At 38.6% G+C, this 288,358-nt stretch overlaps 3 protein-coding genes across 7 annotated transcripts; 1 reads left to right on the forward strand and 2 right to left on the reverse strand.

Annotated features, from left to right (window-relative positions):
* Positions 1–1,575: 1,575 nt before the first annotated feature.
* JAKMIP2 (janus kinase and microtubule interacting protein 2) lies at positions 1,576–133,283 on the reverse strand. 4 transcript variants are annotated; one of them, XM_070739388.1, is made up of 22 exons: positions 132,944–133,283; positions 59,019–59,285; positions 51,202–51,699; positions 42,730–42,939; positions 41,508–41,606; positions 39,397–39,543; positions 38,511–38,651; positions 29,477–29,533; positions 26,818–26,937; positions 23,371–23,499; positions 21,978–22,061; positions 21,462–21,524; positions 18,095–18,193; positions 16,609–16,707; positions 14,122–14,175; positions 12,272–12,337; positions 11,292–11,360; positions 10,344–10,421; positions 8,185–8,388; positions 7,707–7,772; positions 4,478–4,549; positions 1,576–2,525 (listed from the first exon to the last, which is right to left on the reverse strand). In XM_070739388.1, the coding sequence occupies exons 2-21, from the start codon at positions 59,145–59,147 to the stop codon at positions 4,499–4,501; spliced, it is 2,463 nt and encodes an 820-aa protein (XP_070595489.1). In that variant the 5' UTR covers positions 59,148–59,285; positions 132,944–133,283; the 3' UTR covers positions 1,576–2,525; positions 4,478–4,498. The 4 variants fall into 4 exon arrangements, with proteins under 4 accessions (XP_070595489.1, XP_070595488.1, XP_070595487.1 ...); XM_070739389.1 differs by lacking the exon at positions 4,478–4,549 and adding an exon at positions 4,239–4,300 and having other exon boundaries at positions 2,454–2,525; XM_070739387.1 differs by lacking the exon at positions 4,478–4,549.
* A 15,712-nt stretch (positions 133,284–148,995) lies between these two features.
* Positions 148,996–177,241, reverse strand: SFXN1 (sideroflexin 1). Its single transcript, XM_070739393.1, has 11 exons — positions 177,152–177,241; positions 170,440–170,616; positions 169,391–169,561; positions 167,288–167,386; positions 164,726–164,801; positions 162,618–162,703; positions 160,961–161,088; positions 159,472–159,521; positions 155,370–155,419; positions 152,005–152,052; positions 148,996–149,177 (listed from the first exon to the last, which is right to left on the reverse strand). Exons 2-11 carry the CDS (start codon positions 170,601–170,603, stop codon positions 149,081–149,083), a joined length of 969 nt encoding a protein of 322 aa, XP_070595494.1. The 5' UTR covers positions 170,604–170,616; positions 177,152–177,241; the 3' UTR covers positions 148,996–149,080.
* A 23,494-nt stretch (positions 177,242–200,735) lies between these two features.
* On the forward strand, positions 200,736–206,214 carry DRD1 (dopamine receptor D1). 2 transcript variants are annotated; one of them, XM_070735875.1, is made up of 3 exons: positions 200,736–200,827; positions 201,323–201,404; positions 202,342–206,214. In XM_070735875.1, the coding sequence occupies exon 3, from the start codon at positions 202,992–202,994 to the stop codon at positions 204,345–204,347; it is 1,356 nt and encodes a 451-aa protein (XP_070591976.1). In that variant the 5' UTR covers positions 200,736–200,827; positions 201,323–201,404; positions 202,342–202,991; the 3' UTR covers positions 204,348–206,214. The 2 variants fall into 2 exon arrangements, with proteins under 2 accessions (XP_070591976.1, XP_070591977.1); XM_070735876.1 differs by lacking the exons at positions 200,736–200,827; positions 201,323–201,404 and adding an exon at positions 201,451–202,247.
* Positions 206,215–288,358: the final 82,144 nt, after the last annotated feature.

A 288,358-nucleotide genomic window follows, 5' to 3' on the forward strand; every position in this document is an offset into this window, starting at 1 on the left:
TTTAGTTTTAGTAGTCTTATTCAATGAAAGTCTGAAAGGAAGGGAGAAGTTGAAAGTAAGCTTGGATCTAAGTAAGATTTTGCAATTATGTGATGTAAATTTACTAAAGTATATTAAGTATATACTTTGAGACATGCAATATGTATTAAAATCTTCAACATAGCAATTGATTGACTACAAGGATTGGATCCTGGTCTCCTTTGGAATGAGGACAGATTTTAGAAACCATCCCAATATGTACTTTTGTTGATAGAACAAAACTGATTACAGAGACTCGACTCAGAACTGTTGAACTTGAGAAAGAGAAGACCATGAGACTGCATTTAGTAGTCCAGTTGTCTGCTTTTACCGTAATTGTGTGATAAATCTTTTTCTGGATGGCTAAATACTAGTTGTGTGGCCTATCTCTTTAGCTTAAAATCTAAAATATCTGAAAGGGTCCCATAGATAAATATTTCCAATGTTTGCCTGACTCTCTAATGATTTCTCAGAGGCAAAGTCCACCAAACTACCTGAGACCCAAGAAAGTACTAGGGACAGATGGATTTAAAGAACAGATATGAGGCCAGGTATGGGTGAATATAGGGTTAAGTGGATTATCAAATCAGGCATGATGGTGAGCACTTTGATGGTGATGCTCAAAGTGCTAGGCATTCCAATCTTGGATTGGAAGATATTTTGGTAGATGACTTCAGATTGATTTTGAGTGCTAAGCAGCACATAAAGTACATCTTTAAAGATAGATGCTATTATTATTGATATGAGTTCACGAACAAACATCCAGAAGAAAAGTAAGATTCTTTCTTTTATTTTAAAATGTAATTAAATTATGTGGGCCCATGGGTGACTGTCCAACCCAGGGGTAGGCAAAGTTGGCTCTTCTATGACTTGTGGACTTCAACTCCCAGAATTGCTGAGCCAATCATGCTAGCTCAGGAATTCTGGGAGTTGAAGTCCACATGTCACAGAAGAGCCAACTTTGCCTACTCCTGGTCCAACCCTTGTTATCTATAGGGGAAATAAACAAGTCTACCGTATCTGGGCTGTAGAAACACACACACACAAAAACAAAAAACAAAAAAGCCCTCCAAAACCAAGCAGAGAAATGCAGAAGTGTTTTTGTTGCTATCTGATGGGTCATTTGGATTTTTACAGCCCAGATGTGGTAGCCTAAGAGGAGAGTACAAATGGAAAAATTGGGCAGTGAGGGTTTTTAGAAGCAGAAATGGTGGGATGCTAGTTGCTAAACTCTCCTGCTGCCTTAAGTGCAGTGACCCCATTGCCTTGAATGCATAGGACTAGTAAATGGGATTCCCTTCCCAAATACAAGCCAGTGATTCCAAATGAGCATTTACTGTACATGACCAAGATAATATTTCCACAAATAACCCCATTAAAATTGAATGTAACACCTTGCCACCTAGAAAAGAATTGCTGCATTCAGGTAGACCTTAATGCTGATTTCAGACCTATTCTTAACAAAATAAATTTGCATTTTTACTGTGCAGACTGGCTAATCGAGAGATATCCTCATTATGATTCTTGCAGCCGGTGAAGAAACCAACGAACGCGATGAGGGAAAACAAAACGCTTATTTCGTTAGTACATTAACTGCTGAATGAATTCAAGGATGAATTTTTGTGAAGCTGAAGTGTCTCTAAAGATGTTTGCTTCTTCTCAGATGCCATTGTTTCTTACCCTTCTATCCCAGTTCCTGAATTGGTATTAAGCAGCTGGTTAAATTAGTGTGGCATTCTTGGAAGAGTTTTTCGTTTGACATAACATACATTTCTAGCACACAGTTCTTCATGAACGATTTTCATCAGACTACAGCATTGGTCCTCACAAGCATTGTCAGCCACTCTCACTAGGCCTGATCATCCTTGATCCAACAGGCAGCAGTGGATTAATGTCAATTATATCTATCTGTTGTCCACCCAGTTTGAAACAAAAACAAGAGTCTTTTGTTCACATTGCAGCTGTCATTGTTCCTGAGTTTAAAAACAGAAAAAAAAGTGTCCCTGTATTAAGAAAGCCAATTTCCCCCCCAAATGGATATTATCATAATGGTCCTCTTAGAACTCTAAATACTTTGTCCCCTCAATTGTTGAAGACTTTCATGGGAAGTTGATGTTTTATGTTTAAAATAATCCCCCTGCACAGCAGGGATTGATAGTCTGTAGTCACTTTGGTTCCTTGCCTGACATACTTTTACTCAATCTGCTGAACGTAGCTTCTTGCTGATTTAAAAAAACAACAACCTAGAGATGTATGCTGCTGGGATATTCTCTTCTTTCTTGCAGAGTTTCCTTAAATGCAGCTGATATTGTATCTTTAGACAGGAACTGTCAAGTAACAAATCTTGAATAATGGCTTTAAACTGCATGGTGGGAGTGGTCTTGATTGCAGAGAGTTGCTTTGTTTTAAAGTTGTAAACAGTGGTGGGTTGGTTGTTTATTTCTTTTTTCCTTTTGTGGGTTTGGAAGCATCTGTCCTCTCAGGACCTTTGTGTATTGGTGATCAGTCTGGAAAATGACAAAAAAATTATATATATACATAGTTGAAGGAGTCTGCATTAGTGAAATTTAATTAAACATCTACTGCAAGATCCACAAATTCTAGAGTACCTTATATTGGATTAAAATATAAAGGATAGATTCTCATCTATATTTTAAAAACTGTTTATTGCATTACCAAACCTTTGCTCTTGAGAGCTCGAGGATACATGTCATGGCGTTTCTATCAAATTTATTGCTCCTATTATAAATAGTGATATGAGGTCAATACAAGGTCGATAGTAATATGAGCTATAAAGGTCACTCACTGAACTCTGTGATCGAGTATAATCCTGCATCGGGTTCTCAAGCTGCACAATTTATTATCATAACCATTATGTTACCCTGGAACCAAATATATAATACGTCAATGTTTTGACGTTTTGTAACCAACATAGATAACAGAATAAGAGTGTCAGACGAGACCTTGGAGATCTTTTAGTCCAACCTCCTGCTCAAGCAGGAGACCCTTCTTAAAAACCTCCAGTGATGGACCATCTACAACTTCTGAAGCAAGCTGTTCCGCTTATTAATTGTTATCGCTATCAGGAAATTTCTCCCTATTTCTAGGTCGGTTCTGGTTTTGATTAGTTCCCATCCATTGCTTCTTGTTCTGTCTTCAGGTGCTTTGGAGAATAGGCTGACACCCTGCCCCTGGCAGATCCCTGCAACCCATTCTTCATGTTTTCTCTTCCAGTCCCCTAATCATCTCTGCTGCTCTTCTCTGCATTCTTTCTAGAGTCTCAGCATCTTTTTTATATCAGGGTGACCAAAACTGAACTTAAAGTGTGATCTTACCAAGGCACAATGTAATCAGTTTAGATTAAATGAGAGTTGTTGCATCTTCTAAAAGTCATATAATGGTTCAAAAATTTTCTGCCTCAGTGGCCATCCAGACCCATTGGAATACACATATTGCATATAGGTTAATCAGACTCCTTTCATTTATGATTCCTAGCAATGGTATGTGGACACTGATTTGAGTGACATTAACATTGGGTTTTAATAAATGGTCTCCTTTCACATTGTGATTCCATGATAGTTAATACTATAATATATACATAATATTTGAGCTTATGTTCATATATTATATACCTGTCATTTTGGAAATTTGTTTTGCCAATATTTCTTCAGAAACAAGAATAACAGCAGGAGAACATGGGCGTCTTGACTTATTTGGAAGAGTGAAAAGTTCTCCGTTGGCTGAAATTGTTGCTGTGTGTTGTATATATACTGTATATACTTTTGATCTATTTTCTGGGGTTTATTTTGTTCAGAATATTTAACTTTTTATTATATTGGAATACATTCCTCCCATTCTTTGTACTTAAAAACTATATTATGACAATAAAGACTATATTATGACAATAAAGACTATATTATGACAATAAATATAGTTTTAGTATTAAAAACTATACTATGACAATAAATCATTACTACAAATTTGCAGTTTTGTATTTGAAAAAAACGAATCTTACAAATAACTATGAGGTTAAAATAAAAATATATGTACATACCAACACCAAATACATACACATTCAGACAGACAGACTTCACTGAGACAGAAAGCATTCCATTATGAATTACATTTAAAATAAATGATGCTTGGATTTTTAGGTATATATTTAAAAGTCTTATGTGTACACATAACACATATCTGAATTTTACTTAATAAACACATACCTGAATTTTACTTAATAGGTAGCTGAAATTTGCTTTGATAGCTTTTGCAGAACTTTTGCTTTCTGTGTAACATGTAAAAAGTAATAGACCATTGTGAAATATTTGACAGTTGCTCAATTTATTCTTCCATTATCATCTCTGATGTGAGTTCAGATATTCACATAATAACTATTCTACTTGGGAACTGAATTGTAAAAGAGTATTTTGGTGTCAAGAAAGAAAGAAAGAATCAGCCTTACCTTTCAAGAGGCACATTGACATCAAGGCCAAAGAATAAAGGCAAGAGAGAAGAACAAGAACAGAAACAGAAACTGCAAGAAAAAAATAGTTTTAAGAGGTTTTTATTATCATAGATATAGCATATATTTTGAAACAAATAAAATCCAATAGACCAGGGCTATCAAAATCCTGGCCCATGGGCTCAATATGTCAGGCTCTGGCCATGCCCATATCTGGTTTAGCAAGCGGGGGGAAGTCCCAATATATAATGTGATGCCGCTGTGATGATGTGAGTTTGCATTTAGTCTAAGAAATCATACAGCAATAAAATTTAAGGCTTCTATCTTATTAGCTAAGAGGATAATCAGAACTGCAGAAAAAACAATTGCTGCCAACCTGCCTTCCATTGAGGTCCTGTATACTGCACGAGTCAAAAAGAGGACGGGGAAAATATTTACTGACCCCTCGCATCCTGGACATAAACTATTTCAACTCCTAACCTCAAAATGTTGCTACAGAGCACTGCACACCAAGACAACTAGACACTAGAACAATTTTTCCCCCGAACGCCATCACTCTACTAAACAAATAATTCCGTCAACACTGTCAGACTTTTTATTAAATCTGCACTTCTATTCTACTGGTTTTTCTCATCATTCCTATCATCCTTTTCCTCCCACTTAGAACTGTATGACTGTAACTTGTTGCTTGTATCCTAATATTTTTATTAATATTGATTGTTTCTTATTTGACCCCTATGACAACCATTAAGTGTTGTACCACATAATTCTTGACAAATGTATCTTTTTCTTCTACCGTGTTTCCCCGATAGTAAGACCCCCCCGATTGTAAGACATATGGGGGGTTTCAGGGGGGTCGGCTTATATAAGCCATACCCCGAAAGTAAGACATATGTCTTACTTTCGGGGAAACACGGTAGATAAACGGTATTGCGGGGGGGGCCGATGACATTGCTTCCAAGCTCCCCGCGCGCCCCTCGCCTTCGCTTGCCGCGGCGCCACCGCCTCTTCCCCTGCCGAGGCTCAGCTGCAAGCGGCCAGCGAGGCCGATCGGCTCCAAGGCGAGCGGCCGGAGCTGCGCCCTCCTTCGCCCGCCTCCTTTCCGCTCGCCTCGGAGCCGAGCGGCCTCGCTGGCCGCTTACAGCTGAGCCTCGGCAGGGGAAGAGGCGGTGGCGCTGCGGCGAGCGAAGGCGAGGGGCGCGCAGGGAGCTGCCGGAAAGGAGGCTGGTGAAGGAGGGCGCAGCTCCGACCGCTCGCCTCGGAGCCGATCGGCCTCGCTGGCCGCTTCCCCTGCCGAGGCTCAGCTGCAAGCGGCCAGCGAGGCTGCTCGGCTCCGAGGCGAGCGGCCGGAGCTGCGCCCTCCTTCGCCCGCCTCCTTTCCGCTCGCCTCGGAGCCGCTCGGCCTCGCTGGCCGCTTGCAGCTGAGCCTCGGCAGGGGAAGAGGCGGTGGCGCCGTGGCGAGCGAAGGCGAGGGGCGCGCAGGGAGCTGCCGGAAAGGAGGCGGGCGAAGGAGGGCACAGCGGCGGCCGCTCACCCTTTTTGACTGCCCATCCACCCCTTGACCTGCCTTTAGCCAGCCAGCCGAGCGTCCGTGTCGCCGCGGAGTTGGCCTCCCCTGCCGAGAAACATTGCCGGGAGCGGCGAGGGGATGCTCCTCGCAACCCGCCGAATGTCGAGGTCGGCGCCCGCCTCCTTTCCGGCAGCTCCCCGCGCCCGAAGACGAGCCGGCCCCGGTGCCCGGGACAATGTAAGACATACCCCCAAAGTAAGACACAGTGGGGCTTTTGGGGGTAAAAAGATAGTAAGACACTGCCTTACTATCGGGGAAACATGGTACATACACTGAGAGCATATAGAATAGAATAGAATTTTTATTGCACCAAGACAAATTCCTTGTGTGTCCAATCACACTTGGCCAATAAAATTCTATTCTATTCTGCTCTGCTCTGCTCTGCTCTGCTGTGCTCTGCTCTACTCTATTCTAATCTCCTTAATATCAATCTAATATTAATGGCCTCAGTTTTGGTAATATCATCTGATCCACAGGTGGGTGTTTTCTCCATAGAGGAATTCCAAGTCACTTCATTGGAAGGACTCAACCCACTAGATGTCCTTAAATTTGTTTCCTAAATTTCATTGAAACTTCCCTTTTGATTTCATTACTAATTTAGGGTGAATTGTTTACACTTTGACAACCAAACATGTTTAACAAGAAAACCTAGCAAAATGATAGCGTTATGAGTAAGCTTTTGTGTTATGAACAACAGCGTTTCATGTTTAATCACTATGTACAAGTATTTAGTTTTCACCTGGTAACCATATCCATAAAATCTAATATAAATGAACTATTTTGATTTTTGTTTTAAACTAAGATAAAGTATTAGTTGGCTAAAATCCTTTGCATTTATTGACTAATTTTAACTTAGTAAAGGAGAAAACAGTCTGTTCAATAAAAAGAAATTGAAAAAAGAATATAATACCACTATAGTATAATACTATTTTAAATTGATTATTCTTATCATATTAAAATTGATATAATGGTAAATGGTGGAATAATGGGTAAAATCTGATTTGTGTAATTTTCTTATTATTACAGTACGGTTCTAAAGGGAATCTGAAGGGAATCTCTTAATCTGAGGAGACAGATTAGATAGTAATTCTTGTATCATTAGAAGAAAAACGACACCCAACAGTCCCATTAAAAACCCTTTCTGGTTACCGGGGCACATAATTTGCCCTGCTTGTGTTCTTCCAAACATCATCAAAAGCTCCCCATAGTATCTCTGAAAATGGTGGTAGAGTATTGGTGAAGGGAAAGTTTTGCCTTGTTCTAATAGAATGAATTGCATCCAGCCACCCATCCACTCACCCATCCATCCATCCATCCATCCATCCATCCATCCATCCATCCATCCATCCAAGTACCTACAAAACCCTCCTGGATTAGAATATGTAAGAAGAAAATAAAAATCACTGGAGTTTATTCTTAGTACTATAGTAATATAGCATTTTCCAACCAGATCCCTTCCAATTATTTCAGACTCCTATAATCTACAGCTAGCAAGATATGACAATGGAAATTACTGGAATTGAATAGTAAAGGTCTGATTCAAGGGCAGTTGACTAAAAACTGGCTACGCTAAAATAACTAGTTGGAGTTCCTAGAATTATAAAATAGGAAATTCTTTAAAATATTGATTTTTTTAAAAAGATATGTAAAACAACTAACCTTTTCCTCCAGATCCTTTATCTGCCTCTTCTGGATGTCTGTTTTATCTTCTAAATCTCGGATCCTCTAGAAACAAATTGAATATATACATGAATAATCAAATTAAAAAATGTCTTATAAAGTCTGCCAAAGAAAATTAATTTAAAAATTCTAAACTAAAATTCATACAAATGAATGATAAGTGTCACTCTAATTGCATGGGTTTTAGTCTTTTCCATGTTGAGGAACAAACTTGGTTTCATAATGAAGTGAAAGGATTACATTTTAACATGGGGGGCGGCGGAATGTGGCCTGATAAAAACTAATAATTTAAATTTGATTAAAATTTATATTTACATGTTGATTGCTCTCTAATATGATCATCAATCTTTAATAATTATTTAATCATTTCTCTCACATTTTCATCTCAACAATAAATGCCATGAAACCCATATATAAACTGAACCTCCCTAATATTTTTCTATACAGTGAGCCTCACCTGATGTGCCTGTTGAAGCAATTCCATTCTCTCTTGGAGGATCTGACAGTCATATTCTCTGCTTTTTCTCAGCATTTGCCTTCTCAGTTTCTCTACAGCAGTTCGAAGTTCTTCCTGCTGCTTTTCACTCAACAGTTCTCCAAACTTTATCACTGTTTCTTGTTGCAAAGCATTGTAAAGGGTAGCCTCAAGTTCCTGGATTCTCTAAGCAATAGCATAAAAAATATTGGAAAGGGATACAATTTGGTCAAAACCATCTGTTTGTCTCTATGCATACTGTACTTTAAATCAGTAGAACCAATTGGAATTAATAGATAATAAGTATACTATGTATTTCTCAGAGGATAATCAGAACTGCAGAAAAAACAATTGCTGCCAATCTGCCTCCTATTGAGAGCCTATATACTGCACTTGTCAAAAAGAGGGCTGTGAAAATATTTACTGACCCCTCACATCCTGGACATAAACTGTTTCAACTCCTACCCTCAGAGCACTGCACACCAAGACAACTAGACACAAGGACAGTTTTTTCCCAAACACCATCACTCTACTAAACAAATAATTCCCTCAACACTGTCAAACTTTTTACTAAGTCTGCACTTCTATTTCTACTAATTTTTTCTCATCCTTCCTATTACCCATTTCCTCCCACTTAGGACTGTATGACTTTAACTTTTTTATTTATTTATTTATTGTTAGAGTTGAAAGGGACCATGAAGGCCATCGAGTTCAACCCCCTGCCCAAGCAGGAACCCTATAGTACACCAGTCAAGTGGCAGTTCAATCTTCTCTTAAAAATGTCCAGAGTGTTGGAGTTCACAACGTCCGCTGGTAGGTTGTTCCATTGGTTGATCACTCTGACTGTCAGGAAGTTCCTCCTTATCTCCATGTTGAATCTCTCCTTGGTCAGCTTCCAGTGGTTGTTCCTCGTCCGGCCCTCTGGTGCCCTGAAGAATAAAGTGATCCCCTCCTCTCTGTGACATCTCCTCGTATACTTGTAGACTGCTATCATGTCCGCTCTGGCCCTCCTTTTCTCTAGGCTATCCATACCCAGTTCCCTCAGTCTCTCTTCGTAAGTCTTGGTTTCCAATCCCTTAATCATCTTGGTTGCTCTTTTTTGCACCTTCTCCAGAGGTTCAATGTCTCTTTTGAAGTGTGGTGACCAGAACTGAATACAGTACTCCAGGTGTGGTCGGACCAAGGCGTAGTAGAGTGGTATTAAGACGTCCCTGGTCTTGGAGTGTATTCCCCTGTTGATGCAGCTTAGGATTGTTGCTTGTATCCTAAGATTTGTATTAATATTGATTGTTTCCTCTTTGCTTATTTGACCCCTATGACAATCATTGTTGTACCTCATGATTCTTGGCAAATCTATATTTTCTTTTATGTACACTGAGAGCATATGCACCAAAGACAAATTCCTTGTGTGTCCAATCACACTTGGCCAATAAAGAATTCTATTCTCTAACGCAGAGTACTACATTCAGTGCCTCAAATCTGATGATTCCTAATAGCTTCATATGCCATCTGAAGATAAACTTTTTTTTTTACTCCCACTAGCTATCCTTCCTTCTTTTCAGGACATACCGTAGGTTTTCCCATGCATTCTGATGGCAAAGACACCTCTGTGTGGACAATGCTCCACTCTTTTGAAGTTAACCCGTAAAGTGCTATGCCTTTGGAGTAGAAATTCAGATATTCACTGGAGCCCTTACGTATGTAAGGAGAACGCAAAAGTAGACTGACACGTTATTTCATAGCAAGTTCTCTCTCTCTCTCTCTTCCTTTTTATGGCCCTGTAATACCTTCTATCGAGATGGGATCAGGGTAACTGGATAAAGCTGAGTGTTTACCAGCCTGATGCCCTTCCTGATACCTACATGTAGTTCACAGCATATTTTTTTTCCTGGCACCTTGATATAGAAACATCTACTGCTATTTTGGATTGAACTCTCAGTGTGATGAGACCTTCTTCAACGTGTGTATCTATCTTTCTCCCTCTGTCATCTAAAAATCACATTAATTTGGAGTTTACTTTGCAGTTTACTTTAACTAAACTTATGTGAGAACATACTGTAAGCCTGTGTATTTATCAGTGGCGTGCAACAAACTTGCATTCTGAAATGTACTTTTGTTTCCATCCTTAGCTTTCAAATTACCATATAGGCTTGATCAAGAGCTTGTTTCCTGTAGTCCAGTTCTTCTTCCAGGTAACCTTTTATTTTACAGAATTGCTCCTATATGGAATGACAGATGGGAAAAAAATCATTACATTTATTATTCTGGAAATAAGAAAATATATACAGATAGTCCTTGACCGCAATTGAGCTCAAATTTCCATTGCTAACCCAGGCAGTTATTAAGTGAGTTTTGCCCCATTTTACAACTATTTTTGCCGCAATTGTTAAGTGATTCAGTGCAGTTGTTAACTGAATCAAGTAGTGATTAAGTGAATCTGGCTCCCCCCCCCCCCCCCCATTGACTCTGCTTGTTGGAATCCAGCTGGGAAGGTTACACACGGTCATCACTTGACTCAGGGACACTGCGACTACAAATATATGCCAATTGGCAAGGGCCAGATTTTGGATCACATGACTATGGGGATGCTACAATTAAGAGCTGGTGTGGCGCAGCAGGTAGAGTGCTGTACTGCAGGCCACTGAAGCTGCCTCTAGATCTGTAGGTCAGCAGTTTAAATATTATCACCGGTTCAAGGTTGACTCAGCCTTCCATCCTTCTGATGTGGGTAAAATGAGGATCCAGATTGTGGGGGCAATATATTGGCTCTGTTAGAAAGTGCTATTGCTAACATGTTGTAAGTCGTCCTGAGTCTGAGAAGGGTGGCATAAAAATCAAATAAATAAATAAATGAATGAATGAATGAATGAATGAATGAATAAATAAATAAATAAATGCTCATAAGTGGAAAACAGACATAAGTCACTTATTTCAATGCCTTTGTAACTCCAAACTACAAACAAATAGTTGTAACTCAAAGACTACCTATAATAATACTTGGGCAAAAACAAAGCAAATTCCGGCAGGCAACTAACAAACATGGGATAAAGTGAAAACTGCCTCCACCCCCAAAAGTTTTTCTTTCCTACCATGTCACTTTCCAATTCCATCATCTTCTGGTGCAGAGCTGCTTCAGCCCCCTCAATCTGCTGTATCCACTAAGGGAGGGGAGAAAAAAGAATTAAGTCTGCATTCCAATTCCACTTTCAGGATTATAATAAAAGTGGTGTCTTTCCATTTCACCAAACTATAAAGTCAGAGCGTAGAATTTTGACTGCAGTTGCTTCCAGCCGCTTGCTATCAGCTAATCATCAAGAAACAAGAGGAATGAGAAATTAAACCTGGCTACATTCTCTGACCTGCAATTGACACATAGAGCCATGGAGGCACAGTGATTGGAATGCTGGCTACTTCTGCTGCCTGCCAACTGTCTGCAATTTGGCCATTTGAATCTCACAGGCTCAAGGTTTGTTTGTTTGAACATGTACAAGATAACAGGTGTACTCAGGTGAATTCTTAATGCCTTTTTAGCAATGCAGTGAGCTCTGGGGCTTCTATTGTTTGAGATGATACTCCTAGGTCCTTGACAGAGTGAGGATCATCTATGAGGTTGTATCCGCCCAGCTTGTATTTGGTGTTCTGATTTTTGTTGTCAATGTATAAGACAGAGCATTCATTGGTTGAGATTCGAAGCTGTCAATTGTTCAACCATTCTGACACATAGTCAAGGTTGCTTTGTAAGGCAGCAGTATTGTCAGGGGTGTTAAATAGTTTTACATCATTAGCGAAGGGGACACAGCTGCTTGTAATATGATCGCAAAGGTTATTTATGTAAAGCAGAAAGACTGTGGGTCCTAATAGGCTGCCTTGGGGGACACTATGGTTAACTGGTGCAGGGTTTGATGGAACCCTCCCTGTTTTGATTGCTTGTTGCCTGTTTGACAGGAACACAGCTATCCATTTGTGCAGGGATCCAGAAATACTGTTAAGAACTTAGTTTTAACAGTAGTTAAACTTTTCTATTCATATTAAATAATATACAAGAGATACAAAATACATTTTAAAATACCTTTTCTGCCAGAGATAAGACAGTACTGGCTTGAATTATAGCCACTTGTTCTTCATTTCTCAAATTCTGAAAATTCAAGAGGCAGAAAATCAAATTAAGAAAGCAGCAATAATTTTTCATACTAACATCTGGTCAATGTCACCAAGTTTTGCTGTGCATCTTTTCTTAATGATTTTGATAAAGTGCAAAACTCCTAGTCTTCCACATTTATTTAGACAGGAATTCCCAACGAGCAACCTATGAACAATCCCCAAATTTCATTTTTGACCCTCTAAAAAATCATTGAAATATCTGCTGCTGTTTGACATGTAGTTAAGCCATAGAATAAGTCCATTAAATTTTGAATGTATATAACACTCATAAAAAAAATAATTGTAAAAAAAAGCATAAAGAAAACGCAAGTCAAAACTCTCAGTTATTATGGTTTTAAAGTTATTCCTGCAGCCCTTGTAACCCAAAATTGCCGATGTTTATTGTAAAAATATAAATATCTATCACAGTTGAGGTACTGCTTAAATGGAAGAAACAGCTCTTTGTTTATTAAGAGCTGGGAAAATATTTTCTATCCAAATGAATGGAAAAGCGGCTATAGTGTTTGTACATATATTTTACCATGAAGTTAGGAATGTTTAAAAATAATAACCAACCATAAAAGTTTGAGCTTCAGGAAAAAAGTAAAATCCCAATTATTTGACTTCCTAAATAAAGTATCATCCATCTAAACTATTAATATATGTGATCACCTAGAAAAAATTAGAACAACATTCATTGGAATTGGTCTTTCTCAACTTAGTGTCTTCTAGATACAAGTAAATAGCATATTGGACAAATTGATTCCAGTCTATTCTAGTCTGAGACCTTCGGATATTCTTATTTTAAAAGTTTTGCAAATGCAACAGAATTTATTTTATTATTTATTTATTATTTAGATTTGTATGCCGCCCCTCTCCGCAGACTTGGGGCGGCTCACAACAGAATACAACAATTCATGACAAATCTAAATAAAAGTTTAAAATATTTTAAAAAACCCATTTACTAAGCAAACATACATACAAACATACCATGCATAAATTGTATATGCCCGGGGGAGATGTCTCAGTTCCCCCATGCCTGATGACAAAGGTGGGTTTTAAGGAGCTTACGAAAGGCAAGGAGAGTAGGGGCAGTTCTAATCTCTGGGGGGAGTTGGTTCCAGAGAGTTGGGGCCGCCACAGAGAAGGCTCTTCCCCTGGGGCCCGCCAACCGACATTGTTTAGTTGACGGGACCCGGAGAAGGCCCACTCTGTGAATACTATCTTAGTAGGCCATTAAGATAAAGAAACAAATCCAGTACATCATTTTACAATATTATTTTACAAATAATAACAGCAGCAAGAATAATATGTACTCAATACTGGAAACCTAAAAGTACACCAAGTAATGAAAGTATTATACATAAAATACTCAAATGGCAGAGATGTACAGGCTCACTTTGGAAATGAAAGGCAAGAGGAACCAGAATTTTATGAGGTGTGGAATAGGTGGTATAATTGGTTAGAGCAGAAAAATAAAGGTGTATAGAAATAAATGTAAATAATGGTGTGATATATATATGACACAGTACTGTTAAAAAGTTTATTGATTTGTATATTGAAAAATGAATAAATAAACAAAACAAAAAAATAATCTGACAGAGAAAAAAAGAGGTAATTCAAACAGGTAACACTTTTTATTTGTAAAAATAGGGAATAATGGAAAGGGAAGGAATAATGAATGAAATTCATTTATCTTGATTGACCTTTTATTCTGCAATACTACACATTTTCTAGAAGGTGCTATGCACCTGTTTGTTAGTTATCCATATCACTTACCCCATTGTCGCCCAAGATGTCCAACTGCTTTATAAGATCTGGAATGCTAACATCCTATAAAACAGATGATAAAATTCAGAACAGAAGAACAAAAGATTTTCATAAGCAGTATCTACTTTATGATATGGATTTGATGATCTACAAATGACTTAGCATTTCTTAAGTAAAGGAGCAAAAAAGCCCCCAAAGCAGTGTGGAAAGGGGTGGAAAACTTTAATTTACACAGGGTAGTAGCAGAAGAAAAAAACCGAAGAAATAATTATTTATGTGACAGGCCTAGTGTATAGAAAATCTAATGTTGAGGAGGAAGAAAAATAGCTAGACTGATTCTTAAACATTTCTTTACAATTTTAAGACTTGTACAAAAGCATCTAACTCATTCATGTCATCTAAAATTCAGTCTACCCTCTGTCGGTAATCAAATTTTCCACTCTGAATATTAATCAGAATTATAGCATGACTCTGTATTCTCTATTGGTACTTTTACTTCAAGGTATATTATATACTTCCATTTTCTATGGAACATTACAATCTTTTATAGATTTTGTAGATTTGCTTAGAAGGCCTTTTGAATTCAACAATGCACAGAGTACAATATCAGTAGGTGTAAATTCTTAAACTGCTTCAAATTCTTGCACATACACAATAAATCATGAATGGATTATTTACAGTAAAACTGTCAGCAATAAATTTAGAATGTTCAAAATTACAGGCTCTACATCCTTTGTTAACAAAACATTACCTGCTCTTCAATGTACAATAGAAGAAGGATCACAACCCATTTTCTATACTTTTAAGAATCTTCTATGCATGGAATTTAATTTTTAACTTGAGTAGCAAATTGTAGATTACATACACAAGCTTCTATAAACATTATAGAAATGTTTATAGAAAGAAGAGTCCTCCATTCCTCTGCTCGAAACAGAATATCTTATTCCAACGGACTTGAAATTTTGGGCTTAGACAATTTAGAACTATGTCGACTTTGATCTGATCTAAATGTAGTTCAGAAAATCATCTGCCACAATGTCATACCTGTCAATGACTACTTCAGCTTCAACCACAATAATACATGAGCATACAATAGATACAAACTTAATGTAAACTGCTCCAAACTTGATTGCAGAAAAGGGACCGTTGGCCACCTTTAGGCCGGTGGCATTTGTGGTGGTGGCAGGAGCACAACGGAGTCTGGCGGCATTGTATGGGCAATGGGGGGGGTGTAGGAGGCACGCGCTCATGACGTGCCCCCCTACCCTTCCCAGCATGCCCCGCACACGTCGCTAGGCATGACGTGCTTCCGGGAGGCAAGTGGCATCCCCAGTATAAAAGGGGTGGAGCGCCACTCACCTCCTCTTTCTCTGTTGCCACCGGCCTGACTTGTAGGCACTCACCCGCCCTCTCTTTACGCAGTGCAACTGTTGGTTGCGTATCGCGGCTAAGTAGGAATTTTTGGCGGCTGTAACGCTTTAGTTTTCAACCATTTTTTCGCCTACTCCACACTGGTAGTTGGTAAGGGGTCGGTTAGGGGGTGTTCAGCAATTTTATCCTATAAGATTAGGTCAATTTGGTCAGCAATTTTCTTCTGCTTATCTTTTATCCCTTTGGTCACAGGGAGGCGGTAAGGGTGGAAAATTGGAATTAACAGCAACTGTGTGATCTCCTTTTGGCTCCTTTTGGAAGGTGATGGGCCGCTTCCCGCTATGGTTATAAGGCTAGGTCGGCCCGGATATGGAGGCAAGATGCCCTTGGGGCTCACTCACTGCATGCCCAGAGACGATTGACTGGGTGGGTGAGCCTCCCCACATGCATGTGCTTGGCATGGAGCAAGAGAGGGTCAAGTTCAAGTCCAAGTTCAAGGGGACCCTCCCTTGCTCAGCAGTGGGCTTTCGCCCTAGAATTGCTCAGAAAAGTTTTGAATGGTAGTTCCACCCCCTTTCTTTTTACCTCTGCCTGAGAAAGCCGAGCTGACAACCAAACATCTACCTGCACTTAGTGGCAGAAGCTGCTAGGAACATGCTTCCTTGTCTCTTCCAAAGTGCACCTCTCTCTCTCTCTCTCTCTTGGCAGGGGGAGGAAGAGTGCACGTAAGACACAGCATTAGGAGAAGGAACCTTTTGGCTACAGGCTACATGCAAGAAATCTTCAAAACTCTGCCAGAAATGAATCTTTGTGAGGTTCATTGCACCGGCATAGCCTCTTAGGGTAAAACGTGAAAAAGATTTCTTTAAATCAGGAATACCATGTTGGGGTATACCATATTTTGTGGTTCAAAAAATATAAAGCCCTGTCTTATTTTGGGGAAAACATGATACATGTTTGACAAACAAACAAATAAAATAAATAAATTGTCTTGAATGTTTGTAGGCAAAGGACAGAACTGATCTCCTATTCCCTTTCCCTCCATTTTTTTTGAAAACCACCAACACATATGATGTCACATACTAAAAAAACATAATTATTATGAGTGCCCTCATGATAACATACCTTGACACCTTCTTTCATACAGTAGATTTGTAGAGCACTTACACCATCAGAGAATGGATGGATTTGTAGATTAAAAGGCGGAGATCTTCTTTCTCTTTCCTTAAAACAAAAGAGAAGGTAAAACATTTAATACTTTCTTTTTGTTTGATTTTTCCTTCCTGAAACGTATTTTGCTTTTGGAGCAAAACCTAGTTGATTCAGAAAGAATATTCTTTTGGTTAAAATTTCTGCCATACTTAAGGCAGAAATTGTTTAGGATAAGTTGCACTGTATAGTTACACTTTGTAACTGAAAAGAATATTGTTTTAAGATTGGCTATCTCTATTCTGTTTGTTGCAGTTCTCAGAACCTTTCAAGGTTGTGAGTTTGACCTGGTTGTTTTTGATGTTTTTTTCCTCAGAACAAAACATCTGAGGTTTTACTCTGAGCTCAGGATAAACTAGGGGACTTAGTTCCATTTTCCTTTAGCATTGGCATACCCCGGTTGGGTTGTCTTTCTTTAAATTCAGAATGGGAGATATATTTGCCTATGAATGATCAATATTTTTCAATTTCCATTGTCCCAAGGCACAACGTTTGAAATATTTTTGGTTCCAAGGTAGAGCTATTTATTTCTCACCTTTGGGGAAAAATTTCCCCATGATCTTCACATTACTGTTTTGTGAATAGACTTACATAATTTATTAAATCTGTATGTATACCATCCCCATTCCCACCAAATACTTAAGGATGCTTAAAAGCATTCCTTTTATCTCCAAATAATAATCCAAATTTAAAAACTGCGACTGTCTAAAAATCACCCAAGTTTCTCCATGCTTAGGGGTAAATTGAACTTGAGTATTCCTTGTCCAATCCAATTTTAAGCACTATACAACATGGTTAAAATGTATTTGAATACAGTATTAGTTGCTCGGGTTGGTAGTTAGGCTGTTGGTTTGTGCTCTGAATATATATTATACTTAATTATAGTCCAGCAACTACAGCCAGCCAATCAAACAGTTCTAAAACAAAGCACAACTTAGAAATAACTGAACAAACAACATTCAGACTACTTACATAAAAAAGACTTGTGTTAAAGACCTTTGTTCTGACATATGAGTACTACTAAAAATGTACTGACAATGTCTCCTTGAATGGTGACAAAACATTTGCAATCAAATTGCGTAGCTTGGAGCTCAACAGCCTAACAATACAACATGGCTTATAACATTAGGTTTCATTGAGGCAGTTTTGAGCACCAAGTGCCTATGACTTGTTCTGAATCCAAATTTCTCAGGCAAAAAGATAAAAATTTCAATTTTCTTATCCTTTCATATAACTGAATCTTTTTGTTTTTTAAAAAATAAGAAATTAACTTAATTTATAAATATAAAATGCATGGAGAGCAGGTTAATTTATATGAAAGAAAATATTTGGAATAACATATGATTGCAGTAATATTTTGTCCTTTAAGATGTCCTGCAGAGTCAAATTAGTAAGTTCTTACCTCAAGTTCTAGATTTCGAAATTCCAAGAGTTCATTCTGATCTCTGGCATCTTGCAGCTCCTGTTGCAGTCGATTGTTCTCTACTTCCAATTTTTCTATCTAGAAAAAGATCTAAATATATAATTTGTGGAAATGATTCCAAGACATACTTATTTAGACATTTATGACCACTGCTGTTTTTGCTCCCTCCTACAAGGCTCAATCACCGAGGAAGCAAGCTATTCAGTTATTTTAATATTATTGTCAGCTTTTTTGTGGGAAGCATAATACTGTATCTATAAATGTCATAATTCATATGCTAAAGGAATAATTATCTTATTATGGAAAGAATACATCAAAAACAACTTGGCAAATAACAAAAGGATTCATATTTGCTGATTCAGAACTTTGGAAATTTATTGATTACCTGTGGTTGAGATAGTAAACTTTTATAGGATAATTTTGCATATTATTTTTGATGATTCTGCACCTTTATTTTTAAATTTTACATTATTAATTACACTTATATTTATACTATAAGGGTTAGCATTCAAGAAAAATGAGTAGTCTGAAAGACCCTTGTGCAAAAATACAAAAAAATACTAACACAAGATACTTTCAATCATACGGTGCAATAAAAATCTGAATTATTATTTAGAACTGATTATTTATTCAACTCCTAAATGTTGTAATTAATAGACTGTTGCCTAGAACAGATCTTATAAAATAAATGGGAGAAGTTACATAAAAACATAAGACAAGCCATGCTGAATCAGGCCAAAGAAGCCCATTGAGTACAGCATTCTGTGTCACATAGTGGCCCACAAATTGTACATGGGGATCTTGAGCAGAAAGAGAAGGCAAACCCCTCCCTTTCCCTTGACCCCCAACAAATGGTACCTGCCTGCCTCAACCAACATAGCGCATTTGGACATCTGTTTCAATAACCACTGATGCACTTGATATCCATGAATCTGTCTAATCCTACCTTGAAGCTATCCAAGCTGACAGCTGTCACGACCTTTTCTAGAAGTTAATTCCATAAACCAATGGCCCTCTGGGTGAAGAAATGTTTCCCTTTATTTGTCCTCACTTTACCTATGAGCTTTAGGGAGTGCCCCCTCGTCCTAGTATTGTGTGATAGAGAAAATATTTTTTCTCTATCCACTTTTTCTACCCCATGCATGATTTTATACACTTTGATCAAGTCACCTCTTAAATGCTATCTTTCAAGGCCGAAGAGACCGAGGCATTGGATTTGCAGCTGGCTGAAGTGTAGACATCAGAGAGTTATTGTTAACGGCGAGTATTCTGAGCAGAGTCAGGTTACAAGCGGTGTGCCACAAGGGTCTGTTCTGGGTCCTATTCTTTTTAATATGTTTGTGACATAGGGGAAGGTTTGGTAGGGAAGGTTTGCCTATTTGCCGATGACTCTAAAGTGTGCAATAGGGTTGATATTCCTGGAGGCGTCTGTAATATGGTAAATGATTTAGCTTTACTAGATAAATGGTCAAAGCAATGGAAACTGCAGTTTAATGTTTCCAAATGTAAAATAATGCACTTGGGGAAAAGGAATCCTCAATCTGAGTATTGTATTAGCAGTTCTATGTTAGCAAATACTTCAGAAGAAAAGGATTTAGGGATAGTGATTTCTGACAGTCTCAAAATGGGTGAACAGTGCAGTCAGGCAGTAGGGAAAGCAAGTAGGATGCTTGGCTGCATAGCTAGAGGTATAACAAGCAGGAAGATGGAGATTATGATCCCGCTATATAGAATGCTGGTGAGACCACATTTGGAATACTGTGTTCAGTTCTGGAGACCTCACCTACAAAAAGATATTGACAAAATTGAACGGGTCCAAAGACGGGCTACAAGAATGGTGGAAGGTCTTAAGCATAAAACGTATCAGGGAAGGCTTAATGAACTCAATCTGTATAGTCTGGAGGACAGAAGGAAAAGGGGGGACATGATCGAAACATTTAAATATATTAAAGGGTTAAATAAGGTCCAGGAGGGAAGTGTTTTTAATAGGAAAGTGAACACAAGAACAAGGGGACAAATCTGAAGTTAGTTGGGGGAAAGATCAAAAGCAACATGAGAAAATATTATTTTACTGAAAGAGTAGTAGATCCTTGGAACAAACTTCCAGCAGACGTGGTAGATAAATCCACAGTAACTGAATTTAAACATGCCTGGGATAAACATATATCCATCCTAAGATAAAATACAGAAAATAGTATAAGGGCAGACTAGATGGACCATGAGGTCTTTTTCTGCTGTCAGACTTCTATGTTTCTATGTAACCTGGTTTCATAAGGTAGGTGCTCCATTTCCTAGTTAACCATGACTAACAGGTTTCAATAGATTAATCTAAAAATGGCTAAATTTAATCCAGTGTGTGTGTCATCATTTAGTGAAATTATAAGGGAACTAGCAGAGTCGTCTTATGGAGTCAGAATGTTGAATTGATTCTGGGACAAAATAAGGTACAGGAATTAAATAATGTACAGAAATTTCAGTTCTAAACACCACTCTGAGCTCACAGTATCATATTTGTTAGTACAAAGTACCCAGCAGAATTCTTGCCCTCTCCCAAATTATTTCAATTAAAAGAAAAGGAAGTTGGTATGTTGCAAACCAAAGCACTTGCCTTAAGCACAATAATTTCAACTTCTCTCTGGGCCTCAGTCTTAGTAATGTTATTACAAAATGAAATTGTGGGTGAATGTAGCCCAGTGCTTTGTTTGGAAGTAGGCCACCTTCCAGAAAGAAGACAAATTAAGCTAAAAAGAAATGAAGAAGGCAAACATCACTTTGTAGTCACCTTGTAGGAACCCTGGTGGCAAAGTGTTAGGTTGCAGAATTGCATGCTAACTCTACCAACAATCTGGAGTTTGATTCTGACCAGGTCAAAGTTGACTCAGCCTTCCAACCTTCTGAGGTCAGTAAAATAAGAGCCCAGATTATTGGAGCCAATATGCTGTCTCTATAAACTACTTTGAGATGGCTGTGAAGCACTATGAAATTGTAGATAAATCTATTCCTAAATGCTAAATGCTGAGCTAGTTCATAGGTTAGAAAGCAGTACTATAGGCTACTTCTGCTGCCTGCCAGCTGCCTACAATTTGGTAGTTCAAATCTCACCAGGCTCAAGGTTGACTCAGCCTTCCATCCTTCTGAGGTCAGTAAAATATTATTGGGGGAAATATGCCAACTCTGTAAACCATTTGGAAAGGATGTAAAGCACTGTGAAGCAGTATATAAGTCCAGTTGCTATTGCTATTACTATTTTTTGAGGATATCCACAAAGTGTTCTCAGAATTCCATATGTGTCCCCCAACACAAAAAGACAAGCAACCCTTTCCTAATAATTCAAGTATGAACATACCTTATCCAAAAGCTCTTGATTCCTCTTAATAAAAAGTTGCTTATCTTCTACCCAATGTGAGTCCTATTTTTTGAAATAGAATAAAATATAAAGAGATATTTATATATGGCTTTCTTAGTTGGTTTTATTAAATTAAATCAATTTAAATTACCGTGAATAAAATTACATTCACTAAATGTCTGAACTATGAATCGATTGAATCATATTGACAACTATGATTAAATTTCTGTCACAATGAAAAAAATGCTAAAACAATTAAATAATTCTGCTAAATTAATAGAAACAATTATTATTGGATATTATTGGAAGCGTCAAAGTAGCTGCAATTCCCACAAGAACATCTACAGTATACATAGCAAAATACTTTAATATACGTATTTATTTCTAATTGTTTACAGGCATCCTTTCAGATACTTGATTCATAGGTGCAAAAATGTGTCTTTCCTAGATAAAAAATTAATTCTAATAATTTTAAAAGAAATTGAGAAAAAAAAACATATTTTGTAAAGTGTCTACCTGTCCTTTCTGGGCCAGTGTTTTTTCAAGATCTTCTATTTTTGCTCTATATCTCTGGACTTCAGCTTGTAGTTGCTCCTGTGCCTATTAAAAAGGAAAAAAATGTTTTCATGTTTTTAGATCTCATCAAACTTCCTGTATTTCAGATCATCTTTAATTAGTCCACTCTGTTCCTCTGGCAAGCAGCTGTATTGCTGCTTTGTGCTAATGAAATAGTCCTTTTGTAACTCTCACAATACTTTGAGTTTTGAGGCCCTGCTCCATTATACTCTATGTTTTTTAAGTAGCATCTTTTTCTGTGGCAGTTCTTATCATGTTTTACTTTATTACTGTCAACCCTGAAGTTGGCTGAACTGCGACCATTTTCTTTTTTGTAATTTCTAGACAGGTTTCTTTTCTCACTGCTTCAGGGCTGACACAACCTTGAGTAAAGAGCCAGGAAGAGGGTGGTGCAGAGATTAGCTGGGGCGTTCTCACTTAAATAAAATTATTTCCCCTGGGAATCAAGGACATTTGTGCAGATGTCCACAAGGTGGAGATGGAGGTCATCTAGCAACTGGGCTGCATGCTGATTGGACTATGTGACTGAGACTCTGGGGGGAAGTGATGAAGTTTTACTTTTAATTGGGGGGGAAAACTGGTGCTAACTTTTCCATCAGCAATATGCCAATTTGATATGTCCTAATAAAGTGTTATTTAAGGAACGTGCCTGTCTCAGAGTTCTTATTGAATGGGATGTACTACTTGGAACCTTAATATTTATTTATTTATTTATTTATTTATTTATAATCTGTGCTATTTATTTATTGATTTGATTTGATTTGATTTGTATGCCGCCCCTATACGTAGACTCGGGGCGGCTAACAATAATAATAAAAACAGCATATAACAAATCTAATATTTAAAATAACTAAAAAACCCTTATTAAAAACCAAACAAGCACACACTCAAACATACCATGTATAAATTGTATAGGCCTAGGGGGAAAGGATATCTCAGTTCCCCCATGCCTGACGACAGAGGTGGGTTTTAAGGAGCTTACTAAAGGCGACGAGGGTGGGGGGAATTCTGATCTCTGGGGGGAGCTGGTTCAGGAGGGCCGGGGCTGCCACAGAGAAGGCTTTTCCCCTGGGTCCCGCCAATCGACATTGTTTTGTCAACGGGACCCGGAGAAGGCCAACTCTGTGGGACCTAACTGGTCGCTGGGATTCGTGTGGCAGAAGGCGGTCCCGGAGATATTCTGGTCCGATGCCATGAAGGGCTATTGTTATCCGATTACATGGACATTTTTGTGGTTTTTCTGTAGGTTGTTTGAATGAATTAGAAATAAGGTAGTGAAGCGGATAGATGCACATACATGTTTACGGAATGTACTTGGATGACAGATACCAACCTTGGCTTCTCTTTCTGCATCTATGATGCCCCCAGTTTGCTCTTGCAGTAACGCATAGGCTCTCTGCAGGGCCTGATATTCTTTTGTTAACTGTCTAAATCTCAACTCTGATTCTTCTGCTGCTAAGCTCTGAAAAAGAGAAAGTTTCAGATAAACCTTTAAGTGTAGTATTGTAAAAAAAAATAGAATGTGTAAGAATAGATCGTATCACAATAAGAGTTATTATGTTAGAAAAATATTGTAAACATTACAATTACAACATTAAGAATTAGAATACAACATTTAAGTATTGTATTCTCTAATACACAGGTTAAGAAACCATTTACAGAGAGCTTCCAGGCATGGTGAACTAGATGTCTCTGAAGAAGCAGGGAAGACACTGTAGAAGAGATCAGCAACCAGACATGAATTCTGGCTGACGCAGTTTCACCCATAAAGGAGAGATCATGAGTTCTCTGACTTGCAAACAGAATACCTGTTCCTTGTAAGTAGACTGCAGGGACTAAGATCAGTTTATGAACTGCTAGGCTGGGAGTTGTGGAAGCTCACAGTCATAATGCAGCCTCTATGAACATAAGGTTTGCACTAGCCTAATTTCCTAAACGTCAGATGTAACTAATTTACAGCTAAAGAGAGATTTTATGAGTTGGCAGGATAAAAAATAATCCTGGCTGAGTCATTCCTTCTGGAATAGTTTTACAAAAAGTTTTTAAAGACTAGTTGCAAAAAGCTTAAGAAGGAGGGCGTGAATATAAATTTATACATAAAGGATAATTATTTTGAAAGATTGTTTTTGATAAAGTGCTTTTGGATTAATTGGAATTAAATTGACAAATGAACTAGATCCTTTGTGGAATGTTTTTTGGTTACTATTAAATAGTGCTGACACTTGGTGGATTTTATAAAACAAAAGAAAAGTAATTTGAAACAGAACAGGATGTTTACTATAATTATGGAGTTCCATTTGAGCTGAAAGTAATAAAGACACAGAAACACAACATAGAAAAAAAAGGGAGCTTGCCTTTTCTCTTTAATTCTAATTCATAATAGTAATAGCAACCATAGTTCCCTCTAAGCTGAGCAGTGAGCAATCGCTCACTTAAAAATCATCATCAACTCAGAGTTTTCCAAACCTGCCCAGAAGCCGAGAGGGAAAGAGTGAGAGGGAAGGAGAGAGAGGAAGAGAGGAAGAGAGAGAAACAGATAGAAAAAAGAGAGGAAGGAAAAGAGAAAAAAAAAGAATGGGAGTAAGGAAGAGAGAAAGAAAATCAAAATCTAGTTTGAAACTAGCTCAACTATTTAAGTGGCATTTTGATATTGATAGAGTTGCCCTATTATGAGCTCACTGTTATAGACACACAGTACAGTATTTGATTTTGAAATTCTCTGAGGCAAAACAGGGTGGGTTTTTTGTTTGTTTGTTTGTTTGTTTGTTTGTTTGTTTGTTTGTTTATTTATTTATTTATTTATTTATTTATTTATTTATTTATTTATTTATTTATTTATTTATTTATTTATTTATTTATTTATTTATTTATTTATTTATTTATTTATTTATTTATTTATTGTTTCTGTGCCGCCCAGTCCCGAAGGGACTGCCGCTCAGACACTATACTTTTCCGCCCACCCCCCCAAAAAATTAGAGGGAACACTGATAGCAACCACCAGAAAAGTGGCAAAAATAGAGAGGATACTTGTTAGAGAAACCTGCGAGAGAGGGATTATACCAGGTTTGCTTCAAAAAATGTTTGAGCAACTGACTACTAGCTGAATCATTTGATGCTAAACTGACAGCTTTTTAAAAAAAGAATGGATGAAAGATTTGTAAAGATGGAAGAGGAGATGAAAGAAGAAGTTGAGAAAATGGAAAGCTCCATAAAACAAATGCCTGGACTTGTAAAATAAATCAATGCAAAGTGGAAGTTAATAATAATAATAATAATAATAATAATAATAATAATAATAATAATAATAATAATAATAATAGATTTATTAGATTTGTATGCCACCCCTCTCTGAATAGAATTGAATAGAATGAATATTATGAATAGAATAAGATTCTGTTATGAAAAGAGTGTTGAAAAGTGAACTAGATAACCTGTTTCTATTGGAATTTAGAGAGTGAAGAAATTTTGATTGAAATTTGGAGTACAGTGATCCCTCTATTATCGCGAGGGTTCCGTTCCAAGACCCCTCGCGATAATCGATTTTTCGCAATGTAGGGTTGCGGAAGTAAAAACACCATCTGCGCATGCGCGCCCTTTTTTCTATGGCCGCGCATGCGTAGATGGTGGAGTTTGCGTTCCTCGCCGCCCACGCAAAGGGGAAACCCCGATTCGGCTCCTCGCTGCTGCTGCGCTACCGAGCAGATCAGCTGCTGGGCGGCCGAAGGAACCTTCCCTGGGTCTTCCCCCTCTTGCTGGCGGGCGGGCGAGCAGCAGGCATCAGCGAGGAGCCGGGGTTTCCCCTTTGCGTGGGCGGCCGGGAAGACCCAGGTTGGGGGTTTGGGGGGGTGCTGGGAAGCCCCCCAGGCCGGCTGCGACCTTTTAAAACAGCCGCGACGCTTCCGAGCTGAGTCCTGAAGCCAAACGCCAAAGGCGAACTTCCGCATTTGGCTTTAGGACTCAGCTGGGAAGCGGCGCGGCTGTTTTAAAAGGTCGCAGCCGGCCTGGGGGGCTTCCCAGCACCCCCCCAAACCCCCAACCCAGGTTTGGGGGGGTGCTGGAAAGCCCCCCAGGCCGGCTGCGACCTTTTAAAACAGCCGCGCCGCTTCCCAGCTGAGTCCTGAAGCCAAACGCGGAAGTGGTTTTTTAAAAAATTAATATTGTTTTAAAAATCGCGATATAGCATTTCGCGAAGATCGAGATCGCGAAACTCGAGGGATCACTGTATCCCAGAATGGTTCTGGTAAAGATATTAGAAAAAAGATTATTCAAATTTTGCCTATATTTTTGGCTGGATTTGAGGAGGATATAAAGGTATATAGTATATAATAAAGTATATAGAATAAGTAGAAAATTTGAAAGAATAAGAAATGTTCCAAAGTTTGTTTTGATGCACTTTGTTAGGAAGAAGACCAAAATTTATAGTATGTGCAAATGTTTTTAAAGAAATCTGTAGCAGAATTTTGCTTATAAGGAAAAATATTGCTGACTGAGAAATGAAAGAAAAATAAGATTCCCTTTTGAGGGAACAAAATGTCCATTTGTCCATTTTAATGGGAGAAATTGGAAGGTGTGGGTTTTTTTTTTTTAAAAGAACAGAGTTTCTTGACTGAATTGTGTCCAGAAATTGAAGGAATTTCTAGAAAAGTAAAAAGGAATTGGAGGAGGTTCAGATGGAGGTTTTGAAGGATACTACATAAAAAAATAACAACAGGTGCAACAAGTAATTGAATACACATTTGCTAATTATTTAACTTTATAAAAATAGGGACGAAAACCTTACTTCATCTAGATCTTCATCTGGTGTTGCTGGTGTTCTGTCTGTCCTGAATGAAGCCATGGATGATGTCTCGGAGTCCATAGAGTCATCATCACCCCCATAAACCGTGTCCAGAACATGCCTCTGTAAAGAAAAGCCAAACATTCTAACTTGGCCGCCAGCCTAGCTCTCTAGCACAGATAACAGTCCATCATATGTATTCAGTCAGGTATTTAGCAACTTGGGCGTCCTCCTCGATCCACAGCTGACATTAGAGAAACATCTTTCAGCTGTGGCGAGGGGGACGTTTGCCCAGGTTCGCCTTGTGCACCAGTTGCGACCCTACTTGGACCGGGAGTCACTGCTCACAGTCACTCATGCCCTCATCACCTCGAGGCTTGACTACTGTAACGCTCTCTACATGGAGCTACCTTTGAAAAATGTTCGGAAACTTCAGATCGTGCAGAATGCAGCTGCGAGAGCAATCATGGGCTTTCCCAAATATGCCCATGTTACACCAACACTCCGCAGTCTGCATTGGTTGCCGATCAGTTTCCAGTCACAATTCAAAGTGTTGGTTATGACCTATAAAGCCCTTCATGGCACCGGACCAGATTACCTCAGGGACCGCCTTCTGCTGCATGAATCCCAGCGACCGGTTAGGTCCCACAGAGTGGATCTTCTCCGGGTCCCATCAACTAAGCAATGTCGCCTGGCGGGACCCAGGGGAAGAGCCTTCTCTGTGGCGGCCCCAGCTCTCTGGAACCAACTCCCCCCAGAGATTAGAACAGCCCCCACCCTCCTTGCCTTTCGTAAACAACTTAAAACCCACCTCTGCCACCAGGCATGGGGGAATTGAGATCCTCTTTCCCCCTAGGCCTTTACAATTCTATGCATGGTATGTATGTATGTATGTATGTTTGGTTTTTATATTAATTGATTTTTAATCATCAATACCAAATTACTATTGTACACTGTTTTATTGTCGCTGTTAGCCGCCCCGAGTCTCTGGAGAGGGGCGGCATACAAATCCAATAAATAAATAAATAAATAAATTTGTTGGAGATGCTACATCTGGGTGACAACAAAATGGCAGCAAAGAAATACAGGAACCCATCTTTCTTTTCTGCCATGTAATATTATCTGGATTTTTGAAATCCTATTTTGTTATGAAAACCTAGAATTTGAAGGCAGCAAACTAGCCAAATGGTTCTACTGATGACTGCATAAAAGAATATCAACCATTGACAATTTGCCCTTCTACTCCTTATTTCCAATTTCAGCATTTGCAATTGTTCTGGTTTCTGGTAGAAATTTAACAATTACAAATAACTCTTATTAAATGCATCATTTCATGAATAAAGAAACTCCATTTATTTCTCTGCTCTCCTGTAATTCAACACATTCCATACAGGCACTCGGTCCTTATCTCTCTTAGCTGCATTGCTCACATTCCTTCTCCTGCTCCACTTAACAAGATTTATTTTCCTAACAGTATGACTTTAAAAAACAACAGAACTAACGATTTTGCTTACTTTAACACAGCAAAAAACACATCCATTTTCCCTTCGGCAACGTGCAAAACTCCAGCCTTCTTCTCCACTGACCCCCTGACATGCCAAATACATCACTACAGTATTTAACCCATTCCTCTCCTTAATTTAGGGTTAACCCAGCGAGCGGCTGATTCTCCCTCGCTAGATCCTGAACTCATAGCCCCATCCTGTGGCTGGCCTCCCACCTGTTCTTTCTATTACCTGTAACCCCGCCCCCCCCACTAATTCATAAACACTATCTGAATCCGAGTCCTCAATATCTTCATCCTCCTCCCACTGATCAGGAGTATGTACAACAGCAATGTAGAAACAACTCCAAAGGTTCTGCATAAATGGCCTGTATAAAGTACAACAAAGATAGATTTTTCTCTGGGCCGGTTGAAGTCAGGTTGAACTGACTTAATAAACAGAAAGAAAGTGAGATGCAAATAAACAAGGAAGCATTCCCAGCCCCCAGACCACTTGCTTCCTCATTGAGCTTGCTTGTTTGGTTATGCAACGTCATTTATAGGTCTTACAAGCAATGCTGTGAAAATAGTTGCTGTCTTTTGGAGCCCCCTATTACAATTAAATGATTTAAAAATAGCTTTAGTGTATTCAGACTAAGTTAATTAGCAACATCAAACAAGAAAATGAATCATACACCAGGCTGACAGAATTGGTTAATCAGCAGGTTGGATTGCTACTGAAGTACTGATGATTTCAGCACTTAAAAACTTGCCAAAATGAGTCATGAAGAAGTCTGATCAATGAGAATTTAAATCACACTTATACTACTATGGTTTTGTTCTCACATAAAAGATAGGACTTATGGAGTATGGTCTACAGTCAGTTTTGCAGCTTGCAGAACCACAGATGTTAGCAAGAAATTGGCAATGAGTTGCATATATGATAGTCTTTTTGTTTAGTTTTCCTGCCTCCATCACTTAGTATGCACAGCTGGATTTACTGTTATTTGAGCAAATGCTTTCTTTATTTCATATATGTTTTCTATGAGGTCTGATATCTTTCCTTTTGAATGTATTGAGAAATGAACAAGGAATAGAGTTATTTCATGAACTGGAAATAAAGTATAACTTAATGCTGTATATTAGTGCTGTTCAATATCATATGTAAACTTCATTTACCTTAATTGGCTTTGAACTTCTTTTATGTTTCCTCCGTCGAATAAGTTTCTCTCTATCCTAGATAAGAAAACCAAGAAACAGTTACCATTCAGAATACAAAGATAACAGAATAAGAGAGTTGGAAGGAACCTTGAGAGTCTTCTAATCCAGTGTTTCCCAACCTTGGCAACTTGAAGATATTTGGACTTCAATTCTGGGACTTGAAGTCCAAATATCTTCAAGTTGCCAAGGTTGGGAAACACTGTTCTAATCCAATCTCCTGCTCAGGCAGGAAACGCTATACCAGTGATGGAAAACCTTTTTTGGTTCATGTGCCAAAAGGTCTCTCTCTCTCTGTGTGCTAGCATGCGTGCACGTGCCCACACTTCTCCCCCCCATGCATGTATGCGCCGCCCCCTGTGCATATGTATATGCTTTCTGAAGCTTGATGGTAAAAAAAATGCCCAAACAGGCAAACCAAAAGTTTGAGAAAACGCACTTCTGGTTAACCATTGTGCTGTTTTTTGCACTCCAGAGAGTTTAGGGAAGTTTCCTAAAGCTCCAGAGTGCAAAGACCAGCACAACGGTCAAAACGGAAATTCGAAAAATGCACTTCCAGTTTGCCCATTGTGCTGTTTTTTGCACTCCGGGGCTTCAGGAAGCTTCCCTGTGTCACGCTGGAAATTGCCAGCCCCCATGACATTGAGAAACATCCAGTAGTTAGAGAGTTAATTCTGTCTAGTAAGGTAGCTCCTCCTGTGTGATGTAACCTGTTTGCTCACATCCTGTCTCTTCTCCAAGAAGAAGGGAGGTCCTTATTCAGAGGACATTATTCTTTCTCATACATCCTAGCCAGAGGATGTGCTTTTCTATGTCTCTTCAGACATTTGTTGTTTTTATACTTTCATAATAAAAATAACTAGTTCATTCGAACATGCTTGTCTGTACTTCAATATTCATCACCTCTGGAAGCTCCCGGCTCACTCCTCACGGGCTGAGCGCCTTGTCTAAGGTAAGGGGGTCTTCTAATCCCGACATGGTAGCCGAGGACGGTTATTATTGAAGTAATAGACCCCGCTTACACCCCGTAAGCTTCCTAGGAATTTTTCCCTGATGCCAGCGAAAAAGAAACGTAATCCTCTCACGCAGTCATACGTTGATTCTCTCACGAGTGACCAGTTGGCCCAACTCAAGGAGACAATTCGTGTAACCGATTGTAAAAGGAATCCAACAATGTCTCTGCACGGTGAGAAGGAACTTCTTCTAGCTGACCCCTGCACTCAACAAACCGTAAGTGAATCTTACTTCATTGATGATGTAGAAACCAGGGAAAAGGATTGTAAATCTACCCAGGGTGAGCCCTCCGGCAGTCTTTCCATTAATCCTAGCGAAGATGAGGAGGAGGAGACGTTAACTCTGTTCCCCTCGCAATCATCCGGGACCCACGTTAAGGCTAAAACCAAGACAAGGCACCTAGATGATTTTAGCTCTCTCACTTCTGCTAAAATAAAAGGAACTTCCTTAAATCTGCAGAAAATTGAAGAGCTCATTGAGAAGGATGAGAAGGAGATACTTTCTTTAGAATCAGTCTGTCTCCGTTTTGAAAACCTTCCTACAATGAAAACTATAGAGCAGCAAGAAATCTATTTCAGTTACTTAAAAAAGGCTAATGAAGTCAGGACTGAATTACGATCTCTGAAAAAACTTCAGCTTAAACTTCTTGCAGAAAAAATGGAGTTTATGTCCCTGAGAGGCAGTTCACGTGCTCATTCTCCACAGGGAGAGATAGAAGGAATCCATTCCTCCCACTCACCCCAAGATACGCATGGGCACATCGTAAATCCTCCTGTGGTCACACATTTTTTCCCATCACGCTCTCACATAGAACACATTCCTTTTGAACAAGGGAGGGCTACCCAGCTCGAAGATAAAAAAATGGTCCATTTGCAGTTTGAAGCCGTTGCAAGCCGAGAAGGGGGGCTTTCCCCCACTGCTGCAAGTTACGCAACAGCGGCCACTAGTGGATGGAACGTCCGAAAGGAAAAACCATTGCCAGAAGCCAGACAGGGACTTTCCCAAGCAGATATGGCTGCTGAAATGCAAAGAAAAGATCCATTTATTCCAGGTACTTCTGTTTCATCACAGATACCTCCAGTTTTTATTCCGCAGATGCCTGCACAACTTCCCCAGATGGTACAGCCACAAGGTTTGTCAGGAGGGGTAGGGGCTCAACCCCAACCACTCCAAGCGGTCCAGCTGACTGCATCAACAAGACAGACCATCACCTCCTCTGTTCTGAAAGGTGAGTTTGTGCTGTTACCTAATGGACACAATTATAGGAAGTGGCTTCACAGAATAAATTTGCACCTACTGGCTCATGACATAGATGGGATTGCTCACAATCCACCAGTAAGGCGCTGGACTGCAGAAGAAAGGGAAGCTGACATAAAAGCCAAGCTACTCATTCTCATGAGCATGGATTCACAGTTGTCACAGAGATATGACACACATGACATTACTTCAGCTCAGATATTGCAGTCAATAGATGGCATGTTTAGGCCAATATCAGATGAAAGCAATTACATACTGATAGCCAAGTTTAATAATACTAAACTTCCAACAGGGGGCGAACTTGCACCTCACCTTTCTAAAATCCTTACAATGCATAAAGATTTAGAAGAAAGAGGATACCGCTATGATGATAATCAAGTAAATGCGGCTATTATAACTTCTCTTGGTCCTGAATGGAAAGAAGTTATTTACAAGTTCAGCATACTCCCAATGGCCCAGAAATCTACTCAGAGACTCTGTAACATGCTAACTGAAGAAGCAGAGTTGCTGAACACTGGCCTTAGACCTATGTCAGCAGCATTTAAATCTAACTTGGCCAAGGGCGGTCAGCAGAAAACAAGTACTCCAAAGTACTCACGCCAGAAACCTTTTAAGAAGGATGACACCCGCATTTCTCCTGATGTGCAAAGTGTGAAGTCTGGCGAGACTGATCATCCACCTTATCCAACCCAGCCTAAAGGCGCACACAAGAAAGGATCCAGAGGAAAGAGTTCTGGAGCTGCAAAGTCAACTCCCAAAGACTCCAAAGATGAGAAACCTACTTATGTTGGTACCATCCACCTCAGCATTGTTCCTGACAAGAGTCCACTCTACGACATTCGTGAGTTATGGACCCTAGACAGTGGAGCAGCGGCACACATCGCGTACCGGAAGGAATCCTTCAGTGAGCTACACCCGACAGATGTCAAAGAAGTGTATGGAGTTGGTGATCTACGTTCCAAGGTGGAAGGAAAAGGAAAAGTCTTCGTCAAAGAACTGGACTCCCTTATCTCAAATGTTTTCTACGTTCCAACTGCCAAGAACAACATCCTTAGTGGATATTGCCTGAAAGAAGAATTGAAGGTTGTAATGAACTTTGGACTCAAAGACTCTAACATCTTCAAGGATGGCAAACTTCTTGCTACTGCCATCCCCATCGAAGGTGTCTTTTATTTACAACCCAAACCTGCCAGCAAAGGTAGTGTAAGTATAAGCGTTCCAAAGGGCGAATGCACAGGTCCAGAGAGAAACCCTGGTGCCACCGCTAGTTCAAAGGTTCCTAAAACCAATGAAACCCCTGAGGTTCCTAATGCTGTTAAAAATGTTAAACATATGTTAACAAACAAATCTTTTCATTCCAGGTGCATTCACAGATGGCATCGTCGCTTGGGGCATGCTTCTTACCCCGTCTTAGCAAAGATGTCTGAATATGTTGATGGGTTCACAATTGATGGGGCTTGCAAGGTTTACCTAGATTGTAAAATTTGTAATTCCGCAAAATCCCGTCATTCCCCAGTTCCAAAAATTGCTGTCCGGCTCTGTACACGCATCTTTGAATTGGTCCATACCGACGTTGTCGGTCCATTTCGGCCTACTGTTGGTAAACGTAAGTACTTCTTAACTGTAGTTGACAGTTACTCACGATTTGGCTATGTTTTTCTTTTAAAACAAAAATCAGAGGCGTTTGAGGCTTTTAAAGGCTTTGCTGCAGATATACTTACCCAACACGACGTCTGGATCAAGCGGATTCAAAGTGATCGTGGAGGCGAATTTTTGTCGCAACAGTTCCAAGGATGGATGGCCAGGAATGGAATCCGCCAGCAGACCTCATCACCCGGGACGCCGGCTCACAATGGTGTGTGCGAACGCAGGAACGGGATTCTGCAGACAATGTTTCGTTGTCTCATTGAGGATGCAAACGTGGACTTTTCATACTGGGGCGAAGCATTAAGGTATGCTAATTACATTGTTAACAGAACATGGAGTAGCGTCATTCAAGACACTCCTTATTACTTGCTCCATGGCAAGAAACCTGACATTCAAAACATTTACATTTTTGGTTGTTATGCCACTGTTAACATTCCAGTTGAACAAAGAAGAAAAGGAGGTCCTGTGTCAGAAAGAATGAGATTCATCGGCTTTGATGAAGTCTCCAAGTACCACAAATTTGCTGACTCTCATCACAGAGTTTATATTTCTAATTCAGCCAAATTTGAGGAAGACACAAATTGGTCCAGTATACATAGTAATGATACTTCAGTTTATTTTCCTAAGGAAAGTGTCCAGAGTCCTGATACCGAAGGATCTGTGCCAGATATTCCTGATGTTCCAGATGATGAACAGCCTTCGACAGTTGCCGAGGAAACCCCTGGTGATGAACTTGAAGGCGGAGATGATGATGAAGGATGGACCAGCGTTCCCAGACGTTCCAAGAGAACTACCAAAGGAACTCCTCCAAAGAGATTTGCACAGCAAGTATCTGATTCTCCTTATCTTTTCATGTGTAACAATCTTACACTTCCACCTGATCATTTTCACCAGATCAAACTTTTGCCTGAATCTGAACAAGAAAAATGGCATGAGGCTATGGAACACGAACTGGACTGTTTAAAGAAACTTAATGTGTTCCAGAAGGTGGAGCCTCCTAACAAGAAGAAAGTCATTGGCACACGCTGGGTGTATAAAGTCAAACAAAAGCCTAATGAAGAAAAGCTGTACAAAGCTAGACTCGTAGCTCAAGGATTTTCTCAAGTTTATCCGGAAGACTACACAGATACATACTCACCCACAGTCAGAAATGAAAGTGTCAAGATTGCCTTAATCACTGCTATTGCTTTGGGTTTAGAAGTTTTCCAGTTTGATGTAGAGACTGCCTATTTGAACGCTGATCTGAATGAAGAGATCTACGTCAAGGGTGCTCCTGGATTCCAGAACCGAGAAGGAGAGGTTTGGTTTCTGAGCAAGTCTTTATACGGCCTCAAACAGAGCGCCCTCTGCTGGTACAAATTATTATCCCAAAAGCTAAATTCAATGGGCTTTATTAAGTCCGAATCTGATGGATGCGTGTTCACAAAAGGGCAAGGTAAGACTTATGAAATTGTTCTTGTTTATGTTGATGATATTGTTTATGTAGGTCTCAATGAAAGCACTAGTCAAACTTTTGCTAAGGGCCTTGAGAAACATTTCACCTTGAAAAGCCTAGGGCATATTAATGATTATCTAGGTGTTCAGTTTGAGAAAACTGAGAAGGGGTTCTCTCTTTCACAAGAAAGTAAGGTTGACCAGCTTTTACAAAATTGTAACATGTCTGATGCGCATACTTGTCGTTCTCCTATGCAAACTGACTTTTACAGGTTAACCCGAGATGAGTATCCTGATTTTGAGAACAAAACATTGTACCGGTCAGTGATTGGATCGCTATTGTACATCAGCAGCTGGACGAGACCTGACATTTCACTGAGTGTGAATCTACTGTCCAGATACGTTGGAAAGGCTACCACGTTTCATTGGTCTTGCATAAAGAAGCTGCTCAAATACATGAAGCTCACGAAAGGCAAGAAGCTGTACCTTGAGCCAGATCATGTTGGGTACCCTGAAGTGATTTGTTATGCTGATGCTGACTGGGCAAGTGACACAGAAACACGAAAAAGTACTTCTGGTTATATCATGTTTTTAAATGGTTGTCCTTTCTTTTGGAAAGTTAGGCAGCAGAAGTTTATTTCTTGCTCTTCAACTGAATCTGAATATGCATGTGTTTCTGATTGCTGTAATGCATTAATGTCTCTTTTTCCTCTCATTGATAGTATTTGGAAAGGTCCTATGACACCAATTGTTATTATGGAGGATAATATTTCAGTTGCATTCATTGCTGAAGCTGAATTTGTTGGAGCTCGTTCACGGCACATTCACATCCGGTATCAAAATATCCGAGAGAAGGTGAAAGATGGTTTCGTGAAATTTCAGTATGTGGCTACTACTGAGCAGATCGCTGACTTGCTGAACAAGCCATTGCCAGCTGATCAACATGAATACCTCACCAACAAATTGTGCCTTAAGTGAATTGATGTCTTGATGTCCTGATGTCCCTCTTGTCTCTGATGACTGACAAAGAAGGGGTGTCACGCTGGAAATTGCCAGCCCCCATGACATTGAGAAACATCCAGTAGTTAGAGAGTTAATTCTGTCTAGTAAGGTAGCTCCTCCTGTGTGATGTAACCTGTTTGCTCACATCCTGTCTCTTCTCCAAGAAGAAGGGAGGTCCTTATTCAGAGGACATTATTCTTTCTCATACATCCTAGCCAGAGGATGTGCTTTTCTATGTCTCTTCAGACATTTGTTGTTTTTATACTTTCATAATAAAAATAACTAGTTCATTCGAACATGCTTGTCTGTACTTCAATATTCATCACCTCTGGAAGCTCCCGGCTCACTCCTCACGGGCTGAGCGCCTTGTCTAAGGTAAGGGGGTCTTCTAATCCCGACACCCTGAACCCTCTGGAGTGCAAAAAACAGCACAACGGTTAACTAGAAGTGTATTTTCTCAACTTCCGGTTTGTCCGTTGGAGGATTTTTTTGCCTCCAGGGCATTAGGGGAGCTTCCCTAAAGTGTACGGAGAACGAAAGGCCAAAGGCCAAAAATTATCTGGCCAGCGCATGCATGCACGCTAGAGCTGAAACATATCAAAGACTTGTGTACTCTCCAATATGGCTCCGCATACCACCGGTGGCATGGGTGCCATAAGTTCGCCATCATGGCCCTATACCATTTCAGACAAATCATTGTCCAATCTCTTCTTAAAAACCTCCAGTGTTGGAGCATCCATAATTTTTGGAGGCAAGTTGTTCCACTGATTAATTGTTCTATATGTCAGAAAATTTCTCCTTAGTTCTAAGTTGCTTTTCTCCTTAATAAGTTTCCATCCATTGATTCTTGTCCTCCCTTCAGGTGCTTTGGACAATAAATTGATCTCCTCTTCTTTTGGCAGCCTCTTAGCTTTGGAACTGCTGTCATATCACCCCAGTCCTTCTTTTCGTTAAACGGACAGACGTGTATCCAGTTCCTGCAACCATTCTTCATGTTTTATCCTCCAGTTCCCTCATCTTGGTTGCTTGACCAAAACTGGATGCAATATACCAAATGTGGCCTTATTAAGGCATTATAAATGATATTGAGGTATTAATACTTTATACGATTGTGACAAATGGACTTATTTATTTATTTATTTGATTTATTTGATTTATATGCCGCCCCTCCCCAAGGATATGAGAGAGAAGCATTTCACTGATTGACTGACTGACTGATTGATTGATTCATTAATTCATTTCAAATCCCAGTTCCATGAAAAATTTTTCAATTGAACAGGACACAAATAGAAGCAAATCAGATGAGGAGGAATTGGGATTATTCCACTAACCTATCCTTTCTATTAGCTATAATATGGCAATAAGCATTATGAGGGTATTCTAAAGATCACTTTAAAAAGCTTTTGAGAGGTGATCTGAAAGAAATAAAAGAGGTAGCATATAGAGTTTCTTTGGAAATCCTACTTACAGAATAAGTTTGGAATAATTCCAGACAAGAATGGCTCAACTTCAGGTGCCTAGGATCTATTCTGTATTTTTCCAGAGACCAAAATCCATCAAATGAAAGAATAATGATTTATACAACTTCAGTTAATGATTTCTAAATATATCACAGCTCAAGTATTTTTTTTAACTGATCAAAACTCATTGTTAACTGATTAAATCTTATTGTTGTTTCATCCACAAACACTGGCTATTCTTCATTTCAGCCGATCAGAAGTGACCTTTTCATTGAATGCCATTATTAATGCTGGAAGGAAGACCTTTTGCCAACTTAGTGCAAATCTACCAAGATATTTATTTGTAGATCTTCATACAGTGTTTGCCTACTTCCAATTTCTGTTCACCCTTTTGGTTTATGAATGACATCATTAGATAAATGGGGATCAATGAGAAGCAGACAAGACAAAGACAATTTTAAAGGTAAGGATTACAATATTATCCATTTGAAAATGGATGGGAAGCCAGAAGAGAATTTTACAAAGAACTCTCCCTCCCTCCCTTATTTCAAGACAACAGAACATGAAATAATGGGTTTAAATTACAAAAGGATATTTGATACAAGTTTTTGTTTTTAAACAATATTCTACCAAAAGCAATTTGACATGATTCCAATTATTTAGAATGAAGGTGGGAGCTGCTTCATTCAATAAGTTCATGTGGAAGCTAGATAGATATCCATAATTATGCTTTAATCTGAATTCCAGCAGTGGGCATAGAGTACAATTACTATACAGTACAATTACCTTGTAACTGTAGGAAACTCTGATTATATTTCTGAATAAAGCACTGTGTTATTGCCACCATTCATATTATTTCCTGAGAATCCCTTTAAACAGATGTGGGGACCTCTATTTCTTCCATTCTTGTAAATAGATGTGATACTGACTTCTTGACTTTGCTTTCCAGTTTACCAGATATCAATTTGTTTTATTCACCTAATCTCGCAAGTACGGACATGTCAATTCTGGATTGTATTTCACATTAGTTGGACTTTGTAGAATTCAACACATCTGTAGTGCATCTAGTTTAGAAAATGCTATATTAAAGTACAGTATGGTACTCATAATGCAATTTCTTTTAAATTATATCATCCTACAAGACCTGTTTCTTGGTTCTTGGTTGATGAAAATAAACTTACTCTTGTCAGCTCATCAATTATGTTTTGTTGTTCTATAACTTGGAGCTTCAAAAATTCAGTTTCTTGTTCTTCATTTGCTTGATCAAGATCATTGAGCGATTTTAATTTCTTCAGAGGAGGATGGGATACCATTTTTTCTTTCTATACAACAAAAAAATAAAACAAGAAAGCCAGATCTCTTTTTAGATTTTTAATTTTTTTTAGTTGATTGGATAACATACTACTGTATATTATTTCTCACATTTTATTTAACACCTGTCTTAGACATTGAATTATAGATGTTAGAGCTATTTCCTCCCCTCTCCTTGGTATGTTTTTAAAATACTGTTGTGTTGAGAGAATAGAAGATATATGTCTTTTTATGGAAGAACACTCAGCTAAGCATTCAACTATGGATATTGTATATACTGTATTTATAAACAAATAGACAAAACTGAGTCCAGTGGGGCTTCTAAATACAGATGCTTAGGGTCAGTGGTAAAATCCAAATGTTTTTACTACTGGTTCTGTGGGTGTGGTTTGGTGGTTATGGTATGACTTAATGGGCTTGGCTTGGGGCGTGGCAGGGAAGGATATTGCAAAATCTCCATTCCCACCCATTCCAGGGGAAGGATATTGCAAAATCTCCATTCCCACTCTACTCTTTGCCAACCAGAGGTCGTATTTACTAGTTCTCTAAACTAAATGTCTGCTACTGGTTCTCTGAACTAGAGGTCCCCAATTTTTTGGACTTCAGGGACCATCAAGCTCTTCATAACATGTTCTGACATCAAAAAAGTCTATTATAAAAATAGGACTAGGGCATTTCCTTTAATAGTTATATTCCAAGGACCGAAAACAAACAGATGAATAAAAAACAGAATTCATTTGAATTCTTGGTACAAACCATCTCTAAATTTTCCTTAGTGATTGCTTTAAGTTTCTCCTCCATGCGCTGCAACGATTGCATGAGTTCATCATTTCTTTTAGAGAGGCACTTATTTCTTTCCAGAAGAGGTTTGCATTGTTTTTCACCTTCTCGAACACGTTTCAACTGCAAAGAAAATACTAATTAACTAGGTAGATAGATTACACATCTATAGTACACACCTCTATTAGCACAAATATAGATAGTCCTCAACTTGCGACCACAATTGAGCCTAAAATTTAGGTTGCTAAGTGAGTTTTAACCCTTTTTACAACTTTACTTGTCGTATTTCTTAAAGAAACCACTGCAGTTGTTAAATTAGTAACAAGGCTGTTAAGTGAATCTGGTTTCCCCATTGACTGCAATCATTATAAATGTGAGTCAGGTGTCAAGCATGGTATGTTTGTATGTATGTTTGGTTTTATAATAAGGTTTTTTTTAGTTGTTTAATATTGGATTGTTACATGCTGTTTTTTATCACTGTTGTTAGCCGCCCCGAGTCTGCGGAGAGGGGCGGCATACAAATCCAATAAAATAAATAAATAAATAAACAAACAAACAAACAAACAAATAATAAATAAATAAATAAACAAACAAACAAACAAACAAACAAACAAATAACGGGGTCATGGGGATGCTGAAATAGTCATAAATGTGAAAAATAGTCATAAGTCACTTTTTCCAGTGCTGTCATAACTTTGAATAGTCACTAAGTGGACTGTTGTAAGTCAAGGACTAACTGTACACTCTGATTGATAAATATATATATATTTATATAGTTTCTGTAATGGAAATGTTTAAAACATTATTTCTTCAAGAAGTTATCATGTTGATTCGTATATCACACTAACTTCAAAACAAACTACAATATGGCTTAGAACAGTGTTTCCCAACCTTGGCAACTTGAAGATATCTGGACTTCAACTCCCAGAATTCCCCAGCCAGCATTCGCTATTCTACTAGTTTTTCTCATCATTCCTATCATCCTTTTCCTCCCACTTAGGACTGTATGACTGTCACTTGTTGCTTGTATCCTAAAATTTGTATTAATATTGATTGTTTCTTCATTGCTTATTTGACCCCTATGACAATCATTAAGTGTTGTACCACATGATTCTTGACAAATGTATCTTTTTCTTTTATGTACGTTGAGAGCATATGCACCATGACAAATTCCTTGTGTGTCCAATCACACTTGGCCAATAAAAATTCTATTCTATTCTGTTCTATAAGAATCCAACCTAACTACTGCTCATAACATTGAATGAGAGGCCGTGTCATGCCTTATTTTTGATCATTCCTCTAAGAATTGAAGAATTCTTGACAAATGTATTTTTTCTTTTAGGTACACTGAGAGCATGTACACCAATGACAAATTCCTTGGGTGTCCAATCACACTTGGCCAATAATATTCTATTCTATTAAAAAAAATTAAGATAAAGAATAGTTGCTATTCCATTGCTCTGTTTGTATTTTGGTATCTAGTGCTCGAAATTGATCATGTGAAACCAAGAAGAGAGACTATCTGTTAGGGACTGGTTTTATACATTGAACTAATCATTGTTTATGAAATAAATCAGAATTGCCTGGGTTCACACAATGCACAATGCTACAAAGCATGAATTATGAAAGATAGCAGTCAGATCCATAACATGATGAACTTAATATAGTGATTAACCCACTTTCATGTTTACCTATGGCCATGGAAATTTACTGGGTAAATTTAGAATAATCATTCTCAATCTAACTCGATTGAGATAGTTAACACTAGTTGTCCTGCTCCTCGCTGGATAATTTCAATCGTCTTCCATTGAAATGATCTCACAGGAGATCATGAACTTTAGTCCCACCTTAAGAACAAAGCCAGATGGGTGACCTTGAACTAATCACTTCCTCAGACCAAACCACTTCCAAAAAACATTGTCAAGAAAATTGCAGAAACTTATTTGGAGAATCAGACATGATTGAACAGAAGAAAAAAGAAATACCAATGCACCTTTTCAGTATTATTTATCATTTATGATTTTGTCATTGGTATTCCAGGTATTTTAGATTAAATACAATGTTCAGAAACTGCTAAGGAACCATACCAATTCATTACGTTCATCCACAAGCAGAGTGTTTCTATCCTCAAGTTTCCGAATAGTAGCGTTGAGTTCTGCCATTCTCTTCTGATTTCTACGTAGATCCTACAAATGTTTGTGAAAGAAAAATAATTTGACACAAGTGTTATTTATAGTGTTGAGATCCTTGGCAGAAATTATGAATCACAAGGAAGATGAAATTTCAGGATCCAATCTGTGTCCGTCCCCGGGATTAGAGGTTTAGTCTTCTGAGCTTTCAGAGTTATGGTGAGGGCTATTCTCAGGATATTCTCTCTCATCACAGTGTGGAAAGAGAAGATACCTGAGGATGGGCTCCAGCTTGAGTCCCAGAGCTTGAAAAACTAAACTTCTGATCCCAGGGACCGACCCACATTGGATCCTGCAACATTATCTTAGGACATGTATATGCCTTCATTTATGATGATATATGTATATGCCTTCATTTGGTATTGTATAGTTCACACATAGCCAATAGTAACAAATATTGTGAAGTTCTAGGTCATCTCTAAGTTTGGTTGTTTTCTTGCAGATATTTCATTCCCATGCTTGGTAATGTCATCAGTTTACAGATGATGTGACTAGTTTAGTAGGAAAAAAACCAAGCCCACAGAGCACTAAGGAACCCATGTATCAACCCTGAGATACAAATATCCACAGTAACTGAATTTAAACATGCCTGGGATAAACATATATCCATCCTAAGATAAAATGCAGGAAATAGTATAAGGACAGACTAGATGGACCATGAGGTCTTTTTCTGCCGTCAATCTTCTAGGTTTCTCTTCTGTCAGTAGCAAATACTGACAAGTAAAAGTCAGCAGTGTCTTGAGAACCACATATTATGCATCCTTGCTAAACATGTAACATTGTACTTTATGTAAACAAGAATGTGAGTGTATGTTCCTAAATCAGTTAGTGGCTTTAGGCAGACTTTTAAAAACTCTTATATAAACTGTTGATTTCATGAATATAGAATGCTTGGAGTGTTTTAAAGACTCTGCATAAATATCAATCATTTTCCTCCTCCTCTTCTCTTGTTTTGAATTAACTACACAGTAGAATCAGAACTGAAATGCAGCCTTCCAATTACCACAAGAGGGAGTATTGTATAGTTCATGAGTAGAGACCACTCATGGAAAGCAGAGCAATGATGCAATAATAAGCGGACCCAATCAAAATCCCAGATGAAATAGAACATGCTTCTTACAGGACTGCTGCAGTGTTCCGAGCCATCTCCTGCCCTGCCAGGGATCTCTCTTTTGGGACTGCTCATGTTGCATTCAGCCTCCTTAACCAAAAACAGCTGTTCGTCCAATGCTTCTTTCTGTAGCTGAAGCTTCTGAACATATCCTGTCAGGGTCTCCAGTTCTTTCTCCAAAGAAAAAATAGTTCTGTCTTTTGCTTTTATCTCATCCATCTGAATGAAGATACAAGAGAACAGTGATATGGCATAAGTACAATAATCAATCTGTGTATTTGAATACATTTTGCAAGAAAGTCCACACCAGGGTTCATTTGTTACAGCAATTTCTTCTCTAAAGTGCAACGGCATAAAATAATTCAGTGCATATAAGAATATATCTGTTCTGCCGGGATCTCTGGTAGGAGTCTCCTGAAAATTCAAGGGTACAAATTTCAGACACACACACGTTTGAAAATTCAAAACAATGTTCTTTATCACAAAATTCAAAATAAACTAAGCACTCTTTTTGTATTGCAAAGAGCACTCTTCCCAAAACAACCGGGTAGTCTGTACAGTTTCCCTTAAGCAGTCATTAAGTACTTAGCTAGCAGCTGTGAAGAAACTTCACACCCCTTCTTCTTCCACCGAAGTGAGACAAACACACACGTTGCTCTGCTTTGGTTTCAAAGGCGTGAAAAATCAACAAACAAAGTTCAGAAAACAGCAACACACGATTCCTGAAGAACTGCAATCAGATACTCTTCCACAATGGCCAAACCCACACACTGCTATTTATAGCAGCAGCCCTAATTACTGGAGCCCCACCCAAATACAGGTGGCCTCTTTTATCTCTGGTAATATGTCCTTACTTGGTCTCTTCTATGCATAATTCTGCGCTTGCGTGGGTCCAAGACTTCTTCATCCGAATCAATGGAAGATAATGCAGATTGACTGCCTGGGCTGTGTGCCAAGCCCCCCTCTTCCAAGTCACTCCCACCTTCTTCTTCGTCTGAGGAAACTAAACTCTGAACTGATTCTGTCGGCAATAACACAGGCCTATGACATGGTGAAGTTTCCCCTGCATCCACCTCCACATTCCCTGGGACAGGAGCTGGGCCAGAGCCAACCACAACAATATCTATTTAAAATTAAATATGATTTTTAAGTTACATCTTTTTTCAGTACCACTAACTTGTTTTAATGTAATATTCCATGGCTCACATAGTGGCACAAAAGAATACAAATAAACAAGCAACTCCGCATGTTGGTACTTAAATTTTTAAATTTTAAATTGTCCTTGCATTAGAAACCAGCAGCAAGTGTAAAGCCTGGTAGCTTGGTGCAAAAATCACCCAATTCACCCAATGTATTCTATCTTAGGTTTGAGAAATAGTCTGATCAGTTCTCATTTCTGCAAATATTCTGGTTTGATCCTGAATCTTGAGTAAAATATGAAAAACAGAACTCCGTTCCATTATAGATAAAACCTAGTTTAAGTCTTATTTACAGATTGTCATTCAGCTATCAAGAAAAACTAGGGCAGACTTTATGACAATTCTACATTTGATACCCTCAGCTCTATGACTATGGTGAATCTCTCAGAAGTTTGTTTTTGGTAAAGCCAAAAACATTATTGACTGTGTGATATAAGTACACAATGTTGGCTAGCAGAAGTTTAAATTCTTCTAATTAAGAATGCAGTCATATATTTTGGAAATCAGGGTGATGTTTATCAATAATGGGAGCTTTTTGTTGAATTTCCCATAAATTATAACACAGAAAGATGAGTTTGGAAAATATAGAACTTGAAATTGCCAATCGCTCATTAAACAAATAGATTAATCTTGACCTGCTTCATTGAATAGAAACTATTCTGCTCACCAATAATACAGGTCTACAAATCTTGTTAACTGGACCTCTCAAACTTTTCAAAAGATCCAAGAATCAATTTTTAATCATTTTTATTAACTGTGATTCATTCCTGCTAATGGTGCAGGAACATTCAATTCAGACTAGCACCATCATACAATTGGGTATTAGATGCTGTATAACTGTATCACAAACAGCAGAAGCATCCCAAGATTACTATATCTCCATCACTCCCACAGAACTTTCTGCCTCAAGCTGCCATTTTCATTCCCTCCTGTATAGCCTTCTCCAAATGGGAGCAACCGCTCAAAACTCGACTGCAGATAATACAACTTCAGCAACAGAGTGATCATTGCCTGGAATGCACTACCTGACTCTATAGTTTCTTCCCCAAATCCCAAAATCTTTAACCTTAGACTGTCTATAGTGACCTCGCCCCATTCCTAAGAGGTCTGTAAGGGATATGCATAAGCACACCATTGTGCCTACTGTACCTGTCCTACTGTCCTATTGTCCAAATTTATCTATATCTACTTGCTTTTGTTTATGTTTATACCATACCTAATATCTTGTACATGTTTTGACAAACGAACAAATAAATGGATTTATTCTTTAGAGAATACATGCAGCATAGATGCTGCTATAGGAAAGTTTACCGAGTGATGCATTCTGAGTTCCTTGCGTTAACCTTTGTTCTAAGCATCACCTCAGAGTGAATTACAGAGTGGCTGCCCAGGCTAACCATCTGCCTTGAAATCTCCTAGCCTTAAAGTTGTTTGTGGCACAATGGCAGAATGGATTGGGACCATCTAGGGTTACTGTTCATTGCAGTGGCTTCAATTTGTTTAATGAAAGGGCCAGCTTTGACAATCAGAGAAACTGCAGGATGATTCAGAGATCCATTGATTTAGCCCCAATTGGCAGAACATTGTGGGGAAGAAAATTATTTTCATTTGATGAGAAGAAAAAGCAAACACCAGATTAAATAAAAAGCTGTAGAAGTTTTTACATAGAATTTTAAACTCAAAATCTTAATAGCTGCTTTACTAAAATGAAACAATATATCTTAATCAAGATCTGTTTTTATAATATAAGAATGTTTCTATCCTTGGCTAGTTTTAACTCAGATGTGGCGTGGTGGAATCTATAAAGCCCTACATGGCCTAGGAAGAGATTATCTCCGAGACCGCCTTCTGCTGCACGAATACCAGCGACCAGTGAGGTCCCACAGAGTTGGTCTCCTTAGGGTCCCGTCGACCAAACAATGTCAGCTGGTGGGACCTAGGGGACGAGCCTTCTCTGTGGGGGCCCTGGCCCTCTGGAATCAGCTCCCCCCAGAGATTCGTACTGCCCCCACCCTTCTTGCCTTCCGAAAAAGTTTAAAAACTCATCTTTGCCACCAGGCCTGGGGTTACTTAGACCTTTTCCCCTGACCGATGAATGCTTAGTTTGACTGCTGAATGAATGATATTGATAGTTTTTAATTAGAATTTTTAATTAGAATTTTAAGGTATAATTTTTAAGGTATAATTGGATTGTTATTATTGTTTCCTGGTTTCCCCCCCCTGTACATGCTGTGAGCCGCCCCGAGTCCTCGGAGAGGGGCGGCATACAAATCCAATTAAAATAAAAAAATCAAATCTATACCTTCCCAAGATGTTACTGACATGGTGAAATATGCATTGGGATGTTATGACCCAAACTCCACCCTTTTGTACTATTACATAATTTTGTTATGATGTTGCAATGCATATTTCATCATTTTCACATCTTTCTCTATGGAAACTTATACCTAAATGGGCTGAATCTAGATTTACATCACCATTGTTATTCACAGAAGTTGGGGTTGACTCTGTATTTTTTCTTGATGTTTCAATGAAGGTGTTATAGCTTGCTTTAACATTTGAAAAGATCAGTCACTACAATTCTATATGAATTATTCTGGACAAGAAACACTTCGGTTTATAGATGAAGTATAAATTGAAATAAAGAAGAACATTCTTCTTTAAACTACCGTAGCAACAAATAACAAAGCAGATAATTTATTAAAATTTAACTTCCCACCTTTTAGTACTCCATATTTTTTCAATACTTGTAGCAGCAATCATTCCCACTTGCTGGCTTTTGAATGCCTTTTGTTTGTTTTTACTGGAAACAATAGATTCACTCTATGATATCAGCTAATCAGGGATAGCATTGTGAACATACCATCACTACAACTACAGCAGAAACTGCAAATGATAAAATACTATCATGCCCATAATAATAAAATATAGTGTGAAAACACATATCAAATTCAAATCAACCAAATTAAAATCCCTGATAAAGATACCAATTTTTATCTGGCATACAGAGTTTAAATTAACAAATTTACACTTGTCACCCATAATTACATTATCACACCAGATAATGTAAAATTTTATATGTGAATATTAATGTAAAATATTATATGTGAACCAGGAAAATTCTTTTCCTGGTTCACATATAATATCTCAGCAGTACGTCTGGTTGATAGAGGTATTATTTTATATGTGTCTATCCCATTGTTTGTTTGTTTATTTGGGATTTAATTAATTATATCATGAATAGGATTTAAGGACTAAGATAGCTCCCATAGAAATGGGGCAATATATCATCTGTCTACTATGTTTCAGAATAGCTGAAAGTTTTGATACAACTTTAAGGGTATTCTATCCCAAATACTGTATTGTATATTATCCAAGCAGGAGTTTAGCTGAGCTGTAAGCATTTCTGCTTTAAAGCCATCCACCAGATTTCCTGAAATTCCAATTATCCAGCTTGTTGGGCATCAGATGTACACCACCCTGTTTTTAACTTAATCTCAGTACAGTTACTAATTAGCACTGTACTTTTGCTATAGTCCAATTTAGTCCAAATGGGGTACATTACCTTTCTTATAGCTATCCTTCTGCATACAATTTTGCACTCTTTTATTATGATGAGTACAAGCAATAATTAAAAAGGAGTGACCTCCCATCTAAACTACTGTACTACTCAGGGGTGGGTTCAACTTACATTACCACTGGTTTTGCACGCATGCTCACACTCTGCTTGTGTGCTTGTCCTCTTGTGCAATTTTGCTTCCACGCATGCTGGAATTGCCCGAAACACCAGCTGAGGAGCTGATCAGCTCTGCTTCGGGCAAAGAAATAAAAGTCAGTATTAACCCAGGGATGGACGAGAGGGCCCTTTTACAAACAGCAAAAGAGAAGATGCCATCCGAACAGGGAAAAATTCACAAAACAATTCAAAAAACAAGATGGCTGCGCATATGGACCGGCACCGACTGAGTTGGATCTGTGACATCACCAGTGGGTCACTACCTGTTTGGGAGATCCGGTCCTAACTGGGAGGAACCTATCCCTGCACTATTGCAATATGCTCTGTGTGAGGCTTGAACAGCATTTGAAAGCTTCAACTGGCATACATATAATAATAATAATAATAATAATAATAATAATAATTTATTAGATTTGTGTGCCGCCCCTCTCCGAAGACTCGGGGCGGCTCACAACAAGCGATAAAACAATATTGTACAGGCACAAATCTAATATTAAGAAAAAAACTAAAAACCCTATCAGCACATACATACCAAACATAAATTATAATAAGCCTGGGGGAAAGGTGTCTCAAATCCCCCATGCCTGGCGATATAGATGGGTCTTAAGTAGTTTACGGAAGACAAGGAGGGTGGGAGCAGTTCTAATCTCTGGGGGGAGTTGATTCCAGAGGGCCGGGGCCGCCACAGAGAAGGCTCTTCCCCTGGGGCCCGCCAGACGACATTGTTTAGTCGACGGGACCCAGAGAAGGCCAACTCTGTGGGACCTTATCGGCCGCTGGGATTCGTGCGGTAGTAGGCGGTTCCGGAGGTATTCTGGTCCAATGCCATGTAGGGCTTTAAAGGTCATGACCAACACTTTGAATTGTGACCGGAAACTGATCGGCAGCCAATGCAGGCCACGGAGTGTTGTAGAAACGTGGGCGAATCTGGGAAGCCCCACGATGGCTCTCGCGGCTGCGTTCTGCACGATCTGAAGTTTTGGAACACTTTTCAGAGGTAGCCCCATGTAGAGAGCGTTGCAGTAATCGAACCTCGAGGTGATAAGGGCATAGGTGACTGTGAGCAATGACTCCCTGTCCAAATAGGGCCGCAACTGGTGCACCAGGGTAATGGACGGACAGATGGAATTGTCCTTGGGAGGCAACACCCACAGCCACTCCGTCTTGTCTGGATTGAGTTTGAGTTTGAAGCCAGTTTACGTGGTGCAGATGATTTCACTACTCTGTTGGCTGCCAGTGTATTTCCAGGTGCAGTTCAAGATGCTGATAGTCACTTTCAAGTCATAGGGATAAGTTAGTTAAGAAACCATCTACACCTATATATCATATCTGGCCCATCTGGATGGGCATCACCTGGATCCAATCAGGTTAAAAAAATGTCAGCTGAATGGGGCCCAGAAGATGAACCTTTTCTGCTGTAGTATCTGCCCTATGGAACATTTTTTCTGTAGAGATTGGGTTGTCCCTGATACAGCTGCCCTTCTGCAAGGCCATAAAAATCTCAGGGCTAGGCCCTGAGTGAGTAAAGGGATCAATCAATCAACCAATCAACCAATCAACCAATCAATCCAAAGTTGATGACCATGCTAATGAAACATACATCATTCTCTCCATTTCAACTCAGTGTTAGAACAGACACAATGGAAAATGTTTTGCTCTTCAGCTACCTGCGTTTCAGTTTATTGAATTCAGTAGTTTAGCCTTTCTTTTTCTACCGTAGTACCTTGTGACATGCCTCAAGGCTGAATAAATTAATCTGAAAATAAATTATTTAGGTCTCTAATGAGCAATTGTTCATTGCTGTATACTAGCTGATCTTTCCACATAATTAAGTGATAACAGGCAAAGATCACTGTAGGAAAAATTTGTCAATATTTTATGAGAGCAATATGAAAACACAAAACATAACAACCAAAATGGGAGTTCAGTAAAAATGCAGGCAAACAGCTTGTGGTTAAGGCACGAAACTAGAAAGCAAAAAACTGCGAGTTCAAGCCCTGCCTTGGCCATGTAAGTCATATGGGTAATCTTGGGCCAGTCACTCTCAGCCAAGCTCACCAGTATGTGGGGAAAATAGAAGGAAGGTATTTTGGGGATGTTTACCCTCTTGAGTTATTTGTAAAAATAATAAAGTTGGGAAATAAATAAATAATAAATAAACCCTGCATGTGTTTTACTGTAAATTTGAGAGAAAACTACTGCCACCCATCTCCACATTCCCACCTCAGACACACCTACAACAGCCAAGCCTCCTACAACTAACCCTATCTCATTAGGTCCACCACCTGTGGTAATTACAGAAAATGAGGTGCAAGATCTATTTCACAAACAAAAGCCAGGAAAAGCACCAGGCACAGACAAGATAACTTCTTCTTGCTTAAAATCTTGTGCTGATCAACTTGCCCCATCTTCACCCAATCTTTAATAAATCACTAGAGATGTGCTATGTTTCTTCTTGCTTCAAACGTTCTACTATCATCTCAGCGCTGATGAAATCTTCCATCAAGGAACTGAATCCATCAGGCTGGTTGCTCTAACATTATGAAAATCTTTGAAAGGCTATTGCTGACCCACCTGAAAACCATCATGGATCCTCTGTTAGACCCCTTGCAATTTGCCTACCAAGCAAACAGATCAACAGATGATGCTGTTAATTTGACTCCGCACTACATTGTACAAGATCTTGAATCTTAAAAGACTTATGTGAGGGTCCTCTTTGTAGACTTCAACTCAGCATTCCAGGTATTTTTCTAACTAAGCTAAATCAGCTAGTGTATCTGACCACACTTGTAAATGGATCATAAGCTACCTAATAGACAGGAAGAAGCAGGTGAAGGTAGGCAAAATTACATGAGATACCTGTATAATTAGGACAGAAGCCCCCCCAGGGCTGTGTGCTCTCTTTACTTTTTTCCTTTCTATTCACCAATGACTGCATCTCAAAAAAGTCCTCTGTTAAAGTACTCAAGTTTGCAGATGATACAACAGTGATTGGTCTCATTCGAGACAACGACAAATCCTCATATAGACATCAGGTTGAACAACTAGCCTTGTAATGCAACTGGAACTTCTTGAACTAAACGCAATCAAAACGGTAGAACTTATGAGCCGCGGTGGCAAGTGCAATTTAGCATTCCGGCTCGTAGCCCACCGCTGTGGATATGGCATATTTTTTCCTCCTAGCAAATATGGTCACATTTCTTTATTTTAGAAATTATTTTATTTATTTATTCTTGACTCAACCTCTTATTTTTCCGTGCAATTTTTGTGTCTGAGTATTGACTGTTAAAAATGTCCTGTGCTGGTAACAATTAGAAAGATTAACTACTAATAGGTTTTCTTCATATTGATATTACAGGCTAATTCTGCTACACACAGAAGTTTGCATTGTAACATACTTATAATGCACAGTAGGTTTGGAGAGCAGCTCTCAAAAATTTGGCAATCAAAATCTTTGCACATAGAGTATTGAGAATACACTATGTGCAAGAAAGGTTATGCACATTGAGCCATAAACACGGTGGGATATTTAGACACGTTACTAACCAGCCTGCGAATATCCCTCTCACTGTCCCATTTGATCTTAGAGATTGCCTCCTGGTGGGACTGATGCTCACTCCGGAGATCCCCGGCTTTAATCTTATCAGCTTGGATCATGTTATTCAGGGCTTCGTCCACCTGCTTCTTGGCAGACTTCAGTTCAGTAATTTCTTGCAAAAGTTTAAGGCGCTCAGAGTCAAATTGTTTCCTGGCCTCTTCACGAGCCTCAATGCTCAGGGCTGTCCGTACTTTATCGCTGGTCCCTTCCCGCAATGCATACAGGGCTGACTTGAGTCTCTGGATTTCACTGTCTCTGATTTTCATTGTCCTTGCCATTTCTTGCTCATGCTGTTTGATAAGGTTTTCCCGGACAGCTTGTAGCTCCTTCATCTTCTCCTCATGGAGTTTAGCTTTGAGTTCAGTGATCTGCACTGTCTGTTTGCGCTGTTCTAATTCCCGGATCCGCTTTGTTTCTTGGATTTTTTCCCTTTCAAGTTTGTTCACCTATAGAATAAGAAGAGAAAAAGAAGAGGAAATGGATGTCAAGAGCATTATCACCATCACTATCATCCAAAGCCTATAATTACACAGGATCTCCAGTTTTATAAATGTTCACACAAGCTGTAATTTGTGCACAACTGCAAATATCTTTTAGCTACCAATGAGGCTAAAAACCAGTTCAAAGATTTAGCAAAGTCCTATGCTTTCAACCTTAAATTGAAGAGTGTACATAATAATTAACATATATTAATTTATACTTTATGAAAAAGTACAGATTTATCTTTTTATATCTGTTTTGGGGAAACTCATTCAAGAACTATAGACCTGGTCTTTAAATGAAATATGCTATTGGTGTTATTTTGTATTCAAATTCAATGGATTTTAGATTTACCAGACTACCCAATCCCCAGAAATAATATTTCCCTTAGTCTCTGTTGGTTGAAAACACCTAAATATAAAGATTGTATATTCAGAGCATGTAATAATATTTTTCTTTACATGACCAAAAGGAATGACTGATGTGGCAGAACTGAGGGGGTAAAAGGCATTACCAAAACAATTATTTTTTCCTCAAAGCATCATTTGAGAAACAGGTTCAAATAAAATACAGGAGGCTGGAAGACAGTTTGGTTTAATGTTAAATATATTGGACTATGAACCAGAAGTCAGCAGGTTCTGATTTTATCTAAGGTATAAAGCCTGCTGGGTATCTGCCTGCCTGCCTGCCTGCCTGCCTGCCTGCCTGCCTGCCTGCCTGCCTGCCTGCCTGCCTCCCTCCCTCCCTATTATTTATTCAATTTCTATGCCGCACACTCCCTAGGGGCCCAGTCACTTCCCCCCCCAGTCCTAGGAAGAAGGTGGCAATGGCAAACCATTTCCAAAAATGTTGCCAAGAAACCTGCAGAGATTTTAATGTAGTCTCCAGAAGTCAAGACTGATTTAAATGAACACATACACAAAAAGGATGATGCATCACATTCCTTCCCCCCAAAGGAATTAATTCTTAGAATAGGGTGTTATAGCACAATTATTTATTTAAAATAAGCACTTAAAAATGACATTGACATCAAAAGCAGGAACAGATCTTTATTCCAGTTTATAAATATGGTCCAAAGTTGAGAATTAGCTCAGGATTTTCTATCAGGCTTGAGTCAAAAATGAAATATGAACAAAAACCAAATACAGAACAAAATATTGCACCCTACTTTATATGAACTATCTACTGTATTTTCTACTGTAGTAATATTAGATATACTCCACTAAAATTTTTCAATATCTTGACTCTCTTAGGATTTCAGACAAGGGATATGTACATGGGTGCTTTCTGTGTGTGAGAGAGTATGTGTATGTTGGTTTGGATACAGCTGAATCATTTTAAAATCTGATGACTCTTTTCTTTAGTCTGCCACAAAGTGAAGTTCATATGGTGAAGTTAAGATCTAAACTGGTAATCTTTGGGGACTGTTCGAAACATTTGGGATTCTGAGAAGATTTTGTGGGCCAAATTTCTACCCCTCAAGCTGGAAAATTGCTGACATCTACCTTGCCACTAGTATACACCTAGCCATTCTGTCTTACCTTTGTTTCGTTTGACTTCTCATATGGGCTCTATATGAGTCCAAACTAAAGTGACCAGATTTTTACATTAGTAAAGAGGGACACCATTGACTGGTGGGGCAGCAGATTTCTCTCTCTTTTTCTCTCTTTCTCCCTCCTTTTCTCTCTTTTTCTTTCCCTCCCTCTTTCTTTCTCTCTCTTCCTTCCGCATACATTAAAATGAAATTTCACTGCATACTTCTTTCAAAAGGCAACTCTTTCCATTTTACCCTCCCTGATCCCTCCTTTTGTTCAGCCTTCCATTCTTCTGAGGTGGGTAAAATGAAGACCCAGATTGTTTGGGGGGGGGGCAAGAAGCTTATTATTGTTGGAGGGGCAAGATGCTTATTTCGATGCCTTGTTGGGGGGCAAGATACTTATTATTGTTGGGGGCAAGATGCTTATTACCCAGATTGTTGGCGGGGAGGCAAGATGCTTATTCTGATGCCTTGTTGGGGGGCAAGATGCTTATTCATTAAACTGCTTAGAGAGGGCTTTAAAAGCACTACGAAGCAGTCTATAACTCTAAATGCTATTGCCATTTTCTTTTTCTTTCCTTCCTAGCAAAAGAGAAAGACGGAAAAACGCCCCCCTTTTATCCTCAGTTTTGGCAGTGCCCCCCCATATCCCATGCCTATTTTTGACATTTAAATATGTCTCCCACCTCACATGTTCCAGAAGCCCTCTCTCTCCTCCCAAGCGTTTCGACAGTGGAGAGGACGTCGGTTGCTGAGAGTCAAATGCTCCTTCGGTCTCCTTTTCCTCACAAGCCCCCTTCAAAAACTCCAAATAAACCCTAAGCCTCCCCTGAATAAGGGAGAGGAGTCCCATTTCCTAGACTGGGGATGGGGAGGCAGAGGTAATGGATGGAACAACGGCACCCCCTTGCCCACAAAGCAGCCAAGTTGTTTGTCCCCCCCCCCTCCATGAAGCCCTGGAAGAGCAGTCACCGGTGCCACTGCTGGTCTCGTGGGAACTGCCTCCCACATTCGCCTCACCTCAGGGCTGATATAGGAGATGAAGGAGGGATTGGGCGGCTTAGCTCCCACGCCCACCCTGATGCCTAGCATAGCTTGTCCCCACGAAGTCCCTTTAGCGGCCTTGCTACTGCTCTGGTGGCCCTGCTCCATTGATGAGGGGAGGACGCCCGTCCTTTCGCAATGGCCGTTTCACAAGCCCCAGCCGCTCAAGAAGTTCCCCTTCTTCCTCTGCCTCCCATGTTGGCTCACTCATTGCGAAAGGCTGAGTGGTTCAGCTGCAGCCCCCGCCGCCTTGAAGCTCCAGAGCAGTTGATCTTTTAAAAAAGCGGGACATTTTTTAAAACCCGTGGACTAATTATCAAAAAGTGGGACGTCTGGTCACCTTAATCCAAACGCATTCTTGTAAATCCAAAATATGCTGAAGATGCTTTTCATATGGTATATCAAATCAGAATAATAGAATAATAGAGTTGGAAGGGACCTTGGAGGTCTTCTAGTCCAACCTGTTCAAACAGGAAAACCTGCTTGAGATAAATGGTTGTCCAATCTCATCTTTAAAACCTCCAGTGTTGGAGCACCCACAAATTCTGGGGGCAAGTTATTCCACTGATTCATTGTTCTCACTGTAAAGAAATTTCTCCTTAATTTGAGGTTGCTTCTCTCCTTGTTTAGTTTCCATCCATTGCTTCATGTTCTGTTTTCCAATTCTTTGGAAAATAGATTGCCCCCCCCCTTTTTCTGGAAGTCCCTCCAATATTGAAACACTGCTATCATGTCATCCCTGTCCTTCATTTCATTAAACTAGACAGGACCAATTTATGTCTTTAATCACAGGATAAGGCTTAAAAAATACCATGGCAAGAGGTTCAGTAGATCTTAAGGAATGTGTCCTGGGAATATCAGTTATCATGAGCTCCAAATTGTCTAATCATGAGTTAAAGATAATTTATTCCTAGATATATACCTCAATGTGCAAAAGCCACTCAAAATATCGTCCATATAAAAATTCAGGAATGTTTAAAGTGATGAAAAATGTAAAATAACACCACCTAAATGATGATCAAAGTAAAGTATAAATTATTCAGTTGGTGACTTTCTCCATGCAAGCTTTTTATTATGGCGGGGAGTAAAAATTGTATGAAGAGAAATTAGGGTTCCCCAGTGATAATATATGTATGTAGAGAGACAGTTATCTGCTTGTGAGGTTCCAGCGTGGAATTCTCATTATATTGCTGTGAGTTTTTTATGCTTTGCCTCAGCTAACCTTGTGATGAATGTCATATCTAGTCTAGCCTTTAGGTAACAGTTTTATTCCTTTCATTTACCTGAAATCTGATGGTAAGCTCCCTGCAGTGTGTATAAATCCCAACCTGAAATTATGACTACAGTTTCCACTCTCTGTCTATTAGCCCAAGAGCAACATACAGTAGATCTTGCGTCCTCCACACGGAGTTCAAAAGAATCATAATGCTTGTCCCTATAAATATTTCATGGTACATTTGAAAATAACATAATGCCTTTTTGCAAGGTAAGCGGCTTTCAGCAACCTCAGGAGGGTTGACCACAAATGCAATGCAGCAATAACAAACACAGTTCAATAATGGAAAATTTCTGGGCACCATTTTGATTTAATGTTAAGGCTGACAGATTGGCTGGGAAAAGTCTTTAATTATATAAGGTTTTTCTTTGTCGTTTGAATAGTTCAACAAACAGCAATAATAAGAGGGAAATGGAAGTTAAGAAGAAATGAGGAAAACATCTGACAGAAAAAAATGCTATGGATAATTTAAAATAAACTAACTCAGTGTAATATGGGGATGAGGAACCTGTGACCTTTTAGATGTTTCTGAATTACAATTCTCATAGATACATTCAGTATGGCCAATGAGACAAAGGTTGCCAGCTATAGTTCAGAACCACTGGTCATATGAAAGATTCCTTGCTGTTATACAATGATAAAATCTTTATGAAACAGTACAGACATCAACTAAGACAAATAAAAGTTAAAGACAATTGTTGCATTTTTTTTTAAAAAAAATACATTTTATACAAATAAAGTTTCATATGAAGGGAATAAGAGAAGAGAAAGAGAAATGAAGACATAAATGTAGAAAAGAATGTGACTGTCTATCTATCTATCATCCGTCCATCCGTCCATCCGTCTATCCATCCATTTGTCCATTCGTCCATTGTCCATCCACCCAGCCACCCGCCCAGAAATACAGATTTAAGGAAAGAGGATCTCATTTAATATTTGGTTCAAAATACACGAGATTGCTATCCATGAGGAGCTTTCTCGTTATTACCAAAATTAAAAACTAACAGTGATGAATAACACAATTTTTTCTCCTCTATTTAAAATTCCACTGACCCTGAGCAATGCCCTTTTACATGCAAATTTGGTTACCCTAGCACTGAAAATATTTCAATCTCTTATAACTTGGAACTCCAAAAATCTTTAGTGATAAAATAAAACAGAGAGGTAACATGAAAAACATTTTAAAAAAATATTTAATTCTTAGCATGAAAGTTATCAGGGCAGATGAAAATGTAACATTCATCAGATTAACCTGTTACCATCCCTGCCTTCTAGAGTCTGGGCAATTATCCCGAGCTCTTAAATACATCAGACAATTTCTGTCTGAGTGTTAAAATGTTCATATCAATTATGAAAAATGAATAGCCATTCAAGATTGCATCAGAACTTTACATGTAGATAACGTGTGGCATTATGCACTGAGGTATAATGACAATAATGATATGATTTTCTATTATTAAAATTGAACCCTGATACTTACAGAAGGATAAAATTAGCAGCGCTCTGGGTATGTTAGCCTGTAAGTACAACTAAGCACAAGAACATCTTTCTTTCATACCAATTGTCCTACAGTGCAAGAAACTGATATCCACAAAATTGTCCTCTGAGGCAAACAGTAACCTTGATAAATAACCAACCTTTAAAGGTTTTCACGATGAAAGACTTTGTGCAAGCTAAAAAAACTGCTGCTCAATTATGGAGTCTAATGGTGGCTTAGGTTTTTTATTCCCCAGAAAAAGAATGATTACTGGCAAAAGAATGAGAAAGTCTGGATCACAGCAGTCAATTACCTCTCTCTGGAAAAAAGGAGAAGAAAGATCTACTTCAAAAGAGCAAGAATAGTCTCAAAACCAGTTTTATTGTTTGAAGGACTGAAGATGACTGTCCCTCAATAGCATGGTCCATACACAAAGCAAATTGAGGTAAAAGAAAATGCACATGTGATTACAAAGACTGAATGAGGAAAACATGAGATTTCTGAAAATGCTGTCATATTTAACAACAGCAATGACAACAAGAACGCACAATTTAATGCAATCTTTAAGAAAAAACGAGGAATTCAAGCCAAGCAAAGGATTGGACTGTCACTCTTGAAAAGCTCTGGTGGGGCTAGGATAACGCAAATGACAGACAATTGAAGAGGAAAGCCTCTCATCAAATCTTGTTTTAATTGTTTTTATGCTTGCTATACAAATTGAATGAATGAATGAATGAATGAATGAATGAATGAATACATTTCAAAAAACCACTTCTCATATCATTACTGCATCCTTACTGAAAAACTCAAAGACTGAAGTTTTCTGCCCTCTTATAGCTCAACAATAACACTTCTTTATTTATTTTCTTCTACACTGGAATTCGTCAATGTACATCTACGGCATGCAAGTGCATTCCAATCTCACAGGCTAAACTACAAAGTCATAAATTCTTTCTAATGAGCAGGATTGTCGGCTTCTAGCATCTCCTTATCTCTGGGTCAGGTTCAAGCTAATTTCAAATAGTTTTATCATGCAATATTAAAACTCACTTCGCTGGAAAAACGGCAGAACATCCATCTTGTCTCCTTCACTTTGCAGAAAAGTATCCCTCACTTCCGGCCATCTCTGCATGTGAGGTATTAATTAATCTACATACTCTGAATAGCAGATTCAAAACCTCTTTCCCAAAAGCTCGTCTTTTCTTTTCTCTAACCTCCTAAATTTGGCACTTAACCAAGGGCTATTATCTACACCCCCATTGTCTGAAGAAGTACTACCATCCATGCTAACATCCAATGGATTTTCTACTAAGCTCTCATTATCACTACCCTCCTCCACTTCTCTTAAATCTTATTCCTCCTCTGAATCTGACATTTCCAAAGGCTGACAGGGAACACTCACAACACTGTCCAACCAAAACTACTAAATATAAACAAACTCTATTTTCCCATGCATTCATGATGTTACCCAGGCTGGTAATGTAATGTCCACAAGAAAACAACCAAGCTCAGAAAACAATCCCATATTTTTGTTATGCTCAAAGCCATGAGGAAGTGCTGCTTATAGTATATTACAATATTCCTGTGTTTTTCCCCAAATTTTTGTTTTTTTATGATCTTTTGTATTATCCTTTTTTCCTCCAACAGGTAACAAAAACATTCCATTCCATTTTGCATCTTTAAAAAATATTCCAATTTTAGTACAAATCTTTCTGCACTGAGCCACAGTAAAATGACAATAGGTGGAAAACAAGTGTGCTCTGGAGACAGGTGTTGACTCAGCTGTAATTCATTGATTGAGTTTCCCTTCATGTTTACTCTGGCAAATGTCAGCAATAAATAAAATGTATTTATTCCTCTTCCTCTCTTCCAGAATGAAGTGAGGAAACTTTAATTCATAATTTTCCATGCAACCACTATTTAAATACCCTGGCACCAGTGCTTTACTCACTTTAGACTTCTCTTGATGAAGCTCAATTTGAATATCTGTCAGCTTAGTCCTGAGATCTTCATTGGCTGCTTGTAAGGACATAATCAGAACTTCAGGCTTTTCAGCCTTGCTACGTCCTTTTTTGGACATGACTGTTTGCAATTGCGAATCTGTTTGTGAGAATCCTTTTTCAAATTGAAATATCCATTTTTTTTATTTCTTTCCATCCAACATGTTGTGGCATCTACAAGGTGACATTACATCTTCTCATTAGCTCCTTGGGCAGTCCTGTCAAAACAATACAGTATATTTGTTAGTAAAAATGAAATGACTGACAACAAAGAAAATATCATGATTAGTTTGCAAAATTCACAGCCTGGGATTTCATCCAAGTATTCATTTAGGCCTACCCTGCTTATCTTTATAGTATCCACGGAGTCCACGGAGAGGGGCGGCATACAAATTCAATAAATAAATAAACAAGCAAGCAAGCAAGCAAGCAAGCAAGCAAGCAAGCAAGCAAGCAAGCAAGCAAGCAAGCAAGCAAGCAAGCAAGCAAGCAAGCAAGCAAGCAAGCAAGCAAGCAAGCAAGCAAGCAAGCAAGCAAGCAAGCAAGCAAGCAAGCAAGCAAGCCAGGGGTGGGCCGCTGGAGGTTCGCAAGAGTTTGGAAGAACCTGTAGCTAAGATTCCATGCAGTTCAGAGAATCCCCAAATCCCACTCCTAGCTGGCCCCACCCACACTGCCCCCCCCTCCAGGAGTTCCCAAGCGGATACAGGTAAGTGCATCCAAATGCACAGAGGTTTGAAGAGGGCAAAAAACAGGCCTACTAGAAGTTTGTGACGTTTGAGGGCCTCCGAAGCCTGGGGTGGCTGTTTTTGCCCTGCCAGAGGCTTGAGGAAAGCTTCTGGAGACCAGGGAGGGCAAAAATGTCCAATTGTCTCTTTAAAAAGCACCTTCCGGACAACCATGACCTCGATGTCTGAGAATCTCCATAGACATTCAGCACAGGATTAACAATACATCACTTCTAATGAGCCAAGGTGGCGCAGTGGTTAGAGTGCAATACTGCAGGCTACTTCTGCTGATCACCAGCTGCCTGCAGTTTGGCAGATCGAATCTCACCAGGCTCAAGGTTGACTCAGCCTTCCATCCATCCAAGGTCAGTAAAATGGGGACCCAGATTGTTGGGGGCAATATGCTTACTCTCTGTAAACTGCTTAGAGAGGGCTATAAAGCACTATGAAGTGGTATATCCATCTAAATGCTATTGATATTGCTAATATTAATAAGGAAATACAAACAAATGAACAAAACAAAACAATTGATGGCTTTTGTGTCTATCTTTTTTCATATGTACCATAAATCAAACTGCATTTGTATCCATGGTGTCTCTAAAAGTAATCCAGTTTGGTATAATGGTTATACTGGGAGACCATAACTTCTCATTCTGCCTTAGGCACAAAGTCTGATGGGTGAGCTTGGGCCAGTCACTTTATTTCAATCTTAGAAATGAAGCAATGTCAAACCACTTTTGAAAATGGTTTCCCAAAGGAACTGTAGGATCTTGTATAGGCAGTCTTCAAGAATCAGACACAATTGAGTGGCGGGGGGGGGGGGGGGCGAAATCTATTGATGCAGCAACTTTCTATAGTTTTGAGATAATTAAATCTATTTCAGCATGGATGGCACATGTTTTCATCCTCACATTTGGAATCTTCTCCCTGTATCAATTTCAGACTTGAAGTAGAATTCAAAAAGGCCAAGGAAAGAAATATGGTTTTCAGTTACCAAAGATTGTTAAATTCAATTTGGATTGATGAAGTTTTAAAAAATATACTTAGGAGGTTTTCATCCTTTGATTTCCACTGAGAGTCATTTAGCTTTCAGTGAATTAATTGAAAGACTTAATTAATTGAAGGCTTGATGAAAGACTCAATCCAGATCTGTGGTTCATAAGAAACTAGCTACATTGACTTGTCATTTTAAAGATATGCAGTATGTGTGTTTTTCTATGCACCCTCTATGCACGCAGCTAAAACAATGGACATACTAATAGAGGGAAGCAATGAAGAAATGAGCTGGGAAAAGAAGAGTAAAAGCCAAAAGAGCTTCATGCATCCCGGCCCCATTCTTAACTATGGGGCTTATGTGTGCTTTTGTTGTAAGAAATATCTTTCTGGGTTCAATTCCAAGTGGGGAAAAAGACACTGGAAGCATGGGACTGCTTAGAAAGATGTTTTAATGGAGGACAGAAGCATCACATAGTCTGAGGTCCTAGGGCAGTGATGGCGAAACGTTTTTGGTTCGCATGCCCAAAGGGTGTGTGTGGGTGTGCTAGCATGTGTGCATGTGTCCACATCCCTTCCCTCCCCCCACACACATGAACACAACCGCAAACCACCACCACCACCACCCGCGCATGCACACAGGCCTTTCTGAAGCCTGGTAGGCAGTGGTGAGGTCATACCAGTGTGGTCTGAAGAGTTGTATTGATATGAATCCACTGATTTTTGATGATTTTTTTCCCGGCGTCTCCATGTCCATTGTCTTAATGCTGACCTTTAAACTTCATCCAAAGCACAGCTGAGGGCTTCTTCCACACAGAGACGCCGGGGAAAAAATCACCCAAAATCAGTGGGTTCATATCGGTACAGCTCTACCCGTCCCCCATACACAACTGTTAGGTGAAAAAAAATGTCCAAATGGACAAACCAGAAGTGCATTTTCCCGAACTTCGGGTTTGTTCATTGGAAGATTTATTTGCCTCCGGAGCTTCAGAGAAGCTTCCCTGAAGCATCCAGATGTGGAAATAGCCTTTCCAAAGAGCTTCCAAATAGCCAAAGCTCAAAAATCAGCTGGCCAATGTGTGTATGCGCGCTGGAGCTGAAATATACAAAAGTCTTGTGTGTCCTCCCATATGGCTCCACCTGCCACCTATGGCACACGTGCCATAAGTTTGCCATCACGGTCCTAGGGAAAGGGGGATCACATGCCTCAAGATGTTGAAGGAGGAAAGAGATGCTGAGAGTCCCTTATTTTATGCCCCCTCATTTTTCTATACATTTCCATAACTAGCACATGTTCTTTTATTTATTTGTTTGTTTGTTTGTTTGTTCGTTCATTCGTTCATTCAATTTTTATGCCGCCCTTCTCCTTAGACTCAGGGCAGCTTACAACATGTTGGCAATAGCATTTTTTATTGTCCCCACAATCCGGGTCCTCATTTTACCCACCTCGGAAGGATGGAAGGCTGAGTAAACCTTGAGCCGGTGATGAGATTTGAACCGCTGACCTTCAGATCTACAGTCAGCTTCAGTGGCCTGCAGTACAGCACTCTACCTGCTGTGCCACCCTGGCTCTTTTGAAGGATTAGAGTTACTAGCATAGTGTTTCTCAACCTTGGCCGTTTGAAGATGTGTGCACTTCAACTCCCAGAATTCCCCAGCCAGCAACGCACACATCTTCAAACAGCCAAGGTTGAGAAACACTGTACTAGCAGGTAAGATGGGGTGGGTTGTTTTTTGAAACAGTTCAATCTTAGTTTCCTTGGACACATTAATCATTTCTATTTATTACAATCATAACTCAAGGGAAAGATAAAGAGAAACTATACCTGCTGTGTCTTCCACTAGAAAGAGATTTTAAACAAGGGAAAGGCATTCAAAACTTCTATAAATACTGGGTAGCATAAGGGACTGCATTATTACTATGAAATATTATCCTCTTGGGGAAACAACATAAGTTACAACAGGTTTTTTTTCCAGGCTGCACTTGAGAAGGAGTCACACTTCAAATACTGGGAAGAGACAAAATTAAATTAGATATGATTTACGTTCACTGCATTTAGTTACTATGATCACATGAATCCCTTGTATTTAATTACTTTCCTCATTTGACACATTAAAATTATAATTCTGTGGCTACTTTTATAGAGGCTTTTGAAGGCTTTGTGTGTACTGCTTATAGCTTTGAGTTTCATTTTATTATAAACTCATATTTTATTGTGTTAGGCCAGTTTGTCCTGCATACATTGCAAAAGATTTATATTAAATGATCAGTCATGATGTCAGAATATAATTTTTTCAAAAATTTAGAAAAAAATTCATACTCTCTGAGAGGTTTGCTTGATTAAACTAATTTTATCCTTACACTGATGCAGCTGAAATACACTGAATTTAAGTTGATAAAAGAGGAGATAGAAGTATAAGTTGTTTGTCACACATATGGACAAAAATTCTGTACAGTGCCCAGCTTCTGGAGTTTGTAAAATGAAGGTGTCAACTTCAATTGAAATCATTGTGAAGATTTCTCCCTCTTCAGTAAATATGTATTATACAGAGCATGTAAAAATAAGTGCCTCCATTAATTGATATACTGACTGTATGTTGCAACTAATTTACAAGTGCAACATAAATATCCTTGCAGATGAAAAGGCTGCTGTGAGAAGAAAGGGGGAGGGGGGAAATATGGAGAGGAGGAGAAGGGAAAAGGGAACTACAGAGAGAAGGAAAGGGAGGAGAGATGTACTCCTTTTAGGCATTACTAAGAGGGCTAAATTTACCAAACTACTAGGCAGTCTTAACTTACAGCTATTTATCTCACTGAATATAAAATCCAATTAACAGGTAACCAGAGTGAGGGAAATTTCCCCTCACTATCTGCGGAATTTAGTAACTATATTTATTTAATGTTAAGCAATTGTAGCACTTTCCTGTTAGCAACCCTTCCCACCCATGAAAATATGCTGGCAGACAATGTTTAAATCACAGATACCAGAAAGCAAATCGAAAGACCTCCATATCTGTTCTGTTTTTGAACAATTGGGCTGGAAATAACAGAGCTTTTTATGTCTGAAAAACCGTTTGGAAACCTCCGCCAGAGAGACATGTCACAGTTCCATTACTGTCAACTGTCAATATATTACATTATGGTTAATTAAATGTGCAAAGACATGCCTTTGTTCAGATTAATTCTAGTGTTGATTTTGTTGCTAGAGAGCCCATGGTTCTGAAGTATGATAGGAGTATCACTATCAGTTTCTTGTACAGTGTCCTTTTTTTTTTGCTGATTTAGTGATTCACAGTGTTATGATCTATAATATTAAAGCAATATTCTCTCTCTTTATCATGCTCCTCCACAAATATATTCAGAAAAATGAAAGAGAAACAGAAGCAAATAGATGACTTTTTTGTAGACCTATGATATATTCATTGATGGAAAGGGAAATACTGTACAAACACACCAGAGTAAAAAGAAACAATGGGAAACAAATTCCTCACTAAACTCCATCACAGCAGAAGGTTCTCCCCACAATTTAAATATCCTAACACTGCTGCAGATGCCACACAGTGCCAACTGCATTCCTGCAATATGAATATTGCTTACTGTGCTGGATGGGCTGTTTTAAGGTCAATCTACTACGAGGGAACATTGGCCCATAAAAGACAGATGTTTTTGCTTCTGCAATAAGATAGCTTGGCTATTTGTGCCTGAGGGCATAAAGAATGCTGATTAAACATTATTGGCACACAGATGGAATGTCTCAGGGCTACCCAGACAGAATGAAGACATGTGAAAGTACATATATGAATGTTGATTTGCTGGAAAAAAGCTATATACTACAGAAAAAAGAAAGAAGTCTGTCTGTATGTGAGAGAAAAAGAGAGATAGAGAAAGAGAGGGAGGGATGGAGGGACGGAGAAGGGGAGAGAGAGAGAGAGAGAGAGAGAGAGAGAGAGAGAGAGAGAGAAGCAGGCAGGCAGGCCTGAATTAAGAAGGTCCATGTCAGATATTGGGGAGCCAAGACATTGAAAAAAAAACCTTTATGATCCTGTAGTGCTTATTGGGTAAAGCATCTGGGCAACTGAATGGAGTTTAGTGTTTACTAGCTGGATGCCCTTTCTGACACCTTATGTGTCAAAAAATACTATTTTCTTGTTTTGCACTCTAGGAGAGAAACATCTGCCACTACCAGACAGGGAAGTATTAATACCACTCTACCACGCCCTGGTCAGTCCACATCTGGAGTACTGCATCCAGTTCTGGTCACCACACTTCAAAAGAGACATTGAAACTCTGGAGAAGGTGAGGAAAAGAGCAACCAAAATGATTAGGGGACTTGAAACCAAGACTTATGAAGAGAGATTGCGGGAACTGGGCATGGATAGCCTAGAGAAAAGAAGAGCCAGGGAGGACATGATAGCAGTCTAGAGGTACTTGAGGTATTGCCACAGAGAGGAGGGGGCCACTCTATTCTCCAGAGCACCAGAGGGCCAGACGAGGAACAACGGCTGGAAGCTGACCAAGGAGAGATTCAACCTAGAAGTAAGGAAGAACTTCCTGACGGTCAGAGCGATCAACCATTGGAACAACCTGCCTGCGGAGGTTGTGAATTCCCCAACTCTGGACACTTTCAAGAGGAGATTGGACTGCCATTTGGCTGGGGTGCTTTAGGATTCCTGCTCAGGCAGGGGGTTGGACTTGATGACCTAAATGGTCCCTTTCAACTCTAACAATAAATAAATAAATACCTAGGATTGAATTCTTAACCTTCCGAATGGGATGCAAGCATCTTCACAACTAGACCACCACGCTGCTCTGCATAGAAAACTCCTATATTATACAACTATGTATTGCTCAGTATGATGCTGAAAGTGCTGGACTGTATTGGACTATTATAAATGGAATACATAAATAATATTTGTTAACGTACATTTTAAAAACAACTTTCAGGAAAGTACAGTTTGTATGCCATATTACATATGACTGAAATTGTGAATGACAACTAGTGGAATAACACATGAAAATCAATTATGCTGAGGCAGACTATGTGTATTGTGGAATGTGCCCAATGATTGCAGTATGTCAAATTTTTGGCAGATTTGTGATAAAATGTAAAATACGTTGCCTGCTATTTATTTATTTATTTATTTATTTATTTATTTATTTATTTATTTATTTATTATTTACTTACTTACTTACTTACTTACTTACTTACTTACTTACTTACTTACTTACTTACTTACTTATTTGATTGATTTTTATGCACTGTTTAACAGAGCCAGCCTATTGCCCCCACAATCTGGGTCCTCATTTTACCCACCTCGCATTATGGCCAGATTAATTCTTTTTTGCTTTCTTCCTCATGCATAAAAGGACCGTGTGGTTTGTGTACTAGAGTAGCTTCCTGAAAACTTTCCTGAAAGCAATGGTAAACTAAACAGGAAGGTCTTCCTCAACCGCCTGCAGTGGAACTCATATTTTCTGAAGACTGCAAGACTGATCAGATAAGTGTTATTCTAATCCATATTGCACAAGAAAGTACTATTTTTTTCCTAATAACATAAAATTTGGAGTTGAAAATAAATTGTAGACAATAGATATGGAAAAGAGAATTGCACTCACTTTTGTAAAAAAGAAAGCAGCAGTGTTTTTCCTGTAACCGTCCATTTATTGGATAGTAAATTCAGCTACCTTCTATCGTGAAGAGCTATTGACTATATAGCAAGCTAGAAATCCACACTGCAGATACGTGTACTCTATAGTGCACTCTACAAAATATGAACTTGGTTTAGAATTGCCTCATTCAAACCAGAGGGGTTCCTTCAGAGAAGGCAGGTACTTTTCTGCTCAAAGAGATAGAATAGGGATAAAATGGCAGGAGCGAGCACCCAGTGGACTGTATTAAAAAAGGCCATCTTAAAAGCCACTGGACTGTATGTAAGACAAATAACTAAAGGTAAAAGGAAGAAGAAACCTCTATGGTTTAGCAATGATGTAAGGGCTATAGTCAATGAAAAAAAGGCTGCCTATAGGAGGTATAAAGAGTCTGGAAGTATAGCTGATAGAGAGGTGTATAAAATGAGACAGAAGGAGGTGAAACAGATAATACATGCTGCTAAAGCCTCAAAAGAGGAAGAAATTGCCAAATCTGTAAAGAAGGGGGATAAAACCTTCTTCAGATATATTAGTGATAGGAAGAAGAAAAACTGCAGCATCATGAAGCTTAGTACCGGGAATAATACATGGGAATAAGGAGATCGCTGACCATTTCAATAGCTGCTACTGTTCAGTTTTCTCAAAAGACACCTTACAAAATAATACTATAGAGGGATATAGCATTGCTTCCAGCTGTACAGATTCAGCTCCAGTGATCTTAGAAGCCAATGTCTTAGAAGAACTTGAACGATTAAAGATAAATAAGGCAATGGGTCCAGATGGCATCCACCCCAGAGTTCTTAAAGAACTCAGATCTGTCATTGCTACCCCCCTGACTGATTTGTTTAACCAATCCCTGTTAACAGGAGATGTTCCTGAGGATTGGAGAATGGCCAGTGTTGTGCCTATCCACAAGAAGGGCAGTAGAAGAAAAAGGGGGATATGATCGGAACATTTAAATATGTCAAAGGGTTAAATAAGGTTCAGGAGGGAAGTGTTTTTAATAGGAAAGTGAACACAAGAACAAGGGGACACAATCTGTAGTTGGGGGAAAGATCAAAAGCAACATGAGAAAATATTATTTCACTGAAAGAGTAGTAGATCCTTGGAACAAACTTCCAGCAGACATGGTAGATAAATCCACAGTAACTGAATTTAAACATGCCCGGGATAAACATATATCCATCCTAAGATAAAATACAGAAAATAGTATAAGAGTAGACTAGATGGCTCATGAGGTCTTTTTCTGCCGTCAGTCTTCTATGTTTCTATGTTTCTTTACTGGCCAAGTATGATTGGTCACATAAGGAATTTGTCTTGGTGCATATGCTCTCAGATTTAGCTGCTTTCCACTGCTGTTACTAGGCTGCCTTATCACTTTTCAGTAAAGTAGTCTTAACGACCTGAAAACAAAAAACAAAACCATTTGGGGTTTAAACAGTAGATACACGTGACTTGAGGGGAAATCCTAGCCTCCTCAGGAATAAGGCTTAACCCCTGAGGAGTAAGTATTCACATGTGGAGTGCCCCAAAGCTTCAAAGTCCTGGATGGAAAAGATGTAGAAAGCTGAAGAAAATTATGCTATTCTGCTATTCCCCCCAGTCTTTAAAGAGATCCAGGTCTGCTGCATAGGGAGTTAAAGCCTCAAAGGATATTATACTCCAATCCTGGAGTTGGTTGATCTCTTTGGTTAAAATGGTTGCCTGGTTTCTAGTTTGAACTACTGAAGCTCCAGTGGGAGACATTCTTTGTTTTAAAGCCTTGTCCCCTGAGAGTTTGAAGCAACAGACAGGAATAAAATTATCTTCCTTTCATAAACTTAGGTATTTCTGTGCCTTTCCACATTTGCCACTGATTCCTGTTTCTTTATTTTGAGGTGTCCTGCACCTCACTATTTGTCAGTGTATATAAAAGGTAAATTCAATGGAAAAATAACTGCAGATGGGACTGTAGGAAACAAACCATTGAATAATTTCTTATGAAAGAAAGGATCTCTTTAAGGTTTTTTGAGAGTCTGAAATGTTGTTTATCCATATGAGATTCCCATATACTGGGCAATATGGGGTCACGTCCATAAACTGAATCCTTTCAGAATTTAAGGCCTCTCCAGTATTATGAACATTTCTCAAAGCCTCAGTTTAAAGCTGATCCATAGTCATCATCATTGTCACCAAACTTGTGACAAGCTTGGGATCAAAGGATAAAGAACATAAAGTAATTATTGGTCTGTTTACAGCTGTTTGGGGAGGGGGGGAGAAGGAAAAGCTTCTCTCCCTCATTTCATAGACATGAAAAATACAAAAATGATAAGCACATCCTCATCTTCGTTGCTATTCTTTGTTTTAGATGTGGGTGATGTACAAAGGGTAGACACACACACATGTGATATATAATTCTTACTATTCAAAAAGTGAACTGCTACTCATGTGGAGGAAGCCTAAAAGACCATTAACTTGGTTTAAACAAGATTCAAATTGCCCCCATTAATAATCAAATTCCCCCCCTGTGGGACATGGGCCCCATATTGGGAACCATTGGTTTAGATAAACCTGAATCACTGGGGATATGCCGCAAGAGGCCCCTCTTATGGGGAATTGTCCGCCTATAAGTTCTATGAATCATATCATTTCAGTATAGCAAGCAAGACCAAACCTCAACCTAAATTTATTTATTTATTTGTTTGTTTGTTTAGTGCAATGCACAATAATACACAATGAAGGTTATAGAGGATATACTCGAGTAAAATATAATAGAGAAAGAATAGAAGTGAAAATATAGGAATAAAATATGTACATCAATAAGAGAATAGAAGAATATTATGAGAGTAGTATAAGAAGAATGGAATAGAAGAAGAGTAGATACGATATATTAGATATAGGAGAGACAATAGGACAGGGGACGGGAGGTACGCTAGTGCATTTATGCATGCCCCAATATTGAGTGTGGGTCTATACAGAGCTTTTAAAAAAAGGTTCATGTCTCCAGAATTGCTGATATTGTTGGACAGCAGAGAACAGAAGCTGTTTTCAAACAAGAATATGTGCGTAATTTGCAATCCGAGTCTACGGAGAAGGGCGGCATACAAATGAAATAAATAAATAAATAAATAAATAAATAAATAAATAAATAAATAAATAAATAAATAAATAAATCAATCAATCAATCAATCAATCAATCAATCAATCAATCAATCAATCCAGGGATTGGTCAGTTTGCTTTTTTTACAGCTATACTCTCCCTTGATTTTCATGTTTATTTTTCTGCTGTAAAGTTTTAAAATATGAGGTTTTAAATTAAAAAAGAGTTATTCAAGGCTAAGTTATTGGTGGCAGAGGTTCAAATTACCTTTTTTTTTTTGCTGAATACATACCGAGTATGTCTCTCATTATCGCAGAATATAATTAACCTGCTCTTCAACTGAAATTTCAAATTAAAATAAATTTGGAATCCAACTATTTCTTATTCACGGATTGTTTTACTTGACCAAGAGTCATTTCCTGGAAGATTGTTTTCATCAGCTAAGTTGCTAACATGAACCTCATGTAAGATTTCAACTTTTGATGAAATAATAGGAAGCAGAGAGAAAACCATTGTAGTGTATTAGCAGTTACAGTCAAGTTAAATTAAAATATAAAGCCTGAATCAAAACAAAGATAGGACTGTGAATATGCTATTTAGGACTAGGCATGCATTTTAACATATAGTGCGGATGTTGTTCAAAAATAAGAGGAACTGTTAAGACAGCATGAGGACAATACAGCAGCATTAAATAGATGTTAAATCTAAATATTAATTAAGACATATGAACAAGGATGCTTGAAGTTGAAGTATTTTCAAAGAAACGTGAAAGATATTTAGCCCCAGCCAATTGCCATAAAATAGTTATTTTATGTTTTTGGAGCATAATTTCTGGTCCAAAGCATTAAAGGTATATACAGTAGTAGACTGCACCATACTGTACTATATTATACATTAAAAACCAAAATAATGTAAAATTAAAATTGTTTTAAAATGTAAAAATATGCGATGAGATATGATGTGATGTTATAACAGTGATGGTGAACCTTTTTTAGTTTGCGTGCCAAAAGGAGGACTGTTGATGTGCTAGCATGCATGCACGTACCCACAGCCCTTCCCTCCCTTGTGCTGCCTTCCGCATATGTGCACAGGCCCTTCTGAAGCCTGGGTGACAAAAAATGCCCAAACAGACAAACCGCAAGAGCATTCCTCTGGTTTGTCCGTTGGGGGATATTTTTTTTGCCTCCAGGGCTTTAGGGAAGCTTCCCTGAAGCATCCAGAGGACCAAATGGCCTTTCCCAAGACCGATAATCAGCTGGTCAGTGAATGCATGTGCGCTGGAGGTGAAACATGGAAAAGTCTTGCGTGCCTTCACATATGGCTCAACCATAGGCTCACCATCATGGTGCTAAAGGATAAGATAGCTTAGTTTTATTTTTTATTGTTTTATTTATCTATTTATTTATCTATCTATCTATTTTTTATTTATTTGTTTGTTTGTTTGTTTGTCAAACAAGTATAGTATCATAGTACATATTAACATAACATAAGTAGAACATAGTAATAGAAAGGATAATAAGACAGCAGGACAGAGACATTAGGCACAAAAGTGCACTTATGCACACCTCTTACAGACCTCTTAGAAAAGAGGAGAGGTCAATTGTAGATAATGTAAGGTTGAAGATTTTGGGGTTGGGAAAGGTTAGGCTAGGCTAGGATGCGATGCAATGTTATGATGTTATATATGAATCTTATATTTAGAGTCTTTCTTAAATGGCTGCTTAGTTGGAGCTTAATTGTGGCAGCCACTGTAAATTATTCGGCTCAGCTTCCGCTCAGTATTCCCCTTGGCCAAGTGGGTCACAGGATGCAATTTACAATCTCAGCTACAAATACATCTCTCCTGGCATGAAAGGCCAAGAAGCATGATATAGGGGCTGTATGTTATCATCTCTTACTGTTAGCGCTTCATCCTTCAATGCTTCTTGTTAAAAGAGCATTCCCATTATAGATCTATTTCCTAGGGCAGAGAATGCTTCTGGTACCATTTTTATCAGGGCAGTAACTACATCCTGGATAACCATTAAATCCTGGATGAAGTGAGGCAATTGAAAAATTCTGAGAATGTATTTGCTACAGGCAGGCCGGGAGAAAAGTCTTCCCTCAAATCTCTCAGTTCAAAAGCATTAGATTTCCCCCTGATTTACCCAGTTCCAAAACTGTTATATTATTAAGGCATAGCTTAGGTCAAGGATGTCAGACTCAAGGTCTGGGGGCTGGATTTGGGCCATGGGGTGCTTAGATCTTGTTCAACAGGCTGGTCTGGAAACAGCGAACGACCAACCTGTGGTACCTCTGCTAGCAAAAATGGAGCTTGAGAGGGCTGTGTGCATCCCTCCTGAGCTCCATTTTCACTGCCAGAGGGTTGCAGGAGGCCATCACAGCTGAAAATGGAGCTTGGGAGCCTGTTTTTGCTGGCAGAACGCTCAGGCCAACAAAAGTGCTGTCAACAGACGTAATGTTGAGCTGGCCATGCCCAATCCTGATCACACTCACCCTAGCCCCGCAAGGTTAAACACAACCCTGATGTGATCCTCAGTGAAATTGAACTTAAGTGGTCAGGTCTTAAGGTCACCATTTCTCTAAAAGTTTGTAAACCTGCTTTAGATCTATTTTCCCCACTAGAATCTTCACTTTATAATAATACATTTTTGTTCACCAGAATGTTTGTAATTGTCTACCTTTTGTCCTTGTGGCAAAACCTTCCTGGTAAATCTTTGTTGTAAACATGAGTTTACTAATTTTACTCTAAGATTGAAAGGCCACAGCACTCAATTATCTTTGAGAGTTTGGACCATTTGAATATGGATTTACTTTCCTAATGTGGTTATTACTCTGGTCCTTTATGGAACTACAAATTACATATAACAACTGGGGAGAAACTCAAATATGTGAATCATCCAAATTCCTTTAATTATCTTGTGGTCATGACTATTGAAAAGTCTGGACTCCGGTAGTCTTAAATCAAACTTGTTTATTCATGGCAAGAGAGAATACAAACACTGGAACGGTAGAATTGCCGGAATGAGGGCAACGGCTAACCCGTTGCCCTTTTATACTCTTTTTAACGCGGGCTTTTACCAACTGACACACATTTAACTTTCGCGGCTATTTTCTGAATAGCCGCGTCTTAACCAATCGCAGATTTTCTGCGAATATTTTTAAACAAACACAACACCCCTCCCTCTTCGGCTGAGACCATGATTACGTGTTAATCCACGTCACATAGTCCTGCAAGCGGATTGGTGGTTTCACAGATCTCTGGGACCTGCGCAGTTCATTTTGCTGGGAGCTGCTTGCCTGGACGGCTGGCTCCGTTGCTCCGCTAAGGCTAGTCTCTGACGGGCCTGGTTGCGATGATGCATTTTGATCTTCGCCGGCCGCCAGGGGCAACAAGCAGCCATCGCTGGAGTCTCGAGGTGGTTCTGGTAAGTCCTCTATTGGTTTGTCTACAGTAGGTAAAATGTCTGGGTTAGTCTTCATTCTTTTGCGTAGTTGGTCGACATGCCGATGCCAACTGCGCCCATCTGTTAATATTACAACGTATGTTTTTAAACCTGTTTTATCCAATACTGTGCCATCTTTCCATTTATCGTTTGAATCATAGTCTTTGGCATAAATTAAATCCCCGATGTTAAACTGTCTTTCACTTTGCATTTTTATTTCTTTTTGGTCATTCTGGTAATGTGGGTGAATTCTGTCTAATTTAGAACGAAGGTTTCTGCCCATTAAAAGTTCTGCCGGGCTTTTGTTTGTTGACGCTGACGGCGTAATATGCTGAATGGTTAAAAATTCATCAATTTGTTGTTGCCAATCTCCTAGTGGTGCTTTGTTTAATGCTTCCTTTGTGGTTCTAACCATTCGTTCTGCTTGCCCATTAGCTTGGGCAAAATGAGGTGGAGTGAGCACATGTTTTATGCCCTGGTCTGCAAGAAATAGTTCCATTTGACGGGCTGTTAACTGAGGCCCGTTGTCAGATACCAAAATGTCTGGAATACCATGAGTGGCAAACATTTTCCTTAATGCCTTTATAGTTGCACTAGTAGTTGTGGATGCCATGAGTTCAATTTCCAGCCACTTGGAGTATGCATCCACAACCAGTAAAAAGGATTGGCCCCTGATTGGTCCTGCAAAGTCAATATGTATTCTAGACCAGGGCCCTCTTGGTGTTGGCCACTCTGATGGTGTAACTTTTGGTGGGTTGGGTCTTGTTCTCTGGCAGGGTATACAACCACCCACCCATGACTCTATGTCCTTGTCCAACCCTGGCCACCATAAATGACTTCTGGCAATAGTTTTCATTTTGACTATTCCTGGGTGACCTATATGCAGTAACTGCAATGCTTGCTTCTGTAAGGCTTTTGGAATAACAACCCTGTCTCCCCACAATATACAATCTTTTAACACATTTAATTCAAACTGTCTATTCTTAAAAGGTTGAAATTGGTTCGGTTGTTGTTCAATTGGCCATCCCTTTAGTATCCATTGTTTAATATATTTCAAAATTGGGTCTGCTTGTGTCTGATTGGCTATCTCTGTTGCTGTTAATAACGTTTGTTTACTAGATTCAATTAATAAAACGCTTGAGGCAGGGGCTGGATCATTGACTAATTCTGTTTGGGGGCACCTGCTTAATGCATCAGCATTTCCTATGTCTTTCCCCCCCCTGTGGATTAATGTATAATTGTAAGCGGCTAGAAAAATAGTCCAGCGAGTCATGCGAGGAGAAAGAAAGGCGGGAGTTTGTTTGTTTCCCGCCAAAATGCCTAAAAGCGGTTTATGGTCGGTGATTAATGTAAAGGGCCGACCACAAAGGTAATAATGAAAACGTTTAACTCCAGCGACAAGGGCTAACGCCTCCTTGTCGAGCTGGGAGTAATTCCTTTCAGCTGCCGAAAGAGTTTTAGAATAATAGGCTATTGGGGCTTCTGTGCCGTCCGGAAAGTTATGGCTGAGGACGGCTCCTATGCCGAACGGTGAAGCGTCGCAGGTTAGGGATAAGGGCATAGCTACATTATATTGCACTAGGACACTATTGGAGGAAAGTAAATTTTTTACTGCTTGGAAAGCGGCCTGTTCTTTTGGTCCCCACGTCCAGGCAGAGTCTTTCTTTAGGAGGTTATGAAGCGGTTCTGCCACCGTTGCTTTCTGTTTAAGAAAGACGGAATAAAAGTTAAGGAGTCCTAGGAATGCTTGTAAGTCTGTCTTATCTGAAGGGGTGGGGGCATTTCTTATGGCATCAACTTTGTCATTTGTAGGGTGAATCCCAAAACGATCTATTGTAAACCCCAAGAATTCAACTTTGGGCACAGCCCAAGAACATTTGTCTGCTTTCAAATGGAGTCCTGTTTCTTTAAATTTGGTTAAAACGCGCCTGATTCTGTCCCATAACTCAGATTTGGATGTGGCAGATATTAATACGTCGTCGAAATATGGAACGACCCCAGGAATATTATTTAAAATGCGTTCCATCAAACCCTGAAAGATACCTGGGGCGGTAGAGACTCCAAACTGGAGCCGGGTGCATTTAAAGGCACCTCTATGAGTTACGATTGTCTGGGCTTCAGAGGTGTCTTGATCTACGGTGAGCTGTTGATATGCCTGTGCCAGGTCCAACTTCGCGAAGATGGACCCATTTCCTAAGGTGTGCAAGAGTTGTTGTACTACTGGGATTGGATAGGCATTATGCTGTAGTGCTTTATTAATCGTGGCTTTATAATCTGCGCAAATTCTAATAGAGCCATCCGGCTTAACGGGCGTTACAATAGGAGTTTCCCATTTAGCGTGGTCAGTGGGAACTAAAATGCCCTGAGCTATTAATTTGTCCAATTGTTCATCCACTTTAGGCAAAAGTGGAATGGGGATTCTGCGGGGCTTTAATCGGATGGGCGAAATATTTGGGTCCAAATTAAACGAAATGGGGCTGCCTGTATATTTACCCAGAGCGCTAGAGAAAACTTCGGGAAATTCTTTCAATAAATCATTTGGGTCAAAAGAGTCACATACATTGTTAACCCCTGAAATTTCAATACCTAAAGGTTGTAACCATCGAAGTCCCAGTAATGAGTGTTTAGGACCGTCAACCACTAATAGAGGTAAAAACCCTTGAAATTTTTTAAACGCAATAGGAACATTTAAGCATCCTAACACTGGAATTGAATGGCCCTGAAAATCACTCAAACCCGGTTCCCACGGTTGCAAGTCAGTTTGTTTTACACGAGGTAAATATAATTTAAGTTTTTCCCAAGGCATTATGGAATGTCTGGACCCGGTGTCTAATTCCATTTGGCAGGGGTGGCCGTTGAGGAAAAGGGAAACAAATAGCTTGTTTTCCGCAGCGGGAGAATTGCAGTTTACGGAAGAAGGGGAGTTACCTCGTTGGTTAGAAGAGGGCGAGTTGTCAGCCGGGCGGGAAACGTTGCGCGAAAACGGTGGTCGTCGATTCCTCGGTGAAAAATAGGGTCGTTGGTTTTGTTGAGTTGCTGGAGTTGGGTTGGCGGCGCGGCAGACTTCGGCGATGTGGCCGCAGCGCTGGCAACGGCGGCAGTAGGCGTCCTTGAAATGGCAGCGAAAACGAGGGTGGTTTCCGTTGCAGCCGGCACATCTGTCTGCACGGGAGGCTTCTTTGGCGTCGTGGTCGGAGGCTCTTCGGATTTGGAGACAGGTGTCGTCTGGAGTAGCGGATTCTGAGTGTTTTTCATCAGAAGGGCAGGCGTGCCAAGGTGATTCATCAGGAATGTGATGAACGGTTGAGGTTGCGCGTTTAATTTCGGCAACAGATGTTTCAGATACCTCGGAGGCTTTTGCTGCCTTAAGAATGTCTTGGAGAGAGGCATCCTCATCAACTAAGTATTTCTTCTGGAGCGTGATATTGGTTAGACCGAAAATAAGGCGGTCCATGAGCTGTTCCTCTGGATCCTTGTATTTGCACTTCGGGAGGAGTGCGCGTAGGCGAGTTATAAAATCGTTGGTGGATTCTCCGTCCGCTTGCCTCATCTGAGCGAATTGATGGCGGTATACGCGGACAGGAGTCGTCGGCTGATAATGGGCGGCAAGTTTTGCTTGTAGAGTTGACCATGCGACGGTTTCCAGGGTGTCTGGGTCAACGAGTGTAGAGGCTAGGCTGTAGACTTCTGTGCCGCAATAAGCGAGGAATATAGCTTTCTTCCTCTCGTCATCGGCGTCATGTAGATTGCTCGCTTTCAAGAAAAATGTAAATTTGGACATATACGAGGTCCAAGCTTCCGTCTCGGAGTTGAATACGGGCGGCGGTGGAGCCATGGCCGAGTTCATGGCTGCGTTAGCGGGAGTTCGACCTCTTCGTCGCCACTGAAAAGTCTGGACTCCGGTAGTCTTAAATCAAACTTGTTTATTCATGGCAAGAGAGAATACAAACACTGGAACGGTAGAATTGCCGGAATGAGGGCAACGGCTAACCCGTTGCCCTTTTATACTCTTTTTAACGCGGGCTTTTACCAACTGACACACATTTAACTTTCGCGGCTATTTTCTGAATAGCCGCGTCTTAACCAATCGCAGATTTTCTGCGAATATTTTTAAACAAACACAACAACTATATATATAATATTTGGCAAGCACTGGTAGAAAAAAGATAGGTATGTTCATTTTTCAGACACAATTATGAGGATATGAATTCGAATTTGCCTTTGTAATTAAGCTTATGACATAATGCCTGCAATTTATTTAAAGCCACTGTAACACTGCCACCCTACCCATCCTAAATTTTATTACTTCAATTTGGGGCATATCTTAAATTTATGGCCTGTACTTGTATTTAAATGAAACTAAGCTCCATACATTTGCTTATATTATGCTGGAAGCATGTTGAAAATTAAATTTTCTCAATGGATTTTCTGTTGTTCCCTTTGATTGTTTTTTTTAGGTTCATAAACTTTCTGTGTGCTATTAAAGGCCATCTCAGACCCTTAGGAAAGCTAGATTCGTTGTTTTATGCTGCACAACTGAGATATCCTTTCCTCCTAGGCATATACAATTTAAACATGGTATGTTTGTGTGTGTGCTTGTTTGGTTTTTAATAAGGGGTTTTTTTTTAGTTATTTTAAGTATTAGATTTGTTATATGCTGTTTTTAATATTTAGCCACCCCGAGTCTACGGAGAGGGGCGGCATACAAATCTAATAAATAAATAAATAAATAAAATAAATAAAACATTAGTTCCTTTACTTCCCTCTTGAAAGCATTGCTCCAAGCAATCCAAGTGCCAGAATAGATTCTGCTAAGCAAGCAAACACTTGCTTTCATTAGCCACTAAAGATATGCTGTGATTCTAGAGAGATTTTCCCCAAAAATCAGAGATGCTTCTATGTTTGTGGCTATGTGAGTATCTACAGGTTGGGAGATTTTATGTAGAGTACCCATAAATAGTTCCACATGATCTGGAGCTCTCCACTGTCAGACTAAAGCTCAGAGGGGTGTAACTGCATGTAGAACTAGCCTTTTAGTTGCAGTCCACTGGAGTGTAAGATGGAGAAGTCTCTTATGCCCAGAGCACACTTAAGAGAGAATACATAATTTCCCATGCGTTGAACCTATCACAATGATGCTTTTCAAAATTGATCTTTTGTATCATGAGTGTATAAAACAATCACTGAAAATGTTTTATCAATACAGCACACAGATTAATATTTCTCTTTGTGCATTAGTCATTTCTTTGTTTTATTAACTTATTAAGATCTATTCATTCCTACTCTCAGCTGTCTTCTCTTATCAACAACTATTTCCAACAGTTTGGCTGCCAAGCTGTGATTAGTAGCAGCCTGACCGATTTGTCAATCACTGCCATAATTAATGGAACTGGAATTGATTCTTCTGGACTAACTCAGATATGCTAAATGTTTTTTCTATTTCTCCTTGCCAAGGTCATAAATGAAAGAATCCCCCACTGATAGACATTGGGTTTTACTTTTAGCACTTAGCACTTAGACTTATATATCATTTCTCAGTGCCTTAGAGTCCTCTCTAAGTAGTTTAAAGAGTTAGCATATCGCCCCTAACAATCTGAGTCCTCATTTTACCAACCTCGGAAGGATGGAAGACTGAGTCAACTTTGAGCCAGTAAGAATCGAACTGCCAAATTGCTGGCAGTTGGCAGTTAGCAGAATTACCCTGCAGTACTGCATTCTAACCACTGCATACTCAACTTTTACAAACACTTCATGATAAGCCAAGAATGAAAATCTGGTGTCCCACACACAGGGCCATTATACAAGGACAATTTCAACAGAGCTGTATCTTGGCCTTGTTTTTAATTAATCCTTATATAAATCTAGTATCAGTTCTAGATAAATTGGCAAATTACCCTACCACCGTCATCAGTAAAAATGGCACACAAACACATTTTTTAATTTTCTGTATGCCCATTAGTATGTAATTTTGACAGAGGAGAGTTTTTCAGTTCTACGCAGAGTTCTTTACAGATTCAAGGGATAAATTATCCCTGGTCTTTGCAAACCACCCAACATTTCATTGGTGGATAGGTTAAATTATGAAACTATTTTGGAATAATATGTCATGTCCAAAGAGTCAGGATATGACCATTTAGAATGCACAGAAATCATCAATGGAGTCCTTCCAAATTCAGGTATTGCAAAGTGTAGCAAATGCTAATCTTCTGTTGGAAGCTAAAATACACAAGTTCAAACCTATTTGGTTCAACCAACAACATCTTAAATGGAATAAAATGTACAAGGGAAGAGGAAAACAAAAGCACACTACCTTTCCTGGTTATCCTTATCAAGAACTGTGTAACAACATTATTCAGATGAACATAGCAATAGCAATAGATCCGGGGTGGCGCAGCAGGTAGAGTGCTGTATTTCAGGCCACTGAAGCTGACTGTAGATCTGTAGGTCAGCGGTTCAAATCTCATCACCGGCTCAAGGTTGACTCAGCCTTCCATCCTTCCAAGGTGGGTAAAATGAGGACCCGGATTGTGGGGGCAATATGCTGGCTCTGTTAAAAAGTGCTATTGCTAACATGTTGTAAGCCGCCCTGAGTCTAAGGAGAAGGGTGGCATAAAAATAAACAAACAAACAAACAAACAAACAAACAAATAAATGGCACTTAGACTTATATACCACTTCATAGTGCTTTATAGGTCTCTCTAAGCTGTTTACAGAATCAACAATCCGAGTCCTCTTTTTACTGAAATACATACTTGGAATGATGGAAGTCTGAGACAACCTTGAATTGATCGGTATTGAGGGAATCAAACTCCGGGCAATGTGAGCAGTTTAACTGCAGTACTGCATTCTAACCACTGCGCCATCACAGCTCTTAATATAAACGCATGGCAGCAACCCAGAACACCAGAGAAAGGAAGATTGTTGTATAGGCAGAAATAAACTGCCTATACAACATGTTCCAACAAAATGGATATCTACACTACTTTAACATTCAATCCACTATAGCGGAATCAATGCAAGTGACGAAAAGTATACACCAAAAAACATCTCAAAAGATTATTTGCAATATATGGCATTACCATAGTATATAAATAAATAAAACCCTCCAAAATATCTTAAAAGACCCAGTAGTCCAAGAAGAAGAAAAAAGAGTCATCTACAAGTTACAGTGTAAGCACTGTGACAGCCACTATGTAGGATAGATAGGTAGTAGACTAGCAAAGTACATTCCTGAGCGCCAAAAAGTAATCAGAAGACAGTGAAAACCCCTCCATCTCACAACATAAGAACCATAATTTCAACTGGGAAACTGTGAGCATCCTAAATCAAATTAAATCCAAAACCAATAGTGAATTCCTGGAAACTTGGCATTCAGACAAATTAGCCACCAATAGACACATAGAAATAAACCACGTTTACATACCATTCAAAAAATAAAAAGTTAATAAGAAGGAAACAAAAAAAGATTATCCTGCACTCAGCACTTATGTACACTGTGCACAGCACTTATGTACCCACTGAGTGCATACACACCAAAGAAAAATTCATTGTGTGTCCAATCACACTTGGCCAATAAAGAATTCTATTCTGTTCCGTTCCGTTCCATTCCATTCCACTCCACTCCACTCTACTCCACTTCACTCTACTCTACTCTACTCTACTCTACAAGCAGGGATTAGCATCAGACACATTATCAAGCAGAAATTAGTATCCCATCAAAGAACTTAGTATCCATCAAAGAACTCAGTATCCCATCAAAGAAATTAGTATCCCATCAAAGAACTTCCAAGGTAAAACCTGCCGCCCCCTGCCCCCAACCAACAAAGGGCAAACTATTGAATATAAACATTTATCTATCTATCTATCTATCTATCTATCTATCTATCTATCTATCTATCTATCTATCTATCTATCTATCTATCTATTTATTTATTTGAGTTGAATGGGACCTTGCAGGTCATCAAGTCCAATCCTCTGCTTAAGCAGGAAATCCTACAGCACCCAGCCAAATGACAGTCCAATATCCTCTTGAAAATGTCCAGAGGTGGGGAGTTCACAACCTCCCCTGGCAGGCTGTTCCACTAGTTGATCACTCTGACCATCAGGAAGTTCTTCCTCATTTCTAGGTTGAATTTCTCCTTGGTCAGCTTCCAACCGTTGTTCCTCGTCTGGCGCACTGGTGCCCTGAAAAACAGCGTGACCCCTCCTCTCTATGGCAACCCCTCAAGTACCTGTAGACTGCTATCATGTCCCCCCCCGTCCCTTCTTTTCTCTAGGCTATCCATGCCCAGTTCCAGCAATCTCTCTTCATAAGTCTTGGTTTCTAGTCCTCTAATCATTTTGGTTGCTCTTTTCTGCACCTTCTCCAGAGTTCCTATGTCTCTTTTGAAGTGTGGTAACCAGAACTGAATGTACTACTCCAGATGTGATCTGACCAGGGCGTTATAGAGTGATATTAATACCTCCCTGGTCTTGTAGTGTATCCCCCTGTTGATGCAGCTTAGGACTGCATTGGCCTTTTTAGCCGCTGCTGCACATTACTGGCTCATATTTGGTTGATTATCATATTTAGTTGATTACATGCAGTAAAGCCCATGCTCTACTACTGAAGATGTAAGATAGTCAGGTTACAAAATGTCTGCAAACAAACTGAGTTCGGAGAGCACCAGGGGTGAAATCCAGCAGGTTCTTACAGGTTCTGTACAACTGGTAGCAGAAATTTTGAGTAGTTCGTAGAACCGACAGCAGAAATTTTGACAACCAGCAAATACCACCTCGGGCTGGCTGCAGAGTGGGTGGGAATGGAGATTTTGCAGTATCCTTCCCCTGCCACGGCCACCAAGCCACGCCCACAGAATCAGTAGTTAAAAAATTTAGATTTCACCACTGGAGAGCACCAAGTATTTTATTTATTCTTTGAATCACAGCCTGGACAGATATTTGAAATAAACTGAAATGCCCAAATATAGATAAGTGATGACATTAGCACAATTCAATATCCTGTACAGAATATATGAAAATCCCTTTTAATGCCCAAATATATGATAAGTGATGACATTAGCACAATTCAATATCCTGTACAGAATATATGAAAATCCCTTTTAATTGGCAGCTTTGTCCTTGAGAATTGGTTAGTTTGAAATGACTGCTCTTTTTTTATTTGTAGTGGCCCTTGAATCAGGATATTTGTGCACGTTATTTAATGCCATTATTAGTAAAGTGCCCAGGCCAACCAAATGAATGCTGTTTCTGATATCTTATGTCTGACAGAAATGATAGTTATTTTGAATGTTGCTAAAAACTGATGCTAAAATTTGGGAAATTTTAATTTAATTTAATTTATTTGACTTTTAAGCCACCCAACTCCTTGTGGACTGTGGGTGGCGTACAAGTAAGTAATATAGCACTGATGGCGAACCTATGGCATGCGAGGCACTGTGATATGTCAGCTCCAGCGGTCATGTGCGTGCTGGCATTTGATTTTCGGCCTTCTTTTGGGCCATTTTTTTTTTGCTTTCCTGAACCCAGGGGAAAGCAGAAAACAGCCAAATGGACATACCAGAAGTTCGGAGGCTTCAGTGAGGCCTATGCAAATGTGCAGGGGTGGAGTGCAAGGGTTGTGCGCATGTGCAGGGGAGAGCATTGCATTATGGGTGTAGGCACGCATGTGCATGCTATCGTACGTGTGCACACACTTTTGGCACCCAAGCCAAAAAAGAATTCGGTATCAATATATCATTAAAAAACAATCTAAACAATAGTAACCAACATACTAAAACAGTGGTAATATAAACAGTTAAAAAACCCCAAAATACAACAATCATACAACAAATATTCATATTTCTTGGGCTAGGCTAATTGGTCCTGCTCAGCAGCCCCCAGGCCTGCCAGCAGACCCACGTTTTTACAGACTTTCGGAAGGCTAGGAGGGAAGGCTAGGAGTGGGGGGGCAATACGATTCTCTGGGGGAAGTTGGTTCCCCAGAGGTGGAGCCGACACAGAGAAGGCCCTCCTACAGGGCCTGGCCAATCGGCATTGTTTGACAGACAGGACAACTGCTTGAATAATTCAAGGAGTATATCATCTGTGGTTTTTATTTGTTTTATTTATGTTATTAGATATAATTTGAGCAAATTTTAGGAAATATACACATTTTATGGTATAGTATGTATATGAAACCCAAAGCCCAAAATACTAAAATAATTTACCCCATTTGCAATTACATACTTACTGGATTAATACATTCAGTTAGATATTTTAGATTCATTTATATAGGTTAATAGGATTTAGTAGGATTATAGTCTTAGTCATTTGGCTTAGCTTTATAGATTTTTGTTATATTTTATTTATATTTGCCTGACTGTTTTATTATACTGTTATCATATACTGGTATTTGACTGAATAAAGCATATTTCTCTTCTTCTTCTTGCAATGGCTTTTGACTCAACTTTATAACTTTTGTGCATATCCCACTACGCAGTAATGGGCAGCCAAAATTTTTACTGCCACACTGTGGGTGTGGCTTATTTTGTGGGTGTGGCTTGATGGCCATGTGACCAGGTGGGAGTGGCTTGAACAATCATCATCATTCAAGTGAACTGTTGAATGAACTTACAACTTCTCTGGGGTGACAATTTGCTTTGGGTTTCCCGTGCTCTCCATTCTGGGTCGCCCCTTGCCTCAGGCTGGGTAGCTAGGCAAACGGGTGCCAATCAGCTGTTGAGAAAAGAGGGGGGAGGAAATGGTCCCCCTGCAACTCCTGCCCGTGCTGGTCTCCCTGCCGTTTTCTGAGGAGGATGAGGAGGATGGGAGGGTGGGATGGTCATCTGGAGCTGGCCACACAGCTTCATTTATGTTGTGAGTCCTTGGAGAGGTGTGGCGTACAAATCAAATCAATCAATCAATAAATTTCCAATGGTGGAACTGCATTCCACCCCGTTCTGCCTGCTGCCCACCCCTGCCACTACGTCCCATCTTGCCTTAGCAAAAATAATCTTCAAAAAGCTTGGGAAATTAAGACAGGCAATTATAATTCTGACATGTCATTGTAAGTATTAAATCTGATTGAAGTGTCATTTCCAAGTACTGTATGTATTTTTCAAGAATCATCTAATAGAGCTGCCCTAACACTTTGAAACTATTTGGCCACTTTCATGTCCTTTAGAACAGTGGTACCAACCTTTTGGGGACTAAGATCTGGTTCAGTGGAGAAAGGTTTTTCCATGGACCGGAGGGGACATGTTTCATGTGCTGCCAGCATCCCATGAATGGGGCTTTGCTTATTTGTGTGATCCAGGTTTTGACATGACATGTCCCATGTTGGGACCCTTGCTTTAGAAGGCCAAAAATATAGGCATTTGTAAGGCAAAAAAGAATTAGACACTACCTATTACCAGAGTGTAATAACGGCTCAGAAAAAGCATAAACAGAGCCTTATTGAATAAGTCCATTTATTCGTTTATTTGTTTTTATATATTATATTATATTATATTATATTATATTATATTATATTATATTATTATATTATATTATATTATATTATATTATATTATATTATATTATATTATATTATATTATATTATATTATATTATATTATATTATATTATATTATATTATATTATATTATATTATATTATATTATATTATAACATTACATTACATTACATTACATTATATTACATTACATATATGCCGCTCACTCCAAAAGGACTCTAAGCGGCAGAGTAGATGACAGCTATTCATGTAAGACATGAGTAAAATGAAAGTAAACTCATGTTTTGAAGCATGTGAAATTCAATATAGGGTGGAACAAATAACTTTCATGTTTTGTATTGAAAGCTTTATATTTCATTCATTCATTTGTTCTGTTTCCTTTCTCCCACATTTCCAAGATCAATTTTCTTCAGGTATCATGTGAACATAATCCATGATTTTTTAAAATCTTGTTGATTCACACTAATTGGAATAAATCCATTTGGTTAATAAAGAATTGTACAAATGTGTAATTCAAAGTTTGATTCTATATATAGAGCAGTAACATGATCTTGTAAATAATCAATAGCCTCCCAAAAGTGCTTGTTTGAGATTATTACTTTTTTCTATTATTTAAAAATATCTGAGTAGAATGAAAATTTGGAATGATTAATTTTCAATTGTATATTCAAAGTAGCTATTATTCCCACTTTAGTGCAACAATGATGCATCAATCTTCTTGTTACTTACTTAAGATATACATTCACATACTTTGATGAAGAACTGATTAAAGTTTTTATTTTTTACATTTGATTTTTATGCATCTTGAGCCAGTTGAGGATAGGTGTATGCTGAATGAATTATATTATTATTATACATATTAAAATGAAAATTTTGTATGTGTTAACTTATCCAAAATAATCTTAATTTATAGTTTGAGTTAAATGGAGAAAAACAGATTCAGGTTGAATCCTACTAAGGCAGAATAGAAGGTCATTTAAGAGCCAACTGAGGCCATTGACTTTCCATCTTTGGTTCTGAATGGAGTCATGTTCTCCTGGACTATTTTTTTCTGAATGAACAGAAGAAACATGTGAGGAGTTATGCCTTTTCACAATTCTATTTTGTAGGCCAATAGCTCAGACCTTTGTTCCCTTTCAACTGGACAACTGCAATTTTCTGTAGCTGGAGCTGTCTTTGAAAGCTGAATTGATGCTATAACTGGTCCATATGCACCCCTTCATTTTCCCAAGTAATGCCACTACTGCAAGAACTGAGGTAGTTACCAGCTGACTTTAGGTTCCTGTTTATAGTGCTGACTGTAATTTTTAAAACTCTACACACCTCAGGGCCTGGATATATGCCAGACCAACTTTTCCCAGCAGTTTCTATCAATTCAAAATGTTTAGTACGGAGGACATCTTTTGAGTTCCTGTTTCGAAGGAATGTTTTCATTACAAATGTATGCCTTTGCTGCTACTGCCTCTCCTTTTTGGAAAAGGGTTCCGCACCCAAGCCCAACTTAGCATTTCACCTTTTTATTCTCTGAGAAACCCCTTATGGTTTGATAATATGGTATTTTTTCTCCCTCCCACTCTCCTTCTGTGGGATGCGATTGTTGTTCTTATTATTTTTCTTTCTCAACAAGTTACTGGGCGGAAAACTTTATTTGTTGTTATTACTTTAGGGTGTTAAATTTTCTTTGTTTTTTATTTTTTTACCCAGATTATTTATAAAGTCATTAGACCATAATTGAGTTGGAGGAATAAATAGACAATTTTTAAATTGTTACAAGGAAGCATATTTTGATCTCAGTATGGAGAGACTTCTCTTCCTTGTTTTCAAGGGCTTGTCTTGAAATTTGGCTCCAAATAAACAGCATAAGAAAAAATAAAGTCTAAGAATGACCTTGAAAACATTTCTGAGAAATACAGCGCTTGCACATTCAGAGGATCAATGTGCACACATACACACCAAAGGTGGGTTCTAACTTACCTCGCTGATTCACTTCCTCTCATGCTGCATTGCTGCACCTCATGGGCGTGCACATGCGCAGTGCCCCAAAATCTGATTTTTAAATAAAAAAGTCCAAAATAAGATCGGACGCATGCGCAGTGCTGAAACTCAACTTCTGTGCATGCACAGGGAAAAAAAATTAAAAAGATGGTGGGGCCCATGGATTGGCACTGACCGACCCAGTTCCGCAACATCATCATGACGTCATAAGCAGGTCACTACCGGTTCAGGTGAACTGGCCCGAATCAAGAGGAATTCACCTCTGACACATACACACACATTTATTTCATCTCATTTCAACAAATGATTTGTTCCTGATATACATACATACGTACATACGTACACACATATATATATATGACGGTCTTATCATATTCGGGTTTCTTCCCATGTATGATTCAGAGATTTCTGGCAATGTTTCGACGAGGTCCCACTCGTCATCTTCAGGCCGGTGCTTCTGTCCTTGTTCTAGGGCGAACACAGCGAGACCTGAGCTGCCTTCCCTCAAACCACACCCACCCACCAGTATTTATAGAGGGAAGGCAGCTCAGGTCTCGCTGTGTTCGCCCTAGAACAAGGACAGAAGCACCAGCCTGAAGATGACGAGTGGCACCTTGTCGAAACGTCGCCAGAAATCTCTGAATCCTACCCGGGAAGAAACCAATATCAATATATCAGGCAAAAAGAAGCATTAAGCTCCTCCCATATTTGGGTATGCCAGGGTGATTCGACGGAAAGAACCCATCCCTGGTACAAAGATGAAAGGATGAGATCCTAGAGGCTGCAAGTTCAAATCCCAGTGAGGGTATGGCTAGCTGATGAGAGGAAACAACCTTGAAATAGATCTATACTAGTCTCCCTTCATTTTCAAACTCACCTCACTGCCATATTCAACTTTGAATATTTATTACATGTTTTAATCTCAGTCTAATTTACTAATGCAGTATACAGAAAAAAACATTCTTATTTTTCACTCTTTAAATATCCAGGAAATGCAGACTTCATTATACTTTAAAATCCTATAATAATTAATTAATAAACTGGCCTAAGTTACCAGGCTAGAAAGTGTGAGACCATCAGTTGTAATTTTCCCTTAGGCACAAAACGGCTGGGTGACCTTGGGCTAATCACGTTCTTTCAGCCTTACGAAGAAGGCAACGGCAAACCATTTATGAAAACCTTGCCAAGAAACCTGCAGGGACTTTTTCAGGCTGTTTCTGAAAATTGGACATGGATGGCACATTTCACTATTAATTTGTACTTTGCTAGAAGAGACAATATCAGGCTTAGAATCTGAAATTAAATGGAATTCTACATGGATATTTATTATACTTATTATCTTCATTCAAAATAAATTCTAAAAGGCAACCAAGTATTAATATTAATTACTGAATATTTTGAACAGGAATAAATTGTTCAAGAAATACACTTATGTGCACACATACACACATATTTCACACACACATGGATTAATATAGTAATATATTAACAAGGATAATTCACAAAGAAAGGATTCACAAGGAACGAGAAATGAATAATGAATGATGATGATGATAATAATAATAATAATAATAATAATAATATTAATAATAATAATAATGGTATGCCAAGCCAAACATAACAAAATAACCATGTCCTAAGCATGCTGTCTTGTGATAAAGGAAGCCAAAATGCAACATTTATATGATAAACAATATTTTACAAGGGAAGAGAAAGGTGCATGATTTTAAAACATCACTTCTCAACCAACTAAATTACAACTTGGAAATGATTATATTGATATGCAACGCCAGAACCCAAATGATTTATGAAAGTCATTTCTGAAGAAAAGGAATTTAAATGCACTGCTTGCAGTTTTTCTTTGAAAGATAAATATATGCACATATGGAAACCTTGCCCCACTATAAAAATCATTACGGAGTGAATGGCAAAGCATGGATGCATAAAATTTGCCTTTTGACTTTCTAATTATTCCATTTGAGCAGATGTCTCTTGAGCAAAGGGATCAAATCTAATTGAAATGTGAAGATCTGTGTCACTATCACAAGCGAATAAATGTAATAATGGAAATCTGCTACAACAAATGGAAATGTCTGTGAAATATCCGAGGGAAAGTAGCACTATCGCTGCATAAATGATAATAACTAGTTAAAGATAACTAGCTAATACCTAGTTAATATCTACCACAATTTTCATTATTTGGTTTGAAATTTTGACTTTCTTGATAAAACTGAAGACAAGAGTTAGCTTTTGAGTGCAGAAAAGGAGTTAACGATTGTCACAATTTTTGAATCTTCCCATCTGTTCTTTAATGCTTCCAGGCTATAAAATTTGCATTTTCAGTTTATAGAAACACTCAATCTGAAAAAGACGAAACAAACTGGCAAAAAGGAATTCAAATGGAAATATTTTTAAAAAAAACATCCAAGGATGATGTGGATTTATTTTATATAATGCTTGCAAAAATTACAATCAACAAATCAAAACTACATGAATTAGTAAATTGGTGATGGAGAAAAAGTCGATTTGATATGTGTACTATCGATGACAATAGGAATACACAACACATTTGGAAGAAATATTTCAAATGCATGTAGTGTAAGCAAAATACACTACCTTGGAATGTTAAAGCAACCATATCATTTGCAAGTTTCACAGCCCTTGTGAAAATTATTTCTCACGGAATAGTAACTACCAAAACAATGAACAAAGGCAAGCAGCTATTTCAAGAAACGAAACAAGTGCCTCTCCTTCCCAGTAAAAAATTGCAACAGAATGGGCAAGAGCTCATTTTAGATTGCCTATTTAGCTTTCTCATTTGAAAGCAGAGTACTCTCTAGATTCCATAGATGTATTTGTAATGAATGTTTTTCTAATGCACTTTATACAACAGCTGTTAGATTCTTGCTCCTAGGATTAACCATTTCCAGTCCGGTTGGAATTATATTATAAAGGAGAGAAATTTGACATCCAGGATTACTTTGAAGGCTATTCTTATTGCAATTCTTTGAGTTAGCTTTGACTTCAAGTGACTATATGATCTAGTCCCAACTTCTGTTCCTGTTTCACCCTCCCCAGACTCCAAAGGCTTCCCTGGAGCCGGGGGAGGGTAAAAATGCCCTGCGCCATATCCCCGGAGGTTCTCTGGAAGCCAAAAACGCCCTCCCAGAGTCTCTGTGTGAGCCAAAAATCAGTTAGCCCTCACACACATGCAAATTGAAATTGAGCTAGGGCAACGTCTCGTGTGCCAGCAGATATGGCTCCACATGCCATCTGTGGTACCCGTGCCATAGTTTCTCCATCACTGTTCTAGTCCTTGCAATATTCTTAACAATATTTCAGAAGTGGTTTATCATTTCCTACTTCCTAGGAAGAGAGTGAATGGTCCAAGATCACCCAGATGGCTTTGTGTCTATAACTCACAATCTCCCAGTTTCTAGCCTGAAGTTTGAACCATTATACCAACTAGTTCTCACATTTTACTTAGTCATGTTTTAAGATTCCTTTTTTGAGGGTTGAGGAGATTCTCAGTTATCCAGGTTATGATTGTTCCAAATTTGTTTTTCCAAAAGGCAACTGGACTTACTGGTTTTTCTCTGAAGACATTTTGCTTGTTATATAAGAAGCTTCTTCTTCAATCAGAGCTGAAGAAGCTTCTTGGTTGAGAAGCAAAACATTTTTAAAAGAAAAACCAGAAAATCCAGTTGCCTCTTGAAAAGCACCTTTGGGTTCCTTCCTTCCTTCCTTCCTTCCTTCCTTCCTTCCTTCCTTCCTTCCTTCCTTCCTTCCTTCCTTCCTCCCTCCCTTCCTCCCTCCTTTCCTCCCTCCCTCCCTCCTTCCTTCTTTTTAAAAAAGCATTCAGAGACGGTTATTTCATAAGGTTTTTTGATGGACATTTAACTGTATCTGTTCCTGGTTTCTCTTCTAGGAAAACTACATTTGATTGTCTGTAGAAAATATTTAATCATCACTGCCAAGGTCATGGCAGAAGGAAATAGAGCATCTAAATGAGGGATCTGCTGAGCACCCATTTCTTCCTAATCAGGTTCCCTAGTGGGGAAAAAAAGTTTAACTCTAACCTGAGAGGTTGTGGAGACTTCACAATTCTGCTATTAACCTGATTGGGAATATTTTATCAAACTAAATCGCACCATGTAATGGGCCTCTCTTGTGGATGTGAATACGGGGTAGATACAATAAATGTGCATGAATAGCTGTAAGTGTGGTTTGGTGTTACCCATTTATCTAGCAGATAACCTCACTGAATTACTTAATACTGCAACTTTTAGCACATCAATATATAAAAACATACTTATTTTTAGGACTGGATGCATTTGATTGCATCTGACTATAGAACTTTCTTCATATAATTAAATGATTCTTAATATAAATAAAATAATATATGAGTCTACACATACATTATTTCAGCCTTTTCTAATCTGATATTTTCAATATGTATAGTACTAAAGTTCCAATAAATTCTAGTAGACATGATGGAAGGGCACTTTAACGCATCTGAAGAGCGTTGTGCTGGGAAGGCTGTTCTAATCTATAGGATTGTATAGTATTTGCTGATATTAGTTCCAAAGAGAATGGAGTAAATTAAAAGAATCACTCCAGAACTGTGAACTAGTTTTTGTATGGAATTCTTTGGACAATTTCTCCACTCGGCGAAAAACAGCAGCAGAAACAAAAGATGAATTAAATCATACACTGATACAACTTTCTTATAATTTGGATCAAAAGAATATTCATTAATCCATGCTGCTTTTCTTTTGACATACATTTCGTGCACCATAATTACTCCATTCTTCTTCTCTAACCATTTTATTTCCTTTCCAGTTTCTTTTACATTCCTCAGAGATTTGAGCCATGGTGTTGCAGTGGTTAGAATGCAATACTGCAGTTTACTTCTGCTGACTGCCTGCTACCAGCAATTGTGCCGTTTGAATCTCACCAGCTCAAGGTTGACTCATCCTTCCATCCTTCTGAAGTTAGTAAAATGAGGACCCAGATTGTTGGGGGCAATATGCTGACTCTGTAAACTGCTTAGAGAGGGCTGTAAAACACTGAAGTGGTATATAAGTCTAAGTTCTATTGCTATTGCTATGTCCTCTCAAAATGACAGGTCAATTTTCTCCTACTTCTAATTACCTTATCTTTGTACATTCCATATGTGCTTTTTAGTGCTTTACTTTCTCCCCAGTGGAAATATATTTTCCTTCCCTGTATGTATACTGTGAAATGGAGCCTTACACCTCACCAGCATTAAGCAAGATCAACCAGTGATATTAGGATTATCACTTTACAGACCCTTTTTCTACACATTACTATCACAGAAAAATCACATTTCTTTCATAGCTTCCTTGTTAACTCTATAGTGGAGATTGGTTTGTCACTCTGGGAATAGATTCCACTCAAAGGCCTTTGATGTGTTCCAGCAGCGTCCATCTACTGTTGCCAATGATAGGTAGGGGAAAGTATTAGCTGAGAGCTGAGGCTGGACCTTTGTTTTGGTTGTTTGATTCTGAACAAACATATCCATTGTAGTTCAACTGTTGCAATGATGCTTAGGTTGCTTTAAATATATATGTTCTTGAAAATTAAGGAAATGAAACAGAGCAAGCTTGGAGTCTATGGGATTAATTTGTTTCCTTTTTTTCTTTACTAAGCCTCTCTTTCCCTTTTGAATGAATAATCTCTGCTAACTCCCTTGTTGGTATAAATTACAAACTGGGAATGGAATGAATTCATAATCTATCTTGCTCTGTGCATTTGGCAGCACATCTCATTTTTTCCCTCCTTTCTGAAATTGAAAAGGAAGGACTTTAAGCTAACAGAGTGGTTCACATGTTGGAATTTCCTGCCTGGAAGTAAGAATAGCTATTGGAGAGGACAATCTGAAAAATGCTGCAGCTCCCAAAGTTCTTTCCCAGGATCTTTGGATTGTAGCCTTAAGTCATAAAGTTCCTTTAAATATAGGGATCAATGATTGCCAGAGTATTTTTCTGTTTCTGCTTAATTAACTCAAAAGCTATGTACCTACATTCACTGCAGAGATTTTAGCCTCAAGACAAAAAGCTTAAGAAACATGATTTCCATAAATCATGGTTGGGTGGAGTAGAATATTATCAGAATTGAAGTGGGTTTAAAAAAAAAAAAAACGTATTTTAGACTTCTCAGCCAAGAAAAGGAGCAAACAGGACATTTTGGCTATTATTCTTTTATCTTTGCTTGATTCAGAATTGCTCCTAATTACATTTCAAGATGGACCCCAGGTATTTTGAAGGGCAGCAGAGACTGAAAATTGCACCACTGCACATTTTCTCTCTCTATTTTGCCCAGCCCTAGAGTCAAATGCTTTCTTTGTTAGGTTTTTAGCCAATGTTAAATTATTTAAGTATTGACATTCATTTTATGGGAAGCAATATTAATAAAACATTAACAGAATAGAGATGGATGCAAACCAGCAAATGGGCCATGACTAGAGCTGTGTCATTAAGATGGCTGATTTAAAAATAGCAGAGGTTGAGCACTGGTTTTTGGCCTTTGCCTCAAGCTTACATTTTGAGTCATGGTTTCAGAGCTATTTCCATACTGAATCAAAGAAACAGAATGACCCTGAATGGGCAAAAAAGCAAGGGAATGGAAGAGTTCTTCTTGGCTTCATCATGACTGATTATCCTAGAGCAGTGATGGCAAACCTTTTTCCCCTCAGGTGCCGAAAGAGCGTGGGCGCATGTTATCGCGCATGCCCTCAATGTCTGGGGAGGGTGAAAACAACTTCACCCATGGAGGCCCTCTGGAGTCCGGAAATGGCCTATTTCCCAACTTCTAGTGGGCCCAGTAGGCTCGTGTTTTGCCCTCCCCAGGCTCCAAAGGCTTCCCTGGAGCCAGGGAGAGTAAAAACACCCTCCCCCATCTCCCTGGAGGCTCTCTGGAAGCCAAAAATGCCTTCCCAGAGACTCTTTGTGAGCCAAAAATCAGCTGGCTGGCACACATATGATTGTTGGAGCTGAACTAGGGCAACAGGCCATGTGCCAGCTGATATGGCTCTGCCTGCCATAGGTTTGCCATCACTGTCCTATAGCAACCAAGAACAGAATTATTCTCCAAAGGGCAAAGATAGGACTAGTCTATCTGATCTCCAATGACTGAAAGAACCTGGCCACTGGAGACTAGGACAGGACCAGTTTACTGAACCTCTGGGTAGCAGCATGGCAGTTCAACATCACTGAAGCAGCCACAAATTTGCCAAATTTAAATCTTGTGGCAGTCATGAGTTAGCCTATTTAAAGTACCGGTATCTTGTTTCAAAAATTGTTACCGTATGAGGTACCAGTTCACCCAATTGAAGGTTATGGACCTCTAATAATGTACAGATATTCCATGTGAGTAATAGTGTTACAGTATAGCGGGAAAGAAAATGGTAGAAATTCTGATTGCATTGTTTACATCACCAGTTCCAGAGGAACTGGGAAAGAGGCTCCAATCTGTCATGAACAGAAGAATCATCTTAGCCATATTGTGAAGTTTAAAAAGTAAATGAGCCAAGGTGGCGCAGCAGGTAGAGTGCTGTACTACAGGCCACTGAAGCTGACTGTAGATCTGAAGGTCAGCGGTTCAAATCTCATCACCGGCTCAAGGTTGACTCAGCCTTCCATCCTTCCGAAGTGGGTAAAATGAGGATCTGGATTGTGGGGGCAATATGCTGTCTCTGTTAAAAAGTGCTATTGCTAACATGTTGTAAGCCGCCCTGAGTCTAAAGAGAAGGGCGGCATAAAAATTGAATAAATAAATAAATAAATAAATGCAAGTGCCAGAGATTTTTCCTAGCAAGGAATAATAGTTAGATAGGCTTTATTAGACTAGCATTCATCTCAGTATAATTCTGCTTCAGGAAAACACCCAAGTGTCTTCTCAAGTAAATCAATGACATCATTTTGAAACCCTTTTCAATAAGAAGATATTTTGGCTTAAATCAGTACTATTTCAGCCTGATAAAAGGCACCTTTCTATGGGGAACACCAGTAGATTTACTCTGAAATTTATAATTCCTAGTATTTCCTGGGGAAAAAACAGTAGGAATAAATTATGTATGTTTCATCCAAATGTTGTCCATATTCTCAACCTGCTCCAAGAGAGATCAACATTTAGAACTCTGGATGTTCTGGAAGAGTTTGCCTTAATAATAATAATAACAACAGAGTTGGAAGGGACCTTGGAGGTCTTCTAGTCCAACTCCCTGCTTAGGCAGGAAATCCTACATTACTTCAGACAAATGGTTAACCAACATCTTCTAGGATCAAATGTGTCCCTGCTCGGATGTCTTTCCATAAAATATTAAAGGCAGTCCATTTAATATTTGAAGAACATTTTAGTGGTACCATCAATTGTAATTAACAATAGATCAACAAACAGTATTTATTGCTTTTAATTGCTTATTTTTTAAATACATATTTTCATTTTATTAGCTCTAGGCTCTAAATGTTTATGGACATTCTCAGTCAACCAGGTCATGGTTGCCCTAAAGATGCTAAAGTCCTTTGGGATTGGGGGCATAGAAGTCGAATAAATAAATAAATCTCCCCCGCTCCCACCAAAAAAAGTCCAGTTGCCTTTTGAAAAAGCACCCTTGGGACTCTAAGCCACCTAGAGTTATGAGAATATTCAGAATACAAATAAAGGTAATGAAATAAATGCTAATTGGATTCCCTGTTTAAACATTAACCAAGTGATTGCTATTCTATACTTTCCCCACATTCCATCTAGCCCCAGTAACTCAGGTATATACAAAGAAATGAAGAGGAAAAACAGATTTCTAATCAGGATAAGACTTAATGGTTGTAGCAAAATCAAAGATTCTTTACCGATATCCATGGGCTCATTTTGAAGAAAAAAAAGTAAAATAAGAAAAGGATCCTCACATGATACCTGGTGACAGCTGTTGTGGAAGTTCAGCTGAAAGTTTATGAACAGGAAGGATAGCTCAGAAGAGCGATGGAATAGTACCAAATGTTTTTTTGAAATAAAGTGGTCCGAAAGTACATAATTAGCTTCAATGGCCACTGAGGCAGGACAGGAGGAGATAAAAAAGATGGAAGCAATGTTGAGGTATTGTGATGCAAGTCTTGCTCCCTTTCCAAATGGATTGGGATGGCATACGCATGCCCCAAAGAGGTAGAGCCTGTGGCAAAGAAGCCTAGATGTTGCTTTCATTCTTCTAATAGAACTGGCAAGCTCCTGCAGATCCACTAATTGATAATGGTAACTGGAAAAGGCAAGTATACAGAAAAGTTCTTGACACAAAAATTGCCAATTACATATACAGTGATCCCCCGAGTTTCGCGATCTCGATCATTGCGAAACGCTATATCACGATTTTTCCACCCGATGACGTCACTCCCTTCCTTTCTCATCTTTCTTTCTCTCTCTCTTTCTCTATCTTGCTTCTTCCTCTCTCACACTCTCTTCCTCCCTCTCTCATCTCTTTCTTTCCTTCTCTCTCTTTCTCTATCTCTCCCCTTCTTGCTCTCGAGCGGCGGGCGGCACCCAGGGAAGGTTCCTTCGGCCGCCCACCAGCTGATCTGCTCGGCAGCGGCAACAGCGAGGAGCCGAAGATGGGGTTTCCCCGTTGCCTGGGCAACGGGGAAACCCCATCTTCGGCTCCTCGCTGCTGCCGCGCTGCAAGCGAGCGGCAAGCGAGCGGCAAGCGAGCAGCCGGGCGGGCGGGCGAACAGGCAAGCGGCAAGCGATCTTGGAGTTTCCCCTTTGCCTGGGCAGCGCCCAACAGCTGATCTGCTCCGCAGCGCGGCAGCAGCGAGGAGCCGAAGATGGGGTTTCCCCGTTGCCTGGGCAATGGGGAAACCCCATCTTCGGCTCCTCGCTGCTGCCGCGCTGCCGAGCAGATCAGCTGTTGGGCGGCCGAAGGGGTCTTCCCCACCGCCCACACGCAAACTCCACCATCTGCGCATGTGCGGCCATGGAAAAAGGGGTGCGCATGCGCAGATGGTGTTTTTACTTCCGCGCCTCTACATCGCGAGAAATCGATTATTGCGAGGGGTCTTGGAACGGAACCCTCGCGATAATCGGGGGGATCACTGTATAATATAAATGAACAAGGTGGTCTTGAGACAAGAATGTGAGGAGAGACATTTCCCTCGAGAAGAGATTCTCCTCACCAAACAATCTATGTTTTAGAGAAGTGTAAAAAGAAAAGCAGAAAACTAGTTCTAATCAAGTGGGGAATTGAGATACAGTGTTCCCTCAATTTTCGCGGGGGATGCGTTCCGAGACCGCCCGCGAAAGTCGAATTTCCGCAAAGTAGAGATGCGGAAGTAAATACACTATTTTTGGCTATGAATAGTATCACAAGCCTTCCCTTAATACTTTAAACCCCTAAACTGCAATTTCCCATTCCCTTAGCAACCATTTAGATTATTACTCACCATGTTTATTTATTAAAGTTTATTAAAAAAATATTCATTAAAGGTGGACGAATATTTGGCGATGACGTATGATGTCATAGGGCTGGAAAAACCGTGGTATAGGGGAAAAAACGCAAAGTATTTTTTAATTAATATTTTTGAAAAACCGTGGTATAGCCGTTTCGCGAAGTTCAAACCTGCGAAAATCGAGGGACCACTGTATTTAGAAGTGAGTCTGCAGAGTAACAGACAGCTTGAAAATTTAAAACTGAGCGATCAAGATGAACAAAGGAGATATGACAGGGGCATATTTCAGTTAAAAACACAACAACCTATTAAAGTGAATCTTAATGACTATACCTCATACTCCTGGTAATGAGCTATATATTTTCCTGAATAATTTCAAAGATCTGCTAAAAGATTAAAACTTCAAGGAATGTATGAAATGAATTCCCATTTGTAAAGTAGGAGACACAAGTGCCTACTATTTGTATTGGCATATTTAAGAGCAGACATTTAAAAAGCCCACAGTGTATTTGAGGGATGATAGTTTGGGGACCCGCAAATGTCTCAGACTACTGTTTCCAAAATCTCTTTATGTAAGAGAGGTTGCTGTGTTCTCTAGCAGAACTGTTGCAAAATGCATGTGTAAATACTGGTTTTTGATCTGTGGCCATTAAAATCATTGTTACATGCAATGTAACAAGGCTTTTTAAGGTCAAAATTTTAAAAGAAAGTAACTAAATCAATATGGCTTCTACAAAGGGATATTTTTTAATCATCAACATTTTAGAATATTAGTATGGTAAAAAAGGATATATAGATAAGATATACTGGGTAGACCATGTACAGGTAGGTTTTTTTTTAAAAAAATCATAAATCCTTTGTGAAAAAGCTTTCTAAAACACAGCAGTTAAGATGTTGACTTTCTCACAGATTGTGAACTGTGGACTTCATGGAAAAATTAACAAAGGTGACATACTTTTTAGTAGAATGGTCTGAATGTTGAAGTTGCCTCTGAGGCTCTTGAGTTTTCATAAAGAAACTGAAATTTTGGGTTATGAGAAAATTGGTTACTTTATAATGTTTTTCCTACAGCAGTTACCTCTTTTTCTTTGGCATTAACTTTCGCTATAGTATATCACAATTTAAACCTGGAATGGGTCATCTTTTGTTTCTTTTGATTTAACTAACATTTGATTTATCAAAGGATAGGTATTTTGAGCTAATTAATAATTATCTTTTAAAAATACACTTCCGTACTTAGATAAAGTGGCAACCTGCCAAGAAATTTACTTTAGATGAAATATTCCAAAGCTTTAGTCTGTGTCTGTATGTTTGTATTTGAAAGCTTTCCCCCACAATTTTCTTCTTCACTCATTGTTGGATAATTGCTCTGAAGATAATTACTATTAGAATATTCTTGTTAGACTAGCTAAAATTAGAGCTTGATTCACCAATGCAAATATATTTATGTTCATATAGGAATGGCATGCCCCTCTATTCTGTGAAACACAATAGAGGGGACACCATTTTTGACCTTTTTTATTTTAAAAGAATTTCTTGAATATAGTTTGCCATTACTGGAATTCAGGGAGTTTATTTTCCCCAAGTCTGCCCCAGTTTGATACTCTCTGAAAATGTAAGAGCCTCAGTGGTGCAGTGGTTAGAGTGCAGTGCTGCAAGCTACTTTTGCTGATCACCAGCTGCCAGCAGTTTGGGAGTTCAAATCTCAGTAGGCTCAAGGTTGATTCAGCCTTCCATCCTTCCAAGGTTGGTAAAATGAGGAGTCAGATTGTTGGGGGCAGTACGCTTACTCTGTGTAAACTGTTTAGAGAAGGCTGTAAAGCACAGTGAAGCGGTATATAAGTCTAAATGCTATTGCTGTTGTTAATATTGCTAAAATATCAGCTCCTATCATTCTCAAGCCAACACAGTAAATACTTCCTATTTGTTAGTATGCATTTTCTCGTATATGTCCACTTGTTATACACAATTTTCTACTGTTTTTTTCAGCAGTGATTCATAATTTGCTAAACGGTCTATCAATTCACAAAACTAGACAATGCATACATAGATCCCTTCTTAAGAGTTTTAAAATTTCAAATCCCTATTTTTTTCCCTAATGTGTTAGTATTAATCTTTTTATAGTACACAGGTTATACAATATCAAGCAACATTTTTCATCTTATAAAATGGGGCCATTTGTCACATGTATTTATTCACTACAGTCAAAGGAAATATAAAAATAGATTAGGGAATCTGTAACTTGAGGGTGTCGATTAATGAACTGCAACTTGTTTGAAATGGATATTTTTTTAAGCATTTTGAATTTATTTCTTTTTAAAAATAAGAACTTGAAATGTTTGAGTTTTCCTATATGTACAGCTATTTTGGTATCACGAATAGAGATCTTATGGTGGAATGCCTTTGGAAATGAAATATTAACATAATAAAAATATTAAAATAAATGAAAACAGCACTTAGAAGTTAAACCAACAACTAAAAATATAATCCATGAGAAAACTGGGGGGGGGGGGGGGAGCAGTGGAACTTTATTTTTCTCTCCTCTAGAGAAGGGTTATAATGACATCTCAATGGAACACTTTTCCAAAGATACAGACTGTATCTCTAGTATTCACTACTTTAAACTCATTGTCTATAAAAGCTAACACTGGTGAAACCAATTTGTACTGCTCATTTCATTTATAGCTTTAACGGTTAAAAAAAGCCCCTACTAGTTCTTAGTCTCCTTGGAACCACTACAGCCGATTTAGCACATACACATTTTCCAACAATATCTCTATTTTATGCACATTAAATCTTTAGTGGCAATCCATATAAAGACCATTTTTTTCGTTGATTTCACCAGCTCATGAATATCTAAGCAATATGCATTGTTTCCACATACAACCTAAGCTGATAAATGGCATTCCTGACTATTATATCATTGGAGCTTCCCAAATGTATTCAGAAGCATTCCACCTACTGAACAAAAGGATAGCTGTATATCAGATACACGCATCATTTCACACATGTACTTGAATATTCAAGAGAAGTGTAGTGTCATCGACCACCAGAAATATTACTGTAGATGTATAGAATGAGGTGTATAACTATCCAGATTAATTCCATTATTTCCATTTCTTTCAATGTATTCAATTTGTATGGCTGGTAATCTCAGGTGAATGTCTAAAAAGGCTTGAGTAAGCCTTCTCTGATTATATTTTGGAAATCTTTTAAAACTTTACTAAATCAACCATTGATTCATTAAAAGTCCTACCAGACTGCAGTAATGCACATTTTCTATTAATAAATACATGCGAGTGACATTTCTACTAATAACACTTAGCACAAGAGGGAAGAGGGCATTGAGTGGAGAACCATAATATTAGAGGGTGGAAAAGACATATACAGTGGTACCTCTACTTAAGAACGCCTCTACTTAAAGATAAGAACTGGGAGTTCAAGATTTTTTTGTCTCTTCTTAAGAACCATTTTCTACTTAAGAACCTGAGCCCGGAAAAATTTCCTAGGAAATTTGAGAGTGGCACAAAGGCCCAGCCAGTTTCCTGCCATTCCCCCTGGGTTTTTCTCTCTGGCGCTGTGTATAGGAGGCAGCTTCCCGCTGGGTGTATGGGGGGCGTGTGCTCCTCCTCGCCACCTCAGAGTCCCTCTTTTTTTTTTTAAGCCTTAAAGTTTTGGATTTTTTAAATTCCCCTCACCTCACCTTCTTCCTTTGGCAGCGACTGTCCTACTCCTCTTCTTCCTCCTCCTCCTCCCACCCAAATTCCGAGCTTTTATTTCTTTCCTAATGGGTTTGCACACATTATTTGCTTTTACATTGATTCCTATGGGAAAAATTGCTTCTACTTACAAACTTTTCTGCTAAAGAACCTGGTCATGGAACGAATTAAGTTCTTAAGTAGAAGTACCACTGTACTGTGGTTTAGCTTTTATTTGTCCGTTTTCAACTTCTCCCTCCCTGTCTAGGAGAGAAACCCGGACATGTGCAGAAAGAAAAATCCTATATAACCTTCACTAAATTCTTTGTGTGTATCCTACTGCAGAGCATCTGATCTCACCTTCTTGTCCTGATTACCATTGTTTCTTTTTCTATAGTGTGTACCACGACAGCAACACCTTTATCTCCAAGGTTACCAACAAGGATATAGAATATTATTATTGGAACCAATATTTCAAACTTGAAATATTTTTTAAAAATCAATACTCTACAATCTCCAGCGGGATTAATACCCAAGTGGCAAGCTGTTGTTCTCAGGAAAAAAATGTATTTTTTAATTTGTTCAAAGAAATATTCATATATTTTAAAAATTCAATTAAATATATAGAAAACAAAGGGGGGAGGTTTCTCAGAATAAGCTATAAACAGATCTTTTGGGGGCTACCACTTTGGAGTGGTATTCAAACATTTTTTAAAAATGATTTAAAAAAAAATGACAAGGTTATGAAGTGTACAGCATGACATAATGATTAATAGGTTGAATTCTTAAGCAACACTGGAATGGAACTTTTTGCCTCCTCCACCTTGCCAAGCCTATTTCTTCCCCAGCCTTCTCCCCCCCAGCCATTTGGTGCTAACTTTTCTCTCCCTGGCCCTTTCACCAAATGGGCTCAGCATGACATAATGATTAATAGGTGATATTCTTAAGCAACACCAGAATGGGACTTTTTGGCTCCTCCACATCACCGAGCTGGTTTCTTTCCCAGCTTTCTACCCCACAGCCATTCGGTGTTTATTTATTCATTTATTATTTATTAGTTGGACTTGTATGCCGCCCCTCTCCGAAGACTCGGGGCGGCTCACAACAAGTAAAAACAGTCACAACAATCCAATTAATTAAAATATTTAACGATTTAAGAAAAAACCCATGTAATAGCAAACACACACACAAGCATACCATGTATAAATTAACATGCCCAGGGGAGATGTTTAGTTTCCCCATGCCTGACGGCAAAGGTGAGTCTTAAGGAGTTTTCGGAAGGCAGGAAGAGTAGGGGCAGTTCTAATCTCCGGGGGGAGTTGGTTCCAGAGAGCCGCCGCCGCCACAGAGAAGGCTCTTCCCCTGGGACCCGCCAACCGGCATTGTTTAGTTGACGGGACCCGGAGAAGGCCCACTCTGTGGGACCTAATCGGTCGCTGGGATTCGTGCGGCAGGAGGCGGTCTCGGAGATATTCTGGTCCGATGCCATGAAGGGCTTTAAAGGTCATAACCAACACTTTGAATTGTGACCGGAAATTGATCGGCAGCCAATGCAGACTGCGGAGTGATGGTGAAACATGGGCGTACCTAGGTAAGCCCATGACTGCTCTCGCAGCTGCATTCTGCACGATCTGAAGTTTCCGAACACTTTTCAAAGGTAGCCCCATGTAGAGAGCATTACAGTAGTCGAACCTCAAGGTGATGAGGGCATGAGTGACTGTGAGCAATGAGTCCCGGTCCAGATAGGGCCGCAACTGGTGCAACAGGCGAACCTGGGCAAACGCCCCCCTCGCCACAGCTGAAAGATGGTTTTCTAATGTGAGCTGTTGATCGAGGAGGACGCCCAAGTTGCGGACCCTCTCTGAGGGGGTCAATAATTCCCCCCCCAGGGTAATGGACGGACAGATGGAATTGTCCTTGGGAGGCAAAACCCACAGCCACTCCGTCTTATCCGGGTTGAGTTTGAGTCTGTTGACACCCATCCAGGCGCCAACAGCCTCCAGGCACCGGCACATCACTTCCACCGCTTCATTGACTGGGCATGGGGTGGAGATGTAAAGCTGGGTATCATCGGCATATTGATGATACCTCACCCCATGTCCTTGGATGATCTCACCCAGCGGTTTCATGTAGATGTTAAATAGCAAGGGGGAGAGGACCGACCCCTGAGGCACCCCACAAGGGAGAGACCTCGGAGCCGACCTCTGACCCCCCACTAACACTGACTGCGACCGGCCAGAGAGGTAGGAGGAGAACCACTGAAGAACAGTGCCTCCCAGCCCCTCCAACCGGCACAGAAGGATACCATGGTCGATGGTATCGAAAGCCGCTGAGAGATCGAGGAGCACCAGGACAGAGGATAAACCCCTGTCCCGGGCCCGCCAGAGATCATCCATCAACGCGACCAAAGCGGTTTCCGTGCTGTAACCGGGCCTGAAACCCAACTGCTGGGGACCTAGATAATCAGCTTCTTCCAAGGACCGCTGGAGCTGGAGTCCCACCACCTTCTCGACAACCTTCCCCATAAAGGGAAGGTTGGAGACTGGACGATAGTTGTTAAGTACGGCTGGGTCCAGGGAGGGCTTCTTGAGGAGGGGGCGCACAAGCGCTTCTTTATAGAGTGATGGAAAAACTCCCCTCCCCAAGGAAGCGTTGGTAATCTCCTGGGCCCAGCTCCGTGTCACCTCCCTGCTGGCCGAGACCAACCAGGAGGGACACGGATCCAGTAAGCAGGTGGCAGAACTCACAGCTCCGATGGCCTTGTCCACTTCATCAGGTTTCACCAGATCAAACTCTTCCCAGACAGGTGGACAAGTACGTGCCCCAGTCACCTCGACTGACTCGTTGTCAGTCGACTCTGTTTTACAATTGGAGTCGAGGTCGGCCCGGATCTGAGCGACTTTATCAGCGAAAAACGTGTTAAACTCCTCGGCACTGCTCTGCAAGGGCTCCCCAACTCCCCCCTGATTAAGAAGGGAGCGGGTCACCCTAAACAGAGCAGCCGGGCGGGATTCCGCTGATGCAATCAAGGCGGCATGGTACGCGCATCTTGCCGCCTTGAGCGCCACTTTGTAAGTCTTAATAAAAGCTCTTACAAGTGTTCGATCAGATTCGGACCTACTCTTCCTCCATCGCTTCTCTAGACGTCTGTTTTGGCGGTTCAACACCCGGAGCTCCTCGTTGAACCATGGGGCTCTACGGGGTCTAGCGCCGCGGAGAGGTCGCAAAGGCGCAATCCGGTCAAGAGCCCCTGCCGCAGCCCTGTTCCAGGCCTCAGCGAGGGACTCCGCCGAACTGTGGACGAGTGCCTCTGGAATAACCCCAAGCGCCGTCTGAAAGCCCTCTGGGTCCATCAGGCGTCTGGGGCGGAACATCTTCATTGGTTCTGCCTCCCTGTAGGGAAGGATTGGAGCCAGGAAGTCAAGCCGTAGCAGAAAATGGTCTGACCATGACAAAGGCAACGCTTCTAAGCCCCTTAGTCTCGGACCATTGCTCAATTGCTCGGAAAGGAATACCATGTCAGGTGCGTGCCCTCCCTCGTGAGTCGGACCCTGTACTACTTGAGTCAGGTCCATGGCTGTCATGGTGGCCATGAACTCCTGTGCCAGACCAGAGGTTTCGCCGAGTGACGGCAGGTTGAAGTCCCCCAGGACAGTAGCACAGGCAGGGCTTTTGACACGCAGCTGGGAGGCAAGTACGTGAGAAATAAGCCCACCTGAACCCCTAAGTCCAACTTCAGCAAGAGAGACTCGCAACCTGCAATTTCCGGAGCAATGAGTCTACGCAGGCAAAGGCTCTCCCTGGCTATAATAGCCACTCCTCCCCCCCTTCCCTGGGGTCGAGGTTGATGCCATATCTGAAACCCAGCTGGGCAAATTTCAGAGAGAGGGACACCTCCCTCCGGGCCCAGCCAGGTTTCAGTAATACATGCCAGGTCGGCCTCCTCATCCAGGATCAGATCCCGGATGAGGAGAGCTTTATTTACCACCGACCTGGCATTGAGCAGCAGCAACCTGAGTCCAGGGCCAGAGTTACACTCATCACCAGTACCCAAGATTGGGCTCAAGGGACCGTTATTAAGCAACGGTCTCTCGTTCCCCTGGAACGGCTAACTCATAGAAACATAGAAACATAGAAGACTGACGGCAGAAAAAGACCTCTTGGTCCATCTAGTCTGCCCTTTTACTATTTCCTGTATTTTATCTTAGGATGGATATATGTTTATCCCAGGCATGTTTAAATTCAGTTACTGTGGATTTCCCAACCACGTCTGCTGGAAGTTTGTTCCAAGGATCTACTACTCTTTCAGTAAAATAATATTTTCTCATGTTGCCTTTGATCTTTCCCCCAACTAACTTCAGATTGTGTCCCCTTGTTCTTGTGTTCACTTTCCTGTTAAAAACACTTCCCTCCTGAACCCTATTTAACCCTTTAACATATTTAAATGTTTCGATCATGTCCCCCCTTTTCCTTCTGTCTTCCAGACTATACAGATTGAGTTCATTCAGTCTTTCCTGATACGTTTTATACTTAAGACCTTCCACCATTCTTGTAGCCCGTCTTTGGACCCGTTCAATTTTGTCAATATCTTTTTGTAGGTGAGGTCTCCAGAACTGAACACAGTACTCCAAATGTGGTCTCACCAGCGCTCTATATAAGGGGATCACAATCTCCCTCTTCCTGCTTGTTATACCCCTAGCTATGCAGCCAAGCATCCTACTTGCCTTTCCTACCGCCCGACCACACTGTTCACCCATTTTGAGACTGTCAGAAATCACTACCCCTAAATCCTTCTCTTCTGAAGTTTTTGCTAACACAGAACTGCCAATGCAATACTCAGATTTAGGATTCCTTTTCCCCAAGTGCATTATTTTACATTTGGAAACATTAAACTGCAGTTTCCATTGCTTTGACCATTTATCTAGTAACGCTAAATCATTTACCATATTACAGACCCCTCCAGGAATATCAACCCTATTGCACACTTTAGAGTCATCGGCAAATAGGCAAACCTTCCCTACCAAACCTTCCCCTATGTCACTCACAAACATATTAAAAAGAATAGGACCCAGAACAGACCCTTGTGGCACACCGCTTGTAACCTGACTTTGCTCAGAATACTCGCCATTAACAATAACTCTCTGATGTCTATGCTTCAGCCAGCTTGAAATCCACTGAACTATCCAGGGATTAAGTCCAATCTTCACTAATTTATCTATCAGCTCTTTATGTGGAACCGTATCAAAGGCTTTGCTGAAGTCCAGATAGGCAATATCCACGGCACCACCTTGATCCAACACCTTTGTGACATAGTCAAAGAACTCAATGAGATTAGTCTGACACGATTTGCCTTCAGTAAAGCCATGCTGATTTGGGTCCAATAAGTTATTGTTTTTTAGATGCTGATTTATCCTCTTTTTGAGTAGAGTCTCCATCATTTTAACTACAACTGAACTCAATGAGATTAGTCTGACACGATTTGCCTTCAGTAAAGCCATGCTGATTTGGGTCCAATAAGTTATTGTTTTTTAGATGCTGATTTATCCTCTTTTTGAGTAGAGTCTCCATCATTTTAACTACAACTGATGTCAAGCTAACTGGCCTGTAGTTACCAGCTTCTTCTCTACTGCCCTTCTTGTGGATAGGCACAACACTGGCCATTCTCCAATCCTCAGGAACATCTCCTGTTAACAGTGATTTGTTAAACAAATCAGTCAGGGGGGTAGCAATGATAGATCTGAGTTCTTTAAGAACTCTGGGGTGGATGCCATCTGGACCCATTGCCTTATTTATCTTTAATCTTTCAAGTTCTTCTAAGACATCGGCTTCTAAGATCACTGGAGCTGAATCCGTACAGCTGGAAGCAATGCTATATCCCTCTATAGTATTATTATTATTTTGTAAGGTGTCTTTTGAGAAAACTGAACAGAAGTAGCTATTGAAATGGTCAGCGATCTCCTTATTCCCATCAATGTATGTATTATTCCCGGTACTAAGCTTTGTGATGCTGCAGTTTTTCTTCTTCCTATCACTAATATATCTGAAGAAGGTTTTATCCCCCTTCTTTACAGATTTTGCTATTTCTTCCTCTTTTGAGGCTTTAGCAGCATATATTATCTGTTTCGCCTCCTTCTGTCTCATTTTATACACCTCTCTATCAGCTATACTTCCAGACTCTTTATACCTCCTATAGGCAGCCTTTTTTTCATTGACTATAGCCCTTACATCATTGCTAAACCATAGCGGTTTCTTCTTCCTTTTACCTTTAGTTACTTGCTTTACATAAAGTCTTGTGGCTTTTAAGATGGCCTTTTTTAATACAGTCCACTGGGTGCTTGCTCCTGCCATTTTATCCCTCCCCTTTAATTCATTATTTAAATATTCCCCCATTGCATTAAAATTTGTTTTTCTGAAATCCAATACTTTGGTTGCAGTATAGGATTGCTCACCATCAGTTTTTACATCAAACCACAAACATAGATGGTCACTGCAACCTAAATTTTCTCCCACCTTGACCTCTGAAACCCGATTCCCATTGGTAAAAACTAAATCTAGAATATTCTCCCCTCTAGTTGGTGTCTTAACTAGCTGTGCCATAGCTGCTCCTGTAAAGGCCTCTACTATATTCTTACTTTTGCATGTAAGGGCACTGGGGATATTCCAGTCAACATCAGGCATGTTGAAATCACCCATAACCACAATATCTCCCTTTACTGCCATTAGGGTAATCTCATCCACCATCTTGTTGTCATGTTCCTCAGATTGCCCTGGAGGCCTATAGATCACCCCAATTCTAATGACAGAACCGTCTTTATTTTGCATGCAAATCCAGAGGGTCTCCAGATCTTTACATGTATTTTGAATTAGTATTGTTTTTAGACTTTCTTTAACATAAATGGCTACTCCACCTCCCCTTCTCTCTATTCTATCCTTCCTATACAGTGTATATCCTGGTATGGATATTTCCCATTCATTAGAATCCCTAAACCATGTCTCAGTTATGGCAACCAGATCCAAATTATCTCTAGATATTATGGCCATTAACTCACAGAGCTTGTTGCTCAAGCTTCGAGCATTTGTGTACATTACCCGAAGAACATTATTTTCATTATTAGTTTGCCCCTTATCATCAGCAACTACATCTATTTTATTTACAGCTCCCTTTTCATAAGCTTCCAGAAACTGATTTATCCTCATTGGTCGGGGACAGAAATCCTCCACATCTGGTACATCTCTGTCCCCTTTACCTAGTTTAAATGCCTGTCCAAAAAAGTTCTGAATTCCTCACCGAGCACCTGGGCACCTCTGTATGATGGATGCAAACCATCCCTCTTAAACAACTCCCTATTAGACCACCTATTGACATCATGACTTACATAACCAAAACCTTCAGCTTTACACCACTGCCTTAACCACACATTAAACTCTCTGATACAACTTGTTTTACCCTCCTGGCCACAAACCGGTAACACCTCTGAGAAAGTCACTGAATCAGTTATTTTACCCAGCTCCACACTTAGACATTGAAAATCTCTTTTTACTACATTAACATTTCTCTGGGACAAATCGTTTGTGCCAAGATGCACCACCACATCAACGTTATTATCTTTACTCACAGCCTTGATAATGTTTGTAATCCGCCTCCTATCCCTGTGGGCAGTGGCTCCTGGAAGACACCTCATCACCTTCACTACATCCTTCCTCTGCCCCAAATCAACACCTCTGACAATCGAGTCACCCACAAGAACATGTGTCCTCTCTTTATTTCTACTAACTGGACTTGGTATGGTGACACTATGGTCCTCATTTACAACAACTTCTCCTTTGAACATTCCCTCATTCTCCGCCTGAGGGGCCTTGCTAATATCTACAACATCCCTACTATTTAAATCCGCAAGAACATTATAGGAATTGGATACAGAGAGACCAAAATTGTTATGTTTTTGTTCAACCGCACGTAATCTTCCTGAACCAACAGTTGTCCAAACAGCCCTCCTCCTCGGGGGGCGCTGTGGAAGTGGAGGCTGCACACATGGCTGCATTACAGCACGTGGCTGGGACAATCTTTCCACTTCTGCCTGCAAGCTACAAACTAAGGACTGCAATCTAGAGATCTCTGTGGCCCCCACCGTATCTGCCTCTCCCCAGCAACACAGGGATATTCCGGCCCTCTGCCACCCCAGAGATCGGTGCCCCTTCCTCTCCTGTCTCCCGAGCGTCAGGTGGGCCAAACCTATCATTCATACTACTCACAATCATCTCATCCATACTGTACTCCCACCCACCCCAACCATCACACTCATACCAATCATTCATTCCATGCACAAGATTAACTCCATTCCAATCATCCATTAATTAGCGAACCCTCCCAATATTAAAAAAAAGATTAAATTAGTAATAAGTAAAAAGCTAATAAAATGTGGCACAATATAAATACATATAAATAGAAATTGAAAAATTCACAAAATTAATAATTAGTAATATAAAATGGTAAAAATGGTAAAATAGTAAAAATCAGATCTTAATACTAATTATTAGTTAGTTAAACATCGGTTAGTCAGTCGGTCCAGGTGAAGTGTCTTTGTATGGCTTCAATAAGTCTTAGATCTTAAAGGACTTTAAAAAGGTCTTAAAAAGGTCTTAAAAAGCTGCTGTTTTTTCCCAGCCGGTCCACTAGGGGGCGTGGATCTTCAATAAAGTGCATAGAAGTGCACAGGAGTCAGGAGGGGGGGAGGAGGGGGGAGGGACAGACAATGATAGTCATTTGCAAGTTCATATTAGCAATGTCCCAATTCCCAAGCAACCAGTTCCATCTTTCTCATTTCTCTTTCGTGATTTTATCGTCCAGCAGGTCCAAACATCCATGTAGTCCTCCCATCCCACCCAGCTGACACAAGCAGGCTCCATCCAGCACGTTCTTAAAGCTTCTGCTGGGCTCCCCCCCCCAAGACAGCAGCCACTCCCACTGGCCACCACCCCAAGTGCCTCGGTGTTTCCAGGCGTTTCAAGAGTCTTTTGGCTTTGCAGCTGACACAGGCAAGCTCCCTCCAGCACGTTCCTCAAAGCTTCTGCTGGGCACTCCCCCCAAGACAGCAGCCACTCCCACTGGCCACCACCCCAGGTGCCTCGGTGTTTCCAGGCGTTTCAAGAGTCTTTTGGCTTTGCAGCTGACACAGGCAAGCTCCCTCCAGCACGTTCCTCAAAGCTTCTGCTGGGCACTCCCCCCAAGACAGCAGCCACTCCCACTGGCCACCACCCCAGGTGCCTCGGTGTTTCCAGGCGTTTCAAGAGTCTTTTGGCTTTGCAGCTGATACAGGCAAGCTCCCTCCAGCACGTTCCTCAAAGCCTCCCTCCAGCACGTTCCTCAAAGTGTTGCCTTTTCTCTCTGGCCCTTTTGCTGAACGGGCTAAAAAGCACTTTCACCCTGGCCTTTTGGATGCAAGGGACACTTTGCTGTCAGCCAATCAGAGAATTCGTTCTGATTTGTTCTCATTTTTTGATAAAGACAAGGACTCTGATAAAGAGTCTTGGTGGACAATCAACTAAACATGAGCCAACAATGTGCAGCAACAGCTAAAAACAGCCAACACAATCCTAAGCTGCATCAACAGGGGAATACACTCCAAGACCAGGGAAGTCTTAATACCACTCTACTACGCCCTGGTCCGACCACACCTGGAGTACTGTATTCAGTTCTGGTCACCACACTTCAAAAGAAACTCTGGAGAAGGTGCAAAAAAGAGCAACTAAGATGATTAAGGGACTGGAAACCAAGACTTATGAAGAGAGACTGAGGGAACTGGGCATGGATAGCCTAGAGAAAAGGAGGGCCAGAGCGGACATGATAGCAGTCTACAAGTATACGAGGGGATGTCACAGAGAGGAGGGGATCACTTTATTCTCCAGGGTACCAGAGGGCCTGACGAGGAACAACGTCTGGAAGCTGACCAAGGAGAGATTCAACATGGAGATAAGGAGGAACTTCCTGACGGTCAGAGCGATCAACCAATGGAACAACCTACCAGCGGACGTTGTGAACTCCAACACTCTGGACATTTTTAAGAGAAAATTGAACTGCCACTTGACTGGTGTGCTATAGGGTTCCTGCTTGGGCAGTGGGTTGAACTTGATGGCCTTCATGGTCCCTTTCAACTCTAACAATAAATAAATAAAAACTGCACTCATTTGTTATTTCAATTTGTGCCTTACTTCTAATCAAATTAAAATATAAAACTCCCGCTCCTTCTCTTAAAAAGGCCGCTTCCAGACACATGGGCAGGCAGAGTGGAAGGGAATAAAAAGGAATGAATCCTCTGATTGGCTGACAGGAAAGTGTCCACTGCATCCAAAAGGCCAGGGTGAAAGTTCTTTTGAACCCATTCGCCGAAAGGACCAGGGAGAAAAGGCAGAACAGAATGGCTGAGGGGCAGAAGGCTGGGGAAGAAACAGGGTCGGAGAAGTGGAGGCAAAAAGTCCTAGACTTATGCATGTTTTAAATGTTCAGTGTCTCTCTATTTTTCATCTAGCTGTAGAGTTACATACTGTAATTATTTAATGCTCATTTTGTTATAAGTTACAAAATAGAGCTATTGTCAATCTTTGCTTCTGATATCAAGAATGTGAAGTGATGTAGTAGGTTCATAGTTAGGGACTTACTGGATCTTGTTGGGGGTGGGTGAGAATCTTCCTTAGAACCAGTGAAGGGCTACCAAAATTTTTACTACCACACTGTGGGCGTGGCTTATGCATTTTCTTTCAACATCTTTCAGTGCAAATTGGGGTGGAGTTCCATTTTCGCTACCCCATTGTGTCCCCCCGTGTCCGGGCAGTAGCCCACCCCTGCTTAGAACCTTTGAGTGGGAATATTACCGACAGTTTGATTGAAACAGGTTTTGATTGGAACAGGAATTTGAAAAGAAATTACTGATTTCAGGAATTTCTCATCATAGCAATTTCATGAATTGAGGACACAGCTGAAAAAAGGGGCTATTCCAATGCTGCGTGTAGTACCTGCCACCTAATTGTGTTTGCGTATATGTTTACATAGAGACGCTATTTTCCTTTTTCCTTCATTCAGTCTTTACTCAAGAATGAATAAATGATGAATGAATGTGGAGTGAATATAGAAACAAGTGATCACTTTCAGTGTGAAAGAAGGAAACAAGAATGATTTGCTGGGATAATACAATATAGAGAAGCATGGGGTAAATTAAATATTTTCTTTTCTTTTAATCTCATGCATTTAATTTCTTTATGTTACATGGTTAGTTTAACATTTTTTTGCTCTTTATATAACATTCCTTCCCCCAAAAGTGTACAGCATGATATGTGTGTGTGTGTGTGTGTATACACATACCATTCATTCATTCATTCATTCATTCATTCATTCATTCATTCATACATACATACATACATACATACATACATACATCAAGGCAATTAGTTCTTTTTTTAGATCACAAATGAAGAAAATTGTAATTTTTGGTAATTTTTTTCAGTGCTTTTGCAAGAGCTATTCTTGCTTTTAGAGACGGGAGAGGTTGGTTTTACCTCAACTTTATTAGAATACCCTAATAGATTAAATTGGAAAAAGCCATCTGTCCAAAGCAATTTTCTCAGAATAAAGATAATATATATGTATGTAATGTTTTGCAAGTCTTCTTGAGGATAATTCAGGTATAAATCTGGTTGCTAATGCATGTAAAATTGTACTTGCCTACTAGTTTAGTGCTGTGTAACTATCTAAAGTGGATTAATTTATATTATTTCAACTTGATATAATTTTAATAAAATTTGTATTGCTTTTTAAAAAATAAAGAAAAACAAAAGGTTCAAAACACAAAAATACACACAAATATATAACAAGTGCTTAAAAAGCAAGTGAAAAATATAAAGGATAACATGCTGTTATACTAAACAGTTACAATTCTGTACATAATTATCTAATGCAAGCATTATGCAAGTGTATCATTTCCAATAGACTTATATAACTATCACTTTATTTTTAACCTACTGTGTGATTCCATAGTTTCCAATGATTCCATAGTTTATTAGTAATTTGGTATCTTGAATAGGTATAAAATGTGAGTGTTCCTGATCTGATAAGCTTGTAAATATAAATATGTTCCTGATCTGATAAGCCTATAAATATAAATATATATTTAAATGAGAAGTAATACATCACTTTGCATGTAGTAAATTATAAATAAAATAAGATACTTTTAGTATCTTATTTTATTTATAATTTACTACATGCAAAGTGATGTATTATTTCTCATTTAAATATATGTATTTCTATTTATAGGCTTATGTATAATGTTTTTAACATTGCTGGTTGGCACTATATTCCCTGGTTCAGTTTAAAGAGGTGCTACTGCTTTTTGAAGCCCTAAAATGCTGCCATTCAGTAGTTGTCTGAATTTTTGTCACCTATGTATAGTAGCCATAAGCATACAAAGTTCTGCTTGTATTCCTTCCTGCCAAAGCAGTTAGGTTGGTAACCACAAGGGCTAAATCTTTCTTGGGGGCATCCACTTCAGCTAGGTGGTACTCCTATCAGTGACAATTCTGAAAATTTTGGACTGCAAAGTGTCTCAGCATTTTGTTATTCATACAAAGCAGTTATTCAAAGGTTTTAATCTCCAGTCCCCTGATCATCCTAGTTGCTCTTCTCTGCACTTTTTCTATAATTTCAATATCTATTTTATAGAGTGATGACCAAAACTGCATGTAATACTCCAGGTGTGGTCTAACTAAGGCTTTATAGAGTGGCGTTAGATCTAGATTGTATCCCTAGATTGGCAGCCCTGCAGCATAGCTCTTGAATTATAAAGGAGGGTAAGCAAACAAAGTTCTTTTCTGGCCAGAACCTGAGCTATTTGAGACCATGTGCCAGAGAAATGGGATGTGATTTATGATTGTGTTGGTTTTTTTCTCTGCTGCTGCACACTGCTGGCTCATATTTAGCTGGTTGTCCACTAGGACTCCAAGATCCCTCTCACAGTCACTACTGTTAAGCCTGATTTCACCCAGTTTATATGTATACTTTTGGTTTTTTTTTACCTATTTGTAGGACTTTTCTCTACATTGAATTTCATTTTGTTAGATATTTCCTTTTGTTACATTAAAAGCATTGCCCCCCCCCCTTCTTTCTGGCACCTCTTTAAAAGTCTGTTGCCTATCACACTCTTGAGCAAAGCATGTGAGCCATTTCCTTCTTTTAATGGTCCATGAAAGTACATGTATAGTATGTAGATAATAAAGTTAAAAAAAGGTGAACAACATTTTTACAGAACTATATATTGAGGCTGAGTATGACAAGAAATGGTTGATAGGGGAGGGGCCAGATGAGGCACCTGTTGACGTGAGTGACATTGAGTTGGGCCACACCCACCCAGTCACATCAACCCAATCACATGACCATCACACCATGCCCACCATCATATGATCATCAAGCCACACCCACAAAATAAGCCATGCACACAGAACCGGTAGTAAAAAATATAGAACCTACCCTTGGCACATTTGTTATGTGAATTAAAAGAAAACTATAACCTACAAATATTTCTCCAACTTTATTCAGATCAAAAGACTTAGATATAAATTCTTTCAAGCAAGCATTTGGGATGGGATTCCTTGGGGTTTTAACAGGGGAATTTCATATGTTGAATGCTAGTATAACTATTTGTAACTTTGAAACATTTCATTCTTGCCTGATGGTTTCAACTTCTTTCAATTTTATACAACTTCTTTCAACTTTATTCAAATTCTGGTCAAACTCCTTTTAGAAAATGCAGTATTTCTGGGTTAAGCAACCCTTCTAGCTGACTTTGCAGGCTAATTTGCTCTCCATATCCAAGGTCATACAATAAGAAAAACTGGGGTGAAGGAAACGGTCAGTACCAAACTCATTAGAATCAGGAGAGGAAGTCATCCCATTTCTCTGGCACATGGTCTCAAATAGCTCAGGTTCTGGCCAGAAAAGAACTTTGTTTGCTTATTCTGTTGAGTATATTACCCTCCTTTATAATTCAAGAGCTATGCTGCAGGGCTGCCAATTTTCAATAAAGTTCTAATCAGAAGGATGGGGAAGTAAAAATGGGAGTGTAAATTTCTGTGGGGTGTCCCTTGAAACAATTCTGTTCTAAATTCTGTTCCATTTGAGATGTCAGTTAACATCTGGATTTCAACCAACTACTGAGACTTCCGATAATATTGGTCATAGATGCCCAGTAGATATGATAGTCCAGATATTACTAAAATGATTATGGAATATGAGGGCTATTGTATAATAGGCCTCTGTGACATGTCCTGGTTCCTGATCTTTACACATTTAAGAACTTTACACATTAGAGGTGATGCATTTTTTTCATTGAGATGAAGTGATGATAGAATGTGCCTCTATTAGATTTTCTTCTGACCTTGCAGATTCAATTGGCTTGTTATTGTTTGAAAAGGTAACTGGACTGAGAGCAACAATGCAACTACATGGCTTCGCCTTTACATGGAGCTTATGATGTTTCACAAAGCGGTTTCGAAGTTGTGTTTTTATTCGGTATCAAAATGAAACATCTCTTCATAGATTTGCTCAACTCTAGTATAAAGTATATCTAAATAGGTTACATTACATGAAAACTCAGGATTATATTTGAACAGCTATTTTGAATAAATCTGGATTTTAGATCCCAAAACCTCTTTCTGTTGCATATCCAGCTACCTATAACAATTAGCATTGTTAGATCAAAATGTTCAATAGTATTATTCAATATTATTGAAGAAGTGAAATAGACTTTGATTGGCATTTGCCTTTATTTTATTGTTTTGTTTTACTTTTTATTTTAATAATTTATTTTTTTTATTTCATTTCATTTTATTTTGGAAATTTTATTCTGGAAATAAGTTGTCTGAGTTAGATACAACAAATGGGGAAGGAGAATAAACTCGGATTCCCCTTCCAATGATATCCTTTCAACCTCTACATGGTGAAGATAAATTATTTGAAGTATTTTGTTTATACGGTCCCAAGGTTTCAAACCTCTTCTGGGTCTTCACACCTGAGCATATTTCCTTCTTTGTCTATCTGGTTCCTGCTGCTATTCTCTATCTCAGTGGTCACCAACTGGTGGTCCATGATAAAATTTTGTTGGTCTGTAGAAAAATTATTTACATTTTTTATATTACACTAAGTACTATTTATCTTTTCAAAAATTTCGTTTTAGTGAATTATTAATCTAGTGGTCCCTGAGCTTTGAAAGGTTGGTGACTCCATGTGTTTGCCTTACACTAAAGTATCCAATCTTTCTCAAACCCTGATGTTTTCTTTTACTGTGCTATTTTTCTGATAGACACATTCTCCACAGTGTTTATTCTTGGGTTTCTATCTTGTATGTTTGTTGAATCTGGATAAAGAATTTGTGACCCTTACATTTATGCAGAAAATAAAAATTTCAATAGTTTCAGCATGTCAGAAACCAATAGAGATGTCTTCCAGACTCTTTAATTTTTCAGCCTCTAGGGCAGTGCTTCTCAAATAGTGGGATGTGTCCTCCTGGGAGGGAGGGGTGGAGCAATGCCAAAGGGCACACCCCACTATTTGAGAAGCACTGCCCTAGAGGCTAAAGAATTAAAGGGAAGTCTCTTCTAAAGAAAACATCTCGCATGTTCAATCAAACTTCTTGAATTCACAAGACATTTTCTTTTAGGACAGGCTGCCCTGGACACGCCAAGGAGCGCAATGGAGGTACTGGTTCAAGTGTCAGGTAGGATGCGTATCTCATGGTGTGGTGCAATTTGGGGACTACTGTATTTAGAGTCACAGTGGAGAGTTGGGACACATGAAATGTTTACTTCTTCCTAGGAGGGCTTAACAGAAAATAATTGAGAAGCTCCAAGGGGACCCAGGTTTTTGGGTTTGAGAATTGCTCTAAGGGGATCTGGGTTTTTGGGTTTTCTTGTTTAGACTTTTAAAATCCTGGATAGATAACATAATACACATTCCTTCTCCTATTTCCCCTCAATAATCCTATGACATGAGGTGCTGAGACAGAATGATTGGCCCAAAGTCACCCAGCTGACTTTCATGGCTAAAGCAGAACTAAAACTCAAGGTTTCCTGGATTTTAATCTGAAACTTAATTACCAGACCAAACTGTCTCTCAAAAAACAGAAAGAAAGAAAAAAGAAAGAAAGAAAGAAAGAAAGAAAGAAGAAAAGAAAAAAAATGGTAAAAGAAGAAGAAGAAATATAAACAAGGCCCTCAAACATTAAAATAGAACTCTTGGGCATGGCTATGACCACAAAGCTGATGTTAAATAACAACAAATGATATTGCTTTTGCATTTCTTTAAGCAAAAATTATGGAAAATATAAACAAAAGCCAAATATGTATAAAACATTTTTAGTGCTAATTAACAAAAGAGCTGTATACTCTGTCATACTCTACAGGGAACACACAAAAAATTATAGCTTTGATTTGGAAAGTGCACAGCATATTTAATTTAAACCCTCAGGGATGCTATAGAGTTTTAACATTTAAATCAATGTAATCAATAAAGATTTCAATATTTCATGGAGCAGTCTCCAATGCAGGCTAGGGATAGCTTAATGGAAAAGCACAAGTTTTACATACAAAAGGCCCCCAATGCAGCTTTTGCTGGTTCTATTAACATGAAGGTAATGTGAAGGACCTGATACCCAGGAGAGATATTTCCAAAAAGAATAGGCAATGCTGGGGTAGATAAACAAATAGACTCCCTGAGTATTAACGTAACTCTTAGTAATGTAAGTTCAGATATTCAAACTTACACTGTCAAAATAAAATAGAATCAATGTTTCAGATTGATCTTCGTGTGTGCAGGAGCACCATAAACCAGAAGAGCATCTCCCTGGGCACATGTGCATGCTGGGAAGCTGAGCTTCTGGTTTCTGACATGCTCATGCAATCTGGCCAGCTGGTTTTGCACATGCATACATTCAAAAAATTGGGAGGCCAGAACACTGGCGCACATGTGCATGCTGGAAACTGGACGCTCAGCACCCTAGCATGTTCATGCTGCTCTTCCAGGTTCAGGTACTATCAGACACATGTCCACGCATTCCTGTTTTGGCCCCCAGTGCCAAAAAGATTAACCAACACTGGGATAGGAGGTTATGAGCAGAGGAGCCTCACTGCTGCACCAATCTTTCCACTGTTTGAGTATCTGGGAAGGATTATCTGTCTGACAAATGCACATGCCGCCTCCTGCCGCACGAATCCCAGTGACCGATTAGGTCCCACAGAGTTGGCCTTCTCCGGGTCCCGTCAACTAAACAATGTCGGTTGGCGGGCCCCAGGGGAAGAGCCTTCTCTGTGGCGGCCCCGACTCTCTGGAACCAACTCCCCCCAGAGATTAGAACTGCCCCTACCCTCCTTGCCTTTCGTAAACTCCTTAAAACCCACCTTTGTCGTCAGGCATGGGGGAACTGAAATATCTCCCCTGGGCCTATACAATTTATGTATGGTATGCTTGTATGTATGTCTGTTTAATAATGGGTTTTTTAAAATATTTTAACTGTAAATTTATTAGATTTGTTATAAATTGTTTTTTATTGTGTTGTGAGCCGCCCCGAGTCTACGGAGAGGGGCGGCATACAAATCCAATAAACATAAACAGCATAAACATAAACATGCTTAGAGTCCTCCCACTGTTATGAAATATTCTTGTTAAGTGTTAAGGAGTATGCAGAGTAACCCTTGATTTACCAAGCATATACAGAGGAAACGTGGAAGTGGCAGATATCCAGCTGATAGCCCAGAGATACAAGTAATAATTCAGATAACCAGATACATTAAGTGTATAAATATTATTTACTTAGGCAAATAACTCAGTCAAAAACAATCCTAGTCATACACAATTCTTTCAATCAATACTCACAATACATATGCAATATTATAAACCTCTCTCAATACATTAAACAATACTATAAGCCTTACTTACAAATATATTAAACCATCATTTGAACACACAGTTCTACAGCATAGTCACACAGACAAACCAGAAATAACAGAGAGTAATCAGAGAGAGAAAGATAGAGAGAGGCTTCTGGTTCCCTCTTATGGCTAACTGCAATACTATCTCTTAAAGCTATAGTGTTATAATTCATTTAAACATACAGGGATAGTGTGCTTAAATATTGCCAAATGCAACACAAAACGGGAGTTCAGCTGAGTGCAAAAAATCGTTCTTCAGTTCCTTTTCCAGGGCAGCAGAATCTTGATGGCCAAAGACACTTGCCGTCTTCAAGTCATTTATGCATACTAGCCTTCCTCAGGTTGAAGAAGGATATTTTTTAGGGCCAGGCATAATGAGCTACCATTGGCATTATCAGATTTATTAAAACTTCATTTTCTTAACATAACTGCTCATGTTACTCTGGGAAAAAAGAAACTGTCCAACATGAGTTATTTCTGTGGAATTTCTATAAGGATCTGGGCAGGGTATATATATATGGCTCTTTCTATAAGGCCTCCCAGGAAAGGGAGAAAACAATTTACACCATCATCTTCTCTAAGACAAGAACCATGTTATCACCAACATAGTAGCCAAATTGTATGGCTGAAGTGGAAATATAGCGACAATTCATTTAATAGTGATAACCTTTCTACCCAGGAGACATTTTATTGGTTTTCTTTTTGTTGCTTTATTTTTCTTAGCATTGTTGATCTTTTATCATAACACGTTTTGATTTGATTCATTCTGTATAGGAAATTAGATCTGGTATAATCAGAGCTTCTGGGTCATAGTAGGGGCATCTCATTCGATGGATTCTCCACATTTTATTTCTAAATATGTTCTGTGACTAGGAATAAGAATGTAATATCACACCATTTCTTTTGTTGTCTCTGCAGGGACATTTCCCTGAATGATCATTCATTTCCCCATTTCAGCTTTTTTCCTCTCGGTTATCTACAACAAATTTCACACATCTGAGATTTGGGAATACTAGAAAAGCTGGATTTATAATTACTCCTGTTACCTTTAATTTAGTCACTACTTTTTCAGGTGCTTCCAATGTTCCTTTTAACTGACACTATAACTATGATGTCATCCGTAGAAATGATGATTCCTACCATTTTGGACCAGAGCGCTGCAATGGTAGGAACCCACTAATGATGCAATTTTCGGTGGTTTTCCCCCCCAGTGTCTCCTGAGAAGGAACTTCTCAGCTGTGCTTTGGACAAAGAGTAATAATAATAGTAACTCAGCATTTAGACAAGGGCGGGCAGGAGGGCTTCTTCTGACATGGAGACACTGGGGGAAAATGCCGAAAATTGCATAATCAGTGGGTTCCTACCAGTGTGGCACTCTAGACTGCATTGGTAGGCACCCACCATTGATCCAGAAGTTCTAATTTACCTTGCCACCAGTTCTATTCCTTCAGCACCACATGGATGCATGTGCATTGAATGCTGCATGGCCATGCTGTGTGAGTACACTTGCACAGTGCCAAACGCCAAGCTTTTGTGCATGCGCAGAAGCAAAAAACAATATGGCAGAGCCTACGGTGCTGCCAAGATAACCAGTTCAGGGGTGTGGCCAACTGGTGATTGCTTCCAGTATGGTGAGCAGGGTAGAAATTCCCACTACCGGTTCTATAGAACCAGTCCAAACTGGGAGCAACCCACCTCTGATGTCATCTGGGAAAATTTTGCATTTCCTGAAACTCTCAAAAATAACAACACATCCATGCAAACCAACAACTATTCTGGTGAACTGATTAGTTGGGTAGATACAAGGGCTGCTTTTTCCCCCTTATGTTTCATTTCTAGGGGTTTAAAAGTACCTTTTATTGAATCCAAGTTGGATAAATATTTAGCTCTATCAAATTTACCTTGCAAATCATTCACTTTGGGGAGCTATCAAATTGTTCCCACCTGATTAATTCAACTATGATTCATGGAAAGTCTAACTTGGAAAAAAATGAAAGCTCATGAAGTAAATTAAGGTTGTTTTAAAAACAACCACTAATTTTGCAGTGACTTCATATCACTTGTTTCTAGGGTAGTTTTTGCTGGGAAACCAGAGAAAAGTACAGTAAGAGATTCAGTATGCAAAGCTTACAAAGTACAAACATGTATTTGAGCACTCTGTGAATAAGTGAATAGGATAATAAAAATAAGCTGGGCATAACAGGAGGATACAATTAACATAAAGACATTTATCTTTGTAGGAATGAAGTCTTATTTCTAATGTTCAACAATAAAGATACCATAGCATCGGTAAAATACCATTCTGCTGAACTTTGCTACTTGAGCCTGTACAATCCAGAAAACCATAACAATAGAAAGAAACTTGGAGATTATCTAAAAAGTATGAAAGTACCATTAAGGAGGGACTTGCAGGAAATATAACATAGTTTAGAGATTGCAGCAAATACCAATAGTACTTAGTCTTACAGTATTTACTGCTTCATAATGCTTTACAGTAATCTCTAAGTGGTTTACAGAGCCATCATATTGCCCCCAGCAATCTGGGTCCTCATTTTAGCCACCTTGGAAGGATGGAAAGCTAAGTGAACCATGAGCCAGTCAGGATCAAATTGCTGGCAGTTGGCAGAATTAGCCTGTAATACCACATTCTAAGTATTGCGCCACCATGGCTTTTATGAGAAATGTGATAAAGAAACTGCAAATAACCCTGCCTTGAATATATTTAATATAAGAAGGGACTATCTTTCAAGATTCTGGTATGCCTTCAACAATGGAATCATTATTCCAAGAGCCCTTGTATATTGGGATCCACAATAATTATAAGAATTAGAATGATTCTAAAAACCAAACAAACACTTGCTAAAGTTAAATGTTCATAGTTTGGATTTTTAAAAAATCCTACTATGGAGAGTCTTTGTAGGAGAACTGGTGGCTTACTTTTACATAATTAAGCAAATCAACTAAAGTAGTTGTGTTCAGTGAAGGGCTATCAAAATTTTTACTACCACACTGTGGGCATGGCTTATGCATTTTCTTTCAACATTTTTCAGTGCAAATTGGGTGCTCTGGGGTGGAGCTCCATTTTTGCTATCCCACTGCGTTCCCCTCTGTCCGGGCTGTAGCCCACCCCTGGTTGTGTTTGCAGAAAATTTAGGAGGGCCATGGTTGTCTAGGCTTTCCTCAAGAGATTAGAAAAGCAAAAACATCTTGGTTTGATTTTTTTTTTCAATCCAGAGAAAGGATTGATTATTGCGCCTGTTTCTTGGCTCCCTATTTTTAAAGTTGGTCCATAAATACAGGCCCTACAATAAACATGAATTTGGGCAAACTCTGGGATGCAATGGAGAAGGGGGGGGGGGGCTGCCCTGCTTTGACCCATGTGATCATGGAGAGTCGTACACGATTTAGTGACTGAACAACAATAAATAAATGCAGGTAAATGAGGCAGTAAATGTATGCCGCCCTGAGTCTGCGGAGAGGGGTAGCATACAAATCCAATAAATGAATGAATGAATGATCCGTGATTCACGTGCAACAAATTTTAAAATGAAGAACACAGAACAGGGCATTCTGGAAATATCAAGAAATGTCTGCAGGATTCTGAGGAAGATTAAATCTGAGTGGGGATGGGGAGGATTTTCCCAGGAATATTAATAGAAGTGGCCTCAATCTTCATTTATATGAAAAGAAACCAAAATCTTGCAACTTTATTTTAATGCTGAAATCGAAACAAAAAGAAATAACCAACCAATAACTGGAATATTTAACTCTTGGATGAGGACTATCTTGTAACACAAACATTGGCTTACCTAGACTATACAAACTTACACTGAAAGATGTCCCCATATTTGCAGTGACAGCACATTTATGAATATTTTACAATAGAAAAGGATCAAATTTTAATAATCAAAATTAATGCATATGTAGATGCAAAACCTGTGTTGTTTACACCCTCAGATTATTATGTATGGGGGTTGCAGGTTATCCTACTTTTATAGAAAGTGGATTGACCAATCAGCTTGGCCAAAGCTGATACAACTGTCACTTTTTTTAACTATATACTTTTAAAGCACTAATCTATTTAATGGCAAGAGTTTATATACTAGATTAGCAAAGTAGGAGGCTGCATTTGGCAAGTTGTCATAACTACTGGATGAGTGTGGGAGAGAAAGCATTTTAATAGAAGCAAAGAGAGAAAGTAAACATTTTTTCTCTCTTGCCCCATTGTCTTTCTTCCAACTCCTCCTTTTATAGTAAAGGTAAAATACAAAGGTTCCCCTGCACATGTATGCTAGTCGTTTCTAGCTCTAGGGGCTGTCCCCATCTCCGTTTCTAAGTTGAAAACTGGCACTGTCCAAAGATGTCTCCATAGAAACATAGAAACATAGAAGACTGACGGCAGAAAAAGACCTCATGGTCCATCTAGTCTGCCCTTATACTATTTCCTGTATTTTATCTTACAATGGATATATGTTTATCCCAGGCATGTTTAAATTCAGTTACTGTGCCAGCCACACTCCATGGTCATGTGGCTGGCATGACTCAATGCCAAAAACGTATGGAGCTCTGTTACCTTCCCAACAAAATGGTCCCCATTTTTCTACTTGCATTTTTTACGTTGTTTCGAACTTCTAGGTTGGCAAAAGCTGGGACAAGTTACAGGATCTCACCCTGTTACGTGGTGCTAGGGATTCAAACCACTGAACTGGTGACTGACAAGCTCAGCATCTTAGCCACTGCTCCCCCTTTTCCAGTAGCAAATCTCAAACTAGAAGAAACAGAACTGGATTGTAGCATGTAGTCAAAGCTTCCCTTCTCCAGATTTTATCGTTATAATAGTTGAAAAAGAGAGACAGAAAACTGACATATCAGTTGAATGGCTGTTTTGGATGTGTCTCTGTGTGCTCTTTTACTTGAGAACTTTGAAGGTAGGAAGCAAGCTGTTGAAACTTCTTAGACAACAATATGCCCTCCAATTTAGAATAACCTAAGGTTAAAACCAACTACTTGTATTTACTTGTTTTCATATAATTACAGATTTGGAAGGGGCACTTAGGCCATGTCCAAACCCTTGTGATAGTGTCCCAAATGTGCTTTTTCAGGAGGCAACTGGACTTTCTTGCCTTTTCTTTTTGAAGATGTTTTGCTTCTCATCCAAGAAGCTTCTTCAGCTCTGACTGGAGGGTGGGGGAATGGAAGGATTTATATTCTTTTCCAGTGCCCCAGAAGTTCAAATAACACATTCCAGACAAATGGCCATTTAGTTTTTAGTTGAACACATCTATGAAGGGAAACCAACCACCCTCGGGGTAATTAGTTCTACTACTTTTTATTGTTTGAAAAAAATGCTATTAAAACTCTACATTTTACATCATGTGGCACAGTATGAGAGAACAGGACTTTGCTATATATGGCATATGTAAAGATAGTTAAAGACGACTATCATAGTCCTACCTGTAATTTATTAGTGGGTCCTAAAACTACTGGTTTATTTATTATTAGAGTTGGAAGGGACCTTACACGTCATCAAGTTCAACCCCCTGCTCAAGCAGGAAACCCTACACCACCCCAACCAGATGGCAGTCCAATTTTCCTTTGAATGTGTCAGGTGATGGGGTGTTCACAACCTCTGTGGCAGGCTGTTGCACAGGTTGATTGCTCTCACCATCAGAAAGTTCTTCATTATTTCCAGGTTGAATCTCTCCTTGGTCAGTTTCCATCCATTGCTCCTAGTTTCTCTCCGCCCTGGAAAATAGTGTAACCTCCCCCTCTCTGTGGCAACCCCTCAAATATCTGTATACTGCTATCATGTCCACTCTGGCCCTCCTTTTTTGTCCATGCCCAGTCCAGCAACCTCTCTTCGTATGTCTTGGTTTCCAGTCTCTTTATCATTTTAGTTGCTCTTTTCTGTACTTTCTCTAGAATTTCAATGTCCTTTTTGTAGTGGGGTTCAGGTGCGTGCTTGTGCGCAGGCTCAATGTACATGCGCAGAAGTCTCCCCGGGTGAGTGGACGGAGGCTCATGCCATCAGCGCTACCAGATCTTAGAACCTGACCGAACTCACGACTGTTATAATCTTTTCTCACTCTCTTTTCAGAGTCCTTAGTTTTCAGTTCCCTCGTCACCTTTGTTTTCCTTCTTATAATTTATTCCAGTGTTGCAAAGTTCAGTGCTCTGAAACAGACTCAAAACTTTCCTCATTCTGTTTCCTACAGATGTGTCACTTTCTAAAAAAATCCCAGCCAGAATGTAAAATCATTTGGAATGAAGAGTGTCATGTTAAAAAAAACCATCATAAAGAATTAAATACCAGTGCTATTACCCCTATAGGAACTGGCATGAGTGTACATTGTAAGTAAATAAAACTGGTACATTACTAATACATAAAAATGGTGAAAATGATTAAGATTGATTCAGTTACAACATATCCAATATACTGCCATATGTGCATTACTACAAAATAGGGTAGAATATTTGTGGGCATATGGGAGAGTTTGGTTTATTGATTTCTTGCTGTTTTTCTGATATTGTATTTTCCATGGCAAAAATATGAGCTCACATGACTTACAGTAAAGCAGAGCAATTTCATATACAAAATTGCAAAGAGGTAATGTTACTCAGTGCCTAATGAAATAAAATGCCCAGATGGGCCTTAAAAGATTGATTGTTATTTTGAGACTGATTTTGTTAGTCATGTTCCATATATTTTCAAGACTTGAATGTCATGAATTTAGCCAACCTTTGTAGAATTTGGTTTCTGTAAAGATGTTATATAACATGTTTTCCCTAATAGATCATAGTCTTAAGAATTTTCTTTCTTTATTGAAATTACGTGCCTGCCCATCTGAGCAGAAAGAAAATGTATTTATGCATCTTTTTTAACCAGATGTATTTTTCTCCCTATTCCACAGAGACAAAAGCAAAGTGAATATATTGTCCATATTGGGATACTTTTGGAAAAAGAATGGAATGGAATGGAATAGAATAGAATAGAATAATAACAGAGTTGGAAGGGGCCTTGGAGGTCTTCTAGTCCAACCCTCTGTTTAGGCAGGAAACCCTATAGCACTGATGGTGAACCTATGGCACGGGTGTCACAGGTGGCACATGGAGCTGTATCTGCCAGCATGTGTGCCATTGCCCTAGCTCAGCTCCAGCGTGCATGTGCGCACTGGCAGCTGATTTTCAGCTTGGATGAAGGCTCTGGAATGGCATTTTCAGCTTCCGGAGGGCCTCTGGGAGGATGGGGAAGGGTGTTTTTGCCCTTTTCAGGCTCCAGGCAAGCCTTTGGAGCCTGGGGAGGTTGAAAAAAGGGCTGACCGGGCCCACCAGAAGTTGGGAAACAGGCTGTTTCTGGCTTCCAGAGGGCCTCTAGGGGGGCAGGGGATGCAATTTTTGTCCTCGCCAGGCATTGATCTTGCCCCCCTGACCAATAAATCTGATGCATGGTGTGATTGGATTGTCTGATTGAGTAATATATAGGGGTTTTAGCTATAGTTTTTTAATGTATTAGATTTGTTTTGTACACTTTGTTTCTATATTTATTCTGTGAGCTGCCCCGAGTTTTCGGAGAAGGGCGGCATACAAATCTAATTAATAATAATAATAATAATAATAATAATAATAATAATAATAATAATAATAATAATAGTAGAATTATGGGTGTGGGCACTCGTACAGGTGCAATAGTGTGTGTGCACACGCTTTGGGCACTCAAAAGAAAAAAGACTCACCATCACTGCCCTATAGCATTTCAGACAAATGATTATCTATCTCTTCTTAAATATTTCCAGTTTTGGAGCATGTACAACTTCTGGAGTCAAGAGTTAGTCTTTGACACTGGCCAATAGTTCAATCAGGAAATTCTGAAAATATCAGATGTTTCCCAATGACCAAATCTAAGAGTATCATTGCTTTTGCCACTGTGGAATTTGTCCCTGAAAAATTATAATACCTAACTTGAACTTGCTTTCTTAATAATTTATGTAAATTAGGTATTTATTTAAATTAGTTAAGCCATCTTAACATTCCTATATGAAGTCTGGCTGGGCTCTGAACTTCACATTTTGCATTTTTTTCCTTGGGCAGGGAATTGTGTCCCTTAATCTATTATAACCCGCAGTTCTCCAGTAGCCACAATAATCTTTTCTAGCTCTGCCATTGTATTTTGGTGTACAATGACTTTAAAAAATAATGTTGCGGTTTCTTGCCCACTCCTCATCCTAGATCCATTTGGTTGTCAATTTCTGCAGTCTTTGCAAAAAACACATTCCCTCTTTCTTTTGTTAAATTTATGTCTCAAAATGTGATCATTAAAAAGATGATAGCCACAAGCTTATCTATAAGGATAACCCAGGTAACAATGGCAATGGCATTGAGAGAACAATGTGAAACTACAGAAGGAATGCTACCATTGCATTTCCTGCCATTTTTTATTTTCTGTTTTATTTGGACATCCAGGATAACAGGAAAATTTCAGTATGTATGTATGTATGTATGTATGTATGTATGTATGTATGTATGTATGCATGCATGCATGCATGCATGTATGTATGTATGTATGCATGTTTGTCTTTTATAGAGCTTGAAGCTGTAAGGAGCTTTATAAAGCGTGATTCTTGAAGATGCTCTTCAAATGTTAAAAGAGAAGTTCATGTCATTCTTTCACTTAGTCTGTGACAAAGTATTTTTTTTTCAATTACAACTGAAGCAACACACATTCACATTCAGTCAATGTCAGGTTAGAATTAGCATTTATGATGAACAGCAGCAAAGGCCTCTATGACCCAACAGAGCTCTCTAAAAGCTGACATTTGCCGTGACTTCAATCACACATTTAACTCGCCACACTTTCCCTGCCTCTATGAAATGGGACCTGTTTGCCCTAGCAGTAATATGTATTTGTCAGGAAAGATTGCCATCATGGGTACTATAATGGGCTGGTTCCTGAGTGGCCATTTGGCTGTGACTGGCATCAGGCAACCACCATATTGTTTCCTCTGCAGTGTTGTAGCCACTGAGTACCAATCCCAGTTGAATAGCTCTTTGGTTCCCAATAGTACCGGGTAGAACAGTAGCAATGAGCTATATCAGGGTTGGTTTCTAACGTACCTTGCTGCCGATTTGCTTCCTCCCGTGCCATGTGGCCATGCCTCATGGGCACATGCACACTATGCATACATGTGAATGCGCAGTGCTGAAAATTCACACACCCCCAAGCCCAAAACAAGATGGTGGTGCATGCTCAGTGCCAAAAACTCGGCTTCTGCGCATATGCAGAAGGGGAAAAAAATCAGAAAAAAAATCCTCACCTCCAAAATCCCCCACACACATACATGTAACATATTTTTGCTGAATTTGAAAATGAAGAGAGACTAGTATAGATCTATTTTGGCCTTGCTGGGGCCTCATCAGCTAGTCAAACCCACACTGGCATTTGATCTCGCAGCCTTTGCCTTGTAAAGCAGAGAATATATATATATACAGTGGTACCTCAGTTCTCGGCCACAATCCGTTCCAGAAGTGTGGTTGAGAACCGATTTGGTCGAGAACCGAATTAATTTATCCCATAGGAAATAATGGTAATGGATTTAATTGGTTCCCAGCCCATTGACTTGCTGGGAAACAATTAAATCTACATTATTTCCTCTATTTCCTATGGGATAAAGATCTGAGAGGACGGGGTGAGAGGGAAGGGGAGTCGGAATCCCGACACGCCCCTCCTGGTCGCCCCCTTAACAGCCTCCCAGTCTCTACCTTGTAACTGCTCCAAGCTGCAGGAAGGGCAGGGCTGGTTGCAATACCGGCAGCTTCGGGGGGCTACTTTCCTCAGCGGTTCAGTTGGTTGCCTCCAAGCAGCTGCACGAATTTTTTCTTTCCTGGTGGCCAGGAACGTCACGTGATGAAGGGAAGCTGCCGCCGCTGCCACCAGGAAAGAAAAAGTTCATGCAGCTGCTTGGAGGCAACCAACTGAACCGCACGATGTTCCCGTCACTGCTGCTGCTCCTCGAGCCACCCAGTCTCTACCTTGTAATTGCTCCAAGCTGCAGGAAGGCTAGGGCTGGCTGCAATACCGGAAGCTTCAGGGGGCTCCTTTCCTCAGCAGTTCATTACCTCCAGGCAGCTACCTCAACCTTTTCTTTCCCAGCGGCAGCTCTGGCGGCTTCCCTTCATCACATGACATTCCTGACGCTGCTGCTGCTCCTCAAAGGGAAGCTGCCAGAGAGGCCGGCGGTGGGAAAGAAAAAGTTGGTGCAGCTGCCTGCATGTAACCAACTGAACCGCTGAGGAAAGGAGCCCCCCGAAGCTGCCGGTATTGCAGCCAGCCCTACCCTTCCTGCAGCTTGGAGCACTTACAAGGTAGAGACTGGGCGGCTGTTAAGAGGGCGGCCAGGAGGGGCGTGTCGGGATTCCAACTCCCATTCCCTCTCACCTCGTCCCCTCAGATCTTACATTTCTGGTAGTAAACAAAATTTTCTGTTCAGTATCCGAATTTTTGTTTGGATACTGAAGCAAATTTTTGCAGAAAATTTTGTTCGGTATCCGAAATGTATGAAAACAAAGGCGTTTGAAAACCGAGGTACCACTGTATATATATACAGTATTTCAAATGTTTTTTAGCTGATATATGATGGTCTTGGTATATTCGGGTTTCTTCCCGTGTAGGATTTGGAAATTTCTAGCGACGTTTTGACAAGGTCCTACTCGTCATCTTCAGGCTGGTGCTTCTGTCCTTGTTCTAGGGCGAACACAGCGAGACCTGAGCTGCCTTTATTTATTTATTTATTTAATTTATTTAGATTTGTATGCCGCCCCTCTCCGCAGACTCGGGGTGGCATACAAATCTTTCTTCTATAAATACTGGTTGCTGGGTGTGGTTTGATGGCTCAGCAATTGCCTGCTGTGTAGAAACTTCCTGATGAGTCAGTGGGGTAACACCTGGGGTCGTTCATGTAGCTGAGGTACGTTGATGTAGCTGAGGTATGCTGATATATATATATGTGTATGTGTGTGTGGGGGGGGGCGTGTGTATGTGTGTCACATATATATATAAGCTGATGAGGCCAGAAAAAAAGCCAAAACAGATCTATCATAGTCTCCCTTAATTTTCAAATTCAGCAAAAACATGTCACACGCGAGCACACCACACACACACACACACACACACATATATATACATATATACATACATACATACATACATACATACATACATACATACATATATAACGGTCTTGGCATATTCGGCTTTCTTCCCGTGTAGGATTTGGAAATTTCTGGCGACATTTCGATGAGGTCCCACTCGTCATCTTCAGGCTGGTGCTTCAGTCCTTGTTCTAGGGCGAACACTCGTGGGACCTCGTCGAAACGTCGCCAGAAATTTCCAAATCCTACACGAGAAGAAACCCAAATATGCCAAGACCGTCATACCTGTACCCGTGAAAATCTATGAAAACAAATACACACACACACACACACACACAATGACAGCATCCACGGACTGGAACCAACAGAACCAGTTCAGTGATGTAATTGTGACATCACCAGCTGCTTGCTACCCATTGTGGGGAACTGGTCCGAACAGACCAGCCTCTTGATTTGGTGAGTAAAGTTGGTGGCCACTGGTTGCAATAACATCACTATGTGGGCACCCCTACCAAGAATGACATCTGGGCTTATCACAAATATATCATTCACAACGCAAGCAATAAGTATTAGATATTGGTGCATAGATGGAATCATATTCCACTCTATAACAGTAGGCGAACAATCACATTTCCTTCAGAATCACATTTTACAGGAAATTAATTATATAATTACATTCATTCTCTTCCCCCCCCCTCTCCATGTGTGCATGTTTCCAGTTACTTCCAATCAGAGGAAAATTGGACCCAAACCTTTGTATACGAAGGAAATTTGTCTTCCTTTTATTAAGCCTTTCCAGCATGAGCTTCATTCTTGCACTAGATAGGGAGCGCAATAAATCTATCTTTACTTGCCAACTATATAGCCAGTCCTGACTGTCTGTTGAACCTCTTTGCATAATATGCACATGAAAATTATCCCTTGGCTGTCAATATCATTTTCACATTTTCCATTTTAAAGGATATTCCTACAAACATAACATCATGCATAAATGGTCTGGAGAAAGATTTTCTGATCATATTTTGTCATATTCATTCAGTGCCTGACATGGTTCTGCATGCTCAGTGGTCCACTAAAGCATTCACTACATCATTGATAACAAAGGAATGCTATTTTAATAAATTGACTTTCTAATCCAAGCTCAGATTCATTTGACAAATATACCCTCCTGGAATAAATATACCGATTGGCCTTCTTTTAGAATAAGTTCTAGTCTAGAATCAATGTAATAAATATGATGTTGAGTAACACTGGGTAAAACCAGGTTCTAATATTGGCTAAATAAATATTTTAGAGCCAATCACATATATTCACTCTCGCAGCCCAATCACCTGGATAAAGGGTAGTAATATTACAAGACATCCATATTAATAATATTAGGGATTTTTCTTCTCACTTCCATCTCAGATTAAAGCACCTGTGTGGTATGATTAAGATGTTATACCAGCAAGGGAGAGTAAGTCAGCATCACCTTCAGATGCTAAGTCTCACTGGGTAGCTTTGGGATAGTTGTTGCCTCTCTACTTAACTTGCCTCGTGGGGTTGCTGTTGTAGGAAAAAAACAGGAGGAGGGTATACTACAGTGTGTATTGTCATGGAATTTCCATCACATATGTCACCTTGAATGAAAGAGGGGCTGTAAATCAAATCAATAAATAAATCCATGTCAATTTAGTTAAAAGATACATATAATAAATCTCTTAACAATCATGTACTAAAATTTTATAGAAAGTATATAAATGGAGAGGGGCGGCATACAAATCTAATAAATAAATAAACAATAAATAAGTATGTGCATGTGTGTGTATTTGTGTGTCTATGTGTACATGTGTGTATAGGTGTGTATAAAATGAATTAATGGATATGTACTCATACTTTTTCAACTGCCTATCTCTATACAACCTGAAATCTATATTGTCATACATTTTACCTACTTCTTAAATTAATACTACCTTAATACTTTAAATTCACATAGCATTAGTTTAATGCTGACATTTAGATTCATTTTTGTTGGCAAAACAAGAATGAGAAACCGATCCAGAATGAAAAACCGACACAGTGACAGTACTTACAACATACAATTGATTATGATCAAAACCAAAATTATTAGTTAAAATTAATGATTCTTACATACTAGACTACTTTGTGAACTTGAGGAAGATTCAGAAATTCAGATAGTGGAAAAGAGAATCTGCAAAAAATGAATTATCTGATTCTTGGGATTTAGATTTGGGATATCAAAATGGTGGGCAATTAGATATGGATTGATGTTACACTTTGTCTGAAAAAAACAACAACTCAATAGCATTAACATTCAATACCTTAGTATTTCCGTAAAGGACATCAAGTGAAAGCTTTCTTACTCTTTTCCCTAAAGACTAATCAGATGCTTATGGGAAATCTATGAGCTGGACATGAAGGCAATAGAATAGACATGACAGTCAAGAAACAGAGGCTGTGAATTAGTGCTGTACATGGTACTGGATGTGCAATATAGATCTGTCCTTTGTGGCTGAAATGAAACCAGGGCACTATCAATTCCCTCTATCAGCCCAAGTGGAATGCATTGCCAGTCCATCACGGCTTCAAATACATTCATATGTAAATGCTACAAAGAGATCCAGGTGTGTGAGGCTCACATACAAATGCAGGTACGGATCCTTATGCAGAAAGTGCATCCCACCCAAATCCTCTGGCAATGCACTTCATGGATTTAATACACTTAAACCATCCCACACACACACACTCTACCCACAAATCAATCATGGACGCAATCGACTGCTGGGACTGCTGCCAGAAATTGTACTTCACGGAGGCCCAGCCCAACAATCAGGGAATTAAAAGGAGGAAAGAAAACCCATCTCAGAAATGCCTGCATTCCCAAACTGACAGGCACTCGCTAAGCATCTCATTTTTTCCAACAGAAAGGGTAAATCACAGCATCCCCTCCATCTGGATACTTACAATTCAGCTTTGCCAGAGACAGCTTGTCAGCAGCCTCCATCCCTCTCCATCTTCCTTCTCCTTGCCTCTCACACCATATCCCCTCCCCTTTTCTTTCCTCTCCTCCTTTTCAGCTGCTTAGATGAAAGTCATTGTTCTGAGGGGAGGATGCTAACACCCATAAGAACTGCAACATCCAAGGCCCTTAGACTCGGATCATGGCAGCTGCAGGGGGAAAAAAAAAACAACAGCAAGGGTGCCAGGAGTGGCTGATGGCTGATACTCACCGGGGTGAAGCCAGGAAGAGACGCTGTAAGGTGAGGGAGGGGCGATCTGGATCCATTTCCCCCTCCACCGAGGCTGCTTCCCAGCAAACCATCAGCAGATGCTCCCCCTCCCTTTCCTTCGGCTGAGGAAGGAATCCACCCACCCAGCAGCAAGAGCCAGAGCTTCGGTGACCTCCCTCCTTGGAGGAGGAGGAGGAAGAGGAGGAGGAAGAGGGTGATGAGCTCAGGGAGGACGGAAACAGACTGGAAATTGCAGCACGGGCCGCCTCCTCCCCTTTCCCTGCTGCGGTGCTTAGCTCTCCCTGGGTGCCATGGCAACGGCCATAAAAGATGGCGAGGAAGCAAGGGATGGGGAGGGTGAAAGAGAAACTGTAGAGGGTGGTGACGACGAGGAAAAGCTGCCTTTGACAGGCAAACAAATCACTTCACAGGCTGCTGATGTTATTGATGGGGAGGAGAGAAAGGTAAATTAACTTATTCAAGGAGGTCAGGGCAGGGATCTGCATAGTATTCATTCCTACTAAGGGGAAAACCGAAGCTCTTTTATAGGATAAGTGCTAATTCAACCCTGGAAAAGTCAGAGCAAAAGCCACAGTCATTTCAGAGGTTTGTCAGCGATGGTGATCCAGGGTGAACTTTCTTGGCTTCTTAAGATAAATGGTACGAGATACCGCAAATACGGCAAAGTCCTTCTCAGTGATGGTAGCATTGGGCTCCATCCTACCTCTGCACAATAAACATGACACACATTCATGTTTTTGTTTGGATGTTTGCAGTGGTAGGTTGAATGTTCTGCCTTTACATATGCAGTTCACTCCCAGCCTGGAGACCTTTGGAGGAATGAGTTGAAAACTGTCACAGGTATTTGTCAATGTGCATCATGGCTGGAGATAATGGGATGCAGAATCCAGCCTTTCCAGATTGTGTTTATTTATTTATTTATTTATTTGATTTTTCTGCCGCCCTTCTCCTTAGACTCAGGGCGGCTTACAACATGTTAGCAATAGCACTTTTTAACAGAGCCAGCATATTGCCCCCACAATCTGGGTCCTTTTACCCACCTCGGAAGGATGGAAGGCTGAGTCAACCTTGAGCAGGTGATGAGATTTGAACCGCTGACCTACAGATCTACAGTCTTGGTCTGGGGAAACTGGATATATAATTTCCTTTTGGTTTCAATATTCCGTTCATTGCAGGTAAGGAAAATAACAGAACAAAGAACCATAAAAACCCTGAACTATCCAGAAGAAAGAGCACAGAAACCAGTTCATTAAAAAACACAACAGATTAAACAGTATGTCAAAAATGAGGGGGGGGGGGGGAGAAATCAGATCAAACTTTACAGACCAAAGGTGTCAAAATACAGAAATCTATCTATCTATACGTCTATCGAACTCTCAATAATTAAACTATTTATTTTATTGGGAGGGGTTGATGCAGCAGAAAAAAACTCCTAATTTCAGTATTAGTATAATAAAATAGTAAAACATAACTGTTTAATCTTTCTGTTTAGAGCTTTACAATTTACATTTATATGACACATATGTTCCATGATTATATAGCAGAAAGAGTGAACATTACAAGACACAACCACCTTGAATGACCATTGAAGGAAGAGGTGAAGAAGTGTTAGATCTGTTTTTCTAGCAGAGAATCACATCATTAATAGACACTCCAATCCTCCTGGTACATATTTCCCTGTGTAAGCACAGAAAAAGCTCCATAGGCATATCTGTACCAGAGGTGGATTCCTTCCAGTTTGCACATAACTGTTGGTGTCACAGAGCCAGTTTTGTCGGTGCCGGTCCATGGATGCCACCATCTTTTTTTAAATTAATTTTTTTTAAAAAAATGCTGATTTTTCTTTCTTCTGCACATGCACAGAAGCTAGGTTTCAGGCACTGTGCATGCACCGCCATTTTGTATGGCTCTTTGGCGGGGGGGATTTGTGAATTTTTAGCACTGTGCATGCGTGCCCATGGGGTGCGGCCATGCGGTGCAGGAGGAAGCAAACCGGCGGTGAGGTAAATTAGACCCACCCCTGATCTGTACCATTGTGGGTGTTCCCCTTAGAAATAGCCACCTTATCCAAATTGGATGCTTTGGTATCAACAGCCCCTTTGTTAATAAAAAGATGCCCAGGGACATATCCTTCAATAGTACTAGGACCAGTTAATCCAAAGTGAAATTGCCCTGTGAAACCAGAATGCCATCAGGAGGGCTTAGACTAATCAGAGAGGAGGCTGAATAAATCTATTTTTGACAGAGCATTCCAAAGCATGGCTATGGCTATTAATCATATAGCTGGAAATTATACTTCTCTTGGTAGGGAGGCAAAGAAGAAAATCTCCCAGGAAGACTTAGGGAGCCAGTCTCGATTATGTAATGTTACAAGGTGGATCTCTAAGATTTAAAGTGTCCAGTGCTTTAAAGATAATAATACCTGAAGTGGACTTGGAAACAAATTCATAAAACTGACATAACAGGGAGTATTTTTATCTTGGTTTATACTAGTAGACTCTGAGTTGGCACAAAATCAATAAAAAATCAATGTTTCCAAGTCACATTCAAGGACTATCCCACAAGAAGCAGGTGACTGCAAATTGCATTGCTTTTCCATCTTTCTAAATAAAATGGATTAAATATTATTATTTTTTATATGATCCCCTGCCTTTTGGTTCTCTGTCCACGGAAAGATCTTATGAATATTTGATGGCGCTCAATACTCCCTCCTACCTCCCTCACATTGGTGTTCATTGGGAGTTTATTATACCTCTGGTTATTCCTGATAATGGGATTGTTGAATGCAATTGTAATGCTCTAAAAACCCAGTAAACTCAATCTAAAATCATTTGCATATGGAAAAAGAAATTTTATGGGGATGATTACAAGAGCAGGAAAATTAATGTATGACAGAGTGGCAGAATTCATACATAACATGGATTATTCATTTTTAGTTTAGCATGTTTGAACTGTGCCATTATAACCTAGTTAAGTGGTTAACTCCTTCCTATCATTTGATTGATGAAATAAAATAAATAAGATAGCAGAAAGTTTAATAATATTAATTTACAAACTCTGAAGGCTCCCTTCTGCATTGCTGCCTTTCATTGGCAAAACAATTCTAGCAACAAGATACTAGGAGCTTCTATAGTACATTATTAGCATCAAAGAAGGGCTTCCATAGAAGTCTATGAGTGAAAGGGACTGATATAGAAACAATGGCACTTAGCCCCACTGGTATAATTAGGAACACTTGAAATGATATTGCTGGCAAACTTAATAAGGACTTGAGAAGCATTTACATTTAGGATTTGGGAAAAACTTTACTATTCAACAACAAGTCATTCTTCCTTCTATCAGTGGTGCTCAAGCCTAGTTACATACACTTTTGTGTTCTGAAGGTGCCCAAGAGGTTTAGGTGAGACTCATGGAGACATGGACTAAAAAGAATGTAATGCAAATATAAGGAATTCAGTGTCCTTTTTCACCAATCTCCTACTTTTTCCTCCATGAAGAAATCTTATGTAATTGGCTCTGTTGTCGTTACAGTTATGTCTAACTATGAGTGTATCAACTGTATGCGAAATAATTTCGATTGCTTTCCTTTATGATTATAGTAATCTGGCTATCCCCAATTATTTATTTATTTATTTATTTGTTTGTTTATTTGTATGCCGCCCCTCTCCTCGGACTTGGGGCGGCTCACAACAATAATAAAACAGTGTACAATTGACAAATCTAATATTTAAAAGAAAATATCTAAAAACCCATTATTTAAAAACATACAACACAAGCATACCATACATAAAACTATATAAGCCTGGGGGAGAGGTCTCAATTCCTCCATGCCTGGTGATATAGGTGGGTCTTAAGCAATTTACAAAAGAAAAGGAGGGTGGGGGCAGTTCTGATCTCTGGGGGGAGTTGATTCCAGAGGGCCGGGGCCACCACAGAGAAGGCTCTTCCCTTGGGGCCCGCCAGATGACATTGTTTAATCGACGGGATCCGGAGAAAGCCAACTCTGTGGGACCTTATTGGCCATTGGGATTCGTGCGGCAGAAGACTCGCTGGTATTACTTACCTACAACAGTGAACTATCAATTGATTGGTCGAAGCAGCCATTTTGTAAGAAAAGAAGTAATTAACATAGTAATGGAGAAAGGCAAGCATATAATACGATAAATCACCTTGCAATATGTCAGTTAAGGAAATGCCCTTCAGTATGGTGTGTCTTCTGTGAGCCGCCTTGAGCGGCTATAACCCCAGCCCTATTCCTCAAATCAGGTGTAATATTTTCTTAAACCTGCCCATTTAGCTCTGAATGTTATTGCATTTTGAATAAATATGATTAATTCAGTGATGCTCAATGAAGTGTCAATTCACTGACACTTCACTGAGTGAAGAATGTCAATTTATACTAAAGAATACATACCGGTACTTTCAGCAGGGTCACCCAAAGCTGTCCAGCTAAATGAAGCAGGCATCTATATTGGATCTATTTCATATAACTTCACTGTTAAAGGCATTATATTATACTTGATGGGAGAAGGCAAAGGTATTTAACCAAGATATAGTAAATTGGTGATATAGCTACCTGCTACTGAGAAAGACCCGAGGAACTTTCAAAATACCAATGGTGTTCATGTGGCTAGTTAAAAGTCTTTGGAATTTTCTGGTCTGTTTGGGTGGGCATAGGAGGTGTTGTTGTTGTTGGAACAAATATTAACCAACTCCCTCATAAGAATCCCAGAGCAACGCAAAGACATTGTGGGAAATGACAATTCTCTGCCATGATTGACTGGAGGGATAGCCACAGAGATATTAATCTCATGGTGTCTTGTTCATGAGCATTGGAAGAGGCTTAAATGGGGCATGTTTGTGCTCTTCAGCCAGCTACGTCTGGGGATATGTCGCATGGCAAAAATGGGATGATGATTTTTGCTGTCATGTAATTAGCGGCACCATTTTTAGAAGCAGAGATTGGATTGTGCAGCATGTTGATTTGGCTTGGGATATAGCAGCAAAGATTTCAGAGAAGTAAAATCAGCTTTCTTTTGTTCTTAGATGGTACTTAAATGAAGTAAGCAAGGATAACTTGTTCTTTTTAAATGCTGCTTACTATTCTAGTCTAAAATTTCATCATACGGAACAATTTTAATTTCAAACATTACTTAAAACCCCAAGACAATATTTTCTTCTCAAAATCTTACATTTCACATTTTCTACAGATAACAAAACTCTGCAGGAAACATATGATGTATTTTATGCAACCTGTGCCTTTGAAGCTCAACTGGTGAAGTTCATGACTGAAATGGGCATTAAACAGTGTCAAAGAAAAGTCAAAGGACAAAAGAATTTAAAAACCTTCTGAACCAGTGAGGAATTCTTGGTCAAATCCATCAGAGCAGATTCAAACATATTCAATTACAGGCTTTGCTATTGTTTTGCTGTTACAGATAAGGAATGTATGCCACATATAAGTGGCTTATATGCATGAATAATGAATGATTTAGCTAATCTAACATGTATAAACATAGTTCCTTGTTTTACTTGCAAATGGTGGGTGAAATTATTCATTTCCATTCGGTGAGGTATCATCAGCATGCCTATGATACCAGTTATGTATCTCTACCCAATAAATTAAACAGTGCCACTGATGACTTATCTGGACATCTGGAGGCTATGGGGGGTCTGGAACTACAAACGTAAGTAAACCCTGGCAAGATTGAGTGGCTTGGGGTTATGAACTTTACCATCTTTATTATTGGATGGGGTTCACCTCTCCAGACTTGGTATACAACAACTTAGGACTCCTGTTCGGTGGCAGTTGTGGCTAGTAGGGTCTTTGCACAGCTTTGTGTTGTGTCTTAACTGTGCCCATTTCTTGACTATAAGGTTCTACTAATTGTCATTCATCCCTGGTCACTTCTAGAATGGATTACTCTAATGTTCTCCAGGGCCGCCCTTGAAGAGATTCAAATGGTCAAGAAAGTGGCAATGCAGTTATGTATAACTCTAGGATGGCACATATTGAGTCTCTGCTTTGCAAGCTGCATTGGTTGCCAGTTTGCTTTTAGATATAATTAAGATTCTAGCTTTGATTTTTAAAGCTCTATATGGCATAGGCCAGGTTATATGAGAGACTGTCTTTTCCCAGTTCCATCTATCCATCCTAACAGGTCCAGCATGCCTTGGGTCTTATCTGCTAAAGACTTCCCTCTAGCTCACTTTTCTGCTGTAGCCCCCAACCTCTGGAATATCATTCTCCCTGAAGTGAGATTAGCTCTACCATCTCTGAGATTCTAAAAAACCTTGAAAACATGTTTCTTTCATTAATCCTAGGGATACCACCAGGAATCTCAAAACTCTTGTATAAGGTTGTCCTCCTGCTTTCCTGGATTTCTTTTCTGTTTTTATTCCTTTATAATTTTATTCATTATTTTTTCTATTTATGTCTGAAGCTTTTATACTCTGGCAGGCCCAGGACAGGGGTTTATCCTCTGTCCTAGTGCTTCTTGACCTCTCAGTGGCTTTCAATACCATCGACCATGGTATTCTTCTGCGCCGGCTGGAGGGGCTGGGAGTGGGAGGCACTGTTCTGCAGTGGTTCTCCTCCTACCTCTCCGGTCGGTCGCAGTGTTAGTGGGGAGGGGGGGGGTCAGAGGTCAACCTCTAGGTCTTTCCCTTGCAGGGTGCTTCAGGGGTCGGTCCTCTCCCCCCTACTATTTAACATCTACATAAAACCGCTGGGTGAGATCATCCAAGGACATGGGGTGAGGTATCATCAATATGCTGATGAAACCCAGTTATATATCTCTACCCGGTGTCCAGTCGGTGAAGCAGTAGAAGTGATGTGCTGGTGCCTGGAGGCTGTTAGGGTCTGGAAGGGTGTCAACAGGCTCAAACTCAACCCTGACAAGATGGAGTGGCTGTGGGTTTTGCCTCACAAGGACAATCCCATCTGTCCGTCCACTACCCTGAGTGGAGGGAATTATTGACCCCCTTGGAGAAGGTTCACAAATTTGGGGTCCTCCTCGATCCACAGCTAACATTCGAACACCATATTTCGGCTATGGCAAGGAGGGTGTTTGCACAGGTTCGCCTGGTGCACCAGTTGTGGCCCTATTTTGACAGGGAGTCATTACTCACAGTCACTCATGCCCTCATCACCTTGAGGTTTGACTACTGCAACGCTCTCTACATGGGGCTACCTCTGAAGAGTGTTTGGAAACTTCAGATTATGTAGAATGTGGGCGTGAGAGCAATTGTGGGCCTTCCTAGATTCGCCCACATCTCGTCAACACTCCACGGCCTGCATTGGCTGCCGATCAGTTTCCGGTCACAATTCAAAGTGTTGGTAATGACCTATAAAGCCCTACATGGCATCGGACCAGAATACCTTTGGGACTGCCTTCTGCCACTTGAATCCCAGTGTCCAATTAGGTCCCATCGACTAAACAATGTTATCTGGTGGGCCCCAAGGGAAGAGCCTTCTCTGTGGTGGCCCTGGCCCTCTGGAATCAACTCCCCCCAGAGATTAGAACTGCCCCCACCCTCCTTGCCTTTTGTAAGTTGCTGAAAACCCACGTATGTTGCCAGGCATGGGGTAATTGTTAATATGGTTTATGTATGGTATGATTGAGTTGTATGGTTTTTTAATGATATGGGTTTTTAGATGTCTTTTTAAGTATTGGATTTGTTTACATTGTTCACTATTGTTGTGAGCCGCTCCGAGTCTTCGGAGAGGGGCGACATACAAATCTAATAAATTATTATTATTATAAATTATTATTATACTGTGATATGGTTTTAATTATTATTCTGTTTGTAAGCTGCCCGGAGTCATTTTTTAAAGAAATGAAATGGGAGGCTATATAAATTTGCTAAATAAAATAAATCCAGTGTCTTGGTAATTCTGCCTTTATACTTTGCAACATTTGCCATTCTTCACTAATTTGTTCTCTGGAAAATCAGAGCTCAGATTGCATTGATAGTTCTGGCACTTACCTTTTTTTTTCTTTTAATATCCTTAATAGCATTTTCAACTGCATTAAGTAATGCCATTACAAAGTAGCTAGGTTGCATACATTCAGCCGCCATCTAATGACTTTCAAAGATAGATTGCTTTAAAATGGATCTGCAACAGTACCAGGTTAAAACATGTAGTCCTTGAAGACATGACTAATATCTGTTATCAATCAGGAAATTAAAAAGGGATAGAAAATGAAACTCAGTGATCTAGGAACCTGTAAAGAATTGATAGTGTGTGTGGGGGGGGGTGGGGGGGTTCAACGGTTTAAAATGTAGTTGTGATGGTGTGTGGGGGTGTATGTTTGTATATATTGTAGTCTTCAAAAAAGGAAGAAATCTGGAACCAACTGCTGACATATAACCTTATACAGTAGAACCCCGACTTACGAGACTAATTGGTTCCGGAAGGAGGCTCGTAAGTCGGAACGCTCGTATGACAAAACATTGTTTCCCATAGGAAACAATGTAAAGTCAATTAATCCATGCAACAACAAAAAACCCCACTGCCGCCGAACGCGGAAGTTAGCGTTCGGCTTCAGGAGACAGCTGCGAAGCGGCGCGGGTGTTTTAAAATGTCGCATCCGGCCTGGGGGGTTCGGGGGCTTCCCCCCGAGCCCCCCACGCCGGCTGCCACATTTTAAAACACGCGCGCCGCTTCGCAGCTGTCTCCTGAAGCTGAACGCGGAAGTTAGCGTTCGGCTTCAGGAGACAGCTGCGAAGCGGCGCGCGTGTTTTAAAAGGTTGCAGCCGGCCTGGGGGGCTTGCCAGCACCCCCCCGAGCCCCCCAGGCTGGCTGCAACCTTTTAAAACACGCGGGATACGAGCGCCAAGGATCTGTCTCCTGAAGCCGAACGCGGAAGTTAGCGTTCGGCTTCAGGAGACAGCTCCTTGGCGCTCGTATCCCGAATGTGAGCTCGGGAGGCGAACAAAAATGTCGCTCCCCTCCCAGCTCTTATCTCGAGTAGCTCGTAAGTAGAGCTGCTCGTATGTCGAGGTTCCACTGTAACAACATTCAAGGTTTCAATTTTCACTTGCATCAATCATCCCATCTTTCTTATTATGCTAGCAGATTTAAAAAAATTATTGAAGACGGTAAGTTCAGGTCTGCTCTCAAATCCTCCATAGTTGTATTGTAAAGTTACGAAGTATAAATAAATGCACAGGGCAGGATGCTAATTTCTGTGTGAAAGTTATTGAAAGAAAGTCTTGGTGCTGCATTCATTTTTGCCCTTGCATCCATATGTTGTCTGAAGGAATCAGGCCTTCAGAATTAGAAGTTAACAACTCTGAATTATTTCCTTTAAGTAACTGGGGAGATCAGAAAAATAAATACAGTACTGTATGCCATAAAAGAGTTTTGTGGGAAGCTTATGCTGTGGGAAATAACGCCATCTAGTGTTCTTCCTCAATAACACCTCCAGTGTTGAGCATCCAGTGTTTGAGCAGTGTTTAAGCATTGGAGACTCTCCAAAGGGAAACATTGGACCAACTTTGGGGAAAAACGCATGATACATCAGTTTGGCTCTCCATCTCACAGTGATTCCTTTGCAAATGTGGCATTTGTTTTCCTTACAAATTATGAACAGGATACATTAATTTCTTTCTAACCATCCCACATGTCCTGCTCATCTTAAAATTGGTTTTTCATGAATTGAGGTGCACATGGCATGGAGTAATCCCCCCCCCCATTCATAGAGGCCAAATGGTGGAATCACACTCCATGGCAATTGTTAGGAAAGAGACAGATTGGTTTTCCCCAATGTTTCCCAGTGGTACCTGTAGCACAAATGAGGTCCAGAATTCAAGGCCATCTTGAGAACTTCTACTAAATGAAAAAAATAATAACCGTAATAAAATATTTCTCTGAAAAAAGAATTTCATAGCTATATGAAGAGGGGCAGCATACAGGTCTAATAAATTATTATTATTATTATTATTATTATTATTATTATTATTATTATTATTATTATGTTTTTTGATAGAGTGGTTAGAAAGATTTTGTTAGAGTTCTAATTACTGCACTTAAAAAGAACTTTTGAATGTGTACCGAGGGCTTTGTAACATATTATAACTTCAGTTTGCTCCACCCTTGAATTTAAGCTGCTTAAAAATTAATATTGATCAATCAAGTTCCATGTTGTGGTTAGCTCTGCCTCTGCTCCTGCCCCAAGGACTGTGGATGTGGGGGAGACATCCACATGCTGCAGGCCTGTTTTGCCCCCCCCCCTGGTGGAATCTGCTGATGAAGGCTCCTCTGACCAAGAAGACATGAGTGACAGGGAGGAGGAGAGTGTGGCAGACAGCTCAGAAGGAGATCAATTATCTAGCTCCTCCTTGGATTCAGAACAAAAGTTAATGATACAGCCATGCATGCGGAGAGCAATGCATAGGCAACAACAACTGAGAGATTATTATCAAAGAAAATGGGGCCACCTGTGGTTGGGTGGGGGGCTGTGGTAATTAGTGAGGCTGCTATAAATAGCAGCCTGTGGGTTTGGCCATTGTGGAGGATTATCTGATCGTTGTGTTTCGTGACTGCTTTACTGACTTTGACTTTTTGTGTGCTGATTTTTCCCCGCTTTGAAACTAATCCAGAGCAAAGTGTGTGTCACTTTGTGAAAGAAGGACTGTGAATTGCCTCACAGCTACACGATAAGTATCACAGAACTGATAAGGGACTTGTACAAATTACCAGTTTGTTTGGAGACCAGTGCTCTTTGCTATACCAGGGCTTGGTAGGTGAACCAGGGCTTGGTTTAAGTGAATTTTCATTATAAAGAACATTGCTTTGAATTTTCAAACGTGTGTGTGTCTGAAATTTGTACCTGTGAATTTTTGGGAGGACTCTACCAGAGAGCCCGACAGAACAGTTCCATAATTTTAATCCACTGTTTTTATCCAAAAGCATGATCTTCCAGAAAGAAGAGTAATTCCGTAGGGGAGAAAAAAATGGCAACCTAAGACTGCAGCTGAGAGACATGGGAAATTCCAAACCTCAGAATGATGCTTCTACAATGGGCATGGTGAACTGTATGTTATGTGTCAGATGGTACAGTATTATATTTCAATTTCAAATACCGGTATGTATAAATTGCAGAATTTTATATGAATTTAAGTTGTAATTGTTCTTTTTCTTTCTTTTTACAGCTAAGGAGAAAACCTGCAACTGATTTTCATATATACCTTTATAAGGAATGTATCTCATTCTTAGATACTTGTATTCAAATACAAAGTTTATTGAAAGTACATTTCACACGGAGAGCATGACATTTTAAATATCAATTTTAATATCTCATCCAACTGATTTTAAGCAATACCACCAATTCTGGCAAGATGTTGTGCTAATACTCATATTGAAAAAGTATGCGAATCACAATATAATCCAAATTCTTTTTTCTAAAATTAGACATTAATAGTTACTTGTTTAATTAATTCTGTATCTTTATTGCACTTCATTGGAAATTAAAAAAACATTTCTACTAGAGCAGTATAAATTTCCTGATTCTAATATTATTTTGTTCTGCTAAACATTATAAAGAAGAAAAAAGTTTTCCTATTTAAAAAAATGAACAAAAACCTTTTGATACTTAATTTGTTTTAAATATTCCAGGAATAAAAGAATGTTTTTTTAAATCCTAGAAACAAAATACGCAAGTAAAGATTGTTGTGCTCTAGGCTATATTATTTTAAGCATGCCACATGCGAATACCCAGCTTTTCTAAGCAGACTGAAGTCACATGACATATATTCCAGTGATATCAAAGAAACACGTCTCCTGCAGAAATATCTCTCTCTCAAAAATACCCCCCAGCCTTAACAGATGACTGCATCATTTATCTCCTTCCTGCAGTTTCTTTAGTTGTGAACTATAATTATTAGCAATTAACTAAAGTTCACATTTCAAAAATAATTATTGCCATTATTATGCTAAGGAACGAAGGTCAGCAATTGCAGCCTATGCCTCTTGACGAAGAAATCAATCTCTTCTTAACAAAACGGGGTCCAATTGCTGAATAGGCATGATATAATCAGATGGTTGTAAAACTGATATCTGCACCAGCAGAAATCTCTGAGATCAAAGTAAAGGTAAGTGGTGGCACACTCTTTAGGCCACACCACTCCTGTTTAAAGGCAAGTGATCTTTGATATTTTTCATGTATGCCACTAATATTGGAGTACTGGAAAGTGCAAACTTTCTGGATGTAGCCTAAATAGGCAGTACAAAATCCAGAGCTGTATGAGGAGACATAAAAGTTTTAAAAAACAGCAACGAAGCTTATAAACAATTTTGTCTTGGAGACAGTTTCTCTCAATTCAGGAAATCCTTTCCACATTTGTCAGAAGAACCACCAGCAGAACAGAATATTTAGAGAACATAACTGATACTTAAACAGGGCTTTGGGTAAGAGTCTCATCTGAACAATATACCCAGTTAACTAATTTTCCTGTGAGTATAATTTGCATGGAAAATTATACAATGCTATGCTAGCCCGTTCTTTGTTTTATCTTGAGGAACCAGCTGCAAGTATAACTGTTTAGGGGTAAAGTAGGTGTTCAAATAAAACATTTATTTTTTTCCCTTTCCATTCGAAGTTGAGAATCATCTGACACTAGGTAAACTTCTGCTATTTGGCACATTGCAATGTTTCATAATGATCATAATAATAATAATAGCTTATATTCTGTCTAATACATTTGGCTATTAGGGATGCTATAAGTGGTCTACTAACTGTGTATACAATACTATTTTGAATATATACAAAGGCCAAAGTTTATCCTGAATTGCAACTTCACTGAGTACAGAACTAGATCTAATCATACCAGTACAAAGGTCTCCAATGTGATATTACACATGGTAGAAGGTACATTAAACAGTAAATACCATTAATCTCTATTTTATCAGGCATGCTGAAATTCCAATGGAAACATTCAGAGAAACAATTTTCAGAATTTGTGCCAAATGAATAATTATAGTGCTTCAATCAACTTTGCATCAAGACTTTGGTTCAACTTAATATTAGACTTCCCATGTAACTTTCAAAAAGTCACTATTTTATGATTTGTTTTCTCAAACCTTTATAATGAGAAACAATAGCACCCTACTGCACAGGATTGTTATACTATAGGTACAGTATATAGCAAAGCATACTGAGTAATTAGCAGAAATCAAGTAGGAAATTGATTAAAAATCCTATAAATACATGTTTTGCCCATGTTTTTTTAAAAACTGCTGTATAGCACCTCCTTTGGGAATAAAAAATAAAGTAAAACAGCACATTTTGAAAATAGTACTTAGCTGTGCTTTTATGTATTTAACAGACTATTTCAGGAATTTGAAAATCATCAAATATGAGAACATGATCTTATATATAATATATATTATTCATTTCTGACAAAACGTAATAGATAAGACCACAGAAATGTACGGATGAAAAACATAAATTCAACATCTTGAGATTAGGCAGAATTTGGCCAATGCCATCAGTTACGCACAACGACTGAGAGCCATTATAAATCGATAAGATATTCCTGTCTTTTTGCGACTGGATGCAAAGCTGATTAAAAGGTTAACCAAGAAAGCATTTTCTTAAACTGGGAGAATTAACATGGGTTTGGGGGTTGTTGGGTTTTTTTGGCTTTGTATGTGCAGGGCATGCTCATAATTGCCATCTTCATGAGGCATCCCACACAGGGAGGTAGTACTGTTCTGACATGAGTATGCCTTGCTCAACATTTGGATGGGCTTCATGACTTGACTTACAAGATCAGATGCAGCAGATATTCTCATTGCTTATTTTATGGATTAGTGCCATAGTTCCTAAACAGTGCACCATGGCATCCAAGAGCATTGCAGTGAATTCACAGGGCACCCTGGGGTATTTTGCTACCCAATTAATAACTTTATTAATTATCTGTTAATAACATGACGTTTTATTCCTTAAGAAACAGCAACATTGAATTATTTACTAATTAAAAACTGACCAAGGGGTCCTAGTATCGGTCAGTCTTCAACTTAAAACCACAATTGAGCCCAAAATTAATTTAACTGCTAAGCAAAATGTTTCTTAAGTGAGCTTTGCCCCGTTGTATGACCCTTATTGTCACAGTTTATGTCTTAAGACTCTTATGGAAGGTGAGGAGGGTGGGGGCAGTGTGAATCTCTGGGGGAGTTGATTCCAGAGCCCCCCCCCCCAGAGAAGCTCTTCCTCTAGGCCCCACCAAGTGACATTGACTAGCTGGCGGGACCTGGAGAAGGCTGAATCTGTGGGACCTAACCAGTCGCTGGGACTCAAATGGCAGAAGGTTGTCCCACAAGTAATCTGGCCCAATGCCATGTAGGGCTTTATAGGTCATTACCAACACTTTGAATTGTGTCTGGAAACCAATCAGCAGCCAATGCAGTCTGCGGAGTGCTGGAGAAACATGGGCATGCCTAGGAAGGCCTATGACCGCTCACACGGCTGCATTTTGGACGATTTGCAATTTCCAAACACTCTTCAAAGGTAGTCCCATGTAGAGATCATTGCAGTAGTCGAATCTCGAGGTGATAAGGGCATGAGCGACTGTGAGTAGAGACTTTTTGTTAAGTGAATCACTGTGGTCATTAAATGTGTAACATGGAGGTTGAATGAATCTGGCTTCCCCATTGATTTTGTTGGTCAGAAGGTCACAAAAGGGGATCACGTGACCATGGGACACATGAACCATCATAGATATGAATCCATTGCCAAGCGTCTGAATTTTGATCATGTGACCCTGGACAATGCTGCAATGGCCGTAAGTATGAACAGCACAAGTCCCCTTTTCCCCCCGATGCTGTTGCAACTCTAGTCATTAAATGAATGGTTGTAAGTCCAGAGGTACCTTTAAAAGGAGTCCTCAACTTATGATCACAATTGAGCCCAAAATGTCCATTGCTAAGTAAGACAATTGTTAAAGGAGCTTTACCCCCATTTTACAACCTGCCTTGCCACAGTTAGGCAAATCACTATTGTTGTTAAGTTAACAACATGGTTGTTAAGTGAATCTGGCTTCCACATTGACTTTGCTTGTCACAAGGTTGCAAGAAGTTAACCTGTGACCCTGGGATGCTGCACCCATAAATAGGAAGCAGTTACAAAATGTCCGGATTTTGATCATGTGACAAAATCACATCAGAAGTGTGAAAAACAGTCATGTGCCTTTCCCCCCCCAGCATGATTATAACTTCGAGCAGTCCCTAATGAATGGTTATAATTTGAGGACTACCTGTACATGATTTGGAAACTACTAGAAGCACTGTGACAAAAAGTACTGAGACACTAAGGATGCTGTGAACAAAGAAAGTTTGGGAATCCCTTATTTTAGTAAACCGAGGACATTCTAAATAGAATTTTATCTGAGCAAAGTTTGTCCAATTTCATAGAGGTTTTTTAATGTTTATTTATTAGATTTTTATACAAATCTAATAAATAAATAATTCTAAATAGAATTTTATCTGAGCAAAGTTTGTCCAATTTCATCGAGTTTTTTTTAAAGTTAGAAGTATAGGAGTCAAATAATAAATAAGCAATGGCTTCAAATTTCTGCAGCACCAAAATCTTTCCCTATCATAATTACTTCAAACATTAGATAAGTGGAATAAGAAAATCTAAGATCCATATATCAAGGGGAAAGTACACAAAGTACCTGTAACTCTTTGGGATTCTGAGGAAGTAATCTGATAGATAATTGTCATCTGAATTGTATTTACAAATATAATAGTGGAAATGAATTTGTTATTTACTTTTAGTAGGGTGGGTGGGAGGAATAAGGTAGGTCGTAACTTTAATATAACACTGTCTGATTTCCTTGAAGTTGTTACACTTTCCAAGGGAATTAAAATTTTGACTGATTAGTAATCCTTAATGTAAACCATTTTGAATATTTGCAGCTGAATTGGACAATTGTCAGAATTTTCAACCATAATTATGAAAATTTCCTTATGATACTTAAATAATCTCAGTGTTCAAAATTACACAAAAATTCAAAGAATGTCTCAGGACTGCATTGTTTCAGCAAAGTAGACTCAATTAAAATGTTCATCTAGCTATAATTGAAGGACAAATCACCCTATTCTATAAATCATAATCCTTTGTTAAAATATACCCGATCCAATTCAGGACTCATTTCTTTGATCTTAGCTTGTAATTCTGGCTCCAGACGTGTTACTGACATGGAACTAGGAAGAAAAAATAATAAAGACATATTAATAAATTATCCATGATCAAGAAGTTTTAATCCGTTTGTTTACTGTATATCATATACCCCAGGAAATATCTTCCTTTAAAATATGGCTTAGTAGTTACTTGTTTTCCAAACAGCTCCTCTTCAATATTATCAGCATGAATTACAGAAAAGATATTTCATGTGCTATTTTGTTAAGTTATCTTCATATAATTTTATATGATATGGCATCTTAATGTATCAGACAGGACAAACCATTATGATTTCCCTTGTATGTGAAAGCTGAGCTAGCAGATCATGTACATGCCAAGCCTTTAAAATGTATTCTTAGATATTTGCCTCTCCTTCTACAAGTAAAATTTATTAGAACTGACATGGGAGATATTTCTGTTCTGAGGTTGAACAGAGTCAATCTTAAGGAGGTTTTTCTGGTTTGGTATTTGACCAAGTTGATTTTTCTCACAACCTCCAATTCCTCTCTCAAGGTTGTGAAAACATACAGAATTTGGAGTGGGTGAGGAGAAGCTTGCTTCCTGATAGCTGAAAAAGTAAAGGAATGGAAAAAGGGATTTTCCTGTGAATCTCCATTTTGGTATAAACAAAGGGACATCCCAGAAGCATGGGACACAAAAGCAGCACAGTGGAGAATGGCTTTTATTTATGGAAGGAGCGCCTCCAAGTGCAGAAAGGGTGGCCTCCAGATTGCATGCAGTCAGGCAGAAAAATCGGCTGCAGCTGGTGACACCAATTTTTATCTCCTGCTTTGCCATTATGAACAGCTTGTGCTCCTCCAATTCCCACCCTAATTCCTTCCTCCTAATTCTTTCTCCTGCCCTCCCTCCTGCTGAGGCTTTCAACAATTTTCTTTCTTGCTGAAAATGTCTCCGCTGTCTTTCCTCCTCAAACCGATCTAACCTTTCATTATTCTTCCTCTCTCTCTGCTGCTGGCACTCTTATCTATCCTTGATGCTATTTCTCCTGGAAGGGATTTTGCCATGGTTTTTCTCCATTACCTGCATTTTCCATTTTTTACAGTCATTTTTTTTCATAATTCTCTGATGCGCTTTTCTTTTTAATGTGCTTTTTTTCCATTTTTTTTCTCTGCATCTGACTCTTCCCAAGCCTTTTATGTCAGAATGCTATCTATACTTTATCCCCAATTCATCCTCCTTTTCTAGATTTTTTAATTCTATTTTTTCCATTTTATTTCCTTAGCCCTACTGCCAGTTCTAGTTTGTTGTGTTATGACATATTCTGTTTCAAAAGAAAAGAAAAATTGCAGCATGTTTTCTATCAGTACAGTTGACGGAACTATGGCACTCAGTGTCACAGCACCATCTACTGGTGGGAAAAAACCTGCAACATTTAAATAACAAAAACTACTCAGCTAACCACCATAGTGTACTATTACTATTATATATGCAACAATGTGAAATCACAGCTGCAAGTTCTCTAGCTATTGTTGGCCTTCAGGTTCTTCATACAGGGATTTTTTCCCCAAAGAATCTAGGATGTCATAATGTATGAACACTGTATATTTATTTTTTCAACACATGTATATAGCTGCCCAACTTAGATTTACAACATTAAACATCCTTGACAAACTCCCACAATGAGCAACCATTACAATCAGACTTGCCACTTTTATCAGTCCCATAGCAGTCTGGGGCCCTCAGGCTTGCTGACAGAACTATGTCTTTAGGAGCTTCTAGAAAAGGTGCGGGAGCCATTATATCTCTGGAGTGTTGATATTCCACCAGCAAAAAGGTCCCACCATATCTACTTCCATGCTGTGCAAGGTAGATGCAACTGGGGAGAGGCAGTCCTTCAATTAACCCAGCCCCACAAGCCATGTAACGTTTAAAGGTGATACACCAGCACCTTGACTGCACCTGGAAGCAAATCGGCAACCAATGCAGCTCCCACAAAAGATATGCAATTTAGGCTTGTGCAAAACTATGTGAGCCATTGCATTTTGAACTTTCTGAAACTTTAACATTCTGAAATTTTTAAAATGTAATTTTTATAATTTTAAAAATGTTTTTCTAAATTATTCTGATTTTAATGCTTCATATTACTGATGATATTACACACTACTGAGAGCCTTTCTTCTAAGGAGGTGGGCAGTTAAGAAAGAAGAATGAATGAATGAATGAATGAATGAATGAATGAATGAAGAAGATGAATTAATGAATGAATAAGAGCTGTGCAAACCTCATTCCATTCTAGTACTGATGATGTTATTTATTGGGTAATGAAACATCCAAGTCCAGAGTACCAAGGACCCCCAAATTCAATCCTGAACTCCAAATATTCTCTTCCACCAGAAGTCTCTATATTGCTGATCTTCCTAGCTAAAATTAAGGTATAGTTTATGACGTATGATATATAAAATCAGGATCTGAAAATAACCTCTGGAAAAACTATGGGTAGAGTAAACCTTACTCTTAGGGTTTTCCTTACATTTCTTATGTCTCTTTTGTCATGCCCAGAAAAATGGAGGAAGATATGAAGACCAGAGCAAAAGACAGATTTGCTACTAGAGTTACAAAATGGAAAACAAACAAAGGTTTATTATAAAGTTATGATAGAAAGAGGAGGAATGGGAAAACGTGTACTTAGGATTGAAAAACATCCCTCTATGGTCTGAATTTGGTCAGGATATGGGGAATTAAGAGTACTTGTATTCCACAGAGGTGAGGAACGTGACTGTTGAATGAATTGAGAGGTTTTTGGAAAGCAATAAATCGGTTTTCTCATTTTCATAGTCTGCATGGCATAATATCTCTCACTGTAGAAAAGTAGTAAAGAAGTAACTGTACCTTTTCTGTGGAAATAATGCACAGCACAGAGGTGTTGCGAACACCAAGCTGGAAAAGACAAAAGTTAATATATTTTTTAATGTAGTCAAAGTTTGGATAATTTTAAGTGGAATCAACTTTGGATTCTCAGAATAACAGTTTGTCACATTAGCACCCAAATATCAATTCCAATGTCATAGGAACTGATAACTTAACTATAGCAGTTCATTCCCATCTTTATATTCACATACATGGGTTATTTATTTGCCAGTGCAATATTCTTACAGCATGGATTGTGAAGGGGGACAAGCACCTTTCCTGAAGCTGTAGAGAGATGGCACCAAGTAGGATGCCAGGTCAGATTGTGTGAAATTCTTCCTGAGCTCCTTGCTATTCACACACGAGGGTTAATAGGTAACATTACCTGGAGGAAAGTCTGCTTTCATAAAGCGATCAAAGAAAAAAATGTTTTTCCAAAGGTTGAATTCCTCTGAAGATGGAAGATCAATAATGTTGATCTTTCCCCAAAAGTGGGAGGGGGGAAATAGCGTAATTCTGGCTGGGGAATTTGAAATGCCACAGTCTCACCATCAACAGGAGAAGAATACTGTATTCCTAAATTGTTAGCATGGCTGTGGATCTGAAAAGGGTACATTTGCTCAGCTGTTTCAGAACAAAGTTTGATGATCGCTAAAAAGGATGGCCCAATGAAAAACAGATGTGTAAAATTACCCACTATAAAGTAGAGGCAGGGGCAGCAGTGGTATTACCAGTCTTGTCAGGCAATATAAGCAAATCACACCCCTCATTGTTTTGGAATGATAGGATGGTAATAATTGAAACCATTGGACATCCATGGCTACATTGTGTAAAGACAATGCTTTCTGTCCAGGAACCAACAGAGTCCATCTGAAAGGATGATTGTCAGAGACCAGAGATGGGTATGATAAGAACACAAAATAGGGTTGATATGGATACTTCTTGTGAACTGTAGCAAACAGTTGCTACACAACATCCATGAGATAGTAAGTTGAGCTACCAAATAATCCATTCTTAACAAATTGGCTTCCACCAATAAATCAATGGAACTTAGTCAAGTTTGATGGTGAAGAATAAATTGGGTTAGCATGCCTTTACTTATTAAATCAGCTACATGAGTTCATCAGGAAAGACTTAATGAACTCAATCTGTATAGTCTGGAGGACAGAAGGAAAAGGGGGGACATGATCGAAACATTTCAATATGTTAAAGGGTTAAATAAGGTTCAGGAGGGAAGTGTTTTTAATAGGAAAGTGAACACAAGAACAAGGGGACACAATCTGAAGTTAGTTGGGGGAAAGATCAAAAGCAACGTGAGAAAATATTATTTTACTGAAAGAGTAGTAGATCCTTGGAACAAACTTCCAGCAGACGTGGTTGGTAAATCCACAGTAACTGAATTTAAACATGCCTGGGATAAACATATATCCATCCTAAGATAAAATACAGGAAATAGTATAAGGGCAGACTAGATGGACCATGAGGTCTTTTTCTGCCATCAGTCTTCTATGTTTCTATGATTATGCTTAGCTATTGCTTAGCAAACCATGTTCTATCTGTCTAGTACACCTGGACATAGGTACTTATAGCCCAATATTATATGACTGAGGCAGAAGGTATTGATTTATTTGTATCTTGCATTATTTTTTTAAAAAAACACAAGGTGGCAAATATATCCAACACATTTTTTCTCTTCCTAGTTTCTCCACAACCACCACCCTGTGGGGTGAGTCTGAGAAAGAATGACTGACCCAAGGTCACCCAGCTGGCTTTCATGGCTAAGGCAGGCACTAAAACACACTCTCCTGCTTTCTAACCTGTGTCTTAATCACTAGACTGTAAATGTTAAGTAAGTGAATTTAAGTAAAACTAAAGCAAATAGAGAAAAGAAATGAGTCTATGAAACAAACTCTTAGAACAGATGTGTTAGCATTGTGGCATTTATAAACAAACCACAGGGATGATGATGTGGCTGGGTAAAAGATATGACTTGTCTACAAGCAAACAAGAAAACTCAGAAAGCATTGAGAACTCCACAAACTGCAGGGATTCCCTATCAGCGGTCAATCAGATGCCGAAATGATTCAGAAGAAGCCATGTGCTGATATTCTCTTAAGATTCAAACAGCAAAGGTGTTCAGCCCATGTATGTGAAAAACATGAGACCACAGTAAAGAACCTTAAATTTGGAATTGGAAGGTACCTTAAAGATCAACATATCTAAATAGAATACTCAAATATATATTTATGAAACCCTACATAACATAGAAAACATTGGCCAAAATTAAGCAGGATTATCTTCTTCTTCTTCTTCTTCTTCTTCTTCTTCTTCTTCTTCTTCTTCTTCTTCTTCTTCTTCTTCTTCTTCTTCTTCTCCTCCTCCTCCTCCTCCTCCTCCTCCTCCTTTCATTAACATGAAACTCAGTTAACTGAACATTTAAAAAACTGTCACAAATACCACTGACTGGTGCTAATGGTTGATGTGGGCTGCTGCCAGCATCCTAAGTACCAACCAAATATCTTCTTTAAATATATAATGTTCCGAGTAGTGCAGTTCTTTGCAGTTCTGCTGGTGTTATTGCAGGAAGCTGCACTTTCTTGATGTGTTTCGTGAAATTCTTGGACATGGTACTAAGTGCCTCGATGACAATGTTCATCCATAGCCATGTAGTTTCAATGACCACATCGTAATATTTCATAATTTTTCCAATTTTTTCTTCTTCGACTCTGGCATCTCCTGGCACAGCAATATGAACAAATAACTGGAGTGTTGTGTTCCAAATGATGATCTGTCTGTATTCGAAAGTCCCACAAGGTCTTCAACCTCTCATTTTCAGTAACTTTTTCCACTTTGTGCTCCCATGACTTTTTTGATACAGGTATGCCATATTTTTTACATAATGACCAGTTATTTAGATAACACAGGACATAAGGTGAAAGTTATTTTTTATGGCATCTACGTTTCTGACCATAAGTTGAAGGATGTCATGGCTACCTCCCTTTTTGCATTTTGGGGCCTCAACACATGTGCAAAAGGGCAGGCTTTGGACTCTGGTGTTGCACTGCCTATGTTGCAGATATTGACCCCTTGCTGTGGACACTGTTATGTGCTGTTTTTTTCTGCTTTTCAAATATCTTCAGCCCAGATGAAGTCAAACATACATTTAAGTTCCCTTCATGGTTTTGGTCTTGCTCTCAGTAGCTGATTTAATAAACCGTTTTCCTATTTGCTTGATATGCTTTTCCTTAAACTCTTCCTTAATGTAAGAAAGTAAATGTTAATCTGCACAAATGAAACAAAAGTGAACATCAGTATGAGAAATTCGAACAGGTTTTTTTTTTACTTACCAGAAACCCACTAACCCTACTTGAATGGGGGCACTCATCCATGGGAACCTCTGTGTTAAAAAGAGAAGAAGCAAAAAGGTAGGTTCATTCTCAATTTATGTACAGAGTTATTGGATACAAAACTTTGAATGGTACAAAAAATATAGGAAGAATGAAGGCTTATTATTATGATGAATGAAGGCAAAATATATTGAATCTTGCAATATTTTATTACATTCAATACAACACTGTAGATGTTGCAACAGTAGCCTCCTAGATGCTTCTGAATTCAACATGCCTATTGTATTTTAAATAAAATTTAAAAAAAAAGCGCTGTCATCATTTTTATAGGTATAAAAAGCACAGGTATTTTTCATTTAACAGCTCCAATTGGACCAACAACTCTGTTGTGAACTGAAGCAGTCTCTAAATGAAAAAAAAATTCAAATAACTACACCTGCACCTTTTCTTCACTCTACTGCTCTGGAATGATGATTTCATTGTTGGGATAAATAGCAAGAAAGAAATTGTTTGTATTTATATTTACAAGACATTTACAAGCTCTGAGCTGAAGAAGCTTCATGGATGAGAAGCGAAACATCTTCGAAGAAAAATCAGAAAGTCCAGTTGCCTATTAGAAAAATAGGGGTAAAAAAGCACCTTTGGGACAACCAGGATCTGGATGACTGAGAATCTCCGTAACTTCTAAGATTAAATTTTCCTTTAATTAAACTATTCAGGCCACTTTAAAAATTGTTTCTGATCTAAATAACAACAGTATGGTATTGTCTATCCCTTATATTAGGTGATCCATCTATCATTTGCTGACATTTATATTTGGGAAGCTTTAGCAAGTTTATACTCAGTGAGGTTCACAATGATGAAACAAAGAAGTGCACGAAGAATTGCTGGAGTTCTCCAAGTCACAAGAGGAAAGATGTTATTTCCTTGGTCATAATTTATACATTATCCATGTCTTTTTTTTCAAAAGATGAACTATTTTTCAGGGGTTAATAATTAGGTAATGGGGCAGTATTAAATGAAGGCTATAATGCTTTAATGAACTGGTTTGTTATTAGTAGATGCAAATAATGAGCTTGCCCAAGCAGCTTGTTAAAAAAGGGCAATCTGTTGCTCAATGGATTTAGAACTGATCAATATCAAGTGTTATGATTAACTAACTGAAGACTAATGATTCACCTGAACTTACAGTCAATGAAGCAGAGAATAGACAAGGAAGGAGAACCAGGAAATCATAAAGAGTGTGTCAAAAGACATGGAACAGTCACTAATGGGGTTCATTCAGATGTAAAAGCTGCTAAATTAGAATGCCTAATTAAATTCCACAATAAGCAATGAAGTCTTAGTTGGACATGGCAATATCCTCTTTTTATGATTTCTTACAGCACACATTTGTGCTGTCTTCTAATAACTAGAAATGCAAACAATTATGGACATTGTGAACCTGGAAGTAAGAGGAAATATTTGGCAGCTCTTCTGAAGGTAGAAATACTTCAGGTATTTCAGGTACTTCAGGTATTTAGCATTACCATTGAAATGAATTACTGTATTCCAGTGTTCCCTCTAATTTTTTGGGTGGGTGGGTGTAAAAGTATAGTGTCTGAGCGGCAGTCCCTTCGGGACTGGGCGGCACAGAAATAATAAACAAACAAACAAACAAACAAAAAACCCACCCTGTTTTGCCTCAGAGAATTTCAAAACAAAATACTGTACTGTGTGTCTATAACAGTGAGCTCATAATAGGGCAACTCTATCAATATCAAAATGCCACTTAAATAGTTGAGCTAGTTTCAAACTAGATTTTGATTTTCTTTCTCTCTTCCTTACTCCCATTCTTTTTCTTTCTCTTTTCCTTCCTCTCTTTTTTCTATCTGTTTCTCTCTCTTCCTCTCTCTCTCCTTCCCTCTCACTCTTTCCCTCTCGGCTTCTGGGCAGGTTTGGAAAACTCTGAGTTGATGATGATTTTTAAGTGAGCGATTGCTCACTGCTCAGCTTAGAGGGAACTATGCTGTATTCTTGTACTTATTGTCAGTAATTACTGACAATAATAAATAAGCTCATATTTTACGGCTGCTTTTGATAAATTTTAAAACAATTTAATCTTTAAAACATTTCCTTATAATCCTTATGAATACTTTTAAAATAGTAAATCTACATTCATCTTCTCCTGAAACTTAGGACTTAAATTAATGTGCCCAAAGTTGAATCTGATCTTTTATGTGACTGAAAAGGGTTGATTTATCATCCATTTGTTTGTTTTCTTGGCTACCCATAGTATTCTCAGGAATCTTCTCCAACACCAAAGTTCAAAAACATCAATACTCTTCTAACTTTCAGTTCCATTGAGTGTCACATGGAATGCAACATTCCATGATTCTGATCTTTGTAGATATAAACAAACAGTATCATGGCATCTAAATATATTTTCTAAGGCCTTTCACTGGTTGCTGTTCCAAGTGTTAATCTGCAGAATATTTATTATTTGTTCCTATATTATGGGTAGTCCTCGACTTCAGCTTGTCATTTAATGACCCTTGGAAGTTATGAAATTTGTAAAGGGTGCTTTATGGCACGTAATGCACTTCTAGCCATTGTAAAACGCCATGCTATCTCTCCAATAGTCACAAGACTGAATTTCAGGCACTTGGCAACACATTTATAACTGGTTATAGGGTTCCCTGGTCATGTGACTGTGTTTTGTAATGCTTTTTGGGCAATTTCTGGTGTTCTGTAATGGTTTCTTGCAACCCCCCCCCCAAGAATGGATTCATAATTATAATTATTCGACTCATTATCCTAAAACAATCATAAAATTGGATTCACTCGTGTGGGTGTCTCAAGTTATGATTGAAATTCTGGTTCCAACTATGATTATGTGTTGAGGTCTACTGTTATCAATGGTTGATTCTAAAAGGAAGAAGCTATTTATCACTTTGATATGACTCTTGTTAATTCTATGGGTAGTTATTGTACCTGTTGTCATTAGTTTGGTCTTCTTTTATACATCTTTATATACTTCCCATTTTTTTCAGAGTGTTCCTTGATTTTTATTACTAGCCTTGAAGGTCTTTTGCAGCTATTAGTCATCAGCATCTTACATAATTATTGTAAGAGTCCTATATAATAATGTTTGGGAATTAAACATTAATTAATGTGGAATCAGGTTAAGAATAACTATTACTACAAATTGGTCAGTAGACACTGGTTTTTAATTATTGAATTGAAAGGAATGAGACCTTGAACAAAATTCTTAAGAGGTTGCAATCAGCTTGCCGTTCCTAATCTACAAGATTATATTAAACACATGAAATCCCATTGTTTAACCTCAAATATGTAAGTATCTTATTCCTGTTTAGAATAAAAAAAGGACTAAACTGAAGAGGCAATTTCAGGTCTCTTTCACGCAACTAGATGTCTAGAAATTTAGGCAATTTTCCCCTCTCAACTACATCCCCCAAAGAAGTTTCTGCTGTTCTGAAGAAAGTTCAGTTTTTCTCTCAATTAAGCTATTTCATAGCAGATGACATCTCAATCTAATCTTAGTTAAATTTTCACTTAGCAGTTATTTTATGTTTATGAGCTTTAGAAAATACTTGAAAGACACATTTGGGGAGGAAAGCTCCTGTACTTTAGCTTCTACCCAATAAAAATAAATACAATATTATTACTGCTCTTTAAAAGATTGGACTAGACCTAATTTACTTTATGTATGTATGTATGTATGTATGTATGTATGTATGTATGTATGTATGTATGTATGTATGTATTTATTTATTTATTTGTATGCTGCCCTTCTCCGAAGACTCAAATAATTAAAGACTGGAATAATTAAAGTGTTAATTTTTTTTTTCTGAATGTGTTCATGAACAAGATGTTCCCTAAAAAAATTATAGGGAATAATTATAGATTTTACTGCAGCATATATTTCTGAGAGGCTATTTTGTAATATTTCAAACACTATCATTTACTGTTTTATGTTTATTTTATAGTTACTGACTGTGAACCACTCAGAGTTATATAAGTTGGGCAACCGTATACATTTTTTAAATGTAATAAAATAAAATGGATCAGGAAAGAAATCTCTTTGGGAACATTGGCTTACCTTTAAAAATGCCTTCTTTTCCAAAGTATTCATTATGAACGGGGGAATGGCTAAAAGACAGTGAACAAAAATGTGCTTAAAAATTTCATGCTATACCATATGCTGCTTTAGGAATAAAAACATTTTGACGGATGAATACAATAGAACCCTTAGCAAAATCCTTAGAGCAACTTCTAATAGTATAAGAAATATTATCCTAGAATTTACTAACAGAATTTACTCCTTCTCCCTCTCTCTCTCCCCCTCTTCCTCTCCGTCTGTATGTGTGTGTGTGTGTGTAATATTTGGGAATTTGGGAACACAAGTACAGTTACAACTACAGGACTTAGAGTGAGAAAACCTAGTCTTCCTTTATGCATGGATGTTATCTAGATGACTTTGGGGCACTCATTCTTCTTAGTTCTATACTGGATAGTTGAATAATAATAATAATAATAATAATAATAATAATAATAATAATAATAATAATAATAACCATCATCTACCATGCTAGACTAATTAAGAATGATAGGGAAGGGTGCCATACATAATAAATTATAATTATACATAATAAATAATAAATTATTAGATATTTTTTTTTAGATAATAATTAGATATTAGATAATAATTTATTAGATTTATATGCCGCCCCTCTCTACCATTCTTAATTAGTCTAGCATGGTAGATGATGGTCTATATCTTTCAATGAACATAACTTCATCCTGAATTTGATTGATTTGGGCTAAACAAATATAAAAAATTGAGTTCCAAAGTTTTTCTGGATGTCTAGGGATGGGTTGCATTTGGACCATTCGTAAGTTTTTTTATTGTTGGCTTTATGTTTCTTATGGTTTTTTTAAAATGTCTTTTAAGTTTTATTATTCTTTATTATCCAGGTTTTTGCTGCATAAGATGGATGCTTGTACCAATCATTTAAATAAATAACTCTCATATAGAGAGAAAAATATGTTTTTGAAAATAAATATATACTTGCAGATATGTTAAGAAGACTTCAAAATACACCCAAAACTGGGTTTGGCTCATCTGCAACTATGCATGACAATACTTTTTAAAATTACTCATACATACTTTGGGTAAAATCTAGACCAAAATTCCATGAAAACTAACCCACTCAAATATAATCTAGTTGTCAATATTTAAAGTGGAATCTAGTCTTGAAAATTCCATTTGTTGGTAAAGCGTGTGAAAATAAAGTTCTTTAAAATACATGAAAAAAACAAAATTTTTGAGAGTTGCCTTATCTGTGGGTGGTACATTTTTTATGGTGATTTGATCTGAGGGTCTGCAGATGGGCTCATCCACATGAACACAATGTTACAAGAGCTCTCTACAGCTTTAAAGTAATTGGTGCTGGTAAAGGAGCTAGAGTGACTGCTATCGAGCTATCAATTACTTTCTTAGCGAAGCACAACAGTATCAGAAGTAGTTCTAAGTTTTAAGAATTGTTAGAAGAATGTCAGCATTAAAGTTAATGGAAGTTGGGACACACCCATTCCTGGAGCAGCCATGAGGATCCGTGAAATCACAACTTGCACAATGGCCTGTTGAGCAGCTTTGGATGATTCACCCAGTCGGTTCCCATTTTCGTCTGCAATGGGAATACCATACTTTAGTTCCCTGTTGGGTTTTTAAAGAAAGAAAAAGAAAAAAAAGAAGAACTGAGAAGGTCATTGTTTTATTCTTAAAGGACTCCAAATGCTGACATCAATGTTCTTTCAAAGTTCAAATCATCACCTCTGAACTTTTTGTGATCCTTCCATGTATTGTGTGATGTTTAATAGGACCCATAGGAATCCCATTGACTAAATGACTAAATTGGCATCACACCATCATGATACAAGTCCACCCTCTTTTCTTTGTGCATCGTGATATCGCACAGATAGATTTTAGACATGCAGGTAGTCCTTGACTTACAACACTTCATTTAGTGACTGTTGGAGGTTATTATGGTCCTGAAAAAAGTGACTTATTGTTTTTCACATGACTGTTGCAGCATTCCCATGGTCACGTGATCAAAATTCAAGCACTTGGCAACTGACTTATATTTATGAGGGTTGAAGTGCCCCAGGGTTGTGGAATAATCTTTTGAGAACTTCCGACAAGCAAAGTCAACAAGGGTACCAGATTCACATAACAACTGTGTTACTAACTTAACAACTGCAGTAATTCACTGTGGCATGAAAGGTCAAAACTCACTTAACAACTTTCTCGCTTAGTAACAGAAATTTTGGGCTCAATTGTGGTCACAAGATGAGGACTACCTGTAGTCAATAAGACAGATTTGATAAATTGAAAATCCCTTTTTGAAATTTCAAAAGCAGCTAACAGCTAGCATAACTAACAGCTAATTAATACGTTCAGCCATACATGACATTGCATAGTTAACAATTAAAGAGCAATAACAATAAAAGCATTTGCAATTAAAACCAATAGAATTAGAATAAAATAACAGTCGGGAACAAATATATACACACACACATAGAGACACACACGCACACACACAGTGTTTACCCAAACTATCAGGAGCCCAGTCTAGATCAGGGGTCTGCAAATTTGGTGCTTCTCTGACCTGTGGACTTCAACTCCAAGAATTCCTGAGCCAATCAGGTTAGCTCAGGAATTCTGGGAGTTGAAGTCCACATGTCATAGGAGAACCATGTTTGCCTACTCCTGGTCTAGATGAAAAATCCCCTCCCAGCTTTTTAATGCCTTGCAAAGTGACATGAGTCATGAGTATCCTTTAACTATTATGTTCTACCCTTATTGTTTTCTGTTTTATGTGAAGTTGCTTTGGTAATTCACAACTTCTCACATGCAGCAATTCCTTGAAAACAGGCACATTCCTGGATTGATGGCTGCTGGTAGATCCAAATGGCAAGAATGTTTCGGAAGACCATCTTGACTTCCAAAGTTTGAAAAAAACAACAACAAACATCTGTGTGGAGAGTTAATGTAACTCCCTCAGGAAGTGAAACTAAGCAGTAGATAGAAGCAAACATTTTAAAAATTCTTTTTCGTTTAACTTAAAAATGAGATATTTCATATGAAATGCATGTTTAGTGTGTGTGTTTATATTGGAGAACCCAGGCAGTTATGGTAACTGTGGGCAAGAAGTCCTGAAGGTCACATGCTACGATTTATCTTACCTTTGCCTCATTAATGGAATATTAATACAGTTAGCAGCAGCTACAGCAGCAAAAGGAACAAAACGTCCTATAAGTGGTGAAACATGCTGTGGAAACAGAAGAGAGTGTCATCTGAATATGGCTAACCCTGGTTAATTTTTTAAATTTTTAAAAGAATTTTGACTTAAGCCATGAAGGACAGCAGTGAAAAGTAATAATATTTTAGGATCAGTTGTATAAAGAATGCAGAACAAAATAGCAGAGAATGTGCTGTAACTGTGTTTCTTGGTAATGTATTTAAATAATTTTCCTTACAAGAAATTAAGGATAGTTTCCCCCTCACTACATTTTTCTGAAAATGCACTGACACTGCACTTTCAATGAACCCAGAAAGCAGAACCTGAATTCTTTTAATTAATCAGCAGTGGACCGTTACTGTAACTTCAGTAAGTTTTTCTTCCAAGAAAAAACTTGCAGCAACCTTGTGTTGATTTTAGAATCATGCTATTTTGTCTATCATTGAGTCACAATTTATTCAGAATTCTTTTTTTCTTGCAGGAAAGTATTTTTAAAACATCTGATTCATGAAGTGCACAGCAAAAACTAGTCCCTGTGTAAATCACTAGGATTTTTTACAGGGAAATTTAAAAGAGGATTTCAAAGAATATAATGTAACTTTCAAGAGCCAACTGTACTCAGCATTTATGGGCATCAGCTGTTACATATTTTCAGTAGAAATTGTATTCTCTAGGGCAGGGGTATCAAATTCAATTTCACTGAGGGATGCATCAGCATTGTGTTTAACCTAGGGGGACGTGTGTGTGTGTGGGGGGGCACTCCATTTTCAGCTGTGAAGGCCTCCTACAACCCTCTGCCTGCAAAAACAGAGCTTGGAAATGATGCTTGTGGCCCTTGTGAGCTCCATTTTTGCCCTCAATGGCCTCTTGCAACTCTCTGCCAGTGAAAAATGGCTTGGAAGAGCTAACTGTGGGCCCGGAGCTGCATTTTTGGCTGTGATGGCCTCCTGCATGTAGCCCTTCTAAACCCTCCCAAGCTCCATTTTCACTGGCAGAGGTACTGTGGGCTGATCCTTTGCTGTTTCCAGGGGAGCCCCATGGGCCAGATCTAATTGCCCTGTGAGCCGGATCCGTCCTCCAGGCCTTGAGTTTGACACCCCTGCTCAAAGGCGTTGTGTCCGATGATACTTTATTTACTATTTATATTTGTATAAATATATGCAATATATGGAAACATAGTAACAAAAAAGTAACAATATTTTTTGTCTCTCATATCTAGTTTTTTAAAAATTATCATTATTTATTAGATTTGTATACCGCCCCTCTCCGTAGACCCGGGGCGGCTTACAGCAATGATAAAAACAATATATAATGACAAATCTAATAGTTAGAATCTAAAATAACAATAATACATTTAAAAAGTCTAAAAAACAAGAAACCCCAATATATGAAAACATACGTGATTGCAGGAAAGATATATACATACGTTACTACTCAGTTTATTGATTTTATTTATTTATTAGAAATTTTATATTGCTGCCTATTTGCACATGGTGACTCAAGGTAGCTTACAGGATATAAAAACGCAATATATTAAAAATAAAATCAATTAAAAAACAATCAAATAATATAATAGCCCCCACCCACAAATCATCCTGGTGACAACACAAGCCATTTAATGGGCTATATCCTGCTCCCCAGACTCACTGGCAGAACCAAGTCTTCAGCACTTTCTGGAAGAGTGTTAGAGTGGAGGCCATTCTAATCTCTGGGGGGATGATTTCCATAGAGAGGGAGCCACCATGGAGAAGGCCCTTCTTTTCTAGGTGTATTTCCCTAGGGGATAGGACCACAACATTCCTTACCTCCCCGTTCTAATGAGTCGAGTAGATGTGACCAGCAAGAGACAGTCCCTCAGTTAATTTCAGTTAAATCAAGAAATTTAATATAGAGGAACTGTAAGGTCATTCAGCAATCTTATCATAACATAATAAGAATAAATGCATTTTTTAAAATTAGCCGGGTTCACCTCATGCATATAAAAACTGTTATATAGAATGTTCACAACAATCCATGGAATAGGCTTAAACAAGGAGAGAATAATGGAAATACCTTTGTGAGTGCATTAAGTCCTAAAGCAGTTGCAACAGCACCTGTGGTAGCAGAAACATAGGCCGTTCCCAGCTGGCTAAAACAAAAATTTGCAGTGTTTGTATTTGTATAAGATTGACACGCTCTATCTCTCAGTTTTTGATTCTATACACATAACTGGCATAGTGCAACCTATATTAAAGCAACAGTAGAAACGTTGCCAAAAGATTAACTAGAGCAACAAAGTGGCTGGGAAGTTTTCCTTTTCAGTGATTCTCAAGTCCTTTTTCAAGGACAATAGGGACTGATAAAGCAATGGAGAATGTGGATATTGCCCTTATAATAATTATACTACTTTCACTGAGTTATCTTAATGGACTCACTTGTTTTATTATGAATTTGCCTAATCTTTGCAGCATAAGCATTTTAATAGCTGAATTGGTCATTTGGATAATGATTCCCCCCCCCCCATTACTTCTGAATTATAAAATACTTTTTCTTTCCAGTTAGGATTGGTTTTTCTTCTCTTTGATTTAAATTCACATACTGTACTTCTCTTTGATTTGATCTCCTGAAAATATTATCATTATCAGCAAATTATTACCGGTATATGCTGCTTTATTCACAACTTCTCTGTAGGTTGGGCTGAAAGGAAGGGTAAAGCTCAAAGTTATGCAGTGAATTGTCATGACTATGGGTGAGATTGAATCTATCTTTCCATTATTCTGATTTGTGCTTTTATAATTTGCATACATTTATCAGAATTTTTAATGACTAGATTTCACTATAAAACTTATAGAAAACAGATATCTACATTGAGCTTTAAAATGTCAGGGGTCTGTAGCAGATCCATTCTCAGAATTCCTTAGGCTGACAATTCATATCTAACTTTCCCAAGAGTGATAGGAAGCCATAAATTGACAGCTGCAGCAGAGCTGAGCTGTATAATTTGAGATTGAGATTGTATGATCCCTAAAAACCTTTGATGGGACACCTGGTATTTACCCAGAGTTTGCCCTAATTTGTAATTTTTAGATGCCAGAAGGAGGAAATTATTCAGAGGAGTGTTAACATAATAACTATATAATTCATTCAATTTTAACTTTTTTAGATCATATTTTGTTCTAGCCTTTTTTCCTTGGCATGTAACTCAAAGGCCAAGTGTGGCCTCTACCTTGTGCAGTAATACTTGGCTACGTCTTCTATAGCAAGGGTCTCCAACCTAGGCAACTTTAAGACGTGTGGATTGCAACTCTCAGAGTTCCTCTGGGAATTGTGACAGTTGAAGTTCACAAGTCTTAAATTTGCCAAGGTTGGAAAACCCTGCTCTATAGAAAGTGACTCAAGTAATCTATACCTACTTTCAATAAAGTGATTTAACATATTAGATATTTTCACAAGACCTGAAAGAGACAGACTAGCTTTACAATATTGCAAGGCCAATGCATGCTATAAGGTATTCTCCCATTGAAGATTAGACTGTGCTTAGGAAAAAATACTTCAATCTCCTTGGCTCAAGCATAGCGCCTTGACTTGTTGAAGATCATTACTTCCCAGCAATAAACTTCAGGCAACTCTGTTCAAAATTTAAATGGAACTCCTATCTATTTATCTAATATCTCTAAGCAGTCTCTCCTTGTATATTTTACTTCTATATTCCCAGGCACCAGTTTACATTTTAAAACCACAGGGTATTTAGAAAACTCTCACTGAAGTTAGGAACATCACAAACTATAACAGTCAGGTGCACACAGCATTTTGAAGTGTTCTCATTCGCATCAGCTGAAGTCCATAATGAATGACTTAGAATGCATTAGTGACCTTATTAGTCTTTTTAACAATGCAAATGATTTTGCGGGATGGTCAACATGCAAAGGAATTTTGTTTAGTACCAGACAGGAATAACTCGGCAGTCATGCATCTAGTAGCATTTTGTATGCTGGTAATATTTACGTGAAGGGCTTTAAATATTTTAAATGCACTATATGCTTGTTATAGATTACTGTTATTAAATTAGCATCACTTCTATTTTTCCCCATTATAGTTTACCTTGTGCTTATATGTCGTCACGTCAAGCCATTCTATGAAAGACCACATTGCAGATTTAATAATAAACTTAACAAAGCAATTTATGATCCATTATCATTATAGTGCTGAAAGCCAGTCAAAAAAGCAGAGAGCTATCTTGTCCAGGGCATGCAATTCTCAGAAGTGTGCGGATCTGAAACAACTTGAAATCTACAATGATTTGGACCTTTCTTTCTGTATCATGGTGATAATTATCACCAATTTTCCTTTTCTTTCTTTCTCTCTCTCTCTCTCTCTCTCTCTCTCTCTCCTTTTTATGGGAGATTCTTTAAATATCACTATATTAAATAAACCAACCAGCACCATCAGGTCTACACCGACTCAATAATATCATAGTAATTTAAAACATACTCTTAAATCCATAGCAATTCTAGCGGCACAATATTTTCTACACAAGTTCATGTTAAGCTTCATATTAGACCTAGCTTCAAATTAGAGCACATATTATATTCAAAATACTTGAATTATTTGCTTGGTGCATCTTGATGGCTTTACCTGACATTAATTGGAGCATCTCCACTCCTGTTGGTATAATTTACAATGGCATTGAAGGACTGATTAATCCATTGCCAGAAGACCACGGCTGGGGTTGTTCTTGGAAGAAGGAAAGGATAATTAGTTTTTTAAAATAACGTTTGATATGAGTTCAATTTCATAAAGTAACAAACTAGATAAAGTACTGTAGTGTATTTATTAAATCTATCCAGATGATAATGAAGTTTTAAATTTATATCAGATTAACTCAAGAGTGAATCAAATTATTTTGGGTAGAGCTAAACACACTCATTCTGACCTTTCAAAGCAACCATGAATTACTTCACAGAACAATGGTATTTTCCTACACAAAGTGCACAAATATATACATCTTAAGAAAAATGTTACAGTTTGAACATAGCCATCATTTACCGTATGGGGTGAGAAGGAGAAATATGTCTGCTACTTTCTACAATCTGCTTTCCAAATTTGCTGCTGTCAATGTCATAAATGCAAGCTATGGGTAATCTTTTGAGGATGGAGTGGCAAAATGTTTTTCATTGCTTGCTATATTTTAATAAAACATTTCCTCCTTTACCTCAGCTCTAAATCTAATGTAGCTTTTAGAGCAGTTCTGGGGCATGACAGGAGAATGATGGGAGTGTTTGGATTTTTGAAGACCCAGAGGCTTTATTATCCTCCTTCCTATGTTATGAGAGTGCTAATTGAGGAGAAGGAATCACAGCAGAGATTTGGGCTCCCACAGCAAAATTCCTGGCACATCTCCTTTATTGCTCATGAAAAGAGAAACCAGCTGTGGCCTAGGCTTCTGGGAAGCTCTTTCATAAATTGTTCCAAAGAACGAAAGAAGAATGTTTGATTCATCTTCTCTGTTACTGTAACAGAGTTTTAACTATTATTACAATTCATTTAAAAATATTTGATAGAAAATTTAGCTACCAGACCAAATTAGTCTATGTTTTAAATGATCAGAAGTAGAAAAACATAATTCCTTTGTTGTTGATGTTATTAAATTCAGGTCATGCAAAGATACAGTATGCACCCAGAAGTACAAACCCTTGCCATTAAAAAAGTAATAAAGTACAGAATAGGCACAGATTAATAACACATTTTGAAGATTAATTGACATGCCACTATTAACAATCCCTGGACTAGACCTGTCAACAATCCATTCTGAATTCCCTTTGTTTATTTTATTTATTTATTTATTTTGTCCAATACACAATGAGGGTTTTAGTGGGTATATATCTATATACACATAGTAAAATACATGATGAAGGTTATAGAGGAGATACTCATAGTAAAATATATCTAAGAAATAATAGAAAAGAAGATAAAGTAATAGAACATATCAATGAAAGAATAGAAGAAGAGATATAGGAATAGAAGAAAGGTATAGGAGATATAGGAGAGCAATAGGACAGGGGACGGAAGGCACTCTAGTGCACTTGTACTCACCCCTTACTGACCTCTTAGGAATCTGGATAGGTCAACCGTAGATAATCTAAGGGTAAAGTGTTGGGGGTTTGGGGTTGACACTATGGAGTCCGGTAATGAGTTCCATGCTTCGACAACTCGGTTACTGAAGTCATATTTTTTACAGTCAAGTTTGGAGCGGTTAATATTAAGTTTAAATCTGTTGTGTGCTCTTGTGTTGTTAGGTGCTTTAAATAGTTGTAAATGTCATGATAAAAGACAGAAGCATCTGAAACTTGTGTCATAACTTATTCCAAAGAAAACTGTTTATCAGTACAAATCAGGAAATCATTAGTAAAAAGTCTATGGAGATTCTCAGTCATCCAGGTCATGGTTGTCCCAAAGGTGCTTTTTCAAGAGGCATCTGGTTTTCTTTGAAGATGTTTCCAGTTAGAGCTGAAGAAGCTTCTTGGATGAGAAGCAAAACATCTTTAAAGAAAAACCAGAAAGTCCAGCTGCGTCTTGTAAAGGCACCTTTGGGACTTTAGTAAAAAGGCCAAGTGTTCTCTTTAGTAGTCTTTCTCATCCTTTAACATACTATATGTCTCTGACAATTTTTTAAGATCCAAGCCTTAAAATGTTTTTATTCCATTTGCTAACATTTATCAATAATTTAAGATTACTTACTTATAAAATGTCATCATGAAGCCAGTGATTGTCATGTTCATAGGCACCTGAGCAGACATACGGCCAATCAAAACCATCTTTTCACCCGTATCTGGATGGAAGGCTGAATCAAAGATATATTTTGCTCTCCATAGTTCATCTTCTGTCAGCCCAGGGCCCACAACACCTTGCCTTATGATTAGTGGAAATATATACAAATATTTAATCACTAATATAATACTACTGATATTTTAGTTTCCAAAGGTTAAGGAAAAGTTTTAAAGAATAAATCATATCCCTATGGAAAAAGCTGTTACTCTTTCTATATCTATGTCTGTTATTTTCAAAATCATCAAAACTACATAACAATTGGAGTTTTCTCTATAAAGGTAGTATTTGACTTACAACTTTAGTGACCATGTGACGTTTCAGCAGCACTAAAAAAAAATTCCTGACTTATGATTATTTTTCACACTTATGACTATTGCAACTTTCCCATGGTCACATGATTTACATTCTTATGCTTGATAACTGACTCACATTTATGATCGTTGCAGTGTCCCGCAGTCATATGATCCCCTTTTGTAACTTTATAAGAAGCAAAATCAATGGGGAATCCAGATTTACTTAACAACCATGTTGCTAATTTAAGAACTGCACTAATTGGTTTAACAAATGTGTTGAGAAAAGTCATAAAATAGGACAAACCTTCCCTAACAAATTTCTCATTTAGTAACATAAATTTTGGGTGTGAGTTGATGGTTACCCATAACTGGTGCTTTCTTTTCATGTCCAAAATACTTCCAATGTGAAAATATTAGCATTTTTAGACTCAGGATTTTCCAATTGCCTCCTAGTTCATTGTTGCAGAACATAAACTCTTAACTCCTGAAGCCTAACTCCTTAATTCCAAAAGTATTTTTTTAACTTACAAAAGGACTACTTTTTCCTAGAAAAATGGCTTCTCTGATCTTATTACAATATTCTTAGAATAATGTTAACTGTCTAGAGAAACTGGAATAAAATTGGTTGGGGTGGGGGTGTGGGATGGGAGAAAATGCAAACCATACCTGTAATCATGCACAATTTGCTTTGCTTTTTCTAATTGTTCATTGGGTAACAATATATTCCTAGGATCAGTAACGGTGAAGAAGTGGGTAGCGCGTCCAACAAATGTGCTTTGATCCCAGCGAGGCTCTTTGATATTGATGTTTAATGGTATATTGCCCGACATGTTTTCAAGAACACTATAATATAAAAATGAAGTGCATTTCAGTTTCAGAATTGTTGACATTTTTATTTCTCTTATATCAGTTAAAAAATGGCGCTCTCACATGGCCTCTACCTATACCAAGAGTAATAATATATGAAACTAAGTAGTATTAATGATATTTAGAAGATGATATGTGTTTACTAAGTTGATCTATATCAGTAATGGAGGAGCTTTTTATCCTCAGGTGCCAAAAGAGCGTGGGCGAGTGTTATTGTCCCCAACCCATAATTCAATGCCAAAGGAAGGTGAAAACAGCTTCTCCTGCCAGAGGCCCTCTGGAGGCTGAAAATGGCCTGTTTCCCAACTTATGGTGGGCCCAGTAGGCTTGTGTTTCACCCTCCCCAGGTTCTATAGGCTTCTCTAGAGCCAGGGGAGGATAAAAACACCTCCCCATCCTTCTGGAGGCTCTCTTGAATCAAAAAATGCCTTCCCAGAGCCTCTGTGTGAGCCAAAAATCAGCTGGCCAGCATACACATCCACTTTGGAACTGAGTTAGGGCAACGGCTCGAGTGTCAGCAGATATGGTTCCATGTGCCACCTGGGGCACCCATGCCATAGGTTCGCCATCAATGATCTATATGATGCATGGTGGTTTTTTTAGAGGGGAGAAAAATATTAAAAAATCTTGCAAGTAAAGTTATCCATTCAGAGAAGGATTTAGAGGCCAGAAGAGGAAGTAGGAAAGAAGGAGAGAAAGAAGACAGAATAGAAAGGGAGGCAGAGAAAGAAGGAAAGAGGAGGAAGGCGAGAGAGTAGAAGGAGAGTAGAAGGAGAGGCAAAGAAGGAAGAAGGAAGGAGGAGGAGATGGTAGCAGGAAAGCAAGAAGGTGTGAGAAAGTAGATAGTAGAGGTGGAATAGCCACCTGAGATAGATGGAGGGGAGGGAAGATTGAGATAGATTGAATAATAAAATTAAAACTGGAATGTAACTTTAAGTGACAATATATGTATATTGATTTATATTGAAGGTATATATGATGTATGTTATCTATGTTTTTGACGTGGGGGGGGAAACTTTTATTGGAGAATTTGGAGCAAATATAGCAGATAGCTCAACTCTCCTTCTGCCCACAGAATGAATTATAATTTTGAAATGGGTCTGTTGATTTGCAATATCTATTTATTATAATTTCTAATTTGTTTTGAGAATCCCTACTAAGATTTATGCAGAAAAAATACCCAGGCATTTTAGTATAAACGTTGCTACTATTACTTCTCTTTTTATTTTATGATACATTGCCACAACCTCATTGAAAACTAGATAGGAAGACTATGTATTGTATTTTCCTTTGTAATCTGTTTTTAGTCATTTCACTTTAGCGTTTGTTTTCATTGCCAAAGCAGCATTTAAACTCTGCATTAAACAAATTTACTAATCTTGTCATTTAATCAAATATTGCACGTAATCTAATATTCATGCAAAGTATTTTAAAAGTCCAACCAAATTTTTATTCATAGTTTTTGAGGCCAAGCAAAGTTCTACTTGGTTTAATTTTTAGGTCAAAGATGCTTTCTTAAAAGAGAGGAATACAAAGAACTTTTTGAAAAGTTCATTTCACTGTAAGATTTGCTGATGCTGTTTCCCAACTTTCCCACTGCTTACTTTAAAAAAATAAATCATTTTTCCTTATGTATTAGGCAATCATAAAATTATGTGCTGAACAAGGGCTGTGCAGCCAATCAGATATGCTTATCTGATAAGGTGGTTGATGGCAAACAAGCCAAATTAAAGTGGAAACACAAATCAGTGCTTTTGAGATTGATCACATGAGTGGTTTCTAACCCTTTCTCCGTTTTCTTATTGTATCCAGGATAATCAAACCACACACATAGGATCACTCTGGATTGAAAGGAGGGAGGTTTTCATTTTGCAACCCATTGTTCCCAATGCATAGATCAGCTTTCCCTTTCAGCAGTCCTGATCAGAGATTGTTCAAAAGTCATGGATAAACAGGGATCACAATATAGATGGAAAATAATGGTCTTAATTAGATAATTGGAGTTGGGAGGACTCTAATTTTGCTGGGGAGTAAGGAGTTTTAGAAAGTATACCTTTCTAACACATTCTATTCATGAGCACAATTTTCTTCCTAGAAGCTTATGGGAAAAACCCATGGTGAAACAGTGGTTAGAATGCAGTATTTCAGGCTAATTCTGCTAACTGCCAGGAAAACAATCCTGACCAGTCCAATTGAATCCTTAACTCAGCCTTCCATCCAGGAAAATGTGGACCCAGGTTGTTGGGGACAATAACCTGACTTTGTAGACCACTTAGAGCGAGCGGTAAAGCACTACGAAGAGTATGTAAATCTAAAGTCCAACAAAAAAGTAATGGAGATATGTAATAAGATTTTAAACCTCATTTATAGATCAATAATGCACCTATAATGAAAGAAATTGTAAGCTTCATGTAGCAATACTTCTTTAAATAGAATTCTATTGGACTTTTTGATGTCCCCACAAAATTATTTTTTAGAAATTATGAACATACATCAATTGATGCATGTATCCATCCCATCCCATCTCATCCCATCCCATCTCTCCCTCCCTCCATCCATTGGAACATTTCACTGAGTGGTTATGAAAGTAGCACAATGAACAGACCCTAGATGAAATTATACATGTGAATATAGTCTACTAACATCTGTAATACATGTGCACTCTATGTCAGTGACGGTGAACTTATGACATGGGTTCGACAGGTGGCACACGGAGCCATATCTGCTGGTACACGAGCTGTTGCCCTACCTTTGCTCCAACGTGCATGTGTGTGCTGGCCAGCTGATTTTTGGCTCATACAGAGGCTCTGGAAGGACGTTTTTGGCTTGCAGATAGCCTCTAGGGGGATGGGGGAGGGAGGGAAACCTTTGGAGGCTGAGGTGGGCAAAACATGAGCCTACTGGGCCCACCAGAAGTTGGAACCGGAGAAGCTGTTTCTGCTCTCTCCAGGCATTGAATTATAGGTGTGGGCACTCACACATGCATGATAGTGTGTGTGCATGCTCTTTTGGCACCAGAGGAAGAAAAGGTTCGCCAACACTGCTCTATGTGCATCCACACATACAGAAATTAATAGCAGACAAACACTGCATTCAGTATAGAAACAAATGAGAGACATAATTTTCTAATAAAATTGTCCATGCAAACAGAAAAAACCCTCTTTAACAGTATCAAAAGAAGTGTTTCATATTCCACCTTTTATGAAGCAACATTTTCAAAGTATTTGGATGCATGCATATGATGTTTTGCAAATCAGATGGTTGGTCTCATAAGAAAACTACATGAATTGATTTGCAAAAATCCATATATTTTTTTGTAAAATATTTTTGGGTTTTCTCCTAGGTGTGTCATGCATGGAATGTACATCAGCAATATCAGCTGGTACCCAAAACTGTATTTTTCCCCCTGCTGATAAATGGAGGTATTTTTGGAATTATAAAGACATGACCTTAGATTTGGGTGGCATGGGTATTTGCAATATGATAAAGTCAAGATTGATGTGTTTTTAAAAATCATGTTAGACATGCCATACTGAGAATATAGAATAGATAATACCAAGGTTGTGCCCCAAAACACTTTGTGGTTCTCAACAGCAGCATTTTATAGAAGAGACATAATTGGTAAACACGAATGGTTAAGTTATTGTGAGTTAACTAGAATTTTATCAAGCATTTTAGGAAACAAAAACAAGAGATTACACTTTGTTGCAATCTTAAAATATATTATATAAAATAATGCACCATTGGTATATGGCACCAGAACCAAAACCAGAGCTCATGAAAATGTCCACAATAAGAATGGACATTTTATCATGTGTGGTTGGCCTGCTGGCTGGGGAATTCTGGGACTTAAAGAAGTCCACAGCTGAGGTTGAAAAACATTTGTACAGACTCTATCATCTGTCTGTCTGTCTGTCTGTCTGTCTGTCTGTCTGTCTGTCTGTCTGTCTTGTCTGTCTGTCTGTCTACATATCATTGACAATGATAATTAAAAGTGTGCAAGCCTGTTACTTGCATTACAGGCTTTCTATCAGAAGACCACAGAATATATTTTAGATGAAGCAGATGTTCTAAGTAGCCTGCAGTAATCTATAGCAGCCAATAGGGGAGATTCAATAAATTGATCATAAGCTTCATTGGGTTATATGTTCCAGGACTTGTAATTCCAGTGGTTAAAGGAAGGCTGCTCCACTGGGTATGGATGGAATAATGGCCTTTTAGCTAGTCAAATTTTATTATGCAGAATGACTAATTAAACCAGTCTAAGTAAGATAATTTCTAATTTCTTCCCCAAATCCCAAAAATTTTAAGATTAAGATTTATTAGATTTGTATGCCGCCCCACTCCGAAGACCTTAGATGGTCTACAGTCGACCTCTCCATTTCTAAGAGGTCTGTAAGGGGCGTGCATAAGCGCACCACTGTGCCTACCTTCCCTGTCCTACTGTTCTATTGTCCTCTTTTATCATTACTTTTTACTTCTATTATGTTTATACAAACTACTACTCTCCTATACATGTTTGACAAATAAATAAATAAAATAAATAAATTGACTGAAATATATGGAAGTAATGACTGAAGCTCATCAAGGAGACATTTCCTTGCTACCACAATGATTTCTAGAGTAACAAGAGTTACAGTGATTAGAATATAGTACTGCAAGCTACATCTGCTAACTGCTGTCTGTCTGCAATTTGGCAGTTCGATTCTCATCAGGCTCAAAGTAGACTCAGCCTCCCGTCCTTCCAAGGTTGGTAAAATGAGGAGCCAAATTGTTGAGGACAATTAGAGAAAGATGTAAGCCCTATGAAGCGATATGTCTAAGTGCTATTGCTAACCAAAAGGAGAAAAACAAATAAGGATGCAACACTCCTAACCTTACTAATGTGAAGAGTTTTGGCCACTATGTCACAGATAAATGATTCAGTAACATTAGAAAAGTTACATGCAACAGTCAGAAGGATAAGGGAAGTGCAACAGTTTCCATCGGAGAGTCCCTGAAAGAACCTCCAGTGGAACTCAAGGGCACTTGCTTTCTTTAAGAAAACTCCCAGCTCTGCCATCCTTACAATTTGGGTAAAGGTATAATAAAAGTTCTGAGGATGAGAGTTCTAGATTTCCTATGCGTGAACACAAAGCAAAACTATTCTGTGTGCCATAACTCAGCCAGCCTCAGTTCAGAGCACAGGTAACAGCTGAGAGACAAGGATAACACTGCACATCATTACATACAGTAAGGGTCTTTCTGTGTGTATATGTATGTGTGTTGAGGGGGGAAGAATGTTGTCATTTCATTCTTTTTATTACTGAAATCTGCTTTTCTCCTGCCATTTAACCACCTCAGCAGATTTTCCTGTAACTTCCCCACAATGCACCAGGAGAAGCATATGCACCAGTGGGAATCGGGGGATCAGAAACATCAACAAGATGCATTTATGTTCATGTGCATGTCAGGGGAAGGGTGGGGGGGGATCCTGATGTAACCTAGCAACAGACTACAGCCTGTGGACAATGCCTAGTGCTGAGGCAGGCTCCTCACCAGAGCAGCCATCTTTTTGCATGTAACTTAAGAGAGGTATTTCATCACTTTCCCAGTCATTTCCAGATGTTAAGGCGGGCAACAGAGTCTTGCCAGCACAGCAGCTTCCAACCTCTCCAGTTCTTTCCTCTGCAGTGCCCTTTCTCTTGTCAGCTGCCAGGGCTCGGAAGGGGCGGAGGCAGGTGGGGGCATCTATTTTATGATTTTCACATTTCATTTCCTAGCATACCCGTGCAAACGACTTCGCCCTTTTAAAAATGTTTCTCTTTCGTGACCGCTCGTGGGCCTCCAAGCACACCTCAACGCACAGATGCAACTCCGCATGTTTTGTCCCCCCCACCCTCCGGCGCAAAGTCATCATTGAAGAATCTTATCTCTCGCATTCCTTTGACACAAAATCAGAAAGAGATGCCAACGGCACGGCCTCCAAATTTGCCTCTCCCCCTAAATTTCCTCGCCATGCGCCCTTGAAATAGATCGGGGTTTTCCGGAGACGCTACAAAATACAGCTCCCTAGAAAGGACCTTTCTATCGGAGAAGTCAAGCGGCGAAGGGGTCTCGGGGCATCCTGCGCCATTTCATACAAGATGCCGGTTGAAAAAGAAACATCCCGGCTTCTCTTCCCGGCATTCATTTTTTGGGGGGGGAGTAGGGAGGGAAGCGTGTGAGTGGCAGGCACAATCTCCAGGCACAGCATGCAACCACCCACCTTTAGAGGCGGCTTTTCTTATTTTGATTCTATATTCCCCATCCAATAAACTCCAAATTCGTAAAAAAAAGCGCAAAACCCCCCAAAACCCTGCCCCCCCTTTCCTCTCCCTCCCTGCCCACGAATTGGGGCGCATCGCTGTCAAGGAATTGGCGATATAGGGGCACCCGTCCTCTTTTACAAGCGGCTGTTGCTGGATTCTAAGACTGGGGAAAGGCAGCGGGAAGAAAGGCAAAAGCGCGCCGGGGCTGAAGGGGTACTCACCGCGCCACCCCTCCCGTGCGCCCCGCTCGGCCGGCGATTCCCGCGCGTCAGCGGTCGATTCCTCGCCGAGCCCTCCTGTCAAAAACCTCACGAATCCAAGCCGGAGCCTGCCGGAAGAAATTCGGCCGCTTGCAAGCAAACGGCAAGGCAAAGGAGGCGAGGGAAGGCGGGCTAGAGGCGGGCGAACCGCCCCCACGGGGAAGGGAAAGGAAGGGGAGGGCGCGGAAGCCGAGAAAGGGACGAGGGGACCGGTTGGCTGGAGCTGCCTTTATTTATTTATTTATTTATTTTGGCGCCTCGCAGGCTGACGCGAATGGCGTTCAACAGGTGAAGCTCGCCCCTCTTCGAACGAGCTGAGGCGGGAAGGTTTTCATTTGGAAATCCATTCGTCCCCCTCTGCCTAATATTAATTAAATCGCGAAAGCCCCCCCCCCCTCTCCCCAGCAGACAGGGCAGGGTGAAAGGAAGGTAAGAGGCTGTAGCACAAGTCGTGTGAAGGGAGCCTCGGTGTGTTGCGAGGGGTTTGCTTGTGTGATAAAGTCACTTTTGGGAAATAAACTTTATTTGATCTGTACCTGCCTCGGAATCTCCCCCCCCCCGATTATTTATTTATTTATTAGATTTATATGCCGCCCCTCTCCGTAGCTTTGTGTGTACCGTGACGTTCTTGTGTGGGAACGTCACTTCTGGAAAATAAACTTTATTTGATCTCAACCTGCCTTGGAATATCCCCTCCCCCCAATCAGCTTTGTGTGTGTGAGAGAGAGACGGAAGGGAGTAACAGGATACTTTGTATATGTGATATATACATATATCACTGATCTTTTCTTTCCACTCTTGATCTTTTTTCACCTGATCTTTTTTCGATCTTCAAGTCTCTGCATCCTAAAACAGATGAAGCCGGAAGCCGCTTTTGTAGTGCCAAGAGCTTCCTGAATTGCCAGCAGATTTTAAACTTCAAAGACCTTTGCTGTGTAGTTTGTGAAGAACATCGGGAATCTGGGAAGCTGCCAACCAGAGATGACTTTGTCCTGCTGATCAAAATACACTTTGTAGCATGGGCCCTTCCAATCTTTACTGAACTGGGGTGGGGGTGGGGAGATTGGTTAGAAATGGAAGAAATCATTGCATGAAACCTATCAAAACTGGTTCACTCATAAAGATTCAACCCCAAATATTTTAGCTATTATAGAATCTGAACTCTGGTCTCTGTCAATAGGCTTTCAGCCAAGAAGAACATTTTGTATCCTTGCAGAGATCATTTGACTTGTTTCTGCTTGCGAAATAAAGATCAAAAGAATGGTTCAGAAAGTGAAATTATTTTAAAATATGCTTTGAAAACCATGCAGTAAAACTGAAAGTAAAACTACTTTAATAACATTGCTGAAGTAGGAATTTCCAGCTCTATTCTAATTGAACTGATGTCATACACTGAATGGGATGCAGAAAAGGTTCTGGATAGGAGATGAATTATTTAGTTGAAGAAATACATAGTTTTAAGATATACTGAGGTGAGATAAAAAGTATTTGAAGGATGTATATTCTTGGTTTAGAGGGGGAATAGATTGTTTTGCCTTCTGTGAAGCAGAATACAATACTGTATTTAATTTAATTTAATTAATTTGACTTCTATGCCGCCCAATTGCAATGGGACACAGGGTGGCTTACAACAGTAAATAATACACATACAATGTGTTGCAGTTGGCTTCAGGCCAGCTTGCAATATAACAAAAGTCAAATATTAGTTAATAGATATAACCAATGGAATAGCTTGCCTTCAGAAGCTGTGGGTACTCCATCACCGAAGGCTTTCAAAATGATACTGGACAACCATTTGTCTGAAATGATACAGGTAGAATAGAATAGAATAGAATAACAGAGTTGGAAGGGACCTTGGAGGTCTTCTAGTCCAACCCTCTGCATAGACAGGAAATCTGACACCACTTCGGACAAATGGCTACCCAACAATTTCTTTAAAATTTCCAGTGTTGGAGCATTCACAACTTCTGGAGGCAAAGTCTCCTGCTTGAGCAGGGGGTCAGACTAGAAGACCTCCAAGATTCCTTCCAACTATTTTTCTATTTTATCTTCCTGCTCTAAGTTACTCTACATAAACTGCTCTTTGAGCCATGGATGTAAAAAAACTTGGGATTTCCCCTAGACACCCCCCCCCCCCAAATAAGAAGCTAAGTCCTATACTATTGCTATAAAGCTGTCTGATGACTTGATGGCCTTGGATTTTTAACTTCCATTCTTAGACATGGATCTGTGTCACAGGAAAGACAATTTCACTTTAAGTATCATTGTGGATTTTACTGTTTTATTTTTTTTAATCTTTTGTGTATAAATGTTCATACTTCCTTTCAGATATTTGTGCTGCTTTTCATAATAATTGATCTATGACTATAACAAAGCTGCTATTCGATAAATTATAATTCTACTTTTTAGTGCGGGATGAAGGAATGAAATAGCCCTGTAATGCCTTAGGAAGGATGGACCTTTGAAAGCGGTGGCATCTTCAAAAGGACTTCTTTGCAGTTCTTGATGGGAAGGGATGTGAAGGGTATTGAGATAACCAGGCCTTAAGAACTTATTAAACTTCAAACACCCATGCCTTAAATTGTGTCCTGTTATTATGCTTTCTACTTGGTACTCCAAACATCTCCATGAACTCTTGCTGTTTTGACTTCCTCTGAATATCATTAGAAACAAGCTTAACTTTAATTGGAATATTTGAAAAACTGGGACTTTTTTAAAAAAATCAAACTGTTCATGGAAGAGCAACTTGGATTTGATTCATGGCCTAAAATGACCATAATCTCACTATCCACCAATCCCAAGAATCCGTTCCTAAAACTGAATGCATTTTCAATTTACTCCTGGATCACAGACATTGAAAAAATATGTCAAATGTCACTTTGTAACATTTTAGATTTTCCATTAATCGACTGCAGAGAAAAGCAGTCAATTTCGACAGAGGCTGGAAGAATTTCAAAGGAAAGTTACAATTGATTAAGATTTTCTTTCTGATAGTTTTTAAATAGCCAGGAGTGGCTGCATGGAAAGGACAAAGGTAAAACCAGGACAAAATGAGTGTGACACACTATTGCACAAGCTCAGTTTCAGTTTAGGAATTGGTTGATTAAGCAGGGCCCCTATTCCATTGCCCTGCTATATCCTTTGCTAGCAGATTTCATTTGAATGCTACTAGAAGACCCTTACATATTAATGGTTTGCACAACTTTGTGATTGAATGAAATCTGATTGATATCACAAGATTCTGCCATTTGTTTTATTTTTATGAACTGAATACATATATGTATTTCTGATTCTGCCTTGTTTTATTGTAAATCAGAAAAAAAAGTTAGTTTCCCACTAATTGTTGTGGCTCTAACATATCTTGTGAGAGTTTCATTTTTTCTACTGGAAGAAGTCCTTGCCTAACTCCATCTACTGGATTTTCTCTTTCAGTTTCTTGTTCCTGAAATGTATCTATTTCTATTTGCACTTATTAGAATTCATCCCCTTACTCACCAAATTTAAGTTAAGCAATAAGCAAGTATGCTCACAGCTGTTGAGAAACAGAATGATTGATACTGCTATTATCTCAGCATTACAAATAACAGGGCTTTTAAATAGAATACCTCTGACAGTTTTTGCACTTTCTGTTTGGTGAACTGAAAAAAGAAAGAATGAACAGTGTCTGGCTTATGGTATTCTTTTCATTTCATGATCCGTAAAAATCAATGTTACTTTAGAGGGAATTGGCATGGAAATACCAGAAATACCAGAATATCTTGAAACAGCTGGCACATTAGGAGCCAGGAAAATAATTATTGGTGCTTTACTGTATTTTTCAGTGTAATAAGATGCACCTTTTCCCTCCCTAAAAGAGGCTGATAATTTGGGTGTGTCTTATACTCTAAATGTAGCCCTTTCCCCCCCAACCCTAACTAGCTACCAATGATCTTCCCAGCTCTTACTTTGCAGACTCTTTCATTGTTTCTCTCTGTGAAGAATCTTTTCCAAGCCCCAAGTCTTTGCAGGGTTTTTTTCATTGCTCAAATTTTCTCTGAGTAATTTTCTTTCCAGCCCTAACCAGGTGCTAACAATGTTCCCAGCTCTTACCGGTTTTCAAGCTCTTTCATTGTTACTTTCTGCAAAGAATGTTTTCCAAACCTTGTCTTAGATTTTTTTTTCATTCTCTATTTGCTCCAAATGTTTCTTTCTAGCCCTAATCAGGTGCTATTAATGTTCCCAAGCTCTTTCATTGTTACCCTAAGTCTTTCCAGGGTTTTTTCTATTGCTTTACTTGCTCAGATTGTTTTGTTCCAGGTGCTAATGATATTCCCAGCTCTTACTGGCTTGCAAGCTTGTTGCTTGTTACTTGTTACTCTCTCAGAATAAATATTTTTAAAACCCTTAACTAGGGGATAAAATAATGTGCTGAAACTGACCAGACTAGGGACTCTAGCCAGATGAATAACTGATAAGCAGATTCTTTTCCTTATTTTCCTCCCCAAGAACTAAGGTGCGTCTTATATTCAAGGTCGTATTATACTCCGAAAAATATGGTAATTACTGCCATCTACTTATAAACAACTGCCATCTACTTATAAACACTGTGGAATATATATGTCTCCTTAATACACTTTGTGTTGTCTTTTAAGTCAAAACTGCTTGCATAGGCCTTGTGCTGCACTCGTTAGAATCACAGCTAAATAATTTTTTTCTTAAATATTTTGAAGGATATTTCATTTTAATGTCCTAAGTATTTCAATAACATATTTATAGTGATATATTATTTTTTCATAATGATAACAACCTTTGCATATGAAGTAATATATTTTTATTACATTATGTCATGATTCTTGACAAATTCCTTGTGTATTCAATCACACTTGGCCAATAAAGAATTTTATTCTATTCTATTATTTAGGAAGATTATTGTATTATTGTTTATTGGAAAATATTTCATAGACTCACTTGTTTTAAAAAAAGTACTTTATTGTTTCATTTTAAGCTTTAAAACATTGTACATTCCTATTCCTATTTATTTTATTTTATTTATTTTATTAATTGGACTTGTATGCTCGTATGATACAATCATATTCAGTTGATCAGAGATTGGAAAGATTGGAAGGGATTTTGGAGAGCATTTACTCTAGTCTTCCCTGAGCAGGAATTCAATGAACTGAAGAATTCAATTGCATCAGATGTAGGGATAACTACCAATTAAAATTTTTCCCAAAGAATGGTACATTGCTGTATTAAATTGTACTATAATTTATTTTTATTTATTTATTTATTTATTGGATTTGTATGCCGCCTCTCTCCGCAGATTGGTTACTAACTTTATAGTTTAATATTACATAAAAGTAACTATAATGTCAATTGTCTATGGATATTCTCAAGACATCCAGGTTCATGGTTGTCTCATAGCCCAGTTGTCCTGACTCAACTATCAGACAACTCTTACCTGAATAACAGAAGCTTCATTGACATTGTATGCCGCCCCGGGTTTTTGGAGAAGGGCGGCATACAAATCTAAATAATAATAATAATAATAATAATAATAATAATAATAATGATGATGATGATGCTGAATTTGATATTTAACATGCTTGGTCTAACATTCTGACAATCCATATGCTACAATGAAAAATACATCTTTATTTTCCCCGGTGCTTCTCTCTAGGAAGAAACTTTTAGAACAAATAAAAAGGCTTTCTCTGATACAGTAAATTTTGAAAAAAAGCAGCAAAGGAATGAACGGTCATAACAATCATTTGCTTTGGGACAACTAAGTGTCCTATTCTTTGCCTTGGTCAAGAAATATCTTTCAATTTGGGAAACCAAGTGTTTCCAAGTATGATGACATATTGTTATGTTTAATTCATACTTATTAGAAGATACTTATATTAAACTCTAAGTGAATAAATTAGCATACTTTGCCATGTATTGCAATGTGCAGTTATTATTTGGGCTTCCTCCTCCTCCTCCTCCTCTTCTTCTTCCTCCTCCTCCTCTAGATTTAAAGTTCTCCTGACTCCAGTACCAGTTGGGAGAAAAGCTTCAAAGCTATCAGCTGTCTTAGCTATCTCTCTTTCTTGGGTCAGGACTGTTTAAAAATGGCTCTAGGTAGAGCCACTCCAAATAGAAATGTTACTCCCTAGTATCACTTCATCAAGCCCATCCATAACATTAAGAATTTACTGAATAGTGGTTACTGAATTTTACTGAGTTTACTAAATTAGTAGTTGTTAAAGTTCTTGATAAATGACTATCAGACTTTGAAAACCTGGTATCACTGAATCATGTTCAACAATTTTGTTGAATTTGTTGATTGGGTGTACAATATAATAGTAAAGAGATTTAAAAATAAGATAGAGAATATATTATATTCTATAATATGTTGCTACAAAATTGCCACAGTAAGCAGTTACAAACATCGGTGACATTCAAAAATTTTCCCTACTGGTTCTGTGGCTGTGGCTTGGTGGGCATGGCAGGGGAAGGATACTGCAAAATCCCCATTCCCTCCCCACTCCTGGGAGAAGGATATTGCAAAATCTCCATTTTCACATTTGGTTCTCTGAACTATTCAAAATTTCCACTACCAGTTCTCCAGAACCTGATGAATTTTATCCCTGGTTATGTACATACATACATACTGTTGTGGTTAGTTCTGGAAGCATGAGTGACAGGGAAGAGGGGAGTTTGGCAGACAGCCCAGGAGGAGATCAATCATCCTTATCATCTCTGGATTCTGAACAAAAACTTATGATGGACTGACGCATGCGTAGAGTGATGCATAGGAGAGAACAACTGAAGCATTATTACAGGAGATAAGTGAGGCCACCTGTGGTTGGGTGGGGCTGCTGTAATTAGTGCTACAGATAAAAAGAGCAGCGTGCTGGTTTAGCCTCATGGAAGTTTATCTGATTCATAGTTTCGTCAAGATCGTGGTTTGCTGTTTCCCTGTTCAAGACTGTGTGTGGAATTTCTGGACTTTGGAATTGGACTCAATTTCCCAGTTACTGGGTGAGAAACTGGATTGCATTTAACCTGTGCCTTGTGTGTACCAGAAAATCCCTTTGACATTTAAAAAGGGAGTTTTTTTAAAAAAAACTACAATCTTGCTAATATTCTATCTTTAATATTTCTTTCTTTTTTAAAAAATTTTTTTTTATTAAATTTCTTCATTAAAAAACATAACATACAATAAAAAACCTCATAAAATACACAAATATAATACACAAATATACATAATCAAAAAGAAAAGGGAAAAAAACAAGTACAAAAAATGAAAAATATCTAATCACAACTTCTCTACCCACAACCCCCACTGCATCTTCCCAGAAGACACTTTTATGTTCTGTGCAGTATCTCCTCATCATGATGTTGTACTAGGCAAGCTGGAACCACTGAAAATTCTGAGCAATTTTCTTCATTTTTTGCAAACAAGATTGATTGTCAAAGATTCACCTTGCTTTGGGAAACAGTTTGTTCCGTACATACGAATTCTTTTCAGCTTCTGCATCAAGTATATAGAGAGATGAGGCTATTATATTTTGGCTTGGTTCTTCTAATCTTCCTTCTTCTCCTGGATTTCTGGATGTCTTTAAGTTTTAATTGACCACAGTTGTGAGCTGTCAGGGAAGGAGATCGTTTTCAGTAGTTCCAGTCCTTCCTGTTGGGGTGTATCAAAAAGCTGATGTTAAGGAATGTGCAACACCTAGGTAATTGAACTGTGGTGTCCCCAATGTTATTCAATGTTTCATTTACATGAAACTACTGGGACAATCATCTGGAGTTTTGGAATGAGGTGCTGTCAATATATTGATGACTCTTAGCTTCATTAGACCTTAATATAATTCCAAGGAAGCAATCAACATCTTTAATTTTTGCTTAAACAGGGATTGCTTGCACAATCAATTTTCATGAGACACAATCACTATTACTAAACTAAACACAATTACTAAATTAGAACCAGAGATGAAGCTAAAACCTATGTTAGATGGATTTGCACTCTCCGAGATACAACTAGTTCACAGTGGGACAGTATGAACTGCAGTTATCACAAGATTTGCTAGTGTCAACTCTGGTGAGAAGGGATTTAGGATGTTTAGGCATTGGCTGCCGACCAGTTTCCGGTCACAATTCAAAGTGTTGGTTATGATCTTTAAAGCCCTGCATGGCATTGGACCAGAGTACCTCCAGAACCTCCTGCTACCGCACGAATCCCAGCGACCAATAAGGTCCCACAGAGTTGGCCTTCTCCGGGTCCCGTCAACCAAACAATGTCATTTGGCGGGCCCCAGGGGAAGAGCCTTCCCTGTGGAAGCCCCGGCCCTCTGGAATCAACTCCCCCCGGAGATTAGAACTGCCCTCACACTCCTTGCCTTTCGTAAATTACTCAAGACCCATCTATACCGCCAGGCATGGGGGAGTTGAGACACCTTTCCCCCAGGCTTTTTTATATTTATGTTTGGGTATGTATATGTTGTTTGCTTTTTAAAAATATGATAGGGATTTATGTGCTTTTTAATATTAGATTTGTTTTCACTGGAATATTGTTTTTATTATTGTTGTGAGCCGCCCCGAGTCTTCGGAGAGGGGCGGCATACAAATCTAATAAATAATAATAATAATAATAATAATAATAATAATAATAATAATCCTTTGCCTCCAGCCACTGTCTTAGCCCATTTAAATCCAGCTTTCCTCCTCTGCTGGACTTTCCCCATGCACCACTACATCTCAGGCAGCAATGCCAGAAGCCACAAAGGCCTTGTTCCTCCTCCCCTCTTTTGTTGCATCTGACTAAGTTGTGAGCCAAGCTCTCTTTGTGAAACCATCTTGAGGCTCTCCACCCTTCCTTCCTACTCCCCTCAACACACTCATACCTCTCTGCCACCTTCCCCCCTCCCAGTGTCCATGGCAGCTGCTACTCGCGCCTCCACTCCTTTTCCCTCCGATTTTGGTGACAAATCTACAAGGCCTCAAAACTTGCTAAGCAGTCACAGTACTTTAAAAAAAGGTTTTTTTTGCATCCCATGCAAAAAAGCCCCTGTGATTGCCCATTGCCAATCGTATGCTTCCCCTACAGCACCATAGCTGGCGCCTATTTGTCCCATGTAGACAAAGGCCCAGGTCAAATGGTGTCTGGGTAAATGGGCATGGGTGAAAGGTGAGGACCAGAGGACCAGGGGCCAATTGGCCATGGAGAATGGCTGTGGGAGGGCCAGTAGAGGAAAAAAGATGGCGGTAAATGGGCTGAGATGGGTGGCTGGGGGCGAAGAAGGCGCAGCCATGAATCCGTGCATAAATGTCCCTTTCTAAGTGAAGAGTATGCTTATACTGTACATCTAAACTAAAACACCAGTTGCAATCATAGTTCCCTCTAAGCTGAGCAGTGAGCAATCGCTCACTTAAAAATCATCATCAACTCAGAGTTTTCCAAACCTGCCCAGAAGCCGAGAGGGAAATTTTATTATTATTTCTGTGTCGCCCAGTCCTGAAGGGACTGTCGGTCAGACACTATACTTTTCCGCCCACCCCCAAAAAAATTTTAGAGAGAACACTGGTTGCAATAACGAGCCATTCAGACTTAATTATCCAACTTGTAATTTCATCTCATCTTGACTCCTGTCCTGGCCTTTAGAGACTGTCCTCTGAAAGTTTCAGGACATTAAAGTTGATACAAAATGCAGTAAGCAGGCTCCTAATTGTTGTTACAAGGTACAAGACTTGAACTGAAAGCCCTGTACTAGTTACCAGTTGCATACGGAAGATAATTTCAGGTGCCGTTTTTGATTTTTAAAGTAGCAAATGGCATTGGTCTTGACTAGCTGGGAATCTATGAGTCTCATTTCATATCTGCCCAGTTATCTGCATCACCAAAACAAGCCCTTTGAATATGTTTCTACTGCCAGAAGTTTATCTATCCAATACGCTGGAGAGAGATTTTTATGGTATGCCACCATACCCCTGGATGCTGAATGCATTCCTCATTAAAGTGAGGCTGACTTCATTCTCCTGGCATTTTGGAAAAATGATAAAAATCCATTTCTTTGTTAGTTATTTTGATTTTAATTCTGCATACTTCAATTTTGCTTGATTTTAATAGTAGGAATAATAAGGGTGAAGGTTCGTTCTCCAAGCTTGTGGGTTGGTTTGAAATGTTTAATTTATATGAGGAATAATTTCATAATCTGTATTTTTAATTGCTATAAACTACATTGTTTACGCAGAAAGACGGCCTATGCCTTCAACCCATGGATGTTATTTTAAAAATTGTGGTTTTCCTGCAGTTAATAAAGCTATCCTCTAGGTGGCACTATATAACTGGTTGTTTTTATAACAGCTTCAACAATTCTGCAGGATAGATAAATATTAAATTATGCTTTACTTCCCCCCCCCCCCAAGAAATTTCTATTGTTGGGATAATGCTTTTGAAATTCTTTAGCTATGTTGTCTAAAAGTGCTTTGTCCTTTCTGTTTAGAGTCAGTGCAAATGTGAAGAGTGATGGCACATCAAAATAGTCATACCCACATCCATCCATACACACATATTCACATATATTGGTTTGCATGTTCCTGTTTATGTACTGTTTTTATTTTTATTAGATAATTTAGAATTTTATAGTTTATATATAATTAAATTAATTAAGTTTACACATGCACACATATGTGTGCATACACACTTCCAACGATATGGACAGTTAAGAAATGTGAAATATAAATAAATAAATATTGCAAAAACCATATATCATATCAGAAGAAAGATGAAAGAAGAAAGGAATCATATTTGAAGATGATTAACTTGAGCAGATTCTAATTAAAACACAAGAAGCTATTTTCCCTCCAAATCAAACTATTATTGGTCCAAGAACAAATGTCACTGATCAGACTAAATTTAGTACAATCCTTTCCATTTGTCTGATACACAAAGCCTTTCAGTAGTATAAGATCATATGGTTACCTTCATTTCTGGTCACAAATTGCTTTTGAGCCTGGAAAACATTTTGGAAAAAATTCACAATGCAATTCTTAGGTTATTTATATTGCATTCAGATTCACTGAACATAAAATAACAGCCTCAGTGACACAGATGGAGGAAAATATGAAGCGAGTCAGCTAAGGTAAATTCATATTATTTACACTATTAAGAAATGACCAATCTCGGGTGCTTTCTCCTGGCTGAGCATCTTTCAAGTTAATATTAAGCTGATATAACCTCAAGGGTTGCTTGCTCATTATCACTGTAGGAGGGGATTTCAAAATACCAAGAAATACATGGAAATTAATATGGAGCTAGATTACCATCTTAAGAGATATTGCAAAAGTGCTACAAGGAACAGGAAATTGAGATAAATATTGAAATCTCTATGGAATAAGTGAAGTTTTAAAAAAGCTTCTCGAAAAGTCAATTTATATTCACAGCAAAATCAAGAAGGAAAGACTAGAGTTATATCCAAAAGGCTATAACACATTTCCAAATAATTGATTGGCTTTGTGAACTATAAAGTAACATATTTCATCATGGGTGTGACCTGTTCTCCTCAGCATATTAACATAGCTGCTGAAGATGGTTTAGAAATGCAATGCAAGTAATCCTCACTTAGTGATCAGAAATTTTGTTATTAAGCAAAACTGTTGTTAAGTGAAATGGCAAATGTGCTTAAAGTCTAATTTCAGTTCACCTTTGCTTCACAGCCTCTCATAATTAGTTTAAAATATTTAAAACTTGATATTACTATTCCCTGATTCCACTTGCGAACTACACAAACACCCACCCACAATCTCCTTTATTCATTAAACACGAAGCTCAGTCAACTGAACTTTTAAAAATGTGTCAAAAATACCTCTGACTGGTGCTAATGGTTGATACGGGTTGCTGCCAGTGTTCTAGGTATCAATCAAGTATCTTCTGAAAATATATGATGTTCCGAGTAGCACAGATTTTTGCAGTTCTTCTGGTGTTATTGCAGGAAGCTGCAATTTCTTCATGTGTTTTGTGAAATTCTTGGACATGGTACCAAGTGCCTCGATGACAATGGATATCCCTGTTACATGTTTCATCCATAGCCATGTAGTTTCAATGCCCAGGTTTCATCATTCATAATTTTTCCAGTTTTTTTCTTTGACTCCTGGTACAGTGATATCAATAACTCTATTCTTTAATCTTAACACAGATCTACCGTACACCCGCCCACTCTTTTCTTCCCTTTACTCTTCTTTATTCTTTCTTTCCTTTCCTTCTTTTTGTATGTCTGTATGTTCATTGACTTTTTTGTTTATATGTCTTGGTTTATTGTCAAAATATACTGCTTAGACTACAACCCGACACGATTATTGACTTTTGTAATTTGTAATGTTTTTATTGCCAAACGCAATTATATATATTTTTTGTATATCTGTAAATAAAATATTTTAAAATTAAAAAAAAAATAACTCTATTCTTCGGCCCTTGATAACCATGAGATCTGGCATGTTGTATTCCAAATGACGATCTGCCTGTATTCTAAAATCCTACAACATCATCACCCTCTCATTTTGAGTAACCTTTTCTACTTTGTGGACTTTTTGGATACATGACTTTTGGGATACAGGTATGTCATATTTTTTTACAGAATAGAATAGAATAGAATTTTTATTGGCCAAGTGTGATTGGACACACAAGGAATTTGTCTTGGTGCATATGCTCTCAGCGTACATAAAAGAAAAAGATATGTTTGTCAAGAATCATGTGGTACAACACTTAATGATTGTCATAGGGGTCAAATAAGCAATGAAGAAACAATCAATGTTAATAAAAATCTTATGATACAAGCAACAAGTTACAGTCATACAGTCCTAAGTGGGAGGAAAAGGATGATAGGAATGATGAGGGAAAAAACCTAGTAGAAATAGAAGTGCAGATTTAGTAAAAAGTCTGACAGTGTTAATGACCAGTGGAATAATAATGCTAATAATACTAATACTAATAATACCAATACTACTAATACTAAGTATAAGGATAAGACCTGGTTATGGCTCACTAATGGAACACTGACGAAGGAGACAGAAGATTTGATCCTTGCAATCAGAACAATCAAGGCCAGGATTGAAAAATCAGCTGATGACCCAAAATGTAGACTTTGCAAGGAAGCTGATGAAACAATTGATCACATCCTCAGTGGCTGCAAGAAAATCGCACAGACAGACTGCAAACAGAGGCACAATTATTTGGCCCAGCTGCTCCATTGGAACCTGTGCCACAACTACCTTCTACCAGTGGTAAAGAACTGGTGGCATCATAAACCTGAGAAAGTAGTTGAAAACAAACATGCCAAAATACTTTGGGTCTTTTGAATTCAAAGTGACGGAGCTTTGAAATACAATACTTCATGATTGTGGAAAAGAAAAAAAGTGTGGATCATTGATGTCACCATACCAGGTGACAGTTGAATTGATGGAAAACAACAATAAAAACTTGGCCAATATCATGATCTTAAAATCAAACTACAACAACTCTGGCATAAACCAATACAGGTGGTTCCAGTATTAATCGGCACACTGGGTGCTGTGCCAAAAGACTTCAGCCAGCATTTGAAAGTGATAAACATTGACAAAATCATGATCTGTCAGTTGCAAAAGGCCCTGTACTTGGATCTTGGGAAGTGTTTGACTTGTAATATTGTGATACGAAAACCAGCATATCAATCTCATTTGCTGTGTATTACTATTTTTTGTGAATAAATAATAATAACAACAACAACAATAACAACAGCAGCAACAACAACAACCCCCAACATTTTCCCCTTAGACTTTCTACAGTTGACCTCTCCAGGTTCCTAAGAGGTCAGTAAGGGGCGTACATAAGTGCACTAGTGTGCCTTCCGTCCCCTGTCCTTTAAAAAAAAAAGGCTAAACTTGATGTGTATTTGTCTGAGTGCCTTCAAGTCACTCCTGGTTATTGCCTGGACTAGTCTCTGCAATTTTCTTGGCAAGATTTTGGAAGTGGTTTGCCTTTGCCTCCTTCCTAGGCATGAGAAAGAGTGAATGGACCAGCTGAGTTTGTATCAAAGGCAGGATTATAATTTATAGTCTCCTGATTTCTATTCTGGTGCCTTAACTATCATATCAAAGTGGCTTTCAAACTTGATATTACTATTTCCTGACTCCACTTGAGAGCTTCTGCTGTACATTTATTAATCTACCATCAGAAAGTTAGTTAATCAGAAATCACATCTAATCTATCTAAAGAGCGTTTCTATTTTTTGAGGGAAAGAATGAAAAATCCTTCCTTACCATTCCATGCAAAAACACTGGAAGATCAAGAAAACTTGCTGCTCAACAAAAACTATAAGATGACCTGTTACAAAAGCAGATTAAACTAAGAGTTCTCACTGGCAATGAGACAATATCTACCACTTCATTTGAAGCTACGTCTTTCTGTTCATTAACATTTCTTGATTATTTGCTCACCCAATGTCTGACTTCTGTAAGCTGACCCTTTGATGTCTATAAAGTCCTTTCTCTGTCTGTCTGTCTGTCTGTCTGTCTGTCTGTCTGTCTGTCTGTCTGTCTGTCTGTGAAGTCTATAAAATGCAGACTGTTGAATCATGACAATAATGCCCAATAGGGCGATGAAGCAATGATTGAGCATATAAGAGGTCCTTTTCTTGGTCAAGATCTTTCTCCAAGAGATTTTTCTGTGACACATTTGGAGATGGTAACCAGACAAATGCTCCTTTGCATTTTTTACACCTTAGTTGCTAGCCATATTATGCCTGACAGTGCCCCAAAATACCCCCCCGCGCAGCCTTTTCCATGGGCGCACGCTCCCCATCCCCCTGCCAGCCCGTGGGGGGGAGGGGGCGGGGAGGTGCGGCGGCAGTAGGAGGAAAGGGAGCTGCAGCCGCCCCTGCCTCCCCACAGTGCCTCCGGCCAAACGCGCCCCTGGCTTCTCGGCCCTGCCCCCAGCCTGCCCGATCCGCCCCCTCTCCTCCTCCGCCGCCTCCTGCCTTGGGGTGCGACTTCTGCCGTGGCAGTGGTGGCTGAGGGACAAAAGCACTGCCAGCCAGGGGGCTGTGAGAGAGGGCTTTCTCCGCAGGCTTCGGGAATGCCCGCCCCGCCCCTCTCGCAGCCTCTTTGCTGGGAGTGCTTTCATCCCAGACTTCCAGCAAGGGGGCTGCAGTAGAGGCAGGGCAGGCATTCCCGAAGCACTCGGAAAAAGTGCTCTCGCAGCCCCCTTGCCGTCAGTGCTTCCGTTCCGGAGCTCCGCCCCACAGCTGATCACCCTGCCGCCGCCCCACGCCGCTGCTGAGAGAAAGAGAGAAAGGGAGGGGGAGAGAGAGATAGCAAGAGAGAGAAGAAAAAGAAAGCAATAGAGAGAGAGAAAGAAAACAAAAGAGAAAGAGAGAGAGAGATGAAAGGGGGGGAGAGAGAGATAGCAAGAGAGAGAAGAGAAAGAAAGCAATAGAGAGAGAGAAAGAAAGCAAAAGAGAAAGAGAGATGAAAGGGGGGGAGAGAGAGATAGCAAGAGAGAGAAGAGAAAGCAAGCAAGAGAGATAGAAAGAGTGAGAGAGAAATAAAGCAAGAGAGAGAGAGAGAGAAAGACAGAGAGAGAGAGAGAGCAAGAGGGGGAGAGAGAAAGAGAGAGAAATGACTCTTGATTTAAAGCATATGGTAAAAAGCACCCAAATAATAACAGAGAAAAAAAACCCCAGCCGTTTGTGTGTGTGTGTGTGTGTGTGTGAACTCTTGAACCATTTCCAATAGCTCACCTCTAATTGGAAATGGTTCAAGAGTTCACACACACACACACACACACACACACACACGGGGGGAGGAGACAGTGATGGAAAAAGAGAAGATAATAATAGTAATAGATTTTGGTTTTGTTTTATTATTAATTTCTTTTAATAAAAAAAGAAGGGAATTATTTATTTATTTATTTATTTTTCTATGCCACCCAGTCCCAAAGGGACTGTCGCTCAGACACTATACTTTTCCACCCACACCGAAAAAAAATTAGAGGGAACATTGCCTGACAGTAGTATTCACCTTATTTTGACAGTCCAGAATGTACATAGGTTGAAGTTCATTTGTGGCCAACCTCTGCCTAGCCAAAGGGGCAACTCTGGAAAAGTTAGGTATCCAGCTAGATAGAAAGAATTTTGCATGTATATACTGTTTGTATGCATTTCTTTAGATGCCAGGCTTATAATTATTCTGAATGTGTGATGAAGATGGAGGTCTTGTGACCCTTTCCCCATTCACTGCAGGTATTACAATATCTAATATATTTTGAGGCATTCCAAGTTATGCATGCAAAACCACAGATCCACACAACTCAATAGGACAGAACTTTAATCATTGAAAAGTTTTGTTTCTGAAGCAATGCATATTTATAATCCATATAATCAACAGGAAATGAATAATGCCTCAGAGTAGTTTAATTCTTATGAATTATCTCTGTTCCCTTGCTGTTTTTATTCAATCTCATTTTTCCTAATTAATCTGCTTGAACCAGCATGATATTCTTTAAAGGAACTTGACCTTTTATTGAATAATTCATGTTGATGCATGCACTCTGCAATGAAAGTTTGTTAGCAATCCCCTTGGCAGGAGAAAAATGAAGTCAAAGCCTTTCAGTAATTTGTTTGCCAAGAATATTAGTATAATCACTTATTGGCATTAATTATTCCTACCGCAAATGGTACATTAAATTAGAAGTTGTGGGCTTTGTCTTTGGATTCCTCAATGAAATGAAAAGTCATAGACCAGTGATGGTGAACCTTTTTTTCTTTGGGTGCTGAAAGAGCGTGCATACACATTGCCATGCATGCACGAGTGCCCAAACTCCTAATTCAATGCCCGGGGAAGGCAGAAACAGCTTCTCTCACCCCCAGAGGCCCTCTGGATACCTCTGAAGGACAGAAAAAGCTTGTTTTCAACTTCTGGTGGGCCCAGTAGTCTTGATTTCCACCCTTCCCAGGCTCCAAAGGCTTCCCTGGAGCCAGAGGAGGGTAAAAATACCCTCCCCAACCCACTTAGAAGTTCTCTGGAAGCCAAAAATGCCTTCTCTGAGCTCCTCTGCAAGCCAAAAATCAGCTGGCTGACACACACATAATGTTGAAGCCGAGCTAGGGCAATGGCTCACAGATATGGTTCCATGTGCCACCTGTAGCACCTGTGCCAAAGGTTCGCCATCACTGCCATAGACTGAGAAAGATAATGATCGGAAATAGTAGACAAGATCAAATATATTGTGCCAAAAGTGCCTATAGCAGTTAGAGCAGATTGGTGCTACTGGGCTTTATCTTTCTTTCATGTTCCTTTTTTAATTTCATCCGAACAGAGGTGGTATTCAGCAGGTTCTGACCAGTTCTGGAGAACCAGTAGTGGAAATTTTGAGTAGTTCAGAGAACCAGTAAATATCATATCTGACTGGCCCTGCCCCCATTTAATCTCTGCCTCCTGAGTCCAAGCTGATCAGGAGGAAATGGGATTTTATTTACTAATTTACTAATTTACTAATTTACTAATTTACTAATTTACTAATTTACTAATTTACTAATTTACTAATTTACTAATTTACTAATTTACTAATTTACTAATTTACTAATTTACTAATTTACTAATTTACTAATTTACTAATTTACTAATTTACTAATTTACTAATTTACTAATTTACTAATTTACTAATTTACTAATTTACTTACTTATTTATTCAATTTTTTAAAATGCCACCCTTCTCCTTAGACTCGGGGCGGCTTACAACATGTTAGCAATAGCACTTTTAAACAGAGCCAGCATATTGCCCCCACAATCTGGGTCCTCATTTTACCCACCTCGGAAGGATAGAAGGCTGAGTCAACCTTGAGCCGGTGATGAGATTTGAACCACTGACCTACAGATCTACAGTCAGCTTTAGTGGCCTGCAGTACTGCACACTGCCTGCTGTACCACCTTTGCAGTAATCTTCCCCTTGAGTGGGGTGGGAATGGAGATTTTACAGTATCCTTCCCTTGCTACATCCACCAAGCCACATTCACCAAGCCACGCCCCCAGAACTGGTAGTAATTGTTTTTGAATCACACCAGTGCATCTCTTAAAATCTAAAGGTGGAGGTTAAAATACTTTCAAACTGAGCTTGATTCCTGATGGGTACATGAATGCATCTATGTGATGCCAACAATATGTAGCTTGTCATTGACTTCTGTTCAGATATATATCTTACCAGTCTGACATAGAGCAAAAAGGTTTCTGGTGGCATCCCATCAAACTATTAATCGGGTCTGACTTACTTAGTTTTGAGATCAGGGAGCATTGGCTGGATGCTGCTATCTGAGTCTTGAACTGAATAATTGAATTGTCTTTTTGAAGCCAAATGGATTCCCAGTCTGAATATTCAGGCAGAGCAATTTCCTGCATGAAGAGGATACAGGTACAGTTTGTTAAGGAGTGTGCAGAACCTTGAGTTATCAAGGACATGCACAAAAGAAAAGGTGGGATTCCAGCAGATATCCAGACATACAAGACAGATATATTAAAGAATATAAAATAGTGTTTAGAAATAGCACAGGCAAGTTAAACAGTCAATATCTCTCAATACAATAATAATATTACAAGTCTGTCTTTGCCTTACATATCATACATTGCAGCTTACAAATCCATCAAACTATCATAGAATATTCAGAGCTTACTACATCAGTCACAGTGAATCATCAGAAAGAGCAAAGAGAGCAGAGAGAGAGATTCATGCTTTCTGGCTCCCTCTTATGGCAATTTTTCAATACTTCTTAAAACTATAGTACTTCAATACAAACAAACATTGTTAGCTTGTTTATATATTACAGAATACCCTATGAAACTAGACTTACTATCCTGGGTCTGGAAAGCTTAGAACTACAACACCTTAAACATGATTTAAGTATTATCCACAAGATCATATGCTGCAACGTCCTGCCTGTCAATGACTACTTCAACTTCAACCACAACAAAACAAGAGCACATTACAGATTCAAACTTAATATTAACCGCTCCAAACTTGACTGTAAAAAATATGACCTTAGCAATCGAGTTTTCGAAGCGTGGAACTCACTACCGGACTCCGTAGTGTCAACCCCTAACCCCCAACATTTTACCCTTAGACTATCCACAATTGACCTATCCAGATTTCTAAGAGGTCAGTAAGGGGCATGCATAAGTGCACTGGTGTGTCTTCCACTCCCCGTCCAATTGTCTCTCTTATATCTCATATATCTTTTCTTCCATACCTTTATCTTCCTCTAGTATCCATTGATACATTTTATTCTTATGTCTTTTCTCCTACTCTTTCTTTGATCTATTTTACTATGTGTGTATTATCTAAACCTTCATGGTGTAATGGACAAAATAAATAAAAAAAAATAAAATAAATTCTAAACCCAACTGTTTTGTACAGAGTACTAACATAAACAGAAATGGTAAAATCAACCACTAGCGTGTCCATACGTCTGAATTGGTTTGAATGACTTGTATGTATGCTACTGAATTGTCTTTAGTTTTAATTAGGATTTTAGCAATTAGTTTTTTCTTGACTTCATTTTATTGCTGCTGTTATTTGTAATTTTTATATTGTTGTAAGCCACCCTGAGTCCTTTGGGATTGGGTGGCATAGAAGTCAAACAAACAAACAAACAAACAAACAAACAAACAAACAAACAAACAAACAAACACATGTTTTGTCTTGGGTGTACTGTTTTTTTTAACCTAATGTGTTCATCGCTGTAATATATTTAATTTTTTTAAAAAAATAATAAAAAATGCAACACAATATAAAACAGCATAAGAAAATACATGAAATCTAAGGAAATATAAAAAAAGAAAACCAAAGGGTCTCCCCCCCCCAGGTTTATATTACAATAGATATGTAAATGTTGCTTCCAATGCAATGAAAAAATTAATTGTACTATACACCAATGCACCAGAGATTTTTCACATATGGTGCTATTATCTATCTCTCTGTCTGTCTCACAGTTGCATTTTTGGGAAACAAACATATGATTCAAACCAACAAAACTATTAGCTCACGTTGCTGTTTATATAATACTAATAAGCAGAAATGGTGGAGAAAATGGCAAGAAAGATCAAGAGTTGATCAGCACTAGGTGAAGATAAACTGCATGGGTTTTGTTTGAAACATCTGATTAGTCTATACTCATTTATGGCTAAGCAATTGAACAACATTCAATTTTCACCAAGGAGATGAAATTGAAGTTTGTTTAATATCCGACAAAATCTGCCTGATAATGAATGATCCATTGAAATGGGCAGCAATTACAAGCCAATTACCTGCTTACCAACAACTTTCAAATGGCTAACTAATGTAATAGCTGATGCAGTCTAACTGAAAATAAGCTCTTTCCACCTGAGCACAAAGGAAATGGCCTAAACATTAGATGAACAAAAGATCAGCTCCCAATTGACAAGATGATTCTGGAAAATTGCAAGAAATGGAAGACCAACTTGAATGCAATGCAGATTGATTACAAGAAGTCATTCGACTCCATACCACATGATTGGATAATCAAGCATAAAAATAACAGGAGTCAGTAGAAGCGTCAGAGGTTTTGTGCAAAGTTTAATGGTGCAATTGAGAACATGGTTGGTAGTCAATGGCGATAGACTGGGAGTGGTTAATATCACAAAACGAATCTTTCAAGGAAATTCAGTATTATTACTATTGTTTGACAATGAACATTTCTCTGTTGAGACTACTGAACAAATCAGGCCATGGCTATCAAATGTTAAAAACATCTGCCAAGCTATTCCAGCTCCTTTTCATGGATGATCTAAAGCTGTATGGAAAAACACAGTCTGAAATAGGATCACCCCTCAACATTGACCACATATACAGCCAAAGTAGTGCAATGGAGCTTGTGCAATGGAGCTGAACAAATGTGCCAGTCTCACCATCAACAGGAGAAGAATAATGAAAACTGAAGGTATCAAGATGCCCTATGGAAATAACATTAAGAATCTGGATAAAAATGAATTGCTACAAATACCTGAGCATCCTTCAAGCTGACAAAAAATCAAGCGCACTGAAATCAAGAAGAAGGTTAGAAGTGAATACATCAAGGGAGTGGAAAAAATCTTGAAGTCCAAACTCAGTGTAGGAAAAAAAATAAGGCAATCTGAGCAATTCCAGTTATTAGACAACACAATTTGAATAGTGGACTGGACTCAAACAGAACTAAAAGCCCAGAATAGGAAGAAGAGAAAAATATTGACAGTGATTCATGCTCTTCATCCACACAGCAATCTTGACAGATTCTACTTACTAGGGAAAACAGGTGGGTGTGGAATGTTCCAAATAGGCCAGCTAGTTGAAGAAGAAAAAAGAGCATTGGAAGAATATCTGAAGGTTGATGGAGAAGATGCACTTAAGCTGTTATACCATGAAGGCTGACTGAGTATTTGAGAGACCAAACTGGCCTACATGAAATATCAAATAAAGAATAGAAAAGAGACAAGGCAAAGTATTAAAAAAAAGCAGGCTAACAAATAACAAGACCTGGCAATGACTAAAAGCAAGAAAATTGAAGAAGAAGGGCTAATTCTGGCTGTACAGGACCAAACCTTAAGAACAAATGCATACAAAACCAGAATTGAGAAGACAGCAACAGACAGCAAGAGCTATCTCTGCAAAGAAGCTGAAGAAACAGTTAACAATCTAGTTAGCTGCTGCAAGTTTTCACAGATTGACTACAAACAATGACGTGATGAAGTAGCAACAGTGGGACATTGGAATATCTGCAAGAAATACATTTACCTGCAATTAGTAACCATAAAATAGACAAAGTAATAAAACATGAAGATGGCAAAAGTGCTCTGGGGCATAGACAGGCACCTGTCATATAGCACCCTAGATTTAACAATTGTAAGTCAAAAATGTCTGGATGGTGGACATTGCAATATTTGGAGGGGGAGAAAAAAAGAGAAAGAATGGGGTGGGGGACAAGGAATCACAAAATACAAAGACCTATAAATAAGAATGACTCTTATTTATAGGTCTTTGTTCAAAAGAAAGCAAAGATAGTACCAATTTTAATAGGTACCTTAGGTGCAATCTGAAAACATCTGAAATTCCACTTTAACACCACTGGCTTGGCAATACCAACATCAGTCAATTTAAAAAGACAACTTTGCCCAGCTTACATCCTGCAAAAATACCTGTAATACCATCCAATAACAAGATTTATCTATCCCAGATTCTTGGGAAAGACCTAATAGATGAATAAAAATGCCAAATCCAGCCTAAACATCTAGATGACTATAACATAAAACATAAAAATGAACTAATAGCACAATGTAGGGTGTTAGCATTATGATGATTAAAAAAAATGATGCAGCCAGAGGTTTGGTCAGGTAGAAGTATTTTTTTTAAAAAATTTGATAATGCTTTCTCTCTTCTTTTATTTACAAAACAAGTTTTGATTTTTGTTTACAGCAATATGTTAGTTGCTATATATTTGAAAATCTTAGTAAGGAAAATTTCTTGTTCAGCAATGATGCTATTTTTAAAGACTTTATGTAAACACATTTTTTGATTATTCATAATTTTGTGTATTTTCTGATAAGTTTGGTTTTGATCTTTGTAAAAGTAGCTCAAACAAAATAAATTAAACTTTGCTTTTTTCCTGTGGTGTCTTCTTGTATATCAGAAACATAAATATTTCCTCAGTCAAAATCAGCTGTAGTTGTGATTGAGTAGTTGTGTAATTGTGTAGTTGTGTAATTGTTGTGAGTGCTCCTTGTCCACCTCTGGTCATGTCAGATTCTGAGGAGGAAGAGCCAGGTCCCTCTGGATACTCTGGGCCAGGGGGGTTGCAGAAAGTGAGAGTGAAGGAGAAAGTGACCTGAGTGAACCCAAGGAACCACTAAAGGGGGATAATATAACAATGGGGGAGTGATCCGAGTCGGAGGATGAGGAAGACATCAGAGTAGATAAATCGTTAATAGATGCTTGATATAGGAGATTTCTGAGAAGACAAGAGGAATTTCATAGTAAAAGGTATTAGCTTACAACCTTATCTCTTTGGAGTGTGATGCCACTTCCAGGCAGTATAAAAGCAAAGGGTTTGAGGTAACTGGGTGTGGGGTTTTAAAGCCGTTCATGGAAGAGGTATCCGAGTGGGGGGGGGAGGGACTTGAAAAAGGCTTCAAAAACACCCTTCTGCTACCCTCTCTTGTCCCAGAGCTTTCAATTTACTTTGAGAAGGAAATATTCTATGATGCCAATAACTCTGTTTATTATTCCCTTCTTCCCTTTCCCCTCCCCTCCCCGGGAACGCAACAGCATGATGGGTATGATTATAATGATGATAATGGGGAATACAGTAATTCCGTTCCTGTTGGGTATGCCTTTCTCATTTTTACCAGAAGAGGGAGCCGGCTTCATAGTGAAATCCAAATTGCTGAAGTTGGTGAACAACACAATGAATCATATAAAGAGAAAGTGAATATGCCTTGCTGTGGAGTGCGGAGAGAAGAGGAGGGGAAGGGAGAGAGGAAAGAAAAGAACCAGAAACAAACCGCGGCAAAAAGATGAAGTGAGTCTTGTCCTTTCAGCTGGGAGTTTGTACCATCAGCACTCGGGAATGGCCCACCCTCATTAAACAACTTCTCTATTTGGTAAGTTCATGCCTCAGCCCTTAGCATCAACTCATGTTATGCATGGTCTTTGTTTATGGAAGCTGGTTTGGGTTCATAAGCAGGCAGGTTCTTTGCCTTGACTGTGTGTTGCTAGTAGAGCATTTTGATTTTTTTCTTGTTTTTCTTTTCGTAAATCATGACCTAAAAGAATAAAAATTCATACATTTTGGAGGATGTGCCGAATTCAGGCATCTTTAAATCTTTTTACACATGTGTGACCAAGCACAATTATACCTGCACAAATAGCTTGGAAAATTGGATGCCTGATTAATTTTAAAGATCACTTGAGATTATATTTGACCATTTATTTATGACTGGAGGATAAATCTATATACCATGACTGTTTAGAAAGACAAGCAGGATCTTGTGTGCCGCTATGCAACTTCAGTGGCACTGGGGGGTTAAAATTAGGATGGCATATTCAAAATTTTGAATATCGTGGTATTTAATTTTCCATTTTTCCTTCACACATAGGGAGAACGGTGTATCTGTTCTGTGCTATAGAAGAAAAAGAGAGAAAGATAGCTTCCTGCAAGAGAAGATGCTTGATTTTAAGGTCAGAAAATCATGCATGTTGCTTTATAATGTTATTCATGCCTGGAAGTCCTTCCTCTGAGATTTAGAAAAGAGACCTCAAGCAAACAAATCTTTCCATGCTGGGTTATATTGCTCTCTATCACTCCAGTCAAAATGAAGCCAATACTTCCAGGACTGTCAGCTTGGCGAGATGAAGAGAAAACTTATGAGTTCATAGATGCATGTTTACGGTTAGAGCACAGAAGAATCTGAGGAAACTCCCCTATCTGGATGCATTTGAAGGAAAAAGAACCATTGACAGTTACACCTAATGTTTGAGAAGCAATGAATGGGCTATAGCTGAAACATCCAGGTCTAAAGGGACCTGAACTCTGGATCAGTAGTTACACTTCTCCTTTATTCTTCCAATGAAAACTAAAAGACCATCAGCACTTTTCAAGACCTTTGGCAGAAAACTGGAAATATCATGTCTTTGCTTTGGATGATTTCATCCTGATGGGGTATTTCAACAGGATGTACCAAGCGTGACTTGGGTGATAAACAATCAAACGGGGTGGCTTTGATGCACAGAGTTTGCACATGAATCATAAGGGCTGGCTGGAATTGAAGGAGCTTGTCCACGTCCTGAGAAGGCTAATTCAGAAGAATCCTCAAACTTCAGTCTGGTGGCTTTTGCTAAAAAAAATAAAATCAACGCCTGCTTAGCATTCTTCCACCAGGATATTATTCCCAAAGCAACGCACTCGCTTGCTGTGATTGTAACCCATTGTCTTGCTATGCAATTCAAATCCTAAATATAAAGTTGAAAGAAAGAAAGAAAAATGTTTCCCTGGATTAGACACGAGCGTCAGAAGTCCTAAAGGTAGGATGGAGAATTTCTTCTTTAGGCAAAACTGTGATCATTCTATAAACCTTCTGAATGTTTTAAAATGTAAATTTATTTTCTTTGCCTCTAGGATGATGAATCTTTATTAAACTATTTTGGAACAATAAAAGGAACTGAGTCCCGAGGCTACCTATAAAGGCAGAACTGATGTTTTAATTTCAGAGCAGAAAGGTATGAAGGCTGAAGTGGGTTTAAGATGTCCATCAATTAAAGGGACGAGAAATTGTATCAGCAACCAGAACACTTGAAGAGTTACACTTCATTAGAGCAGAAGGGTTCGTTAAAAGAATCATTAATCTATTTAAGTGAGAAAAAGTGCAAACTGAAAAGTGATTACGCTCTGTACAGAATTCTCTGAGGATTTTTCTCCCACTGGCCTGTTCCTGCTAAGAGTATTCTATTTTTGGCTAATATTTAAAAGAAGATTGTTTTTTAAAAAGGCAGACGGGGGTAGGTGGAGAGGGACGTTAAGCCCCAATGTGGTCAGCAAGTTCAGATACTTGTGATGGATTATACGTGTGCTTTTGTTTTTTTAAAGCTTTTTTTTTGAGAAAGAGAGAGAGAGGGAGAAAGCAAAGGGATCCTCCCAAAACCACAGACTTGAGGAGGAATCTCAGGGTGCCTGCCAGGTTCTGAGCAATTAAATTGTAAGCTCTGTGAAAACACAAGGAGCTGAAGCCCCGACCTGGTCTGTGACATGATTTTGCCTGAGAAGGAAAGATGATTTGGAACAACACCACTATGGACGGGGAAGGGCTGCTTGTGAAAAGAGATTCCTGCTTCCGAATCCTCACCGGCTGCTTCCTCTCCTTGCTGATCCTTTCCACACTCCTAGGCAACACCCTGGTCTGCGCAGCTGTCATTAGGTTTCGCCACCTGCGGTCCAAGGTGACCAACTTCTTTGTGATCTCTTTGGCAGTCTCAGACCTTTTAGTTGCTGTATTGGTCATGCCCTGGAAAGCTGTGGCCGAGATAGCTGGATTCTGGCCTTTTGGATCGTTCTGTAACATCTGGGTGGCATTTGACATCATGTGTTCCACGGCCTCCATCTTAAATTTGTGTGTCATTAGCGTGGACAGGTATTGGGCCATCTCCAGCCCATTTAGGTATGAGAGGAAAATGACCCCCAGGGCAGCCTTTGTCATGATCAGTGTGGCCTGGACCTTGTCTGTGCTGATTTCCTTCATCCCTGTGCAACTGAACTGGCACAAAGCAAAAACCACCAGCTTTTTAGACTTAAATGCCAGTTTCCAGGGTGTGGCTATGGACAACTGTGATTCCAGTTTGAACAGGATGTATGCAATCTCTTCCTCTCTTATTAGTTTTTACATCCCAGTGGCCATCATGATAGTCACCTATACAAGGATATATAGGATTGCTCAAAAGCAAATACGGCGTATATCAGCACTGGAACGAGCAGCCGTGCATGCGAAGAACTGTCAAACCACTGCTGGCAATAGGAACAGTATGGACGGCCAGCAGCCAGAAAGCTCCTTCAAAATGTCCTTCAAGAGAGAGACTAAAGTTTTAAAGACTTTGTCAGTGATCATGGGAGTGTTTGTATGCTGTTGGCTACCCTTCTTCATCCTGAACTGCATGGTGCCCTTTTGTGAGCCCAGTATCTCATCCCAGGGAGCAGAGCCATTTTGTATAAGTTCTGCCACTTTCGATGTTTTTGTTTGGTTTGGATGGGCCAATTCTTCCTTGAACCCAATCATTTATGCCTTCAATGCAGATTTCCGGAAGGCATTTTCCACTCTTCTTGGCTGCTATAGACTCTGTCCTTTTTCCATTCATGCGATAGAGACAGTTAGTATCAACAATAATGGGGGTATGGGTTTTTCGAGTCAGCTTGAGCCAAGAGGGTCCAGCCCCAAAGATTGCAATTTTGTCTATTTGATTCCCCATTCAGTTCTCTGCCCAGAAGAAGATATGATGCATAAAGAAGAGGAGGGGGTATTCTCTAAAACCTTGGAAAAAAATTCTCCAACCCTATCAGGTATTTTGGATTTCGAGGCTGATGTGTCTTTGGAAAAGATCAATCCAATCACACAAAATGGCCAGCATAAAACCTGAGGTTGTAAAGTTGAGTCATTAAAAAAAAGTGATCAATTGAGAAAGATTTTCAACTTTTTTTGGTATGTTTTTAATAAGAAGGTGTGCTATTGTGAGACTCAAAGCCATCACATAAAAATCCAGAACTTAATCAGCTGCTGTTTGACAAAAACATAAAATTTTAAAAAGAATTCCACCTTTCATACGTTGTATTTAAAGGTTGTTCTGTGTTGTTCATCTTGAATGGAAATGAATCAAATATGTAGGTATGGTGTAGCTGCAAAAAAAGAAAAAAAAAAGAAAAAAAAAGAGTTTTAAGTGGATACATGTTTGCAGAAACAGACCTGGGGAAACTAATTATACTTCTCTGTGTGAATAAAATGTAATAGATTTATATGAGATTCCCATTTGACTTGCATAGTCACTTGTGGGTATTTATACATTGAAAGAAAAATTTGATAACTTGCCAGATTAGGTGGATGCCTTTAAAAACAATTTTGAACATCAATACAGCCTTATAATAAAGAATGGGGTATTTTTAATAGTAGGAAGATTATATGTCAATATTGGCTTTCTTTATTTATTATTTAAATGGGTATTTTTTCATATGTTTAAACAAACATGACTTTATCTTATTTTAATATATGTCGGGGGGAAATAGGATATTTGTATGTATGGTGTTATTCATTGCATTTTTGATCTGTTTACTAGTCAGCACTTTATGAAGAAGAAACAAAAGGGAGAATTTACAAAATCAGCTTTGTCTAGCTAACTCTAGAACTTGTAGGTGTTCCAAACCCAGCAAACGGGATAAATCCCCAGTACCTGGAGGAAAAGAGAGAGAGGTATTTTCTGAAGCAGAAGATCAGAATCACTTGAACGATACGTTATACAAACTATGATCTTCAAGAAACAAAATCTGTAGCTGCAGTTTTATTTTCAAATTTCGGTCTGTGTTGACTCTGCTTGAATGTCAGCATGTGAGTCTGTAGATAGCATACTGATCTAAGAGGAATTCCAATGGAAGAGTGAACACCAATTTAAAGATATGATGAGCTAAGAAATAAAACATCACCTATATTTGCAATTTGGAAGATGAACTAATCCTGTTAGATTTCTCTTAGTTCAAATTTCCTTTTGGGCCAGGGTGTGTGTGTGTGGGGGAAATAATTAAACCCTTTCACAGTGGGAGAGTAGATCTATCCACTAATATTCTCCATGATAGTTAAACAGAGCTTCAAATTGTGCAGGCATATGCCAACGAAAAGGAGGGCTATTCTTATGCCCTGCCACTGTGAGAATGTAATGCCACTTAGTCTGATCCAGAAAACTATGCCGTGCTCTTACGAAATGGGTACCAAAAAGAGCAACGCAGGAATGCTAGTACCATGTGAAGCAGTGCAGTTTGTCTTAAATCTCCTTGTTTTAATTTTCACTCTCGTTCACTGCTTCTTACGTTGAAAATAGTACCTCATTCTGATTTTACATTCTGACAAAATGAAAAGAACAACAAAACTCCTCCCTTTCCTGCAAGTTCCTAGACTGGCCAAGATTTGTTTTCTTTTAGCTTTCTCGAAACCAAAATTCCTCCCACAGTCCCTTAATCATATTATATAAAAATAATGAATGTTAAAGCTATAAAAGTAATATACAAAGAGGATAGTGATGATGATTGGGTGATAGCAAAACCCCCTCAGTTTTTGGAACAAAATACAACATTCATTGAGACATGCAGTCAGAAAAGGAGAAATGTAAGAGATAAATTAGGTCTACAAAAATATACTTCAGGTCTGTGTTACTCAAGTATTGTGAATGTTTTCATAATTCTATTGCCTGTAAGCTGCTTTCATACATATAATAAAAATTATTTTGTGAACATAAGGTCAAATAAAGCGATTTACATTATATTTATTAAATAAAACTTGCTTTTTTATTGCCATGTTGTTTTGACTAATTGGCAATTTCCTCCCACTTTCTTTTTTGTTTGTTTTGGAATCTCTTGTGACATTTAATTAATGGCTGGTGAATATCCACTAAGAATTATTTCATGCAGTTTCCTTTCAATATTCTTACATCTGTATTGGGACAGACTGGATTTCTATCCTTGTAAGAATTGGGCAGAAAAATAGAGTTTTCTTTAGTATAGAGCTCCCTTTCTGCATGCAAAAGTTTGATTGTCTGCATCATCTGATAAATCTGAAAAAAAGTCTTTTGAGAGTTACTGCTGTCAATACACACAATACTGGGAAATACGAGCAGTGATTATATGCAAAAGCAATTTTCTCTAAATAGCATCTTGATGTAACGTAAAAACAAATGTTTGCAACATTTTTTTTAAAAAAGTAACAAAACTAAATTACTTTTTTTTTTATCCTGAAAGATTTAAACATTGTTACAACAATGGCCCTGAGCAACTAACTCTTTGCCCCTGTTTTTAAAAGAGAGTCACTGCTTTATCCCCTCATGTGGGTGGGGTGTTCTGATAATTCAGAGGAAAACAAATGATCATGCTTTATTTCCTCCATCTTTCAGGGAATCGGATTTCAAATTCATAGCTTTGGTTCTGGGTTTCTGAAATTTGCAATGGTAAAACATGGTAGAAGAGAACTGGCGTTTCGGTTGTGCTGAACACTGAACAGATCTGTCCTGACATTTGAAGGAGGACGGAGAAATAGTGCAAATCTTCTGCCAAACTTATTATTGAGCTGAACTCTCAACATTATTGCATGAATGCATGAATATGTCCTCATCTCTCTCTATGTATTTGAATGTGTAAGTGTGTACACACTTTCATATGAATAATTATGTAATATACATTATAATAGGATCAGACCTTCTAGAACATCTGGTAACTTGTGGTCTTATGTCCATGGAGATCCTTAGTCATCCAGGTCATGGTTGTCCCAAAGGTGATTTTTCAAGAGGCAACTATACTTTCGTGTGTGTGTGTGTTTTGAAGACGTTTCACTTCTCATCCAAGAAGCTTTCTGGATGAGAAATGAAATATCTTCAAAGAAAAACCAGAAAGTCCAGTTGCCTCTTGAAAAAGCACCTTTGGTACTTGTGGTGTTATGAAATTTACTTCTTCGAGATGTACCCAAAGAATGCCAAACTGGATGGCTTTTTAGGGAAGTAGACAAAATTTTAGAGAGTGGTACAGTTATGGATATTCATTATAAATTCATTATAAATGGTTACCCGTGGCAGAACACTACTCAATATTGGCTGCTGGAAACAATAAGGTGTTTGTGGGTGCTTGTGGGTTTTTGCAAATGTCTGGTTGATTATCGAGAGGACTTGGGCTAAATTATTTGGTTACACTGTTTCAGTGGATCAGACATTTGGGTAAGCTATATTGCCATTCTTACGTTATTCTGTGCTTTTAATGTTAAAACAGCCTATATATTATTTGTGAACATGTAACTTCCTGCATATATCTTACTAGAATACCTTTACCTCTCCATTTTCCACAGTTTGGGAGTTGCACAGTTATGAAGAACAGCTTGTTATATGGGTCTCCTGACTTCATACCATAATGTTCATTGATTTCTGCAATCCTATATATTCTGATTATCTGAAATGGAGGGCTGAACATATAGAATAGTTTTGCTTCTGATCCATCAGATTGAAAGAGTTTCAAACCTCCCTTTCTTGCTCTCTGTTCATTTCTTTCTCTCCCCATGATGTTAACATGAGTGTGGAAATTCCGCCGAGTTATTTAAATAGGCCTTTAAATAAAATGAAATAGCACAGATAATGCCTATTTGGGGCATCTTTGAGCTTCTTCCTATTGGGGTCATAATTAATAATAATAATAATAATAATAATAATAATAATAATTTATTAGATTTGTATGCCGCCCCTTTCCGAAGACTCAGGGCGGCTCACAACAACGATAAAAACAATATTATACTGGCACAAATCTAATATTAAAAAAAACCATCATGTATTTTGTTCACTGCCTGATATCCCATTTCCCAATATGTAGCTTTAATTTGACTTAACATCTATTTTTGCTTTAGTACTTGTCTCAAGACAAACAACTGAACCACATCTAAAGTTTGAAAGGAATATTTATAGATATTTAATTCTTCTTGTATTATCCATCAGGCTGACATAGTGTCATCCAAGAATACTGCATTCAGAGGGTTGAAGGCTGTGTCTAAGGCTTGAATTCCTTTCATATATCTTACATTTGGTGGACAAGGCTGCCAGATATACATATTGCATACATATTGCATACAATCAATTTATAAACAGTATGCAATGTTAGACACACAGAGAGAATGCTATGTGTGAGCATCTAAATTAAGGAGCAGCTTGTTAAATCCAAATACAAAGTCCTGCCTGGTAGAGCATTCAGTCATAGAATCCCTAACCAGATGCTACTGGGAAGCTCCAAGCGGGGCATTAGGGAAGAGCTTTTTCATGAAGATGCAGCCCTGCCAGCAACTAATACTCTGAATGAATCTTGGTCCCCATCTCTGAGGCAGCAGAGTGTATTTATGCTGGTAACCATCCACCATCTTATTCTTCATCAATTAGTCTCATCCCTCTTTAAGCTGGAGGCTATTTGGACATATTTGTTTAATTCTGTTCTAGGCATTTCCGTTCATTTGTCTCATGGATGAGGCTGACTATTATGAAACGGGGAGAAAAAAAGCATTCCCTGACTTGTTTTATTTTTTTCAAAACAGAGAAACCTATGCATGTTTCTCTCTCATTTATCTCAGTCACATTGCTCTTTAGTTGAGTTTCTTTCAAAGACACTTTCACAAAGGATTGTCAAATGCCTAGAGGTTGGAGCAGCATCATGCGACCGTCTGTTTCCATTCATTCAGCACCATGGCTTTTCACCTATTTGGGTAGGGCTTTTATTGCAAAATATCATATGGTAAAAAAAATAAAGCATGCTATTTCAATTATTCCCAAGGCTTCTCAGTGACATTAACTCAAACTGTATTTTTCCTTTTTTTACTAGGCAAAATATGCCAATGTGAAATACATCCTATAAAAAATAATATTAGTTTGCGTATATACGTTCTTCCTAATAATTGTAGCATTTAAGAAAGGAAAAAAACCTAATACTGTAACTTCAAATATCGTTTTTTTGAGTGTCATCCATTTATCTGTTTCTTCTTTGTCATTTTAATAGCTTCTCTGGCAAGTTATGTGATCTGAATTATTGTAGGCATTAGTTTAGCTTTTATGAAATCTTATACTGTAGGCAAGTAAGCTATAGATAAAAGTCAAAATAAGGTAGTTTTTTCTTAAACGTTCGTTAAGGTCTTTGCTCCAAAGAGTTAAAATAATGTAATGTACATGTTTCTTTTTTTCTCAATTCATTCTCAGAACAAGCCTGAGGTATTTCAGGTGAGAGAAATTAATTAGCACATAACCATCATAAAGCTTTGGAGGATGTAGGACTGATCCTGGATTTCTCCAACACCAGTGTAATGCTCCATAAAGGGTAGTCCATACATTTTACACACAAACCAAACAAAAACATCATAAAAAAGGAAACATTAATTTTCCTAGCTTCTTGCAGATCTTGCAAATTAACAGTGATGCATTGACAGCAACAGAGAGGGTATATTCAGGATTTTTGGAACTGTTTTCTTCATCTATTTTAAAGGTTTTATGCTTGGAGATTGGGATTGGGGTCTTCCCTAGTAAAATAGATTCATTAAAACTCTCAATGCACCTATTTTTCACAACTCAATAAAAATAATTTAGAGGTTTGCCATCAATCTTTAGAGATTTTCCATCAATTTTCAATTGCACAGTCTTGAGGGCTGAGTGGTTAAAGCCTGAAAACAAAGTGTATGTAATTGTGTTGCTGAAGAGGAAGTCAGAGAGTTCTTCTGGGTAGCATCCCCATGTTTATTTATTCGACTTCTATGCTGCCCAATCCCGAAGGACTCAGGGTGGCTAACTGCTGTATAGAGATGGATGAGAAAAAATGGTATATAAAAACATAGAAACTAAAAGTACTTTTACTTTAATATAAATACATTACATAAATAAATACATTCATATAAAAGTACTTTTAGATTCTCCAAATATAAAGAATGTGAAATACATACAGCAGTTCATATTTTTTTGTGAGTAGATTTGCAATTACAAATAATAAGCATAAAATATGTACAGTAATACCTCATGATACGAACTTAATTGGAGCAAGGAGGAGGTTCGTAAGACGAAAGGTTCGTAAGATGAAACATTGTTTCCCATAGGAAACAATGTAAAGTCAATTAATCCGTGCAACCAAAAAAACCCCCGCGAAAAAACGGCTTTTGGCGACTGCTGGGAAGCCGCGCGGCTGTTTTAAAAGGTGACAGCCGGCCTGGGGGGCTTCCCAGCACCCCCTGAACCCGGGTTCGGGGTTCGGGGGGTGCTGGGAAGCCCCCCAGGCCGGCTGAGACCTTTTAAAACAGCCGCGCCGCTTCCCAGCTGTCTCCTGAAGCCGAACGCCAAAGCCGAACTTCCGCGTTCGGCTTCGGGAGACAGCTGGGAAGCGGCGCGGCTGTTTTAAAAGGTGACAGCCGGGATGGGGGGCTTCCCAGCAACCTCCCGAACCGAACCCGGGGTTCAGAAAAATTTTGCCTCTTCTTACGAACTTTGTTCGAGTTACAAACCGGCGTTCAGGAGGCTTCTGGGAAGCCCCGCCGCCCGGCTGTCACCTTTTAAAACAGCCGCACGGCTTCCCAGCAGTCTCCGAACGCCGGTTCGTAACTCGAAAAAAGTTCTTAAGAAGAGGCAAAATTTTTCTGAACCCCGGGTTCGTATCACGAGTTGTTCGTAAGACGAGGGGTTCGTATCTTGAGGTACCACTGTATGTTGTAAAAAATATATATGGAAAATGCTACAAAATGCTGGTAAAACTGCTTGGATTGCAAGCAGATGTATGCAAATATTTTTGTAATGCTGATTTTTGTAAACACTGAATCTGAATTTTAATACAAATGAAACAAACAGAATTTTCTGTCGGTATGACAAACATCTTTGTTGAAGTTTGCACTTTATATTTTTAAGGAGGCCATTCCAAATATTATTTGTGTAAAATTTCACAGTGAGACAGATTTTCAATTTGAGAAAGAAAAACAAATTTATTTAATAATTTATTATTTATTTATTATTTATCCCGAAGGACTCAGGGCAGCTTAAAACAACAGTATAAATGCAATATAAATAGATACAAAATGATAGAAAGAGGTCAAATATTATCTAAGACATTATCTAAAAACTAAAACCCCATAAAAATTTATTATAAAAATGACAGTCACAATCATATACATGCACACCATTCATACAGTTGGCCATTAAAGATGTAGATTTATGGCCCCCAGGCCTACTGGCGAAGCCAGGTGTTCATGGCCTTGCAAAAGGCCAGCAGGGTGGGAGCAGTACGGACATTGGGCGGTAGTTGGTTCCTTAGAGGCATTAGGCATAAATGCCTAATCCTTTCAGTTTGGCGGACATTGTTCCGATGAAATCAGCTAAGGACTGGAGAGAAAGCAGGGTAGGATTACCTATTTTGACCAGACAGGGTGACTATTTGATGCTTCAGGAGGACTCTACACCTAAGGAGTCTGTGGAGAGGGGCCGCATACAAATCTAATAAATAATAATAATCTACATTTTCTGTTCATGGGTCACATAACATTACAGCCTACTTGTGTTAATAGATTAAATAAAGGAATCCTCAGGGTATGAAAAAAGACCAGGCTTTGCATAGACTTCAGCACTGACCTAGTAATCATATAGAATAGAATAGAATAGAATAGAATAGAATTTTACTGGCCAAGTGTGATTGGACACACAAGGAATTTGTCTTGGTGCATAAGCTCTCAACGTACATAAAAGAAAAAGATACATTTGCCAAGAATCATGTGGTACAACACTTAATCATTGTCATAGGGGTCAAATAAGCAATGAAGAAACAATCGACGTTAATAAAAATCTTAGGATACAAGCAACAAGTTACAGTCATACAGTCCTAAGCGGGAGGAAAAGGATGATAGGAATGATGAGAAAAACTGGTAGAATAGACGTGCAGATTTAGTAAAGTATCCTGAACAAATTGATAGACAGGTTTTTGAACTGGCAATCAACATTTGTTTGATGGAGTAACAAATATTAAATATTCTTAGTTTTCAATTGTGTACAAATATGTGCCTAAAATGCATGCACACGCATGTGTGTGCACGTGTGTGCATGCACACACACACTTTACACATTGAACATATACATACAAATATACATATTTATTTTGAGACTAATCCATCTAAACTGAGAGCTATTAAGGAATGGAACAGCCTGCTTCCTGAAGTTATGGGAGCTTTATATCTGGAGGTTTTCAAGAAAAATGGATAGTCCACAATATATGAGGTTTTTTGCACTGATCAGGCAATTGTGCTATAAGACATCCAAGCTCAAGGTAAATTGTTCCAAATTCCATTGCAGAAAATATGACTTCAGCAACAGAGTAGTCAATACTTGGAATGCTCTACCTGACTCCATTGTTACATCCTCAAACCCTCACAGCTTCAACCTTAAACTGTCTACTATGGCCCTCACCCCATTCTTAAGAGGTTTGTAAAGCAGGCATGCATAAGCATGCCAGTGTGCCTATTGTCCCTGTGGTATCATCCTCAACCAACCAACCAATCAACCAATGAATCAATCAATCAATCAATCAATCAATCAATCAATCAATCAATCAAACAAATAAGCTGACTTCCAATTCTATAATTCTACAACATTGGCACTATATAGGTACTGAATTCAAACAGATAATCCCTAATCTTTATAACATCCCTAATCTTTATAACCAAGTTTACAGTGTGAACCCACAGCTATGTACTTCCTCTCAGGTCTGCCATTTATTTATTATTATTTATTTATCATTATTTATTATTTATTTATCTGTCATTCTTGAGGTGAGTGCTAGAATGGTTCAGGATACAGAATTGGAAATTGTGGAGCCATTGTGGAACAAGGCTCTGGAAACATGATTGATGGCATATGGTCCTGTGTTTGGCTTTATGTTCTTTGACTCAGCTTCCAGTAACTATGAGAGAATCTTTCCCAACTCGAAAATTTCCTCAAAGTTTTGAGTGACATCTAAGAAACTTCGGTCCCTGAAATAGTTGTGTTTCTGCTTTGCTGCTGTTGGTTAATCTTTGCATGATTAACATGATCTGGCATTATAAAAGAAGAGTTAGACTGTGGATTGTTAATTTTGGAAAATAAATGTTATTTGGTTATAATATGTTACGGAATGGACTATATTAAAATATTTTTATTATTATTAATATTATTCCAGAAAATCTTTGACAGACTGGGAAAACAATCTTGCTAGTATTAGGGTGAGTCAATCCCACACAAAGCTCATTAAAAGGGGAGGAAGAGCAGGCAGCCTTGTAGTTAACCTTGATGTAAATATATGTGACTAGAGTGTTTTTGTTTCCTCTTTTTCGAAGAGCAGAATCTGACTCTTGTTACAGGAAGATAAACTGCAAGGTCAATCAGCTCATTTATGGGGAGTGGGGGTGGGGGGAGAAGTACTGAGAGGTAAAGATATAGGACCAAACTGGATGAGATTCCATTTATCCAATGAGCAATTTTGCACTGTTGTCCTTGAGTTATGAATTGCTTGGACTCATTGATATGGAAAATGGAATGCAATTTATATTAATTAATAACAGTTTCATTAATAAAATGTTATAGTCCATTACCAGTCCAGAGATATATTTTATGTACTATCATTCACAGAAATAATGATGGCTTCAGAGATGACTGAATGTGGCACAATAAGTCACTGAAATGACTCATTCTTCTCATCTTTCATGTAATATTTTAAAGGAACCTTGTGAAAATTATATATACAAAAGTTGATTTCTACTAAGGGTGTATTTATTCCATCATATATTTCCAAGGGGTGGGTGAATGGGGAGTTCCATCAGATGCCCTTGAAATTGTTATGTGAGAGATGTCAGCCTTTTGCAATTATTCTTTCTGCCTGTGACATACCCATCATTACAAGAGATGGCTTGCATCATTTTAATTCTTCTATAAAATTATCTCTTGATATTTAACGACTTGGTCATCACTACAATTTGTGGTAGTAAATTCTGTCGCTTTCCCTCCCTTCAAGGTTAGAAAAAGACTGGGGATGTGAATGCAGTTTTGATAAAGCCAAAATCTTGAACTGAACTGAGTGGCCTTGAAGACATGCAAGACTCTTATGAGCTGTAAATGCTTATTAGAGATTACATTAGATTTATTGGATTTATATGCCGCCCCTTTCCGCAGACTCGGGGCGGCTCACAACAATGGCAAAAACAGTGCATAGTAACAAATCTAATATTTAACAATCTAATTTACAGTTTTAAGTTAAAAAGTCCATAAAAGCAACCCCAGTATATATAAAAAACAAGCACACAATCAATCATAGACCAAAACTACATGGGCAAGGGGGAGATGTTTCAATTCTCCCATGCCTGTTTAAGGAGTTCACAAAAGGCAAGGAAGGTGGGGGCAATCCTAATCTCTGGGGGGAGCTGGTTCCAGAGAGTCGGAGCCACCACAGAGAAGGCTCTTCCCCTGGGTCCTGCCAGATGACATTGTTTAGTCGGCGGGACCCGGAGAAGGCCAACTCTGTGGGACCTAACCGGTCGCTGGGATTCGTGCAGCAGAAGGCGGTCCCCGAGATATTCTGGTCCGGTGCCATGAAGGGCTTATAGTCTTAGACTGGAACTTCTGAAGTCTCAGAACATGGAAGAGACAAGATGGACACAGATGCTGATGGCATTTTTCCTTGAAGCGCCAAACAATAAAGGACCCATGTTGGGGTTCAACCACAACTTGGCTTTAGTAGAACTTTATTTCCAGTGAATGAAAGCAGCAAATGGATGTTATTTTCATGACCTCTAAGCATAATATCCATCCTTTGGGAATATTATAAGTTCTTTACTTGGTAGGAGCGCTATTTTTACACAGAAATTCTTTCAAGTAAATAAGGGCATGCTTGCCTTCAAATAAGAAAACTAAAACTGAATTGTCCTTGTCCTTGCAGATTTTATGTGGCAGATGTTATTCCTTCCAGAGGCATCCATGGCAGAATATCCTTTTCTTCTGATTTTTTTAAAAAATCTCACCTTTTATCCTTTTATGATTTTTTATAATAAACCTATTTTCCCCACAACAGCAACTCTGTGAGGTGAATTGGGCTAAGACAATGTGACCGCTTAGAGTCATCCAAATTTTCTCCATTTCTTCAGAGTTTTTTTTTAAAGGTAACCGATAAAATCCTTGATATCTGTAATGTAGATATGAATCAAGGTATATAATGGTCTGATCTGAAGAATAAAAAAAAAATCTAGGTTAGGCTGAATAGAACTTTGTATTCTTTTTGCACCTTTGGCTCATTTCTTTGAATTTATCACCAAGATGCTGGATGTGAGCCCAACTTATGGCTTTGGTTCATACATTTGTGACACTTGACTTGCTAAAGAGATGGGAGATAGTGTGAGTCTATCCCTCTACCAATCACTTCTGAGGTGACTTGGGGAAACAGCTGATTCTGCATAGGACACTTTTATGGATGGAACTTCCTGTAAAAGTCATATTTCTTTCCTATCCTCAGTGGCAAAGGACAGTATATGTAATGAAACTTTGCTGGCTGCAGCACTAAAGAGGAGGTGATAGGAAAGGATATAAGAATAAAAGGAAAAGCACTTTTTTACACCTTTCTCAATTTCCTACATTTCCTCCTCCTCATGTTTCAACAGCCAAGGCAAGAAGTTCAAAAGGAGGAAGAGAGGGAGTATTGATTGGTTCTGGCACGTATATTCCAACCATCACCAAAAATTCTAAGAATGAGAAAGAGGATTTTTGGTTTCCATTGTGAAAAGTCCATATGAATGAAGACCTGTTGTACATCAGAGACAGCAATCCATTCTCAAGTATTTTCACACCATTCTTGGTTTTCTTATTGATAAACCTAGAGCTCAGATTGTTTTAAATTAAGTCCTCTATGCTGTTTTAGTTACATTAGGGTATTGATTTACTTGTTTAGTTGTTTCATATTGTGCCTTTCTTCTAACCGGGAATTCAATACGGTGTTCATGATATCCCTAGATGGTACCCAACACTGGACGCCAGACTTGCTTGGCTTCAGCAATATGGCTGAAGTGAAATGAAACATAGGATTTAAAACTATTTGCTTGTCTGTTATATTTGTTTTCTCTTCTCTTTAAAGTCACAATAATGCTATCATTTTTCTCTAATGCTGCTGAGCTTAATGTTGCAAAACACAATTACTATTCCATATATTGCTTACTAAAGTGGGAAGAATATATGTACATAGACATTAGCTCTGATTCTTCTACAAACTACTTGTTAATGGACTTTCAGATCTTCTCTTAAACCAGATCCCCCATATTAATTATAATTTGTAAACTATAGTGTAATTTTATTGAGGAAAGAAGAGTAGTGATATTATACAGGCACCATACAAATAAAAGAAGAAAATTTCATCTGGATTTTACTTAAAAGAAAATGGAGTATAAGTTAAAATATATACTAGAACTGAACGTAATACCTAACTAAAGAGGAATAATCATACTTTAATTCTGATGACGGGTAGGAAAAGATAATGATAACAATTTTAATAGCATTTGGTAAGTCAGTTTTGTAGTGAATTCCTTCCTTCCTTCCTTCCTTCCTTCCTTTCCTCTCCTCCCTCCCTCCCTCCCCCCCTCCCTTCCCTTCCCTTTCACGAGAATACAATGTTTAATAATACACCAGATGAAACTTTTAGTTCTGCCAGAATGACTTTCTAGACGAATTGTATGAAAGTATTATATGGAAAATCTTATTTCATTTAACACTGCTAGAAGTAGAACAAAAATACTAAAACAGATAACAAATAACTGGATTCCTGACTTCAAAAGAAATGGAATATTGAGGTGAGAAGTTAATATTTGAAAGACTGATATGCCCTCACTGTAGAAATACAAGTATCTCAGAAACATTACAGGAATTGTGTTTATTTCTTTTTCTTTTTAATAATAATTTTATTGCACGTTATATATACAATTAAATTATTGCAGACTATAAAAACTAAAAAGATAAACATAAAAGGTAAAAGAAAAAAGAAAAAGAAGTAACTTCCCCTTTTCCTCCAGCAAGTATAAATCAATTTAATGACTTATTACCATCTCTTAAAATACAACAATGTCTTCACCCCACTTCTCATTCTCTATAAATAATTTTTAAAACCTCCCTCCTGCGTCTTAATTAGCAAAAGTCCATTAAGCTTTGCCAGAAATAATAACATATCTATTTCAAATTTGATTTAATAAAACCACTTACATTTCTTCCATTTACATTCATATCTCACTTGCTATTTTTAAATGCCCAAATGTCTTATAAAAGTCCAATGGAGATGATAATATAACCATGTTAATCTTGATTAGATAAATTTAAAATGTAACAAATTCTTTCTAATAGAATTCTTACCTATAACAAAGCCTTTAAACATCCTGCTAAAAACAGTTGATTCAAAATGGTCAGAGATACAATCTATCAATTTTAATCATGGTTAAATAAATCAACCTTGTATTTCATTCCCTTATTTAGTGCAATTTTGGTCGTTACTTCTTTCAAGTAATTTCCAAATGTCTGACTTTTCAATTTTTTAAAATTCTCTTTTCTCAAGTCACTGACAAAATTGACAAATCTTTGTTGTAAATCCATTGTAAAAAGGTTATCCAATTCATTTCTTCAATCTATTATTTTTACATTCTTTATAGCTATTAAAACATTAGTCAATTTCATTTGTATATTTCATATATTTCATATTAATTTAATTTAATTTATTAGATTTGTATGCCGCCCCTCTCTGTAGCCTCGGAGCAGTTCACAACAAAATAACACAGTATAACAAATCTAATATAAAAAAAAAAGCATTTAAAAACCCAACATTAAAACCATGCAACACAATCATTCCATGCATAAATTATATATACCTGGGGGTATCTTAGTTCCCTCATGCCTGGCGACATAGGTGGGTCTTTAGCAATTTACGAAAGGCAAGGAGGGTGGGGGCGGTTCTAATCTCTGGGGGGAGTTGATCCCAAAGGGTCGGGGCTGCCACAGAGAAGGCTTTCCCCCTGTGGCCCACCTACTGACATTGTTTGATCAATGGGACCCAGAGAAGGCCAACTCTGTGGGACCTAATTGGTCGCTGGGATTCGTGTGGCAGAAGACGGTTCCAGAGGTATTCTTGTCCGATGCCATATAGGGCTTTATAGGTCATTACCAACACTTTGAATTGTGTCCGGAAACTGATCGGGAGCCACGGAGTGTTGGAGAGACGTGGGCAAATCTAGGTAGCCCTACAATAGCTCTCGCGGCTGCGTTCTGCACGATCTGAAATTTCTGAACACTCTTCAAAGATATGTAGAGCGTTGCAATAGTCAAACCTCGAGGTGATGAGGGCATGAGTGACTGTGAGGAGTGACTCCCGGTCCAAATATCTTCCTTGTCTTTTTTCAATACCACATTAAATGTATTGCAGTACAAAGTTGTTTCTAAAGTACTTAAGAAATAATGATTAGTTGAACTCTGAGTCTTTTAAGGCTATGTTAAGGTTATGAGCAAAATTGTGACCCCTTGACTCCCAGTCACTCAACTCACAAACAGATTGCAAAAGCATTGGTAACTGCCATCTACACACTGATGTATAGAGTACCTGTGGGCTATCCAATATCTCTCCTTTCTCTGGAGAGATGTCACTGGTGCAGATCCCACATCTAATCATGGACTTCAATCTTAATGTTATCCCCATTTCTTTAGGAACATCTTCAGTTACACCATGTCTGCTTATTTCTGAATATGCTCACTTTAAATATAGTATAAAAAATAGCAGTTAGAAATGAAGAGCTGGATATTGATACAGAATATAGAATATTCATTTGATGTTTCACTCTGTCAAAATTTGACTACCTCTTCAAAATGGGTTTTCTCCCTTTAAGTAGAAGCTTTACATTACACAATTAGGGCATAAGGTGAGAGGCTCTGTATAATAGGGCTATAATGCTGCATCAATCTAAAAATGAAAAATGCATCAGATGCATACGCCAGTTAAGTACGCCATCCCAGCTACTATTTATATTCCAATGTTTTATTTTTGTCATATTCAACAGCCCCTCCAGCTTTAGTGCGGCTGTAGGAGAGCAAAAGCCTTTCTTACTGCTGCTTTTGTTCAACAAGCAAACTGAAACCAGGCCATTAAGACTCCCAGAAAGGCAGACCTTCCACAGGTTTAACTGCATGGGGAATGTATTTATTTTTAATGATGCTCTCATCTAGTCTGAACGCATTTTTACGCACTGCAGAACAGCAAAAAGAATATCTAGCAATCAATAATGAAGAAGAAGGAAGGAAGGATAGAAGGAAAGAAGGAAAGAAGGAAAGAAGGTAGGGAGGGAGGAAGGAAGGAAGGGAAATATACACATAACACACAAATTTTTCAGTTATTCTTTTCAGGTTTTTTTCCCTTTTGGTGGGGAAGACAATCGTACGAAGCCAATAAACGTTAAATTGAAATTGTGTTTAGATTATTGCATTGCTAAACAGCAGCATATTTTGAGCACTAGAATTTGAGAACGGCACATTGCCTTAAAGTAAAACTATGTTTGAAAGTTATTTCTTTATTATTTCTGCACAGGATTTTCTTGAGGTATGACTCAAGTAAATATTTTGAGAAATTGGAAATTGTTATATCTTCCACTTCGGACATACTTCTATATAAGTCCTTTTAGACATTGTATTTCTGGTTTGCTATTTTTAAATTTCATTATAAAAAGTGGTCTAGATAATCATTGATCCCTATATACTGGACCCACATTACCATTAACATTTAAGCCTGGACTTAGTTATTTTCCCAATCTAGTTGATTTATGGACAATTCCTACTAGAAGTCCCAACTGTCATTCCTTTACTACTTAGTATGTATTTAGATGTTTCACTTGCACAATGTCTTCTTCTTCCTAGCGTTTACTACATGTGAGGATCTGCTTTTCAGATCCTTGAACACCAGTTTGCATGGGCAGCATATCTTGTTTGATGATGTCTTGCCATTTCTGTTTTGGGTGCTCATGAGGCAGGGGTGGATTGCTGCTTGGACCAGGTGTGTGTGGGGGGGACATAGTTCCCTCTAAGCTGAGCAGTGAGCAATCGCTCACTTAAAAATCATCATCAACTCAGAGTTTTCCAAACCTGCCCAGAAGCCGAGAGGGAAAGAGTGAGAGGGAAGGAGAGAGAGAGAGAGAGGGAGAGAGAGAGAGAAACAGATAGAAAAAAGGGAGGAAGGAAAAGAGAAAGAAAAAGAATGGGAGTAAGGAAGAGAGAAAGAAAATCAAAATCTAGTTTGAAACTAGCTCAACTATTTAAGTGGCTTTTTGATATTGATAGAGTTGCCCTATTATGAGCTCACTGTTATAGACACACAGTACAGTATTTTATTTTGAAATTATCTGAGGCAAAACAGGGTGGGTTTTTTGTTTGTTTGTTTGTTTGTTTATTATTTCTGTGCCGCCCAGTCCCGAAGGGACTGCCGCTCAGACACTATACTTTTCCGCCCCCCCAAAAAAAATTAGAGGGAACACTGGGGGGGGGGGAACACAGTGGGTTAGAGTAAATGGATCACCAGAGCCCCCAATTGGCACCTAAAGATGTTGAAAGAAAATGCAGGCTGTCTTCTTTGGGCAGCCTTTGCATTCTTCCCGAAAGCGTTTAAAAACCTCAAAGCCGGCAATTCTGCTACAAACAAAAATATCCAGGAAAAGTATAAGGAGATAAGATCTGGAATTAATTCTATGTGATCTGGGTTTCTGCCTCCCTCTCCTTTCTGAATGGCTATAGTGTTCTCTAGAACAGAGATCTTCATAGCTGGCTGGAGAATTCTGGGATTTGAAATTCACAAGTTTTAATGTTTTGCCTGAAACCTTGATTTTGTTTGGTAGTTGGCAGGAAGGAGGGTTATGTGGAATGGAGTATTTTGGGATGTTCATTTAGGCTGTGAAAGTAGTAAGGAACACTTTAGTTTGTTGCCTTTGAGTAAGTGATTATTTTGTGAGTGGTCATTCTAATCATGTTTATGAAAATGCTCAAAATGTGCTTTCAATTCTAAGTGAGATGTTTCTGTCATTTCACTGTTCTATAGCTGTTCACTTCTAGGATGTGGGTGAATTCGATGACCTGCTTGTTTTGAGTCCCTTAATATGAGTATTGTTTTGAGGTTCTTGGAAAATCCTTGTTCAAGTCACATGATTGTCAAGCCACTCCCACTTGGTCACATGGTCGTCAAGCCACTCCTATCTGGTCACATGACCATCAATCCACACCCACAAAATAGGCCATGCCCACAGTGTGGTAGTAAAAATTTTGGTAGCTCTTCACTGCCATTAGGTCACTGGCCATTGACTTCTAGTTGGTAGGCAGTTTTGGCAATGGTGGAAGGTGCTGTTCTCACGGCATGTCCATACCAATGGAATTGGTCTTCTTTCATCTTCTCTATAATTGGTACCACACCAAAATATTGAATGGGTGGCACAATGGATCAAATGCTATAGGAAAACAATACATGGAATTTGAAGTTTTGAGTTTTGCAGTAAGGGAACAAAAATCAAATTACAAGGGCTTCTATGCATGATGAATGGAGAGCAAAGAGTGGGGTGAAGTGAAAATGTTGTTATTTAGACTAAACAGATCATTCCTAATCCTCCATGATCACTTTTCACAGGACTCTTAGAGAAGCAGTAAAAGGGTTGGTGATGAAAATGCTTAGAAGATAAAGGAAAGATGATACAAGGAGGAAAGTAGTTAAGAGGCAAGGAAAGTTAGGGGGGGGGGAGACAAGGAAGGTAACAGGAATAGAAAACAGACGACAAACGTTTTTCTAGCACACAAATCTCTTGTTGTCCCACATTTATTAACCCTGACTGCATGAATTTCATCTGTATTTTAATTTCCATAAAGTGGCATCTTTGCACCTTTTAAGTTTTCAGCTGCAGATTTTGGAGCAAAAACAAATGAAACTGGTGTTTTTAATTAAAGTGTATTCTGGTACCATTATTAAGCAAACTCATAAAGGCAAAATGTCTCCCATGGGTAATCCTATATATTCCTCTCTGGAATAGTTTTTATATTTACTCCTAGTTTTTGTTTCTGATATGCTATTTTAAACATCATTTAGAAATAAAAATAAGATATTTTTGCCAGCTACACAGGGATCCCATGATGCTAGACCTGCTTTGCCATTTGTCAACATTGATAGGCTGGAGCCAGCTCTTTCCTCATTCTGCATCATGATGATAAAGAAAGAAAATAATTCTTGCAACCCTCTAGTGGTCTGTAGCCAAAGCTATATTATCCTATTCCAGAATATGACATAAATGGGTAAGAGACCGAAAATAAGATGGAATGACAACATTAGCTAGTATTGCGGGCTCAACTGGCAAAGGAAAGCTCAAGACCTTATTTGTTGGAAAGATTCAGAAGAGGCCTTCATCCTGCAGTGGATAGACAATGGCTAGAATGACAATGATAATGATGATAATTATAAATGGGTATCTACCTCCCATTGAAAGAAATGCCAGCTCTAAACCTGAATCCTCATATCCTCAAATATTTTCAGGTTTACTTTAAGGCAACTTTAAACCAGTTCTTTTTTAATGAAATAGATCTGTCATGTACAAATTATAATTATGTTATGTTTAAGTTTAAGTTTAAGTTTAATCAGATTTGTATGCCGCCCCTCTCCGCAGACTCGGGGCGGCTCACAGCAACAGCAACACAATGTACAACCAATCCAATATTTAAATTAATTTTAAAAACCCCACAAGTTAAAACCAATCATACACACTAGCGTACCATACATAAATTTTATAAGCCTAGGGAGAAGGAACATGTCAATTCCCCCATGCCTGACAACAGAGGTGGGTTTTAAGGAGCTTACGAAAGGCTAGGAGGGTGGGGGCAACTCTGATATCTGGGGGGAGTTGGTTCCAAAGGGTCGGGGCCACCACAGAGAAGGCTCTTCCCCTAGGCCCCGCCAACCGACATTGTTTAGTTGACGGGACCCGGAGAAGGCCAACTCTGTGGGACCTAACTGGTCGCTGGGATTCGTTATGTTGTTATCCTGGGATATGTTCTATCCAATTGCGTCTCCTCTGCAAACGAGCAACTACCCACTGATTTCAGAACTACCACTCGGCCTTTTCAAGATGAACATTAAAAAAAAAAAAATCTGTGGGAGAGGTTAACAAAAACCTCGGTTCCTGCAGTAGCAGCTCTTTAGCAGTTGGTGACACAACTGATGAAAGAACGATTGCTTTTAATTTTGTCCCTGTCACATCAGAGTTCTCCAAGCACAGCAATAGAAGTAGGAATCAGAATGAGAGATAAGCTGTCTGTGACTCCTAAATCCTGCTGGGAATCATAAAATATACTATGAAAATAAACATTGCAGTGATTCATTTGAATTGAGGAGGGTGGGTGATGATGATGAGGAGGAAGTTTTAGAATTTAGTGTTATTCAGAAAGTTCTCTAAATGCATAGAAAGGAAGGTAGAAACATTCCAGTTGAGAGAAGGCCCCTAATGATTTTATTTTTATTTATTTATTTATTTTGTCCAATACACAATAATTTACAATGAAGCTTATAGAGATATAGTATAGAAGATATAGGAGATATAGGAGAGACTATAGGGCAGGGGACGGAAGGCACTCTAGTGCACTTATGTACGCCCCTTACTGACCTCTTAGGAATCTGGAGAGGTCAGCCGTGGATAGTCTAAGGGTAAAGTGTTGGGGGTTAGGGGATGATACTATGGAGTCCGGTAATGAGTTCCACACGTCAACAACTCGGTTATTAAAGTCGTATTTTTTATAGTCAAGTTTAGAGCGGTTAATATTAAGCTTGAATCTGTTGTGTGCTCTTGTGTTGTTGTGGTTGAAGCTGAAATAGTCTTTGATAGACAGGACATTGCAGCATATGATCTTGTGGGCAATACTTAGATCATGTTTAAGGCGTTGTAGTTCTAAGCTTTCAAGACCCGGGATTGTAAGTCTAGTTTTGTAGGGAATTCTGTTTCGGGTAGAGGAGTGAAGAGCTCCAGCATGGGTCCAAAAGCTCAAAAGACTAAACCTGGTGACTGAAAGACTGAATCCTGCAGCATTATCCCAGGACACATATATTTGCCTTAATTCGTGGAAAATAGAATCACACCCACTGATTCAGTCTTACTCCCTTAACTTTCTCCCTTCTTCTGATCTACTATTTGGGTAGTGATCAAAAAAGGGATCTTGATTGCTAAAAGTACAGATTTTGAGGAAATAAAGTAAGGTGTCTTCTGAATTGTTGCTCCTATTTAGTGTATTCATGATTTGACTCAATGAATCTTTGGGTGCCAGTTTAAAAGACTTCAAATCATGGTGTGAAATTAATTTTATTATAACTGGGCAAGATGTTATGAGCAAGACTTTGTATGTTTTAATTAAGGGAATGAGAAAAATATATAGGTGTCTTTTGAAGGTCTGTTATTTACTAACAGTCTTACTATGTATGACAGAGAAAATTGTATAAATGTATATTGTTCTGTCTGGGTCACTCCGGAAGCCAATACCAACCCAAAAAGAGAAGCCCAAACACACCGGTAAAAGGCAAAGGCAGTTTATAAAATTCAAGAAAAACACAGGTAACAGAAAATGTCCTTACAAACAGGAAAATGCTGTATCTTCAGATATATCCACGAAGGCAAAAGTCCATGCAGCAATACAGGATTCTTGCTGCCAAGCCGAGGCTGTAGATAGATGACCTACACCTCCCACGGGTCTTCCAAAGCTGCTGGGCCACAAGCCAGGAACAGAGACGCTGAGAACAAAGCAGGACACCATAACTCCAATTGATAACACTCCACATGGCTTCAAGGGCTTGCCTGCCTTTTAAACCCTGCTGATGAGGACCACACCCAAACCCAGCTGTTTCTAATTCAATGGTGATAATATTTCTTTAGCTGCTCCTTTCTTTGCTCTGAACGTCTCTGTCGCATGTCAATGACAGCTTGTGCGTCATCCCCTAATGATTCCAAGCTACTGGCTGGGGAGAGCCCCCCCCCCGGGGGCTCTCATGCTGTTCATCCTCATCCCATTCCTGGCTGTCCCCTCCCCCGTCCGACTGCTCAGCCCCCTCCTCTTCGCTGTCATCCTCCTCCGGGCATGGAGCCAGCAGAGACACAGCTGGTCCCTGAGCAGCCTCAGGTTGAACCACAACATATATGAAGCATATGAATGGTAAGATGCTCCTACGGATTACCTAGGGCAGGGTTAGGCAAAGTTGGCTCTTCTATGACTTGTGTACTTCAACTCCCAGAATTCCTGAGCCAATCATGCTAGCTCAGGAATTCTGGGAGTTGAAATCCACATGTCATAGAAGAGCCAACTTTGCTTACCCCTGACCTAGGGGATTGCCTTTCTCCTAATCTTTAGAAATACTACATTGAATGAAGATGAATCTTTTAATGCAACTTTGTGACTGATCTGGAAAGATCTCAGCAAATGATAGCTTGTCACACAATAGAAAGCTGCTCAAAAGGAGAAGCTGAGAGCAGGAGATTGGTTACTAAAGATCAGTTCATAACTGCAGAAGATCTTAGGTTTTTTCCCCCAACATAAGTAATTTAACTCCAAACCGGTGAACACGTTGTAGCGGCTGCCTTACAGATGATTTAGTATTGGCGGGGGTCCATTTTATATTCTAAATCAGTCTGTCTTCAGTTTTCTATATCGTTGCATTTCATAAGAGATGGATATTATCACTGAACTGAATGATGTTGAAGCTGACAATAGTGATACTTTTCATTGGAGATTTCTCACCCATCCAATTGGGTCTAGGCACTTATCAGCACATGACATATTGCAGGAGTGTGTGTTGCTCATAATATTTGTTATGTTCTTATGAGGTGCTACTGAAAGTGTGATACATCACTTATCAGATTATTTCTTTTTTATATAGGATGTCACTCATTGGCCATCACAGCATTGAGCTGCATGGCTGGCATTTAGTTCTGTACAGTGGTACCTCTATCTACAAACGCCTCTACTTATAAACTTTTCTAGATAAGAACCGGGTGTTCAAGATTTTTTTGCCTCTTCCCAAGAACCATTTTTCACTTACAAACCTGAGCCTCCAAAACTGTAACCGAAAAGGCAGGGAGAAGCCTCTGTGGGGCCTTTCTAGGAATCTCCTGGGAGGAAACAGAGCTGGAAAAGGCGGGGAGAAGCCACCGTGGGCGTGGGGCCTCTCTAGGAATCTCCTGGGAGGAAACAGGGCCTCCATCCTCCCTGTGGTTTCCCCAATTGCACACATCATTTGCTTTTACATTGATTCCTATAGGAAAAATGGTTTCTTCTTACAAACTTTTCTACTTAAGAAACTGGTCATGGAACGAATTAAGTCCATAAATAGAGATGCCACTGTATTTCTATTACTGACTCCCAGGTCTGCACCATCTCGCAAATGTACCCACTTTGGTTATGTTGGGAAAGAGGACGCTAATAGATTTATTTATTTTATTTGCACAATATATTAATCACATGTTACATTTTTCACAGAAAATGTCTCTGGGTGGGAACAAAATGTTCACTGTCACCCTGCTCCAGCTGAATAGTACATCTGTGAAGAGGTGAATGTTGGTTGAATGGTTTAAAATGTTTAGGCTTTTAGATTAGTTTTAAAATGTTTAGATTTCCAAATGTAGCTTTTAGGGTTGAATTTTATTATTGTCTATTTTGTATTCGTTTTATGCTGAAAGCCGCCCTGAGTCCCCTGGAGAAGGGCGGCTTAGAAATCCAAATAATAAAATAAATGATAAATAAAATAAATAAACATGGATAGTGATGGGCGAACTGAACCGACACAATTTGGGTCCGTACCGAATTTTGTGGTGTTCGGTATGCCGAACCCGAACCCGATTTTTTTTCAAACTTCGGGCAAAGTTTGGGGTTGTGTTCACGTTTGGAGCTTTGACGTCACCGTCAGATTGCTAAGGATGCCAAGGTGATCACTTCCTGGATTCCATACTTAGCAACCTGCTGGTGACATCAAAGCTCTGGCCCCAGAATCTCTTCATGGGAGGGATTCCCCAGATCCTTCAAAGGGAAGTCTTCACGTAAAAATAAACATTGTTATTTTTACGAAAAAGGACGCGCAGCGGCGCTGCAAGCAAAGGGTGGTCCTTTCATGTAAAAATAAACATTTATTTTACGTGAAAGGACCACCCTTTGCTTGCAGCGCCACTGCGGTGTCCTTTTTTGTAAAAATAACAATGTTTATTTTTACGTGAAGACCTCCCTTTGAAGGATCTGGGGAATCCCTCCCACGAAGAGATTCTGGGGGCGGAGCTTTGATGTCACCGGCAGGTTGCTAAGGATGCCAAGGTGATCACTTCCTGGATTCCATGGAATCCAGGAAGTGATCACCTTGGTGTCCTTAGCAACCTGCCGGTGACGTCAAAGCTCTGCCCCTGGAATCTCTTTGTGGGAGGGATTCCCCATTCGGGTTCGAGTTCGGGTTCGGTTCGGCCGAATTTTGCGTAAAGTTTGGCCGAACTTGCAAAACCCGAACACTGTTGGGTTCGCCCATCACTAAACATGGACAATCTTAATGGAGCAAAAGAAGACAGCATTTAGTGGGAGAAGGAATGAAGCGGGGAAGAAGCTTCAGTTCTGCTTCCATGGCTTAATGGCAGTCCTCAACTTACAGGTAGTCAACTACTTACAGGTAGTCCTCAACTTACAACCATTCATGAGGTTATCATGACACTAAAACATCTGGTCACTGATGCATACCAGTTGTCACCTCATCATGACTTGGACACTTGGCAACAGTTATACATTCACAATGATTTTGGTAGCTCATGGTCATGTGATTGCTATTGGAGACTGGCTTCCCACAAGCAAAGTCAACAGCAAAGTCAGCAGGGAAGGTCACAAATTGTGGTCATACAATGTCTTGGGTAATGACTCTGGCAAAAATGTTTGGGTACTATCACGTGGTGCCTCACTTAATGGCCCTACTGCTTAACAACAATTTTTATTGTCCCTTTCAGACTTCAAGCTTACCATGTACAGTGTGACTGATATGAGGCAAAAAGACCTGTTAAGATGAAACCGAATGTTTGCATATATGCATGAGAACAGTATTGTACAATTGCTGTGCTTCTATCCCAATATGCAATTGCAACGTTTTCATGAAGATGCCGATATGCATACGATATCATTTTGACATCATTACTGTTTGTTATGAACACTATTGATTTAGGGTGATTTTTGTTGAAAGTGTCACCAGATGGGAAGGGACATAGCCCGAGCCAGAACTGTTCATTTCATTTCTTCAAATTTTGTGTGCCTGATCAGGGTGATTAATTTAAAGTGGACAACAATTGGTTTGGAAGATAATTCCAACCTGCACAGATCCTCTCAGGAAAAGGGAGCCATGAACACCACATATTATATTTACTTTCAGGGAAAGATAGATAACATTGCAGCTGAAAGATAGGTTTCCTACCATGCTCAAAGTTGATTTCACTCTTTCCTCATTCGATTTCTGCCATAACAATAGCAACAATAAAAGCTTGACAGAAGGGAAAGACCAATGTGTAACTGTTTAAAGACACATAGCAGTAAATCAAGGGGATATTTATAGTTCCCTTTTAAATCTGAATGCCAGTAAGGGACCCAACCCTGAATGGGAAAGAAAGACACTTTCATGTCTCAAAGATGTTTTTTCAAAAGGCAACTGGACTGTTGCCTTTTGAAAAAGTACCTTTGAGATAACTATGCCCTGGATGACTAAGAATCTCCCCAGACATTAAAGCCACTTTTCTTTATTGAACCTTAACACTTCTCAGAATTTCTAGGAACTAGAAATCCTGAAATCAAGGCACCTTTGGACTTCTCATTCCCAGTTCGCTTCCCCTGGCCTGATAACTTTTATTACATTTTTTAAAGTTAACCAATTTATAGGAACTAGACCAAGTGACTTATATAATACCTCCTGTATCATGCGCAGCTAAAAACAAAATGATATAAAAGGCTCATTCCAGAGAAAAGCTTATTGTTGACTGAGAATATATAAAATATTCAGATACAAATTCTGTACAGGTATGTAGGAATGAAATTGATTTATTAATGCAATAATGACATAGAAGGAGAGAAATTGGTCTATCATTCCTTTGATATAATGCATTCATACAGCATTGTTCTACTTGATATGCATCATTTAGGATGTGGAGAGTGTAAACTCAATTGCATAGTGAACTTGCTGAGAATTTGAATAGGTCTGTATACAAGTGCAGATGGTGCATTGCACCCCGTCTCCTCCCCCATCCTGCAATTTTGCTGGAGGAATAATTGTATAGAAAATAAAATTGAACATACAGTATCTAACTCTTAAAAATATAGGAAAACTCTGGTCTATTCTATTGCTATTTCAAGTGAGAACATTTCCTTATTTCTTTGTATCTTCTCTTGTTTTGGCATTTAATTGAACATCTTTGGCAGAGAAAAAAGAAAGGGCAAGTGAAGCTAAAGAGAGATGGTCTTTCTTGGCCATTGTTGCTTTTCCAACTTGCCTGTTCAGCCAACCAGCAATTCTCTAAGTATGAGATAGCCAGTGAATATGGGCTGACTTTTGTGAACTCAGTATATTAAAAGTAGAGTATTATTAAGCTTGGGAACCAGAGCGGAATAATGGAAAAATCAGTACCTTGAGTAAAAACTCATACACAGAAAAAAATGTTTTTAGAACTTAAGAAGTTGCTTTAAATAGAGTTTGTCTAGCTCAAAAATATACCACTTCCTTTAAAAAAAATACTTTTTATTAAATGTTTTCTTTAAAAAATATATTTTTATTGATTTTTATAATATAAGAAAACACACATGCAACATATAGCTCAGTGATTGTACCCCACCACCAATCGGGGGTGTTTCTTGTATAAACCATTTTAACCCAAGAGCGAAATATTTATTTACATATTACACAGTGATTTCAACTTGTTTCTTATAGCTTGGTCTCAGATCCTATTCGCCATATATCATCTTACCTTGTCCCATCACCCCATCAGTTGTTGCAATTCAGTTTCATTAGTCAGATTCATCCTTTTGTTCATAATCTCAAATTGAAAGTGGTCCACCATGTGCTGGTACCAATTTTGCATTGTCCATTTTGTCACGTCCTTCCAACCTAAGACTATTACCGCCTGAGCGCTTTCTATTGCTACTTGTTTTATTTCTCTGAATTCTCCCATTTCATTACTTTTAACTAATACTGCCATTTCCTTAGTAATTATCCATCTTATATTTAATATCCTATTAATATCCTCTTGCACTTTTTGCCATACTCTGGTTTCTCTTCAGATCGTATAAATCTTTCACCTTTTATTAAATGTTTTCACATAGTGAAATGACCTACAGTTTCCAGGTTGTCCTTCCAATTACAATGACTGTGTGGCAGCAACTTTCAGGGTTGCAAACATGATCCTACCAGGCAATCATTGGATGTGAAATCAGGGCCTTTGCATGGATAGCATGAAGATTTGCAAAATCTGGGTCAATGTGAGGCAGTTGTAGCATTTTGGTTGAAAGCCCCTTTCAAGTGTTTTCCTTGACATATGCTAAGGTATGACCTTGGTAGCACATTTAGTCTCTCACGAGAAGCTCTGTAAAAAACAGAACTATGAAACTTTTGTAATTACAAGCTAGATTGTACTTTCCAGATTCTCTCCAGAACTGTTGTTCACATTCACTGAAAGACAGAATAAGGAAGGGACATCTACTTCTCTTGTTTGGATTGGTGCTGATAAATCTCTTTCCTTATATAATTGAGACATTTTATTTGTCTTTAGACAGGTTGAATAGAACAAATATTATGAGGTAGTAATATGCAGCATAAATTATGATATACATTTCTGAATTAATTTCTGAATCTCTTCCTAAATAAACCTCACATGAAAATTATACAAAAATATACTGGAACAAGCAACAAGGAAACACTTACCTCACAAAGAACCTTTTAAGCACTTACAACTTGTTAGAACACAAATGCTTTAAAAAGACTTTTGTCCCTGGTGGCTTTCATTTCCCTTATCTGAAGTTGTAGATGCCAACTTTCAAATTTGTTCTAACTCCCTCAGATTCTTGGGAGTGAGACAAGTGGCTTCTATTCAAATCAACACACACAAAAAGAGAAATCAAATACACTTTTCCCACTTAATTGAAGGCTGCAGTTTGTAGAGATTATTGAATCTTTCATTCATTACTAGAATTAACTAATGTTCCTTGGATTATTTAACTAATGTTAAATAAACTAATGCTCCTTGGATTATTCCCAATGTCAGTTGATTTATTTCAACACCTAAAGGGAACATCTACGGAGAAAAAAATACCCCTTTCTTCCACTTTCTAAATAACTAGAAATTTGCTACTATTTCTTATTCCATACATAATGCCTAGAGTCACATCTCATTGGCTAGTGGTAGGGCTGTCCAAAGAATAAATGAGATAAAGTTTTAACCTTAGACTATGTGGTGATCATTCCAAATTACAGGGGCAATTGTAACAGATTTTTGTTTGAATTAACTAGCCATCACCAATTTCAATTTCCAGGAGACTGCTCTTCTACAAAAGCACCCAGTATTGGGACCCCTAAAGTTTATCACATGCTTATGCCCAATTACCTAAGACTAACTATTGAATTAGACTTCCAATAGACTTCCTCTCAACTAAAATTTGTACTGTTCAGGTTGCCTCTTCTGGATGAAGATATCAGAGTACATTTTTCTTTTTAGGGATTAACAAAGAATGTTAAACAATGTAATTTTATCAATGGCACTGTGAGACATATTAAAGTTTGTTGCAGAAAAATCAATTTCCAGAAGCACACACAGATGACTGATTCAGCTGGATTCATTAACTTCTTTATAAACATAATATCAGATGAATTTACAATACCATTAGCAGAGTTCTTTTTCAATGTAGTTACAGACAGCCGAGGACATTTAGTGTCATTTCAGTAGAGTTCAGAGTGGAAGAATACAGACTGAGTCATGCCCAGCCTTAAGCTTTAGTTTTGATTCTCTGCACAGATTCAGAAGTGTTTAACTCCCTTTGGCTGACTCAGTTGCTATGCCTATTCATTGGCTGACCTTGTTATCATTGGCTCTGCCAGTCACAAATATTCTAACAAGGCAGAATAATTTATTATGACTACTTAGTCATGATTTTAGTTAGAATAATGTACTGACCTACTAAGTAGGCAATCAGAAATTGCCCAATTAGATTTTCACAAATCAGATTTGTGAAATATGTGGATCATCCAAACCTTTGACATCAGTATGAATGCCACCGATATTGTAGATACCTAAATAAAGTTACTAGACCCAGGTCTGATACTCATATTACAGAGTAAAACAACAACTGGTAATTTGGCACAGTGTATATACATCAGTGTGTTCTGATCTAAGGATTTATTAGAGGTGTGGTTATTTTTACCTTCGTTCTTGGGGTGTGGGACAGAATGCCAGCTATAATAACCCCAAATAAATTCAGTGTATGCTGTTTTTTTTAAGGAGTATTAATAAAGGACATTGCTGTTGTAACTTGAGGTCTTAAAAGGACACCCCAAAAGGCAGGAGAGAATGAGTGATTAAGAACTTGAAATAAAATCCAGTCAGGCAAAAAAGGAAAAAATGCTTGACAACATAGCAAGTTGTAAAGGTGAGAGGTTTTGGCATGGTGCCTAGTACTGTAGTATCTGGAGAAAAATGAGGAGAGGGGGGGCTAGTGTTTAAGCTGCCTGTTTCTTTTTCTACCTGTAGAAAATTGAAACTGATACATCGTTTGTTTTCCAAAGCTCCCCCACTGGGATTTGTTGGCAGGCGAGAAAAGTGAAACTAAATTTGAGTAGAGATTAATCCCATTCTGAAAGGGAGAAAACCCCCCCCCCCCAGATAATTGAATATTTTTCAAATGTTTAAGAAAAAAGAATGTAGATTTGAAAAAGACAACAACATTAAAGTAAAATCGAAAGACAATTATGGAACAAATGAATTTCAGGGAGAAGAAATGAGAAGAAACATTATATGCATCAGCTAAAGTCAGTTACTGCAAAGCTCACAAAGAATACAATCCATAGCTACAATTTAAATCCTACTGGAAGAACAAAACAATACATCAGATAAAACAGTTAACCAATACAAAATATAAAACCGACAAAATGAGCTGCAATTTGATTTTAAATTTTTCCTGGACTCTACCAGCTCACTTTCTTCCTATCTCCACCTTTCTCACTAGAAACTAGGGCTCAAATTGACTAAATACATGTTAAAGAGGGGGGGGGGAATCTGTAAATAAATAAGGTTTTATGTCCTGGAGCTGGGATCTTTTTCACCCTCATTAAAATGTTTAATGATGGCTTTCAAAAGCCATCCATTGGATGTGGCAAATAATTATAGAAACATAGAAGTCTGACGGCAGAAAAAGACCTCATGATCCATTTAGTCTGCCCTTATACTATTTTCTGTATTTTATCTTAGGATGGATATATGTTTATCCCAGGCATGTTTAAATTCAGTTACTGTGGATTTATCTACCACGTCTGTTGGAAGACATTATTATTGACATTATTGATGTCAAATTCAATTCAATTCAATTCAATTTATTAGACTTGTATGCCACCCCTCTCCAAGGACCCAGAGCGGCTCACAACATGCAATACAAACAATATGTATACAAATCTAATATTAAAAAACAGTAACTAAAATCCCATTATATAAAAAACAGTCAGTCTATTCAATCATATCCATATATAACATGTAGCGGTCAGAGAAGAAGGGGGCATGATCTAGCTGCCCCATGCCTGGCAACATAGATGGGTCTTAAGTATCTTGTGGAAGGCGAGGAGGGTGGGGGCAGTACGAATCTCCGGAGGGAGCTGATTCCAGAGGGCTGGAGCCACCACAGAGAAGGCGCTTCCCCTAGGTCCTGCCAGATGGCATTGTTTGGTCAATGGGACCTAGAGAAGACCAACTCCATGGGACCTTATCGGCTGCTGGGATTTGTGCGGCAGAAAGCGGTCCCATAAGTAATCTGGTTCACAAAAGGTATAGGCTATACAAATTAGGCAAGAACCTGTTTCTGAGCATATAAAAATGGTATAGACCAAGCAATCCTTCTCAATTGTCGGTGTTGCTTGTTCACTCTTCTAAGGCCCAAGTGAAAGGTAAACAGAAAACTTTTTTATTGTAGGGAAGAGGAAGTTTCACACTGGATTACCTTCTTTCTTAACATAAATCAATTGACTTGATTTGGCTTTCAGTCTTATTAGCTGTTCTGTCTGGGTTCCCCCAGACCTCAACACCAACTGGAAAAAACAGCCAGACACTCTGGTAAAAGCCAAAAGTATTTTATAACTGGAAAAAATAAGCACAGAGGAAAACCTGTTCTTCCCAACAGACAGGATATAATACAGTACAGCAGGGTCCTGATGTCCAGACAATACAGCAAGCTTCTTGCTGGCACCCCCCCCCCCCAAGGTTTCAATAGTCAAAGGCACAAACCAGGATTCCAAGACACCAAAGTTCACAGTCAGGTCACACGACTCTCAAAGATAAAACTCCACAAGCCAGGAAGGGTGGGTCTGCCTTTTAGCCTTTCCCAAGAGCACCACACCCAAACCCAGCTGCTGCCACTTTAATGCTGAAAGTATTTAGCCAATTGACTCCGTCTCTGATTAGCTCTTCGTTGTCGCAGATCAATTATGGCTTGTGCACTTTCCTCTAAGGAATCCAGGCTGCTTGCTGAGGAGAGCTCCCCCTGGTGGGACTCTGGCTGTCCTCCCTCTTCTTCAGCCTGGGATTCCTCCTCGTCTGTCTGCACCTCCTGTTCCTCAGCCTCTCCCTCTGAGCTGGAAACCGACAGAAGGTCAGCCGTTCCCGGAGGGGCCTCAGACAGAACCACAACAATTAGCAATTCTATTTTCTGTCTTTTTCCTCCAGGAAAAAGCCTACTTCATTCCCATGCTGCTTCACAGTTCACATAGACTTTTGTTGCAAAATTTCCCTGATTCTAAAGTGACAAGAATTGATTTTTTTAAAAAAAATCTACTTTTCAAGCCTACGTGGTTGATTATCTCACAAAAACTCTTTGTTTCAACATTTTATAGAGCAATATGTTATTTGTTGGTGCTACATTTTGAATGACAACTCTAACTTAGTGGATTTCATCTGTCAGACATCAAGGTTAGGCATCCTAACCTGGAATGACACTAGTTTTGACCTTCTGTAATGTTGCTTGTGACCCCACTTTAGAAGGAAGCAAGAAATCAAATATAGAGAAAACAAATACTGCTTGCTGTCACATCATTTTGAAATAGCTCCGTATCTTCTTAGTGGAATATAGCAACATTCAAATGGCAGAACTGGCAAACTCCAGTTGTGACTCCTCATAAAATGCCAATAAAATAATAAGATCCTTGTGGCTATTTTAGGACATTATAAGAAGACGCTTCCATTGCTCGCGTTGCCCTAGGAATGAGCTATCGCATTGTTCTTTCTTGATTCTAATTATTTCTACTTAAATCTTAACTAAAATGATTTCCAGATGATCATGATTGTTTGCCTGAGTAATGTCTCTCTCCTCTGTTGATGAATTTTTATTTTCCCCATTAAATAGTAATGATAAAAGTGCTATGCACTTTTTACCTTCTTTAGCGACAATATATATTTTTTTAATGAGAAGCAATGGGCTGAGTTTAGTACCACAGACTCAAACAGTGAAATGAAGAAATGATCAAGAAAAAAGCCCTTATGAAAAACTGCTAACAGCAGATAGTCAATAGTGCATTAAGTTATTTTTCCTCTCTGATTTTTGGTTGAATAAACAGAGCCAGTTATTGCATTGAGGTGGTGTTAGTGCACTCTTTTTGAATCCCTGATCCTCAAAGGTGGTTTTGCATAAGCTCAAAGATCAGCTGCCAATTAATATACTCATGATTGAAGAATCAGTCCTATCATTAGTCAGTTAGTGTTTTCGGATTGTCATGAAATGATAACAATTTTTTTTCTTCACTTGGTTATTGTATAGGTCAAGAGTCCACAAACTTGGCAAATTTAAGACTTGTGGACTTCAACTCCCAGAATTGGGAGTTAAAGTCCACAAGACTTAAAGTTGCCAAGTTGGAAGACCTCTGATATAGGTAGTCCTCCACTTACAACAATTCATTTAGTGACCATTCAAAGTTACAATGTCACTGAAAAAAGTGACTTATGACTATTTTCACACTTATGACCATTGCAGCATCCCCATGGTTACAGGATCAAAATTCAGATACTTGGCAACTGACTCATATTTATAATTGTTGCAGTATCCCAGGGTCATGTGATAACCTTTTGCAACTTTTTGACAAGCAAAGTCAATGGAGAAACTAGATTTGCTTAACAACCTGTTTATTAATTTACCAACTGCAGTGATTGACACCAGAAGGCATTATCCTATATCATAGAAATCATAATTTGAAATAACATTGTTATATTTTGAAGTTGCCAATTTTGAGAGATCCATGTTGGCTATATTAGCATAGTATAATTTTAAAATAAAGATATTTTAATCATATAAGATGCTGTACACAGGTGCTGTAATTCTAAAACCTATTACAAGCCTGGTTTGGACCACTGGAATTTCAAATAATTTGAAACAGACTGACCAGGGGTGGGCCAAAAGCAGTGGGAGCAACTTTCTGCTGACTTCTCCATTGAGTTTTTTTTGTGGGAATTTGGTGGGGGACGAAGGAAGTGATTGCGAAACTCAATGGGAAACTGTCATAGTACATTGAAAATGGCAATCATGTGACAGCAACAGTAGCCAGTAGTACTGAAGCAGCTACAACTTCCCCAAATTTCATTCCCTCTGGAGTCATATGTCCCAGATTTTGAGCACATACATTAGACCATTTGAGATACCTAGATTCAAAAATAGTTATGATTCACCCTTTCTCCCAGTTAAAGGTTGTGACCCCAAGATCCTAATGGTAACTAACTCACTGCTTAGTAATCCCTATGAATCCATTTTCAATGAAAGAAAATTCAAATCTGCAATAAGAATGCACATATATAGATTAATAATGAGGAGATGAAAAGCAGAGTAGTGCAGAGCGTTAGTAAAAAACTGGATCCTGATTTTGGCAGTTTGATCTTAGAATTAAAGACATTCCATGTCTTTAATTCATTCATTCACATTCATCTCCCAGAAATCCAGCTAGAGAGAAATGGACCTTTACAAGGATAAAGGAAAGCATGTGAAGCTGAGCTCAGTACTTGGCCAATTCAAGCAGTGATTGAGAAGGAGATGTCCGGGCATCTAGTTCACTGCCTCAAATCCAGGTTCAGTCTCAAAAGTGTTCACTATTTGGAGTCAGCTGTTTGGTGTCATTATGGAGACTGTTTCATTACTCTGCTTCCTCCTCCGACTTGTTTTACAAACTATTTTTTTTAACATTGTCCAAGGAATTAATATATTATGTGAGAAGTAAAGGTATGTGCTTCTCACAATTTTTGGTTTTACATTTCTTAAGACAGTATATTGTATATTGGAAGATACTATAGATTAATTAGTACTTTCAATAAAGGTGAATAGAAGTCAATACGGGGGCAATAAGTGTAAAACTTTGAAAATATGCAAGGGTATGAAGTTAAAATAAAATGTGCTATTTAGAATTCTAGACCTGCTTTATTGAAAGGCACTTTGATTAATACACAGTATGCAAATCAAACTCATATATCTAGATAAATGATGAGAAAAAAATGCAGAACATCAGCAATGTTTAGCTAATTAGATGTTCACATAAATCAAAATGACATTTAGTCAGAGTTGGGGTCAGACTATATATTACTTTTGCCATTGAAATACCATTGAAAAAAACAGCCTACACCCTTGGGAACATATTCCTTGAGTCATCCATGACAACATGCAGTTACAGATTCATATTTTCACTGGCATCCAGGATGAATGGAACATGCACTCTGATACTTATATGAATATGTACAAATATTCAGTACTAAGTGATTGTGCTTAATGAGATGCTACATTTTGCCCTAGTAAAACTCTCCAAATATACAAATCTCTCCAAATATACAAATCTTCTTTTTTCCTAGCATAATCACACAGGTGCAGAGATCACTTTTTGGATCATTGAATGCCACTTTACATGGTCAGCTGCATCTCCAGGGTGCAGAGTTGCGGCTTTGCATATCTTTGTTGATAGTATCTCGCCATCTCTGTTTTAGATACCTGTGAGGTTGCTGGCCATTGACTTCTACTTGGTAGGCAGTCTTGGCCATGGTGGAAGGTGCTGCTCTATGGACATGTCCATACCAGTGGAGTTGCTCTTCTATAATCTTCTCTGTAATTGGTGCAACATCGAAATGTTATCAAATGTTGTCATTTGTGATGTGGTCCTGATATCCAATGGAGCATTTGCAATTCCATGGCATGGAGATAACTTTTGATCCCTGTTGTTGTTGCCCAGAATTCAATGCCATACAGTGCAACAGGGTGGATGGTTGTCTTCTAGAGCTTAGATTTAAGATGGGTTGACATTCATCTGTCACATAACACACTGGTGAGTTCTTGCCAAAGCATCTAGGCTGCATTTACCATTGCTCATAATAACTTGCTTGGTAAAGAATGTCCCTGAGCATCTTTGTTCAGCTCTCCAGCTCTCCATCTTCAAGTGTGTGGGCTTAAAGACCAGGCAAACTATTTGACTCCTGCAACTATTCTCATGATACCTGTGTTTGATCAGCCTTGGGTGATTCTTGGCTTGGTGTCTTCTGTGGCTGACTTCCACAAGTTTATTTCTTCTCCCGAAGCACAACTGATCAGCTTCTCAGCTATGTTTCAGGTTGAGTCCACCTTCTGAGCATGCATGGAAGTGAAATTGCATGAGGAGACGCATGCATGGGACAGCTGAGTGTGCGTGTGTGTGCGAAACATCATGATATGAACTGGTGGCAAAGGTAAGTGGAACCCACCCCTGCCCAGGTGGCTATTTTTCATCCCACTCCCTTTTAAAATGAGGACAGACCTCCTGTAAGCTTGCTCTGACCAAAACCTTGATCATGCTGATTCTGTGATGAAATGAGTAAACTCCCAAAGACCCAGACTGAAGATTTGTGATGCTCATATATTGTCTAAAAATTGGGTCAATAGTGGGTTCGTCTTGGTTCGGACTGGTTCGTCTGAACCAGTAGCAAACCATGGGTGACATCATGATGACATCACAGAACCAGTTCACTCAGTAGCAGTCTGTGGGCACTGCCATCTTTTTTATTATTATTTTTTCTGGGTTGTTTTTCTTCTACTCATGCACAGTTTTCAGCACTGCACATGTGTCGCCATCTTGTTTTGGAGTTTTTTTGGAATTTTTATTTTTATTTTTCTCCAGTGCACATGCACTTGTGTGCCCATGAGGTGCGACCATGCAGCATGGGAGGAAGCAAACTGGCAGTGAGGTAAGTTAGAACCTACCCTTCTGAGGGACTCAGTTTTATTGTCAGTTCCAAATTATTTTGAATGGGACAAATGCAGTCTTGAAAACTGATCTCTCCAGATTAGCAGAATAGAGATGAAAATGTCAAATGCAATTCAATCAAAAGAAACAAAAGGTTGTGGCCAAGAATCGTTCTGAGGTTTAGCCAGGAAAAGGATCTTATAAAATTAGTGTTGTTTGTGACTGTAATGAAAAGGGCAAATTTCACAGAGGGGTCCATCAGTAAAGGAATGAAAAATAAAACTGCCAATATCGTAGTGCTTCTAACAAATCAAATTTGGCCAATTGTGGCTGATACACCACAAAAAGGAATCTGAAGAACTGGAGAAGATACAGAAAAGCACAGGCCAAATGATTAAGATGCTGAAGAAAGGTTTTGGGGGAAGGTTGAAACATTTTGGCTTTTTTTTTTTAGTTTTGCAAAAGTGGAGACATTAATAAATAAAGAACCCGGAGACTAAAGCTTTTCCCTCTTTCACAACAGTATGAGGCCATCTATTGAAAAAGAATCATGGGGATTCAGAATAGATGAAAGGGTTTACTTCATAAACACACCCTTAAATTATGGAATATATTTCTATTTGTTTTAAAATGTGAATAAACCCTAAATTTTGGAACCTAAAATTTCAATATTTCTGAATCACCCTTTACATGCCTTGCCTATTTCTTCTTGTATGACTGGTTCCTTTGCTCAAATCCAACTTATGATCTTATTCTTCTTTGTCTTCCAGGCAACTTCATTAGCCACATTCTTTTATTCCTTCCTCTGCAGAGCAGAGCACTTGTTAAAGTTAAGTCTCTCTAAATCAGATTTATTGCAGCATCCCCACAGTATTGGGAAAATATGCAGTCATCTTTGCTGATATCTACCTGTTGTTCAGAGTTTTGGAGCTACATGGCAATGTACAATTCTGTGGCATCTGTTTTATTAAAAAGAAAAAGAACAAGATACTTTAAAGGGATCACAGTGTAATGAAATCACTGTTTCATTTCATACATTAAAAGCTGAATCTGTAGTGGTACAGGTGATATATCCAAAAATGGGGTTTGAAAAATGTGCTTAGTACTTAAAATGAAATAACCCTCGATTTAACAACTGGGTTATTAACATCAGCTACAGGTATTCACTGTGGCAACAAATGTCTCACTTAACAACAGAAAATTTGGACTGAATAGTGGTCGTAAGTCCAGGAGATCTGTAAATCCCTCTTTTTGCTGAACCAACATCGCAATATTGAAAAGCAACTTCCTGATTTAAAGGTTCCAGATGATTTCATTTTCCGATACCACCAGGTAAGGCTTCTTCTATGAGAGGAATAATCTGTTTCTTCTCTTTCGGTTGGAAAAAAATAATTTGTTCCAGGGGTGAAATTCAAAAATTTTCCCTACTGGTTCTGTGGGGCATGGCTTGGGGAAAGGATACTGCAAAATCCCCATTCCTGAAGGAAAAATATTGCAAAATCTCCATTCCCACCCCACTCTGGAGCCAGCCAGAGGTGGTATTTGCTGGTTCTCTGAACTACTCAAAATTTCTACTACTGATTTTCCAAAACTTCTCAGAACCTGCTGAATTTCACCCCTGATTTGTTCCAATTAAAAGTTATTGTGATGTTTCGTATGAATTGAAAGTGTGTGCATTGGATTCAAAGCATTCTAAACAATCTCTGCTATCTCTAAATACATAAATAAAAGCTCTCCAACCACCTACTTGAAAGTCTAAAGAGGGACTGCAGTAAAGGATCAGACTTACAGCTCTACAATCTCTGCTAAAGTGACTCATGACAGTGCTACTACTTTGAAAAGCTTTGTAAAACATATCAATATGATTCTTGTTTGACAAGCTAGTATGGCTTTTATACCCCGAGAAACAAAAAGAGACACAGTTTATATTTCAAAGCAGATAAACACATTAATACAAATGGAAAATTATTGTTTATACAGTATATCAGTGAGATGGAACTAATTATATTCCATGTGAATGTATAACACAGCATTCTCCAATTTACTGTTCTTTAGATATGCTGGGATTATAATTGACGAGCTTCCCAGCTGTGCATGAAAAACACTGTATTAGTTAAATGGGTTGCAGGTATATCCCAGATGAAATTACAGTTGAAATGGTTCCAGAATATCCCTGTCATCAAAATGAAGTTATGAGAATCCTTATCACCATATCCAGAAATAGAAAATTAGAGATTGGCTTACACTCATAAAGATCTTCCAGGTCAAGGGAGTTTTATAACTGCATCCCGTAAGCATGCAGAAACATGTCTCTTAAGATCTAATCATGGCAAAAGTCAAGCAAGATAGTAATGACCTTATCTCTCCAGAGCCCCATCTACATCCTCAAGCATTGCAAGTGGCAAAAAAACTCCTTATGACATAAAAAGTAGCTGCCAAGGTCACTTTGTTGTGACCAATATTAGAAGCCAAATAAAGTACATGGAATTAAGATCTGGTGTGTGCTAGAAAAATAAAATTATTACATCCATATTAATTATAATTACTCACCTTGGATTGAGTTAATCAAATCAGTTTTTTCCTGATTCTATCTATTTTTTTCAAGAAGGGCTCTGATGTGCCATTATCCCCCCACCCTGAAAACTATTAGACTTGTCAAAAAACATGAGATAAAAATAACAGCATTTCAAAAATGAAATCAGTTATAAATACTTGCAGCTTTTAATAAGGATTGGAACACTTTGGCACCAAGTAGGAAACAGTTCAATAAAAGCCTTACACTCCTGGACTTCTTTGTTGAAATTATATGATACAGTGCTAGTGCACTCGCCAGCATCCAGATAATTCAATGTGATGTATGTATGTATGTATGTATGTATGTATGTATGTATGTATGTATGTATTTGAAAGGGAAATAATTCCATTTAATCACAAGGATATGTGGGCTGCAACCGCTGTAATAGGGGCACAAAGAATGGCTTTGTACTAACACAGAAATGATCTTACTATTGGAAATCCCTAGAACACAACACTTACACGATATTCTATTTAAAATACAAAATGCAAACATGTGAAATACTGGTGGGAATAAAAAAATTCTATGTCCTATGACAACCTACTCTGTTCCACCAGAAATAAATGAAACCTCACGCTGTGATTATAGCCCCTGTGTTCTGGTGGGGCATAATGGGGCTTGGTGGCATTATAAACATTTTTGAAAGAAAAGCGTTGAAAAGATTACTTGGGAGCAATTACAGAGGCTCAGTTAGAACACCCTCACTGCGTAATCCTACCAGGTGCTGCCTGAAGCATTAAATTGTAGAATTTAAGTGACTAGTCATGTGCTAACGTAAGAGAAGCAATTGGCCAGAAATCTTAGGTCTGTAAAAATAAATATACATTGGTCAATTAGAAGAACAAACCAGGATGGTCTATGTGGATTGAGCATGACAGAATCTGAAAATAAGATGCAGATGGGGAGTTGACCTTTTTCAGCTGCACATAGCTCATGTTTAGGTACCCAGGAGGGCTGTTATGGCGTACAATCTTGTAAGCCATGCAGCTAAAAATATTCTCCTCTCTTTGCTAAGTCAGATGGTTGAAAAATTGGGGATGAGAAGAAACAAGCCAACCTTTTCTTCTCCCTTGAACCTTCTCTTCCTACGTAAATAAGTGTGAGTGTACACCGAGATTCCTTCTTCATTTCCAACTCTTTATTGTTGCTATTTTTCTTTCTCACTTCTTTTCAGAAGGTCTCCCCCCATATTCTTTTCCATTCACTAGGCAGAAATATTTGTTTCCTTCCTTCCTTTCTCTTTCCTTTCCATTTTAGAAGATTTCAGTGATCTGCACAACACAGTTACAACTGTACAGAGCATCACTTTTCCTCTTGAAAGGATGCCTAGAATGGGGTTTTTCAAATATTGTTCTACAAGAACCCAAAGATTCTGAAAGAACTTAATGGGATTCTGTGAGAGACCAAGGACTCAAATTCCCAGAACAACTAACACAAGCTTCTCTCAATGTAACTTTACAATAAAGTAGAATTAGTTCAGCTGGATGTGCTTCCTGTTTGGACTGTCTTGCAAGGCTGACATTAATCTTGTAAGTCTGAAAGTACATTAGCCCCACCGCCAATCCCAAGAAACTAGGTAGGGTTCCTTCTGAGATATTTGCCATGCTCACATTCCCTGTATGGGCTAAGCTGTCTCTTATCTATCTGTCCTCCTGGCTGTGGCTCTTCCCGTTTTCCAAATTCACACCCACATGTAATTACACATAGATAGGGTTACAGTTATTAGAGCTGTGTATGTCCAAGTTTTCTGAAATGCTACCATTTTAGTATTTCTGCATAGTTCAAATACAGATAGTCCTCATCTAGCAACTACATCATATAATTATTGTTTACAGTTAAGACTTTGAGACCAATTCTTGCACTTATGACCTCTATAGGTCTTTAAAGCAAAGAAAACCTGAAATAAGCATAGCCAAGGTTTCATTTAGTAATTATTTCACTTAAGGACTGAGTTGTTGGTCCAATTGTGATAACTAAAGAAGGACTTTGTGTAATTTGTTTTAGGTAACTATAAAGTGTTTTACTATATTCCAACTGCACAATTTGTTCAAAGAAGAAAAGAAAGGATTTTTGTTCTTTGTTTGAGAAAGAGGCCAATTACTTTTCTGTTCACAAAGAAGTAACAGACACTGTTCCAGGAAGTTTTTTCACAGGAATTCATTGCACAGCAGGTAATGTGAAAACTGCCCATGTTTTTGGCAATCACATTTTTTATTTATAAATATACAGTAGCTAGGAACTATTTTTTAAAAGAACTATGTAGATTTATTTAAAATGTATCCAAGCTAAAAACGTTTTGTTGATATATTACCTGGGAAAGTTGAAAGATTGTAAAGGGTACAACCTTAACAGTGACATCAAAAGTTTTCCATTTTTACAAATGAATGAAATATTGTTTTCAAATTTTAGTCAATTTTAAATCAAATTCAGAATTTAAGTTGTGTTTTATCAATCAATCAATCAATCAATCAATCAATCAATCAATCAATCAATTAGATTTCTATGCCGCCCTTCTCAAGGTGATTCAGGGCAGGATATAACATTGAATACAATAATATATAAGAAATCTAAATAACTATAAAAGATTATGAAAATTTACTAAAAACATTTTAAAAAGACCCCACGTACAATCGCACCCATTCATCCAGCCAGTCCAATCAAACTATCAGCTGGAGACTACAGTATCTCATCACTCATGACCCATGCCCGCCGGCAGAGGTAGGTGTTTAAAGCTTTACGAAAGACCAGGAGGGAGGGGGCGGTATGTATCTCCGGGGGCAATTCGTTCCAGAGGGCCAGGGCCAAAATAGAGAAGGCCATTTGAATACAACATATACAGTAGTTCTGAAGGTAGGACATTTTTTAAAAAAGAAAAAAATTATTTGCTTAAATTTTTAGATAATAAGCGTTTGTGTCAGAGTGCTTTCATTAGAAACCTATTAATTTAATACATGCAACGAATCACACCTATTATGAAAAATAAAAACTGCTATATTTTTATTACTGCTACTGTCCAGAGTTGCAAACACATTCAAAATAAAGAAAAAACAAAGCAAGGTAATTATTATAATTGATGATGGACAATGGTGGATAGCCTGCCTAATTAAACAGGAAGTAGCTGGTACATTGAGTCTTTTAAGCCAAAGACACAGAATCCATTTGAATATAAAGAATGGAAGAGCCAAATAAGATTCTTAAATGAATGAAAGACAAAAGATATATACGGAATATGAGAAATTTGACTGATTAATTCTGTTTCAAGAACTTCAGTTCTTAAGAACTATTCTTACAACTGAATGTTGGGAGTCTAACTCAGATACAAGTAAGTCCTTGTATTTATATATAAAACAATACTGAAGAATGACCAGGAGGTGTGGGATTTATTTTATTTTATTTTATTTTTCTCTGAATTACCTTCTTTTCATTTTATAAAACAAACACTTTAAAATAACACAAACCTAAAGTCAGCAGAAAACTAGGTAGTTTTAGTGCAAAGATCCTTGCCCATAACCTGATCCCATAGCCTAGCTGGAAAATGAATAAAACCCAGAAATGTTATCCTGAAAATGGTCCAAAAGCACACCTGGAAGCCAAATTTAGCAGGCAGTGAATGTGAGGTGATAACATCCATTTCTGCTCTCCAAAAATAGTTGTTGGCCTGTATTGCTAGTAGGGCAACTTGGTAGTACCTTGTGTGTCACAAGGGGATTCATTACTTTAGGGTACTTCTCCTGTTATGAATAAAACAAACTATGTTTTAATTAAAAAAATATTTTTTATTAATTCATATACATTAAAAACAATACAAAAGAAAAAAGTAATAACAAGACAAACAAAACAACAACAAAACAGTGTATAAATTATTAAAACATTACATCATTAATTAATTTTATAGTTTTCTCTATCGACATGTTAATTACTATGGTTATTTATCTTACATATAAACTTACACGAACTTTTCATTCTGGACTGGAGTGGCAGGCCACCTCCTGAAGATGTATCAATATAACTCTCCTCTAAATTCTTGAATTCAGAACAGTTTACAAAAAAGGAAAGGAAGGGGAAAAAATATACCCATGGGAGGATTTTTTAATTCAGATCAGATGGAGTATGACAGCTTTACTGGCTCCCGTATGGTAATTCTTATTTGTTTGTTTTTTATTTATTCAATTTCTATAGTCACCTATCTCAGCCAAGTGACTCTGGGCAACTTACAATTCTAAAAGTATAAAACAGTTTAAACAATTAAACAACAATAAAGAGCCAAAGTATAAATATCTATAGTAGCAGAGTGCCAGGCCTGGGTACACAGCCAGGTTTTTAAAGCTTTTATGTTATTTTATTATGAATCTAGAAAAAAAAAGATGGGTCAAATGTATTCTGTAATGCCCAAAAAATAAGCATTTATAATAAGGGGATTTTCATTTTCCCTGAGTTTGATGGATAGCATAATAATAATAATAATAATAATAATAATAATAATAATAATAATAATAATAATAATAATCCTAGAATGCATTAAGATAAAGGCTTCCAGGAAAAAAAACCCTTCTACATTGACATCCTTAAGAAAACATCTTTATCAAAAGCTCTGTAGTTTGGTTTTTATACATCATCAAGTCAGCTTGAAATAGCCTCAATTATCCAGTAATGATAGACGTACATTATACGTATTTCAAATACTTCCCATAGTGTTCTTTAAAAAAATATATCAGGAAAATGAATGGATGAGAAATATCTGAGAAAAGGAAGGGAGTGGAAACTTTAGCAGGTGACAACATCAGACCAGCTTTAGTTTGCCCTGACAGTTAAATAGGGGGGAATCTGATCTATGCAGTGATTTCAGAAGCAGTATACTGTTTGAGCTGGACGGGCATTAACTTAGCACAATGAGATATCACAGATTACTTTATTACAGGCATCCACAATGATAGCTTAGGGCTATGATGCGATTCTTCTGCCGTGTAACTTTTCCCATTGTACAGGTAAAAAGAGATTGAATTGTCCCTGGCTCTCTCCTGCTGGAATGTTCTCTCCAATTACCCCTCATCATGGGTCAGAGCCAATAAGAATAGCAATAGCAATAGCACTTAGACTTATATACCGTTTTCACGGTGCTTTACAGCCTTCTCTAAGCAGTTTACAGAGTCAGCATACTGCCCCCAATAATTTGGGTCCTCATTTTACCCACCTGGGAAGGATAGAATGCTGAGTCAACTTTGAGCCTGGTGAGATTTGAACTGGTGAACTACAGCCAGTAGTCTGCAGAAGCAGCTGGAATACACAGATGTGGTCACATGTAAAAGTATATTACCCAGAGTGCAATCTGACTACATTTTCCCTAATGCAATGTCTTAAAGAAACATGTCTTAATACAAGCTAACTATTTTTGCCTATGGTGACAGCACAAGCAGGTTTTATAGTAATAACAAAAAGAAAATTTATTTACATACTAGCCTAGCCTATGCTTACTATAGCCTATGCTTATAGATATATACCTGGGAAGAAAGAAAGAAGGAAGTGACACTTGAATTAATCGCTTAGACAAAAAGCTGGTGGAATGATGGACTGAGGAAAAACACAGACTCCTAAACTTCCTGTCTGTGGTCTGTAAGGTGCTAAAGAATTACTGTTTTGGGATTCAGACCTTCAGTGGAAAAAAGGGGTGGCAAACCTCTTTTGTATTAAGTCAAACAAATGAAAGAAACATCTATAAAACAATTTGATTGGAGGGAACATTCTGGACTGACCCTGAAAACATCCCATTCGGGGGAAGAAATATATGTTGTAGTTAAAGACTAAGGAACTCTAAATTTGGTATTATTATTATTATTATTATTATTATTATTATTATTATTATTATTATTATTTAAATTTGTATGCCGCCCCTTTCCGTAGACTCGGGGCGGCTCACAACAATAGTGGCAAAACAATATGTAATACAAATCTAATAATTTAAACTAAAAACCCATAATTTAAAAACATGCACACAACACACCATACATAAACAATATAGGTCTGGGGAAGTTATTTCAGTTTCCCCATGCCTGATGGCAGAGGTGAGTTTTAAGGAGTTTACGAAAGGCAAGGTACCCATCTAGTTAAGGAAAGCTTTAAAAAAAAATCATTTAAAAATTAACTCTAAAAGACAACTATAAACTGAAGACAAAAGGTCAGAAGAGATATAAAATCTCAATACAGCTCCTATATGGAAAAAAGGGAAAGTATATAATAAAACTCTTATCCTCTACTGTGAAAAATTTATGTAATCTGCTACCTGCTATTTTGAGGGATCAGAACTGAAATTTTCAATAAATTCTACCTGCAGAGATTCCAAAATACAACCAACCTGTTTCTGTGGTCAGAAGTGTTCATTTCTGAATACAGTATAGTTGAATACATTTTTCCCCATTAAAAAACTTGCATACATGCAATCATTCTGTGGTCCTAACATAATCTATTATGTAGTTGCTCTCACTTCTCAAACCTTCAGCCAGAGAAAGTCCAGATGTGAGTAATGGACCGTTTCCATGACAGTACTTGATAGAGAATAAGACAATATCACATGTGCTAGTTTGACCATAGAACTTTCAAGTGCAATCCACAAAAATTGGAGAAAGAAACCACTTCCTCAAATGTAAAAATGTCAATGATGGCTTTTTAATTTGTTTTGAACAAATTTTGCTCTTTCCAGACTTGAATGTAGTTGGGAGTTTTTGTTGCTTTGCATTATTTTTTTCTTCCTCAATATGCAGATAATGAAATTTGTGTGCTGCTCATTTCAGTTATTTTAATCTTTTCTAGCAGACGAAGAGATCTTTCATTCCAGTTTGGATCGTTATTTCAGCTGTACTGGAAAACAACAACAACAATAGAAACAACATTATATATTGATTCTGTGCCAGTTAAACTGGTTAAAATTCAGATTGATTGACATTCTCTATTTATTTAATATAGCCTCTAGAATCTGAGGCATATATTGTAAAAGTGGATTTCCCAAAACATTAAGATCCATTTTTCTGACTAATAGATTGGGAATCTGTCCCTTTTTTTGGGGCAATGCTAGTACATATCAGATTTGGGGGAAATAAATCAAATCAGACCGCCCAACAATTTTACACTACAATCGTATGTTGTAAAAAAGTGACAGAACTTCACTAATCTAAGAGAGATGTGAGACTATTTAATGAAAAAAAATAGAAAGAAGACATTAAAGGCTACCTAGGAGGATTCAAGATTTTGGGTGGTCATGAGCCCATAAACCTTGAAAGTATGTAGTGTGGTATATACAGAAGCACAGTTGCATCCATAAACTTATAATGTCTACAAGACCTCCTTCCCCCACTTTTCTAGTTTTATGTAACTCCAAGGGTCAAAGTCAATTCAAAGGGGAGAATCATACACTGCAACAATAATTATGATAAATAGCTAGAAAGAACAAGTACTGCTACTGATTGCAGGAAATGTATCAGATTAATTCTGCTAAATTATATTGCTGCCAGACAGCTGATGACTGCTCCTATCACCAGAGGGCTGGAATGTGGATACGTTTCTGGCAGGATACTAATTCAGCCTTTCCAAAATACAGATGCTATTGTTATATCAGTAAGAAGCAGAAACCTTTAAAAGAATAGAAAGATGCCTAAGCTTGTTCTTTGGGCATGAAATTATACTTGGGAAAAAGAACTGAAATCTAGAAAATACTCAAACAATATTGTTAGCATTCCTGGTCCTCTATTTTTGGGGCATCGTGATTTGGATGCCCAGCTTCTTATTCTGTTATTCCAATCCAAATTCACATTGGAAGGGACATGAAAGGGCTACCTTCATGTTGGGTCGAGCAAAATAACAACCATAAAAATCTGAGCTGGCTTGTCATCTCAATCCTATTCCACAGTCAAACAATGCAAATCACCAAAACCTATTCCACAGTCAAACAATGCAAATAACCAAAATGACTTGAAAGTTGTTTCATGATTTATTTATTTATTTTATTTATTTATTAAATTTGTATGCCACCCCTCTCCGTAGACTTGTGGCAGCTCACAACAGTAATAGAAAAAACAATGTAGAATACAAATCTAATAATTAAAACTAAAAACCCATAATTTAAAAAACATGCACACAACATACCATACATAACCAATATAGGTCTGGGGAAGTTATATCAGTTCCCTCATGCCTGATGACAGAGGTGGGCTTTAAGAAGTTTACGAAAGACAAGGAGGGTGGGGGCAGTTCTAATCTCAGGGGGGAGCTGGTTCCAGAGGGTTGGGGCCGCCACAGAGAAGGCTCTTCCCCTGGGACCCGCCAAATGTCATTGTTTAGTCGACGGGACTCGGAGAAGGCCAACTCTGTGGGACCTAATCGGTCGCTAGGATTCGTGTAGCAGAAGGCGGTCCCGGAGATATTCTGGTCCGATACCATGAAGGGCTTTATAGGTCATAACCAACACTTTGAATTGTGACCGGAAATTGATCGGTAACCAATGCAGACTGCGGAGTGTTGGTGTGACATGGGCATACCTTGGGAAGCCCATGATTGCTCTCGCAGCTGCATTCTGCACGATCTGAAGTTTCCGAACACTTTTCAAAGGTAGCCCCATGTAGAGAGCATTACAGAAGTCGAATCTTGAAGTGATGAGGGCATGAGTAACTGTGAGCAGTGAGTCCCGATCCAGGTAGGGCCGCAACTGATGAGTTGAAAGGATGAAAAAGTCATTTTCTCCAGATCATCCCAAACAAGCTTACTCTAGTTAAAAATATTTAACTGAGGGTTCTTTTGTAGTAACTGTAGCAAGAGTAAGAACTAACAATGTATATAAGAGAGGCTGTTATGAAAGCACTAAGCCCATTCTTATCTGTAATTTAATTATTGTGGGAATAATTGTAAGAATGAACTCATTGCAAAACAAGCATCCACCATGGGAACCAAAATAGGATCTGGACTCACTATGAAGCAAACTTATTAACCCAACTATTTACCTATGAGCAGTCAGTAAAATAATTGTTTTTTCAGTTATGGGGGAATTTTTTCCCCTGTTGATGTATGTGCCCTTTGCTATAAGATTCCTCAGTGAAAGAATGGAGAAAAGCACATGAGAATCCTGCTGCGAATCAGCAAGAAAACTGATTTTGGTTCCTGCCCCAAATATTAATTTCAACTGGATTGATCTTCTCCAGGTTGGCAATGATGACTCTTTCTTATCATTACTGATCTTTATTATTGCAAAGTATTTCCATTATAGGCTAACTTTGAAGACTATCCAGAAACTGCAAGTGATTTAAAATTCAGTTTTAAACGCAGTGATATAAGAATGTTTGTATGATTCCAGATATTTGGTTATTCTTTCTGCAAAGCATTTGTCTAATTCTTCCTCAATAGTGTTTAAGAACTGGGGAAAAAAACCCTAGAAAAGCATGCCCAGATATGGTAATACTGCCTCTATCAGTACATTTAGTAGTTCACTGCTCTTGGAAAATTTTATCTGTCTGCAATCTTTATTTATAGAATAATACATTAGTGTGCACATTGATAATGCCAGATTGATTTTTTTTAAAAAAAATATAAGCTATTTCTACTTTATTCACTCTGGAAACTACCAACAACTTTTTTGTCCGCTGACTTCAAGAGATTTAAACCTCTGATTGCATCTCTTATTCACCTCTATAATTAGCTTCCTTTAATTATAAAAACAGTCCCTATACAAGGCAAATTGTCATTCCAATTCTCTTACTGCTTTCCAAAGTTTAATTAAAAAGTCATACCTTTTACCTTCCTATGTTTCCCTCACTTCTTTCTTTCTTTCTTTCTTTCTTTCTTTCTTTCTTCTTTCTCTCTTCATTTAATTAAGAAGTTATTATGCAATGTAGAGACTAAAAGTTCTTCACAACATTATAAAATTTTTACCATTTGAGTTTATAATACAAATAAAAAGGAACATCTTTTATGGGTGTAGCTAACCAGAATTCTTTCATCCACAATTTTTTCTATGTTCCAATGTAACTTTCTAAGAAGGACCTGCACACCTGGAAAAGTTAAAAAAACAGATGGGTTCACGGTATTAAAATAATAGAAATTACATCTATATCAGCTTTGAATAATTGTGAATAATAAAATTCATATAGCTCAACTAAGTGTTGTAACTTCCTCTCAAAGTTTTCCAGCTCATCCATCAGCAAGTGCTTTATTTTACTGGTCACCTATTAAAAGTGACTGGCAATGAAATTATCACATTTCTCCTCCTCAGAAAGTCCTTTCCAGTTGCACAAAAAAGTATATTTACATATTTACATAATATAATCCATTGTGCAGTGCATTTTTAAGATTTTCAGCTGCCAGAGGGCAATGGGACAAATTCTACCCTTTTATATAGAAGATAGAACATCAGAATTGGAAGGTTTTCTAGTCCAACCCCTGATCAAGCAGGAGACCCTATACCAGGGGTACTGAAACTCTGGGCCACAGCCTGGTACTGGGCCGTGGCCTGCTTAGAACTGGGCTGTGCAAGCGGCAGTTGTGCATGCTTGTACATGCCACTCCGTTTGCATGCGTGGTAAGTACTCATTTGTGTGTGTGTGCGCGTGTGAATGTGTGAGTGAAGCTCCATTTGTGTGAGTCACTTGCAGAAATGGAGCTTAATCCATGCAAGGTACTGCTCATGGAAATGGAGCTACATGTATGCAGTGAAGGGCTACCAAACTTTTTACTACCATACTGTAGGCGTGGCTTATGCAGGATGCATTTTCTTTCAACATCTTTCAGTGCAAATTGGGTGCTCTGGGGAGGAGCTCCATTTTTGCTACCCCACTGCATTCCCCCCCATTCATGCAGTAGCCTACCCCTGCATGCATGGAATCATTTCCTCTCCACCCAACTCTACTGATCCACAAAGCCGGAAAGGTTGGGGAACACTGTCCTATACTATTTCAGATAAGTGGCTGTCCAAACTCTTCTTAAAACCTGCTGTGATGGAGCACTCACAACTGTTTAGTTTTATAATAAGGTTTTTTTAGTTGTTTTTAGGATTTACATGATGTTTTTTTATTACTGTTGTTAGCCGCCCCGAGTCTACGGAGAGGGGCGGCATACAAATCCAATAAATAAATAAATAAATAAATGAATGAATGAATGAATGAATGAACGAACGAACGAACGAACGAACAAACAAACAAACAAACAAACAAACAAACAAACAAACAAACAAACAAACAAACAAACAAACTTCTGAAGGCAAGACGTTCCACTAATTAATTGTTCTCACTGTCATATGGAATATAGTTGGTTGGTGAGAAACTGAATATGTACATGTATTCTGGTGTTCAGTCCACTGAAGATACTAGCTTTTCCTTGTGAAGGAAATTTGTCTCCACTCACCCAAAATAAGAGTTACCATAGGACAGAAGCCGGGGAAAAAAACATTTGAAAATACAATTTAGACCATTTTGTCATGATTATTCCTTGTTTTATATTTATAATAATGTATTACATTTTCGAATGAAATTTTTAACAGTGGAATATAGCACTACTTAAACTTAACCCTTTTAATAGTACTTGTGTAATAAAACAATGATATACTTTTATGTATTATTTTGACTAATGAAAACAGTTTTTTAAACATAATATTAAAATATTAAAAATTAAAAATTAAAAATAATATTTTAAAAAAATCCTCTCAAATGTAGTTATGTTGAATTTCTCATAAGCATTTGTAAAAATGAACATAGAAAATCAAGCCACATTCTTTTGAGTTTTTCCATCCCTTTTTAATGGCAGTATCCTTCTGCTTGGCAGCAGGAAGTATTTTGGCAAGAGAAATGAAGGGTTGTATATTATAAAGAAACATATTCTGAATTATTTTAAGAATTAATGAGATCATTCTTTGGTTCCAAAACTTGGGTTGAGGAGGCATTATATGTTGTACATCTTTCTTTTTAGTCCATATCATCCTTCCCTCTGCTTTAGTCAACCCATTCATTTATGTTCTCAGTTACACAGTTTTAATTGGGGTTGATGAGTTCTAAATTTTATATTTAGCAGCATTAAATGCATGTTGATTGTTTTTAATGTTTTGGGGTTTGTTAACTTAGTTTTTTCTTAATCATTAGATTTGCATTATATTGTGCTGTATTGCTATTCTGTTGTGAGCTGCCCTGAGTACTCAGAGAGGGGCGGCATAAAATCGAATAAATAATAATAATAATAATAATAATAATAATAATAATAATAATAATAATAATTATTATTATTATTATTATTATTATTATTATTTACTAGGTAGGGCTTTATATGTGATAACCAACACTTTAAATTGCATCCAGAGACCAATTGGAAGCCAGTGCACCTTGCAGAGTGATGGAGTTATGTGGGTGTACCTAGGCATACCCACAACAGCTCATGCAGCTATGTTCTGGATTAACTGTAGTCTCTGAAAGTTCTTTAAGGATAACCCCATGTAACAAGTGCTAGGAAATAGGGAAGATAAGAGACATATTCCTGGAATAGAGAAGTGGGCAAATTAACTTCATCCCCGTTATGAGACTTTTACTTGCTTTCAAATTACATAAAGAGATGTGCTCTTCATGTAGAGTTAGGGGACGATATAATTTTCTCATAAACAGGAAAGCTAATTTGAATCAAATGATATGTGGCAGATTTGAGCTTGTGAGCCATATTGGCAGAATGTGCTGAGTAACTTAATGCATATCACCAGAGGCTTCAGGCTAACTAACTTTTAGTTAGCAATCACATTAATGATCAAGATCGTTTCTTCATTCCAGGAATTATTTATTTATTTATGTATTTATGTATTTACTTACTTACTTACTTACTTACTTACTTACTTACTTACTTACTTACTTACTTACTTACTTACTTTATTCATTCATTCATTCATTCATTCATTCATTCATTCATTCATTCATTTATTTATTTATTTATTTATTTATTTATTTATTTATTTATTTATTTATTTATTTATTAGATTTGTATGCCGCCCCTCTCCAAAGACTATTACTGGTTTATTTCCCATTAATCTGGAGTAATTTTTTTATTTATTTTATTTGACTTCTATTCCACCCAATCCTGAAGGACTCAGTAATGTCTTTCTTGAAAGTATACCAACCACAGTATTTAAAGTTAAAATCCAACTTTCACTCATTGTAATGAGTGTTCAACTCTGGGTATGTAAAACAAAAGCAAAAAAGAACATAAACATATAAAGCAATTCAAATACTTTCCAAGATAATAACAGTTTACAATTTCCCTGGCAGATATTTAGGTTTAACATTGTTGTTAAAAAACTAAAAAAAAATAAAAACTTTATGTGTTTATGATTTAGATTTTGCAAAGTCGTCATTTTGATAACTACAATTAACATGAAAATCCAAGAGATATAGAAGCACACATTATTACTGCTGAACACATTCAGAACTGTGCTTGGCTATAATGCAAAAAGAGCTTCCAAATTCTTGAGAAGACTAATTTTATTACCATTGTTGTTGAGCGATTAGTAATTAGACACATTGGCAATAATCCATCTATTCACATAATACAGTACATGCAATCTGATGGAGCTTGTCCATATTGCTTTCTGAATGGCAGAATCATAGAGGAACAATCTTTCTCCTTCAGTCAAATGCAGCTAGGAAATACAACAGAGGGATGGATTTGTATATATGCTTCTAAAATAATAACAACAACAAAACTAACAACCTTCCCCCACCCCTAAAAGGAATAAGGATGGAAGGCTGAGTCAACCTTTATCTGGTAAGAACCGAATTGCCAAATATATATACTGGTAAGTACAATTTCATATATAATTCATAATAATAATAACAACAGAGTTGGAAGGGACCTTGGAGGTCTTCTAGTCCAACCCCCTGCTTAGGCACGAAACCCTACACTACTTCAGACAGATGTTTATCCAACATCTGTGAGCTGTGAGCCCCCCCCGAGTCTACGGAAAGAGGGGGCATACAAATCAAATAAATAAAAAATAAATAATTTTTTTAAAAAATCTGCTTAAAAATTTCCAGTGTTGGGATATTCACAACTTCTGGAGGCAAGCTGTTCCACTGATCAACCGTTCTGACTGTCAGGAAATTTCTCCTTAGTTCTAACTTACTTCTCTCCTTGTTTTAGTTTCCACCCATTTCTTCTTGTACTACCCTCAGGTGCTTTGGAGAATAACTATCATGTCTCCCCTGGTCCTTCTTTTCATTAAACCATGGCGGTCTTCTAGTCCAACCCCCTGCTTAGGCAGGAAACCCTACACTACTTCAGACAGATGTTTATCTAACATCTTCTTAAAAATTTCCAGCCCAGTTACTGCAACCGTTCTTCCTATGTTTTAGCCTCCAGTCCCCTAATCATTTTTTGTCGCTGTTTTCTGCACCTTTTGCAGAGTCTCAATATCCTTTTTGCATCATTATCATATTCTTTTAAAACCTATTGTGCCTTGTATAAATCAGTCCCATATTTCTTTATGGGATCCATGTAAAATCCATGCAAAAATTATATTTTTGGCAATCTGCTGATAATGCAACCAGGTCTTCAATTCATTCAGTAAATAGGACTGTACATTTATCTTTCCTGAAGAGCTGGAGAAGCTTCTTGGATAAGAAGCAAAATGTTTTCAAGGGGGTGGGGGCGGGGGAATCCAGTTGCCTTTTGGAAAAGCACTTTTGGGAGAGCCGTGACTTGATGATTGAGAATCTCCATAGACATTTATCTTTCCAATGTTGCAGTAACAGTCTTTTTAAGTGTAATTACCATTCTGTTCAAACTTTCATTAACAGATATTTATCCTGTTCCATTAAATGAACCTCCCCTGAGAAAAGCAGTATCTGCCTTTAAATAACCTAAAACGACATTTTGTTTTTTAGGTTATCATAACCTTTTGAATGAAATTTTAATTTAATACTAATTCATCCATTAATTTTATTTTGGCCCACTAAACAATGTTTTTTCAGTACCAATTCAATTTATAATCTTTGGACCAATAAATATCTAATAATGTTTACTATATTTAAATATTTATCAAATGCTCTAATGCTGCTTATAGACATACAAACACAGAGTAATTCAAATTAATATTCAAATGAAGTTGCATTATGTATAGAATCTATACTTAAAAGAAAGGCGTGGGTATGTGTAATAAATTAAAATAGCAAAGTAACCCTGTTATAAAAACTGCAAAGAATCCTAAAAGAAAACAAGGAAGGAGAAAAAAACCCACATGACTTCTCAGTGAGATAGCATATACTGTATAGCATAAACTCTACATAAATATACAGAACAGTTTCAAACCAAGTGTTTAAATGCAGATAAAGACTTAAACTGGCAGTATGCCCAGAGTCATTATCGTAGAGTGGGTAACAGGGCAGGGGGGGAAATGAGTACCTTCACAGTGAGACTTTTCTCCCCCCTGATCCCACTTTAAAAATGGCTATGTACATCCGGTGGTGACATCACTCTGTAGTGGCTGGAACGAGAGGGCCTCTGCTTGTTTCTCAACTTCCCAGAGATGACCCCAAAAGGATTATAATATTAGAAATCCACAAAATGATGGCTGTGGTAGAAAAATTAAGTCAACCACTTGATCGCCTCCGTCTTCATTTGTGGTTCCCAGGAATGCTGTTGCATAGACAGGGGACATTATCAAGAAGGCCCTTTTTTATGGTCCCACCAGATTTACATCCTTGCCTTTCCCTTTCTTGGTGAACCAGACCTGTTATAAAAACACCCAAAATGATTGCAGATAGATGTAGCAAATTATACCTTATTGAAATCCACAAACTACAATATCTTTGAGCTCTTCACCAAAGACTTGAAGAATAGCCCCAAACAAAGTAAGGTTACAAATGATATACGTTTGGGTTGTTTTATATTACATAAAAAATATAAAGAAAATATTAGCCACCCTGAGTCTGCGGAGAGGAGCGGCATACAAATCTAATAAATTATTAAGTTATTATTATTATTGTTATTTACTGTGGGACATTTATTCCAAATATTTTTGATAAGATATCGGTGGTCACCTTACTATGGTCCCCCTTAATTCAGAGTATAAGAACTCTATCCTCTTTTAACTCATCAGTATATGCACTGATGATGTTATCTAGCTTGGTAATGAAATGTCTGCAAAAAAATACAATCAAGAGAGCACTAAGAACTCCATAGTTCAACCCTGAGCTACAAATATTCTATCAGTATCATCAACATTTTCTGTTGAACGATAGTGTTTGTGGTTTCTTCATCTTTATACATTATTCTGTTCACATTTTAAGGAAAGAGTTTTTTATTTTTGTTGTCTGTCTTCACTCCGGGATCACAGCTAGCTAATTCAATATGTAGCTTTATTATACTGTTGCTTTAAATCATAATTTAATTTTACATGAACTAATTCTAAAATAATGAAGCATATAAATGAAAAATAAAATAAAATGAATTAAACCTTCACAGCATGAAGCATATAAATGGAAAAAGTATCCCTTTTGCTAAAAGTGTATATACTCTAGCAGGAATCTCTAAATGTACAATAATATTGGCTAATGAAAAATAAATTGTTTGAAAGTTACAGCCTTTTCTTTTTAATGGTTCTTACTTCTCTTTTATAGAATAATTACATTGTGAAATATACACTCCCTGCTATGTAGACTGTTTTTTCTAATTTGAAGAAATTATCTTAATATCTCTTAATATTAACTATCATATATGTAAAGCAATAAATTAGAAATAAAAAAACCCATTTTATTGCTGTTTTTGTCCTAACCTCTCTCCTCCCTTAATAATTATAGCATAGTGAGTCCAAGAATATATCAGTATTGCATTTGGAAGCTTACTGGTTAGATGCAGAAAAATTATCAGGAACTGGAGACTTTGAAGAATGAAGACAATGCAGCAGGAATTCTTTTGGAGAAGTTTTACTCTTCTTTGTATCAAAAACTATATTCTCTGTTTCCTATGTATAGAACACAATAGTATCTTACTATACAACACCACCACTAACTATAGACCATGAACCACTACAAACCACAAACCAACCAACTACTGACCACAAACTAACCATTGACCACACCTATGCAAAGGTGCACTACTTTTTATACAATTCCAAACCAATCAAGTTGTAGTTTAATCATCCTGACTCAGCAATCTTTCCACTTTGCCTAATTATAACCTTTCAATTGTAAATGGAATATTATCTCAGGACAGTACTAATCCTGACAGAATATATAGGAATATTGAATATGAATCAAATTGTCTGTACAACTCCTGATGTATAAATCGTGATGAAGAAAAACAGGAAAACTGAAACTCGGAAGAAATGACAAAAAATTACAGCACAATTGATAATCATACTCATCTTATATCCTTATACAGAAAAAAACAGGTTTTTCATTCTTCAGATCATCATTATCATCATGATTGTTCTTCATCATCAACATTACCACATACCAGGCCACCCAACTTTAAGAAATGTACTAATTTACATTTCTTAAAATTTACATGTAGCCTTATATGAGGACTTGATATTATATATTTAATGAAACTGCCCTTTGTATATCTCAGTTCTCAGTTTATGATGTGCAGTCATTAGCATAAAAAATTAATTCAATTGAACTTGTGATGTATTGGATTATCATATTTCCTTATCTAAACAGCGAAACAGAATGGCCACCGGCAGTCAAAAGAAAATCAATGGAGTGACTCCCAACTCCCAATTTCAGTTCCCTCATTTAGTTTCCTTGTGGTAACTAGTGGGAATGTTGGAAATCATTATCATGTGACCCCGGTGACCAAGGTAGTGTGGTGTTGCTGAAGCAGCCAAAACTTTGCGAAGTTTCAGTCCCACAGAAGTAATTGGTCCTGGATTTTGGATGCATTCTTTTAAGTTTGCTGATTGGAAGAACGTTGATTTAAAAACTGTTGCTCTATAATGTATCATTTTGTCCAGGTAAACAGGAGAGTTTGAGTAGTATATAGATATAATATGTAACTCACTGAAGGAATTATATAAGGTTATATTTCTGTTAAAGAATACACACACACAAACACATACATAGATGCAAATTTGGGAAGAAGCCATGTTCATTCAATTCAGATGGAATGCCTTAGAAAACCCTTTTCATGATGGATCAATATCACCAGCTCTTTTTTTTATAAAACAGACTGACTGTATTTTAAATTTCCAACACAGTTCCACATTTGTTATTTTATGGTATCCTTAGAAATTTACATAAATTTACTATAAATATTGATAAACTTGTGCAATTACCATCCTGACTCATTTTTCACTCTGTTCCAGCAAATTTCATTCTCAAATTTCATAAATGGCTTACCAATGGATGAGAGCCATTGTTCTAATCAGCAGTTCTTTAGAGATTGATTGTCAAAGCAGGCTTTTTAATTCATACGAGGTGCTGCTGTAGCTAGATTAAAAAATGAAGGCGGACAGCAGGCACTGAAGTAAATGACGAGGAATACTAATACAGTGTTTTTGAAAACGTAATAAAAATGTATTTGATTGGCCCTATGTGCAGAACAGGAGCTGCACATCTCCTGCCAACCTATCAGTTTGAAAGCATGCAAATCAGCAATGGGCTTCAAAAATTTTAGCAAGGTGTTCTCTGCGTGGCCAGGAGAGGGTTATTATTATTATTATTATTATTATTATTATTATTATTATTATTATGTCAGTACAACACAGCAAACAAGATCACTATGCTAGATTTCGTATTTCATCACCAGTCGGGCACTTCCCAAGCACCTAGGACTGTGTGATGTAGCAGCGAATTATGTTTGCCGATCCCAGTAAAGCGGCCTTTTGCAATTGACAGATGGAGATTTTGTCAATAATAATAATAATAATAATAATAAATTAGATTTGTATGCCCCCCCTCTCCATAGACTCGGGGCGGCTCATAGCAACAATAAAAACAATGTACAATAACAAATCTAATATTTAAAAATATCTAAAAAACCCTTATTTAAAAACAAGGCATACACACAAACATACCATGCATAAACTATATAGGCCTGGGAAAGATGTCTCAGTTCTCCCATGCCTGATGGTAGAGGTGGGTTTTAAGGAGTTTATGAAAGGCAAGTAGGGTGGGGGCAATCCTAATCTCCAGGGCAGAGCTGGTTCCAGAGGGTCAGAGCCGCCACAGAGAAGGCTCTTCCCCTGGGTCCCGTCAGATGACATTGTTTAGTCGACGGGACCCAGAGAAGGCCAACTCTGTGCACATGTGTCCCCTTGCGAGATATGGCATCTGTGCAGAAGCCATATCTCGCAAGGGGACATGCATGCACACTCCGGAGCTGCGGAACTGCGCACACAGCTCAATTTTTGTTACCGGTATAGTGGTGTAGACCATACCAATAGGACCCCGCTACTGGGTGTGTCCATGGTGGGTGTGGCCTAGTCATCTTCCTGCACCATGACAGGGGGCTTTTTTGCCATCCCCAGACTCCAGAGACTTTCCTCAAAACTCTGGGAGGGCGAAAATAGCCTCCACAGGCTCTGGAGGACTTCCTGAACTTGCAGTCGGCCTGTTTTTCATCCCCCCTGAGCCTCCCTGTGCACCCTGCACTTATCTGCATCCCAAATGGGTTGCATGGGGACTCCTGGGAAGGGTGGGATGGGGTTGGTGGGATGAGGAGTGGGATTTGGGAGTTCTCCAAACTGCACAGAATCTTAGCTAGAGGTTCTCCTGAATCCTGTGAGCCCCCAGCAGCCCCCCTGATGCTAATGTGGGAAGATACTTAGGTACCACTCCTATGGCAAAGCAACAGCGCTCTGTGACATCATGAAGACCACATGATTGGAAATGTCTTGTACAGCACTGGTTCAATCGATTCCCTTTTTTATATCCTCCTGATAATTAGTTCATGGGCATTCTGGAAATGCTTCTGAAAAAGGAATATTTTCCAAAATATATGAGAAACATAGAAACATAGAAGTCTGATGGCAGAAAAAGACCTCATGATCCATCCAGTCTGCCCTTATACTATTTTTTTGTATTTTATCTTAGGATGGATATATGTTTATCCCAGGCATGTTTAAATTCAGTTACTGTGGATTTACCAACCACGTCTGCTGGAAGTTTGTTCCAAGGATCTACTACTCTTTCAGTAAAATAATATTTTCTTATGTTAGTTTTGATATTTTCCCCCAACTAACTTCAGATTGTGTCCCCTTGTTCTTGTGTTCACTTTCCTATTAAGAACACTTCCCTCCTGAACCTTATTTAACCCTTTGACATATTTAAATGTTTCGATCATGTCCCCCCTTCTGTCCTCCAGACTATACAGATTGAGTTCATTAAGTCTTTCCTGATACGTTTTATGCTTAAGACCTTCCACCATTCTTGTAGCCCGTCTTTGGACCTGTTCAATTTTGTCAATATCTTTTTGTAGGTGAGGTCTCCAGAACTGAACACAGTATTCCAAATGTGGTCTCATCAGCGCTCTATATAGCAGGATCACAATCTCTCTCTTCCTGCTTGTTATACTTCTAGCTATGCAGCCAAGCATCCTACTTGCTTTTCCTACCGCCTGACCACACTTCTCACCCATTCTGAGACTGTCAGAAATAACTACCCCAAATCCTTCTCTTCTGAAGTTTTTGTTAACACAGAACTGCCAATACAATACTCAGATTGAGGATTCCTTTTCCCCAAGTGCATTATTTTACATTTGGAAACGCTAAACTGCAGTTTCCATTGCTTTGACCATTTATCTAGTAAAGCTAAATCATTTACCATATTACAGACGCCTCCAGGAATATCAACCCTATTGCACACTTTAGAGTCATCGGCAAATAGGCAAACCTTCCCTACCAAACCTTCCCCTATTTCACTCACAAACATATTAAAAAGAATAGGACCCAGAACAGACCCTTGTGGCACACTGCTTGTAACCTGTATCTGCTCAGAATACTCACCATTAACAACGACTCTTTGATGTCTATGCTTCAGCCACCTGCAAATCCACTGAACTATCCAGGGATTAAGTCCAATCTTCACTAATTTATCTATCAGCTCTTTATGTGGAACCATATTAAAGGCTTTGCTGAAGTCCAGATAGGCAATATCCATGGCACCACCTTCATCCAACACCTTTGTGACATAATCAGAGAAATCAATGAGATTAGTCTGACATGATTTGCCTTCAGTAAAGCCATGCTTATTTGGGTCCAATAAGTTATTGATTTTTAGGTGCTGATTTATCCTCTTTTTGAGTAGAATCTCCATCATTTTAACTATAACTGATTTTAAGATAACTGGCCTGTAATTACCAACTTCTTCTCTACTGCCCTTCTTGTGAATAGGCACAACACTGGCCATTCTCCAATCCTCAGGAACATCTCCTGTTAACAGGGATTGGTTAAACAAATCAGTCAGGGGGGTGGCAATGACAAATCTGAGTTCTTTAAGAACTCTGGGGTAGATGCCATCTGGACCCATTGCCTTATTTATCTTTAATTGTTCAAGTTCTTCTAAGACATCGGCTTCTAAGATCACTGGAGCTGAATCCGTACAGCTAGAAGCAATGCTATATCCATCTATGGTATTATATTGTAAGGTGTCTTTTGAGAAAACTGAACAGAAGTAGCTATTGAAATGGTCAGCGATCTCCTTATTCCCATCAATGCATGTATTATTCCCGGTACTAAGCTTCGTGATGCTGCAGTTTTTCTTCTTCCTATCACTAATATATCTGAAGAAGGTTTTATCCCCCTTCTTTACAGATTTGGCAACTTCTTCCTCTTTTGAGGCTTTAGCAGCATATATTATCTGTTTTGCCTCCTTCTGTCTCATTTTATACACCTCTCTATTAGCTATACTTCCAGACTCTTTATACCTCCTATAGGCAGCCTTACATCATTGCTAAACCATAGCGGTTTCTTCTTCCTTTTACCTTTAGTTATTTGCTTTACATACAGTCCAGTGGCTTTTAAGATGGCCTTTCTAAATACAGTCCACTGGGGATCGCTCCTGCCATTTTATCCCTCCCCTTTAATTCATTATTTAAATATTCCCCCATTGCATTAAAATTTGTTTTTCTGAAATCCAATACTTTGGTTGCAGTATAGGATTGCTCACAATCATGAGCCAAATACATTTTCTCAATTAGGAAATGATAGTTTTATTTATGGTAAATTAGGGAAATTGTTTTCTTACTTGAGTGGTTGAAATATATCATTTGACTTGCCGGCTAGACAGATGGGTGTTGGAGTCCAGGAATCCTGACTACTGCAGTAATTTGTGGCATTTTGGAACTATTTATTTATTTAATTGAATTTGACATTGCATGACTCCAAATTATTCTGGGTGATTCTCACATAATAACTTAAACTCTACTACAAATTAAAAACAGAATAGGATCTGGACACAATATACAAACAGATAATAAAAACAACAGTGATAATATAACATTGCCAGCCAAATTTTCCCATTTTATTAATTTTTCTCTGTAATTAAAAGAAACATTTTAGATTCTTTATCAACCAGAATACTCAACTTATTCTTTCCATTTTTCACTATTTGTTTCTAATAATTGGTATGCTCTTATTCTGTATTGAAACGAACTTTTAAAGAAAACCATTTCCACCCATGACTGTTCCTTAATTCACTGTGGGAAAAATCCAACCATTCTAAATGTCAAGATACTTTCACGATGTTTTAACAATTTACAACGGAGTCACACAATATACTATTTAGTCAATTAAAGTGGTTAGTTGGGGAGGAAAGATTTTACATCTGTATACCAATCTGCGACTGTGTATATCAACCATATGTTGATTGGGAACCTGGTCTTTGGCCACGTTCCCAATTGTGTGGAGGTTATATGTGCGTGTTTATGATATCTAACTGACCTTTCTAAAAAACCCAGATTCTCAGGAATGGAAACTGGGATACTTTACTTTAAATAAATCTGACATTTCCACTGTCTGCCTAAATAGAACTTGCAAAATATGCTCTTGCAATATTTCCAAGTACTGTAAATAAGCTTTGAATTTGTTCTCTGAGGAAAACTAGCTTTGTCATCTTAATTTGTTATAATAAATTTATGAAAATGGGAAAACCTTGCCTAATTCTAAAGTCTCTCTCTGCATTTATATCAACACTTTTAAGCCTGCTTTCCCACTCCTCTCTGTTTAAGAAATCTGATCTCTGCTGAGATTCATCTTTCTATCTAGGAAAGATTGTACTAGCATTTATAGTTTCAGTTTCTCTTTAATATATTTTTGTCTTCCTATAATAACCTTGATGTGGAATCAGGATTGAATGCTGTGTTGAAAAGATGCATTGTTTATGGTGCCAATATTTCATTTTTCATGCCTTTTTCTTTTCACTGAGATAACACCTTGGCTTGATGTTTTCAGTGCAACATAAAATCGTTATCCTGTTCCATCATAAACAGAGTTGGCTATTCAAAGCCAGTTTAAGCTGCCATCCAGCAATAGGAATCAAATAGTTGGTAAATGAATGTGAGGTGGTAGCTTTACAGAGACAAAAGATAAAGATGGCCATCTGTTAAAATTGGACCATGCAAAGTGTTTTTTTTCTAAAAGAAAAAAGCAATATTTTTTAAATGAAGCCATCCAATTTTTTTTTAAAGAACAGAATAATTGGTTCTGGTAAGTTAGTTTCTATTTTTTCATATTCCGTGATGGCTGTGGTGGTGCAGTGGTTAGAATGCAGCATTGCAGACTAACATTGCCCATTACCAGGAGTTCAATCCTGATTGGCTCAAGGTTGATTCATTCTTCCATCCTTCCCAGGTAAAATGAGGACTCAGATTGCTGGGACAATATGCGGACTCTGTAAACCACTTAGAAAATGCTATATAAGTCTAAGTGCTATTGCTGTATTCATATTTTTTATTTTTCCATTGAAATGGCTTTGATTTTTTCTAAGCACTGGAAATTTGGAAAACAATTAGCAAACAGGACAATATGTTTCCTCTTCTCATTGGGTAGATCAGACCAAAACAATGTTGCACCAATGTTTCCTTTTCACATTGGGTAGAAAGGTCCAAAGCAATGTGGGTAGACCAGGCCAAAAGGTTGCAGGCTAGCCCCTTAATTTTTTCCAGGACAGCCCTGTAGGCCAGATCTAACCACATCATGTGTTTGATTTGGGCCCACGGGCTTTGTGTTTGATACCCCTGCTTCAGACTAATCACTCACTTTTAAACCAACCTCACAACTTGATTGTGGGAGAAAATGAGTGGAGGAAATACTTTTCATGTTGCCTTGAGCTCTTGGAGAGAAAGTGCAAATCTATCAACAAACAAAGGATTGCAGAGGGATCAAGCCCTAATGGTTGACTTATTTTCTCCCATGAGTAATTGTAAAACAGATAAGTACTTTCTCTTTCAAAGTTTGTTTGATTGGCAGTTGTTGTGGTTGGCTCTGGTCCAGATCCTGCCCCGAGGAATGTGGAGGTGGATGCAGGGGAAACATCAACATGTCATAGGCCTGTTTTATTGCCGACAGAGGCAGGTAGTGAAGTTTCCTCGGAAGAAGAAGAAGGTGGGGGTGACTTGGAAGAGGGGGGCTTGGCAGACAGCCCAGGAAGTTAATCTCCATTATCTTCGGTAGATTTGGATGAGGAATTTTTGGACCCATGCATGCGTAGAGTTATGCATAGAACAGAACAATTGAAGAAATATTACAGGCGATAGAGAATCCACCTGTGGTTGGATGGGGCTCATGTAATTATAGCAGCTTCGGAGAGGGGCGGCATACAAATCTAATAAATAAATAAAATAAATAAAATAAATAAATAAGCTGTTAAATTGGCAGCGTGCGGGCTGAGCAGCATGGAGATTATCTGATCTTAGTTGTTGGGAGTCACGGAGTTTGAGAAAAGAAATCCTTGTAAGTTTTTGCCATTTCTGGAACAAACAGTATTTGTGCTGAACTTCACAGTACTGGTTTCTTGCTGATTTTTTGCTTGCCTTGTTATCGGACTGTAATCCATTACTGCCTTGTTTATACAAGAAATCCCTTTGAATTCTAAAAGGGAGTTTTGCTTCTCTTTTGTTGAGATAAAAAACATTTACTGGACTTCTACTGCGTTTGTGTGTCTGTTTTGAACCAGTTTCCTTTTCATTGGAGGCTTGTACTAGAAGCCGGCAGAACAGGCAGTAATTTGGTCTCAATTTTTACATATTAATCTGTCAATCAGATCTATCAATTTAGCAGAAACCTCCCTGGGTGGGCAAAAACCACTCCCCAAGCTTGGAGGCCCTACCCGAACTTCTGGTAGACCCATTTTTCACCCTCCCTGAACCTCTGTGCATGCCTTTCACTTACTTGCATCCAAAATAGACTGTGTGGAGCTTCCTAGGAGGGATGGGCTGGGTGGAGCCAGCCAGGAGTGGGATTTGGGGGTTCTCCAAAATGCACAGAATCTTTATAGAGGTTCTCCCAAAGCCCTGTGAACCCCCAGCAGCCCACCCCTGAAAATAACCTCTTCTGCTGCATTTTGAACAGAGAACTGACTTTGTATTCTTTGTTTTGAATCTCTGTACAGTACTATGTTATAAAAAGTATAACCTAAAAATATAAACTAAGGGGAGAAAAGAAAAAAATATCTTATATTTTCTACTTTTCAAGAGGTACTGGTTTAGCGATGACTTTATTACTATATTATGATGAATAGTGTACACTATGTTTTCCAGCTTAGCCCAGTACTGCTACCCTTGATTAAGGTAAACAAACAAACAAACAAACAAACAAACAAACAAACAAGCAAACACACACAGTATACACACATACACAAACACACACGTCCCAAATGATAATGATGCATCCTTCATAATAGATACTAGTCAAAACATAAGGAAACACAACAAAAACATTTCAGAAATGTCCATTTTGAGAGTCACCAAGATGCTTTCTTGGTGTAAAAGTAAGCTTCATTTCTGTCATTCTCTCGGAGCTGCAACATTTCACTTTCAGAATATAAAAATAAATGGTTTAAAACTTACTCATGTAACAATATTTTCTTGTTGATGAATGTCAAGGGGCATTGTGAGTTATAAATCCACAACAGGCAAAGCAAAAGCTTTATGCCTGCAGGTATTTTATATTTTTATTTGAAATTTTATTCTATACTCTGCAATGGGCCGTTACAGTTGTTTTATTTTTAATGTATTACATTATGTAATAACACATTGTTTCAATGTAAATATAATAGGGATTTTTGTAATCTTTATGTGAGGAAGCTATTTCTAACCATCAGTAATATTTTAATACTGTATAATCCGCAAGTGACGGGATCATTATATATCACTATATATCAATTATGTTGCAGCCCTATTTCAGCCAAACAAGATTCTATTTGTGATATTTAGGCAGGGACTGCCTGTTTCATTTGAAAAGTACAGAAATCAGAAAAACAGAATCAAGACAAACAGAAAGCAGTATCACCAACTGAGATCTTTCCTGCCAGCTTTCAACAAGCAGAGTCAAAGGAGAAGCCAGCAGGGAAATGTCACAAGTCACACTGACAAATCCCCTGACCTTTCTGTGCTTGTGCCCCACTGTCTTGTCTATACCCCAGCTGCCTGCAATTTCACCCCACCTTGCCATAACACCCCCTGGTCTTCCTGCATTCATGCACTGGGCCTCCCAAACCTTACCCCTATTCCCATGAGGCCTGTGATGTTTCAGTGGTTCTCAACCTTTCTAATGCCGCAACCCCTTAATACAGTTTTTCATGTTGTGGTGACCCTCAACCAGAAAATTATTTTTGTTGCTACTTCATAACTGTAATTTTGTTACTGTTATGAATTGTAGTGTAAATATCTTATATGCAGGAGATTTGTAGGCCGCCCCGAGTTTTCGGAGAAGGGCGGCGTACAAATCTAATAAATAAATAAACTTTTATAGCAATTTTAAAAAATGAGCTACTTGCCTAATCTGTTACCCACTGATCCTTGTGAATTCAGTAGAAAACCTTAAAATGTTACTGTGCTCCTCAACAAATAATGCTGTCTATCATTTGTCCTTTTTGTGGCTATTCAAAAATGTGACTTAATCCACTGAAAAAGAGTCCAAGCACCTATTTGAAAACTTATCTTGGTCGACAAGCCACTCTCACCCAGTCACATGACCTTTAAGCCACCCTCCGGTCACATGATTGTCAAGCCATTCCCATCTGGTCACATGGCTGGCAAGCCACTCCTACCTGGTCACATGACCATCAAGCCACACCCACACAATAAGCCAAGCCCACAGTGTGGTAGTAAAGATTTTTTTCAGCCCTTCACTGCCTCCAATGTACTTTCCAGCTATCTCTTCTGACTGATTGATTGATTGAGTGAGTGAGTGACATGCATAGAATCTGATCCTCTCATTGATAGAATGCCAAACAAAGAATAGATGGGTGGACAGACAGACAGACAGATGCAAAGGAAAGAAGCGGGAAAGATTTACTACAGAATCCATTGTGAGAAATTGCAATCAGGATCTGGAGAGATCAGGTGGGCTTCGCATGCACTGTTCCCACATCCTGCATTTCTTCCTCCTTCCATCCCAAAACTCACTTCTGTAGCAGGACTAAACCTGGATCTTGCTTGGGACAGGCAAGAAAGTAAAGCCCGGGATTGCAACCCACCAACCCCATTTTCTCTCTCTCTCCCCACACTCCCCACTCCCTTTGCAATTTGCCCCTTTCTCCTCCCCCTAAAGCAACCGGAAGGAACTGGGCGGACATCAAACCGCTGCACAAAGTTTCTTCTTGGCAATTCTGGCTGGTAACAAACTATGGTTTTAACCCTTTGCTGGCAGGGTGGGTAAAGTGGACGAAGCCTTTGAATGGGTTCTTTAAAACATCTTGAAAGAAAAAAAACACAAAAGCCCCTTTGGAACAATCAGGACCTGGAGGACTGAGAATCTCTATGTTGGCAACCCCTGTGAAATGGTTGGTTGTCATGACCCTCAGGTTGAGAACCACTGCTTAAGGGCCTGTCCCAATCTTACCCTCTCCTTGCAACAATGCTGTCCCTGCCCAACTTCTCTGGATCAGACAAAATAAAGTATAATAATGTGTTCTTGATGCTAGACAACAATACAATTTCTTCCAGGTCTTACTTGGACATTTCATAGCTCTGAGATGCTTTTATCTGGTTCTTAAACTGGTTCTTAAACAAAGCAATAAATTAGTCAGCTGAAGAACAATTGAAAAATAATAACATTATACTGTACATCGGAAAGTAGGGCAAACGGCATTTAATCAGTTCAGTTTAATGTGCAAGTTATCTAAGCTATGTAATTATGGTTGAAGATGGATGGTTATCAGTGTAGAAAATAAAAGGGTTTGCTTGCTTGTGCTAAAAGAAGTTGGAAAATTATATTCAGGGCCCCTTAACAGTAAAATAATTACAAGTTTTAATAAAATCCATACTGAGGCAATGCTTTTATGTGTGTTATATCGTTTTGAGGGAACAACACATTTACAATGTAATACAAGTTGTATACTCACTTTACATTATAGCCAAGTGTCATTTCTTCAGTGTTATCACATGAAAAGATATACAGTGGTACCTCGGTTCTCGACCACAATTCGTTCCAGAAGTGTGGTCGAGAACCGATTTGGTCGAGTACCGAATTAATTTATCCCATAGGAAATAATGGAAATGGATTTAATTGGTTCCCAGCCCCTGTTGACTCGCTAGGAACCAATTAAATCTATTTTCTTTATTTCCTATGGGATAAAAACCCGAGGAGCTCTATAGTCTAACCTCTCCAAGCTGCAGGAAGGGTGGGGGCGGCTGCAATACCGGCAGCTTCAGGGGGCTCCTTTCCTCAGTGCTTCGTCTTGTGCACCAACTTTCTCCTTCCCGGTGGCAGCGGTGGTGATGGCAGCTTCCCTTCGAGGAGCAGCAGCGCTGGGAACGTCATGTAATGAAGGGAAGCCGGTGGAGCAGCTGAGATGGTTCCAGTGGCTTCCCTTCATCACGGGACATTTCCGGGGCTGCTGCTCCTCGAAGGGAAGCTGCTGCTGTCGCCACCGCTGCCGCCGGGAAGGAGAAAGTTGGTGCACAAGATGAAGCACTGAGGAAAGGAGCCCCCCGAAGCTGCCGGTATTGCAGCCGCCCTCACCCTTCCTGCAGCTTGGAGAGGTTAGACTATAGAGACTGGGAGGCTGTTAAGCGGGTGGTAACATTTTGTATAACAAACAAAATTTTCTGTGGCTGTTCGGTATCCGAATTTTTGTTCAGATACCGAAGCAAATTTTTGCCAAAAATTTTGTTCGGTATCTGAAATGTACGAAAACCAAGGCATTCGAGAACTGAGGTACCACTGTACTTAAATATTTACAAAATGCGAGGTGGTGTACTCACTTCTGTGACATACAGTACTGTAAGTGTGATACCAAGCTCAATAGTACTAATTATGAGAGGGATCTTGGAATCCTAGTGAACAATCACTTAAATATGAGCTAGAGGTGTGTTGCAGCTACCAAAAAAGTGAATGCAGTCCTAAGTTGCATTAACATAGGGATAGAATCAAGATCACATGAAGTGTTAATACCATTTATAATGCCTTGCTAAACCACACTAGGAATACTGGATCCAGTTTTGGTTGTCACAATATTTAAAAAAAATATGTGGAAACTCTAGAAAAAGTGCAGAGAAGAGAAACAAAGATGATTAGGGGACTGGAGGCTAAAACATATAAAGAATGGTTGCTGGAACTGTGTATGTCTAATTTGATGAAAAGAAGGACTAGGGGTGACATGATAGCAGTATTCCAACGTCTAAGGGCCTGACACAAAGAAGAGGGGGTCAAGCTATTCTCCACAGCACCTGAAGGCAGGGCAAGAAACAATGGGTGGAAAGTAATCAAAGAGAGAAGCAACCTAGAAGTAAGGAAAACAATTCCAGACAGAACAATTAATCAGTGGAATGACTTGCCTCCAACACTGGGAGTTATGAATGCTCCAACACTGGGAGTTATTAAGAAGAGGCTGGACAACCATTTGTCTGAAAGGGTATAGGATTTCCTGCCTGAGCAGAGGGTTGGACTGGAAGATCTCCAAGGTCTCTTCCAACTCTATTATTGTGTTAGGTGCTGTTCTGTCTGGGTTCCCCCAGACCTCAACACCAACTGGAAAAAACAGCCAGACACGCTGGTAAAAGCAAAAGTACTTTATAGCTTGAAAAATAAACACAGAGAAAAACCTGTTCTTCCCAACAGGCAGGCTAGGAGACTTTACAGCAGAGTCCTGATGTCCAGACAATACAGCAAACTTCTTGCTGGCACACCCACCACTGTAGAGCATAAGACCCCCACCTTCCCCCCCCCCCAAGGTTTCAGTATTCAAAGTCACAAACCAGAATTCCAAGACGCCAAAGATCACAGCCAGGTCCCAAGACTCCCAAAGATAATACTCCACAAGCCAGGAAGGGTGGGTCTGCCTTTTAGCCTTTCCAGAGAGCACCACACCCAAACCCAGCTGTTGCCTCTTTAGTGCTGAAAGTACCTATCCAATTGCTCCCTTCTTTGTGTTGCTCTTCTCTGTCGCAGATCGATTATTGCTTGTGCATTTTCCTCTAAGGAATCCAGGCTGCTTGCTGGGGAGAGCTCCCTCTCGGGGGCCTCTGGCTGTTCCCCCTCTTCCTCAGCCTGGGATTCCTCCTCCTCGTCTGCCTGCACCTCCTGTTCCTCATCCTCCCCCTCTGAGCAGGAAACCGACAGAAGATCAGCCGTTCCCTGAGGGGCCTCGGACGGAATCACAACAGGTGCTCACCCACTTTTTAGGTTTATTCTGTGTTGCATAGAAAGGGGAATCTTTGCTAAGTCTAGTTGGATTTGAAATGCAGAATGGTTTTAAAATGCATCCACAATATCTCAGAATTATTTATTTGAATGAGTGCTTTCATTCACACTCAATGGAATCAATATTTGTTCAATTTTAAATGCTTTTTGAACATTCACTGTTCTCTAATTATATTTTTAAATTAATAAACTGATGATTTTTAAAATGAGTAATGTTCTTGTTTAAGGTCAATGCATTAATTTTTAAATATAAAATTAGAACTGTATAAATAGTTCCTTTATTATTATTATTTTTTAAAAAAATAGTTTTTAAAATGGTTCAAGCTGTGCCATCAGTGCAGAGAAAATATCAGTATTTCTACTTAGAGGACATGACAAAAGCAGAGAACATCCCAATTACTTGTCATTTGTCCTAATTACTTCTTTGAATATTGCTGATGCTTTTGTGCTTCTAGTGACCATGACTAATTACTAGAACAATGCTAGACAATATAGTTAGAGCAATATATTTATTTTGAAGGTCAGTCAAATATTCTTGATTACAAATAACAAAGGTCTCATTGAAGAAACATATACATTTTAAAGACATTAATTGTCCTTCATCCATCATGTTCCTTTTCCAAGTTTTTTTAATCTATCCTGGGGATGTTCGTCATTGTTAAAATGCACGCAAGAATGCCAAAAGAAGCCCAGTTCTTAATCATCCTTCTCGACAGACGATGAGGTAAACCCAACTTGAATTTACGCAACTTGTTCAGTCAAGCCAATTGAGATCTAAACAAAAGGATAGCTAAAATGTACGGTAAGTGGAGCACTGGGAGGAAATAGATTTGTAGATAACTTGATGATATAACAATTAAATCAATAAATAATTTGGCTATAAGCAAATGACAGGCTTACATAATTTATAAACTGTCTTTCTATATGGACAGAGACCTTCCATTTTTTAGGAGTCTAGGCTGTGGGGTGAGACTTTATATGCAGCCATGTTGTGTGCATGTGTGTGTGTGTGGCATTCACAACTTCTGGAGGCAAGATGTTCCACTGATCAACTGTTCTGATGGTCAGGAAATTTCTCCTTAGTTCTAAGTTACTTCTCTCCTTGTTTAGTTTCCACCCATTGCTTCTTGTTCTACCCTCCCCTGTTAGAGAATAGTTGACTCCTTTTTTGTAGCAACCCCTAAGATACTGAAAGACTGCTATCATGTCTCCCCTGGTCCTTCTTTTCATTAAACTAGCCATTCCCAGTTCCTGCAACTGTTCTTTATAAGTTTTAGCCTCCAGTCCCCTAATCATCTTTGTTGCTCTTTTCTGCACTTTTTCTAGAGTCTAAATATCCTTTTTGCATCTTGGCGACCAAAACCGAATACAGTATTCCAAGTGTGGCCTTATAAGGGACTTATAAAGTGGTATTAACACTTCATGTGATCTTGATTCTATCCCTCTGTTAATGAGTCCTTTGGGATTGGGTGGAATAGAAGTAAAATAAATAAATGCAGCCTAGAACTGTGTTGGCTTTTTTGGCAGCTGCTGCACACTGCTGGCTCATATTTAAATGGTTATCCACTAGGACTCCAAGATCCCTCTCACAGTTATTATTGTTGAGCAATATACCATATATACTGTACCCGTGCATTTTGTTTTTCTTGCCTAAATGTAGAACTTTATTTTTTTCACCATTGAATTTCATTTTGTTAGAGCCCATTGTTCAAGTTTGTCAAAATCCTTCTGTATTTTGCACCTATCTGCTGTAGTGTTGGCTATTCCTATTAGTTTAGTGTCATCTGCAAATTTGATAAGTTCCCCATCTATCCCCTTGTCCAAGTCATTGATAAATATGTTCAAGAGTACTGGGCCTAAAACAGAGCCTTGGGGTATTCCACTGCATACATCCCTCCATGTAGATGTAGTTCCATTGAGCAGTACACATTGAGTGTGGTTAGTTAGCCAATTTTGAATCCATCTGGAGTTGTTGCTGTCTGCCTCACATTTTTGTAGTTTAGTTAATAGTAGGTTATGGTCTATTTGTCAAAAGCCTTACTGAAGTCCAAGTAAACCACATCAACAGCATTCCCTGTTCTGATGTTTCTTTATATTATTTTACTATTATCATGTATATGAATATTTCATATCTAATATTTTCTTATTTTTCTTCTTACTAGTATCATATATATAAATATTATTATATCGTTACATATTTCCAATATGTACTTGACAAAACAAACAAACAAACAAACAAATAAGTTCCCCATGTTTACTAATTTTGTCACTTTGTCAAAGAATGCTGTAAGATTAGTCTGGCATGATCTGTTTTTGACAAACCCATGTTGGCTTTTGCATAGATAGATAGATAGATAGATAGATAGATAGATAGATAGATAGATAGATAGATAGATAGATAGATAGATCTGTGTGTGTAGATCTTGGCATACTCAGGTCTTTTCCCATATAAGATTTCCTGTATAAGATTTAAAAGATTCCCTTACAGGGAAAAAGATTTTCCTGTGTAGATTTCCCATGTAAGGCAAAAAAACCCCACCCCCTGAATATGCCAAGATCTACATACCTACTAATTTTATTCCACCCTCAAAGGAAGATCTACAGGAGGAGAAAGTTTCCCACTGACAAGTTGTTAGCCATTGAGCCTCATTTATTGTTAATGCTAAATCTATCTCTTTCAAAAATCTAACATATGAGATTTAACTCAACTGCCCAGAAATGCATTTAATTGTTTAACGGAGTAATAGTTTATAGCAAAGCCATTCTCTTTCCATTAACAAGCAATAGATGGTTAATCAAACTGATTAGACAAGCTCCGGATTGTTGAACATAACCTACATCTTTGGTATTATTTACACAAATTATAAGTACACTTTGAGATTCAATTAGATGCTTTCTTTAAAGTAAATATGGGGAAACTAGTGTGTTTAAAATAAGGAAGACATTTCGAGTAGGAACACAGTGTAGGATACAGATGAACAATTCTCACCCTATGGTGCAGTCCTGATCTATTGCACTTCCCCATTATAGTGCATGGGAAGCTCATACCTGATACCTGAAGTCACATTATAATCCATCAGCAAGGAACTTTTAGACAGCTCATAGAAATAATGCAAAATAAAATTTGAAAGATAACTGCAGAAACAATGTCAAATCTGTCTTTGTATCATAGACATAGACAAAATAAACCATTGTGGCAGAGTGGTTAAAGTGCAATATTGCAGGCTGCTTCTGCTGCCTGCCGGCTGCCTGCAATTTGACAATTCAAATCTCACACGATCTAAGTATTGTCCACAAGATCATATGCTGCAATGTCCTGCCTGTCAATGACTACTTCAGCTTCAACCGCAACAACACAAGAAGACGCAGCAGATTCAAACTTAATATTAACCGCTCCAAACTTGACTGTAAAAAAATATGACTTTAGCAATCGAGTTGTCGAAGCGTGGAACTCATTTCCGGACTCAGTAGTGTCAACCCCTAACCCCCAACATTTTCCCCTTAGACTATCCATGATTGACCTCTCCAGGTTCCTAAGAGTTCAGTAAGGGGCGTACATAAGAGCACTAGTGTGCCTTCCTGTCCAATTGTCTCTCCTTTATCTCTTATATCTTTTCTTCCTTTCCTTCAATGTGTACTGTATATTGCACAAAATAAATAAATAAAATAAATAAATAAATTAGAGGCTGAACTGGTGTATCCGAGGCCACCTAATTCATTGTAGCTCCATTTGAACAGGATGACTTCCCCAAATGACAGTCCACATTTGTTAGCAAACTATGGAGGAGGATTTCTGCCCTTATTTCTACCAAAGAACAAATCAGGAACAAACGTTGGATATAGCCTTCGTCTACTCTACTTTAAGATATCTCACAGTTACCACTTCCAGAAATTACAGTCAGAATGGAAGTTTTCCAGAAATAGCCAGCTGATGTTTAAGGATGGCTGCCTAAAATATTACAAGGGATTCTGACTGTGTTTTGGCTAGCACATTTGTTGTTGGCTCCTTGAAAGGCCTAGCTAATTATGCTGGCACTGTCATGAATGCAGACAAATTTCTACTGTGTAGATATGTTCCTGCTCTCTCATAACAGAGTCATACAACATAAATGGTATTTAGGTATTCATACAGTTAAAATATAATTTAACTACTTTTTTTTAAAAAAAAGTGCCCTGAGCTCTTTCTTGTTTGTTCTGGCTTCTGTCCTATTATAAAGAAAATATTTTGTTGGCATTTTGGTATTTCAGACTGTTCCCCAATGATACAGGTTGCTAATTCTTTACATGATCCCTTAAGGGCAAAGCAGCAAAATTTCAGTTTTAATATATTTGCAAGGAGTTATATCCATGGAAGTAGCAGAAAAAGGCTGATCTTACTCTAATAATTTTTTAAAATCTTTCTTCCTATGGTACCTTTTGAAAATGGTATATCTTTGTACCTTCCCTCATTCCACCTCTATTTTTATCCTTTTTCTTTCTATCTACTTCACTCTTATATTCTTCTGCTATATTTGGTCATTCATTGCTATGGACTGGAATGGAGCACATTATGCTTATTTTACATGTACAATTATGCCCTCAATCTATGTAAGCTCTTGAGGGCCAACCTATGGTATATTACATGAGCAGTGATGATCTCTTGAATACCATCATTGGCATTGACAAAATTAGCACCAGTCATTTGCAAAACATAGCTTTATTTGGACAGCTTACCTTCTGCAATGGGTATCTTTTAACACAATGAAACAAAATTTGTCTATTGCAGGTGCTTGAGATAGGTGGATAAAATGTCAAATTCAGTCTAACATCAGGCTGCCTCTGTCACCAACCATACGAATAATAATAAAAGATTACTTCCTGCTTTTCATCTGGTGAACATTAGACATCAGAGACAAAATTTCCTATTTGGAATACAAAAATGTAAAATCTGACATTACGTGCAAGTTAAAAGAACATCTGAATAAACATCATCAGATGTTAAATTTGCCACACATTGGAAGGAATTGGAGTTATGAATTGATTCTCCCTAAAAAATATTTTTAAAAAACTTTTTGAAGAATGGCAAGTCTACTTTTAAGGCATTTCTAAAGGGATGCCAAGTTTGATGCAATAAAAATCTTAGCTTCTGAATTGTACTTTTCGGAACACCAGTTGCTCCACAGCTGTGATAAAGAAAGTTATAAACTTTCTCCATTAATAAGATTGCATACACTATGGCTTCTTTAAAAATGCTGTGAGTTAAGAAGGTTGGGTTTTGGAATAAATAAATCCAGTCAACGAAGCAGTGGAAGTGATGTGCTGGTGCCTGGAGGCTGTTGGGGTCTGGATAGGTGTCAACAGACTCAAACTCAACCCTGATAAGACGGAGTGGCTGTGGGTTTTGCCTCCCAAGGACAATCTCACCTGTCCGTCCATTACCCTGGGGCAGGGGGATTACTAACCCCCTTGGGCATCCTCCTCGATCCACAGCTTACATTAGAGAAACATCTTTCAGCTGTGGCGAGGGGGGCGTTTGGCCAGGTTCACCTGGTGCACCAGTTGCGGCCCTATATGGACCGGGAGTCACTGCTCACAGTCACTCATGTCCTCATCACCTTGAGGCTCGACTACTGTAATGCTCTCTACATGGGGCTACCTTTGAAAAGTGTTCGGAAACTTCAGATCGTGCAGAATGCAGCTGTGAGAGCAATCATGGGCTTCCCTAGGTATGCCCATGTTATACCAATACTCCGCAGTCTGCATTGGTTGCCGATCAGTTTCCGGTCACAATTCAAAGTGTTGGTTATGACCTATAAAGCCCTTCATGGCATCGGACCAGAATACCATTGGGACCGCCTTCTGCTGCACGAATCCCAGCGACCAGTTAGGTGCCACAGAGTTGGCCTTCTCTGGGTCCCGTCGACTAAACAATGTCGTCTGGTGGGACCCATGGGAAGAGCCTTCTCTGTGGGAGCCCTGACCCTCTGGAACCAGCTCCCCCCAGGGATTAGGATTGCTCCCACCCTCCTTGCCTTTTGTAAACTTCTTAAAGCCCACCTCTGCCGTCAGGCATGGGGGAACTGAGACATCTCCCCCTGGCCTATATTTATGCATGGTATGTTTGTGTGTATGTTTGTTTTTAAACAAGAGGTTTTTTAGAGACTTTTTAATATTAGATTTGTGATATATTGTTTGTATTATTGTTGTGAGCTGCCCCGAGTCTACGGAGAGGGGTAGCATACAAATCTAATAATAAAATAAAATAAAATAAAATAATAAATAAAATAAATAAAATAAATAAAATAAATAAAATAAATAAAATAAATAAATAAAATAAATAAAATAAATAAAATAAATAAAATAAATAAAATAAATAAAATAAATAAAATAAATAAAATAAATAAAATAAATAAAATAAATAAAATAAATAAAATAAATAAAATAAATAAAATAAATAAATAAATAAAATAAATAAAATAAATAAAATAAATAAAATAAATAAAATAAATAAAATAAATAAAATAAATAAAATAAATAAAATAAATAAAATAAATAAAATAAATAAAATAAATAAAATAAATAAAATAAATAAAATAATAAAATAAAATAAATAATTTGAGAATAGATTGAGCCCAGCTTTTTAACAAGATAATATAACACTCTGGCCCAGACTTCAGATTATTTGGAACATATTTTGATATTGGAAAATGAATCCCTTCTGATTGTTAGAGCATGTTATTCTCTTTGAAATAATCTACCAAAGAACATCAGGAAGCCTAAAAAAATTGCTAAAGACATGCAATCAATATTGCAAAGTTATAACTGGTTCCTTAGGAAGCTTTCGATGTATCATATTTATTGTTTTGAAGGACTCATGGCAGTGCTGGTCTGAATTTTGAAGAAACTTTTTTTTTTGTATGAAATTGACTTCTTGAGCATAATGTTTAGGTGTGTGTCATCAAGCAGAAGCTACAATAAGTCAGGAGGAAAAATGCAATTTTTATTCCTCAGGGCTGAAGAACGTGAAGGAGAAGGCTGTGCTTGTATCTTTGGAATGGATTGTAGGAAACAGTAGAAGGGAAGTTCAATTGTGAATCCCCCTGGTGCATTTTCAATAGTCTTCCATCCAGGGAAATGATTGATTAGCCACTCAAAAAGTATAATACTGGATCGAGATTGCCAAAAGAGAATCTTTGGATATCATCCAGATACCCTCAGATATTTTCATTGTCAGCTCCCAGCTCCCCAGTTTTGCCTACCTTTGAGATCTTTCAATTTAAACAACCACCAATCCCCCCCCCCCCAAACCCTGAGAAGAATCACATTGCAAAGCAAAACAAACCCTTAGTTTCTAGGGTCATCCTTTTGTACAAATTCACCTGGGTTACATATAACACTTGGTAATAGACATAAGAAATTGTCTCCAATTGAGTTTAAAAGTGGGCCTGTCTGGTGAAAGGCACATGTGCCTCTTAACAGATATGTTGCAGAGAACATTCTATCGGTCACATTCCATCATGCAAGGAAGGAATATGCTGTGATGCTGATAACTTTCTCTCTTCAACAGATTAATTAAGATAGAAATTCAACATTGCTCCTGGCCATGTGCAGAAGACTTTTCAGCATCTGATCTAGCTCACTGCCTAGATCCTGTTTTGAAGCAATTGGCTCTATGCTTGACTTAAAGTCTAAGTGACATCCTGTTGATGTGATATCATAAATATGTTTTTCAGAAATGCTGAGGGACAGGGTTGAGGCAGCTGTAGGGGGGGGATCACTGTAGCTGCTGTGGCCTAGAGGTAGAGCTCTTTGCCTCCCAATCAGGAGGTTGTGAGTTCAATCCAAGGTAGAGGCAAATGTAGGGTCTCCTGCTTGGGCAGGGGGTTGGACTAGGTGACCTCCAAGGTCCCTACCAACTCTATTAATCTGTTAAAAATAGTTCCTGCTTTCATCGTTCATGCATTCATTTTTACAATGTTCCTTTCTCAATCACTAACACAGAGTTGGTTAGGTTTTCCTAAAATTACTTTGTAGGAAAGAGGATACCACATAATAGCAAAACTTTGCTGAAGAAAAAGAGAAATGATGAAGAAATAATCTGTTATGGATTTCCTTTCCAAACTGAATGAAATGAAAATATTTGGTATGTTTATATGCTTGATGACGGATGAAAGAAATGATGTTGGATTCAGAAAAGGCTCCCCATAAATATAAAAATAAGGATGTCCCCCCTGACCTCAAATTGGCACCAGAGACATCAGAAGCAATTTTTGCCTCTTTAAATCTCTTAAATGGCCATTACAACAACAGTGATAGAGAGTGAACTATATCTAAAATAAGAGCACCAGGGATGGGTTCCACTTATCTTCACCACCGTTTCACACTGCAAGGTTTTGTGCGTGTGTCCCCTCATGCAATTTGACTTCCTCACATGCTCAGTAGCTGAAATCAGCTTGAAACACAGCTGTGCTTTGGGTGAAGGAATAAAGGTCAGTATAAACCCAGGGAACCTGTTTACAAGCAACAGAACAGGAAAAACCTTCCAAACAGTTAAAAAAAATTGCAAAATAATAATAATAATAATAATAATAATAATAATAATAATAATAATAATAATAATAATAATAAAAAGATGGCGGCACCCACAGACTGGCAACGTAACCAGCGGGTCATTGCTGGTTCGGGCGATCCAGTCTGAACTGGGAGGAACCCACCCTTGAGGAGCACCACCAACAAAATAATTGAGAAGGGTATCAATAAGGTTGCCAACTATTTTTCTTAGCTGGGTTCTCATTAAACATGTAGCAGTCATGTAGAAACATAGGCCAAATGAAACTTCTCTCTCTCCCCATCCTGATTTCTGTTGCCTAGCGTGTGACTAATTTTGAACAGCCCTCTGAAAGGACTAAGGACTTACTGCCCAGTGGATATCAGCTGTATTGTGACAGATGAATACCCAGTGAATTAATCACTAGGTTTCTTTGCTTAACTATTTTCTTTTGAATAATGAAAAGGAGGGCAAACATTCCAAAACAAAGCATGGTTTAATTAAAACAAATAAAAAGCATATGTCAGGTCTAGAGGCAGTTGGTCCAATAAGACTCAAAATGCTACTCAGACAATTGGGACGTTTGAGTGAAATGTTTGGAATAATTTGGACTGCAGACTTCCACTCAAAATCTTATGCAAAGATTCAAGCAACCCAGTGCCATCTGCAGATGGCAGATTAAACACTTAAATTAGTGATGATTTATATGCTTGTACTGAACACAGCCAGAATGTTTACCAGATGCTGTGCCCACACATAAATATTTCCTATAGGTGCACTTTTATTAGAGCCAGACTATTTTTTTCTTAGCTGAAGAAGAGAGAAGGAAAGTGTCTTTGCAATGGGGGTTGCATATTTTAAAAAATGTCAAAAAGTTGCGGAAGTATGACAATGGTTTCATGCCATCAGAATTAGTGGGGCAAAATTTTAGCACTCAGGACCATTAGGAATTTTGTTTTATTTTTTATTTTAATTTTATTTTATTTAGTACCTACTTATATCACACCTTTATTATTTAATAAATATCTAAAGGTGGTCCTTCTCCATCCTATTTTCCCCACAAAAACAACACCAGGAGGTAAATTGTGTGGAGATAGTTAGTAATTGGCCCAAAGTCATCCAGCTGACTTTCATGCCTTAGCCAGTACTAGAACTGACAGTCTCCTGGCTTCAAACTGCTGTTTTAACCAGTAGGCCAAAACTGATTTTAGTTGGGTGACAATTAGTGATGGGTGAACTGAACCCGCACAATTCAGGTCCGTACCGAATTTTGCGGTGTTCGGTATGCCGAACACAAACCTGAAGTTTTTTCAAACTTCGGGCAAAGTTTGGGGTCGTGTTCAGTGTTCGAAGCTTTGACGTCACCGGCAGGTTGCTAAGGACGCCAAGGTGATCACTTCCTGGATTCCATGGAATCCAGGAAGTGATCACCTTGGTGTCCTTAGCAACCTGCTGGTGACGTCAAAGCTCCGCCCCTGGAACCTCTTCATGGGAGGGATTCCCCGTTCGGATTTGAGTTTGGGTTCGGTTCGGGTTCGGCCGAATTTTGCGTAAAGTTCATCCGAACTTGCCGAACCCAAACACCGTTGGGTTCACCCATCACTAGTGACAATAGCAATAGCATTTAGATTTATATAGCACTTCATAGTGCTTTTACAGCCCTCTTTAAGTGGTTTACAGAATCAGCATATTGCCCCCAACAATCTGAGTCCTCATTTTACTCACCTCGGAAGGATGGAAGGCTGAGTCAAACTTAAGCCAGTGGTGAGATTTGAACTGCTGAACTACAGCTAGCAGTTAGCTGAAGTAGCCTGTAGTGCTGTACTCTAACCACTGCGCCACCCCGGCTCCTTTGGGTCATCAAGGGCTCTGTTTAGCTATAGTTTTTACTCTCTCACCAAAATTACTGTCCCTTTAAAATGTGTTGCTGTGGAAACTCAGAAAGTTCAGAAAACCTGTTAGTTTTGGTGACCTCAGCATTTGGAATGTTGGACTACCATTACTTGTTCCATGTTTGTTGGGCTAGATCAGGGGTAGGCGAAGTTGGCTCTTCTATGACTTGTGGACTTCAACTCCCAGAATTCCTGAGCCAATCATGCTAGCTCAGGAATTCTGGGAGTTGAGGTCCACATGTCATAGAAGAGCCAACTTTGCCTACCCCTGGGCTAGATCATAAAATCAGAAATAAGTGAAGTTAGTCCTGGGCTGCAAGTATCAGTCTGAGAAGATGAGGTAGAGCCTGAGGGGGGAAAATACAGTAGTCAGGTATTAAAAGCAAGGGAGGAATAAGTAACACTCAAGGAGGAAAAAACCAAGCCAAGAAACCCCCCAAGAGATGAGATAGAAGTGTAGCCAATGACAGATGAATTTATCCAAACCAAATGAGACCTTCCTGTTGTAACAAGGCTTAATGTAATAGGAGGCTTTGAGATTTGGAGAGATTCTCATTTGGACACCTGGGCATTCTTCTTTTACCAGTTGAAAGAATAGCCTCTTTGCCTGTTCCCACAGAGGTTACAGTTAAGAGGCTGAGAAATTCCCTTCTCTAATAGGAAGAGAGATAAAACGTCTTCTGAAGTAAAGCAAGCCTGTTGTTGAGATTTCTGCAACCTAATCCTGTTTTTTCCATGTCAATAAATCTGGTTAATGAAGCCTCTGTGAGAAATTTGCTTTTGGGCCAGCTGTCAAGGGTTTAACACTTAACTGGATTAGGCACTCCTCTTGTGAGCCTTCCTTTTCAGAGGGATCCACTGTTCAGGCAGGAAGGTTAGCTCAGGATCTGAGGCTGCTAAGCAATCAGTACAAATATTGCAACATGCAAATCAATTGCCCACCAGGTAGAACAAATTCTGGAGCTAAAGAGTCACACTTCAAGTCTTGCCTGCTTCAGAGTAAACTTGAAGGAAATAGTTTGATTGGTGATCTGATCATGCCAAAAAGATATGCCTGAGATAAGTGAAGTACAAAGTAAAGCAATTTAGACAAACAGATTGAACAGTCGGAGAGAAAGAGCAACAAGAAATAATAGTGGCTGCTCAGTTAATTTGTTACACTATAAGAAATGGTTGGATTAAAATATAAAATGGAAATAAATCTCACATCTTACATCAGTCTCACAAATAAATCTTTTTAGCCACATTTAGCTGTAGGTTTCAAAGGATTTTTCTATTTATTTTTTTTCTCTATTTTTTGTGTGTGTGATTTAGATATTCCCTGAAATTTTCTTGGCAAGGTTTTTCACAAACGCCTTGCCATTGCCTGCTTCCTAGGGCTGAGGACAAGTGACAGGCCCAAAGTCACCCAGCTGGCTTTCTGACTAAGGCAGGACTCGAACTGACGGCCTCCAGGCTTCTATTCTCTGATGTCTTAACTACCTTCAACTGGCCATGTCTTGATTAGTGTTCTGTCTGGGTGCCCCCAGACTTCAACACCAACTGGAAAAAGCAGCCAGACACACTGGTAAAAGCAAAGGCACTTTATAGTTTGAAAAATAAACACAGAGAAAAACCTGTTCTTCCCAACAGGCAGGCTATGAGGCTTCACAGCAAAGTCCTGACGGCCAGACAATACAGCAGACTTCTTGCTGGCACACACACCACTGTAGAGAATAAGCCCCCACGCCTTTTCCCCCAAGGTTTCAGCCTTCAAGGCCACAAGTCAGAATCAGAGACGCCAAAGATCACAGCCAGGTCCCAGGACTCCCAAAGATAATACTCCACAAGACAGGAAGGGTGGGTCTGCCTTTTCAGCCTTTCTGGGGAGAACCACACCCAAACCCAGCTGTTACCTATTTAGGACTGGAAGTACCTGGCTAATTGTCCCCTTCGTTGTTCTGCTCTTCTCTGCCTGTGATCGATGATGGCTTGAGCATTTTCATCTAAGGACTCCAGGCTGCTTGCTGGGGAGAGCTCCACCCCGGGGGACTCTGGCTGTTCTCCCTCTCCCTCGGCCTGATATTCCTCCTCCCCTTCTGCCTGGGTCTCCTCCTCCTCCTCCTGTTCCTCATCCTCCCCCTCTGAGCAGGGAGCCGGCAGAGGTTCAGCCGTTCCCTGAGGAGCCTCAGACGGAATCACAACAATTAGTAGAGATTCTTTATGTACAGTAGAGAGGCATTTTGGATAATATTCTTAATGTTATAAATAATAATTAATAATTAATACTACTACTAATAATAAATAATTAATACTACTACTACTAATAATAATAATAATTTATTAGATTTGTATGCCCCCCCTCCGCAAACTCAGGGTGGCTCACAACAAGAATAGCAGCAATATAACAATGTAACAAATCTAATATTTAAAAAACATCTAAAACCCCCATCATTAAAAAAACCATACAACACCGGCATACCATACCTAAACTATATAAACCTCTGGGAGGTGTCTCAATTCCCCCCTGCCTGGTGATACAGGTGGGCCTTAAGCAATTTACAAAAGACAAGGAGGGTGGGGGCAGTTCTGATCTCTGGGGGGAGTTGATTCCAGAGGGCCGGGACCGCCACACAGAAGGCTCTTCCCCTGGGGCCCACTAGATGACATTGTTTAGTCAACGGGACCTGGAGAAGGCCAACTCTGTGGGACCTTATCAGCCACTGGGATTCGTTGGGAAATAGCTCAGTTTTATAAAAGATATTCAAGAAAAAGCCAAGTTGATTCAATGACAAGATGCAAAATGTTTGGAAAAATACTGTGTAGAAAAACAAAAATATCCATAATTGTTCTTTGTATATTTAGAAGAATGAAATACATTTGCAGATTAGCTGATAATTGCTAAGGGGACAAGGCATGTTAAATCTTATAGATATTGGTGCATGGTTGTCCATGTTATGGTTTTCAGCAGGGCCAGGATGGAGGTTGTATATCCATTGCTGTGCTCCTTAATTTCTCAGAGGCTTTCAATGCAACCAATTACAGTATCCATGGTGACTTATTAGCTCAAATCTATTCAAGGAGCACAAGAAAATATATACTTTCTTTAAGATGGTGCCAATAGAGTCAGCATGCAAAGGGACACTCTGAAATAGGATATTTTGGCTTTGGATCCAAAGCATCCACAGACATTGGAAGGAAAAGATTCCCCATCCCCAAAATTGCTTTTTTTTTTTGTATTTCTTTTCCAAACATTCTCTTACCCTATGGAAGAAATTTAGATACTGGCAGTGGTTTGCTGTCCAAGCATGTTTCAATTTGTTTCTGAACCTTTTGATGCCAGACTTGGTAACATCATCAGCTGGATTGTCTTGTCCTATTCTCTTTAGTTTACAAATGTCTTGTATGCCAGTGTGGTCATTTGGTCATTTGATTGGTTGTTCATTTGGAGCTCTATTTAAATTCTGAGCAGCTGATTTTTTTTTTGTTGATTGGTTGTTTGAATGGTCTGTAGTGATGGGTGAACTGAACCCGCACAATTCCGGTCCGTACCGAATTTTGCAGTGTTCGGTATGCCGAACACGAACCTGAATTTTTTTGAAACTTCGGGCAAAGTTCGGGGTCGCGTTCAGCATTCGGAACTTTGACATAACTGCCAGGTTGCTAAGGATGCCAAGGTGATCACTTCCTGGATTATTATGTTTATTTTTACATGAAAGGACCGCCCTTTGCTTGCAGCGCTGCTGCGGCGTCCTTTCACGTAAAAATAACAATGTTTATTTTTATGTGAAGACATCCCTTTGAAGGAGCTGGGGAATCCCTCCCACGAAGAGATTCCGGGGGCAGAGCCTTGACGTCACCGGCAGGTTGCTAAGGACGCCAAGGTGATCACTTCCTGGATTCCATGGAATCCAGGAAGTGATCACCTTGGCGTCCTTAGCAACCTGTTGGTATATGTGACATCAAAGCTCTGCCCCCGGAATCTCTTGGTGGGATTCCCCATTCGGGTTCAGGTTCAGTTCGGGTATGGCCGAATTCTGCATAAAGTTCATCCAAACGTGCCGAATCCAAACACCGTTGGGTTCACCCATCACTAATGGTTTGTTCTCTTATATATTCATATTCTTGATCAAGGTCACTATGCTTGTTAATTGCTCCTTTGGTAGACTACAAGGCCTTAACAAATTCACGTGCATGCTGGGTTAACAAATGAACAACCAACCAAACGACCAATTTACCACACAAGACATTTATAAGCTAAGGAGAATAGAATAAAATAGAATAGTTGGAAGGGACATTGGAGATCTTCTAGTCAACCCCCCTACTTAAGCAGGAAACCCATTTGCCACCACCTGTTCATTGTGGCTTGTTCGCTGCTGGCACAGCCCATTCATTGCCAGCCATTCACCATTGTCAATCCCTGCTGCCTGGAACCGGCCAAATTTGCAACATGTGGAGGCCAAAAATGGGACATGCAGAGGTCGAAAATGCATTGTGTGGAGGCAAAATATGGCTGAAAGGTGAGGGCCAGTGGGTGAGTGGGGCTTTGGCTACATTCGGGGTATATAATGCACTGACAATTTTCAACCACTTTTGGGGGGAGGAGTTGCATTTTA

Source organism: Erythrolamprus reginae, chromosome 2 (assembly GCF_031021105.1).
Source record: "Erythrolamprus reginae isolate rEryReg1 chromosome 2, rEryReg1.hap1, whole genome shotgun sequence".
Classification (NCBI taxonomy): Eukaryota; Metazoa; Chordata; class Lepidosauria; order Squamata; family Dipsadidae; genus Erythrolamprus; species Erythrolamprus reginae.

What these genes read in the sequence shown, in the direction of transcription:
- JAKMIP2 (XM_070739387.1), bottom strand. Translation starts at nt 59,147, where the DNA reads ATGTCCAAAAAAGGACGTAGCAAGGCTGAAAAGCCTGAAGTTCTGATT. An exon ending in GAAGTTCAAAGCCAATTAAG is followed by an intron (nt 26,938 to 29,476) that starts GTAAATGAAGTT and finishes TTTTCTTTACAG; the next exon opens with AGGCATGTTCTGGACACGGT. An exon ending in TGGAATTGGAAAGTGACATG is followed by an intron (nt 10,422 to 11,291) that starts GTAGGAAAGAAA and finishes CATTCCATATAG; the next exon opens with GAGCAATTCTGTAAAATAAA.
- SFXN1 (XM_070739393.1), bottom strand. Translation starts at nt 170,603, where the DNA reads ATGTCGGGCAATATACCATTAAACATCAATATCAAAGAGCCTCGCTGG. An exon ending in GATGCTCCAATTAATGTCAG is followed by an intron (nt 164,802 to 167,287) that starts GTAAAGCCATCA and finishes TTTTTGTTTTAG; the next exon opens with CCAGCTGGGAACGGCCTATG. An exon ending in GCATTATTTCCACAGAAAAG is followed by an intron (nt 149,178 to 152,004) that starts GTACAGTTACTT and finishes TTTTCTTCCTAG; the next exon opens with TTCCATGTCAGTAACACGTC.
- DRD1 (XM_070735875.1), top strand. Translation starts at nt 202,992, where the DNA reads ATGATTTGGAACAACACCACTATGGACGGGGAAGGGCTGCTTGTGAAA.